This window comes from Heterocephalus glaber, unplaced genomic scaffold, assembly GCF_053883595.1.
Source record: "Heterocephalus glaber isolate CG9 unplaced genomic scaffold, H.glaber_assembly_v1.0 deba00001428, whole genome shotgun sequence".
Classification (NCBI taxonomy): domain Eukaryota; kingdom Metazoa; phylum Chordata; class Mammalia; order Rodentia; family Bathyergidae; genus Heterocephalus; species Heterocephalus glaber.
Genome location: NW_028258293.1, coordinates 20,416,998 through 20,705,355, shown reverse-complemented (window position 1 = coordinate 20,705,355; position 288,358 = coordinate 20,416,998). Strand labels below are relative to the sequence as shown.

Sequence of the window (288,358 nt, the reverse complement as noted above, 5' to 3'; positions counted from 1 at the left end):
TTCCAAGACCCTGCCTCCATTCTCCCCATCTCCCAGCAAGACTTGTTGTTCTTTATTTTCCAAGTGACAACCCTGCTTGGGGCCAAAGTGACCGCAACTTTTTCCTGCTTTAGAACTTGACAAACTCAAAATGAATCAAATTGTTTGTGGCTCCTCCTCCCTGCCCACCTCATTTTCTCTGATTGGTGTCAACAAACACCAGATCTTCTCCCTGACCCTGCTGGAGCTTGATTATCAACTGAGCAGTTCAGGCCTTGAATTGGAGTCCTGTTTGCCCCAACTTGGACCTGCATCTCCCAGAGGGAAGAGGAATTGAATGGATCCAAAAGTTCTGGGCCAGTGGCTTTCTTTCTCCAAGGAAAAAAACAAAAATCATAAATTCAGCAAGCAGGAACTTCCCAATCTTCTCCTTCCATACAAGGCCTGCCCTCAGCCCAAGGGAAAAGCTATGGTAGGGCACTGTATCAGGCAGATGGGAGAATCCTGCCTGGCCTGACACATCACATGGCCAAGGAGGCTGAGAAAGGCCTCCACCCTTTCCCCTATCTCCATTCTTCCTTTGCTCTTCTCTTCAAAGATCAAGAGAGGATAGAGCCAACGCCAAACACCAGGCTAAGAAAAGATTAATTCCTATCCTTCGCCAGCTGATACCCCTCAAGCCCTACCTCTAAAGCCTGTCCCTCTCATTGCCCAGGACCCTGATCCCAGCTGCTCAGTCCCCTTCCCCAAAAGTAACCAGCATGAGCAATTTAATCCTCCTGGAGATGGTCTATATCTCTACTAGCAGAGCACTTCCTCCAGCGAGACCTGCAGCAGCCTGACTCCACCACGAAGAACCTGCCTGGTCCCCAGCTCATAGCACGGCATTCAAGAAAGATCTGCCCAGGATACCACAGGTGCTCAAGCTCTTCCCTCCACTGTTCAATGAATAGCCCAGCTTACACAATCTGGAAAGAATCCCACTGATCCTACAGAAAAATGTTAGCTTCACAAACATGGGCTTTCTTAATGCTTGGACACCAGTACAGCGGTGTCCAGCACCAGGCTCCTCCAGTCTCTCACTGACAGCAGCTCTCTAGATTGCTTGGAAATCAGCCATCACCCTTCAACTGCAATTAGCCACAGCAGCAACAAAGCCCCCAAAAACAGTCAGCCTTGGGCTATATCTGATGCCCCAAATTCAAGGAAGTGTGAAGTTGAGCAACAGGAGGAGCAAATTGCTGATGTGTCCCCAAGTGATGCAACTTTCCCAAAGTAACATGTGAAGCTGGGTGTGGTGGTGAATTCCTATAAGCCCAGGTATTTTGGGAGCCTGATGCAGGAGGATTTTGAGTTCCAGACTAACCTAGGCAATGTCACAAGACCTCTATCTTTCCCCCTCCAAAAAAGGAGTGCATGAGCATAGGTGTGTGACGAGCATTTGTATATAAGAGTGACTATGCGTGTTCATACTTCCGTATTTGCATATGTAAGTGTGTGTGTGTGTGTGTGTGTGTGTATGAAGAGGCTGAGGCAGGGCAGGGTGGTCAGACTGAGGATGCAGAGGAGCATCTTTGGCTCTCTGAGTCTAGGAGTAGCTCGGCTGGTGCTTCTCTCAGCCCCTCTCCTGCCGCCCATGTATCCCCTGGATGGACAGCCTGCTTTTTAGATGGCCTCAGACAGTGGATGGCCTCTCCCTCAGACTGTGAGCATCCAGCCTCTTTAGTCCATCAGCTTTGGGCCAAGAGCTTCCTGGGAAAGACTGGTGGCCTGGTGAGGGGAAGTGAAAGGCCTGTGGACCAGACTCCAAAGGAAAGATATATGTAGCTGTAGCTGGGCTCTCAAGGATCTGGAGGAGAGATGGAATTGTTGAATATCTTGATTGTGTTGGGGTTTATACAACTGTTTCTGTTTGCCAAAACTCACAGGACTGTACACTGACCTTGGAGCCAGTCAACCATAAATCTCTTCTTTAAATTGTAGGTGTTGGTTATTGTGTCAAGCAACTAGTAGGTGACTAAGACACCTATAATCCCAGCACTCTGGGAGGCTGAGGCAGGAAGATCATAAATTCGAACCCAGCCTGGGCAACTTAGCAAGACCTTGCTCAAAATTAAAAATAAAAAAGGTAAAATAATAATAATAAAAATTTTAAAAAATAAGAAAGGTCTGGGGATATGGCTCAGTGTGAAGGCCCTACGTCCAATCTCCAGGACCACAAAAATAAATAAGTAAATAAAGTTTGAAGTATTATGTCCTAGATTGTATTGGGGGACAACTCAGTCTATATTGATACATAAGGAGATGCTCTGCTTTTTTGTTGTTGCTGTTCTGCTTTTAAAAGTACATAGTTGATGTTGTGGAAAATGCCTGTAATCCCAGTTACTCAGGAGGCTGAGGCAGGAAAACAGCAAATTTGAGGCCAACCTAGGCAATTTATCAAGATTCTGTCCCAAAATAAAATTTTTAAAAGGCTGGGGTAAGCTGGGCATGATGGTGCACATCTATAATCCCAACACTTGGAAGGCTGAGGCAGGAAGATTGCCATGAGTTCAAGTCCAGCCTAGGAGCCTAGGATACATAGCAATAAAAAACAAAAAAGAAAAAAAAAAAAAAAAGGCTTGAGGTGTAAGTCAGTGGTGAAACACTTGCCTAGTATCACAAAAATAAATACATAAGCCGGGGATTTAGCTCAGTGGTTCCACTGCCTGCCTTGCAAGCGTTAATATAACTCCAGTCAAAAGCAAAAAAAAACAAAAAAAACCCTTTTTTTTTGTTTGCCTCTTTGGGGCCAGATTTAAAAAAAATAAATTATTCCCATGTTGCAGGCTTTATCAAATGTTGGAACTAGCCAAAAGCCCTCAGCACAACAATCTTCACAGGGCCTCAGGGGCAAGACTGTAATCTAAAATGAGGAATGAGGGATGTGGTGGAGCATACCTTTAATCACAGCATTCAGGAGGCTGAGGCAGGAAGACTTCAGTGAGTTCAAGGCTACCCTGAGCCACATAGTGGGTTCAAGATCAACCTGAATAGCTGAGTGTGGTGGCACAAACCTGTAATCCTAGCACTCCCTAGGCTAAAGCAAGAGGATCACCGGATCACTGTGAGTTCAAGGCAGGCCTGAACTACATGGTGTGACCCTGTCTCAACAAAACGAAGCAAAATATAAACCTGAACTATATAGCGAGACCCTGTCTCAAAAAATAAAGAAAGGAAAGGAGGAACTACTAGTTGTGATACTTGACTGACTACCTCTGAGGCTGGGAGTCAGGGTGTGACTGAGCCACCCTTGCCCTGCCACTGCAACTACTCTTTTCCACCTACTAGGTTTGCTTAACCCAAGTTGAGTTATCATTTGTGCCTCTGGCCCCGGAGGACCCTGGGGATGACAGGCAGGACGGCAGTTTACATTGTACAGAAAGTACCATGAGACACCATTCACTGTAGTCATTAATTCACATGGTTCTTACAACGGTTTTCCAACAGATGGCAGCAAAGCATAAGTATGTGGAGAAAGGGGGATCTTTTTCTAGTTCCCATGGGGAGCACAGTCTCTGCACTGCTCAGCGTGGGGCTGGTGAACCCCAGGACTTCCACAACTAGGAAGTCAACAGCCCATGCGCTTTCCTCACATGACTTCCTCTGTCCTCTGTCTCCTCTTACCGCCCATCCTCACTCATCGGTTTAGGAGTGCAACACACTGGATATGGTCAGTTGGCCCTCAACAATCGCTTCTGACTCCTATGCCCAGGACCATCGCTGTCGTCGTTCCACTCACCCACATAGCCCTGTGCTCCGAAAGTGTCTCCCACACCTGGGTCAGGGCCTGCTGTTGTTCTTTTCTTGTTTTTGTTTTTTTGTTACCAGGGATCGAACTCGAGACCTTGTGCTTGCGAGGCAGGCGGCAGAACCACTGAGCTAAATCCCTGTCCCCTCTTGTTTTTGTTTTTGTGAGGCAGGGTCTGTGTAGTTCCATTTTAGTATATGTGCTGCTGAAGTGAGCACATGGCATGTAGTTCAGCCTGGCCTTGAGCCCACCATGTATCCCAGAGTGGCCTCAAACTCCTGGCCATCCTCCTGTCCTAGCCTCCCGAGTGCTGGGATTATTGACATGTGCAACCACACCCAGGATATGTTGTCTTTTTTTTTTTTTTTTTTTGGTACCGGGAATCAAACTCGGGACCTTGTGCTTGCGAGGCAGGCGCTGGAACCACTGAGCTAAATCCCCGGCCCTGTTGTTGTTTTAAGATTCTAAGTAATTTGAGTTTTGAATTTGTATTTTGTAAGGGATGTCTGATGGGACAAAGGGGGCAGGAGCACGAGCTAAAGCTCTGTGACCTCTGCACGTCTGCTGTTCCTTGCTGCTTTCATTCCCTTCCAACACTCGAAGTACTCCATAAACTGAGAAACCAGCACGTGTGCGAATCGTGCAAGCTCAGTGAGACTGGAAGCCAGGGGAGTGTAAGTGTCTACCTCTGCCACAGCGCAAGCAGGAGGTTGGACTACGTGACCAGGAATGCTTTCCTCCAGACTCAGGGAGGCAGCTTGGTGGCAGAATGCGCACCTAGCATGCACAAAGCCCTGGATTCCACCTGTTTAAACCAGAACTTGCTTCTAGTGCAAAGAAGGCAATGGTGTCCCTCACCTACTTTTTTATTTGGGTGACTTCCTGTATTAAGCGATCACTTACTAAAAATGATGACATACAGGAAAGAAAAAAGGGCAGTTCATGTTTCCTTTTGGTTTTAGTACTTCCTTATTCATCGTTAAAATAAAGTTAGAGAACATTGGTAGAAGGCGTGCATATCAAGAAGTGAAATAAGGGTGCGGTGTAGTGGTGCTGGTGAGTTTGAGGCCAGTTGGGCCTGCAAAGCAAGACCCTGTCTCAAAAAACAAAAACAAAACCTTACAAAACAGAGCCTGCTGAGGTGGTGTCTCCCTGAAATCCCAGGACACCAGAGGCCGAGCCAGGAGGATCGACACAGATTGGAGATCAGCCTGGGGTACATAGTAAGTTCAAGGTCAGCCTGAACTGCAAAGGGAGACCCTGACTCAAAATACCACCCCCCCCAAAAAAATTTTTTTTTTTGTACCGGGGATCGAACTCAGGTCCTTGAGCTTGCAAGGCAGGCAGCGAACAAAAAAAATGTTTTAAGTTACAAAACACAATTGTGTAATTTTTAGTGACTCTACAATGTAAGTTAAATAATATTTACATTTAAAACTGGCATTGCACAATGTAAGGTGAAAGTAAAATTCAGCCAGATGTGGTGGCATTCGCCTGTAATCCCAGTATTTGGGAGGCTGGGACAGGAGAATTGGCCACCATGGTCTACATGGTGAGTTCAAGGCCAGTTTGAAATACATAGAGAGACTCTATCTTAACACCCACCCCCTAAAACGTCAAGCTAATTATTTACAATTTTAATTTTTCTTTACTTACAACATTAAGTAGAAAATAAAAGCATCAGGACAAGTCAAGAAGGAAGAAAGGACAAATGTTTATCTTTTGGCATCTTTAATGGTACATTCTTGCATTCTGAATGAGGGCTCTCCACTTTTGCTGTGCACTGGGCTGTGCACATTATATAACTGGCCTTGATTTTTTTTCTTTTCTGTGTTACGGAGGCTAGAGTGCTACAAATTCTTTAAAAATTAGAGTTCTGCATGCAAAATAGGTTCCACAAAGAAGAAGCACTTGCAAGAGATTTGTATGGGGAAAAAAAAATAAAGAGGCCATTTTCCTGCTTCTCTGCTGCGGTGCTTGAGCTGTCGGGGTTGCGGAGATACTGATACCCATCGCCAGCCTGTGGAGATGCTGGAGCTACAGCGGCAAAGGGCAAAAGGAGGCTTCTCTTCCAGGGCCGGAGAATAGCAAGGCTGCTGGGGTATCTTAAATCCTTTCCTTCTGAGCGCTAGATCACAGGTACGGCAGTGGGGTCGTTTTGTTTTGCTTTGCTTTGTTTTGAGTCAGGGTCTCCCTATGTAGTTCAGACTGTCCTTAAAGTCACCAGGTAGCCCAAGCTGGCCTCAAACTCACAGCGATCTTCCTGCCTTCTTGCTTGGGCTGCCCAAATGCTGGGGTTACAGGAATGTACCACCTCGCGCCCTGCTTGCTCATTTAACTTAATTAGCTTTCACATCCAGCTTTTCATCGCTGAATAAAAAAGCTCCAGGGCCGAAAGCTCCAAGCTATTTCTATTCAGGGAACTTCTATTCCCTGAAGTTACCAGCCAGTTACCAACCCTTCCCTCTAACCACCACCACCACCACCACCACCACCCCGGCGCCTTTTTTTTTTTGGTACAGGGGATCGAACTCGCTTGCGAGGCAGGCGGCGGAACCACTGACCTAAATCCCCGTCCCCCGCTTCAGCCTTTTATCCTTAATTTTCTTCAAGCAATCCTGGTTGCTGTTTGCTCATCACCTTTTCCTCTGTCAGCAATGCTGGCTTCTGTACTCAAACAGTTCATGGTTAGTCGGGAAAGACGGAAGAGTAAACAAAATCTAACAAAATTGAGGACTTTTTGCTCCTTTAACGGCTGTAAAGGTTACTTAAGGGAGAGGCCACCTTGTGGTAAAGGTTGGGATTGCACAGGTGGTCTTGGAAGATGGAGAATCTTACTGACAATATCCACTAATCCTGTGAATATGTAAGTTTAGTTTTGCTTATTCTGCTGTATGGTTTGTTTGGGTTTTTTTTCTTTTTGGTACCGGGGGTCGAACTCGGGACCTTCCGATTGCAAGGCAGGCAGCGGAACCACTGAGCTAAATCTCTGGCCCTCTGCTGTATGTTTTTAAGTAGGTTTAATGCAAGTTTTCCTTTCACTTCAAATCTTTACACCTCACATTTCTTTATTTTTCCTCTTACTACTACCAAGCCATCATATGATAACTTAATCTCCAATTGTAAAGAGAATGTGTCTAAAGTTTTCCTTTAAGAATGACATTCGTGCTAGGCCCGGGATTTAGCTCAGTGGTTTTGCCGCCTCCCTCGAGTTCGATCCCTGATACAAAAAAAAAAAAAAATTTGTGGGGCCAGGGATGTAGCTCAGTGACACAGCAAAAGAATGACATTTGTGGGGCTGGGGGTGTGGCTGCAGGGTAGAGTGCTTGCCTACCATGACTGAGGCCTTGGGTTCAATACCCAGTTGGGAGGTGACAGTTGCAGGCCTGGGGATGGAGATGGTGGTAGGGGGTGGTGTGGGGACAAGGGGTACAGTGATGCAGCACACACAGGTCCCGGGTCTGATGCCCAGCACCAGGGGAAAAAGAAGCTTGCAAAGGCTGTTGTGCTCTGGCTGGTGGATATTCCACATGCGCAGCAACACTCTACCTACATCCCAACCCGGGCAGCCAACTTGCTCTTGCTTTGCTGCTGCTCTATTCCTTCCCTGCTGTCATCAACTCCTTGCTGTTTAGCATTGTGGCAATCCTTCACTACACTGCAGGCCTGAACGTACTCAGAGCTGAGTACGGAATGCTGCCTATCCATCCTTTTGCCGATCTGCCACCGTCCAAGGCACACCCAGCTGTTGCATGTACCCTCCTGCCCTAGGCCCTGTCCCTGCTACTGAGCATCCTGGAATTGTTCTCCTCGAGCCTCCCAGCTACTTTTGGTCAACATGCCCTCATAAAAGTTGTAATTTTTTTTGGTACCGGGGATCGAACTCGGGTCCTTGCGCTTGCGCAGCAGGTGGCGAAACTACTGAGCTAAATCCCCAGCCCTGATAAAAGTTGTTTTACCATTTAAAAAGATATTTGCCAAAGATTTCTGGTAAACCGTTTATCAAATTAGACAAGTTCCCCTCTATTATTGACTTTTTATCATATACTCATACAGATGTTCAACACTATCAAACAAAAAATTTTTTGAGACAGGGTCTGTGTACTCCAGGCTGGCCTCAAACTCTTGGTAATCCTCCTGCTTAGATTACAGGTGCTCACCACCATGCCTGGCTTCAAATTTTTTCCTGTATCTATTAAAAAATTATGGTTTGGGGCCAGGGATTTAGCTCAGTGGCACCACACCTGCCTTTCAAGCCCAAGGTCCTAAGTTCCATCCCCAGTACCAATAAATAATGGTTTCTCTCCTAAGTGGTACATTTTTCTGATTTTGAATCACTCTGTAGTATGGGTATACACTATACTTTTTTTTGTACACTATACTCTTGATAAGAGCTGAATTTAGACTTGTTAGGATCTTTTATCAATGTTCATAAGTGATATGAATATTTATTATATACTTACCACATTATTCTCATTAGACCTGGGGATCAAAATACATTGCCCTCATACAATGAACTGGATAGCTTTCTCTTTTTTTAGCTATCCTCTAGAAATAATCTTGTACAAGACAGGAATGAACTGTTCCTTGAAAGTTTGTTGGATTTTAGCCAGGCGTGGTGGCAAGCGCCTGTAATCCCAGCCCTCAGGAGAGGCAGGAGGATCACCACTAGGCCAGCGTGAACTACACAGCAAGAACAGGTCTCAACACTGCCCCCCACACACACATGGAAGCAAGTTTGTTAGAACTTACGTGAAAAATATCTGATCCTGGGAGAGGGGGAGGTGCCCTGTTGCCTTTGCAGTTTCTCTAATGCATTTTGTTTTCTCTAAGTTGTTTTTCTTGTACCAGTTGTTTTTTTGAGACAGAGTGTTGCTGTGTTTTCAAGACTGGCCTTGAATTTGTGGCAATCCTTCTGCCTCGGTCTCCCCAGTGCTGGGATTACACAGCCAAGTGTGCACCAGACCTGGCTGGCATTATATATTTTTCGTGACTTTCTAGTAATAAATCCATTTCATCTAAGTTTTCTAGTATTTCAGTAATTTGAAGATTTTCTCCTACCTGTAGCTATTTCCCTTAAATCTGCATTTATTTGCACATTTCTTTTCGGCTTTGAGCAGTTTTGCTGGACATGATGGCCCAGGCCTGTAATCCCAGTACTTTGGAGGCAGAGGCAGGAAAATCACCAGGTATTCAAGTCCAGCCTGGGCTACATAGTGAGTTCAAGGCCAACCTGAACTACATAGCAAGACCCTGTCTCAAAAAAAAAAAAGATAAAATTTAATTAGGGGAGTGGGGTACAAGGGATCAAACGTGGGACCTTGCACTTTCGAGGCAGGCGATGGAACCCCTGAGCTAAATCCCTGGCAAAACTTAATTTTTTTTTTTTTTGGTACCGGGGATCGAACTTGAGTCCTTGTGCTTGTGCAGCAGGCAGCAAAACCACTGAGCTAAATCCCCAGCCCAAAGGGAAATGTGGTTGGTACACTAGATCCTCATTTTTTTGGGGGGGTTACGGGGGATCAAACTCAGGTCCTTCCACTTGCAAGACAGGTGGCAGAACCACTGAGCTAAATCCCCAGCCCCTAAAACTTTATTTTTGAAGTACCAACTTTTGTTATTTTCTCTAATCCTTTAGTTCTTTGATTTCAACTTTTACCTTTATTTTTTAAATTTTGCATCTGATTGGCTCTACTTCCAACTTTTTATAGTAATTGACTATTTTGGTAATATTTTTAAACTTTCCATCATGAAATAATTGTAGATTTATAGTTGTTAAGATGTAATTATACAGAGAAATCCCATGTGATTTCCATGAACTACTGATGGCTAAGAGGGTGAGCTGACTGTGAATTCACAGGCAGCCTCCTCAGCTGATGCCCTACATCTTCTCAGGACTAACCAGCAAGGTCATCACAAGACGCACCCCCTAGCTTTGAATTTCCAGAACAATGAGCCAAAATAAACCTCATTTTAAAATAAAGTTACCACCTTTATCTCATTAAAAACAAATAAGGGGGGGGGCAGAGATTTAGCTCAGTGGTTCCATGCAGAAGGTCCCGAGTTTGATCCCCGGTACCAAAAAATACTAAAATAAGGGAGTGCAGTGGTGCATACCTTTAATCCCAACTACTCAGGATGCTGAAGCAGAAGAATCACAAGTTCAAAGCCAGCCTCAACAATGAAGTGAGATTGTCTCTCCAAAAAATTATGAGGGCTGTCAGGTGTCACGGTACACACCTGTAACCCCAGCACTCTGGGAAACTGAAGCAGGATCACAGCCTGGGTAATTTAGTGACTCATCCAAACCCTGATTAAAGGGCGGGGGGGGCAGTGATGTAGTTCGGTGGTAGAAGGCCCCTGGGTTCAAAACTTAGTACCACAAAACACACACACAATGACCAAACACAAGTTCCAACACAAAGACCCTTTACATGGCCCTCTGACCCCTACTTTCACTTTGAGGCCTTGGCAACCAATCTGTTCTCTATCCATGTTGTCATTTCTATGTTAAATAAATTGAGTTATACAGTAGTTAACTTTTTTGTTTTGTGGTACTGGAGATTGAAACCAGGGCCTTCACACTGAGTCTAGGTCACTAAATTGCCCAGGCTGGGCTTGAACTTGTGATCCTCCTGCCTCAGCTACCTAATTATCCGCTATAGCACTCAGCTGGCAATTTATGTTTTTTATTTACTTTGGTTTTTTGAGACAGGTTCTTGCTATGTAGTTCAAGCTCATGGTGATCCTCCTGCCTCCGCCTCCAAAGTGCTAGGATTACTGGCAATTTCTTTAAAAGACCAAACATGCACCTACCATAGTGCCCAGCAATTGAACTCTTAGCCATTATAGAAACAAAGGCCTACCTAGCTGGGTGTGATGACACACACCAGTAATCTCAGCACTTTGGGAGGCTGATGTAGAGGATCACAAATTCAAGTCCAGTCCCGGCAATTTAGCAGTGACTTAGCAAGGGTATCTCAAAAGAGAATAAAAAGGGCTGGGGATGCAGCTCAGTACAGAGGTCTTGGGTTCATTTCCCAATATCCCAAAGAGGGTTGAGGGGGAAACATGTTCACACAAAAACTTGTTTATAAATTTTAACATATAGCATATTCAGTATCTTTCAAGTCCAACATTTCACATTTTAAGGTTTCATTTACTAGACAAATTTGATAGGATTATAGGTGTGCCACATCTGGCAGTTGCTTTCTTTTCTTTGAGACAGAGTCTCACTATGTAGTTAAGGCTAGCCACCATATTTGGTGCTAGTATTTATTTTTGCAGTACTGGGGACCAAACTCAGGACTATATTCTTGCAAAGCAGGTGCAGCACCACTGAGCTAAATCCCTGCCCCTGGTGCTAGTTTTTAAATTACAGGTTGGGCTGGGGTTGTAGCTAGGTGGTAGAATGCTTGCCTAGCATGGACAAGGCCCTGGGTTTGATCTCCAACACTGGAAAAAAGAAATTACAGGTTTTAAGATTTTCCTTGTTCTTAGTGGTAAATGTGCAGCAGAATTTCAAGAACATATACTCTTAATGACATTTTTAACATATAAACACCTCCATGAAATAAATCTCAACTACATTTAAGTTTCCCAGTAAAATTTATTACATTTTAGTTTGCATTTGTCTTAAATATATTACACGCAAGGTAACAAGAGCAATAGAACATTAAGGGAACTGTTTCACATTCTTAGTGTCAACTTCCTAGTTAGCCTGCTTGCCTCCCACAGCAGATGGCCTGCTTTTGCAGTTATCCCTAGATACTCGTCTTTCATATGTGCCTGACGGGGCTAGGGCAGATGGCAAACTTCTTAGAGCTTTCAATGATAACAGCCTGCTGTGGCATGCATGCCATGGGTTCGCCACCAGTAGCTGAGAGTGTAGCTCAATAATAGAGTGAGTGCATGCTTAGCATGCGCAAGGCAATGGGTTCAATCCCGAGGGCCAAAGGGGATGGGAGGTGGGGGTGGGGATGGTGGTTGAACCTTGGCTTTACATCTGGCCTAGGAGCAGTCTGTGACCCCATGAATCCAGGCCACCAGCTATGTTCGGGTACAGCCTGCCTGAAGGCTTCTCAGCAGTTAGCGATGAGCGTGTAGAGAACAGCTGTTCTCTTGGGAGAAGAAAATACCACATAAAGTGGCAGCTACAATTTTCTAACAGAAGAAGAGATTAGCAAAGAAAAAGAATCTAAGGATGGAGTGAATACTCTGAGAATAGAGTACTACAAACTGGAGTGAACAGGAGGGCTCTCCTGAGTCCAAGTGCTTACATTTATTTTTAAAAGTCTGATAAAAACTGACTTAATTACATTTCACACAATAATATTTAGTAAGCTTTGTCCCAAAAGGCTGTGTTTTAAATTCATTTGTAAAAATAATAAAAGCTTTATCCCTCAGCCTCTGGTGAATAAGAAAGGAATAAAATCTTACTAGAAATAACAATAAATAATTTTACACAAAAGTCCAGGTAACATACGACTACTATATTAATCAATATATTTTCTTTGTATTTACAATAAATCTATTTAATACTGTAATAGAAAAAATGAATCAGTCCACATTCTGTAGTAGAATCAGGCCTTGAGGATGATCATACCTCTTACAATGAAAACATACAAGGATTTCTCACATAGCTAAAGGACTTTTCAACATAACCACTTCGAGGTAAAAGAAAAGTGACAGAGTACTTTATTACTTACTATTTTTTTATATTTTTTTGAGACAGGGTCTTGCTATGCAGTTCAGGCTGGGCTTGAGCTCGCTATGTAGCCCAGGCTAGGCTCAAATTCATGGCAATCCTCCTGCCTCAGCCTCCCACATGCTGGAATTATAGGCATGTGCCATCATAACCAACTAAAACTGACTGATTGGCTATGACCCAGAAACGAGGAATCAAGGACATTACCATTAACTGAGCAGCAAATAGTGGTTTAGTTTTTTCAGGACTGTTTAAATATAATTGTTACCATGTGAGAAGTTAATTTTACTGAGTTAGAAAAATAAAAGGTCTACATTGAGAAACTGCACTAATCAAAAGCAGACCCCAAACAAAAAAGTCAGCAATAGAAATAAAACATTCTTATAGGTGTACTATACATAAAAAGGATAATTACATAATCTATTCCCTAATGACCAGACTAATAAATGAGGTAAATTTTACAGTCAGTGTAACAAATAAAATATATTTAACCACTGGTGTCCTGCTGCCTGTTTTTGTTTGAAAATATAATTATTCTTATATCTAAAAACTATATGCCTTGAGTTTGTTTTTTAGATCCCCTTTTGAGATATTAGAGACACTGTAACAAAATATCTTCTGAATACAAATTATCAACATCAACAATAGTTATCATGTAATCTTCATTTTATATATGAACTAGAAAAAAACCCCTATGGGCTAGGGATTTAGCTCAGTGGTTCCTGAGCCTGGCTTGGAAGCTAAGGACCTGAGTTCAATCCCCGGTACCAACAAAAACAAAAACAAACCCCACACAAACTAAAAATAAAATTCACAAATAGGTAACTTGATATCCTTTCCATTATGGTGATCTATTACGTTTTTTGGTGGGGTTTTTTTGGGTACTGGGGATTGAACTCAGGACCTTGTGCTTGTGAGACAGGCACAGTACCACTGAGCTAAATCCCCAGCCCTATGGTGATCTATTAAGATGCAACCTCTAAACAAATATATTACCTCAAAAATAAAGAGAAGGAAAATGTAAATCTTGTTTAAGCTTTAGTTAACCAGCTTATATCCTCTGAAAGAAGGCTAACATTAGGAAGAACTGTACCACTTTCTACTGTAGTTACTAGACACAAGAAAAATATTAAATTGAAAGTATCAGTTGGACCAAGAATTTCATACCACATGACTACTAATTATCTACCTATAGCTACCTCTGGTACAGTAACATATCTATTGCAACTACTGATGACAGCACTTTTCAAAGTATATGAATTTCCATTTTTACTTTCTTCTCCCCCTTGCCACTTAAATACATTATTTTAACTGATGGGAAATTTTATTCAGGAATTCCTTGTTTCATTCACTGAAGAGGTGATTTAAAAAAGATAAACAGAGGAGCTGGGCATATAGCTCAGCTCAAGAAAACTTGCCTAGCTTGCTCAAGGTTTTGGGTTTGATCTTCACCACTGGAAAAAATAAAAAGGAGAAAAGCCATATATGGACCAATCTGTGACTCCTGAGATGATGACAATGATAATGATGACAGAATACTTAAAACCCAGATAATTTTTCACTCAAATTTCTGCTTTAGCTTTTTTTGGAAGATGGCTGGAAGAATAGAAAAAACAGCTAAAATCATCAGAATAAACACTGAGTTCCAGGAAACAGCTTCTCCTGCTGTTGTAAGCTGGTACAATGTTGTTCCTGCTTTAATTGCTACAAAAGAAGGAGGTGCAACACCTAAAATAAAACAAAAACACACAGTAAAAAACAAAACTTGTTTTTAAGAATTAAAAATTTCTGTGTGCATAAAATTTCTTTAAGAACACAGCTATTGTTATTTTGGATAAAAGACCATTAAGAATTTAAAGCTCTTTCCGGGGATTTAGCTCAGTGGTTTCGGCACCTGCTGTGCAAGTGCAAGGACCCAAGTTCAATCTCCGGTACCAAAAAAAAAAAAAAAAGAACAAGGTCCTGAGTTCAATCCCCAGTACCAAAAATATAATAATTTAAAGCTCCTAAAGTTTATTTCCATATTAAAAATTCAATTTTTTATAATCATTTCTTAAGGATAATGAATTTTAAAACCAACGAATGATTCACAACATTTAAGTCTTTCAAAAAAATCTGGAAACAGTCTAAATGTTCAGAAATAAGACTGAGTACTGCAGGTGCAGCTCAGTGGTAGAATGCTTGCCAAGGGTTCAGCCCTGAGCACTGGCAAAAAAAAAGAAACAAAATTGAATAGATTGTCTAGAGCAGTGATGTTGAACCTTTTAGATACCGAGTGCCCAAACTATAACCCCAAATCCACTTATTCATTGCAAAGTGCCAACACTGCTGTGAAATCCAAATGCTTGGCTGCTGGGGCAACTTAGCTCAAAGGCTAAAAGAGAGGGCTTTGTGCGCCTGCTACAGCACACATGCCACAGGTTCGCCACCACTGGTCTAGACAATCAAAATATGAGAACCAGAGGTTATAAAAAAGTAGCCAAGGAATGATCATATTTCATGAAAAATCAAAACAAGTGAAAAACAAAATTTCTAGCCATTTTATTTGTAAAATAAGGAGATAAGAAACAATATACATGCTGATAAAATTGTCAATGAATTTCTTTAAAATATTAAGCCGCTACACCCAGCTTTAAGCCTTAGCAGATACTCAATACATGAGAAATCTGCTCATTATATCTCAACAATTCAATTTAAATTGTACCACCTCTGCCTGCTGTGCAAGCACAAGGACCTGAGTTTGATCCCCAGTACCAAAATAAACAAATAAATAAATAAATAAATAAATAAATAAACTGTACCACCTCAACAAAAGAAAAAAAGTGGAAAAAAACACAGAGCATTTACTAACGGACCACAGGAATTCAGCCAGGACAACAGTGTACATCTGTAAACACAATACTCTGCGAGGCTGAGACAGGAGAATGGGCAACTGACTCAGTGAGATCCTGTCTCAAACTTTTTTTTTTTTTTTAGGTTTTTGAGACAGAGTTTTTCTATGTAGTCCAGTCTGGCCTCAAACTTATGGTGACTGCTGCCTCGGCCTCCCAAGTGCTGGGATTAGAGGCACGCATCATCAGACCCAGCTCAAAATATTAAATAAGGGTTGGAGATGTAGCTCAGAAGCAATCCCTAGTACAGCAAAACAAATAACCACTCCTCAATAAAACCCACATACACACATATAAGAATTCATAGAATATGGGGGCTGGGGATTTAGCTCAGTAGTACCATGCCTGCCTTGCAAGTGCAAGGTCCTGAGTTCAATCCCTGGTACCCCCAAAAAAAAACAAACAAAAAGAATTCATAAAATATATAAATTAATCTTCACGTCCATTGATTAATTTCAAAGTCAGGTGTCAGGGCCTTGAAGACGAGAATGTTGATTCTGCATTCCTTGTACTTTTGGTAATATATACACACAGAGTAAGTGCTGATTTCAATAAAATGAAAAATGGGGGCCAGAGATTTAGCTCAGTGGCACCATGCCTGCCTTGCAAGTGCAAGGTCCTGAATTCAATCCCTGGTACCAAATTAATAAAAATAATAATAATAATTAAAAAATGAAAAATGGGATCATCTCTCTACTGAAAATTAAAGTTCAATATTTCACACTTGATTAGAAGACAAAAGAAAAAAATTTAAAAACAGTAACTTTTTTCTCTCCACTTGAGGGAAAGACTAGTTAAAAAGTTCTGAGGACTGGGGATATAGCTTAGTGGGGGAGCACCTGCCTGGCATAGGCAAGCCCCCAGCTTTGATCCCCAACACTAAGGAAAAAAGTTCAATATCCAATAGAAAGTGTTCCTCTTTAAGAGGTAACAAAAAAATACTTTTCGGGGGGGGTACCAAGGAGCGAACTCAGGACCTTGGGCTTGCAAGGCAGGCACAGCACCACTGAGCTAAATCCCTGACCCATAAAAATACTTAACACAATGCACAATCATTGCTGAGGATCTATCTGTGCAGGGCAGGCTTTGTGCCCAAGTACTTGATTCGATCCTTGCAGGCTGCACAGGCCACAACCCGGCCAGCTAGACACTGCTGGGTAAGTACACAAGGACCCCCGACAGAGCACGACCCAAGGGCCTTACCGAGAAAAGTGCCGATAAAAAAAACTTTCAATGGCACGTTTATCACAGGAGATGTAATATTAATAAACCAATTAGGGAGAAATGGTGTTATTCTCAGAAATATAATGTAGTTAATGAGATGTTCTCTATGACGTTCAACCTGTCATAAAAAAAAAAAAAGAATATTAGCATCAGACAAAGCCAATCCTGAAAATAAGCTGCTTAACATAAAACAACGCATTTCAATTTCTCATTCCTGATATTTCAGAATTTATCCAATATGAATACTTTTTGTTACACTTGCTTTTTTCAAACAGGGTCTTGCTATGCAGTTCAGGCTGGCCTTGAACTCACAGTGATCCTCCTGCGTCAGCCTCCCTGAGTGCTGGGATTACAGGTGTGCATACCCTGCTTTACAGTATTTTGTTTTGGTACCGGGGGGTCAAACTCGGGACCTTGCACTTGTGAGGCAGATGGCAGAACCACTGAGCTAAATCCCCAGCCCAGTATTTTGTTTTTTGACACAGGGTCTCCCTATGTAGCACAGACTGGCCTCAAACTTATAGTGATCCTCCTGTCTCAGCTTCCTAAATGCTAGGATACAGGCATCCACCACCACTCCCAGCACCTTTTTTTTTGTTGCTCCAATATTAATCATGTGAAATAGAGTTTAAAAATGATAATTTTTTAAATGCTCATTACCAGAGATAAATGAGTTGGGTTTTTTTTGGTACCGGGGATCGAACTCAGGTCCTTGTGCTTTCGAGGCAGGCAGAAGAACCACTGAGCTAAATCCCCGGCCCAAATGAGGTTTTTAAAAATTGTTCTAATAGTGGTGGTGAACCTATGGCACACATGACTCAGCAGACTATCTGTATCACTGAAAGCTCTAAAAGCTTTGCTATCACTGTAGGTCAATGTTATGCTTCTAAAGATGGTACAATAATGCTATTAACACTTAAAATATCAAATAACTTACATAGTTTACATTCAAGCTGGGTATGGTGGTACATGCTTATAATAACCCCAGCACTTGGGAGGCTGAGGTAGGAGGACTGCCCCAAGTTTGAGGCCAGTCGGGGCTACACAGTGAATTCTAGAGCAGCCTGAACTACACAGTGAGACCCTGTCTTAAAAAACAAAAACAGGCCGGGGATTTAGCTCAGTGGTTTGGCCACCTGCTGCGCAAGTGCAAGGACCGGAGTTCAATCCCCGGTACCAATAAAAAAAAACAAAACAGTGCCAGGGATTAAGTTCAGTAGTCCCACTGCCTGCCTCTCAAGCTCAAGGTCCTGAGTTCGATCCTTGCTACCAAAAAAACAAAAAACAAACATTCAAGCTGGATATGGTGGTACACACCTGTAATCTCAGCACTCTGGGAGGCAGAGGCAGGAGGATTGTAAATTTAAACCCAGCCTGGACAAAACTTAATGATTTAGCAATACTGTCTTAAATTTAAAAATATAAAAAAAGGCTAGGGATATAGCGCAGTATGAAGGTGTTCCATACCTAATACGACACATAAAAGAACAAAAGAAAAGGGAAAGAAATCAATTCGTAGAGAGAAATCAATCAGCCAACTTTTTAATGTCTTCATCTTTCTACAGTGTAATGAGCAACCTATCACAATAACAAATTTAACTCCCAACGCATTTGTCCATGAGTGAAGCTGGTGCTGGGGACTGAACTCTGGACTTCCCACATGCTAGCCAAGCCCTCCCATTCGTCGACACCCCCAGCCTCTAGCTCCCAATTTTTAAAAACTTCAGATTACAATATATATCATATAAATGGATTCCTTCATTGTCGATAAGGAGGATTTTAAAAGTATGCTGGTGCCGGGGATTTAGCTCAGTGGTTCTGCCGCCTGCCTCACAAGTGCAAGGAAGCACAAGGACCCAATTTCGATCCCCAGTACCAAAAAAAAAAAAGAAAAAGAAAAAGAAATAGATGATAGAAATAGAGATGCTTCTTAGCTCGTACCCATCACTGCTCAGCTCTGCCAGGCTCCTGGCTGGAGCACAGTACCCCCAGGATGCATTAGAAGAGCTGGAGGATGCGGGTTTTCAGTGCCCCTACAAGCGTGCTGCATCAACACACAACACAACCCATGTAGTGTCCAAGAATGTGGACGCCTTCAGAGTAAGGCTTTGATTTTTCAACGACTGAATTTACTAAGATAAAGAATTAATGTTATCATTACGGAGGAACCCAGGATGTAACTCAGTGGTAGTGTGTTTTGCCTGAGTGAGGGATTCCCTAGCATGTAAGGAAGAAAAAAAAGATAAAACAATCATTACAGGCATTGAAAAATCAAAAATTTGTATATAAAATTATTAACATTTGTGAAGGTATGGCAGTGCACACCTGTAATCCCAGACCTTCAGAGGCTGAGGCAGGAGGACCTCTAACAGTTTGAAGCCAGCCTGTGCTACATAGCAAGTCCCAGGCCAACCTGGACATAGCAAGACCCTGTCTCAAAAAAACAAAGAAACAACAATAATAACATATATTTACCTGCTGTGACCACTTTACTGCTTTCTCTGTTAGGTATTTGTATACAACTGGTCTCCCAACTAAATAGGAGAGCATATAGCAGAATGAGGCACCAAGTCCGGAACACTGGAAAACAACAGAAGCCATAAGTACTTTATATTTTCCCATCTTAACCACAGGATTAGGAAAAGCTCAATTAGTTTACTTCTCTGGAGGACAGAGAGGTTGCTCTGCACATCTCTTATGCAGAGAACTCACTTGATGTAGACCTTTCTTAAACCAAACTGTAATTCAAATGGTATCAACTAAAACAAACTGGGATTTGCAATTAAATTTGAGACTACTGTATATCCAAATAATTAGTTAGCCTTTAGCATAACAATACAGTTTCAGGAGCCAAGCTTTTCTATGCTCTGCCTAAAAGCACTGCCCCACCCCTGGGACTTAATTCATTGTGCCCACCCAAACTCTTAGACTGTTCAGGTTACAAAACACAGGAGCTGGGTGGGCATGGTTGCACAGCATATAATCCCAGCACTTCAGAGGCAGAGACAAGAGGACTGCCAGGAGTTCAAGGCCAGTCTGAACTACATAGCAAGACCCTGTCTCAGGAAAACAAAACCCCCATAATAGGAAAGACTGAGAGCTTATAAATGCAATTACACCTATAATATCCCAGTTCTAGGGAGAAAAACAAACAATATCTCTTCATTGAGGAACTTAACAAGTAACACTTGAACATCAACTGCTCTCGAAGAAACTTACTGGACTAGTGGGACTAGGATGACATTATCATTCTCATCAATCTATTTAGAGCTATTTTTTCCAGTCTCCCAATTCAATTTATGTACTTACCAAACAAACAAGAAACAAGGCTAGTGGAAAGGGATAAAGGAACCCTGAGAGTATACTGAGAAATATTGAGCCTGGAATAGCAAATGTCTGCAAGCTGTTAACTTTTAAGTTAAGGATTAAAACATAATCAAATAAAATTTTAAAAACACAAACCCAACATTTCAGAAAAAACTACAGACACAGAAACCATCATGTTATTGAGAACATACGCATATTTCAGTACTGGTTGAGTTATTTCCTATTCAAAATGCTTGGGAACAGAAGTAGGATATCTGCAGCATACACATAATGTCTTTGAGATGGGAATGAAGTCTTAGGTCTAGACTCATTCAGGTTTCATATACCTTATACACAAAATCTGAAGCTAAATTTTATGCAGTATTTTTACTTGTTTTGGATTCTGAAGCATTTCAGGTTTTAGATTTTTTGGATTAGGGATGCTCAACCTGTATTAAAAGATAAAGTAAAATTACATCCAAATGTATTAAAAATGATTCCTCAGCTGCAATGTCTTCAACCATTACTTATCAATAAATACAAAGCTGACCATTTACTTATCAATAAATACAAAAATATAAAATACAGTAAATAAATACAATGCTAAAATTTTGCTACTAAAAGAACAAGACAAATATCCAACATGTACCAGATAGAAAGGAATTGGACAGGGCCAAGGATTTAGCTCAGTGGTTCTGGCACCTGCCTCGCAAAGCGCAAGGTCCCAAGTTCGATCCCTGGTACCAAAAAAAAAAGAAAAAGAAAAAGGAATTGGACAATGTGACCAAAAAAATGAAAAAAGAAATCTTCAATAATCTTTTTTTTTTTGGGGGGTGTACCGGGGATCAAACTCAGGTCCTTGCACTTGCAGGGCAGGCAGCAGAACCACTGAGCTAAATCCCTGGCCCCTTCAATAATCTTTTAAATAACATATAGAATTCTCTAATGCATTTTGATTTACTCCCAATTATTCTCAGAAAACAGGATTTCTATAGAAATCTAGGTACCTATAAGATATAATTATTTTAAATTTAACTATAAAACTTACATTAACTACTCATTTAAAAAAGAACTGAGGGTACAAGATGTGTGGTGCACATCTCTTAATTCTAGCACTTAGAAAGCTGAGACAGAAGACAGAACTTGTCTCAAAAACCATACAAAAATAATTTCTCTACTTTTGTGTATGTTTCAAATATTCAAATACTTAAACAAAAAATTTACTTCTAACAATTAAATAAAAAGTTACTTTTTTGGTCTAGGGAAACAAAAAGATGAAAATGAGTGATTTTTTTATGGTCTTGGGGTCTGAACTAAGGGCCTCCATCACTGAGCTACATTCCCAGACATTTTTTAAATTTTTATTTTGAAACAGGGTCTTGCTAGGTTGTCAGGCTGGCCTCAAACTCATGATCCTCCTGCTTCAGCCTCCCAATAGCTGGGATTACAGTTGTTATGGTTTTTATACAGATGTTCCCCCAAAGCCTCATGCACTTATAGGTAGGGCTTTAGGGAGATATCTGGACCGTGGGGTGATAGGTGAGTGTGATGGGAAAGATGGGTTACTGTGGGCGTGCCCTGGAACAGTATACACCCCTCCACCCCTCTGCATCCTGCTTGCCTAGCCATGAACTGTTTCTCCTCCGCGGCGCTGCCCAGCCGACTATGGACTGAAACCTCTACAAACCATGACTCAAAATAAACCTCTCCTCCTTAAACTTGTGGGTGTTGAGTATGTCTCAGCTATAAGAGCCGCATGCCCCTATGCCCAGCAATGACACTTTTAATGTCATCCTCTGCTTAAAAGTCTTCAATGACTATTCAATACCAAATAAATATTCTAAATTCTTTAGCTTGATATTCAAAGTCCTCTGTAATGGGAGCTCAGCTGCCCAGTGTCCTAGACTTACTTCTCAGTCCTCCTCACCTATGCCCTCTACTCCTGCTAAACTGGACCACAGATTACTTCCTAACAATGCTCCGTGCCTGAGGGCTCTGCTCTAGGCTGGCTCTGTGCAGGCCTGTGCTGTATCTCTACCTAGTATTTCTCATTATTCCAGCTGGAAACAGTTTTCTGCTTTTGAGTACTCAAAGCACTAGATTAGTCCTTAGCATATAATTAGTACTTTAAGAAATTGGTTAAATAAATGAAAGCTGGAGTTTTAAAAAAGGAAAATATAAAAAAGAATACACAAGAATTTGAAATTAGGCCTCATTCAAGAGGTACAAGTGCTTGCACTGTTGAATTCAGTAGCACTTGTCTTCTGATGTAGCCCAGGCTGGCCTCAAACTCAATCCAGGAGCCTTAGCTTCCCAAGTGCTAGTGTTACAGGCATGTGCCACCATGGCCAGCTTACCGATTATATTTTGAAATGATAAAATAATTGGTATACTGTTTCAAATATGTATTAGTTGAATTAATTATAGGTGTTCTTTTACTTTTTCGAATGTGCCTGCAAGAAATTTTAGAAGTTAAAGGTGGCTCACCTTTTATTAATCAGCCCTATTACTAGTAAAACCAAAACAGTTATGTGCCCTAAGACAAAGTATTTCCCTTTCCTCACCAAGTTTAAACATTTATAATTTAAAATTCAAAAGTTTATAGACTATTGTAAAAAAATTTGGATTTAACAAGTTATAAAAATCTATAATATATGAAATCATCACTTATTTATCAAGTAAAAAGTAACAATATATAATCTGAATTGACAATATCAATATTTAAATTTTTAAATAAAATATACTTTGTAATTAACCTTCTGCAGGACAGGTTTTTTGTTTTTGTTTTTTGAGACAGGGTCTCACTATACAGAGTTTAGGCTGGCCTTGAGCTAGCTATATAGCCCAGGCTGGCCTCAAACTGGTGACTAAATTTTATGTGGACATTAAGATAACAAGGCTAATAAAGGATGAGCTTCAGACATTTATAGCGAAGTGGATGGACCTTGAAAACATACTCTTAAGTTAAATAAATTGGACACACATGTTTAAATACTGCATTGTTTCTCTGGTGTAAGAAACTGAATGTGGAAATAAGGGCTGAGATGTATAATGGATGTTGGGAAATGGGAAGAAAGTGTTCAAATGGGAAGGGGAAGAAGGGAGGGAGGGAGAAAGGAAGACAGGGACAAGAAAAAAAGTGAAAATAGAAGGAAAAAATGGAAACAAAGCTTTTGTACATAGGAAGGGCAGGGGGCTGGAGGGGGGAAATGGGATAAAATAAAAGTAAAAAAGTATAAACTTAAAAAAAAAAAAGATAACAAGGCTACATTTACTGCCCCATAAAAGTCCAAGATTCAGGGCCAGGGATTTAGCTCAGTGGCACTGTGCCTGCCTTGCAAGCACAAGGTCCTGAGTTTGATCCCCATACCAAAAAAAAGTCAGGCCGGGGATTTAGTTCAGTGGTCCTGCTGCCTGCCTCACAAGCGCAAGGACCTGAGTTTGATCCCTGGTACCAAAAAAAAAAAGGTCCATGATTCATTTATGCTAACCAGCTAACCAGCTGATTGGCCAGAGTGGTGACATTCCCATTATCTCTCACCATAAATGCGTCCCAATGTAGGGAGTGAAAATGGGGCAAAAAACAAGATTTTCCAACATAGAAATTATAGATCTTGTTGACGAAATGTTCCCAAAAGGCTTATAAAAGACACATGAAAAGGATGAACCAGGTTTGTTTCTTATTTAGGGAACACATTTCAATTTATTACTAAAGTACAGGACATAAGGCAAAATAACCCATAAGGCCAGCAGTAAGATTTTCACAGTGTTGACAAAATGGAGTTAACAGGAAAAGGCAGCAGTTATGGATTTAAAGCAATACTTGTACAATTAAGTAATCTGGCTAACAGCTGCCCAAATTGGCCTGTCAAAAAGATATGTAGGAAGCATAAGTTCCTGAGTTCGATCCCTGTACTAAAAAAAAAAAAAAATGTATATGTATTCTCCAGATTTGAATTTTTCTAATAATAGGAAGGATAATGATAAAAGTAACTACATAAAGCATACTACCAAAATACAAATGCTTCTTTGTATTAGCAGTTAAAACTTTTCTAAACCTGTCACTAAATTGCCTATGCTAAATAATTTCTCCAATTTTTTTTTTTTATTTATTTTTTAATTTTTTCTTTTTTTTTTTTTTGGTACTGGGGATTGAACTCAGGACCTTGCACTTGCAAGGCAGGTAGCAGAACCACTGAGCTAAATCCCCAGCCCTCTCCAATATGTTTACATAGGTACTCAAAACACTTGAGGAGGGGAATGGGATGAAATAAAATTTATTAAAAAAAAACTTACCCCCCCAAAAAATTTGCAAAACACATATAAATCAATATAAATACAAGAAAAGAAAATGCTATTAAATTTTAGAGGACAAAAGATTTTGGCTAAAAAATCCAACAAGCAAAGAAATTCAGAAAAGAAACAAAATAAGCCAGAATATAAATATCTTAAGAGAATAACAAAATAGCTAATTTGCCTTTTTAAAATAAAAGCTGGCAGGCCGGGGATTTAGCTCAGTGGTTCTGCCACCTGCCTCACAAGCGCAAGATCTCAAGTTCAATCCCCAGTACCAAAAACAAAAAATAAAAGTTCGTTTTGTTTTATTTATTTATTTTTTGGAGATGAGGCTCACTATGTATCCCAGGCTGGCCTCAAACTCACAGTGATTTTTCTGCCTGTCTCCCAAGTGCTGGGTTTACAGGTGTACCCAAACACATTCAGCCTAAAAGCTGGTTTTAAAAGGATAATGAGCCAGGAATTTAACTCAGTGGTTGCACTGCCTGCCTCACAAATGCAAGGTCTCGAGTTCAATCCCCAGTACGGGGGGGGGGGGGGGGGATGACTACTTTCACAGTATCACCAATTAATGTCTTTTAACCGAGATTTAGAAAATAGGTTGGGTAAGAATAAAAGATACAAAAATCAGTAAAGAAAGCTGAAGTCCACAAACTAGAAGATTAATCACCAATAATATAAGCAATTTGAAAATAATATAGAAAGAAGCTAAACTAGATGTGGTAGCTGGACATGGTAGCACATACCTGTAGTCCCAGCACTCGGGAGGCTGAGGCAGGATTGCCATGAGTTCAAGGCCAGCTTGGGCTACATAGTGAATTCACGGCAGGCCTTACCTACAAGGCGAAACCCTGTCTCAAAAAACCAAAACAGAACCAAAAAAAAAAAAAAAACCAACAAAAAAAAAAAAAAAAAAAAAAAAAAAAGAGAGAAAGAGAAAAAAAACAAAACAAAACTGAATGTGGTTACACTCTGGGAGGTTGAGGTAAGAGGATCAAAAGTTCCAGCCCAGGCCAAGCAACTTAGTAAGCCCCGTCATTAAAAAAAAAACAAAAACAAAAACAAACAACTTGTGGAATATTCTTTTTTATTTTATTTTAATTTATTTTTGGAATATTCTTAAAAACAAAGAGATAACTAGTGATTCAAATTTGTTAATTAATAATATAAGTAGCAATTTTTAAAAATAGATAAATATCCTAAATTATAGAGGAAAGGAAAATATCTGATAAATGAAATAAGCACAATATCCAAAAAAACTGGTAAGATATTCAGAAATAAAAATAGGGCTGGGGAAACAGGGCTAGGGATTTAGCTCAGTGGTTCCAGCACCTGCCTCACAAGCCAAGCGCAAGGTCCTAAATTCAATCCCTGCCACAAAAAAAACCCAAAAAACACAGGGGCGGGGATTTAGCTCAGCTCAGTGGCACTGTGCCTGCCTCACAAGCACAATGTCCTGAGTTTGATCCCCAGTACCAAAAGAACCCAAAAAACAACTAAGTTGAGGAGACAGGATTAGAGTTAAAATTTTTGCCATTTTAATTTTTCATTATTTTATTTCATATTGTACACTACATTAATATATTTTAAAATAAAAACCAGTTATGTGTAACAGCAGACCTTTTAAACCTTTTCTTAAACAAAATTAGACATTCTTCATTAAAAGGATACAAAATATATGTAGCAAAATAAGCTACAAGTACTTGTACATAAAAGGTGTCCTTATATTTGGATAAAACTTTTCCTAGCGCCTTGGCATCATCCATATCTCTGGGAACCTTCATATTCATTCTTTCTTCTCTAAAGAAATAAAATAAACATGAAAAAATTTAAGCAGAATTTTTCTATGATAAAATAAAAGTCAAGTTCAAAACATGGAGTTTTATCCAAAATGATCTGAGGCCTTGCTCTATATAATATGGTAAGGTCAAATTAAAAATTTTTAAGTTCAAAAGTCTATAAAGTACGTATTAATGCTTTAATTTCCCGAGATACATAATCTACATATGAAAGTTCAGGATAACCCAAACTAAAGGTTAAAAGCATTTACTCCAATATTGGCTTGAACTTTAAATTAAAATATTAAGACATGAACCACTGGTGTTAAGTGTATGAAAAACGTATTTTGTCACCTTCCTCGCAAGCGCAAGGTCTGGTGTTCAATCTCGGGTACCAAAAACAAAAAAAAACAACAAACAAAAAACGTATTTAACATCATTTTGAGGACTCCTCTTGATAAGTGAAAGTTAATAATCATTTATAATGAAAATTAATTAAAATTTTAATGAATTCACACCTCTTCTGGACTATCCCAGCTGAAAGGTCAAAAAAAGTTAAAATACTTTTCCTTTTCTATTAATTTTTTGTTTGTTTTTTGGTACCAAGGATCAAACTCAGGACCTTGCGCTTTCGAGGCAGGCAGCGGAACCACTGAGCTAAATTCCCGGCCCTCCTTCTCTATTAACTTTACTTTTGCCAGGGATTTAGCTCAGTGGTTTCACTGCCTGCTGAGCAAGCAGAAGGATCTGAGTTCGATCCCTGGCACCAAAAAAAAAAACAACAAAAAAACCACTTTACTTTAAATTTGGTACCTTGTTTGGAACTGAATGATTTTTTTTAAAAGTCCCAAGTAATCATCTTTGTATTTAAGGTATATTATGCTCATTTGTTTTCAAGCCAGGGTGCCACTGAGCTAAATTCCCAGTCCCTGTTTTCATATTTTTATTCTAAAGAACAATGACACAATGTACCTTTCTTATGATACTTTTTTTTTTTTTTAATTGAGACAAAGTCTTGGTATGTTGCCAGGCTGGACTTGAACTCATGAGTTTCAGCGATCCTCCTATCTCAGATCCTCCTGAGTAGCTGTGACTAGAGGCATGCACCACCATTCAGGTGAATGCTGCTCTTTTTTTTTTTTTTTTTTTTTTTGGTACCGGGGATCGAACTCGGGTTCTTGCGCTTGCGCAGCAGGCGGCAAAACCACTGAGCCAAATCCCCAGCCCGAATGCTGCTTGTTTAAGTCCTTTAAAAGTACCTGGTAGCAGGGCCGGGGATTTAGCTCAGTGGTGCCACTGCCTGCCTTGCAAGTGCAAGGTCCTGAGTTTGATCCCTGGTACCAAAAAATAAATAAATAAATAAAAATACTTGGTAGCTAGGTGTGGCGGCACATGGCCATAATCCTAGCACTTGCAAAGCTGAGGCAGGACAGCTAGTTCAAGGCCAGCTGGGGCTTAGTGAGGTGCCATCGCAGGGAAAAAAGCAAAAAAAAGAAGCTGGTAAACTAAAGTAGCTTCTCAAAAAAAATAAATAAATAAAGTAGCTTCTCTTTTATAAAATTTAAAAACTAAAGGGCTGGAGATTTAGCTCAGCGGTGCCACTGCCTGCCTCACAAGCACAAGGTCATGAGTTTGATCTCAGGTACCAAAAAAAGGGGGGGGGCTGGGGATTTAGCTCAGTGGTGCCACGCCTGCCTCACAAAACAAACAAACAAACAAAAAAAACTAAAAACTCAGCTGGGCATGGTGGTGCATGCCTGTAATCCCAGCGCTTAAGAGGCTGAGGCAGGAGGATCGCCCCAAGTTCTAGCCCTGCCTAGGATACACAGTGAGTTCAAAGCAAGCCTGAATTACACAGTGAGACCCTGTCTCAAAAAAAAAAAAAGTAAAAGTAAAAACTAAAGACTCCCTATAGGAGTGTACATGCCTTGGTACGTATGCATGGATATACACAAATATATGCAGAGTGCAACAAAGCTAAATATAAAAGGCTTATAATAGTACACTGTTTTATACAAGTAATGTGTTAATATTCTTAGGGCAGACTGGAAGCAAAGACAACCTTTCCAGTCTCTCCCTTCCCTCTTTCAATCTGCTCTTTAAAAAATAAACTTTCTACTCCTTGATCAAAACCCAGAAAGGATCTGTAATTAAATCATATTAACTTAATAATACATCATGCTACCATTTCAAAGGCATTTGCACTTTTGCAAGAAATCAAAATATTGGAGCTGTAAGCATATCTCAGTGGGACAGTGCATGCTTTGCACTCTCAAGGGCCTGGGTTCAATCCCTAGTACTGCAAAACACAAAGTTTAGGGCCGGGGATTTAGTTCAGCAGTTCTGCTGCCTGCCTTGCAAGCACAAGGTCCCGAGTTTGATCCCCAGTACCAAAAAAATTTTTTAAAACCCCCACAAAGTTTAAGTTGCAAAAAACAGGTGGTATTTTCTAATTTTGGGGGGGGGGGGGCCTACCAGGGATCAAACTCAGGACCTTGCACTTGCAAGGCAGGCGAGGTAGGTGTGGTGCCACTGAGCTTGATTGATGCCCAGCCTCTCTAGTATTTTCTATTTGCTTCATTTTATTGTTTAGTGCTGTAGTGACCTACAGTTTGAATAAAACACAGTATTTATACCATTACATTCATGATAATAAAAAAAAAGGTTGTGGGCTGGGGATTTAGCTCAGTGGTTCTGCCGCCTGCCTCGTAAACACAAGGTCCCAAATTCAATCCCCGGTAGCAAAAAAATTTTTTTAAAAAGGGGGGGGGGTGGATGGGGATATAGCTTAGTAACCCTGGGGCCAATTCCCAGTACCACAACTTAAATAAATATATTTCTTATAGTAGTTATCTTTTAAAGAAATTTTGGAGTTGGGTGTGGTGGCAAACACATGTAATCTCAGCACACAAGTAGCTGAGGCAGGAGAATTCCAAGTTTGAGCCCTGGTCAACTCAGAAACTCGGAGTGCCCATCTCAACATTTAAAAACACAGCCAGGGCCCGGGATTTAGCTCAGTGGTTCCACTGCCTGCCTCGAAAGCGCAAGCTCCTGAGTTCAATCCCAGGTACCAAAAAATTTTTTTTAAATAATTAAAAAAAACACAGCCAGGTGTGGTACTGCACACCTATAATCCCAGCACTTGGGAGGCTGAGGCAGACTAGCCTGGGCTACATTATGAGTTCAAGGTCAGCCTGGACTACATAGTGAGACCCCTGTCTCAAAAAAAGAAAGTTTTGGGGCCCGGGATGTAGCTCTGTGGCCCCATGCCTGCCTTGCAAGTGCAAGGTCTTGAGTTCTATTCCCTGTACTGAAAAAAAAGCTTTTGGAAGCCATAAGCCTTATTAGAAAAGCAATACTAGAAAAGTCTGGCATAGAAAATCAACAGGCAGAGTTGAAAACAATATTTAAATTATAGTACTGATGTGGACTTGCTATAAGCCATGAAAGCAAATACACAATTGTCATGATATTCTATTGCTTAAAGTACACTTAGCTTTTAATTCACTTTCTTTTTTTAAAATCCACTTTCATCTCATAAATAGCCAGATAGTCTCAGTTTCTTTCTTGTATACTTACTCACTAAGCTGAGGAAAATTTTTATATACCAAAAACATAACAAAAGCTGCAGACAGGAAAATGGACACCAATATAAGCAGTGACATTCTTGCTGACCCAGCTTCTGCCCAGGCTTTTTCTGGAAGAAGAAGGAGAAGGAAAAAAAGTAAATATAAATAACATAAATATAAATGTAAATAAATATAAAGGAAAACAGTATTTCAACCCAACATGTACCTCAAGAACCACCACCAAGGAAGAGGAGAGTTAATAGGGACTTGGTTTATAGGAAAGCAATAGTATGGGTTGGAGTGATGAAAGCAAGATTCATGGAGCAGGTGGAAACTTAGCTGAATATTAAAAGATGGGAAAAGAATTATACTATACTAGTCTATACTGTATGTAGCAAATATAATCTTAAGGATTTAAATAGGTAATGGAGTTCTCTTAAAAATTAAACAAGGCTTCAGCTGGGGATTTAGCTCAGTGGTTCCACCGCTTTCTCTGCAAGTGCAAGGACCAGAGTTCAATCTCTGGTACCAAAAAAAATAATAATAATAAATTAATTATAAACTCACCATTCCTAAAATGAGATAGGAGAGATAGGAGAAAGGTCCAGACAATGTTTAACTGCACTGCAGAACATTAATTATCCTGAGTTTTCCTTGAGTACGTGTTCTAATTGCTACTTGTTACTTTACAGTTAGTTGGATGATGAAATATATAGACATTTGAACAAAATTAACCTCTAGGATTACCTTGACAACTATTTTTTTCACTCTAAAATTAGGCAAAGTTTTAAGCATGGTGTTCAACAGCAGCACAAGAAAACAAATGAAAAAATGCAAAAAATCGCCACCTGCCTCGCCAGCACAGGTTCCAAGTTCGATCGCCGGTACCGAAAAAAGAGCAAAAAACCTGGAATGACATTCAATTTTGAGACACTCCTTTCAAACAAAAGGATAAAAAGTGATTGTTGGTGATTATGATTCAACAACAATCCTTCCATATAATTCTAATAAACCCAGGGATTAGTATGTAATTCACTTACAGTTCTAAACATAGATAAAAGTTCTAAATCTTGTTTTTAAAATTTATTTCTAAATTTCAGGTACATACATTTATAATGCTCTTTCTTTTTTTTTTTTTTGGTTTTTTTTTGGTACCGGGGATCAAACTTGGGTTCTTGCACTTACAATGTTCCTTCTTATGGCAACATTAGATGCATGCACCTTTAGCATTTACAACTACACATACTCGTACCTTCTTTTTCATTTATTTTTATTTTTATTTTTATTTTTTTTCGTATCTTCTTAACTTCCAAATCTTCCATCATACCAGTTCCTAGTTTGAATAATACAATTACCTGCTTTTCGACCTCTTTCCCTGGTACTGTTAGAGAAAGTCAGAACTGTGCACCTTCAACCTACAAGTTCACATTTTCCTGGCTTCTATCAAGGTGATCACTGATAAACAGTAATCCTTTTCTATCCCTCTCCAAAAAGATTACTTAGCCATGTTATTTCTACCTTCTTCTGCCTACAACCAATGACACTGCCTCCTACTTTAGTGTCCCCAATGTCTACCTCAAGATCTGCTCATGGAATTATCTTCCCTTTCCTCTAATCTTTTCATTAATGCTAGAACATTACCCTCTAAATCTTGCTCTTTAGATTCTCTTTCCCCCAACATCTTTGATGTTTTTCTTCTTACAAGCAAGCACCCTTTCTCTAATACAAAGAAATCCATCCTAAAAAAACATAAATTAACTCTAATAATCCTCTAGTATTGTCTTCATTCTTACTACTTTCATGTAAAAATCTTTCAGAAAGGAAAATGTAGTATCTACAATATCTTAGGAATTACTCTTACTGGTTATCCAGTCCACTTGTCCTCACCATTGAGTGTTTTTTAATCTACTTGACCCCACCATCAAAGAAAACCTGTTTCTCTTGAGGACATAAGTCTACAGAACAAGAAGTCTTTTAAAGTCACAACACTGTTGTAACATTGTTGAGGTAAAATATTTCAAGGGGTTTAAAGCTTAAAAAAATCACTGACTTGAAAATGGTAATAATACCATCAAGTATAAATTAAAATAGCTATAAAATATAAACAATTTTTTTAAAAACACGAAAGCACATTTATAGAAAGCAGAAGTAGCACTCTCAAACTCATATAAGAACTCAATCTCCAAGTCCTATACCCTGCAGCAACTCTGCTACCATCCAATCAATACAAACTCACAATCACCTACCCACTTTCAGGTACATCTATTTACTGAGGACCAACACCAAGCTTATACTAAACTTCTCCATAATCCTAAAAGATTTCACCACACATTTAAATGATCCACACAGTATCACAGACATTCATTTCTGCTCAAATTTAGCCACCTACTTTCAGTGCTATACACTAAGTTCTAACATTCCCTAGAACTGCTCTACCATGGACATTTTAAATTCTAATATTCAAGAAGGAAAGGGCAGAGGATTTAGCTCAGTGGCCCCATGCCTGCCTGGCAAGCACAAAGTCCTGAGTTCTATTCCCAGTATTGAAAAAAAAAAGTATCCTTGCCGGGGATGTAGCTCAGTGGGGCCATGCCTGCCTCACAAGCACAAGATCCTGAGTTTAATCCCTGGTACCAAAAAAAGCAAAAAGAAGAAAAATGGAAACAAAGCTTTTGTAAATAAGGACAGGAAGAGGGGTTGAAGTAAGAAGAGGGAAATGGGAAAAAAAAGAAGCAAGATATATCATGTACAGGTACAAATTCCCTATGATGAATGTTATCATTACGTATATTTAAATGTACCAAAAAATTTTGTTTTTGTTTTTGGTACAAGGGATTGAACTTGGGTCCTTGCACTTTCAAGACAGGCGGCGAAACCACTGAGCTAAATCCCCGGCCCCTCCAAAAATTTTTAAACCCAAAAACTTTTCTAATATTCATTTCTTTTGCTTACTTTTTTTTTTTTTTTTTGCAGTACCAGGGATTGAACTCAGGACCTTGCACTTGCCAGGTAGTTTTGGTGCCACTAAGCTACACTCCCAGCCTCTTTTCCTTCCATATACAGCCTGGACTTCCTATATCAACTGAGCTGACATTTTTTTTTTTTTCCGTACTGGGGATCGAACTTGGGTCCTTGTGCTTGCACAGCAGGCGGCGAAACCACTGCACTATATCCCCAGCCCGACCCAACATCTTTGATAAAATCCTTATTCTTTCCTTCTATCTATCTGCTATGTTTTGGGGGTAGCTTGAGTGTCCCCCAGGGTTCACTGTGACGGAACACCTAGGAACTAGTCAACCTTAGAGAGGTGGTGCCTAATAGGAGGTCCTTGGGTCGTTGGGGGTTTGTCCTCCAAAAGAGGCCCCACAGGTCTCCTTGATAGTTCTGCTACAGTTAACATGAAAGCCTGATTTTGGCCCCACTTGGTCCTATCTGCTTCCTGACTCAAGATGTGACTTCTTGTCCCAAGAACTGACATTTACATCCTCCATGAAGGCCTCACCAGAGGACCAATAAGGTGTCATGTCCTTGAACCTGCAAAACTATACACTAAATTTTCTTAATAAATGAGCCACCCTAGGTATTTCATCAAGACGGGTTCATTTTCTTTATTTCTATACCAAGACAGGAAAATCATGAGTGATCTATGTCACTGGGAAAACTGCCTTGGCCCCATTCCTAGTGCCTTTTCTGGGTATATAACATGAATGAGACCCAGCCAATCAGGTGTTTGTTTTTTTTTACCATCTAACAACAGTGAAAAGTGCAGAGATGAGCACCTAATGTAAAGCAATACAATCAGTGAATACTGAGACCTTGGTAATACAAGGACAGTGCTGGCAAACCTATGGCACACATGCCACAACAGGGTGTTTGTATCATTGAAAGCGCTAAAAGGTTCTCCAACACTGTGCTAGGTCAAAGATTCTCAAAACTAATAAGAAAGCACTTAGCTTGCCTGGAATTCAAGAACTAAACTTATGGTAAAGCTGACATCAAGTAAGCAAACCAAGGGCTGGAGATTTAGCTCGGTGGTTCTGCTGCCTGCCTCGCAAGAGCAAGGTCCTGAATTTGATCCCCGGTACCAAAAAAAGAAAAAAAAAAAAAAGTAAGCAAACCAAGATATGAAAAAAACCTGGTGCCGAGATAGCATTCAGCCCCTGGTTCCAGCTTGATGACACTAAATTCTACTTTACTGATTTTTAAGTTACCTAAACCAACAAATTCCCTTTCAGCAAAGGTTTCAATTGAGTTTTCTATTTACTGTAGGCAAAAAGAAAAAAAAGCCTAAAATATAAAATTTGTGTTTAGACTGTCATCCACAAATCACACTAATACCTTGGTTAATGTCCCATTGCCAATTCTACTTGTAGATCCCATTTCTCAGTAATCAGAGCTTCCTTTTTCTTCTAAGCCACCAAGTACCATGCTTACTGTGAATGCTTAAGGAGTTATTTGTTGAAGCAAATTAGTAAGGCAGGATCCAGAACAGGAATCTAAGATAGATTTATTATTCCAGTTTGGAAAATACTGCCTTTTAAAAGCAAGAGAAGCAACTTCAAGACAGTGGTTCCATGGTGCAAGCCTCTAATCCCAGCTACTCAATAAGCTTCGGCAAGAGGATGGCATGTCAGAGGCCAGCCTGGGCAATTTAGCAAGACTCTGGTCTAGGGCTGGGAATTTAGCTCAGTGGTTCTGCTGCCTGCCTCTCAAGTGCAAGGTCCTGAGTTTGATCTCCGATACCAAAAAAACCCAACAACAATAAAAAGACTCTGTCCCCTGACCCAAAAATGAAAACAGGTAAGGATATATAGCTCAGTGGTAGAGTACCACTGGGTTTGATCCCCAGAATCACCAATAAATAAATAAATAAATGAAAACCAATAGTGTTTCTCAAATATTTTTCTGTCCCACAATAATTTATTTTACATTATGATCTGCTACATACAAAATCTATATAAATGAAAATGACTTCAAGAAATAATTGAGGGAGAGGAAGGGGATGTACCAACTTCCCATGGTAAATATAATCATTATGTACTAATAAAATTTTTTTTTTAAATTGAACAGGGCTGGGGATTTAGCTCAGTGGTTTCGTCACCTGCTGCACAAGGGCAAAGACCTGAGTTTAATCCCTGGTTCAAAAAAAAAAAAAAAAAATTGAACCTACATGCTAGACAAGTGCTTTACCTCTGAAATACATCTGGAACATTATAAAGAATTTCTAACATGAGAAAGACAAAAGGAAGCAGAGAGGAAAAAGAAAAACACTGGTAATCATTAATCATCAGGCTGGATCAAAAACTTCCCTAGCTTAATATAATCTGATACCATTAGAACAGGACAATCAGGAAGGCCGACACTTACTGCCACCCAACAGAAACCCTCCATTCACAACAAATCAATCCCTTTACTGACATGCATAAAAGGTTCACACTAACCTTTGAGCCTACTGTTTCCCATGGCCCAGCAACTCCTTCTCTCATTACTTATTCAAACCCTATTTCTCTAAGAAGGCATGCCTTCACACTTTATAGGTGTGTCATCTGCAAAAAATCACTTGACAACATCATAAAACAGTGAGGCTGGGCGTGGTGGCACATGCCAGTACTCCCAGCACTCAAGAGACTGAGGTCAGCCTGGGCTACATAGTGAGTTCAATGCCAGCCTGAACTACAAAGTGAGACCCTGTCTCAAAATTAATTAATGGGGCCGAGAATTTACCTCAGCAGCACAGCGTCCGCCTCACAAGCACAAGGTCCTGAGTTTGATCCTCAGTACAAAAAATTAATTAAAAAAAAAATTTATTTGAAAATACATTACCTGTATTTCCCTTTATACACTTTTTTTTTCCCTTGAGGCAGGGTCTAGCTATATAGTTCAGGCTGGCCTCTTTTTAATTTTTTATTTATTTTTAAAATTTATTCATTTATTTTTTGGTACTGGGGATTGAACTCAGGTCCTTGCGCTTGCACAGCAGGCGGTGAAAACACTCAGCTAAATCCCCAGCCCTGGCCTCTTTTTTAATATATGTGCTGCTGAAGGGAGCACAGAAAGACATTGAATTTATTTTTTTATTTTACTTATTTGTTTATTTATTTTGGTACCGCAGATAAAACTCAGGACCTTGGGCTTTTGAGGCAGGTGGTGGAACCACTGAGCTAAATCCCTGGCCCAAGGCCAGCCTTGAACAACGGGAATCATCCTACCTTAGCCTCCTGCGTGCTGGGGTTACAGGTGTGTGGCACCACACTGATAGGATAATTTCTTTATGAGCTTTAAAAACACTTACTAAAAGCTCATTTTGACTGCTGAAAAGCAATAAGCAATTTCATGCCATGAAGTAATCAAAGCATTTAGTTTCTAAGTATACTTTCTCCCTTAGAACAATATTTAGGCCAGGCACAGTGGTGCCTTCCTGTAGTTCCAGCACTTGGGAGGCTGAGACAGGAAGACTGCTGAGAGTCTGAGGCCAGCCTGGGCTACATAGTGACTTTAAGGCCACCCTGAACTACATACCAGGACCCTGTCTCAAAAAAACAAAACAAAACAATATTTAAAGCCCTGAGAAATTCCAGGATGGTGTAGCGGGGGAAGCGTCTTTAAAATGAACGTCTTTAAAATGAATTATTTTATTTAACCCATGCATCAGCCAATTAAACAGATAATAGTATTATCCCCATTTTTACAGTTCGGACACTGAGCCTTTTAAAGTTATCAAGTCCAAGACGGGAGAGGTGGTCCACGCCTGTCATCCCAGCTCTTGGGAGGCAAAGGCAGGAGGACTGCCATGAGTTCGAGGCCAGCCTGGGCTACAAAGTGAGTTCAGGGCCAGCCAGAACACAGACCGAGACCTTGTCTCAAAAATAAAAAGAAAGGCGGGGGATTTAGCTCAGTAGTTCCGCCGCCTGGCGCAAGGACTCGAGTTCGATCCCCGGTACCAAAAAAAAAAATAAATAAATAAAATAAAATAAAAAGAAAGTTAACAAGTCTAAGGTTCCAAGTAAAAGACAAAGAAAGGACTCAAATCCAGGTGCTCCCTGTCATCTGGAAACGCCACCTGGAAGATCAAGTCCTTGCTCTTAACTACTGTACTAACGGCTTTGTGACTGTACAAGCGATGTATCCTACCCGGAGCCTCAGTTTCTTCATCTGTAACAACGAAATGAATACTAAAGTTCCTTCCCGATCTGTCCGGCTTCGTTATCAACCTTACAAGCTCCCGGGCGTGAAGCAGCCCGCTGTCATTTCTTTCAACTGAATTCAATTTAAAAAGCATCTGCCACTCACCCACCAGTCATCTGGCCTTGCGCTGCGCGGGGACCTATGCTCGAGGAACCCCTGCCCTGCGTCGGCCCGGACGCCAGCAGGCCGCTCCTTCCCCAGAAGTCCCCAAAACCCGCAGGCGTCCTTTCCCGCCGGAGCCGCTCCTGGCACACTCGGCCCTGGACCCCCAGATCCCCTCACCCTTCAGGTGGTCTCCGCTACTCGGCGCCGCGGGCCCCCGAGTCCCCGCCGTCCCGTCGTTCACAGGGTTCGTGTGGAACGTGCCCGCCGGCGATCGCTCGGCGACTCTGCCTTTCGCCATGGCTGCTGTAAGGGAAGGGGGAGAGAGCTGGGTGATGCAGCGGCCCCTTGACAACAAAGCTGGAAGCAGATGCCTTACACCATCCAGGCGCCAAGCCAGAGCCACTTCCGGGGCGACCTCCTCACCTCAGACGACCTCAGCCCAGCGAGCACAGCGACGCTCCGCAGATAGCCACAGAGCCCCCTCGGACGAGGCTCCGCCCCGCGCCGCCGCAGAGCCGCCCCAGAGCCTCGCGCGCTCGCGCCCGCCCAGTCACCGCGGGACAAATCAGAGGTCCCGCCCACCCGTCCAGGGTCCCGCCCACTTCCCAGGACCCCGGCCGGCTCCGCTTCTGAGGGATGCGCAGTCGCACGGCCAAATCACCCAGTTGCGGCTCGCGCACTGGCGCGAGAAGTTGGGTTTTAATTATACGGAAGTGCGTTTCCAAGGACTTCGAACTCTGTCAGCGACGCGGCGCCCGGAAGTGCTTTGGAGTGATTACTCTGCGTTTTGCAGCTGACCATTCAGCTTGTTCGTCGTAAACTAGTCAGTTTACACCTGCTGTCGAAACTGATGGGGATGCAGAATGCATGTTCTGAAGATGGTTGGGATACGTAAGACCTGAGCTATACCCACCTGAATTTCAGAAAACCTAAGGCTCAGGCTGAAGCTACAACCTGTGAAGGTTGGAGGGTGCCAGAAATGGGTTTAGACCCGGGCGTAGTGGCGCACGCCTGTAATCCCAGGGCCCGGGTGGTTGAGGCAAGAGGATGGCTGCGAGTTCAAGACCAGCTTGAGCTACATGGTGAGTTCAAGGACAGCCTGAATTACATAGCGAGACCCTGTCTCCAAAAAAAAAAAAAAGAAAGAAAGAAATGGGTTTAGAATCTAGGTATCCTTGCTGACAACCAAATGCTTTTTCTGATCGCATCACCCTGCCACTTCACCACCTCACACTTAGCTTTTCCTTTTGCTGAACCTGCATTTTGGTTTTTTGTTTTGTTTTGGTTTTTTTGCGGTCCTGTTGATTAAATCTAGGTTTCCCACTGAGCTACATTCCCCAACCCATTGTAAAATTTTTATTTTGACATGCCTGTAATCCCAGCATTTGGGAGGCAGGGGCAGGAGGATTGCAGTTAGTTTGAGGCCAGCCTGAACTACACAGCAAGATCCTATCTCACCCACCAAAAAAAGTTTTTTTTTAAATTTTGAGAAAGGATCTTCCCAAATCACCTAGGCTGGCCTAAAACTTGTGATCATCCTGCCTTGGCATCCAGAGTGCTGGGATTATAGGCGTGTACTACCAGGCTCAGACAACAGATAAATTTTCTCCTATCCTTTAGATCAGATACTCAGCATAGTTGCATTGGTGAATGTACTAGAATATCTCTTTTTAAAATTTGGGCATTTAAACCGGGTGTGGATGCTGAGACAGAAGGATCACTGCAAATTCAAGGCCAGCTGGGCTACATAAGTGAGTTCAAGGCCATTCCAAACTACATAGCAAGACCCTGTCCAAAAAAAAAAAAAAATAGGCACTTAATTTATTTGATGCTGGGGATCCAACCTGTGCACTGAAAGCACACGCTCTACTGTTAGAGGGAAGTAACTTCCAACCTGTTAGATGTGTTGAGTTCATGTTTCGGGACACAGAAAAATGAAATCAAGGACAAAGGAGGTTAAGAGTAGGAAACATTTTATTAAGAGAAAGCCCCTGAGAGACAGGAGGGGTCCCTAAAGTGGGTTGCTGCTGAGGTTCTTTGTCTAGGTTTCTTTGGGGGTGGTGTTTATGAGACAAGGTCTCTATATGTAGTTCAGGCTGGCCTGGAACTCATGATCCTCCTGCTTTAGACCCCCCTCCCCCCAGTTGTAAGACCAAGGGCCTTACCAAATGCTCCGAGGAGCTGACTGCAGCGAAGAACACCCGGGAAGGAGGACAGGTTGGAAAGTAAAACAGACCTTAGTCTGGCCAGACAGCACTCCCAAAGCAAAGTAGTTTAGAGAGGCGACTAGCCCACAGTCCGAGGGTCTTTTATAGGGGGTTGCAGGGGAAGTTAACAGGTGAAATTTACAGAAGAGGAACAAAGGTTAGTGGTCAGCTGACACATACTGATGGTCAGCAGATGTTTGTAGATTGTTCTATAGATAGCAGTGTCCGGAACATCAGTTTCAAACAAAGAGTTGAGTAATTTACTTTGGGACCTTATGGCTGATACAGATCTTATCTAGTGTCCCAGAACTAACAAGCATCTTTATCTATTTACTCACATTCACAGTTGGGGCTAGGGGAGTTTTATGATTACAGAGTTATGCAGTCCCACATTCCCCACTGATTTTACAACTTAAGTAATCTTACATATAAATGTAGGCATCCATTGTATACAACAGCATGACAATAATAAGCATATACACACAACTATAATGATGAGAAAAAGTTGTTTTAACCATTGTAGGTTGGGCAACCATTTAGTTAGCCATTGGAACAAGTCCCAGCCATCTTCATTATGTACCCTTTGAGCCAGGTCTTCCAATTGTTTTACCTTTTCTTTGATTTTTGGACTCTTGTCAGTAAGATTGAAACAACACATATTTCTTATTTTCTCACAACCTTGGTGGTAGAAGAGTAACAAATAGTCTATCGCTGCCCTATTGTCTAAGATTGCCTGTCTCTGTTCTTGTAACTCTTGGTTAATTAATGCCAAGGCTGATGAGGTAGCATTTAACCCTTTGACCACCTTGCATGCTAATTTCCGTACTGCCTTTTCAGCATGGACTCCTATAGAAGGCAAGGCAAGAAAGATGCTATCATAGTTATTACTTCAGCATCTGTCAACAGACCTACATCATCATTACATCCTGGTGCAGTATAGGGTGACCAACGTTTAGTTCTGTTTGGCATAATCAAATCAGTTCTATCTGGTAGAACCACAACTAGATGACTCAAGCAGCAACGGGTCTTGGTTAAATTGGCTGGATATAATTGAAAGTTATTCCTTCACAGGTATAAAACCATCCTATTGGCAGGGAGATATGGCAATCGTTATACACAATTTTTTGTTTTATACGGCAGGGCATCCCTTCCGACCGTTTTATCCTCAGACATTTGGTTGTACAATTTTCATACATAGCACATTGGGTATTATTTGACATAATTACCCTGGGTGTATATAATTTGACAGCATTTTTAGGTTTATGACATGAGGCATGTCCCCATTACATGATGGAAATTTACATCAACATTTAGACAGAATTCAGACAAGCGAGTTTGCCAATTGAATCCATACATTTTTTGTGTGATCTAGTCCTCTTGGGGGCAATACTGCCAGTGTCCCAGAGAATATTATCATGAAGACAAAACATCTCCAACCCGCTCCAATCTTAGCTTTTGGTCGCCTGGTTGGCTGATAACCTTCCATTTGTCCTTTTTGACATCTGCGGGGGGTCCTGTTTTTAGATGGTTGTGATGTATCCAGGCAGAATGTCCAGCCACCTTCACCGTCAAGGGAGTTGACAGGACAACAGGAACTGGTCCCTTCCAACGAGGTTCCAGGGTCTTGGAATCAAACCTGTGAATAAAAACCAAATCTCCCGGCTTATAGGGTAAAGGTTGTAAAGGTTTTTCCTTGGGACTAGTCATTTCCTTTCGTAATGTCTCATGTAGCTCTGACTGAAGCTGATGAACTGCTTTTAAGGATTTAAGGAGTCGAAGGTGGGAAAACTTTTCCTTTAATTCTACATCTACTAATGGAATGATTGGGAGAGATCGCCCATAAACAATCTGGAAGGGGAACAGATTGAGGGGAGGCTTGGGAATGCACCTCGTTCGGAGGAGGGCAAAAGGGAGAAGCTCTACCCAACCTAGTTCAGTCTCCAAGCATAATTTAGTCAGAATTTCCTTTAAAGTTTGATTTGTTCTTTCTACCTGTCCTGAACTTTGAGGCCTATAGGCACAGTGTAGATCCCACTTTATTCCAAGGATATTACTAATTAATTTAGATATCTTGGCCATGAAGGCTGGACCATTGTCGGACCCCAGAGCTAAGGGCAAACCAAAACGGGGAACTATTTCTGTCAGAAGCTTTTTAACTGTTACTTCAGCTGCCTCCCTCTTAATGGGGTATGCTTCTACCCATCCTGAAAATGTATCCACAAAAACTAGCAGGTATTTTTACTCATACATGCCAGGCTTCATTTCAGTAAAGTCCAATTCCCAATGTTCTCCTGGAGTTAATCCTCTGTGTTGGACCCTGGGGGGCCAGGTTACCCGATTTGCATTTACCTTGAGGCAGGTGGGGCATCGTCTCACCATGTCCTGGGCCTTTTGGGCTAATCCCTCGCTGACGAAATGAGGTTGCAGGGCAGCCATCATCCTTTTCTCGCATAGTTCTCTCAGCAACATATCTGCTACAGCAGCTGGGAGCACCACCTTTCCATCCTTAGTCGTCCACCATCCATGCTTTCCTCGAGTCCAGCGTCTCCTGTTCATTTCTGCTACTTCTTTATCTGTGTATTCAGGTTTTTCTGGGAGTACCGGCATGGGAAGCAGAACCATTTGCTTCCTCACTGATTTTTGGGCGGCTTGTTTTGCTGCCTGGTCAGCAGCATTATTACCAATCATCTCAGGGCTAAGCCCCTTCTGGTGCCCGTGGCAATGGATGAGGCAACCAGATTGCTTGTAGCAATGCCAATATCTCAGTCTTATTTTTGATTTCCTTTCCTTCAGAGGTCAACAGTCCTCTATTTTGATAAATCTCCCCATGTACATGGGTGGTGGCAAAAGCATAATGGCTATCAGTGAATATATTTATCCTTTTTCCTTTTCCCAATTCCAGAGCCTTGGTCAAAGCAATCAGCTCAGCCCTCTGTGCTGATGTCCCTTGAGGTAGCCCCTGCTCCCATTCCACCTGTTGGTCCTGGTTGACCACTGCCGCTCCAGCATACCATACGCCATCATGCACGAAACTGCACCCATCAGTATAGAATGTTATCTCTGCTCAATGGAGGGCCTGGTCCGTCAAGTCCGGACGTCCTCCCCTCAAGTTTTCAAGAGTCTCGAGGCAATCGTGGATGGGCATTTGTTCGTCAGATTCCGGGAGTAGAGTAGCTGGATTGAGGCTAGCGGTGGTGGCAACTTAATGTGTGGTTGTTCTAACAAGAGTCCTTGATATTGTAACAGCCTGGCATTAGACAGCCATTTGCTAGGTGAGCTATTCAACAAGGGCCCAATGGCATGGGGAGTGATCAAAGTCAACTCCTGTCCAAAGGTCAATTTGTCAGCCTCTCGGGTTAAAGCAGCAGCTACTGCTACTGCTCTCAGACAAGTAGGCCACCCTCGGGCCACTGGGTCGAGCTTCTTTGAGAGGTATGCCACAGGCTGCTTTCATGGCCCCAAAAGCTGAGTAATCACTCCCTTGGCTACCCCATTTTTCTCTGCTACATACAGGGTGAAGGGCTTGTTTAAGTCTGGCAATGCCAGGGCTGGTGCTGATGTAAGCGCAGTCTTAAGCAATTGAAATGCCTGCTGGCAAGCCTCAGTCCACTCGAGGGGTGTATTTCCTCCCGCAGTGGCTTCATGCAGGGGTTTGGCAATCTCAGCAAAGCCAGGAATCCAAATTCTGCAATAGCCAACCACCCCTAGGAATTCTCACACCTGTTTCTTTGAGCTCGGCTCCGGAATCTGGAGAATTGCAGATACCCTCGATTCTGCCAGCCTCCTCTTTCTCTTTTCAAGAATATAGCCCAAGTAGGTTACCTTGGTCCGGCAGAGCTGAGCTTTCTTCCAAGACACCCAATATCCCAGGTCTTGGAGGGCTTTCAGGAGGCCCTCGGTGGCTGCAATGCATTCTTTATCGGTTGAAGTCGCCACCAGGAGGTCACCGACATACTGAAGAATAGTCGCCTGGGGAAACACTTTTCTTACCTCTTGTAAATCTTTGCTGAGAGTTTCCCCAAACAGAGTGGGGGAGTTTTTGAATCCCTGTGGCAGCCGGGTCCATGTCAGCTGTCTGGTAGTCCCGGTGTCTGGGTCCGTCCATTCGAAGGGAAAGAGGGGCTGGCTCACAGGTGCTAGAGACAGGCTGAAAAATGCATCTTTGAGGTCTAATACTGAGTACAACACATGAGCAGGACGGATGAGACTCAACAGAGTATAGGGGTTCGGTACCATTGGGTGGACAATCTCCACCCGGCGGTCTGAAGTCTGAGGTGCCAGGCTTCTTCACGGGAAGCAGGGGTGTATTCCAGGCTGACTGGCAAGGGATCAAGATGCTGGCTTCCTGGAGTTGGTGGATGTGTTTGGAGATCCCCACCTTGGCCTCGTCAATCTTCTTTATCTATTAGAAGAACTCCATCTCTTTCTTTCTTAGTCTCCTTCTCTCTCTTTCTTTTCAACTTCTCACAATCCCTTTTATAATGGCCCTTCTCTTTGCAATATGTGCATTGATCCTTCTCTAACAAGGGCCGTACTTTACTTTTATCCTCTTTTTTATTTTCTCTGTATTCCTTTCAGATAAAACCTCCATCTGCCAAGGCTGCAATGTTTGCCTTTCCTATCTTTTTAGCCATTCTGTCATCAAAAGGATCCCTGTTATTAAACACCTTCATTGCCACGCTCATCAATTTTTCCCTATTTTCTCCCTCAAATCCCTCCATCTGCTGCAATTTCTTCCTAATATCTGGGGCCGACTGAGTGACAAAAGCCAAATTAATTGCCTGTCAGTTTGCAGGAGCATCTGGGTCAATTGGAGTATACATACGGTATGCTTCCAACAGACACTCCAGAAAGGCAGAAGGGGATTCCTCAGGTCCTTGGAGGACCTCACTTACCTTGCTCAAATTGGTAGGCTTTCAAGCGGCTCCCCTCAAGCCGGCTAGGAGATGCTGACAGTAGTTTTGGAGAGCTTCTCTCCTGCTCGAGGAATTAACTTGCCACGGGGGACGGGTGGACGGAAGTTGTGCCTCAATATGGGCCTGCTGTTGTTCATCAAGTGGGCCCTCCATTCCTCCTAACACCGACTTTATGGCTTGCCCTCGGATCCTTTCTCTTTCCTTGGAGGTAAAAAGGGCTTGGAGAAGTTGTTGACAATCATCCCAGGTTGGGTCATGGGTATGAAAAACAGATTCTAGGAGGGAGATCAAAGCCTGGGGTTTTTCTGAAAAAGGGGGATTTTGATGTTTCCAATTATACAAATCACTGGTAGAGAAAGGGATATAGACATAATGACCCTGTTCTATTTCCCTAAGAGGCAGAAGAGGAACTGAATTAGTCCCTTCAGTGGGAGCCCTGCTGGGACCATAAGTGGCCCCTGTTCATGTGTGGGAGGGGGAGGTTATAGAATCTGGAGATTTTTCTTCTTCGGGAAGAGGAGGGTAGAAAGGGTTTCGAGATCTGAGGCCAGGCCGGCTTTATCAGAGGAAGAGGATGGCTCCACATATGGTGGAGGTCTTATAAAGGGATCTAAGGGATCAGGATCTTGTGAGAGCACCAGCCTGGGAGCCTGGATTTTGGACCCTCAGGGTTCCCTTGGAGCAATAACCAGAATGCGAGTGTTTGTTTGCAAGGAACAATGCTGCAACCAACCCGGAGGCTCTTGACAAGCCTGAACCCAGATATTTATATATGGAAACTGATCAGGATGGCTAGGGTGCCCAGTGACCCTTTTCCATACCACCTGGCAGAGGCTTGGGTCAAAAGAGCCCTCAGCTGGCCATCCAACTCCAAAGGCTGGCCATTCCAATTGACACAGGGAGTGAAGTTTTCCGCGAGAAAATTTAACCCCATATTCGTCCTCCTGCTGGGGGGCGGGGGGGAGCCAATTTAAATTTAGTGAGGAAACAGTCCAACAGGGTAGCCTTGGAGCAGGATCCTCCCATCTCTGTCCTTGATGGTTTGGAAAGAAATTCAAAATTAAACACACAACGGACAGGACAGGACACTAACGTATGAACCACAAGACGAACAGGCACCACAACAAAAGTGAAACTAAATCTTCCCTTGTTCCTCGTCAGGAACCTTGGAGTCAGGGGAGGCTTACCGGCCCGTCAGCCACCTCACTCCTGACTTAACAAATGGTTGCAACTGGCCAAAAATTTACCTCCGGAGGTTTTCTGAGGTCTGTGCCTGAGAGTCTCCTGCTGGATCCCACCACAGAGTCTCGGCTGAACCAGGCTTCCTTACCCGGGGATCTCGCTGGGGCCTCCAAAATGTAAGACCGAGGGCCTTACCAAATGCTCTGAGGAGCTGAGTGCAGTGAAGCACACCCGGGAAGGAACACACCGGACAAGTTGGAAAGTAAAACAGACCTTAGTCTGGCCAGACAGCACTCCCAAAGCAAAGTAGCTTAGAGAGGCGACTAGCCCAGAGTCCGAGGGTCTTTTATAGGGGGTTGCAGGGGAAGTTAACAGGTGAAATTTACAGAAGAGGAACAAAGGTTAGTGGTCAGCTGACACATACTGATGGTCAGCAGATGTTTGTAGATTGTTCTATAGATAGCAGTGTCCGGAACATCAGTTTCAAACAAAGAGTTGAGTAATTTACTTTGGGACCTTATGGCTGATACAGATCTTATCTAGTGTCCCGGAACTAAGAAGCATCTTTATCTATTTACTCACATTCAATCACAGTTGGGGCTAGGGGAGTTTTATGATTACAGAGTTATGCAGTCCCACACAGTACTGGGATTACAGGCATGTGCCACCACTGCTAGGGGGTTTTTGTGTAGTTAAATCACATCACAGGCTACCTTGAGTTGAACTACAATCAACTGTAAGATTACAAGTACAGTTACTTAGCTAATATTGATTTAATAGAAAAAAAGGTATGTGACAGGAACATAGCATGAAAAAGTGCAAAGGCATTTCTGGAGGTGGTAGGAGGGTGGGTCAGAGTGTTCTGGTCATCTGTGTGTTCATTCTGTTGTTCTGTTGTTCTCATGTGTTTGTTATGTTGTTTAGGCTTATTAGACCAAATGGTGCTAGTTGCAGTACAGCCCTGAGCTGTTGTTTATCTCTGGGGAGGCTCCCAGGCTTAGTCATTGCATCTCCAGCCTAGTTTCTATCAACTCAGCCCTTACCCACAGGCCTGGTTTGTCTCATCTCTGTTCTGACTCTATATTGGGCCTGGTCTTTTTCTAACTACCTATTGATCTGTACCTAATTTAGCTATCTCCTATACTACCATGGAGATGTGCTCCCAATCCCTTTAAAAAAAAACTTCAATGGAGATATAGAAACATAAAAATTGTACCTAATAATGGAGAATTCCCTGGCAGTGTATGTAACAATATTCAGATTTTTCCTATCCAAGTGATTACATTTCTAGGAAACTGTTTCATGGAAATAAATATACATAATTGTTCCTAATAACATGTATTAGTATAATAGTGAAAACATGGAAACAATCTGAAAATCAAGACTAAGGAAAAATGGTACAGGTACAATATTAGGGCTGAGGAGTTCACTTCCCTCCACCCACTTGAGCTCCAGCACCATCCTGGAGCATTCTAGCATTCTATGTAACCCCAGACCAAAGCACATGTCTGTCCATCTCTCCTTTCTTTCTCTCTCTCTCTCTCTCTCTCTCTCCCCAGAGCTGATTTATCCGCAGGCCTGCAGTTCCTTTTCTGTCATCCCAGCACCATTTTTCTGTTCATCACTTTCAATAAATGTAGCTGCTTTTCCTTCACCATCGAGGGTTCGCTTTGCAGTTCTTTGCTTGCCATACACAAGAGTTTGGAATCTCTTTCAGATCCACCACAGGTATGGTTACACACCTTCTCTCACCTTCCCATACCTCCTCACTCCCTCCCACAATTTCCTGTAACTTCCACACTTTCCCCAACTTTCACACACCTTTACAAATTTTTTCTTCACCTTCTCTATACCTTCCCACCTTCCCTAACCTTCCTCCACCTTTCCACACCTTTTCTTTTTTTTTTTTAGTACCGGGGGGTTGAACTCAGGTCCTTGCTCTTGCAAGGCAGGCAGCGGAACCACTGAGCTAAATCCCCAGCCCTCCATGCCTTTTCTGACATTCACATACCTTTACACACCTTCCTTCACCTTACCACACCATCCCACTGATACAGGAGATGAAATATGAAATTATTATATCTCTCAACCTGTTAGATGTCTGATATGCTGGGTTCGTGTTCTCTAAAATCAAAGAATGAATTCTAGGAACAACAGAGGTTAAGAATAGGAAAATATTTATTGAGGGGGAAAGAAGAGGAGAGAGACAGGAGGGGACCCAAATGGGTAGCCAAGGACTCCACTTTACAAGGAAGTTTTATAGAGCAAAACCCATGTGGGGACAACGTGGATTACAGCTATGATTAACCAATAAAGTTACAAGTACAGTCACTTAGGTAAGAGTGGTCCAATTGGGAAACAAGTCATGTAACAAGTTTGCGTGGAAAGAACAAAGACTTCTTCTAGGAAATGATGGATTCAGAGGTCGTTGGTCACCCATTGGGGTGACTGATGTCTATCTGTACTTTATTTGGCCCATTGTTTGTCCTTTTAGAAAGTATGCAGGCTTGGTCCTTTCGTCTTTATCTGGAGGCCCTGTCTCCAGCAGATGGGTCTCCAGCTACAGTTGTGATGTGTTTCACCTTTGTCCTGACTCTGTCAAGGACCTAGCCCTATCTGGCTGCCTGTAATATGTCTATCTAACTTAGCTGTCTATAATACTACAACTTCCCACACCATTCTCATACCTTACCACAAGGATCCCACTTCTTCTTTTTTTTTTTTTTGGTACCAGGGATCGAACTTGGGTCCTTGCACTTGCACAGCAGGTGGCGAAACCACTGAACTAAATCCCCAGCCCAAGGACCCCACTTCTTATACCTTCCTTCACCTTCCTCACACCATCCACACCTTCCCACAATTTCCTCAAACCTTCCCATACCTGTGAGGCCTCCCCACCCCTTCCCTGACCTTTCCACATCTTCCCATACCATCCCACACCTTCCTATGCCTTCCCACACCATCCCTGACTTCCCTTCATACACCTCACCACCACCAGCCCTCTCCACACCTCCCCCACACACCCCCACATACACTTTCCCATACCCTTCTTTTTTGTTTTTTAGACAGGTTTTCACTAAGTCATTAAATTGTCCAGCTCAACTGGAAACTGACCTCCACCCCCTGCTTCCCACAGTGCTGGGATTGTAGGAATGCACCATTATTCCCAGCTCTAGTGAATTATTTTTTAAAAATAGATCCTTTATAGTACAAGTTTAACATCAGTTTGACTAGGCCTCTGGTTTCAGTAAGACTGCTCTCTCCAAAAGCTTTAGGGATTCACACCTCCAATTCCATTTTAGCAATGCCCTGTCTCAAAATAAAAAGTGAAAAGGGCTGGAGATGTAGCCCAATGCCACACACACTCAGACACAAAACTCTATGGGCCACTCCTGCTCTATTCCATCTTCTAGTGAGTGCCCTGCAGCTGGAGGAGATAAACAAAAAGATGCATAGTGTAAAGCTTAGAGGAAACCAGCCATGAGCTTCTAAGAGATCTCTCGCAATGGAATCACATAGGAGGAGCTTACTTCCTGTAGCAAAAAGTTCCAACTACATACCTATGTGAAGTGTAGTCTACAAGGAAGCTTGTTAGAGACTTGGTGCCCAGGGTTTTTATGGGGCTGGTCATGTAGGCACTCTAGTTCTGCCTGTGCCCAAGCTCCAAGCTCCAGCATGAGCCACATTTTTCATACTGTCTGGGCACACAATCCACTCTTAACCAGTATGGGAATGGTTGGAACCTTTTCCAAACCTGAGTTTCTAGATGCCAGCCAAGGGTCAACATTGAAAGTAGATCTTGCTATGTATAACAGGCTCAGGCCTGGTATATTAACTTTTTTTTCCCCACAGCCAGTACCAGGAGTGTCCTTGAGCTCAAAGCAGGCTTCAGATCCAAAAAGGATGAGGAAAATGTCCACATGGAGCAATGATGGCACTCGCCTGTAACTCAGAATCAGAGTCAAAACTTCATGAAAAAGCCAGTGATAGTGGCACACACTCTTAATTCTAACTACAAGAGAGGCTGAGGAAGGAGAATCTTGAACTTGAGTCCAGCCTGGGCAACCTAGTGAGACCTTGGCTTAAAAGAAAATAGAAAGGCCTGGGGATGTAGCTCAGTGGTAGAGCACTTCCCTAGTGTATGTAATGCCTTGAGTTTAATCCCCAGCACCGCAAACAACAGCAACACATAAAAAACATATCCATGTAGGGAGACCTGATGCAGCAGGAAAGGAAGTCAAGTGGGAAAGGGCATCTGTGAAGAAGAGAAGGGAAAAAGCCATAAAAGATTGGTTACAAACTGGCAGATTGATAAAAACTAAGTAACAATATCAGGGTTACTGGGAACCTGGAATTTTCTTACCATCACAAAATTAGAAACATGGAAAAGAGTAAAAGGAAAAATGAAACCTGTGATGTTGAATTGAAACTGGAGGCACCAGTGTGAAATTGTGCTTTTGGATGGATAGATATAGGCATAAATATAAATATGAGTATCCACCAAACAGACCTTGAGCAGTGACCCTCAAGAACCGTGAATATGCTTAGTGTCCAGATCTTGGCCCTTAACTAGTATTCTCCACTGAAAAGAAAGTGGGATTCTTGGAGAAGGGGTTGGTTACAGAGGCATACATGGTAAAATACAAGATGAACCTGGAATATCTTGTGCAGTAAACTGGAAGTGGTCAACGGATCATAGTGACATTAAAAAAAAAAAAAAAAAAAGACTCAAGAGCCAGATTGAAGGGGCTTCCTACTTGGATATAATTTGAGCTGCAGGGCTGGGGATTTAGCTCAGTGGTTCCAGCGCCTGCTTCGCAAGTGCAAGGTCCCGAGTTTGATCCCCAGTACCCCCCCCAAAAAAAGATAATCAAATAATTTGAGCTGCAAAAATAATTCACAGGTTTTTTAAATTAACAAATTCTTAACTACTGAATATGAAATCATGAATTTAAATAACTCAAGAAGGATCAAAGACCTAAATGAAAAACCTTACAATATTAAATTCTTAGCCAATAACATAGAGAAATCTTTATTACATTGGATTTTAGCAGTGATTTCTTGGATGTAATACCATAAGACAAGGTGATAACAAAAAGAAAAGGAAGCTGAGTATGGAAGCACACACCTAGAATCCCAGCACTTGGGAGGCCGAGGCAGGAGGATTAAAAATTCAAGGCCAGCCAGAGCAATTTAGTGAGATCCTGTATAAAAACAAATATTTTTTTTCATACCTTCTCTTTTTTTTAGTTTTTTGAGATAGGATCTCACTATGTAGTCCAGGCTGGCCTCAAATTTGCAGCAGTCCTCCTGCCTCAGCTTCCTCAGTGCTGGGATTATGGGCATGCACCACCACACCCAGCTCAAAACAAAATTTTTTTTAAAGGACTGGGGATGTAGGTCACTGTTCCCTGGCTTCAATTCCAAGTACTGCAAAAACAAACAAGAACAGAGATGTCATTTCATACCCACTAGGCTAGCTGAAAAATTTTAAAGTGGAGAGGACATATCTTAGCAATGAGGCAATGAAACTAGAATAATGTGATAGCAACTTTGAAAAACACTGTGGCAGTTCCTCAAGAGATTAATCATATAGGTAACCTATGGCCCAACAATTTGACTGTAAACTACACACCCAAAGGAAATGAAATATTTCCATACAACAACTTCCACACTAATCACTGGTATTGTTCACAATAGCCAAAAAGGAGAAACACAGGAATACAAATACCAACATTAAAAAATTAGTAGGTTTTCTATACACCAATAATGAACTAGCTAAAAAAGATCAAGAAAATAATTCCATCACAATAACTTCCGAAAAACAGAAGTCCTAGGGACCAAGCTGACCAAGCAGGCAAACCTCTACAATGAACATCACAGACCACTGCACAAAGAAATTGAAGAAGACACTAGAAGATCCAAAGGCCTCCCATGTTCTTGGATTGGCAGAATTAATATTGTTAAAATGGTAATACTACCAGAAGTGATCTATAGATTCAAGGCAATCTCCATCAAAATTCCGATGACATTCTTCACAGAGCTACAAAAAACAAATCAAAAGATCTAGAATAGCCAAAGCAATCCTAAGCAATAAGAGCAAGGCTAGAGGCATCATAATACTTGATTTCAAATTATACTACAAAGCCCTAGAAACAAAACCAGCTGGTACTGGCACAAAAATAGACACATAAACCAATGGAATAGAAGAGAGGACACAGAAATAAACCCACACAACTACAGCCATCTCATTCTTGACAAAGGAGCCAAAAATACACATTTTAGAAAATACAGCCTCACAGGAGGATCATAGCTTGAGGTCATCCTGAGCTACATAGTGAATTCAAGGCCAGCCTGAACTATATAGGGAAACCCTTCATAAATAAAGAAATATTTAAAAAGAAAGTAGAAGGGAAACTACTATTATTACACAAGAGGAGAGGAACAAGGGGGAGAGGGAGAGAGATGTAAGGGAGGGCTATAAGAGTGATGGATACAATACATATATATTCATTGAATTCTAATATTTAGTAAAACTAATGGACACTAATAAAATATTTTTTGAAGTAGAAACAACCAAGTGTGCATCAATTGATGAATAGATAATTAAAAAGTCTTATGTCCATATAATGGAAGATATTCAGTCACAAACATGAGTAAATCCTCATACATGCTACAACATGGATGAACCTCAAAAACAGTATGTTAAATAAAAGAAGTCAGTTTCAAAAGGTGACGAATTGTATGATTCCATTGACATGAATTGTCCAGAAGAGAAAACCTGTAGACAGAAAGTTACTACTTGCCAGAGGTTGGGGGTGGGGTGGGACAATGGAACTACTAATGGAAAGGGACTACTAATAGGTACAGGATTTCTTTTGTTGGGGGGGGTGATAAAAATACTGTGAAATTGGCCCAGGGATTTAGCTCAGTGGTTCTGGCACCTGCCTCGCAAGCACAAGGTCCTGAGTTCAATCCCCAGTACCAAAAAATAAATAAATAAATAAATAATACTGTGAAATTAAATAATAGTGATGATTGCACAATTTTGTGAATGTACTGAATATTACATTTCAAAATATTGACTATTACATGAATTTAATCTCAATAAAAAAAGATTCACTGAAATTTACTAAATTACTAAAACTAAATTAATTACTAAATTACTAAAACTCAAAAAAGATGAAATAAGGAGTCTAAGTAAACCTGTATCTATTAAAGAAATTGTGTTTTATTTATAACATCTTTCCACAAAGAAATTGCCATGCCCATTAGACAGGAATTGCATAGAAGAAAAATGAGAGCTTACTTTTAAAATTCTGTACTATGTGCATAAACAATATATTCAACTGATAATAACAATAAACTTGTGAGCATTAGAACAGAGGCAATAAACATAATTAAAGTACAAATTATTTGTATTGTATTTTCTAAAGTTTTAAAAATTAATTTGTGTTACCTTCATAACTACACTAAAAGAATTAAAGCAAAAAATAATTTAAAATGCTTGTAACATTGGTACACACACTAAATGTATGTTCCTTTAATTTGATATCAAATCCAGTTTCACCTCTAACTAGAGGGATTTAGTATAACCACACCCTCTCCGTGGCAGTGGGCAGGACCTGGATGCCTCCAGCTTTGCCTTCCAGGTGAGGAGAGCTCAGTCAAGTGGGAAGGGAAGCAGTTCAGAAAAAGAAAAAGAACTGCTTTTTCAGAGAGCCAGAGAAGGAAGATGTTCTAAAAATAGTTTAGAATGTGCTGTCCCAGTCAGCATTTAGAACTAATTCTTCAGTCCCAGTGTTAGTCAACTGCCAGACAAGGCAAACGGGAGGCCAGTGGGATCAGTCCCTGGGAGGCCAGGGATGTAGGGGAGCAGGGCCTAGCACCTTCAAATACCAGTCCCGCAACGAGGTCTGTCCTCAAACTGTGCGGGTACAGGCCTGGGCTCCAGCCAGGCCACGCTCTCTGGATTGACATCACTTGTGTGCCAAAAAACACAGACAGCTTTGATGCCTTTTCATCTGTGGTGGATGGAGAGAGGGCTGAACAAGGGTCCAAATCATTCAGGCTTTCAGGCTTGGCCCTCTGGATCATTTCTCTGAGTGCTCCTATTTTCCTGGACCTCTGAAGAATCCTGCCCTTATCCAGGTTTGGTGGTGTATTCCTGTAATCCCAGCACTCTAGGAGCCTGAGGCAGGAAGATCACAAGTTTGAGTCCAATCAGGACAATTTAACAAGATCCTGTCTCAAAATATAAAAATGTAAAAAGGCATGGAAATGTGCCTCAGTGAAAAGTCCTCAGATTCATTCTCCAGTATTGCAAAACAAATGAATCTCGCTCTCTAAATAGTTCAGATTATCTGAACAAATCAGAATGAGAACAGTTTTTGGTTTTGGGGGGTTTTTTGGGGGGTACTGGGGCTCAAACTCAGGACCTTGTGCTTGCAAGGCAGGGGCGGTGCCACTGAGCTAAATCCCTGGCTGAGAACAGTTTTAATAAACTAGTTTTATTTTTTTAATTAATTTTCCACAGAACAACTCATCCTCACTATATTATATGAGATATTTGTGTGGATTTATTTGTTTTATTGGAATGTAAGCTTCAGGAGGCCAGAGGACTTACTCTGCTTCATTCCCTGTTGTCTTAACGCTCAGCAGAATGCTTGACATGAACCATTGCACAAAGGATTTTGTTGAATTACAAACAACAAAACAAAACAAAAGCCTGGACAAAATTGTTACAGGAAGGTCAAAAAGTGAAAATTAAGAATCCCTGTACATATATCCATCTAATTCTACTCCCCCAAGATAACCATTATAACATGTTTACATAAAATAGTAAACCTAGAACAATCTTTCTTGTTTTTTGTTTTTTTTGGGGGGTACCGAGGATCAAACTTGGGTCCTTGTGCTTGTGCAGCAGGTGGTGAAACCACTGAGCTAAATCTCCGGCCCCTTTTCTTATTTATTTTTATATAACCCAAATAGAGCTCAGTGCCTGACATGGCTAAAATAGCACTTGACAAAAATATTTGAAATATTTATTGGATGAGTTGTGAGTAGTTTTGGATTTGGGTGTGGTAGCTAAAAAAAAGAAGAAGAAGAACCAGCAGTCTATTTCTCCAAACAAGTTAAGGTCAGTTCCTTGCATGAATCATTTATTTATGCATTTTAAGTACCTAGGGGCTTCCTGGAATATTCTACTATTTATTTTGGGGTTTTTTTTTTTTTTTTGGTACCAAAGATCAAACTCGGGTCCTTGCGTATTCTACCATTTATTAAGCACTTGCACAATGCTTCAACCAAACTGTGGAAAGGAGTTTGACTTCCCAGCCAGCTACAATATTCCTGATTTCCTTGAATAAAATTCCTTGCCCTATTAAACTGGCCCAATGCCTTCCTCCCAAAGCACGCTGGCCTCAGAGCAGATTTCCATCCCCAGGGGCTGCTGGGGCTCTTGGCTGCTCGCTAGGCCACAGGAGGAGCCCCTCCCACAGGCCAGCGCACACAGACGCACACTCATGCTCACCCGGCCTGTCTGGATGCCACATGACCCATTTAGGACCTTTGAGATCATGATGCGTCAGCACTCCTTTGTGAAGGGCTCTGGGGGATTTGTCCCAGTGCCAGCCTCTCTGTGGAAATGGCAGGCAGACCACAAGTGAGCAACTCAGTCACACTGAAAATGCAATATTGGAGCCCTAAACTGGAATGTGGCCATTTACAGCTGTCACACCAAACTTATTAAGCAAAATCACATTTTGTGCCAGACTTCCAAAAACGTAATCATATGAAAACTATTTTTATTGCCTTGAAGCATGGTTAAAAGAAATTTACTGCAAATCAGAAAGTCTACTGTGGAATCTTTTTTGAGAACCATAAATAAAGAAGCAAAGTGGCTGTTTTCTATTTTACTGCAGGAAACATTTAGTTGTCAGTATGTTGATGCACTAAACATAGAAGAGTGGCTTAGGAAAGATTCCTTAATAGTTAATAACTTTAGTGAATCAATAATTCTTCTAATCAATAAACTTAACGTTCCTTCTTTTCTTTTCCGTGTGTGTGTGTGTGTGCGCGCACGTGCACGTGCTAGGGATTGAACCCAGAGCCTTTGAACTGGGCTACATACCCCACACCCTGTCCACCTTTGTAAAATTTATGTATTTATTTTATTTTATTTTTTCCAGTACCAGGGATCAAACTCAGTACCTTGCACTTGCCAGGCAGGTACTGGCATCACTGAGCTACATCTCTGGCCCTTATTTTTTATTTTGAGACAGAGTCTTGCTAAATAGCCCAAAATTATCCTCAAATTTATAATCCTCCTGCCTCAACCTCTTAGAATGTACCAGCAAAACTGTGTTTCTAGCCAGGCATGGTGGTGCATGCCTATAATCCTTGCACTTAGGAGTCTGAAGCAGGAGGTTCATCATGAGTTTGAGGCCAGTCTGGGGTACATAGTAAGTTCAAGGCCAGCCTGAACTGCACAGCAAGACCTCATCTCAAAACAGAACTTAAAAAAGCCTTGTATTTCTAAATAAAGCATTTCTCTAAGGATTTAAGAAAATCAGTGAAGGGTTAGGGATATAGTTCAGCAGCATTCTGCCTGCCTGGCAAGTGCAAGGTCTGGAGTTCAATTCCCAGTACCAGAAAAAAAAAACAGTGAAAATCCTTTTCTATTAACTAAAGAACATGGACCAGGATGCAGTTCAGTGGTAGAATGCTTATTTAGCATATGCAAGACATTGAGTTTTATCCCCAACTGGGAATGCAGGGAGCCCCCAAAAAGTATTTCTAAGACTTGGATAAGGGAAGCAAGACTTCTAGGGCCAACCCTGAGAGTGGGCACCTCCCTAAATTCTGTGCTCCAGATATCTCACTTGCCTCACTCTAATCCTGGCTCTGTTTGAAAGGCCAACTCCTTTGGCACTACTATTCTAAGAGCTACTGTGTTCATTTTTTATGTAGTTTTGAGCTGGGGATTTAGTTCAGTGGTTCCCCCACCTGCTTCACAAGTGGAAGGACCTGAGTTCAATCTCTGGTACCAAAAACAAAAAAGAAAGAAAATGTAGTGGGTTTTTTTGTGGGTTTTTTTGTTTATTTTGTTTTTTTAAAAGAAAATGTAGTTTTAAGAATTAGCACATCTATGAAAGCACATACTACTTATTATTTTTTTAATTCTTTTATTGGTACATTTTAGGTATACAATACATTTACATTTATCATTGGGTGCTTCTACTTGTACATGATTTATCTTGGTTCTTATTTTTTTCCCCATTACCTGTGTGCCCTTCCCCTCCTCCACCCTGCCCTATTTACATAAATTTCATTTCCATTTTTTTCTTTTCTCATAATTTTTCCTTTCCTTTCTTTCCTTTCCCCTTCCCCTCCCACCATCCCTACAGCTTTGGACCTTTTCCTATTTGAAATTATCAATTATTCATTTTAATCATTTTAATCCTGATTTACACTTTCAGTTTCTCACACTAGAGAAACTATTTGGTATTTACACGTGTGTCCTATTTATTTCACTTAAGAGCATGGCCTCAATATGCATCCATTTAGCTATAAATGTCTCTAGTTTCTCATTCTTTATGGCTGAGTGGTACTCCATTTTATAAAAAAAAACCCCACATCTTCTTTATCCAGTTTCCAGTTGATGGGCACTTGGGCTGTTTCCAAGTTTTAGCTATTACAAACTGTGCCACTATAAACATGGGTGCACATATATCACTGTGGTATGATTCCTTTAATTATTTGGAGAAGATACCCAGCAGAGGAATACCTGGGTCAAATGGGACTTCTAGCCCTAGTTCTTTGAGATCTCCATACTGATTTCCACAGTAGCTGCACCAGTCTGCACTCCCACCAGCAATGGAGAAGGGTTCCTTTCTCCCCACACTCTCGCCAGCATTTGTTGTTGGTTGATTTCTTGATAGCAGCCATTCTTTCTGGGGTGAGGTGGAATCTCAGTGTTGTTTACATCTGCATCTCTTGAATGACCAGTGATGTTGAACATTTTTTCATATATTTATTTGCTGCTTTTACTTCTTTGTTGGAGAAATGTCTATTCATTTCAGATGCCCATTTTTGAATTGGGTCTTTGAATTTGGGGGGGTCTGATTTTTTTCAATTCTTTATATATTCTAGATAGTAGACCTTTGTCTGAGTTACAGCTGCTAAAATTTTTTTCCCACATTGTAGGTTGTCTCTTAGCTCTGTTGGTGGTTTCTCTTGCAGTGCAGAAGCTTTTTAATAAGATGAGATCCCAGTTGTTGATTCTCTGTGCTAGTTCCTGTGCTACTGAGGTTTTGTTCATAAAGTCTTTTCCCATGCCAATGTCTTCAAGAGTTCTACCTAACTTATCTTCCAGCAAGTTTAGTGTTTCTGTCTTAATATTTAGACCTTTAATCCACTTTGATCTTAGTTTAGTGCATGGTGATAGGTATGGGTCTAGTTTTAATCTTTGGCAGACATACTGCTTATTAATTACAAAGGAGAAAAATGTTTTTCTTGTGATACTGGAGATCAAACCCATGCTAGGCAAGTGCTCTACCACTGATCTAATCCTCAGCCCTTTTTTAAGATTTATGCTCTTTCATTAAGTTGCCCAAGCTGGCCTCAAACTTGGGACCCTCCTGCCTCAGCCTTCTGATTTGGTGGGAATACAGGAGTGTGCCACCACACCCAGGAGAACATATCTTTATAATGGAGAAAACTAGTAGATACCACGTTAACCAAGTGACCAAATGCTGGGACAAAATACCTGACACCTGCAATTTAAAGGAGGAGAAGTTTATTTTGTCTCACAGTTTCAGAGGGTTCAGTCCACAGTTGGCTGACTCCAAGGCAGAAATGGCATGGTGGAAACTATTCCCCTTCTTGGTAACTTTCCAAAAAAATTAAAAGCATTATACCACAGTGATATATGAACATGCATGTTTATAGCGGCACAATTTGTAATAGCTAAATCTTGGAAACAGCCCAAATGCCCATCATCTGATGAATGGATAAAGACATGGGTTTTTTTTAATACAATGAAGTACTACTCTGCCATAAAGAAGGATGAGCTTCAGACATTTATAGCTAAATGGATGGACCTTGAGACCATACTCTTAAGCGAAATAAATTGAACACACATGTTTAAATACTGCATTGTTTCTCTGGTGTGAGAAACCAAAAGTAGAAATAAAGATTAAAATGTAAATAGATATTGGGAAATGGGATGAAAATCTTCAAATGAGAAGGGGAACAAGGGAGAAGGGAGGGAGAAAGGAAGGAAGGGACAAGAAAAAAATGAAAATAGAAGGAAAAAATGGAAACAAAGCTTTTGTACATAGGGAGGGGAGGGGGCTGGGGGGAAAGGGATAAAATAAAATAAAATTTATTTTTAAAATGGGTGTGGTGACACACACCTGTAATCTCAGCACTCAGGAGGCTGAGGTTGGAGGATGGCTTTGAGTTCGAGGTCAACCTAGGCTACATAGTGAGTTCAAGGTTCAAGGCCAGCCTGAACTGCATAGCAAAACCTTGTCTCAAAAACAAAAACACCTAAAAACAGGAGCTGAGGGTACAACTCGTAGGTAGAGCATGTGCCCAGTGTGGATGATGCCCTGTATTAGATCGCACACACCTGCAAGGATCCACATTCAAGGACTAGTTAGGAAAAAGAAATACATGTACATTTTAGTGTATTAATATGGTGAGAAAATAACAAAATATGTATGTACTTAAATATAGGTGTGTGTCTAGGTGTTAGTGTATATTTTATACACTGAGTTTTTTTTAATAATACAGCTCCCCTCTCTACTTTGTTTCTTTTTGTGTTTAATTGGAGGTGGAAGGAGGAGGGAATTGAGCTTGGCATGAAGTGAGCCAGGCCTTCAATATCAGTTTATTTTTCTTAGCTACTCTCTCTACCAGGGGTTTAACTCTTTATTTGCCGGAAACCTCACTGAAGCCCTTTAATTTTTCCTTCCTGTCCCCCAACTTTCCCTACAAAAGGACTATCAGGACCAGGATTGCTGATCCTTTCCCTTTGTACTGTGGCTCACACAGGGCTTTGTTGGGGCAGCTTCACTTTGCACTAATTTAATTTCTCTTCCTTGCAACCCAAAGAACCCTGACTATGCCAATTAGTAAAGAAGTGATAGCCTTTGCTGTCTACTTTCTGTAAGATGTAGAAAAAATATCTCCCCTGTACTGAAACCTCGCCACTCAAAGATTATCAATTTCTCATTTTCAAGCACAGCAACCTTTATCCATTTCTAGTCTTCTTTGCCATCTGGACTGTCTCCTCCTTTGCCCTCTGATTCCGCCTCAGGGGTTCTCTTACTTCTCAGGCAGCTCTTTCTCATCTCCCTTCACTGTTTCCTTTTCCCTGCTTGCCTTGTTCGGTGGTCTCTGCGATTGTTCTGTTCTTGACCATCCTCGCATCTGACTCTACCCTAATTAAGGCAGAACCTCCCTCTCCCATAGTCTTGGCTTTAGGCCCTAATTTTTGTTTTCCTGGGGAATCTGCAAATGGGTCCCAAACAGAATTTCTCTTTGCTAATCTGGCCTCAAATTACTTTTCTAGCGCCAACCACACTCTCTTCTAGTTTTCCAGCCATTCCTATAGTTAATCCTCTTTTCCTCTCCCTTAGACTCCTTTTCTTGGTAGCTTCTTCCTACCTCAGCCTTGCCTCGATTCTCACTTTCTTCCCTAAATCCTACCCTGCTCCAATATTTACACTCCTTCCTTCAGCCTTGGAGTCCTTCTTTCCCAGGACTACCCTGCCTTTTTACACCTCCATAGCTTGCTGCTGATGGTGTCTTTCTTCCGGGAATGCTGTTTTCCCCTCTTTGTCCTGTGTATCCTTTTCTTCTGTTCAAAATCAACTCAGATGCTGCCAGACGTGGTGGTGTACATCTACAGTTCCAGCCTTGAGAGGCTGAGGCAGGACAGTCACAAATACAAGGCCACCTTGAACTGCATAGAGACCCTGTTTCAAAAAAAAAAAAAAACGGGTCGGGGATTTAGCTCAGTGGTTTCACTGCCTGCTGCACAAGTGCAAGGACCTGAGTTCGATTCCCAGTACCAAAAAAAAGCAACAATTTAAAAAATCAACTCACATGGCAATCCCTCCATTAAGCCTTTGTGGAGGTCTTGACACACCCTGTTAGCATTGTGTGTTCATTTCTGTGGCTCCATGACTCCACTGGAACAAGTATTACTTACTGTCTGACTTGGATTGTTGCTAGGTATGTATTTTTCTTTCTCTCCTCGAAGAGTGTGATTTTTCTTGAAAGAGTTTGCAGAGCACTGTACTGAAACAATCAGGTACTCAACAATGGACAAATTGAATTATTAAAAAAACTGGAAAATCTGCAGAGATCTTTGACAAGATCAGTGTAGTTTAAAAAAGGCCTCAGGCCGGGGATTTAGCTCAATGGTTCCACTGCCTGCCTCAAAAGTGCAAGGTCCCAAGTTCGATCTCTAGAACCAAATAAATAAATATATATATATATATTTATTATAAATAAATATATATATATTTATTATAAATAAATATATTTATATATATACACATATATTTATATATATATATATACACACATATATATATAAATAAACTAAGACTTCTTGGAGTTCACGTCCTGAGAGATTTTATAATGTAAGCAAGCAGAAGAGGAGCTCTGGAAGGATTCAGTATGTGGTCTGGATGTGTTCAGGCCACTAACCTATGTGCAACTGGCTAAGTGGTCTCACCCTCCCATGGGATGGGGGAAAGGGAGCAATTGGCCAGGAGCTCAGCTCCAGTGCACTGCTGCCAGTTTCTGAGAGACAAATCAACTTCTCTGGGCCTCATTTCCCTCCTGTGCCCAGTGGAGACTGCAATGGACCTGCCTTATAGGGTTATTATGAAGACTATGTGGCTTAATAAGGAGGGGCCCGTGGCCCAGGACTGAACCATTTCAGTCTTCTCCAAGGATTTTTCTGACTGGAACCAGTGGAAAAGGACCTACCTCTCTATGATTTCATAGCTGTTGGTACAGAAACCAGGCCAACTAGCTACCACGTTTCTGACTGGAAAAAGTGATGGCAAAGGAGGAGAAAATGAGGTTGACACAAAAACAGAACAGACAGCAGGAGAGATAGGGTGGGCAAGTCCTGACAGCTTTCCATCTTCGGAGCTGGAGTCCCTAAAGTCAACTCCCTTTGTCAGGCTTTCAGGGGTAAAACAATAATTGTTTCTTTGTCACCTAAGGTTTTTTGAATTGGGTTTCTGAAGAGTTCTGAAGAGTTGGAAGAGTTCAGAATTTCTCAAGATAAAAATTGTTAAATGCCAAATGGGTTCCAAGAAGAAAAAAAAAACCCTTCCTCCCTTCCTTCCTTCCTTTTTTCCTCCCTTCCTCCCTTCCTTTCCTTCTTCCTTTCTTTTTGCAGGACCAGGGATTAAACCTAGTGCCTTCACACTGAGCTATATCTCCAGCTGTTTGTTTTTTGTTTTTTTTTAAATTTGGAGACAGAGTCTTGCTAAACTGCTCAGACTAGGCTTGAACTTGCAGTGTTCCTTCCTGCCTAAGCCTCTCAGAGTGTGGGAATGCAGGTGTGTGCCACCATGCCTGGCCAAGAAGGGTTGTCCTTCTAAGGAAATTCTCTCTCTCTCTCTCTCTTTTTTTTTTTAAGAGTAGGAATATTTATTGAGAGGGAGAGGTACACCTCCTGCCTGAGAGGGACAGGAGGGAATACCTGGAAAGTGGGTTGCCCCTCTAAGGAAAATTTCTAAGAATAGAAAGGACAGCCTGGTGTGGTGGCACACACCTGTAATCCTAGCATTTGAGAAGCTGAGGTAGGAGGATCGACATGAGTTCCAGACCAGTCTGGACTACCCAGTGAGAACCTGTCTCAAAAAACTAGAAAAGGTCGGGAATTTAGCTCAGTGGTTTCACTGCCTGGTGCGCAAGTGCAAGGACTCGAGTTCGATCCCCGGTACCAAAAAAACCAAACCAAACCAAAACAAAAAAACTAGAAAAATGGGGCCATGAATTTAGCTCAGTGGCACTGGGCCTGCCTCAAAAGTGCAAGGTCTTGAGTTTGATTCCCCGTACAAAAAAAAAAAAAAAAACCTAGGAAAGAAAAAAGACAATTTCTTTCTTTTCTTTTCTTTTTTTTTTTTTTTTTTTGTACCAGGGATTGAATTTGGGACCTTGTGCTTGTGAGGCAGGCACCAGAACCACTGAGCTAAATCCCCGGCCCTCTTTTTTTTTTTTTTTTTTTTTTTTTTGAGACAAGGTTTCAGGCTGGTCTTGAACTCACTATGTAGCCCAGAATGGCCTCAAAATTGCAACAATATTCATACCTCAGCCTCCCAAGTGCTGGGCTTACAGTTGGGCACCACTACCCTCAGCAATTCTTTTTTTCTTTTCTTTTTTTTTTTTTTTTGGTACCGGGGATTGAATTGGGGACCTTGCACTTGTGCGGCAGGTGCCGGAACCACTAAGCTAAATCCCCTGCCCAAGCAATCCTTTTCTTTCAAAGGGCTCAACTCTAAATTTTTTTTTTGGACAGGGATCGAACTCAGGACCTTCTGCTTGGGAGGCAGGTGGTGGCACCACTTCAACCATGGATTTTATTCCCCTATAATTTCAAAAGCAAGTGACCAAAAAGAAATTTCTCAACACCCCGATCACCTCCCGAAGGAGACAAATAGGTATGACTCTAAACTGATATGTTCAAATGGGCATAAAAATTGGATGTGGTGGCGCACACCTGTGATCCCAGCACTCAGGAGGCTGAGACAGGAGGACTGCTTCAAGTTCAAGGCCAATTTAGGCTACATAGTGAGTTGAAGAACAGCCTGAACTACATAGTGAGACACACATGTCTAAAAAAAAAATGCGCACAAAAATAAGAGATTATTTTCTGTTGTCATTTGCCATGTTAAAAAGCCTGCTAGGAACAGGAAGATTCAGGAAAACGCTTTTTCTTTTCAAAAGGAAACTGTAAAAATATGGACAGTCAACCAATAGTGAACCTCCAGAGCTGTTAGTCCACAGAAATAAACTCTGGCCACACACTTAGTCAAGTACCCTGGATTGCTTCAGGCAGATGAACCTAAGAGCAGAAAGTATGTTGGAAAATTAGTGAGCTCTGAGAGCACTTGATGTTTTTCATTCAGTTATTTCCCCACATCTTTTCTCCTCTGAATAATCTTTCATCACTTACTCTTCAGGGAACCTGAGCCTTGAGTTGCCTTTTGAGAACTGGTTGTGAGACGTTTCAAATGCCTTATTTTGTTTTTTTTTGTTGTTTTTTTTTGTTTTGGTACCAGGGATCGAACTCAGGTCCTTGCGCTTTCAAGGCAGGTGGCAGAACCACTGAGCTAAACCCCTAGCCCGCCTCATTTGGTTAAGAGCAAGATTTCCCATGGCAAGAAAGATATTTTACTGTAACAGCCTGTTGCCTCTGGTGGATAGGATTGTGCAGGACTTTTACTTCCCACATTAAAAGTTTCTGAATTGTTCCAGATTTTTATGAATAAGGCTACTTTTGTAATCAGAAAAATATATAAATATTCATTTTTTTTAAAAGTTTGCTGGGCCTGGTGGTGCACACCTCTAATCCAAGCACTCAGAAGGCTGAGGCAGGAGGATCACAAAGTTTGAAGCCAGCCTGTGCTACACAGTGAGTGCAACTCCAGCCTAAACTACATAGCAAGACCCTGTTTCAAAGAAAAAAAGTTCAATGCCTAAAAAAGGTAACCTCACAGAAAGGTATTTTACTGTGGATATCTCCCTCCCCCCTATCTAATGCTTTTTTAGAAATTTTAATGTCTTAAACGGAACTATTATAATATCCTCTGGTCTCTGCTTTAGTCTTGCTCTGTTTAAATCATTCCTCATGCTATCATCTAAAACATAGATCTGAGGACTTCTCAGCCTTGCGGCAAATTATTTAAGATTCTTGGAGCCAGGCATGGTGGGAGATGCAGAGGATGAAGGGTTTTTTGAGACAGGATTTCTCGCTATGTAGCCCAGGCTGGTTTTGAACTCAAAGCAATCCTCCTGCCTCAGACTGCTGAGTGCTGGGATTATAAGCATGGGCCACCACACCAGGCTCCACAGGCCTTTGATAGTGGTTGTCTCTGTGTGCTGCAGTGTTGGCTGAGTGGACCATCTGGCATTTCTCACCAAGAACCAGCCCCAAAGTGACTGTCATGTAGGTCAGAGGCTGCTGTGGCTTTGGTTGCTTTGAGTTCCTGTTGTTGCTGAAAGGAAAGCAGAACATGCTAAGGAGGAAGCGAGGCTGCACCGGAGTAGACCTGTGCCCCCAAAGTCTGTTCTATCCAAGGCAGTGTGTTCCTTGCCTGATTTTTTTTTTTTTTTTTTTTTTTTTTGATACTGGGGATCAAACTCAGGTCCTTCTGCTTGCGAGGCAGGCAGCAGAACCACTGAGCTAAAATCCCTGGCTCCTTGCCTGATTTTATTGTGCAATGATTTGGAATCATCCCAGACTTTCACTCCTTGTGGCTCTTAAACACCACTTACTGCACTAATGTACTATAGGAACACAGAATACAGGCTGGGGATGCAGCTCAGTGAGAGAGCACTTGCCTAGTGTGCATGAGGCCCTGGGTTCAACCCCCAGAGCCACGAAACAGTAAAAAATGTACGTGCTAATGATTGCAACTGGGGCAACCCTGAGAAGAGGTGGTCAATGTCAGGAAAGGAATGCATCAAAATGTCGTTAGTGGGCCGGGGATTTAGCTCAGTGGTTTCGCCGCCTGCCACGCAGGCTCAAGGACTGGAGTTCGATCCCCAGTACCAAAAAAAAAAAAGTCATTAGTAATGTCTCATGTTATGGTACTATGGGTAACTTTCTCTTTTTGAAATTTTAAAATTAATTTATCTTTCAAAACTTATCTCAGTGTTCAAATGGGAAGGGGAACAAAGGAGGAGGGAGAAAGGAGGGAAGGGATAAGAAAAAAAGTAAAAATAGAAGGAAAAAATGGAAATAAATCTTTTGTACATAGGGAGGGGAGGGGGTTTGAGGGGAGAAGAAATTAAAATAAAATAAAATGCATTAAAAAATAAATTTTAATAATTAAAAAATTAAAAATAAAATAGCAAATTTCAAAAAAAAAATCTTTTAAAGTAATTTATCTTTTTTTTTTTTTTTGGTACCAGGGATTGAACTCGGGTCCTTTCATTTGCGCAGCAGGCAGCAAAACCACTGAGCTAAATCCCTGGCCTAAAGTAATTTATCTTGTTTAAAAAAAAAAGAGGAATTGAGGCAGGGAGAATGCTGCCCCCCACCTTGAAACCTGAATTAGATCTAGTATAATGAAATGTGTGGATTCCAGAATAGCCCATTTTAATCCATGAGTCACTATGGAGCTCAGCAGAATAGACTCATACAATTAGAAAGACATAGACATAGACAGACTCTTCAAAATACCTTCAACTATAATCCTCCTTTGTTTTGGGGTTTTTTTTTATTCTTGGGGCTTGAACCAGGGCCTTGCACATGCTAGGCAAGCACTCTATCACAAAACTACATCCCTATCACCCCCGTCCCTTTAATTTATTTTATGTATAATTGTTGGGAGCAATGCTACATAATTCTAGGGATAAATCATTTGGTTAGCCTAGTTCTCTTGCCTACAGCCCAGCTACAGAATAACTCCAGTTTGGCCTCCGGTCACAACTGAGACTTCAGTGATCCAGTGATGCTGTGATTCTCCAGGACAAGAAACATCCTGGGAGAACAAACATCTGCTCAGTTCCTCATTGTTCTTGGACTGATTAACATCTTGTTTGCCGGAGATGTACTGAACTCTCTGCAAGCCTTCCGTTACACCTTGTTTATCCCAATGTGAACTATTGAACTCTCTGCAAGTCATCTGTTACATTTGTTTCTCCCGATGTACTGAATAAAAGGTGTGGTAAACTGGAGGCTTTTGTCTTTGCTGCCCAGAGCAGCACTGATCAGACCCAAAGCTCAGCTTCTTCTCGGTCTCATTTTTCTACCTTTCCTGTAATTCGCCGTGTGCTGCCGTGGCTCGCAGGAGACCAGGACTAACTGCAGAGGTTCTGGTAACGTCCCCTTCCCCTGTCCCCTACATATAATCTTTTGGTAGGTATTTTTTGTTTTGGGGTGGTTTTTTTTGTTTTTTGTTTTTGGTACTGGGGATCAAACTCTGGTCCTTGAGCTTGCAAGGCAGGCAGCGGCACCACTGAGCTAAATACCCGGCCCAATTTTTTGTTTTTGACACAGAGGTTCACTGTGAAGTTCAGGCTGGCCTTGAACTCACTATGTAGCCTACGCTGGCCTCAAACTTGCAGTGATCCTGCTTTAGCTTGCTGAGTGCTGGAATTACAGGCGTGCACCACCACACTTGGCTCTCATATTTTACTTAAAATAGGGTCAAACTCAGTTGCCCAGGCTACCCTGAAACTTGTGATCCTCCTGCCTCAGCCTCCCAAGCAGCTGGGATTACAGGTGTGTGTCACTGAGCTCAGCTAATTTTTCCTTTTGTAGATGAGGAAACAGACAAGAGAGATCAAATGGCTTCCAAACTAGCACAGCTTGTTTGTAGTAGAGAGAAAAAGAGAGCTCAGGCTTTTACCAAAAGAAGGAACCATTTTTTTTTTACAGTGTAGTATTGATTTTTTTTTTGGAAGCAAAACATTTATTGGCACATTTTAGATATACATAATGATAACGTTCATCATAGGGAATTTGCACCTGTACATAAATGTATCTTCTTTTTTTTCCCATTCCCCTCCTCCTTTGACTCCCCTTCCCCTCTTTATGTACTAAAAGCTTTGTTTCCTTTTTTTCCTCCTATTTTCACTTTTTTCCTGTCCCTTCCTTCCTTTCCCCCTCTCCCCTCCCTTGTTCCCCTTCTCATTTGAACATTTACTTCCCATTTCCCAATATCAATTATACATTTCAATCCTTTATTTCCAGTTTCGGTTTCTCGGGCCAGAGAAACAATGCGGTATTTAGACATGTGTGTTCGATTTATTTCGCTTAAGAGTATGGTCTCAAGGTGCATCCATTTACCTAGAAATGTCTCAAACTCATCCATCTCTGTGGCAGAGTAGTACTTCATTGTATAAAAAACCCCACATCTTTATCCACTCATCAGTTGATGGGCATTTGGGCTGTTTCCAAGTTTAGCTATTACAAATTATGCTGCTATAAACTTGGGTGTGCATATCAATTTTATCCTTACTACCATTGCTACCTTTTAGACTCACTCCATAGATCGCCTCTTCCTAGCTTCTTTTTTTTTTAAGACAGGCTCTCGCTATGTAGCCCAGGCTAACCTGGAACCCTAGGTGATCCTCCTGCCTCAGCTTCTTGACTGCTGGGATTACAAGCATGCAGCACCACACCTGACTTCTTCCCAGCCTCTTAACCTACTATCTCTGCTGTTCTCTAGTCAGTTTCTTACCTCAGACATCAGTCTCCCTACCCCACAATCAGGGACCCAGTTTGTCCCTGAGTTGTCCCAAGAATTCTCTCTCTAGTCTGCCCTAGTTTCCACTCAGCACAGAGCACTTCTGCTCAGCACAACCACCTTCCCCTAACCCAGGGAAGTGAGAAAACCACAACACTCTAACAGTTCTCTTCAAAGAAACCCTCACTTTTCAAATTTCTGCTTTCTTTTTCTTTCTTGCTACTGTTTGATTTTTGAGACAGAGCCAGGCTAGTCTTGAACTTGCAATCCTCCTGCCTCAGCTTCCCAAATGCTGGGATTACAGGCATATGCCTGCCACCAACCCAGCTCCTCATCTTTATTTTCTTTTCTCAGCCAAAAGTGGGTGATGGGCAGGCTCCAGACCTGATGTAGGGGTCTATGCTTTGAGCAAGTCCTGCAGAAATGACCAGATAGGTCTCTTTACAGTATGGGGGTACTTGAACCTATTGTTCTAAGCTCCAAAGCTAAGCAAAGAGGAAAATCTCATTTAACACACTGTTCTGATCGAATTTATTCTATCCCAGTTTTCTTTTCTTTCTAGTCTTTTTTTTTGGTACTGGGGATCAAACTCAGGTCCTTGCACTTTTGGGGCAGATGGCGGAACCACTGAGCTAAATCCCCAGCCCACCTGCAGGCTTGATCTAGTCACTGGATGTAATCCTGTACAGCAGCCAAGGGAATTTACGGCACCTCAGTTCTCTCATTGGAGTTTTCTATCAGTGGTGTAGATAATGTGAACTTATGTCCTAATTCTATCAGTTGAGTGACCTTCAGACTCATTCTTGAGACCCAGTCCTGCCTTGGACTCCAGACCCAGTGTATGCATTTCAGCCTAGTGCCCAATACCCAATCCTGATAGCCTTCCTAGTGTCCTGATCTCCCATGATGGGGGCCGGCCTGCTCCTTCCAATTCTCCCCATTCCTGGGGACGGGAACACCCCTGAACTTTAGCTTGGTGGCTAGAATTTTGGTACCTGCTGGTCAGATTTGTGTCTGAAATGTTTTTTATTTCTTATTATTTATTTATTTATTTATTAGTTTTGGGGGGTTTTTTTGTTGCTGTTGTTGTTGGTTTTTTGTTTGGTGGTTTTTTTTTTTTTTTTTTTTTTTTTTTGTACCGGGGATCGAACTCGGGTTCTTGAGCTTGCGCAGCAGGCGGCGAAACCACTGAGCCAAATCCCTGGCCCTGTTGTTTTGTTTGTTTGTTTTTTGTTTTCGTTTTTGGTACCGGGGATCAAACTCGGGTCCTTATGCTTGCAAAGCAGGCGGCGGAACCACTGAGCTAAATCCCTGGCCCTTGTTTTTTACTTTTGGTGATACTGGGGCTTGAACCCAGGGCCTTCAGATTGAGCTACATCTCTAGCCCTTCTTACTCTTTTTTCAAAAAAGAGACAAGTTCTTCCTAAGTCATTAAGTTACCCAGGGTGGACTTAAATTTGCAATCCTCCTGCCTCATGCTCCCAAAGTGCTGGGATTACAGCAAATGCCACCACACTGGACTGTGCCTGAAATCTTGATGGGTATCTCCTGTTTCAACACTTTCTGCCTCCCATTAAGATAATACATATATCTTGCTTTCTGTTTACCCCCAGGTGCCAACTACCTGCCTATACGACTGGTTGCTATTTGTCACTGAGCCTTCCCAGTGGCAGGTTTAGCCTGCCCAGTATTATTGAGACGATGCTGTGTTCCCTCATGGTACCAGATATCGGTCTCTTCCTCTTCATCAACTCTAGGCCACTGTAAGACTCAAGTCAGATCATTTCCCACCAATAGAATGTTTTATTATAAAACTGCTCTCAAGAACAATGCAACCCGATTCGGCCCTGGAGTCTCTCCGTGCTCCCAGAATGCACCGGCAGTCCTCGGGAAACCAAAATGGAGAAGGGCTGTAGAGAAGTGGGCTGTGTTTGAGGCCGGTGTAAGAACGTTCACTCTACCCCTAACCCTCGTCCCCAAGGACCTCAGTTTGTGCGTGCGTATGTGCGGGATTCTCGGTGGGTCAGGTGCCCAGTAAGTGCTCAGAGTCGCAGGGAAAGCGCCCACGGGGACCTGACTGGGTATTTTTTCCTGAATGAAGCGGTTGGCACCACTGAAGTGACCGAATGAGAGACTCTACAGGGGCAGGTAATTCACTGGTCCACAAGCGGTCTCCTTTACATCGAAACCAAAAGACCCCAACGTCCTTGACCAAGCTGTCTTTACAGGATGGACATAAAGCCAAAAAGCCAGCATGTAAATTTGAAGAGGGTCAGGATGTCCTAGCTAGATGGTCAGAGGGCTTGTTTTATCTTGGAACTATCAAAAAGATAAACATATTGAAACAGAGCTGCTTCATCATATTTGAAGACAGTTCTAAATCCTGGGTTCTCTGGAAGGACATTCAAACAGGCAGATGGAATATTATGCAGCTATTAGAAGTTGTAATTTTGAAAACTGTGAAATTCTTTTGATAGAAGAAATATTACATAGTATTGATGAAAGGAAACATCTCGTGGTGGAGAGAACATGGATTCTGGCACATCTGGGAGCCACTGGAAGTGGGGAAATGGTCTGTACAATATGTCAAGAAGAGTATTCAGAAGCTCCTAATGAAATGGTTGTATGTGATAAGTGTGGCCAAGGGTATCATCAATTGTGTCATACACCTCACATTGATTCCAGTGTGATTGATTCAGATGAAAAATGGCTCTGTTGACCGTGTGTTTTTGCAACAACAACAAAGAGGGGTGGTGCACTTAAGAAAGGACCAAATGCCAAAGCATTGCAAGTCATGAAGCAGACATTACCCTACAGCATGGCAGACCTTGAATGGGATGCAGGTCATAAAACCAATGTCCAGCAGTGTTACTGCTATTGTGGAGGCCCTGAAGACTGGTATATAAAGATACTACAGTGCTGCAAATGTAAGCAGTGGTTTCATGAAGCTTGTGTGCAATGCCTTCAAAAGCCAGTGCTATTTGGAGATAGATTTTATACATTTATTTGCTCTGTCTGCAGTTCTGGACCAGAATACCTCAAACATCTACTATTACAGTGGTAGATAGCACACCTTTACCTTTACAACCTAAGTGTTATTCACAAGAAGAAATATTTTGATTCTGAACTTGAGCTTATGACATATATTAATGAAAACTGCAATAGATTGCACCCTGGAGAGCTGGCAGACACACCAAAATCTGAAAGATATGAGCATGTTCTGGAGGCATTAAATGATTACAAGACCATGTTTATGTCTGGGAAGGAAATAAAGAAGAAGAAGCATTTGTTTGGGTTGAGAATTTATGTCCCTCCTGTGCCACCAAATGTGTCTTTCAAAGCAGAGAAAGAACCTGAAGGAACATCCCATGAATTTAAAATTAAAGGCAGAAAGGCATCCAAACCTATATCTGATCCAAGAGAAATAAGCAATGGAATAGAAAAAAAAAGGAAAGAAAAAATTTGTAGGTCATCCTCCTGGCCCATATACGAGAAAAATGATACAAAAAACTGCTGAGCCACCTTTGGATAAGGAACCAGTTTCTGAGAATCCTGCCTTGGATTTACCTTGTTCTATAGGGATAACTGAGGGAACTGCACATTCATCCAATACCTCAGATATGGATTTCAGGGGTACTTCCAGTACAAAAGAAACTACCCCGTCTAGTATTTCCACGCATTATCACTTATCTGACTCCAGGAAAAGAACTCACACAGGTAGATCTTGGCCTGCTGCAATACCACATTTGCGTAGAAGAAGAGGTCGTCTTCCAAGAAGAGCATTCCAGACTCAGAACTCAGAAATTGTAAAAGATTATGAAGGCCAAGAAGATTATCAATTTGAAGAACTCAACACAGAGATCCTGAATAACTTAGCAGATCAAGAGTTACAATTCAATTATCTTAAAAACCCCATTACTAGTTATTTTGGTGCTGCAGGTAGAATAGCATGTGGAGAAAAGTACCGAGTTTTGGCTTGGTGGGTGACACTTGATGGAAAGGTGCAGTATCTTGTGGAATGGGAAGGAGCCACTGCTCCTGACTGTGGGACTGAATATTATGTTCACTGCATTCATTTTCTGTAGGTACAGTTCAAAGCCCTGAAGGAGTCTGTCTTTTACTATCTTTCTTAAAAAACAACATCATCAAAAACCAAAAAAATGTTCACAAAAGGAGATGATACTAGCCTTAACATGTACTTGTCAATATTATGGATATTGTCAAAAAAAGATATCTTTTAAAAATCAGAACAGAGACTTAATTTTTTAAATCATAAGATTTGTAGAATGTTTCTAGGATAGGATATTAAAAAATGAATTAAACTCATGCATGGTGTTAGATAATTTTTCTAATTATTGCATTGAGTCAGTTTTTGGGATTAGTAGTTATCAGAGCAAACAGATCATTTAGATAGCACAAGTATTTGGAGAAACATTGTTTTGTTATACCAAAATGTTGGGAAAAAATTTGTTTCAATACCTTTTAGATTTCATAAAGTGCAGTGTATGTAATACCTACCGAAAGACTGTAAAATATTGAAATTTTCTTTCAAGCAAAGTGTAAAAAATATATTGAGCCTGTTAAAAATAAGAACAATGCAACCCTTGGGACCAAACTAGAAAAGGCACAGCCTTGTGTAATGAGCCCTTGGAGGACAGTATTCACCAGCGACAGATCATGCAGACCTGGGCAGAATTCATTCAGTCCCAGTCAGCCTGGATTAAGACTGTTGAGTCTGGAGTCCCATTCAGTGAAAGCATATGTAAGAGACACCCATTTTGCCCACATAGAGTTCCTTCTTCTAGTCTGACACCATAATGTTCCTTCTGTATTTCAGTCCATGGAGTTTTGGTAGGGTTGACAAAAGCCTCAGCTTTAGACTTGGCCAATCAGAATAACACCGGGCTGGGGATTTAGCTCAGTGGTTCCGACACCTGCTTCGCAAGCGCAAGGCCCCGAGTTTGATCCCCGGTACCAAAAAAAAAAAAAAAGAATAACATCACACTCCTCAGACACAATGATTATGTCAGGCATTTGCTCATGACTCAAGCTGGACCAATGACAGGTTTTCTGAGGAATCTGGCTGGAGCTATTAGGAAAGAGGCACTTACCACTGGGGTTACTAAGTTGGTAGAATGCACCCTGGAGCTGCTGGTGTCCATCTCTGTCATCACATAGGGAGGGCCTGCCTGGGAATGAAGTCACCTTGGAGGAAAGAAAAACTGAAAGAGAGAGACAAATTTGTTGTGACATTGATCCGATCCTAAAGCTAGCACTCTGCCAGTGGACTCCCTGGTTCATTAATCCACATGTTTACTGGTATTGTGTAAGTCAATCTGAGTTGGACTTCTATCACTTGCAGCTCACACAGCTGGCAAGAATGAATGGCCAGTATTTCCTTCTGCTTTTCCAGCTGGGTTAGCCTCTAGGGAAGAAAGGTACCAAAGAAAAGCAAGTTAAAAAGATAAGCTAAAAAATTTATTCTAGGCGTAGGGGATGTAGTTCAGTGGTAGAGAGCCTGCATGTCCATGGCTCTGGGTCCTATTCTGATCACCACAAAGGAAAAAAAAAAAGTGTATTATTTCACTCATTCAACTACCCTTTAGGAAATGTAGTAGTATAATACAACAAAACACAAGCTTAGAAGCACATCAGAGTGCTACTTGAATCTAAAATCTCCTGTTTCCTAATTATGTATACTAAGCATGTTAATTAATAGCCTGAGCCTCTGCCAGGAGTGCTGATGAACACCTGTAATCTCAGCACTCAGGAGGCTGAGGCAGGAGGATCACAAGTTTGAGGCTAGCCTGGGCAATTTAGTTTGACCCTATTTTAAAAATTGAGAGCCAAAGGCCGGGGATTTAGCTCAGTGGTTCCGCCATCTGCCTCACAAGCGGAAGGACCTGAGTTCGATCCCTGGTACCAAAAGAAAAAGAAAAAAAGAAAAAATTGAGAGCCAAGTGTGGTGGTACACACCTGTGATCTCAGCACTCAGGAGACTGAGGCAGATGGATCACTGTGAGTTTGAAGTCAGCCTGGGCTATGTAGTGAGTTCAGGCCCAGCCACCAAAAGCCAGACCCTGCCACCAAAAAAAAAAAAACAATCTGTCTCTGTTGCTGACAAAGAGATGTACAGTCAGATTCCCATTCAAGAAAGGAGTGAGGCCAGCTCTTAGCCTCCAGCTGTTCACTTCGAGGTCTCTTGTGGAGTAGCCTCAGCCAGTGACTGTGCAAAGGAGTGGTCCGAAGGTATCACAGGAGGCCTCCAACAGGCAACCCTGGCTCCAGAGATCCCCATGGGACCACAGAAAGTCTGGATTCTGATACTCCATCTGTCCAATCCACTTCCTCTCCTTTCCCTTCATAGGTGTTATTCCCCAACTTTTTGCCTTCTTAACTCCAACTCAGCATCTGCTTCCTAGAAAACCCACTACCAAATTCTTTTTTTTTTTCCCTTTGAGACAGGGTCTCACTATATAGTTCAAGCTGGCCTTGCACTCACTGTGTAGCCCACACTGACCTCGAACTCACTGCAATCCTACTACCTCTGGCTCCCAAGTGCTGGGACTACAAATGTGCCCCAATACACCTGGTTTGCAAATTCTTGACTTTATAATCCTGATTCCCAGAGATAAACATCATGAACTCTGATGCATTTCCTTCTAGTCTATTTACTTTTGTATTATGGGTTTTTTCATTAATTTTATTTATTCTATTTTTTACTTTTAAATTTTCTCCCCTTTTGAGCAGAGTATACTGGCATATGCCTATAATCCCAGCACTTGGGAGGCTGAGGCAGGAGGATCAGATCGCAGTGAATTAAAGGTCAGTGTGGGCCACACAATGAGTTCAAGGCCAGCCCTGAACTACACAACAAGCCATTGTCTGGGAAAACAAAACAAAACAAAAATTTCCCCCTTTTAATTAGTACTATATGTTTGCTATACATAATAAATACATTCATTGTGGGGAATTATTACACATACATATTACATCTTGACCCTTTTTACTTCCCCTTCATCTCCCCTCCCTCCTGTCCCATCTATGAAATTAAATAATTCTATAAAATGTCATTTTTAAGATCACAATGTGAGGGTTTGGCGTGTAACTCAGCAGCACAGAGTCTGCCTGGCAAGCTCGAGTCCCTGAGTTTGATTCCCAGTACCAAAAAAAAAAAAAATTAATAAGTAAAAGATCATGATGTGGGTGCATGACAATTTTTTTAATTATTGCATTGTTAAACACATTCTTGCCAGTTTTTTTTACTTCTAAGTAATTCTGCAATGAATATTGTATAGAAATATTTACCCACATCTGGAATTATAGGATACATTTATAGAAATGAAATTACTGGGAAACAGATTTGTATGGTTTTATTTTTACCAACACAGAAATGCATGAAGTTAGCTGGACATGGTGCCCACCTGTAATCCCAGCACTCAGGAGGCTGAGGCAAGAGGATCACTGAGAGTTTGAGGCCAGCCTGGGCTACATAGCAACCTGTCTCAAACAAATAAACAAACAAAAAATCATGAAGTTAAAAATATATTTTAATCGCACTTTAAAATGTATAGTGAAGCCAGGTGTACACACCTGTAATCCTAGCACTCTGGTAAACTGAGGCAGGAGTATTACCATTTCCAGTCCAGTGGGACAATTTGGTGACTTAGTGAGACCCTATCTCAGAATGAGAAATAAAGAAGAGCTTCTTGTTTTTTTTTTCAAAGAAGAGCTGGGAATGTAGCTCCATGATGCAGCACTCCTGGGTTCCATCTTCAGTACAAGAAAAAAAAAATGCATACGAAAACAGTTTTCTGTCTTGTTCATCTTCATAGCCGAAGGGCAACTATTTCTCACTTTTTTCATTGTTGCTTGGGTATTTACCTCCTTATATTAAAATAATTGCTTATGCCATTTCCTGATGTATCTGTGTTAAACATGACCTGATGCCTTCCTGTTTCAGTAGATGAGGATATAGCAGTCTTACAAATCCACCACATATCCATCGCCACTTCTCCTTCCCTAATCCCCCAAAGTACTATAGTTAAATCATAATTTTGGTTCACATAAATAATCAGTGTTTATTGATTAATATGTATAATTTTCATAGATGAATAAAAAAGTAGATTATGTCTCCTTTCTTGTAAAACTCTAGTGAATAAGAGGTCCCATTTTATTTCATCTGCTCCAACCCCAGGTAGTAAGTTTAAGGGAAGAAAAACATCTTCTGATATTAAAAGTAAAATATGTTAGCTGGGCATGGTGGCACTCACCTATAGTCCTAGCTACTTGAGAGGCTGAGGCAGAAGGATTGCCTGAGCCCAGAAATTCTAGGCTAGCCTGTGCAACATAGCAAGACTGCAACTCAAAATAAATAAAATTTTTTTAAAGTTCAAAGGAATTTTTAAAATTCAGTTTTAGATTTTCTAGGCAGATCTAAAAGACTTTCTGTAGTGAAGGAAAGCTGCCACTAAACAGGGTTTTTGTCCCTAACCCACCCCACCCTTCCCTTCCATGAATCCATCAAAACCCGAGTTTCAAAGGCCTATCCTAAAGAATTCAGTTTTTGCTTTGATCCCAAGTCCCGGAACCAACCTGGGACACAAATGAGTGTTAATCTCCACCCCCAACCCCACCCTTGAATTTGGGCTCAAGCCCCAATACTGTGAGAAGGCACAGTCAGTAGCAGACTCAGTTGCCCTTTTTCATTGGCCTGGTGGGGAAGCTGAAGCTATGGTGCTATCCACCTGCCTTGAAAGAGCTGAGCCCAGGGTGGGTGCATCTGGAGCCCCACATGCCACCAGGCCTGAACCCAGAACAAGTTTGGGCCTGGGCACTCGGTAATTTCGAGGCACTGTGCCACCATTCCTGCCAGAGCTGTGGAGAGGTCCACTCCCATGAAAGCCAACTACTCCCCAGTGTTTATACCAAAGATGGAGCCGTATTCCCAGAGTAGCCAGGGGACAAAAATGCTGTTGAGACCCACGGACCAGATGGCCCACACCACAAAGGAGCTCCAGTCACCTCAAGGCGATGCAAATGCTATGGTCAGCACGCCCCAACTAACCCAATCATGCTGTCGTCAGGGGAGGTGGATGAGGCCAGGCCCAGAGCATCTGCTGCATCCTGGGTCACCCCAGGAAGCTGCTGAAGACCCAGGCATATAGCCTGAAGAGGAAAGGAACCCTAACCTTTGGGATGCTTCTCAGCACAAGGTCCTTCCACAGATGTCCTGAGAGGAGCCTGGCAAACTGCAGTGGGGACCTTTGTACTGTCCCTGTGGACTTGGACGCTGGGACTGTGCCCTGCACCCCTAGGACCCGTGATGTCTCTGCTTTGGGGATCCTGCCTCATTGTGTTCTTCCTCTCTTGAACAACCATTTAAAGGTTTTTCAATGAGAAAGACCTGTTGTCATCTAATTAATAGTATGCTCAAGACCTTTTAGAGCTGTGTAGATTTGTCACAATTGTTATCTTACTGAAATTGTGCATGATGAATAAAGTCTTTTCCTTATTCAAAAACACCCACAAATTTTTATTCCCCGTAGTATTTCTGGACTCAAGATCATCAAGGGGTGGGACCACATGTCTCACGGATCTTTAACAGCAACGTGGCAGAGCACAATGATGATTGTCAGGTCCTACATAAAGTAGGACACTGATAGAAATTTGACAGCCTTTCAGTGCTACCAAATTTCTCCTCATCCATTAAGTCCCCTCCCAGTGCCACTTCCTCTGGGAAACCTTTTTCTCTCCCCATCTGTTCACTGAGTCTCTCCCTCTTGAGCAGAACACTGATTACATAATATAATTATGTGAGAACATGTTTTTCTCTTCCCCATTAGAGCTCCTGGAGGGCAGGACTCTCCCCCATACCATGTAGGGTGCACAGCAGCATATTATGGGAGGAATGGGTATTTGGATGAGCAGACTATGATGCAGTGCTTTAAATACCAGAAAAATGATTTTCCATTCAAACCAAACATAACAGGATATTAAAGTTTCTCCTGCATAGGAATGGCTTGAAGGGCTTACTATGCCAAACAGAATATCGGATTACTATGAGAGGGTTGGATGGGAGGAGTAAAACTAGTTAGGAAGTCGTCAGTGAAGTGTTCAGACCTGAGTCCAAGATGGTTGCACTGGCCATACTTTCCAAAGGCACTTGGAAAGAGTAAAAAAAGCTGAGATTCCTTGAGTTGCTGCTGTGTGGCAGGGTCTGCCAGCATAACCATGATGGGCATATAATCAACCCTGTTACCCGTATGTGCAAAGTGAGATTCAGCCACATGAAGTGACCCTCTGGGGTCACATGACAGCGAGGGCAGTGCTGAGCTTCCAGGGTAGCTCTGAAGGCCAGGGCTGTGAAGGTCTCGGTGAGTCCGGGACTGAGGACTCTCCCCACTGTGGGGTGAGGGATGTTTCCTCATCCTGAGGCCTCAGCTCCTCGATGTCGCAAGGAGCCTCGCAGAGCCTCAGCACCGGAGCTCCGCAGTCTCAGGTCCCCAGCCTGAGAGGGAGTAGGGGGCAGGCGGGCGGCGGCCGAACCTCGCGGACCCTGTACCGGAAGCAGCCAAATCACCGCGGGGGCGCGGAGGGCGCAGGACGTGGCGGCTCCTGCATTCCTGAGCTCTCACACCCTGCGTCCGCACCCTCAGGCAGCCCGGAACTGCCAGTGACGGCGGGGCCCGGAAGAGCTGAGTCAGCGCCGGCGACCCAGATGCCCTCGAGCAACGCGGGCGGAGAGGGAGAGACGGGCGCGCTCCGGGACTGCGCGCCGCCGCGTCTGGGCGGTCCGATTCCTTCCCGCCCTGCCTGGGCCCCGGTCAGGCGAAGGGTTTCCGCGATCGCGCCCTGGGGTCGAGGTCTGTGAACTTTAAAATCCTGATGTGGCTCCAAGCGACAAATACTCCTTTTTTTTTTTTTTTTTTTTTTTTGGTACCAGGGATCGAACTCGGGACCGAGGCAGGCGGCGGAACCACTGAGCTAAATCCCTGGCCCCAAAAGCCTTGTTTTAAATAACTGCACTGTTCTCACCACATAAAATGAACTACTAAGTTATTCTCCTATTGTGTTTGTAGATTGCTAATGGCCTGGACCCTTCTCTACCTCCTCCTCCTCTTTCTCTTTGTTTTCTGAAAAAAAAAATTTGCTCTTCCCCTTTTTTTCTCATTGTCAGGATGTGTACTCCATCAGTGACCATTCTGATTTGGCAAAATGGCAGAACCCTATGAGGAAAAGTGGCTCTCAACCATTGCACCTCAGAAAAATTTATTTTTCAAGATTTACGGGCCAGGGATTTAGCTCAGTGGTTCTGCCGCCTGCCCGGTAAGCGCAAGGACCCGATTTTGATCCCCGGTACCAAAAAAAAAAAAGAATTGGCATCATTTCTCTTTTGATATTCTATCTCACCTGAAGATAATAACCTTTCTTCCATACTGTAACTGATTGTGACACACACCTAAAAACTTAAGAAGACTAGACGTTTCCAGGGTTCTGACAGAAATGAGATTGAAAGTTGTATGTGAAACACATTTGGATTTTCCTGGAGCAAGTTGATATCCAAGTGCTATTGTTGAGCACTGGGCAACTTAATGAAAATGTTTTAAACTTTCAGTTTCAATTTCACCATCCGAATAATGGGGATAACAGTAATACTGCATATATTTTTGCAAGAATTCAGTAAGATCCTATTTGTGAGGGTTAAGAATATAGCTGGTACTCAAAAACTGTTTACTGGGGAAACAATTCCTTTTGCTTTCTCTGCCAGTCACCCAAGATGCCGGAAGGGAAGAAGGCCAAGGAGAAGAACTTGGCTCTGGTCCCTTCTGTTGTGCAGAAGTAGGAGGCCAAGAAGGTGATGAATCCCCTGTGTGAGAAAAGGCCAAGGAAATTTGGCATTGGACAGGACATCCAGCCCAAGAAGGACCTCACCTGCTTTGTCAAATGCCTCTGCTACATCTGACTGCCATGGCAGAGGGCTACCCTATGTAAGCAGCTAAAGATGTCTCCTGCACTTAACCAGTATACCCAGGCCTTGGACTGCCAAACAGCCACCTAACTGCTTTAAGCTTGCACACAAGTACAGATCAGACACCCAAGAGAACAAACAGAGGCTGTTGGCCCAGGCTGAGAAGAAAGCTACTGACAAAGGATCATCCCTACTAAGAGACTACCAGTCTTCAGAGCAGATGTTAACACTATCACCACCCTGGTGGAGAACAAGAAGGCTGTTAGCAGTGATAGCACATGACTCGGACCCCACTGAGCTGGATGTATTCCAGCCTGCCCTGAGTCGCAAGACAGGGGTCCCTTACTATATCATCAGGGGAAGGCCAGGCTGGGGCATCTATGCCACAGGAAGATATGTACCACTGTTGCCTTCGTACAATTTAACTTGGAAGACAAAGGGACTCGGCTGAGCTGGTGGAAGCTATCAGGACCTATGACAATGACAGATATGATGAGATCCCTGTCACTGGGAAGACAACATCCTGGGTCCAAAATCTGTAGCTCGCATTACCAAGCTGGGAAAGGGAAAGGCTAAAGAACTTGCTCCTAAACTGACCAAAATGTTCTTTGGAGTTTTCTGTACATAAAAAGAATAAATTGTCCTTAATCCAGTGGGGGAGGGGGTGTTTACTGGGTTGAGGATGTAGCTTAGTGGTAGAGTTCTTGCCTAGCATGTGAGAGACCCTGGGTTCAATCTTCAGTACTGAAAAAAATTTACTTATAATCAATATTATTATCTTTTTGCTGTTGAAGAAAACAATGGCTCTGTATTGAGTAATGTCAGGCACATCTGCTATGGCTCTCAAGGCTGAAATGATAAAAACAGCTCCTTGTAAACTCTCCCCACCATTTGAAAATCAACTCAAAGTGTAAGTCCTTCTTAATCTGATCAGTGATTTCATAAAGAGAAAATGGATAAAGCTGAAAATAGATGTAATGTCACAAGATCTTTTGAACAAAGTTTTATATTTAGAAACTTGGACCTGCCTAGGGCAGTGGGACTGAACATGGAAGAAAAAGAAGGTCAAGAAGCTATTCCTTTTTCTCCTAAGCTCTTTGACACTACTTTGTCACCATGTACATATTTGCTTCTTTTTTGTTGCTTTGTTTGGATATGGCCTAAGTGCTCGCCTTGGAGACAGTCTGCTTGACAGCCCTTCAAACTGAAAACTAGGGCCTGGGATTTAGCTCTGGTTTCGCCACCTGCTGCGCAAGTACAAGGACCCAAGTTCGATCCCTAGTACCAAAAAGGAAAAAAACAAAACAAAACTGAAAACTAATCTGAGTCCTAGGTCCAGTTCTAATGTAACAAACACTAGAATTATTTTCTATTTTGTTATTGTTTTTATTTTTTATTGTGAAATTCTTTTCTAGTTATATATTGAGTCAATGATCTCATACTACATATAATATTAAACATCATTTTAAAAAGTTTAACTCAATAGAATATTTAAAAAGCCATTTTCAATTCCTCACTGGCAAAATATTTTCTCATCTTCCTCCTCTTCCTCCTCCTCTTCCTTTCTTCCTTCTTCATTTTTCTTGGTCAGTATTAAGAATATTCATTCCTGATGACAAAACAATCAGTTCGTAGAGGTTTCAGTCCATAATTGGCTGGCTCCATGGTTGGGATGACAAACATGCATCGCAGAGGAGAAACAACATATGCGCACTGGGCAGCACAGGTAATGAGAACAAACACTAGAATTTTGCTCTTTCATTGTTCTATCCTAGGAACTATTTTCAGTTGCTGCTATTCATTCATCAATCCAACTTGTATTTATTAAATGGCTACTAGGTGCCAGACATTGTGCTAGGTACTCAAGATGTTCTCAAACATCCAACTAAATTTTGATAACTATTGTATGCAGCTACAGAGACAGGGTCCCTAGGTTTGTTGCTAGTGAATATTTGGATGATATAATAGAATATAGCTTTTTTTAAAAGCAAAACATTTATTGGTACATTTTAAATATACATAATGATAACATCCATCATAGGGAATTTGTACCTGTACATGGTGTATCTTGCTTCTTTTTTTTGGTACTGAGGATCGAACTTGGGTCCTTGCGCTTGTGCAGCAGGTGGCAAAACCACTGAGCTAAATCCCTGGCCAAAGTTAGATTTCTTTTTATTTTTTTGATACTGGGGATTGAACTCTTCCTTCATTTTTTTCCATTCCCCCCCTTCAATCCCTCTTCCCCTCCTTATATACAAAAGCTTTGTTTCCACTTTCTTTTTCTATCTTCTATGTTTTTCTTGTCCCATCTTTCCTTTCCCCCTTCCCTATCCTTTGTTCTTCTCATTTGAACATTTTCTTCCCATTTCCTAATATCCATTATACATTTTTAGTCCTTATTTCCACTTTCAGTTCCTCAGACCAGAGAAATAATTTGGTATTTAAACATATGTGTTCAATGTATTTCACTTAAGAGTTTGGTCTTGAGGTGCATCCATTTAGCTAGAAATGTCTCAAGCTCATCCCTCTTTCTTTCTTTTTTTTTTTTGTACCAGAAATTGAACTCAGCACCTTGCACTTGCCAGGCAGGCACGGAGCCCCTGAGCTACATCCCCAGTCCTCATACTTACTCTTCTTTATGGGAGAGTAGTAATCATTGTATAAAAAAACCCCATATCTTCTTTATCCATTCTTCAGTTGTTGGGTATTTGGGCTGTTTCCAAGATTTAGCTATTACACACTGTGCCGCTATAAACATGGGTGTGCCTGTATCACTGTGGAATGATGCTTTTAATTCTTTTGGGAAGATCCCCAGCAGGGGAATAGCTGGGTCAAATGCAACCTGTAATCCTAGTTCTTTGAGGTATCTCCACACTGATTTCCACAGTGGTTGCACCAGTCTACACTCTCACCAATAGTGGAGAAGAGTTCCTTTTTCCTCACAGACCCTCCAGCATTTGTTATTGGTGAATTTCTTTGGGTTTTTTTGTTTTTCTTTTTGGTACCAGGGATCAAACTCAGGACTTTGGGCTTGAAAAGCAGGCAGTGGCACCACTGAGCTAAATCCCCGGCCCTGGTGAATTTCTAGATAACAGCCATTCTTTCTGGAGTGGGATGGAACCTCAGTGTTGTTTTAATTTGCATCTCTTGAATGACCAGTGATGCTGAACATTTTTTCATATATTTATTTGCCATTTCTACTTCTCCATCTGAGAAGTGTCTATTCATTTCAGATGCCCATTTTTGGATTGGATCTTTAAATTGGGGGGGGGGTCTAATTTTTTAAAATTCTTTATATAGTGTAGATAGTAGTTCTTTGACTAAGGAACAGCTGGCAGAAATTTTTTCTCACACTATGGGTTGTCTCTTCATTCTGTTGGTGGTTTCTCTTGCTGTTCAAAAGCTTTTTTTTTTTTTTTGGTACAGGGGATCGAACTTGGGACCTTGTGCGTGTGAGGCAGGCTGCAGAACCACTGAGCTAGACCCCTGGCCCTGTACAAAAGCTTTTTAATAAAGCTTGTTGATTCTTTGTGATAGTTCTTGTGTGATCAGAGTTTTGTTCATAAAGTCTTTGCCTGCACTAATGCCTTCAAGAGTTCTACGTATTCTATCTTCCAGCAGATTTAGTGTTTCTGTTTTAATATTTAGATCTTTTTTTTTTCGTACTGGGGATCAAACTCAGGACCTTGCACTTGCAATGCAGGCACAGTGCCACTGAGCTAAATCCCTAGCTAATATTTAGATCTTTGATCTATTTTGATTTTAGAATATAGCTTTCTTTGTAATCGATCTTGACCTAGAATGTTACATTTCAGATACTAGGATCCTACACATGTGAAGTAGACCCAGAACTGACTTTAGGTGGTGTAGGGAGGATGTTTCTTCCACCAATAATGTTTTTTTGGAGCTATGACCTGAGAGAATGTTCTACCAAAGGGCTTTGTGAACACTTTGCTAGAGATATTATTTGATTCAACCCAATTCAATTCAAGATTATATATTGAGTACTTACTTATTTATAAGCACTAATGGGCTGGGGATTTAGCTCAGTGGTATGGCCACTTGCCTCAAAAGCACAAGGTCCTGAGTTCAATCCCTGGTACCAGAAAAAAAAAAAAATTTATAAGTACTAAGGTAGGAGGGCAGATGAGGTAGTGATGAAAATAAGTTAGACCTTAGAACTCATCATCTTGGGCCGGGGATTTAGCTCAGTGGTTCCAGCACCTGCCTTGCAAGCGCAAGGACCCGAGTTTGATCCCTGGTACCAAAAAAAAAAAAAAAAAAAGAACAACAAAAACTCATCATCTTTTGGTACTCTTTGTTTTTTTTTTTTTGGTACCGGGGATCAAACTCAGGTCCTTGTGCTTGTGAGGCAGATGGTGAAACCACTGAGCTAAATCCCCAGCCCCCTTTTGGTACTCTTAAATCTTCCTAAAGAGTGCTCTGATTCAGACACGTCTCCTTTTAAATTCTTTAATGGGCTCTGTGTTAGTCAGCTTTCCATTGCTGTAACAAATACCTCAGATAAGCAACACATAAAGAAAAAAGGTTTATTATGGCTTCCTCATAGAGAGATTTCAATCTATGATTGTTTGGTCCCATTGCTTTGGGCCCCTGATGGTACATCATGGCAAGGAGCACATGATAGGGAGGGAAAAGGAAAGCAAATGAATTAGGATGTGTTATATGCATGTACCAACTCCCCATGAGGACTGCAATTATTATATACTGCAAACATGCATCAATAAATTTTTTTGTACTGGGAATCCAAGTCAGGAGCTTGTGCTTGTGAGGCAGGTGGTGGCACCACTGAGCTAAATCCCTGGCCCAAAATTTTTACAAAGTAAATTTAAAAACAGAACACATGATATAGCAAAACTGTTCATTTCATAGCCAAGAAGTGAAAGTAAGGAAAAGGAAGGGCTGGAGTCCCACTGTTCCCTTTAAAGCTGTGTCACTAGTAAAGCCCTCCCACTAGGGCTCACCTCTTAAAGTTTCTACCTCCCAATAGTGCGAAACTGGGGTCCAAACTGTTATGGGAGGCATTTAAGATCTTATGGAAGTCTCTTTGGCCTTCAGATATTTTTTTTTTTTTGAAGTTTTTTCAGACAGAGTCTCACTATGTAGCCCAGACTGGCCTCAAACTCGAGGCAATCCTCCTGACTCAGCTTCCCCAGTGCTGGGATTAGAAGTGTGCACCACCACTTCCAGCTCCAGATTTTTTTCATCTCAAAAAACTACTACTTTTTTTCCCCTCAGATTTTCCCTCACAGATTGAGCCCAGGGCTTTGTGCAGCAAGGCAAACACTATACCACTGAGCTACATGCCAGCTAAGCACTGCATTTTAACTGAGTGCCAGGCACTGAGATTGAGGTTGATTAGACTATTTCAGGAATTTACATTTTTTTTTTTTTTTTGTACTGGGGATCGAACTTGAGACCTTTTGTTTTTGAGGCAGGTGCCAGAACCACTGAGCTCAATCCCCGCCCCTCATACATTGTTATTAGGAATGTAAACTGATGATTTTCCAGGGATAATCCTAAAGACTGTTTTCTTCAAGCCCAACCCCAAAACTGGAATATCACCATTACTTTTATCTACAATCCTGTTCCCACTCCCAGTGAAATCACTACCAGGAAATTACATTCTTGATGGCAATAGTGTTGGTGGCATTTGAGTCACCAACACAACATGTTTGTATGTATCTTATTTGTAGTTTTAATGTTTATGATTTTCCAATGTATAGTTACAATCACCTGAGTGCTGCTTTATAACTTCTAGTGTAGCTGTGCATGGACAATTACATATCAAAATACATATTTTATTATAAATCACTTTCCAGTGTGTGTGTGTCTGTGTGTGTAGAGATTGAACCTAGGGCCTTGAGTATACTAGGCAAGCATGCTAGTGCTAAGCCATATCTCCAGCCTTTTTTATTTTGTTTTGAGACAGGGTCCTGCTAAGTTAGCCAGGCTGGCCTCAAGCTTGTGATCCTTCTGCCTCAGCCTCCCAGAGTGCTGGAATTACAGTCTTGTACCAGTATTTCTTCTATATGTTTTAGTTAAGTACTATATATATATATATATTTTTTTTTTTTTTTTTTTTGGTACCGAGAATCAAACTCAGGACCTTGCACTTGCCAGGCAGGCGCAGCACCACTGAGCTACATCCCTGGCCCTAGAGTACTATATTGATTTTTTTTTCCGGTACCGGGGATCAAACTTAGGACCTTGCGCTAGCCAGGCAAGTGTAGCCTACTGAGCTACATTCCCAGCCCTATATTAATTTTGTATGTAGTTAGTTCAACTGTATTATCTGTGGGCCTCATTTAAGAATAGTTGGGAGACGCTGCCTGCCTTGCAAGTGCAAGGACCCGAGTTCAATTTCCAGTACCAAAAAAAAAAAATAGTTGGGAGACCCAGGTATGGTGGCACACACTTGTTATCCCAGTACTCAGGTGGAGGCTGAGGCAGGAGGATTGCTGCAAGTTTAGTTTGAGGCCAGCCTTAGCTACATAGTGAGTTCAAGTTCAGCCTGAATAGCATAGCGAGACCCTATCTAAAAAAAAAAGGAGGAAATTACAGAAAAGGGTTATAAAGAATTCAGAACTATTAGCCTACTCAAATTTTCTTTTATACTATAGGACCCTGTCACCTTTTACACATCTAATTGACCTAAGAGAGTCTATTCAGAGTCTGCTCAATTACCCAAGAGAGTTGTTCAATAGCAATGACAATAATTGACCAGACTAATCAAGTGTTCTCCTGCAAGAATTAAATTTGAGCTGGACACATTGGCCATGCTTATAATTCCAGCTACTCAGGAGGTTGAGGCATGAGGATAGCAAATTTGAGCAATCTTGGGCAACTTAATGAGACCCTGTGTCAAAATAAAAAATAAAAATGTCTGGCACTGTAGCTCAGTGGTAGAGTATTTGCCTAGCATATGCAAGGCCCCATACCACAAAAAAGGGAAAAAGGATTGAATTTGAGACCAGATAGCAAAGTAGTTAATAGCAGGGTCAGAAGCTGAACGGCACACAGAAAATACTGGTAGACAGAAACCTTGAGTATTGAGAAGCATCAAAAGAAGTTGCAGGGGCCCAAACAGGAGCTGCAGAGAGAGAATCCATATATAGTGATGACCCAGAGGAAAGAATCCAGCCAGCATGGCTCATTTCTTGAGTTGCCTGGGATCCAGTGCAGCCTCCCAGGTCCCAGACTGAATTTATACCCTGTAAGGCCACATTCCTACATGACTGTCATTCCTGGCTTCTTTATTGTCCCACATAGCCTTGGGATAAATCTATCATTTAAAGCAACGTGATCTTTGTAACCAAAGATCCCATCACATTCTCCAAATCAGGCTCTCCCATTTCTGTACCTTTGTCATCTCCGCTTGGAATGTTCTGCCCTCACAGTGTCGTCATCACATGCTTCAGGATGCAGAGCCTTGCTCAGATGCCTCCTCCAGCCAGCCAGCCCTGATATCTTAGCTGCAAGTGATGCCTTTCTCTCCTCAGAGGTCCCCTTTCTACTCCTCTTAAGAATATTTCTTATTCTCAATTCTATGTTATGCAAAAACATCATCTTTATTGGATTATAAGTACCTTGAAGTGGGCTGGGGATTTAGCTCAGTGGTTCCACTGCCTGCCTTGCAAGTGCAGGGACCTGAGTTCGATCCCCAGTACCAAAAAAAAAAAAAAGTACCTTAAAGTAAAGACAGTGATTTCAACTTTTGTCTCCTTGGTAGTAGAGGAAAGCATAGAACCATGCACCAAATAATAAGTAATTATTTATTGCTTCTACTGATACAATGCTTGTCTTCTCTCCATTTCTCAGGTCTTATTCCTTTCATGGTGTCAGGTTATCTTTAAGAACAGGGCAAAAGAAGGAGGAAGAGGAGGAGAGGAAGAAGAAAAAGGAAGAGGAAGAGGATGACAGCACTGGGCTGGGGGAGTGGTTTGGTGAGTGGTAGAGTGTTTGCTTAGCATGTACAAGGCCTTGGGTTCCATCCTTAGCACTACCAAAACAAAACAAAACTGTTTTGCACATGGTTAAATTCCAATCTGTGCTTTTTGAATAGAAAATCCAGCTTTTAACTGATATGTGGGTTAGCATCTCACTTTTTTACACAGGGGATCGCACGGGCATATACAAATATTTCAAATTAATATTCACAATAGCAGATATGCTCCTCCTGCTGCATTATAGATTACTTCTGACAGCATCACCACCACTAACTCACTTAGACTTAAAACTTTACAAATCATCTTACCACTGCCTAAAGCTCTATCACCACAATCTGGGTTTCCCCAAAAAGTAGAATTTGAGACGTAATGCCAGCAATTTATTTGGATGTATAATTCCAGTGGGAAGAAATGAGGTGCAGATGGAGTGAAACCAGGAAGGAAGGAAAAAGAACAAATTCAAGGAAAGAGGTTTTTTTTTTAATTACTAACTTACTTTTAAAATTTTTTTGTCCCGGGGATCAAACTTGGGACCTTGCACTTGCGAGGCAGGCGGCAGAACCACTGAGCTAAATCCCCAGCCCATCAAGAAAACTTTTAGTTTTCTACTACTAACCATGATCAGAGAAGAGAAGAGATGAGCAAGAAGAATCAGTTCTCATTCTCCGTTGATCAAAGGGTTGCCTCAGAATATTAACTTCCCGGTTCTTCCCATTGTTAAAGGACTTGGATGGACAAGACAGTCTGGTTGGTATCCATATGACAAATCCTCTCTCCCTGGATTCTGTGTTTATCTTTTGTGATGCTTACTGTTTATCATAAAACACAAAGGTCTAGGCTGGGAGTGGTGACGCATGCCTATAATCCTTCTGAGACTGAGGCAGGAGGATCAAGGAGAGTTTGAGGATAGCCTGAGCTACTACTGAATTCAAAGCCAGGCCAGCCTGAACTACATAATGAGGCCCTGTCTCAAACAAACAAAAATTTTCTTCCTTTATGTATTATTTTTGGTACCGGGGATCAAACTCGGGACCTTGCACTTTTGAGGCAGGCGCCGGAACCACTGAGCTAAATCCCTGGCCCACAAACAAAAATTTTTTAAAAAGACAAAACACTTTTGGTCCTTTCTTTCCACAGAGCCATAACCAAATAATAATTGCTAGAAGCTGCACTGATGTGTTCTTTGTGTTCAAGTTTCAAAATACTTACCCCTAGCAGGATATTAGGACCAGCTCCAGGTGTGTCCTTGTTAGTAGACTGAATCTGAGCCATAGACATGTACCTGTCAATAAACTCTCAGCCCTGTAACCTTATACTTTGCTCCCCTTCTCTAACATCCTCAAGATACCTTCCTTCAGCATCTTCTGGGACATATTAGCCACATCTCATAATTCTTTTGGTGGGTAATCTACTTTCTCTTGGAGCAGGAAAGATACTTCCCCTCCTGGGCTATGCTGAGAACTCACCAGAATTATCAGTATGAGCCTGGAGGGAGTGAAGAATGGCTGAGGTAGATTTTAAGGATGAGAATCATCTTTTAACAGCCAGGTGTGGTAGCACAGATCTGTAATCCCAGCACTTGGGAGGCTGAGGCAGGAGGATTTCTTCAAGTTTGAGGCCAGCCTGGACTACATAATGAGTTCAAAGCCAGTCTGAATTGCATAGCAAGGAACCTGTCTCAAAACAAAAACAAAACATCCTGTGAGTCACGTGCTTCAGAATCTTTGCAGGGAAGTATCTTTCCTCCTCCTAGAGGGAGGGACTGCTTCTGCCAATCTGGAGAGTTTAGAAGAATCCAGGGGTTCAAGATTCTCATGCCTATCTACCTAAATATCCTTATCCCAGGTGTCAGGGTCCCACTTTATCCAAGTCAGGGTCTGACTTTGACTCAATGTTCTGTTGAAGCTCTAAAGCAAAGCTACCCTTACAATTTTGTTATTTGTTTTTGTAATACTGGAGATTGAACCCAGGGAGTAATGAGATACATCTCTGGTCTGTTTTATTTATTTAGTTTGAGACAGGGTCTCACTGAATTACCCAGGCTGGGTTGAACTGGGTGATCCTCCTGCCTCAGCCTACTGAATAGCTGGGATTACAGGTATGCACCACCACACCAGACCACAGATGAGATTCTTAGTAAAGGTGATCCAGTGCAGGTCAGGAGTTTTTACTATCCCACTTGTAGTCAGGTATGAAGTTCTCATTATCATATAAAGGGTCACCATAAGTTCAAGGCCAGCCAGGGCTACATTAGAGAGTTCAAGGTCAGCCTGAACTGCATAGCAAGACCCTGTCTCAAAAAAAAAGGAAAGAAAAGGAAAGAAAGAAAACCATCTCACGATGTCCATCTAAGGGAAGAGACAGAAACTTTTACCTGGCTATTCCTGCTTTGTTCCAGGGCAGTCTCAGAAGGCTTAAACCTGCCCGGTACTGCTAGGTTACACATGTGCAAATAGTGCAGGTGGCCACAGGAATCCCAAGATGTATGTCTTAGCAGGAGGGGCCAGAGATTTAGCTCAGTGGTTCTGCCACCGCCTGCCTCGCAAGTGCAAGGTCCCAAGTTCAATCCCCAATACCAAAAAAAAAAAAAAAAAAAATCTTAGGAAATGAAAGGTAAACTGCACATGTGAAATGAGGAGCTTTCAAATTGCACTTGCAAGAAGGTGGTAACAGACTGTACTGATTGGTCACTCCATAGTCAGCAGGCATTAAGAGGTAGTGAGAGGCATATGAAAGACCTCTGAAGTTTACTTCCTGAAACATTGCTTTCTAGCTCTCTTGCAACACTTGCATGATATTACCTCTCTCCTAGACTTCTTTCTTTTTTATACCAAAACATTCATTGGTACATTTTAGGCATACATAATGATAACACTCATCGTAGGGAATTTGCACCTGTACATGGTACATCCTGCCTTTGTTTCCCCCCTGCATTCTCCCCTGCCCCACAAGCCTCCTTCCCTCCCTATGTACAAAGCTCTCCTAGACTTCTGGAACTCACTTTTACATGTTTTATCTGCTCTTGCATTGCTTTTTCTAAGTCAGCCCTTGTATTACTACTGAAGTGGTTTTTTTTTTGGTACTGGGGATTGAACTCAGGATCTTGTACTTTCGAGGCAGGTGCAGCATCACCACTGAGCTAAATCCCAAGCCCTGAAGTGATCTTTCCAAAATACCCATGATTGGGGCCGGGGATTTTGCTCAGTGGTTCCTCTGCCTGCCTCGCAAGTGCAAGGACCTGAGTTTGATCCCTGGTACCAAAAAAAAAAATAAAAAAAATAAAATACTAATGATTCTCTGGTTCAAATAATAAGGACGATGATAAAAATAGCATTAGTATTTTTGGGCACAAACATTCAAAGTATAGCACCATGTGCATATCTGTTCAGAATTTTTGCCCACTTTTTAATTGTTTGATTTCTTATTTTTTGTTTTGGGTTTTTTTGGTTTTGGGGGTTTTGGGGGTTTTTTTTCAGTACCGGCAGTCAAACTCAGGACCTTGTGCTTGTGAGGCAGGCAGTGGCACCACCGAGCTAAATCCCCCAGCCCTGATCTCTTATTTTTGACTTTTAAGAATTCTTTGTATATTTTGGATACTACTCCTCTTGCCACTTTGTGTTTTGCAAAGATTTTCTCTTGGCCTATAACTTGTCTTTTCATAGTTTTTTCTTTAAGCTGGAGTTTGAACCCAGAGCCTTCACTTGAGTTACTTGACATAACTTTGCATTTTTCTGCAATAAATGCCAAAGATTGCAATTTCTTGGTCATATGCTAGCTGTATCTTTAGATTTTTTTTTAAATTTTGTGAGACAGGCTCTTGCTCTGTAGTTCATTCTGGTCTTGAACTCACTATGCAGCCCAGGCTGGCCTCAAACTCATGGCAATCCTCCTGCTTCAGCCTTCTGAATGCTGGAGTTACAGGTATTCACCACTGCACCTGGCATTCTTTAGATTTTTTGGGGGGGGGGGGTTCCAGGAATCAAACTCAGAGCCTCGGACTTGCCAGGCAGGCGCTGTGCCGCTGAGCTACATCCCCAGCCCTCTTTAGTTTTTTGTGTTTTTTTCCCTCTTTTTTTTTTTGGTACTGGGGATGGAACTCAGGTCTTTGCACTTTTGGGGCAGGCAGCAGAACCACTGAGCCAAATCCCTGGCCCTTCCCTCTTTAGTTTTTAAAGAAAGTACCAAACCATTTTCTAGAATGATTGTACCATTTTTACATCTTTGCCAGCAATGTCTGAGTGATCTAGTTTGTTTGCATTCTTGCCAACATTTGGTGTTGTTGCTATTTTTTTTTTCAGTACAGGACATTGAATCTAGGGAGCACTGAGCTAGATCATCAGCCCTAACCCCCTTTTTAGCTAGGGTCTTGCTATGTTGTTGTTCAGGGTGGCCCCAAACTTGTGACCCTCCTGTGTCAGCCTCCTAAGTAGCTGAGCTTAGAAGTCTGCCAGTGGCCCCAGCTGCTGTTAGTCTGTTTTCTGTTGCTATACCAGAATATCTGAGATTGTGTATTTTATTAAGTGAAGAAGTTTATTTAGCTCACAATATTGGTGGCTAGAGCATCAAAAGAACATGGCACCACAGTAAAGAAAGAGAAAAGGTACCAGCCATGTAGAGACGAGGCCAAGCAATGTGGTGGCTTCAATTTATAGCAACCTGCTCTCTTGATAACTAACCCAGGTCCCATGAGAACTAAATCTCTTCTGAGCATGGTGCACCTGATGCTCTAATTACCTCCCTCCAGCCCCCCACATCTTATTCCACCACCTCAAAACTGCCACACTGGGGCCAAACTTTCAGGACATGAACCTTTATGGGACACATTCAAACCATATCCAAAGCACAGTGGTTGCTCTCATCTTCCAGGAGGCAGGAGGCAGGATTGCAAGTCCAGACACAGCCTTCCTTCTTGGAGATGGGGGATTCTGAACGCAGGCTGGAGTTTTCCAGGGATTGAGACCAGAGCTACCTCCTAAGTATTCTGACTTTTTTCCTTTGAATTTTCCTGTTGTACTGGCTTTCTGTATCAGAGGACTCTGCAAAGTAAATAGCATATCTTTTCCACATTATGAGCGGGCAGGCAAAAAGAGACTATTCTCTTTTGAGTTAAAAGAACAAACCTGATGTATAATATCTCTTTTGATCCTCATAGTTACCCTGAATACTTATGGTGATAAAAAGAGAATTTAGCTGAGTATGTAATTCATTGGTAGAGAACTTAGTGTGTGCAAGACCTTGGGTTCAATCCCCAGCACCACACATAAATAAATAAGTAAAAAAAAAAAGGTAAGAAAGAAAGAAAAAAGAAAAAAAAAGAGAAAATTAAGAGTATCCATCTTTTGCCAGGAGGTATCACAATCCCCAACTTGAAACTATACTACAAAGCAACTGTGATAAAAACAGCATGGTACTGGCAAAGAAACAGACCTGAGGATCAGTGGAATAGATTAGGAGATGCAGACACAACTCCAGACACACTCAGCCACCTCATCTTTTTTTTTTTTTTTTTTTTTTTTTTTGGTACTGGGTATCAAACTTCGGTCCTTGCGCTTGTGCAGCAGGGAGTGAAACAACTGAGCTAAATCCCCGGCCCTAGCCACCTCATCTTGGACAAAGGAGCAAACCATCCTCACTGGAGGAAATATAGCCTCTTTAATAAATGGTGCTGGAAAAACTGAATTACAACCTGCCAAAGATTAAAACAAGACCCATATCTATCCCCATGCACCAAACTAAGATTGAAGTGGATTAAAGATCTAAATATTAAAACAGGAACACTAAACTTGCTGGAAGATAAGTTAGGTAGAACTCTTGAAGACATTGGCATAGGAAAAGACTTTATGAACAACACCTCAGTAGCATGGGAACTAGCACAGAGAATCAACAACTGGGATCTCATCTTATTAAAAAGCTTCTGCACTGCAAGAGAAACCACCAACAGAGCTAAGAGACAACCTACAATGTAGGAAAAAATTTTTACCAGCTGTTCCTCAGACAAAGGACTACTATCACGAATATATAAAGAACTTAAAAAGAAGAGTATCCATCTTTTTATAGCAACTAAAAAGATTTTTCTGCTTCCAACTATGGTGGAGTAACAGTGAGCAGCTCCCACTATAAATAAGTAGAAACTAGACAAAATTATATGAAATAACATTTTTTAGACACCCATAAAGAAACAGCTTAGGATTCTGATGCCCAGGAGAAGGAAACCGATGAGGTAAGTCTTGAAATTTCCTAGTTTTCTTCCAAAGAGTTCACTCAGGTAGACCACAGGACAGGAATGGGTTTCCATAAAGAGTGCTTAGGGCTCACTGACTCAGGACAGTTTGATGTTTAGCTGGCTAAGGTGGGTGGAAATAATAGGGTAGTTTCTGCAAGTTAGGGACTACACAGAAAAAGAGCTCCAGAAATCCACAGTGTCCCTGAATCTTTGCTGGCTATTATGCTTTTACATGGTGGAAAAAAGGGCAGTTAAGCTGGGCGTGGTGGTACGCACCTGTAATCCTAGCACTTGGGAGGCTGACCCAGGAGGACCACCACAAGTTCCAGGCAGCCTGAGCTACATAGTGAGTTCAAGGCCACCACGAACTACATAGTGAGACCCTATCTCAAAAAGAAAAGAAAAAAAGGGCCAGGAATTTAGCTCAGTGGTTTTGCTGCCTGCTGCGCAAGCACAAGGACCCAAGTTCATCCCTGGTACAAAAAAAAAAAAAAAGAAATTAGCAAATTGAGCCTCCTTTGGTGGTACAATCTCAGCATTCTGGGGGTTGAGGAAGGAGGATTGCCAATTCAAGTCCCTGGGGAACCTACTGACTTGGTGAGACCTTTTCTCAAAATTTAAATAAATAAATAAAATGGGCTGAGAATGTAGCTCAATGTAAAGACCTTGGAGTCAATCACCAGGACTGGAAAAATTTTTTTTAAGTTGACAAAATTCACCATCCTATTTATAATTTTTTTAAAAGTCAAAGAAAATTGGAAATAATAGGAAATTTTAACCTGATAAAAAGAATGTATGAGTGGTTCCACCACCTGCCTCACCAGGATAAGGTCCTGAGTTCGATCCCTGGTACAAAAAAAAAATGTATGAAAAACCTATGATTAAGAATGTAAAAGGTTGAGGATTTAGCTCAGTGGTGCCCTTGCCTACCTCACAAGTGCAAGGTCCTGAGTTTGATCCCTGGTACCGTACCAAAAAAAAAAAATGTAAAAAAGGTAGGCTGGGGGATGTAGCTCAGTTGTAGAGTGTGCACTTAGTATGTGCAAGCTCCCCACCACATGCACATGAAAAATGTAAAACTTTTGTTTGCAGAAGTCATGATGATATACATAGAAATTTCTAAGGGACATGGTGGGGGAGATACTCACTAAAATCAGTAAGCTATTGCGTGATTCAAAGCACAAAATTACCTATTGGCAGGCTGAGAGTTTGGCTCAGTGATAGTTTGCCAGCATGTATGAGACACTGATTTCAATACTCAGCATGGAAAAAAAAAAAAAAATTGAAGCCATGCAAACAAACACAAAAACAAATTAATTGTTTTTGATTGTTTTAATTTGTGTGGCTGGAGATTTAACTCAGTGGTAGAGCACTTGAGTAGCATGTGAGAGGCCCTGGGTTTGATACCTAACACTGAAAAAAAATTCTTTCCCTAGATAATAAGCAACTAATAGTTGGAAAATGAAAATTCAAAACATTACCAAAAATAGTATAAAAAGCATGCAATGTTTAGTAATACATGTAATAAAATGTATGCAATGTCCATGTATTGAAAACTAACATTACTAAGAGAAATTCTAAGTTATAAATAAATATATACCATGGATCAGAGCATTTAATACCATTAAATGTTAATCTTACCCAAGTTCATGTTTAAAGTTAATAACTATCAAAATGTTAACATATTGGTTTTTTTGTTTGTTGGTACTGGGGGTTGAACTCAGGACCTTGCACTTGCAAGCCAGGTGCAGCACCACTGAGCTAAATCCCCAACTCCTATAGATTTTTAAATTAGAAATTATCTAGGTGGAGGTGAGAAGAGTGGTACATTCTTGTAGTCATAGCTACTCAGAAGGCTAAGGCAGGAAGATCACAATTTTGAGGCCAGTGTGAACAACTTAGTGAGACCCTGTCTCAAAATAAAAAGGAGGGGAGCGGGGACTTAGCTCAGTGGTGCTGCCCCCTGCCTTGCAAGCGCAAGGTTCGATTCCCGGTACCAAAAAATAAAAAATAAATAAAAATGAAAAAGGGTTAGGGATATAACACAGTGGCATATATGAGACCCTGAGTTCACACCCTAATATTAGAAAAAGAAAAGAATAAAATTTATGAAAACAAAGCACAAGCTTTCAATTCTGGCCCAACCACTTGAAGTCTTTACTAGTTCATTCTTTTCTTCATTCGTTCACTAAAATAAATAAAATATTTATTGAGCTACTAGCCATTCAAGCTTGTGGAAGGAAGTGAAAATGCAAAGGTGAATAAATCATCATTCTTGATTTCTAGGCCATCAGACTGAGGAGCGGGCAGAGAGAAATTCATATTACTATACAGATTATAACAGACTTATAATGTTATATTATAAGATATAATATATCTTTTATTAAAAGATAAAGTCTTTTACAAATAAAGTCTTTTACAAATACAGTCTTTTACAAATTACACTCAAGAAGATTTTTATGACTTTTCATAACTTAAGTAGTCTTATCTGAGCCTTGGATTCTTCATTGTAAATTAAGAATAATTGTACCACACTTCCAAGCACAGTAGCTGGCAAATAAGAGGTACAGTATTTTTTTGGTACCAGGGATTGAACTCGGGTCCTTGCACTTGCGCAGCAGGTGGTGAAACTACTGAGCTAAATCCCCGGCCCAAGAAGTACAGTATTAATATTACAAAACTACTCCAGGAAAAGACTTCTGTGTGCCTTCCTACTTTTTTGTAAACTAGAAATAAGTTATCATTTAACAAATTGGATTTGAAGGCTTATAATTCTGTTTAGCAGTTTACAAAATTTTAAAACAATGCCCAACATAAAAGTGCTATAGGAGGAATAGATGTAACTCCCATACCTACTAGATGTTCGATGTGCCCAGTTCATCTTCCTCCAAATCAAAGAATGAATTCTAAGGAATAACCGAGGTTGAGAGCAGGAAGTTTTATTGAGGGAGAGACAGCTCCTGACAGAGACAGGAGGGGACCTGGAAAGTGATTTGTCAAGGAGGCCACTTACAAGGGAGGTTTTACAGAAAAAAAATCAAGAGGTGGGTACAAGGTTGGACAAAACTTAATCAACCAATAGGATTATGAGTATAGTCACTTAGGTAATATTGATCCAATGGGGTAGCAAGCATACATGGATGACATCATTAACCTTGATTTTTTTTTTTTTTTGGTGGTACTGGGGATCGAACTCCGGACCTTGCACTTGCGAGGCAGGTGGCAGAACCACTGAGCTAAGTCCCCAGCCCATGGTTTTCCCTTGATTGATAATATATAGTTTTGTTTTGCAGTACCAGGGATTGAACTCAGTACCTTGTGGTTGCCAGGAAGGCATGGAACCACTGAACTACATCCCCAGCACAATGTAGCTTAGTCTTGTTTCTGTCTTAGTAGTCTTAGTCTTTTTTTTTTTTTTTTTTTTTAAACAGAGCTTTGAAACTGGGTTTTGTAGCCCAGGCTGGCCTCCAACTCACAGCAATCCTCCTGCCTCAGCCTCCCAAGTATTAGGATTACAGGCACATGGCATCACATCTGGCTAGTCCTAGTTTTTATCTTAGTTTTAGTCTTAGTGGGTGGGAAAAGATGGCCCACCCTTAATGAGATAATGGTTTACTTATGGATCTCAGAAGGATGGTACTCAAGCTTTTATTTATCCCTCAGAGATATGTAGGCATTTCATCTTTATTTTGAGGCCTGGCATTCAATGGATGCACCTCCAGTTAGAATTTTGTTTGTTTGTTTTTGTTTTTGAGACAGGGTCTCACTGTGTAGTTCAGGCTGGCCTTGAACTCACTATGGAGCCCTGGTAGGCCTGGAACTCATAGAGATCCTCCTGCCTCAGCCTCCCAAGTGCTGGGATTACAGGTGTGACCCACCACACCCGGAAACTAGCCACAGTTTTGATGTGTTCTCCTCTTCTGCAGTGACTCTTGAGGGTTTAGTCCTTTCTGCCTGCCTGCAATATTTCTACCTAATTTAGCTGCCTATATCAAAAGGACCCCAAATTTTATGTCCTAGAAAATCAATTCTTTTCATTTGCCAGCCTTGCTTCCCAGCCTTTGTCCATGTTACAAAGTTGTATGCTTTCATGTTGCTACAAGGTAAATATAATAAATGTGCTCATGCCATTCTCCTGCCTGTCTCTAGGGTAGGTGAAAATATAGGTAAATGTTACCATGATTGGCAGTATTTATAAGTTCTAATGATTGTGAAGTATTTAATTGACTGAATTTTTTTAATTTGTTGAACTATTTTCATATTGTTGGAAATTTGTCTTAAGAGGCCATTTCAGAGCAATGAAAAATTTGAACAGAGATCATAGGTTTTGAAAACCTACTTAAGGGCTGGGATTTAGCTCAGTGGTTCTGCCTCCCACGCAAGTGCAAGGTCCCGAGTTTGATCCCCAGTACAAAAAGAAAAGAAAAAGAAAACCTACTTAAGCCTCTTGCTAAGTCATCTTGTGCAAGTTATTTAACCTTTCTGAAATTCTCTGTCTTAAAGAAAGTGAATTTTAATATGGGTTATGCTTTAACTTTGCATTTAGAGGTGATTTACAAAAAGTCCTAGCTAGAATTTGGATACGCAGTATAATTTCAATATTTTGTAATTAATTATATGCAATGTGATAAATACCTTTCATCATAAAGTTCATTTAATTGTTTGTGTTACAATATTTTCTTGGGATAAAGTTTCATAAATGGGAGTACTAAGTTAGAGTATATTTTTATGCCATTTAGAAATACAACTCAAATTGTTTTGAAAGTTTCTTTTTTTGAATTACACAGCTACTAGCAACAAATTGTATCATACATTCCTTAGGCATGTTATAAGAAATCTTCGTAATTGATTGTCTTCATTTTCTATGCGGAGCGTTTGAAAGATTTTCCTTTTTGAGTAACAAGACTGAGGGCCAGCCACGTGGGCTGCGGACAGCGTCTGAGGACTACATCTCCCAAGGTGCTCCGCGGCCGCGCAGGCAGGAAGTGTCCGGAGCATCTCCCGCCTCCACGCCGAGGCAAAGAGGTTCTATCCGGGGCCTTGGCGCTTCTCTTTCCTTTCGCGCCGGTTGCTGCTGCGGAGTGCGGAGGGTCCATGTGCGCAGTGTGTGGCGCTATTCCTGGCCCAGTAGCACCCGTGCCCCGGGTTTGACCGAGTCCGCGCCGCGATGGACCCCAACACCATTATCGAGGCCCTGCGGGGCACCATGGACCCAGCCCTGCGCGAGGCCGCGGAGCGCCAGCTCAATGAAGTAAGGACGCTCCAGGTGGCTGCGGCGGCGGGCGGGCGGGATATGGCAGGCCGAGTACTCCGGGCCTGGCTGGAGGCGCGGTCCGGCCTCGCAGAGGGCCCAGCTGGAGGGGTGGGGAGGAGACCTGACGGTGGTGCCATGAATTTGGCGTGGTGGTTGTGGTGGCTGCCGCCAAGGCTGCTCTTGCGTTGTGCCCTGAGCTGGGCCTCTGGCTCGGCCGGGGCGAGGCGGGCGTGACTGGCTGGACACATGGCCGGCTCGGGTGGCCGTCGGTCAGCCCTTTGGCTCCTTCCCAGCTGGTTCCTCGCGCCCAGGAGGGGGCGAAACTCACTGGGAGGTGTATCAGACGTTTGAGAGACCAGTCTTGCCAGCACCAAGTCTGAAAGGGCTCCTGGGAATGCAGACTGGTCCTGGGGGTGCGCCTGTCAGCCTTGTTACTAAGCTGGGCTGATCAGTGGCCTGCCTGTCGGACACAACTTCCTTCTGGCCGGCAAGCTGCTAAGGAACGCATTCAGAGGCCAGCCTGCGCCTCCCTGGGAGGGGAGGAGTAGTACGGGTTACCCACGAGTCTGATCCCTGCTTTTCTATAATGCCACGGTTAGGAGGCGGGGTGATGTGGAAAGGGTCAGGTGAAGTGCACCATTCTAGGTATAGCTGTACCGCTGATTTCTTGAGTGACCTTGGGGAAGTTACTAACCTCTTGATCCTGAATTTTTCCCATTCATAAAATTAGGCCACAGGGTTGCTGTGGTGGTCAAGTGAAGTATTGTTAAATACTTGAGTCCTTGAAACATGCCAAGCTTCCAGTCATTTCAGGTACTGCATTTGCTGAGGGTTGTTTTCTGTTTTTCCTCATACGTTTGGGAGATCACCCTTCAAAAGCGACATTACATGAAAGTTTTATTGTACTATTTTCATCATCGTTCTTTGTTTCTAAACTTGTGCAGTTAGAGTCACTAACTTTATTGCAATTAATACTGTACTTGGGGTGTGTTACTGGATCTTCCTGTTTAATAGTGATGTTTGTTTGTGTGTTTTTTTGGTACTGGGGATCGAACTAGGGACCTTGCACTTTCGAGGCAGGTGCTGGAACCACTGAGCTAAATCCCCGGCAGTAATGTTTAGTGTACATTTTTTACTGTTTAAAGAAGAAATTTAGTTATTCCTGCTCCTGTTGGCTGATACTCAAAAATTATATTGGTTTATCAGCAGCAGGAATACTACAGATTGAACAACATCAATATATACTTCTGTACGGTATACATTTCCTTGCCTTCAAGGAACTCCTGTTTCAAGACCATCTACAGTTCAGATGATTAAGTGTAGAATTATATCAAAATAAAAATTTTTAATATGTAAATGATCATCAGTATTCTAAATAATGATTACATACATACTCAAATTCTTAGACTCAAAGTCACTTTGGGAGGAGCTGAGGTTTCTTTTGGGTGTAAAGCAGTGAGTTGAAACAAATTCCTACTTTGAACCATGAAGTTACACGATCGCCTTTTGTTTTGATTTGTACTGTGATGGACATGCATTTTATTGAATATTTCTTTGCTTATGAGATATTATGGTAATGCAAGTATAAGCCTAGAACCGCTAGAAGTTTAGTTGTAGTGATTTCTACCATGACTGCTGTAAAGTAGTAAAATTTTTGAGTACATAATCTTGCTTGTGATTATTAATTTTTAAAATTAATACTTGAAAAAGTTGATTCCTTTTCCAAAAATCAGAAAAACAGTACTTCCTACAAATTTGAAATTCATTTACTCTTCAAGCAGGGACTGCTGATGCAGTTATGTACACTAACATCTTAGAGACAGAAGTACTTCACAAACTAGCTTTTGGAAGATTAATCAAAATAGTATTCAAAACCTTTTTTATTTAATCATAATACTATGGAACAGTGAACACTGCTGTTCTTATCAGTAAACATTATCTAGTCTATTTCTGTGATTGGGGGGGGGGTACTGGAAATCCAAACTTGGGCTCATGCCTGTCAAAGCTGTTGACACTTTGTATATGTCTTTCAGTTGTTACATTTAGATTTTTAAAGTAATTTTTGTAAGGCAACTTTTCTTTTAGACCATTTGCTTGTCTCTGATCTTTTTTTTTTTTTGAGACAGGGTCTTGATATTCAGGCTTGCCTTGAACTCACTGTGTAGTGCTGGCTGGCCTCGAACTCAAAAGCAATCCTCCTGCCTCAGCCTCCCAAGTGCTGAGATTGCAGGCATGCACCACCAAGCCTGCCTTGTCTCTAATCTTCATCTTAATGCAGTGTTCTCCCTTCCCTTCCTACTTCTTGCTTTGACATTTTTGTGATAAAAAACCTTGATTTTTTTAAAAAACAGAACCTTGACTTAGGAAACATGTTCCAGATGAGTCTTACAGAAGCTTGAATATAATAATAAAATAAGAAAGTAATTTTTTTTTCCTGGTACTGGAAACTCAGGACCTTGTGCTTGTGAGGCAGGTGGCAGAACCACTGAGCTAAATACCCAGCCCCAGTAGCATTTTATTTTTGAGAGGCTTTGCTTTGGAGAAGATTGGGTGATCATTTTATATGCCTTATTTCACTACAGTTGTATTTTGAGTCATTTAGTGAAAGAAAAAAGTGACATTTAAATGAATCTCTTCATTAAGAAATTACCGATTATAAAAATATCAAATGCTTTCAAAATATGGTGTAGACAATTTCAAAACAGTATCCTGGCCACAGAACCTTTGCCCTTAGCTATTACATTTGCTTGAAACTCCTTTCATACAGTTTTCTTCCTGACTTGTGCTCTTCCTTCCTTACATCTCTGTTCAAACACCTCCTTATCACTGAGGAGTACCCTGACTGTCACATACTCCCTATCTCCTTTCACTTGTTTATCTCTATAGCACTGTTTTATAATACTTTTTTTTTTCTTTTTTTGAGACAAGGTCTTATAGTTCTTATAGTCTTATAGTCTATATAGTTCAGGCTGGCCTCAAACTTTCAGTGATCCTCCTGTCTCAGCCTCCCCAGTGCTGGGATTACAGGCGAGTGTCACCAAGTCCAGCCTCTATGGACTCTGTTTTGGTAGATATTTTCAAGCTACACCTGACTTAGTTTTCTCCTGACTTACTTTGTAGTATGTTACATATTTCAATGGCCTTTTTTTTCCTTTTTGGACCACCGTTATAATTTTGGAACTCATTGCTACCTCGCAATTATAAATAATCATGTAGTAACCTTTGCTTTTCAGTGTAAACAATTAAAAGGTATAAGTGGTTTTGGAAATACAACTGAAAGCCTTTTAGATATTGGGTTTTATTATTTTTTTAAATGAAAATTCTATATAGTACTTCCTAGGTATCTGTAGGGGATTGGTTCTGGACTCCTAAGGCTACCAAAATCCTGAGGCTGTGCAGGGACCTCCTATAAAATGGGGTGGTATTTGCATATAGCCTAACTTTTTCTCTCCTATACTTTTTTTTTTTTCCGGTACCGAGGATTGAACCCAGGACCTTGTGATTGTGAGGCAGGCACGGGGCTACTGAGCTAAATTCCCGGCCCTTCTCTCCTATACTTTTTGTTTTTGTAGTACTGGGAATGGAATAAAGGATCTTATACTTAACTATCCCACTGTGTTACATCCCCAGGTTCCCCATACTTTATACAATGTGTAAATGTCATTTGAATAGTTGTTATACTCTATTGTTTAGGAAATAATGGCAAGACAAAAATCTGTACATGTTCAGTACAGATGCAGCACCTCCCTCTCCATTTTTTATTTGCACTTGGTTGAATCTGAAGATGTAGAATCTCCCAAGTCCTGATTTGGTTACCTATAGAATGAAAATAATAATGGTATCTATATTGTTGTGTTATGTGGCCCACGTGTAAAAAAACTAGGAAAGTGTTTGTTGTAAGTCTCATCTCAGTCTGCTAGCTTAGTGTACATCTCAACAGAACACTGAGATCATCATAGGTAGAATTATTGTCAGATGAAAATTGGCCCAATTATAGGCATAGTGCCTGATATAATAGGGTCCTAATATTTGTTGAATGAAGAACTTGGTATATAAAGATGTTAAGAATACTCATTTTTGAAGTTTTAAAATAGATTTGTGTTACAGTGATTTGTCACTTCCTTTAAGTTGTAAGTAGTCTACAGGTGTCATTCAGTATTCACTCAATAAATAAATTGAGGGATTATTAGGTTCCAGAGCCTGTTTGGTCTTCAGGATATGAAAACTGTCCTTTCCTATGCATAGGTACACACACACACACACACACACACACACACACACTCAAATACTAGTTTATTTGTAAGAGAAGGATATGTCTTGGTTTTAAGTGGAAACCTTTCTATATACAAACCTTCACTCACAGCTTAAATGCGGTTAAGCTCTCATCCATTGTAACTTCAGTTTTTCCTTTGTGTGTTTTATTGAGAACTGGGATCATAGGTGTGTGTTACCTTTGTTTTTCTTTTGCAGAGTCTTGCTGCGTAATTCTAGGCTGACCTTGAGCTCACTAGGTAGCCCAGGCTGGCTTCCAACTTGAGGTGATCCTGCCTTAGCCTCCTGAGTGCTGGGACTATAGGCATGTGTCACCAAAACCTAAATTTCCTCAAGCTCATCTTAAATACCATTTTCTCCAGAAAAATTTCCTTGTTTTCTAGTTTATGTTGACCTTTCCTTAAACTTTTGTGGTACTGGTACACCATATCTTTTTTTTTTAATATGTATTTAAACTTTATTAACATTTTATCCAAGTATTTTTCTCTTTTCTTCACATCTTTTAAACACTTATTCTTATATTCTTTTTACATTTTTTAATATTTTAACTAGGTAATTGCAAACTGTTCCTGTTACTATAAAAGTTCAGTGGTGCTGAAATTGCTTATCTTTATTAGGAATAAGATCTTTAGATCGAGATCTGTTTTTGTTTTTTTTTGTTTTTTTGTCCATGGAATTGTTAGTTAAAAGACAGTGTTATTTTTAGCTGGGCATAGGTAGTGATATAGGAATGATATAAGGGAAATGTAACTCCCAACGTCATAGATGTCAGATATGTTGCGTTCATGTTCCCCCAAAGTGGAAGGATGAATTCTAAGGAGCAACAGGTTAAGAGTAGGAAAATTTACTGGAGAATAGGGATGTGGAATAAGAACAGCTCCTGAGAGATAGGAGGGTTCCCAAATGGGTTGCCAGTGAGCCCACTTCTCAAAGGAAGTTTTAGGGAGCAAAGTCCTGAGGGGTGAGTACAACGTGGGTAAAAACTATAATCAACCAATAAGATTACAAGTATAGCTGCTTAGGTAATATTGACCCCTTAGTAACCAGAGTATATGGATGACATCATTAATTTTGGTCCATAATTTGTAGTCTTAGTCTTATTGGATGAGACAGGATGCCCCGCCCCCAGTGAGGTAAATTGCCTTATCTATACAGGAAATCACAAAAGGGTGGTACAAGTTATCTCAAGCTTCTGTTCATCCCTTAGGAAAGTATGCAAATCTGGCCTTTGTGACTTTAATCTTCAGATTCGCCTCCAGCCACAGATGTGTTCTCATCCTCTGCATTGACTACCTTGAGCCCAGTCTAACTTCCAACAATATGGTGCAGGCCTGTGGTCCCAAATTTGGGAGGCTGAGACCAGCAAATCTGAGAGAGTTAGAGACCACCCTGGACTCATAGCGAGTTGAAGGTTGAAGGCCAGCCTGAAGTACATAGTGAGACCCTGTCTCAAAAAAAACCCCAAAACTAAAAGATAATACTAAAGCCTAGTGTGGTGTTACACACCTGTAATCCTGTAATCCCAGCCTGGGCAATTTAGTGATTTAGCAAACTCTGTTTCAAAATAAAGGTTTTTTAAAGGGCTGGAGATGTAGCTCAGTTTGAAGGCCCTGAGTCCAGTCCCCCTTATTGTAAGGGTGGGGATGGGGGTGGGGGTGGCTGCAGTCTAGCAAGGTACTGAAATACAGAACTGAAATTTAGAAAGGACAACAGTGAAAAGTGATTTTCTTCTGTGGGCATTTTTTAAATTACCATAAACTAAATGGAGTTCTTTTTAATACTATATGTTAAATTGCTATAAATAGGCATATCAAAGTTTTTTGTTGTTTGGGTTTTTTGAGAGGGTGTCACTATGTGGTTGGCATTGGACTCACTATGTAGCACAGGCTGGCCTTGAACTCATGGCAATCGTACTGGCTCAGCCCCCTGAGTGCTAAAATTACAGGCATGTGGCACCACGCCTAGCCAGAAAGTTGATATGGTGAGGAAAAAGTATGAACCAGAGGTTTGGGGTAGACTAGAGGGCTAAATTTTGGGCCATGCTCATTTTGTTACAACTTTTGTTTGGTATGGAAATTGAACTCAGGACCTTGCCCTTGGAAGGCAGGCAGGTGCCACTGAGCTACATCCCTGGCCCAGGGCCATGCCCATCTTGGACTTTCAGAAAGAAGAAAAAAAGAGATTGAGGCATAAAATGAGAGGAACTTGGAAAAGAGAATTTCAAGCAAGAAAGGGGGGTGGATGTGGTTAATTTAGTTTCTTTTTTTCTTATATGAATTTCATAAGTTTTCTGCCAGGGAGCATGAATTACTTTTGCAATATTTAACTATTAGAAGAGGAAAAGGAGTGTTGACATTTCTGAGAGAGATTAAAGCAAACTGAAGACTTTTTGGAGTTGAGGAAGCAATTTCTGATTACAGGGTTAGCAAGTGGAATGCTAGTACCTGGGTAGGATTTAGATTGTAGGCTAAAAGGTAACATGATCAGGGAAATTTGTTGGTGTGCTTATGTGTGCTTCCCCTCCCATAAAGTTAGGCCTGTTTGGGGGAAGAGTAAGCAAAAGGGGAACTGCTTTTTTTTTTTTGGTACTGGGGATCGAACTTAGGTCCTTGCGCTTGTGCAGCAGGGGGTGAAATCACAGCTAAATCCCCGGCCCCTGGAACTGCTTTTTTTTTAATAGCAAAACATTTCAGGCATACATAATGATAACATTGATCATAGGTAATTTGCACCTGTACATGGTATATCCCATCTCTTTTCCCCTTCCTTCCTCCCCTTAAGCCCCCTCCCCTCCCTATATGCAAAAGCTTTGTTTCCATTTTTTGTTTCTGTTTTCACTTTTTTTTCTTGTTCCTTCCTTTCTCTCCCTCCATTGGGAACTGCTTATTGAAAAGAAATTGAGGGTGGTGGGTTTTTCAGTTCTGTTACTTCTACCTGTTGTAATAATATTTTTCTATTCATCATGGCTGTGGGATTTTGTTCTTGTTTTGTTTTAGTATTGGATGGAACCCAAGGCCTTTCCACTGAGCAACATTCTCAACATTCATTCATTAATTCATAGACAAGGTGTCCCTAAGTTGACTAGGCTGGGTTGAAATTTGTGATTGCCCTGCCTTAGTCCCCCAGATTGCTGGGATCACAGGCAATGTGACACCATGTTGAGTTCTGATAATCTCATTACTTGTCGAGTTCTTATAAACTCATTACTTTTTCCTAAAAATTTTTTCTCTCTCCGGGTTTACATTATTTAGGATCAAACTTGAAATTTAATTGCTTTGTCCAATTATAATTTATCTTTCAACATAACCTTAAAGTGATCTTTTTTCTTCATAGTATCTGGTAGTTACAAGAACTAAGAGTGTGGAGTTAAAGGAGATAGAAAATGAAGTTAAAACTTTTGAAGAATTTTAGTGAGAGGAATTAGGGGTAAATGTTGAAATTCTCCCAAGTAGGTGATAGATAAATGAGAAAATACAAAGTTAGGAAGGTGGCTTTATTTTATGCCTAGTAGCTTTTAAACTTGAGTAGTATTGGGAGTTTTATATGTGTATGCCCTAATTAATGATATATAATGACTTGTTTGTTGCTTCAGTTCTCTGGTTCCCTGACTGCTAGAATCTCAGAGCTTGAAGAGGGGACTGGGCCTATAATTCCTATTAGCATCCACAAGTTACATTTGTACTTTGTTGTTTTTTGTTTTTTGTTTTAGGTACTGGGGGTCGAACTCTTGGGTCCTTACCGCTCGCGCAGTAGGTGGTGAAACTACTGAGCTAAATTCCCAGCCCCTACATTTGTACTTTGATTCACATGAAAAAAATCTATTGTAGCATCTTCTGAGGACTATGTCAATGTTTGCCAAACTGTTGAGAATACTGTAAATGCCCAAATTCAGTTTTATAATAAAGATTGATGCTAGTGTTACTCTGACGTTAGTTTTTTAAGCCAGGCGTGATGGGGCATGCCTGTTATCCCAGCACTCAGGAGGCTGAGGAAGGAGGATCACTGAGAGTTTGAGGCCAGCCTGGGCTACATAGTTCAGGGCCAGCCTGAACTACAAAGAGACCCTGCCTCAAAAAACCAAAAAAAGTTCATTTTTAAAAAATTACCATAAAATTCTGTGTTGGAGTTTTTTTAAAAACAGGTGAGAGCCAGGAATGTAGCTCAGTGGCACAGTGCCTGCCTGGCAAGTGTGAGGCCCCAAGTTTGATTCCAGATACCTAGATAAACAAACCATGTGATAATTTGCTGTACTTATGAATGCTCGAAGTCTGTAAGAGATTAATCAGTGCCTAAATGAATGTTTTATTTTCTAATTTGAGGAGTTAATGCATGTCTTTTATTTGTTATGTGTTTGTTTTTTAAATTTTTTTATGTGTTTTATAGTTATACCCATTTGTGGCCTTTCCTTCACCCCGCCCCCTTGGTGGTATTGGGGATTTAAGCCCAAGACCTTGCACTGTGCTCTGTCACTGAGCTACATTCTCGGCCTTAAAAAAATTTTTTTTGTTTGTTTTGAAATAGGGTCTTGTTAAATTGCTCATGCAGGCCTCAAATTTGCTGTCCTGCCTCAGACTTCTGAATAGCTGGGATTAGTGCTCCACTGCACTTGGCCTTTCCTTCCATTTTATTTATTTACTTATTTTTTGTTTTTTGAGACAGGGTCTCACTGTGTAGTTCAGTCTCGCCTTGAGCTCACTAGTAGCTCAGGCTAGTCTCGAATTTGAGGAGAACCTCCTGCCTCAGCCTCCCAAGTTCTGGGATTACAGCCATGCACCATCACGCCTGGCCTGCTTCCCATTTTAAAACAACTTTGTTGCAGTGTATTTTGCATACCATAAAGTCTACCCTTTCTGACAATCAGATTTTTTTTTGTAGTAGATTGAGTTGTACAACCATCATAATACTTGTAGAACATTTCTGTCACCCGATAATATCCCTAGTAACATTTAGCCATCTCCAGCACTTTTAGTGGGTTTTTCCCCCAAAGATTATTGTTTTGTTTTATTTATTTTTTTGTTCATTTATTTATTGACAGGGTCGGTCTCGGTGTGTAGTTCAGGCCAGCCTTGAACTCACAATGTAGCCCAGGCTCTAAACTCATGTCAGTCCTCCTCCTGCTAAGTCCTGGGATTACAGGCGTGCACTACCATGCCTGGCCAGCACTTTTAGTCTTGCAAAAGGGTCTCACTAAGTTGCCCTGGCTAGCTTTGCCAGCGATCCTCTTGCCTTAGTTTTCTTAGTAGCTAGGATTAGAGATGTACATCATTACTCTGGGCTCATTTTTTTTTTACCTGCTTTGGGAGAATACAAGGCTCCCTGCCTTAGGGATTTTAGCAGGGTGGAAATTTGTATAGAGCAAGTAGATGTCTCGGATGGCTGTTTGAGCTGTTCCCACTTAGAGAAAAATCCTCTTTTTTTTGGTACAAGAGATCGAACTCAGGACCTTGCACTTGCCAGGCAGGCACAGGGGCCACTGAGCAAAATACCTGGCCCAATCCTTTCTTATTCTTTTTTATTGGTACCAGGGATTGAACTCGGGACCTTGCGCTTGCTCGGCAGCTGCCGGAACTACTGAGCTAAATACCCGGCTCCTTTCTTATTAGTCTAGCTTAGTTGTCTGAAAGCCACATTTTTTTGTCAGTTGAACAGCCCCCTAACAGGAATTGAACTCAGGACCTTGTGCTTGCCAAGTTGGCGTGGCACCATTGAGCCAAATTCCTGGCCCCATTGTCAGTTGGACTTTTGAAATTTATACTTGTGTGTTTTGAATTTGAACATAATGAATGTTAATAAATAGGTGCTTCTTTTCATATTTAACAGTTTTCAAAATATACAATTTCATGGTTTTTAGTATATTCAATTTTGTGATCATCTTCACAATGGTTAGAACATTATCCGCCCCCCGAAAGAAAATCCATATGAAGTAGTCTTTTTTTTTTTTTTTTTTTTAGTACCAGGGATGGAACTCGGGTCCTTAGCCTTGCGAGGCAGACAGTGGAACCACTGAGCTAAATCCCTAGCCCCATATGTGCTAGTCTTTACATAACATGTACAGTACTTCCTGTCCAAGTAGCCTGCTTGTAGTGCATTGGCACCACAGCTGTTAGTGATTTTATCCCATGCATTTTCACCCAAGTCAGGACCTCTTGCAGGCTAGGCTTCACAGAGTTTCCATCAAATCAAGTGGGATTGTTGTTGTTGTTGGGGGTTTGGCTTTGGTTTGGTTGGTTTCAGGCTGGCCTCAACTGGCAATCTTCCTGCCTCAGCCATCCAAGTACTGAGATTACACAGGTGTGCCTCCATGCCTGGCTAATTCAGATGTTAATTGAAGACTTACAAGACAGGAGTAGTAACAAAACTGATGTCAGTTAAGAATGATGATCCACACAAAAGTGACAAAAATTGCCAGCACCAAAATTCAAAAGTGTTTCTTTATTTCACAGGAGTGCATGGAGTACGTCTGTTAACAACACATGACATATTGCATGATAAAGATTCACATTAGACTTGTCCCTTCATTGTCAAATATTCACATTACTTGAGTTTTGTCTGCTCCAGTAGGTCATTCAGCAATGTCTCAAGTTCATCTTTTTACCTTGGTATTTACCTCACATCCAAAGGTGCCCGCTTAGATATTTACAAATACTTAATTGTAATTTACACTATCGTTTAAATATTAGTGTCAGTATTATTTATTTTTGTTTAATTATATATTTTATAATTCAGTATAAGCATCCTGTGTTGCAACGGGTGTAATGAAAGATTCTGTCTAGCTTATTTCTGGGGTAGGGCTTATATTATGAGCATCCTAAAAAAAAATCATATTAGGACTTACTTTCTGATAGGGTCTTATTTTTGGTAAAATACAGTGGTGGTGGTGGTGGTGGTGGTAGTAGTAGTATGGATAGTAGTGTGCTTTGTGGGCCCACCTGTCTGTCCCTTTCTTGCACTGTACTTTTCCTAGGTCGGTAGTGGTGAACCTATGGCACACATGCCACAGCGAGCTGTTCTTATTATTGAAAGCTCTAAAAGGTTTCCCATCACTGCCCTAGGTAATCACATCTGCTTCCAAGACATTTACTCATATTAGTTGGTGCTTTTATTTATTTAGGTACTGGAGATCGAACTCAGAACCTCGCACTTGCCAGGCTGTTGCTATGCCAGTGAGCTACATCCCTGGCCTTTGGTACTTTTAGTTTATTCAATAAATTGTTTGAATAGCTGCAATGTCATACAAGGAACTGGATACACAAATAGTATAGTTCCTACTGAGTGGAACTTAAAAGTCTAATTAATGGGAGAAACAGACAAGCAGTTTACAAATATGTAATGTATGTTTTGAAGAAAAAACAGTAAAAGTTAATGAGTAACAAGAACCCTTGAGTGATGAGGTAGCAAAGGCTTGTGTAAGGAAATGATGCTTAAGATGAAACCCAAAGAATGGAAAGTTGTAAACCAGTTAACTGGTGAAGCATGTGAGAGCAATGTTGTAGGTAGAAAGTCAGAGCATATACAAAGACTCTGAAATCTATTGATATGTTGCTTTATTGTAGAAAGAACATAAAGAGGGCTGGTAAGGTGGGGCAGTGGGGTGTGAGAAAATTGATGCTGAAGAAATAGATAAGGGCAAGATAACTTCAGGGCCCTGGAAGTTATGCAGAAAATTGTTAAAAAGTTTGATTAAAGGGGATTGATTACAATTTCAAAAGATTGTTGGCTGCTAAGTAGAGAATTTGAATTAAGAGGGATGAGGGATGGGGGTATAGTCTAGAGCAGTGGTGGCAAACCTTTTAGAACTTTCAATGATAGAAACAGTCTGCTGTGGCACGTGTGCCATGGGTTCTCCACCACTGATCTAGAGTATTTGCCTAGGATATACAAGGCCCTGGATTTGATTTTTAGCACAGAAAAGGGTGGGGGGGATAGTCACCTGGAGTAGGTTGGTGTTGGATGGGAATGAAGAAAGCATATGTATTTTTAATTGCCTGGACTTGATGTATTAAGTTGGAATGAATAAGAAAAATGTGAGGGTTACTATGAGGATAGTGATGAGAGAGCTGTTGGTGGAGGTGGTATAGGGAGTAAAATAAAAGCTTATAGCAGAATATAATAGGTCCAAGACACCTGGGAGATAATGAAATAGAGATTTTTTTTATAATGACTTAGAAGGAAGTGATGCATTTAACATATAGATAGCATTTAAAGACAGGGATTGGATGAGATCAGCTATAGGTTGAAAAGACAACGTATAACAGCTTTTAGAGCTTTCAGTGATACAAATAGCCCACGGTGGCACGAGTGCCATAGGTTCACCATCACTTGCCTATAATGAAGTCTTGGTGAGTTTTCTAGCATTAGTAGATTAAATAGGATGGGAAATCAGCAAAGGAGCCAGAGGAGAGGAATCAGAAAAGTGTAATGAGTGAATGGCATAAAAGGCTTAGGAAGTGATAGTGGTTTACAGTGTTGAGATCTAGTTAGGTCATACCTCCTCTTCCACCTAATTCTTTCCTCACAGGTCTTAACTTTTTAATTATATTAGATTCCTTTGAATTCTTCCATATTGATCACTTTAAGGACATGTTATTCTAATTACCTGTTTGATTATCTTGTATTCCTTTATTATAGTATATGTTTCCATAAGGTTATGGAGCTTGGTGTTTTATTTAGCCCTGTACTCTGAATAAACTCTTAGCTTAATGTTCTGCAGCAAAAACACCTAAATAAATAATGGATTGACTGTATAAAGTATCACTCTAGATCCCAATGTGGAGTAATTTTTTTTATTGAAAGAGAAAATTCTGTAAGAAAATGCTTGCAGAATGTTTTTTTCTGTTTTTTCGGGTACCAGGGATCGAACTCAGGATCTTGCGCTTGGAAGGCAGGCGGTGGAACCACTGAACTAAATCCCCAACCCGCAGAATGTTTATAGGAAAATGTCTTGTAAAGAACTAAAATAAAAATCAGAATGTTTATGTGACCTTGTGCAGAAAAATAATAAATGTTAAACTGAAAGAAATTGACATTATATGGTGGGTTTTTTGGTTTTTTGGTTTTTGGGGGGTTTTTTGGTAATGGGGATCGAACTCGGGACCTTGTGGTTACGAGACAGGCACCGGAACCCCTGAGCTAAATCCCCGACCCGATCGTGGTTATTTTGAGGAGGGAAGGTAATGAAACTGCCAAAATATATAAGGATTTAACTTAAATTTTTTGGTTCTTTTTGGTTTTTTGAGACAGAGTCCTGCTATGTAGTGCAAGCTGGCCTTGAACTTAAAGTGATATTCCTGTCAGTCTCCTGAGTGTTAGGATTACAGATATGTGCCAGCACATCCAGCTAATTTTTGGTTCTTTTGTAACATGGAAACAAATGCGATGAATTTAGGAATCATTACACAACTTTTTTGTTTGTTTGGTACCAGGGATCAAACCCAGATCCTTGCACTTGCAAGGCAGGCATGGTGCCACTGAGCTAAATCCCCAGCCCAACATTTTTGTATTGTTGATGAAAGTGACCCAAGTCCATAAGAATTTGGAAAATAGAATATGTGTGGGGAATAATTCCTATCACCCCAGTGGTAACTACTAGTACCATTTGTGGTGTGCTGCTTTTCTGACTTCTGTATATGTTGCATTGCATATTTGCACATTTATTAAAGATCACATAGTTGTGCCTTTTATTAAAGCTATTGATTTTTCACTTTATTGAAATACATTGTGTGCAGAAAAGTGATCTTAAGGATATAGGCAGTTTTCATAAAGAAAACACCCTTGTGTAAAACAGCAACCATATGAGGAGGTAAACATTATTAGCACCCTGGAAACCACACCTAGCCATTCATTTTTATTGGTTTAGTGAGCATTTAGCTGTTTAATAGAATATGTGCATGGGGAAATTATTACAGAAAAGGAGAAATGGGTTGCAAAGAGAATATTGTTTTTGAGCTACCACTAGCATTGTAGTGCTAGTTGAGAGAAATGGGAAATGCAGGCAAATGGAATGTAAAAATTTATTTGTTCAAGTTCAATACAGGACAGTGGTAGAAAATAAGGCTGGAACCAGGTTATAAAGACCTTTTGTGCAAACCAAAGCAATGGAAGAGTATTGAAGTTACGTGGATCTGTTTTTTAAAGTATATTAAATTTATAGGATTAATTTAAACTGTATTTTTTTTTTGTTTGTAGGCACACAAGTCTCTGAATTTTGTTTCAACACTGCTCCAGATTACTATGTCAGAACAACTGGATTTACCTGTGAGACAGGCAGGCAAGTTTCTTGAATTATTTTTTTGAGTGCATGTAAAGGTACTGTTTAAAAGGTTTTTAAGTTGAATAGCAGAACTATCTTGGGATAGACTTAGCGATTTTTCTCCCAGAACCCATGTGCCTTCAGTGTTTACAACAAACAGCAAGTGTCTTGACATTTTGTGGCAGAATTTACTTTTTTTAATTTTTGCTTTTTCCCCCCCATTAAGTTTATTGGTACATTTTAGGTATAAAATACATTTATATACATCATTGGGATCTTGTACTATTGCATGAGTATCTTGGTTCTTTTTTTTTTTTTTTTTTGGTCCCTGGCATCGAACTTTTTTGCACTTGCAAGGCGGGCGACAGCACTACTGGGCTAAACCCCCAGCCCTTGTGACAGAATCTAGAGGGATAATTTCATATTTGACTTAGAAGGTACAAAGAGAAATTGATAGGTTTTTTTAAGATCCTATGTATTCTCAGTTTTCTTCCTGATGAGTGCCAAGATGCAGACCCTTGTTTGTACAGTTATTCTTTATTTATAGCTTTTGGCTGTTATTGTTTTGGTACCGGGGGTTGAACTTGGGAACTTGTGCTTGAGAGGAGAGCTAAACCCCGGGCCTTTGCTCTTATTGTTTCAATAATTTAGAAAGTACTCTTCTTTAGTTCTTGTTCAGTAAAATATTGAGCAATTCCCATAGCATCAAGTAAAGTCTGGAAAATGTCACACTACTTCTGAATATTATCTTGTTTTAGTCTGCAGGATAATGGAATTCATATTCTTAATTTCTTTCTACTTAATGGCAGATGTATTAATTTTATTATAGAAAATACAAAGTGACACTGGGTATGGTGGTGCACACATAGAATCCCAGAACTGTGAGCTTGAGGCCAGCCTGGGCTACATAGTGAGTTCAAGGCCAGCCTGAACTACCTAACTAGTGAGACCCTGTCTCAAATACATACATATGTACATATATACATACATACATGCATGCATAATTTAAAAAAATCTCTTGCTATTTTTCTCCTGATACCTAGTTATTGAACTTATTTTTTTTCTCATTCTACTTAATGTTGTATAGGAAACGTTTTTCTTTTCTTGACATAGTCTTCAAATTCTTTTTTTTTTTTTTTTTGGTACCGGGGATCGAACTCGGGTTCTTGTGTTTGTCTAGCAGGTGGCAAAACCGCTAAGCTAAATCCCCGGCCCTCAAATTCATATTTTAATGGCTAAAAAATTTATGATAATGTGCAATGAAACATTTCTCAATTGCTAAAAATAGAATTTAGTCTCAGCCTCTTTTAGGTCCCAGAACCTAAAATACTGCCTGGCATGATAATAGGTGTTCAGGAAATGAATGAATGTAAGTTGATTCATGATTTTTTTGAAAAGGTTTTTGTTTTTGGTACCAGGGATCAAACTCAGGACCTTGTGCTTGTGAGGCAGGTGAAGGCACCACTGAGCTAAATCCCCGGCCCTAAAAAGTTTTTATAATTAGCATAATAGGGGAACACTTTTACACCAATATAATGTAATACTTTTACTGGATCAAATTGTGTAGTAAATTTTTTTCATTTATAATTCAATAGGAAATAGTCAATTTAATTTTTCTTCTGAAATTTATATTTTCCCATTTTTAGATAAAAAGCTTACCCTTTATATCCCAAATTTTTACTAAGAAATTGAAAGTATTTGGCATTTTGGAGAGTTTTTAACACATTCTAGAGACTTAATTATGTGATAAATAAATTATATGGTACTAGAAAATTGTTTTAAGGGCTGGGGATTTAGCTCAGTGGCACTGCGTCTGCCTTGCAAGCTCAATGTCCTGAGTTCGATCCCCAGTATAAAAAAAAAGAAAGGAAGAAAATTGTTTTAATGTGTACAAAACTGGAAACGATTATGGAATGGAAGCTGGGGCTATGGCTTAGTGGTAGAACTCATACTTAGTATGTGTGTTGGTTATTTTTCTCTAGTTGCTGAGATAAAATACCTGACAGACACCCAAAGTTGAAGGGGGAAAGGTTTATTTGGCTTACAGTTCATAGAGGTTTCAGTCCATAATTTGCTGGCTCCAAGGTGGTATGGAGTGGCAGACAGGCCTTCCAGAGGAGAAATATTTCCTGGTGGCCAGAAGGTAACAAGCAACAAGAGAGTTTAACAGTGTCTCTCTGCCCCTTTTATTCAGACTCCTGGGAGTAGGATGGTGCCAAATCATTGTACTGGTTTAGTAATCACATGCCCTTAATACTTTAGATTCAACCACCTCATGAGGCTTTGGGGGACATCTGGACCCAAACCATAACTGCACGCAAGACTCTGGGTTTAATGGCCAAAAGCAGATGTGTGCATGCACACACACACAGACACACACATGCAAAAAAAATTATGGAATTGGTCAAATTTTAAAATATAAAATTTGAATTTTCAAATTATTGCACATCCTCGGAAGCTGAGTGTGATAGAGCCTAAGTTGCCTGAGGCTCCACAATCGTGAATCCATGTCACCTGCTGAAGGGTCATGAACTGTCTTTGAAAATTTTTTTTAGATTTTCAGCTATATAGATTTCCACTGTCTTTATTTCAGTCTTTCTATTTGTTGAGCATGTGCTATTACCTGTCACTATGCTAGGGCCTATGGAGTGATTAAGAAAGCAATCAAAAAATAAGTAAAATTATATTCTTGGAATAATAGAATGATACTTTCTAGTACATGGCAATATGGTATTTGCTAGAGTTTGGATGATTGGTTCATTAGAGCTCAAGCATTCTAGGGGTACAGACTAAATCATGAACTCTGGCAGTATAATTCTCAATTGTTGTTGTTTTTGGTACTGGGGATCCAACTCAGGACCTTGCATTTGCGGGGCAGGCAGTGTCACCACTGAGCTAAATCCCCAGCCCTAATTCTCAGTTCATGCTTTGTTGGAATGAAAAACTCAAAACAACTAATAAGTGTATATCCCAATGCTTTATTTCATTATGATGGAAATGGAAATTTACTATGATGGATTCACTATACTTAGGCTATAGCTCCACAGGTCTTCATTCTGTTTTAGAGACAAGGGATCAAAATTATGCATGATGGAGCACACCTGTAATCCCAGAACTCAGCAGGCTGAGGCAGGTTTGCTGCAAGTTCAAGGCCAGCCTGAAGTACATAGTGAATTCAAAGCCAGCCTGAATTGCATAGCAAGACCTGTCTTAAAAGAACCCCCACTAAAAACCAAAATTATGTAGTAGTATTAATCTGCCATATGTTAAAGTCATAGAGAGTTATCCTTTTTTTTGTTAGATGTAGTTTATCTTAAAACTTTTATTTATTATTATTATTATTATTTATTTTCCTGGTACCGGGAATCAAACTTAGGACCTTGCGCTTGCCAGGCAGGCACAGTACCACTGAGCTAAATCCCTGGCCGAGTTATTATTTTTTATTTGTTTGCTTTTTGGTTTTTTGAGATAGGGTCTCGCTGTGTAGTCCAGGCTGGTTTTGAACTCACGTGTAGCCCAACCTGGCTTCAAACTTGTGTCGATCCTCTTGCTGAGCCTCTGGAGTGCTGGGGTTATAGGCTTTGTGCTACCACGCCCATCTGAGTAATTTACAAATTTTGAACACAGCAGATTCTCCCATGAAACAACATTAATTTTAAGTGCTGTGTGATTGAAATACTTAGACTAGATGTAAGAACCTTTATAGTATTATTTTTCTATAATGAACATTTTTTATTACCTTTGTGAGATTAGTTGTAGAAATTGTTGGTATGAAATGGATTTATCTTTACGTTTTATTTATAAAACCATTTTGATAAAGTTAATTTAGCTTTCCTGTAAAAATCATAAGGCTAGGGGGGGCCAAGGATTTAGCTCAATGACACACCACACCTGCCTTGCAAGCGCAAGGTCCTGAGTTCAATCCCTGGTATGGAAAAAAGACAACAAAAAAACCCATAAGGCTGGGTGAAGTGGTATAGGCCTGTGATCCCAGCACTTCAGAGACTGAGGCAGGAGGATGGCTGTGAGTTTGAGGCCAGCCTGGGTTATATATCAAGACCTTTCTCAGATAAACAACAACAAAGAAAAAAGTTATGAATAAATATGGTACAAAAATCTTTTAATTTTTGTAGTATATTTTTCAGGGTTTTAAATTACATGTTTAGTGATTTTGTAGGTGATTGCCATAACAGTGTTAAATTTGTGTTTTGTCTAACTTGAAACAATTGAATGTAGTATTTTCTTTATAAAAGAAAGGCTTAGAAACCGTGATCTGAAAAAAATAGTTGAGATTTGAACACTTCAGGGACAATCACAGTATTTGCACAGTAAACATTCCTTTGTCAAACTGATTATATTTTAGGTGTTATCTATTTGAAAAATATGATAACACAGTATTGGCCTGATCGGGAAACAGCACCAGGGGATATATCTCCTTATACTATACCAGAGGAAGATCGACATTGCATTCGAGAAAATATTGTAGAAGCCATTATCCACTCTCCTGAGCTCATCAGGTATGTAGCTTTTTAAAGTTTATTGATTTTTTTTTTTTTTAGTTTATCCATTCTTGTAGGTAATTTTCTGATTTGTTTTGTTCACAGATGTGTATTTTTTATTTTTTCTGAATATACAAGCTTGTCATTTTTACAACAGAAAACCAATCCAACAAATGTAGTTATAGAAGAATGTCTTTTTGATTCATTTTCTTACTCATTTGAACTTAATGTTTGTAAAACCAGAAATATTAAAAACTATATATTTGTGAAATACACCGTGATTATGTAGAAGGTAAAGAAAACTAGGGCAGTGATGGCAAACGTTTTAGAGCTTTCAAACAGCCTGCTGGAGCACATGTACCACAGGTTCACCACCACTGCTCTAGGGAATGCCATTCATATACTTTATATTGTAGTTATATTAGCATTTATTGAGGTGCTAGGGCCTCACATGCTAGGTAAGAAAAGGTCTACCCTCCGCTGGGCTACACTCTTCCTCAGCCTTGGAAACTGTTATTTTTGTAGGATTTTGCAAGATTTTAAAAATAAGAATAGTTGATGTTAAGTGAAATTTGTTTTTTGATGATAAAATGAAAAAAACTTGTTATATATCTTTATCTGTTAAGATTCATTTATTTATTATTATTTTTATTTTTATTTTTGGTATGGGGGATGGAACTCAGGACCTTGCAAGGTGGGTGTGGTGCCACTGAGCTAAATTCCCGCCCCTATTATTTTTATTTTGGTGGTATTGGGGATGGAACCCAGGGTTCAACCAGACTACATTCCCAGCCCTTTTTTTTTAACATTTTGAGACAGAATTGCTAAATTGCTTGGGCTGGGCTGGAACTTGCCGTCTTTTGGCTGAACTCAGCCTCTCCAGAGTACTGGGGTTACAAGCATGTGCCACCATGCCCAGCTGGATTCTTTCAGATCAGTAGGAACAGGTTTGCTGAATGACTTGTATTCACTTACCTGCATTTTATGTACATCCACATTATTTGAAATTAGGTTTTCTGTAATCAGCCCATTTTCCATTGTATGTGTTAGCAAAATTTTGTGTAGGTGATACTGTATTTTTTTTTTTTTTTTTTTTTTGTACCGGGGATCGAACTCAGGGCCTCGCATTTACTTAACAGGCATTGCACCACTGAGCTACATCCCCAACCCTGATACTGTATTGCTTCCTACTTACTATTTAGTTTTGACTTTCAGGGTACAGCTTACTACATGTATTCATCACATCATCAAGCATGATTATCCGAGCCGCTGGACTGCCATTGTGGACAAGATTGGCTTTTATCTCCAGTCTGATAACAGTGCTTGTTGGCTAGGAATTCTCCTATGTCTTTACCAGCTTGTGAAAAATTATGAGTAAGTGTCTCTCCCAATTCCTTTAGAGTTTTGAGAAGTAGGAAAAGTTTGATGATTTAATCCAATTTGAACATGTAAAGTTACATTTAGCATAGATAATGAAATTAGTGAAGTATATATTGATTTTAATTAATATTTTCTTTTTTTGTCTTATTCTCAGTTTACAGTTTTCTCTATTGATTCCCACTAAGAAATTCCTTATGCCCTATTTCTTTTTTTTTGGTACTGGGACTTGAACTTAAGAGACGTGCGCTTGCCAGGCAGGCGCTGTGCCACTGAGCTACATTCCTGGCCCCATTATGCCCTATTTCTGTCTTTACTTATTCAAAAATTAAGTTATTTGTAAAGATAGATTCCTCAGTAGGTGCTGCTAATAGACCTTTGGATGAGCTTTTAAATTGAAAAAATGTGAAGATGATCAGTGAACATTGAGCATTAAGAGTTCTTTGTTCTTTCTGTGGATTTTTATCTTAATTTGAGTTCTTGATAAGTTTAAGAACCAACCTCTAATTTTTTTTTCAACCTCTAATTTTTAAAGAATATGTTGAATTTCATATTATTGAATCAATGTGTTTTGATGGATTCTTATTCACCAGTTTCATTCTTTGCATATTTGAGCAAATTATACCTTATGTAAGTGGTTAGTATTCATTAGAAAGATTAGGCCAAGGGATCATTTTAGACCGGAGTTTAAGGTTCATAAAGAAATAAAATCCTGGGGCCGAGGATTTAGCTCAGTGGTTTCACCACCTGCTGTGCAGGTGCAAGGACCCGAGTTCGATCCCAGGTACCAAAAAAAAAGAAAATAAATAAAATCTTGAAGTTGAGGTGTAGTACTAAGCTGTATGTTGAAGAGATTTTCTTTTAAGTGTGTGGTGACAGTAATGAAACTGGTACGGTACTTTAAAGTCTTGATATGGGAAAATTAGGAGGAAACCATAGACTTTTTTTGGTTGGTATTGGGGATCAAATCCAAGGGTCCTCTACCACTAAGCTACATTCCCAGGCCTTTTTTTTTTTTTTTTTTTTGGTACCGGGGATTGAACTTGGCACCTTGCGCTTTTGAGGCAGGCACCAGAACCACTGAACTAAATCCCCAGCCCCTGGCCTTTTTATTTTTTATTTTGAAACAAACAGTCTTACCAAGTTGCAAAGGTAGGACTCACTTGCAATCCTCCTTCCTCAGCCTCCCTGAGGAAGATTTTATACTGTGGTGGTGACTTTATTTCCAGTTCTAACAGCTACACAGATGCCATTGTGAGCCCTCTAATTCTGGGACTTGTAATTAACCTCCGTTCCCTTTTTTGGGGCCCATTTCAAAGTAGCTGATGAACTACTGCTGCTGTTCTTAGCAGGAGAGAAATATATCATTTACAGCATTGGTACTGGTGTTTTCTTGTGTTCCCACCAGCTACCCATCTTCATGCTAAGGAATGTTCCAGCTTTGCTCCAACCTCTGTCAGACTGCCAGTTGTTGTAGTTCTGGTAAGTGAGTGACTGAAATCAGAGAGAATAATAATAAGCTGTCAGTGTCACTGAGGAGGTTCAAGTCTGTTCTGTTCTATAATTACACAGACAGCACGCTAGGGCTTTCTAAGTGGGAGATACAGGAGATTGCTACAATACTGGAATTCCAGTTTTCAGCCAGCATTTGTGGAGCTCAATGGATCTGTGTGGACTGAAGCAGTTCTGAGCAAATTAATGAAGAAATTGGAATTTGGTGTCCTTCAGAGAATAGATCAAGAAATGCTTGTCTGTTGAAGGGGCATAGAAAAACTATTTGAAGAGGACAGTGTCATACCATACTGAGTGGTATAAACAAAGAACAGGTGGAAAAGAGCCGACATCTTAAATGGATAATAAGGAGATGAGTTAGTGATATGCATATTTTCTGATGAGAGGTTGTGGATAATAATTTGGACTAGTAAATTGGGACTGTTATAAAGAAGCTTTTGAATAACACAATGAGAAATTTGTGTGTGATCTTTTAGGTATTAGGAAGCTATTGGAGTTTGGGAGTATTTTATTTGTTTAAAAACAAAAAAAGTGGTGGAGCAGTACTTAAGAATTTCTTCTGAGTATGGTTCACCAGTTTGGCACATTGCAGTCTGTCATATTTTCATACTTTGAGGAATTTTCAGGCCTTGGGGATAGTAATATGTTTGGTTCTATAAATTATTTACACATTAGGTTAACTACTACTATTCAAGTCCCCGTCTGCTATTGAAAGTAGTGGGGAAGGTAGAAAAAATTCTAACAAAAAATAAGTATTGAAACCCTCTTATGATCACCTCGGATGGAGAAATGGAAAGAGCTGCACAATATAATTTTTTTTTTTTTTTTTTGGTACCGGGGATTGAACTTGGGACCTTGGGCTTGCGAGGCAGGCGTCGGAACCACTGAGCTAAATCCCTGGCCCTCCACAATGTAATTCTGACCTTTATTTTTAAAGGAAATTTTCTTGATATTAAAATTTGTATAGTCGTATTGGAGGTTGCAAATGGTTTGTTTTTTATAAATTGCTGTTTTATTGGCTTAAAAAAAGTATAGATAATCCTTTTTTTTTTTTTGAAAGAAAACATTTATTGAATCAAAATCAATACTTTCTTTTTAATATCTACAAGCCAACACTGAATTCACTTTATTCAAGAATGAACACAATGTACAAAAAAAGTATGCTTATATTATAAAAATATGTCAATTTTATCTCCTGGGTGCTGAGCAGAAGTCATTTTAAACAAAATCAAGGCCAACTTGTTCCCTATAATGAAACCTCTCCAATTTCCTAGCAGAAGTGAAAGCAGATGTAGAGCCCGCTGATGCTGCTGCCCCACTCACAGGTGGACACTGCCACCCCGGCTCTTAGGCACCACTTCCTGCCTGCACAGGAAGGCATAGATAATCCTTTTAAAATGTGGATTAGGTACAATTTCTTAGCATATTAAAATGATTTGTCAGTTAATTGTGTTAGTAGCCTTACCAGTCATTCTTAGTGTGAACATTCCTTGCTTCTTTTTGGTGCTAGGGATCGAACTTCGAGTTAAGTGTATTTTGGGAAATGCTTCCTCACTGAGCCACTTCCCTAGATCTGAATGTTTGTCTTTGCCTCCCTTTCATCTGTGTGTGTGTGTGTGTGTGTGTGTGTGTGTGCGCGTGTGTGTGTGTGCGCGCATGCATGCGCATTTGTAGTCACAGTCCTTGGGGATTGAACCCAGGGCTTTTGCACTGAGCTATATTCCCAGTCCTATTTATTTTGTAGAGTAAGGGTTTTGCTGAGTTGCTGAAGTAGGGCTTAAATTTGTGATCCTTCTGCCTTATCTTTTATTTTTGTTACCGGGGATTGAACTCGGGATCTTGTGCTTAGGAGGCAGGAGGTGGAACCACTGAACTAAATCCCCATCCGTTAGTATTTTTTATTTTTATTCTTGATAATTTATGTTGGTTCTCATCTCACCCCAGTAGGAAAAAAGAATTCTCCTTTTAGTATATGTGCTGCCAAAGCGAGCATAAGAATTCTGCTTTTAAAGAGAATCTACCTTTTTTTTTTTTTGGTACCAGGGGATTGAACTCGGGACCTTGTGCTTGCCAGGCAGGCAGTAAGAACCACTGAGCTAAATCCTTGGCCTTACCCTGTACCTTTTTAAAATGTACTTAGATGTTTAATCCTTAAATATATTTTCTGTTAAACTAAGATACCACTAAATAAAACTAGGATCTGCCTTGAAAGCCCATTTCAATCAGCTTAGAATAAACATCTGTTTCAAAAACGAAGTTGTGACTGTTATAACTTTGATTTCTATAACCAGTGATCTGTATTTGCAAATCTAGTGTCTGCCTGTTGACTCCTTAATATGGAAGCTGGAATTTATATAAATTTGATTTTTTTTTTTTAAACCAACAGACTTTTCACTAACACTGTTAATATGATAGGTAATATATACGTAGAAATGGGCTGGGGATTTAGGTCAGTGGTTTCGCCACCTGCTGCGCAAGCACAAGGACCCGAGTTCAATCCCCGGTACCAAAAAAAAAAACAAAACCAAAAAATATATATGTAGAAATGCCCCAAGTTAGCAGTTTTTTATCATGCTTGGAATAGAATGGAATTCAGAATTATTTTGGATTTTAGAAAGATAATAAGGTTTACATAATACATGTTGGTAACACTCCTATTGAATTTCATAGCAGTATCCAGTTGTTCAACACACAGCTACTAGTGAAATATTACTTGTATGTATGTTTTTGGGTTTTTTTGATACTGGGGATCCAACTCGGGTCCTTGAGCTTGCGCAGCAGGTGTCAAAACCACTGAGCTAAGTCCCCGGCCCATATGTATGTATTACTTTAAACTTTTTTTTTTCAGGCTTGTAGTGTGTGGCTAATCTCTCGCACTCCTCTGTTTTTTGGTTTTTGTTTTTTGGTTTTTGGTTGGGAGAGCTTCCCTCAGACCAGCACCTGTGATGATGTATGTATTTATTTTTTAGATAGGTTCTCACTATGTAGTTCAGGCTGGCTTGTGTAGCCCAGGATGCCCTTGAAAGGCAGTCCTGCGTCAGCCTCCCAAGTGCTGGGATTACAGGCATGCACCACCATACCTGGCTTATAATGCTTTTAGACATAAAATGTTCTCTTTTATAAATGCCTTTTCTGCCTTGATGCTTTTGGTATGTAAATTACTTAAAGATGGTAATATGTAATTGATTTTATTTATTCAACAGCTGCCACTGCTTATAAGCCAGATGATTGTAGCTCTGTATTTGTATCAGTATTCACAATTAAAGACTGCTTGGTTTAGCCGGGCATTGTGGCACAGTGCCTATAATCCCTGGACTCGGGAGGCTGACGCAGGAGGATCACCACAAATTTGAGGCCAGCCTGGGCTACATAAGTTCAAGGCCACCTAAACTGCAAAGTGAGACCTTCTGTCAAAAAAAAACCCTTTTTTTTTGGTACCGGAGATCGAACTTGGGACCTTGTGCTTTCGAGGCAGGCAACAGAACCACTGAGCTAGATCCCCAACCCCAAAAAACAAAACTTACTGCACAGTTCATTGGTTAAGAGGCCAGAACTGGATTCCAGCTGTGTAGGGTTCATAACCTACATGTGTATCACTGGGAAAATATTTAATTTCAGCGACACAGCTTCCTCAACTGTAAAAGTAAAAATACTGGTAAGAGCCTTGAACATTTATTGACATCGTAATAAATGTTCAATAAATATTAGCTATTCTGTAATTAGAGGATTTATTCAAGTTGCTTTGTTTGTGGATTTGCCCCAGAGCAGTTTTTATTTTCCCTGAGTTGATTTGAAAGTACTTATATTTGGACAGGTAGTTTTTTTGTTTTTTTATTTTTTGGTACCGAGGATCAAACTCAGGTCCTTGTGCTTGCACGGCAGGCGGCGAAACCACTGAGCTAAATCCCCAGCCACAGGTAGTTATTTTTATTTATTTTCAGTTTTGGGGATCGAACTCAGGACATTGAGCTTGCCAGGCAGGTGCAGCACCATTGAGCTACATCCCCAGCCCTAAGGTAGTTTTTATGTATATGTAAATGTGGAAATAAATTCTTACAGAATTAGTTTATATTCCTGCCCATAGGTATAAGAAACCAGAAGAGCGGAGTCCTTTGGTAGCGGCAATGCAACATTTTCTGCCAGTTCTAAAGGATCGTTTTATCCAGCTTCTTTCGGATCAGTCTGATCAGTCTGTTCTCATCCAGAAACAAATATTCAAGATCTTCTATGCTCTTGTTCAGGTAATTTTTTAAAAAGCAGATTTGATATATAAAAAGTCATTCTGCTCTCATTAAAAATTAAAGGCTAGGCATGGTGGTGCACACTTGTAATACCAGCTCTTGGGAGGCTAAGGCAGGAGGATATTCACGAGTTCAAGGCCAGCCTGAACTACATACTAAGACCCTGTCGCAAAAAAAAAAAAAAATTCAGCATAATTGAATAATAAACATTTGCAAATGTAGATAAAGTGGGTGATTTACTAGGAAAATAAGATGCTAGAATTCTAAGTCTCAACAGGCATACCTCCCTAAATACATAAATAGCCTTAAGTTGTAAATGGGCAATCTCAAGTTTTCTTAAACTGTTCAACAGAACAAAATTCATAAAATTTGCTTCTTTTTCTTTTTTAAGACAAGGTCATGCTGTATTGTCCAGACTGGTCTTGAAGTCATGGGCTCAATACAGAGCCCATTTCCATTTCAGACTCCATGAAGCTGGAACTGCACACCACTGTGCCCAGAAAAAATTAGTAAAATTTTCTTACCTCTTTCACCTTAAGTAATTGATGGGTCCAGCTGGGTTTTGCAGTGCATGCCTATAGCCTCAGCACTTAGGAAAATGAGGCAGAAAGATTGTTGAGACCAGCCTTTGCAACATAAGAAAACACCATCTAAAAAAAAAAAGAAAGGAAAAAAGTCATAAATTTAGTTTTTGTTTTGTTAGTTTGTTTGAGACAGGGTCTCACTAAGTAGTCCAGGCTAGCCTTGAATTCACTGTGTAGCCCAAGATGGCCTTGAACTCAGGACAATCCTCCTGCTTTAGCCTCCTGAGTGCTGGGATTACAGGTGTACAGTACCATGCCCAGCTCTAAATTTGGAAACTAGTTACTTGAGTACAATTAAAATCCAAAATGTACTCTGATACTCCACATATACATAAATTCTTTGTTTTATTTTATTTTATTTTATTTTTTGGGGGACCAGGGATCGAACTTGGGTCCTTGCGCTTGCGCAGCAGGCAGCAAAACCACTGAGTTAAATCCCCGGCCCCATATACATAAATTGTTCCAATAAATAGCAAAACCCATTCCTAAACTTGACATAGAAATACTAATTCTCTTGCCTGCCTCACAAGCCCAAGATCCTGAGTTCGATCCCTGGTACAAAAAAAAAAATACTAATTCTCTGAGCTTTACTGATAAACGGTAATACCCTGTAGTATTTCTATATATTGGTGAGGTTTTTTTTTTTTTTTTGGTACTGGGGATCAAACTTGGGTCCTTGTGCTTGCACAGCAGGTGGCGAAACCACTGAGCTAAACTCCCGACCCTCTATGTATTGTTCTTAATCTTTCTAGGATAAAAGGTTACCACTAAGGAAATGGTTTACTCTGTATTCTCAGTTGAATCTGTAATTTATAAAGCTGATTTTTAAAATTCAGATTCTGGTCCTTTTTGTACTGCAAAGCCATACAAAGAATTGTTTCATTGGCCGGCACCTTTAAATCATACCATTACCTTTAAAGTCTTAAGACATCCCCTAAATTTGGTAAGACTTTGCATATCTCTGCTAACTGTCTTCCTATTATCTGACTCTAGGGCAATATAATAATTCTGTTGGATCTTTCTTACATGATTCTTCTGTAAGTGATTTGAATAGAGTGTAACCCATGTCTTTTTCCTAAATGGTAGAATCACAGTTTTTAGATTACTCTTTTTTGAGAACTGTTATAGGATGACATAAATATTTATCTAAGTCTTTGTTTTGAGATTACCACATCCTGATATCAAAATACAGTCGTATCTCACTTGTGAAAATAGATGTCCTAAAATCCTAAATAGGATGTTGATTTTTTTCCCGTAAATTTGTTTATTGGTACATTTTAAGTATATAATACATTTACATTTATCATTGGCAACTTGTACCTTTATATAGTGTATCTTGGTAGGATATTGATTTTTTTTTTTTATCAGCCTGATAGTAGGATTTATCCCTGGATCAGCAGTAAAAGAAATATATTTTTATGATTAGCTCTTAGAGTACACTGAAAGAGAGACCTATAATGATAAAGCATTTGATAAAATTTGGTGTGATAAAGCATTTGTTAAAATTTAATAATCATTCCTGCTTTATGAAAAGAAAACAACTGTTAGAATCCTAGAATAGCAATTTCCTTAACTTGATTTAAAAAGAAAAAAAAGATGTTCACTAGTAATCTATGATAAATATTATACCTTAAGGTAAAAATAAGATATAATCCCAGTAAGTTGGTAACAATACAAGGATGCCAGTGGTCACTGTCATTGTTTAGTGATATAACTAACGAACCAGAGAAATCGGCCAGTGTACTAATATGGAAATAGGGATTGAATGAAATACTTTTGATAGATATTATGAAGAACAAAAAAAGTGATATTTAAAGATACTAATTCTTGATTTTTATTTAGTATACATTACCACTGGAGCTGATAAATCAACAGAACCTGACAGAATGGGTAGAAATTTTGAAGACTGTTGTGAATAGGGATGTTCCTAATGTAAGTTTCTATGTGTTCTTTTATATTACAAAATTTGAATATTTCAAAAAATTTTTTCCAAGTGGTTGTAGCATTGTTCTCACTGGAGTTTCAGTTGTTCTGAACTCTCACTTGTATTCTCATTCTTAACTTGACAGTATTGTCATGTCTTAGGTTGCTGTGTAAGCTCATTCATTTCGTAGTTGTGTGGTAGTCTTGGTTTATTAATGAGTGTTTAAGCTCTAGGTAAATTTTAGCTATATGAATAATATTGAAATGAATAGTGATATATATACCCTAGTGCATTTATGGATTTCTTTTGTGCGTGTGGTTTTTTTTTTTTAATCCCATTCTTCCCCAAGCCCCCTCACCTCCTTATGTACAGAAGCTTTGTTACCATTTTTCCTTCTACTGAAACTAGATCTCTAAAGTGAGCTCTCTTACGGCCTTTAAAAATTCTGGTTTTTACTAACCTATTCCTGTCATGGTCATGATGTTATTTTGATCTTGTCTAAAATGTTTGTTTTAAGCGTTTATAAGTAGTGAGGCAGTGCGGCTGCCTCTTAAATTTAAGTAAAGGTCAGTACTTTCCCAAGTTTAACTTTTTATAAAAGAAAAGACCAACATTAAAGTGTGTGCACATTTTCATTCTGTTCTCACTTCGTGCTGTTCCTCCTAGATTGTATTATCTCTTACTGACATTAAATAAATGTCTCTTTAAAGGAAACACTTCAAGTTGAAGAAGATGATAGACCTGAATTACCATGGTGGAAGTGTAAGAAGTGGGCTTTACATATTTTAGCCAGGCTTTTTGAAAGGTAAGTCCTTTTCATATATGTTGATTTACATTTAGTTCTTTCTTTTTTCTTTCTTTTTTTTTTTTTGTTACTGGGGATCGAACTCGGGACCTTACACTGGTGAGGCAGGCAGCAGAACCACTGAGCTAAATCCCTGGCCCAAAGAAGTTTTGTTTTTGGTGTTTTTTTTGTTTGTTTTTTGTTTTTGGTACCAGGATCGAACTCGGGTCCTTGCACTTGGACAGCAGGCGGCAAAACCACTCAGCTAAATCCCCGGCCCTTACATTTAGTTTTTAAAGTTTCTGCTCTTATAAGCCCAAGTACGAAATACTATAAGGAAATAATGGGCATTTTAATGTTTTATTAGATATGGAAGCCCTGGCAATGTTTCCAAGGAGTATAATGAATTTGCTGAAGTATTTCTGAAGGCATTTGCTGTTGGTGTCCAACAAGTAAGTCTACAATAGTTTTTCTAAGTACAAGTGTGTTACTTTAGGGTTAATAATGTCTGTCTTAATTCTAGTTTCTTTTTCATCTAAAGAGTGCATGTTTGAACCCTTTACCAGTTCTCAAACATTTTTGGTCTCAAAACTTTATAATTCTTAAGGGTCTCACTGTATAGTCCAGGCTGGCCTTGAAACGCATATGGAGCCCAGGCTGGCCTTGAACTTGAGGCCTGATTCTGGGCCTCCTGCCTGAGCCTCCTGAGTGCTGGGATTACAGATGTGTATCATTCCGCCTGGTTTATGACTTAAATCTTTGAAGACCTCAGCAGGCTTTCATTTAACTAAGTAATACTTAGCAAATTAGATGTGAAAAACAAAATTTAACAGTTAAATAGGCCATGGTGGTAAATGCCTGTAGCCCCAGTTGCTTGGGCAGTTAAAGAACAGAGATCACTTGAGCCAGGGAATTTGTGGCCAGCCTGGGCAACATAGTAAGGACACTTCCCCTGCCCCATCTCAAAAACAAAAAACAAAAGGGCTGTGGATTTAGCTCAGTGGTTCTGCTGTGTAAGGACCGGAGTTCGATCCCTGGTACCAAAAACAATAATTGCATATTAACAGAAAACTTGAGGAGGGGGGCAAAAATAACTTTTCCAGAATGAAACATTTTAGAAAAAGGAGTTACCACTGTTGACTAGCTTGATAAAAAGCATTTGGATACTTATTATCTGGTTCTATATTCAGTCTTTTAGTTATTATATTAAAAATAAGAAATGACATATTGTATACCTAAAATGTACCAATAAAATTAATAAAAAATAAATTAAAAATAAGAAAATGCGGCCATGTGTGGTGGCACACACAGGAGACTGAGGCAGGAGGATTGCCACAAGTTTGAGGCCATCCTGGGATACATAGTGAGTTCAAGGCAAACCTGGACTACATGCCGAGACTTTGTCTCAAACCACCACCACCACCACCAACCCCCCCAAAAAAAGAAAACATGGACTCAACAGGTATAATGTTGTAAAAGGGATGAGTGTTTTTTTGTTTTTGGTACCGAGGATCGAACTCGGGACCTTGCGCTTGCAAGATAGGTGGTGGAACCACTGAGCTAAATCCCTGGCCCAGGGATGAGTGTTTTAATAGACTCTCCAGATAATTACGGGATTTTGTGCAAGTGTTCTGAGGATTGAATTTAGTGGCACTTTATTACGGAGCTATACTCCTAGCCTTTTGTTTTGTTTTTTGAGATGGGGTCTCACTATGTAGTACAGGCTGTTCTTAAACTTTTTTTTTTAGTACTAGGAATCGAACTCGGGACCTTGCGCTTATGAGTCAGGTGCCAGAACCACTGAGCTAAATCCCCTGCCCTGGTACAGACTGTTCTTGAGCTCACTGTGTGGCCAAGGCTGGCCTCATGCTTACAGTGATCCTCCTGGCTCAGCCTCCTGAGTGCTGGGATTACAGGCATGTGCTACCACATCCAGCTGTGTACTACTAGCCTTTTTTATTTTGACACAACATTGTCTAGGCTGGCCTTGAATTTGGGACCCTCCTGAGTAGCTGGGGTTACAGATGTCCGCTGCTGCGCCTAGCTGGAAATTCTTTATTATTTGACAGTGGCAGTGTTTTAAAAGTTAGTTGTTTTTTTTTTTTTTTTTTTTTGTACCAGGGATTGAACTTGGATCCTTGCACTTGTGTAGCAGGCTGCAAAACCACTGAGCTAAATCCCCAGCCCATTAAAAGTTCATTTTGTTTGGGGCCGGGGATTTAGCTCAGTGGTTTCGTGGCCTGTTGTGCAAACGCAAGGACCTGAGTTTGATCCCCAGTACCAAAAAAAAAAAAAGTTTTGTTTGTTTGTTTGTTTTGGTGCCAGGGATCAAACTCAAGACCTTTTGCTTTCGATTAGAGGCAGCAGGTACTGCACCAGTAGGCTAAATTCCTGGACCTAAGGTGTGGTGGGGCACACCTATAAATTCAGTACAGTATTTGGGAGTCTGAAGTCAGAGTGTAACAAATTGAAGGACATTCTGGGCAATTTAGAGAGACTTTGTCTCAAAAAAAGAAAACAAAACAATTAATTACAGTGTGCAACTTGAAACTAACAGAACACCTTTACATTCTGTTACATTATAACTCATTGGTACATATCACACTTTGAGTCTTGTATTTATATACATTTATACATGATTTTGTAATATCCTGGACCTGGCATTTTGAAAATGTTGGTTCATTGTATTGATGCAAAAGTATGTTTCAGTATTAGAAAACTAGCTAGGCATGGTACCACATACCTGTAATCCCAGCACTCTGGAGGCTGAGGCAAAAGGATTGCTGCAATTTTGAGGCCAGCCTGGGCTACCTAGTGAGTTTAAGGCAAGCTTGAACTACGTAATGAGACACTGTCTCCAAAAAAAAAAAGGAATGCTATCAAGCTAATGGTGGTGGATCCAAACTTTCTAGAACTCTTACTTTTTGCTTGAAAGCTTGAATTTTAATACAGTAACATGTTGTCACCTATTTTCCTTGAGGTAATAGGTTTATTTCTAGAAAAATACCTGCCATGTGCACACGTCTAAATACCTATAATTGACCCTTAGGTCTTTGAAATATAAAATAGTTTTTCATGGAATAAGTGACTTTTTAAGCTTGCAAGCCAGTCTCACAAGTGCTTTCCTTCCATTTGTTGTACTTTGATGTTTAGCATATAGACTCTGTACTTCTTGTTTAGTAATTTAATAGTTACTTCTTTTTTTTTTTTTTTGGTTTATTTAGGACATTTTTAAGGAAAACTTGCTCTACAAGTTTGTGATTTAGCGCCCCTCCCTTGATTCATGTTAGACATCAAGGAGTTTTAGTACCATTGATGCAAATGTCAAAACCCTAACTCTGAACTTCAAAGGGGTTAAAAAAGTTGCCTGGAATCCCAGTACTCAGGAGACTGAGAAAACAGGATCATGAGTTAGAGCCTAGCCTGGGCTATATAGTGAGTTCGAGACCAGCCTGGACTAGGGGATGAGACTGTCTTAAAAAGAAAACCATTTAAAAAGGTAAATAACATCTTGATGTTATTATGAAATAGCTTTGACATAGTAGGACTTCTGAAAGGTCTGGGGGATCACCAGAGGCCTATGGTTTAAACACTGAAAATCAACATTCTAAAACATCAAGTGGGTGAGGTTTTCCTAGAAGCTGACCAATAGGACAAGGCACTCTCAGACTACCAAAAAATTGTGGTGGTTACTTTGTAGAAATGAGTATCAAAATGTTTTTATTGGCTTGTAAGTGGTTAGAATTTCTATTTAAGTTTTAATCAAACTTTTTTTCCCCCTAAAGGTTTTATTGAAGGTGTTATATCAGTATAAGGAGAAGCAATATATGGCTCCTCGAGTTTTACAGCAAACATTAAATTACATTAATCAAGGAGTTTCCCATGCCCTTACTTGGAAGAATCTGAAGCCTCACATACAAGTAATAATTTTCTATATAAAATGATTTTCTTATAAATAATAGAATAACATTAATTGCCATAAAGGTTTAACTGTTGTGTTTTGTTGAGTGTGTTAGCTTAGTTTTGGTGATTTTTTTTGATAGTAGCAAAAAAAGGAGTTGCAATATTTTTACAAAGTTATAGGAGGTAGTTTATGAATATTCAGCTTGATTTTAGTCTAAAGCTGTTACCTTCAGTCTTACTATTGCACTATAATTAGATGACATTTAGTCATGTAGTTTGTAATAAGCAAAGAATTTTATTTTGCCAGATTGGTTTTTAGAATAATGGGCTTATAATTTATTACAGAAAAGGTAAGACCTTGTAGTTGATCTGGGAATCCTTTAAACGTATTACTTAAATTTGTTACTAAGTTTTAAAATAAATGTAATAGAGTTATTTTTAGTACTTAAAGAAGATTTAACAGTTAAATTCAGATTTAAAAATTGAAGGCTGGGGATTTAGCTCAGTGGCTCTGGTGCCTGGCTCACAAGTGCAAGGTCCCAAGTTCGATCCCTGGTACCAAAAAAAGAAAATAATGATAAGATAAAAAATTGAAGGCTTGGGCCGGGGATTTAGCTCAGTGGTTCCACCGCCTACCTCGCAAGCGCCGGGTCGGGTCGTGAGTTCAATCCCTGATAACAAAAAAAAAAAATTAAAAGCTTAACTTTTCTTAACTTTTGAATTGCAGGGCATTATCCAAGATGTTATTTTTCCATTGATGTGCTATACAGATGCTGATGAGGAACTTTGGCAAGAAGACCCTTATGAATATATACGCATGAAGTTTGGTAAGGAAGTTTTAGAGACAAAATGTCCATAGTTAAGATCAGAGCAGGGCTGAGGGTTTGGCTCAGTGGTTCCGCTGCCTGCCTTGCAAGCGCAGGGTCCTGAGTTCGATCCCTGGTACCAAAAAAAAAGATCAGATTGGTGTATGTAGCCAACCTAAAGGATTTTAAGACCTTATCGCTTCTCGGCCTTTTGGCTAAGATCAAGTGCAGGATTTTAAGACCTCATCTTTAGTTTAGTAGAAGGCTGCCTTTGTTGTTGAATGTAAGTTATCTCTTGTTAGACCTTTTTGAGGCTACAGTATTCATTAATGATGGCATTTTATAACAATCTTCATTTTTTAGCAGACACAATAATAGTGTTAGTAGTTCTGATAATTGGATATGCTTCAGACATATGCCAAAGCTTAGTGATGATTTCACTTTAACATGAGGGCCTAAACTATACTTTTCGATCCCATGGTAGTTATATGTGTGAGAACTGCAAAGATGCATACGGGAAGCTGAGTCACTTGGGTCCCTGCATGAAACAAAGAACTGTGGTCTGGCTAATGTTGAGCATTAGTCTTTCCTACCACAATATTCTGTGCTTTTTTGTAGTTTGTACTTTTGTCATCCAATTGTGAAAATTCTCACACTGGTAGTGTCTTTAGTGAAAGAATATTATTAGGAAAATTTGGTTGATTAACATTTAATTTGTACAGAAAAGATTGAATTAGGATCTTGCAAAATTATCTACAGATTGGGGTTCATTTTCATATTAACTATGCGATTTAGCAATTTTTTTATCTATAGATCAGGTAAAGCTTTATTAAATGGTAAACACTTTTAACAGTGCAGAAATAGAAGGTTCAAAAACAAATACATTCAAAAGATCTGCTGTTCAAATAGTATTTTTTCAAAACCAGGTGGAGGAGTATGATAAAATTCACTGAACTGGCAATCCAAAATTGCGCTGTCATCAACATAAACAACTGGATACACTGTCCCTCGTATGCCTGATGGTGGACAATGCATGTTTTTTCCATTCAAATATACATTTAATTCTACATGGTCATGTGTAATACCCGCCATATCTCCCTCCTGTGGAAGGCTATTCGCTAGTAGCCTATTTTTCTCTTCGTTGTTGTGATACAGGGCTCCATCGTTTCTCATCACAAGACTATGCATGTCTTGGCCAAGAGGAATCTGATTGAGGTTAACCTGAGTTGCAACACCAATACCCCAGATTCCTGTGGATTGGATTTTGAATGCAAAATAGCTTTTGTTTTGATGCAAAGGTGCATTGGCTAAACAACCTCCTGTTCCACATATTCTTCTTCTGTTTTTTACAATGACAACATCTGTTGCCATGTGCTGCGTGTCCAGCTGCATGGCTGGCATCTCCTGAGGAATGTGGCCGGTCCTGCCATCCCTGCAGCATCGCAGGCAGCATAACACTGAAGCTCCCATGGCTCAAAGACCACCACTCAGCCGCCACCACAGCTGGGCCTGTACCTTGGCGACACCGCCCCCCACCACTTCACCCTGCCTCGCCTCCCACCCCCAAGATTTAGCAAATTTTTGTGTTTTTTTTTTTGTACCAGGGATTGAACTCGGGACCTTGCGCTTGTGCAGCAGGCACTGGAACCACTGAGCTAAATCCCGGGCTAGCAAATTTTTAAATGCCCCTTTTTTACAGAGCATAATTTGTAATTAGACATGAAGAAAATGTTTTACAAAGAAATTAAAATTACTGTTTTCTGTCTTAACTTTAAATTTGTTCTCTAGATGTCTTTGAAGATTTCATTTCTCCAACCACTGCTGCCCAGACACTTTTGTTTACAGCCTGTAGTAAGAGGAAAGAGGTAAGTTATTTAATGAGCAGGTAGTTCTTGATATATTATTTAAAATTTGTTCAGATATACACTTAGTTGTAAATGTTCTTCATGTGAGTCATTTTGTTTTTGTTAGCTTTTTAAGGAATGTTAGAATCTTCAATAAAGTGTTACTGATCTTTTAATTTAGGTATTGCAGAAGACTATGGGATTTTGTTACCAGATTCTTACAGAACCAAATGCTGATCCTCGAAAAAAAGATGGAGCCTTGCATATGATTGGCTCTTTAGCTGAAATACTTCTGAAGGTATTTCTTCTTTTGTAAATATGTGCATGCATTTAACAGTTTTATTGAAATACAATATGCATACAGTGCAAAACACGCACACATACTTTTTTTTTTGGTACTGGGGATGGAACTCAGGTCCTTGCACTTCCAAGGCAGGTGGTGGAACCACTGAGCTGAATCACTGGCCCAACACACACACTTTTTGAGACAGGTCTATGTAGTTGAGGATGGCCTTGAACTCACTCTGTACCCCAGTCTGCCTGGAACTTGCTGCGATCCTCCTGCCTCAGCCTCTCAAGTGCTGGGATTACAATTATGTGCCACCATACCTGGCAGTTTGCCCATTTAGTGTTCAACACAATGTTTTTGTATTCAGAGTTGTACAACCACCAAACCTATCTAATTGGAAAATATTTTCATCACCCCAAAAAGAAACTCTGGACACATTAGCAGTCACTGGTCCCAAACCTCCCAGCCCTTGGTCACTTATAATCTGCATTTGTTTTCCGGTGTATTTGGACCTTAAAATGGTGTGAAAGCTGGGTGTGGTAGTACACACCTGTAATCCGGAGGCTAGAGCAGGAGAATCTCTGAGAGTTTGTGGCCAGCCTAGGCTACATAGCAAGACCTTGGCTCAAAATGCCCCCTTGAAATGAATGAATGAATGAATGGTACAAGCCTGTCATGGTGGGACACACCTGAAATTCTAGCACTCTGAGAGGCTGAGGCAGGAAGATAGCAAGTTGGACCACAGCCTGGGGGTCTTAGTGAGACCTTGTCTCAAAAATTACAAAGGGTTGGGGCCGGGGATTTAGCTCACTGGTTCTGCCACCTGCCTTGCACGTGCAAGGACCCAAGTTTGATTCCCCAGTACCAAAAAAAAAGAAATTACAAAAGGTGGGGTATATAGCTCAGTTGAAGGCCCTGAATTCAGTCCCCACTGTGTGTGTGGGGTACATTACAATATTTGGTCTTTTCTGAGTGGGTTCTTTGTAGTTTACTGTTCTCAAGGTTTATCATGTCATAGCATGTCAATATTTACCCGCAATTCTGGTACTGGGGATTGGACCCAGAGCCTTCCTACCTAGCTTCATCCCCAGCTCCGTCATTTTTTTGAGACAGGATCTTGTTAAGTTGTGCAAGCTGTGCTTGAATTTTCAATTCTTCTGCCTCGCCTCCCAGGTTTGCTTATTTTTATTACCAAATAATATTAAGTTGATATACCACATTTTACTTCTCCACTCATCAGTTCATGGACTATTTGCTTTCTACTTTTTGGCCATTATGAACAATGCTCTTGTGGGCTGGGGATTGCCGGGGATTTAGCTCAGTGGTTCCGCTGCCTGCCTCACAAGCTCAAGGTCCCGAGTTCAATCCCCAGTACCAAAAAAACAATGCTCTTGTTCTTACAACTTTCTGAAGTAGTTCTAGAAATTCTCTTTCATGAAAGTTTTTAGTTACATTATTGTTGCTGCCTTCAAAACATTTACCTTTCATTGTCACTTTGACTTTGTGGAAGAGCCAGAATTTGCATAGTGCAAAATACAGTGAAGAAGGTAGTTAAGGACCAACTGTAATGCTTTTACAAGGCTGTCTTTCCACTGGGTGGTACTTAGCATTTAAAATATTTATTTCCTTCCTTCCTTCCTTTTTTTTGTACCGGGAATTGAACTTGGGATCTTGTGCTTGTGGGGCAGGCGTCGGAACCACTGAGCTAAATCCCTGGCCCAGTTTTTCACTTTTTAATCTCCTTTTACCCAGGTTATCTTAATGCTAACATCTCTAATAGGCCTGGCACAACTATCAAATCCAGGAAGGCATAACAACTACAATGTGGCAAAATAGATTTGATCAGGTACCAAAAAGGGACATCAGTGAGAACTTGTGAAATTTGAAAAAAGTCTATAGATTTTAGTATATCGATATTAATTTCCTGGATTTAATAGCTGTTTCTCTAGTGTTTTGTGGTTTTTTTTGCCTGTTAGTGCTGGGGATCAAACTGAGGACCCTGTGCTTGCAAGGCGCAGCACCACTGAGCTAAATCTCTGGCCCCTATTTAGCTCAGTGGTTCTGCCACCTGCCTTGAAAGCGCAAGGTCCCAAGTTCAATCCCCGGTACCAAAAAAAAAAAAAGCCTCTAAAATCTTTACAAGAGGTTTTTCAATATTAATTATTCATAAGAAAAAAATTAATAAGTTAAGGAGTAAAAGTAACTATACTTCAACCAGGTGTGGTGGTGTAAGCCTATAATCCCAGCCCCTCGGGATTGACACATGAGGATCTCAAGTTCAAGTCTAGTTTGGGCAATTTAGCTAGGCTCTGTTTCAAAAAGGGATGAGGATAGGCTGGGGATTTAGCTCAGTGGTGCTGGGGCTGCCTTGCAAGTGCAAAGTCCTGGGTTCAATCTCCAGTACTGAAAAATAAAATTAACCACATTTCCATTAATCAGACACCATTTCTATTTAAATTTGGTATAATTATTATCTAATCAAGTAATTTGAAAAAAATGTGTATTAGTTGTGGATCCTGGATTCAAAGAATCAGAATAAATGTATGCTGTGGCATCAGTGATCAATTGGAAATTCAAATGATTCTACTTGAAACTGTATAAAAATAATTGTTTCTATTTACAGAAAAAGATCTACAAAGATCAGATGGAATACATGTTGCAGAATCATGTGTTTCCTCTGTTCAGCAGTGAACTAGGCTACATGAGAGCAAGGGTATGTTTTAAAGCTGCATTTTTTTATATTTATTTCTCATAATAAATGGATTTTTCATTTAAAACTTCTGTTTAAATCTTGAAATGGCTGCTGTAATGTGTGCATAGTTTCCATCTGTGTCTGGTAGCAGTATCTGTCTGTGTTTTGCATTCAGATCTTGCTATCCACACAAACATCATGCAGCCAGAGAGTAACTTAGGATCATAGTACTGGTTTAGTGTTGTCCTTTTGGATACATTTACCACTGGCCAGCCTCCAAATTCCCAAACACAGAATTCTGGAAAGAGATTAGCTTGGGGGAATTTATTGTAAGGTATCTAAAGTCACTAACTTTGTTCTTTAAAAAGGCTTGCTGGGTACTTCACTATTTTTGTGAAGTGAAGTTCAAAAGTGATCAGAACCTACAAACAGCATTAGAGCTGACAAGAAGATGTCTGATTGATGATAGAGAAATGCCTGTTAAAGTGGAAGCGGCCATTGCACTCCAGGTGTTGATCAGCAATCAAGAAAAAGGTAAAGAATTGATAATGTCAAGAATAATGAGAATGGGTAACCCACTTTCTGGTCCCCCTTCTGTCTCTCTTAGGCAGAAGCTTTCTTAATCTCAATAAATTTTTCCTACTCTTAAAAAAAAAAGAATAACACATGTCTTTACCTATGATTGTATATGGAATAATTGAAAGCTATCTTCCTGTTTATGTGAAAATACTTTCTATATATTTGATTTTCATTGAGGACCCTCAGAGAGGCCCTCTCTGTTGTTCACTTCTGCTCTATCTTCTGGGGCTCATAACCATGGCCTTTATGGCCCCAGAGGCGCCTCTGCAGCACTGATTCTGATACCTCGAGACTGGCAAGCTCTAGGGGCGCCATTGTCCACGGGATGGAGGTTTCCTCTACCATGTATTTGATACTGAGATTGAATGTATCTCCCCACTAGCTAAGTGCTCTACCACTGAGCTATATCCCCAGCTGCAGAGTACTTAAAAATTTTTTTTGTTTTAGTACACGCTATATAAGGTTTTTAAAAAGATTAGGGTGCCAAAAAATATTTCTTTCTCTTACAGCTAAAGAATATATCACACCATTTATCAGACCTGTAATGCAGGCTCTTCTTCATATTATAAGAGAAACAGAAAATGATGATCTTACCAATGTAATTCAGAAAATGATCTGTGAATATAGTGAAGAGGTTACTCCTATTGCAGTAGAAATGACACAACATTTGGTATGTGCTTTGAACCTATGATTTTTGCAAATACTTTATTTTACTGAGAATTGGTCGGGAATGAGACAGGGTCTTACTACGTAGCCCAGGCTGGTCTCAAACTCCCTCCGATCCTACCTCAGCCTCTCTATATGCCACCATGACTGGCAAGTATTTTAATTTAGTTCTCAGTATGTTGCAGGGAATGCACAAGTAGCTTTACTTAGGTATAAAGCAGATATTTCATAGAGCTTACCATGTAGCATGTCTCTGGACAGGAGCAAACTGTAGACAAATTTTCCTCCAGAGCATAATACACATAGCCTGGAGTCCAACTGCCAGTATAGTCCTTCTTCCCAAGTAAGTCCTGTTGACCCTGGTCTTTACTATCTGCACTGTTACCAGCACTCTGCTTTTCTGAGCTCTGTCCAGAATCTCCCATCAAGTTCAGGTCACAGAATTCTGGGACAGCTTCTCCAACTGGCATCTCCAAACTTTTCTAAACTCCTTCTGCAAGCCAGTTCCAAAGGCTTCTGAACCACATGGACAGGTAGGGTCATAGCAATGACTTCACTTCTCTGGTACTAAAATCTGCCTTACTCACTTTCTCATCATACTCTCAGCTTTAGGAAGGAGTGGCTTATTTGGGCTCACAGTTTGCAGATTTCAGTCCATAATCGGCTAGCTCCAAGGCAAGGCAGGATGGTGTGGCAGAGAGACATGGGGGTTGTCCTAGAGCTGCTCATGGCATAGCAGCAGGAAGTGGAGAGTATCAAAGGAGGGGCTGGAAAGGGCGCTTCACCCTTTGTGTCACATCCCCTATGACTACCTCTTCCAAGCAGTGGAGAAAGTCAGCTGAAAGCCCATAATCCAGTCACTTTTCAAGGGTCCTGCTTATGATCACATGAGGCATTAGGGGGATATCTACACATCAGTCCTTACATGCCTCCTCCAGGTCTGCTGGGACCTAGCTGTCCTTCCTGGCCTCCACGAGGCCCCTGTGGCACCTCCCATTGTTCCTTAAGCACTGGGGCTGCCTTGTCATTCCTCACCTTCCAACACAAGAGCCTTCTGAGCACTCTCAGGATCCAAGGGCCACCCTGAGGCACGAGGTGCTGCATCTCTGCCAGTACCCAAGCAGCCTTGCCTGGGACCCCCGAGAGCACAGGTCTCTAGAGCTCCCCCAGTGCTAAATCCCATGTCCCAGAAGAGTAGGGAGTTGAGCCTCCTGGCTAAGACTTCTTGGCTGTAGTTGAATTTGTGTATGCACAGATATGGAGCTTCCTCCTCCCCAGTGACTTGGTGGCTTCAAACCACATCTTGGGTGATTCTCAGGTGACAGCACCACCAGCTGTATCTACCCAAGGAGATAAGCCAGTTGGGGAGCAGGCACCTTGGGGGTTGGTTGCCCTCCTCATTCCTTTTCCCAAACAGAACACTGGCACCAAGTATGCTTCTGGTTCCAATTTCTGGAGACCTAGCACTCAAATGGCCTCCTGAGATAGAGATTTCCAGCCTGAAGACTCTAGGAAGAGGCACAGTATGTTCCTGATAGCATATTCCTATAAAGAAGAACTGTTATTGTCAAACTGCATTTTGTCATTGTTATACACATAATTATTTGGTGGCAAAATATAAAATCACACTGAAAAATATAACCAGTAATCACTCAGTTTTTACTGAGCCCAGGGCCTTCAAACTGAGCTATATCTCCAGCCCTTTATATTTTTTTAAATTGAGACAGAATCTCAGTAAGTCACTAAGGTGCCCAGTCTGGGCTCGAACTTGCAGTTTTCCTGCCTCTGCCTCCCAGAGTGCTGGTGTGTTGGTTACTTTTCTCTTGTTGAGACAAAATACCCGATACCCAAAGTTAAAGGGGAAAGGGTTTATTTAGCTCACAGTTTATAGAGTTTTCAGTCCATAATCAGCTGGTTCTAAGGCAGAGTGGCACATGGCAGAGGGCTGTCATGAGGAGAAACAGTTCATGGTTCCCACCTGGTAGCAAAGCAACAAGGGAACCATAACAGCATCTTTCTGCCCCTTTTATCTTATCCAGCCTACTTGGGGCAGGTAGCACTCACATTCTTAATCCTAGTGCCCTTGAGCCTAGCATTGCATCATGAAACAATTCCAGTGTCACACACTCTAAATCAAGCCATCTCTAAAAAAGCCTATGACACCACATGAGGTTTTGGAGGGACATCTAGACACAAACTGAAACATTCTGCCCCTGCCCCCCCACCCGGAGACTCATGTACATTCCTTTACACAAAAGACATTTAGTCTATCTCTAAGAGCTGCCAAAGTGCTAAGTTTCAGCGCTATTGAAAAGTCCAGTCTCCTCTGAGATTTAAGGCAAATTCTTAGCTGTAAGCCCCTGAATAAATGAAAAAGAAAGTTAAATACTTCCAGCATTCAATGGCACAAGATAGACATTTCCATTCCAAAAGTTGCAAACTGTGGGATAACAAGGAATGGGAACAAAGCAAGTCCAAAATCCATCAGGACAAACATTAAATCCTGTAGTTCTGCTTCCAGCATCCCCAGCAATCTGTGACAAGTTGTGAACTCCAAAGGGCTTGGGTGGCTCCGCCCCGACAGTACTGCAGGTGGTTATAGCTCCTGTGGCTTCTCTCTTCGGCCAGCTCTGTTTCTTACTTGCAGTTTTCCTCAGACGATCCATGTTCCTAGCTTCTCTGAACTTCTGGGCTCTTCACTGTACCTTCAGCCTCACACTCACAGCTTCACACATCGCCCTCTCAGGGGCACACTGCCTGGCCTCCCAGACCGCCTTCTGAAATCTGAGTGGAAGCTTTCCTGACCCCGCAACTCTTGCATTCTTCATGTTAAAACCAGCACCACATAAATGGTGCCATGGTCTATTGCCAGCTGGAGCAAGTAGCCAGGCTTCCTTCTCTCTTGGCTATAGAGATCCAGTGCTTATGAACCAAATCCCAAGGACAATTTTACTAGGCCACAGTCATTCTGAAACTTGGTGTCCTGGAGCATTCTTCTCAAAGCAAGGTCCATCTTTGCAGTCTACAGCTTTACTGGAGCTTCCTTTCTGGCCAAAATCAAAACATTTTAAATCATTCTGCTGGGCTCTCATACAGTACAGCCTAAGGTGTTCAGCTCTACTTTTTCAGCTGGTGTCTCCAAATTTTTCCAACCTCTTCCCACAAGCCATTCCTAAAGGCTCCTGAACCACATGGTCAAGTATAGTCACTGCAATGACCCTACTTCTCTGGTACCAAATTTCTGTAATACTTAGCACGCAGAGTTAAAGGGGAAAAGGTTTATTTAGCTCAGTTTGTGGAGGTCTCAGTCCATAATCAGCTGAGTCCAACTTAGGGTGGCACATAGCACAGGGGAAACAGTTCATGGCTCACACATAGCAAAGCAACAAGGGAGATTTATGTAATCCTCATAATATTTTGTGAAATCTGAAATCCTCCAAATGACATGTCAGGAGAAAGATCAAGAAAGAAATCAAGTACTAGCTTGTTTAAGATCACCCAGTGAGTGGGAGAGAAAGACTATTTGATTATAAAGTCCAAGCTCTTAATTATTATTAATCAATTTGGAGACGCTGATGTGCTATGCTATCCCACTGAAAACATTTTTAAAGTCTTGCTGGGTGTGGTAGTGCAGATTTGTAATCCCAACACTCAGGCTGAGGCAGGAGTATCACTGTGAGTTCCAGGCCAGCCTGAACTACATAGATGCTGTCTGAGAAAACAAACATAAAAATATACAAGTCTTAAGCCAGAACTTTTTTTTCTTCTTGTTATGGGGCATTGAACTCTGGATGTTGCGCTTGCCAGGCAGGCACAATGAGCTAAATCCCTGGCCCAAGCCAGAACATTTTTAAGTGCTTCAGTGACAAACCTGAGTTGTATTCTCTTGACTCTAGGCAATGACATTTAACCAAGTAATTCAGACTGGGCCAGATGAAGAAGGAAGTGATGACAAAGCGGTTACGGCCATGGGAATTCTTAATACAATTGACACACTTCTTAGTGTAGTTGAAGATCATAAAGAGGTAAGAAACTGATTTCAGTGTTGCACAGGTTTTAGAGAATGTCATTTTCACTTGATTTTGGGAGACCCTCTTACATAACTATATGATCATCTCACTTTGATTTTGTCATTTTTAATTATTTTCTTTTGCTTCTGTATAAATTAGTTCTAATGTGCTAGTGGAAGGAGTAGGAAGCAGGTATTTGTTTTACCATCTCTTTATTGTGGGGCTCAGATTTTCTCTTTCTAATAGCTTGTTTCTCAAATCCAAAAGTACAGCTTTCCTCAGGACAGCATATAATTGTTAGTTTTCATTTAAAAATAAATGTTTTTGTTGTTGTTCAAAACATTTGGCAAGGGGATGTAGCTCAGTGGTACAATGCCTGCCTGGGAAGTGCAAGGCCCTAAGTTTGATTCCTTGTACCGAAAAAAGAAAAATAGATCCAAAAATTTTTTTTGGCAAAATAACACATAAAGTTTGCCATTTGAAATTACAGTTACGTGTACACAGTTTACTAGTGTTGAATACATTCAAATCATTTTTGCAACCATCAGAATCTTCCTAGTTTTTTTTTCCTGCTATCTTTTAGAAAAATAAGGGAATTATAATCACAAAATTTTTAAAAAGCAATATAGAGGGGCCAGGGATTTAGGTCAGTGGTTCTGCTGCCTGCCTCGCAAGCACAAGGTCCCGAGTTCAATCCCTGGTACCAAAAAAAAAAAAAAGCAATATAGAGAATAAAGAAAACTGTTAACTACTGTAATGCCACCAGATCACCCAAATTCCTTTCCTTCCTTTCATCCATGTATCCAGTAATAGAGATTGAACCTAGGGCCTTCACACTGAGCTGCATCCCCAGCAAATTCTTGATATTAAGACAGAGTCTCATGCGGGGCCATGGGCCACCCCGTGGGCCCCCCCCACCCCGCACACCGCCGGCCCGCTGACCCACCAGCCCGCGCCCTTGTCCGCGCGACCCTGCAGCGGGCTCCAGCGGCCTCCAGCGGCCAGCACCATGAGCGGCGGTGGCGATGTGGTGTGCACAGGCTGGCTGAGGAAATCCCGCCACCGCTGCCCCCCGCCCCCCAGAAGTTGAGGCACTATGCCTGGAAGAAATGGTGGTTTATCCTGCGGAGTGGCCGGATGAGCCGTGACCCAGATGTGCTGGAGTACTACAATAATGATCACTCCAAAAAGCCCCTGAGGATAGTTTTGTGTTTGATATTAAGACCAGTGAGTGAACCTTTTACCTGGTGGCTGAGACAGAAGAGGATATGAATAAGTGGGTCCAGACCATCTGCCAGATCTGTGGCTTAAATTAGGCTGAGGAAACCACAGACTCCCAGAGAAACATCTCAGCCAGCCATGGCCCACACTCTTCTCCAGCTGAGCTTAGCAGCTCCAGTCAGTACCTGCTCCAAGAACGAAAGTCCTCTGCCCCCTCACACTCCAGCCAGCCAACTCTGTTCACGTGTGAGCCTCCTAGGTCAAACCACATGCAGCCCCCGGAAAATGCAAGGAGTGCCAGCTTTTCTCACGGCACAAGGCAGAAGAGTGACAGAGCCGTGCAGAAACTTGCCCAGAGCAATGGACACTGTATCAACGGGGTCAGTGGTCAAGTCCATGGCTTCTACAGCCTTCCCAAGCCAAGCTGGCACAATACAGAATTCAGAGACAGTACCTATGACCTCCCCCGAAGCCTAGCTTCCCATGGCTGTACCAAGGGCAGCCTTACAAGGTCTGATTCGGATAATGAAGATGTGTACACCTTCAAGACACCCAGAAACACACTGTGCCGGGAGTTTGGGGACCTCCTGGTGGACAATATGGATGTTCCAACCACTCCACTCTCAGCCTTCCAGATCCCTAGGACATTCACGCTGGACAGGAACCACAATGCCATGACAGTGGCCACTCCGGGGGTTCAGCTATAGCTCCCCCTCCTCGGCCCCCCTAGCCAAGTCAGGCAGAAACACCTCAATGGGGCAGCCCTCAGCAGAGACCCCCAATCAGTGAAAATAGCAACACGCTCCCAGCAATGGACAACAGCCGACTCCACGACTCCACCGAGCTTCTTCCTGTGAGACTTACGAGTACCCTCCCCTCAGTGGGGAGAGTGCAGGCCAGTCTGCTGAGTCTACGAGTGAGGGAATCACTTCTTTCCTGCCAGGGAAAACTGTTGTGGGTCGATCGGACAGTACCAGTTCTGAAGACACCTACATGTCCATGAACCTAGGTTCTTCTACCCTGCTGGCCATGGAGCGGGCAGGTGATAATTCTCAGAGTGTCTACATCCCCATGAGCCCAGGGCCACATCTCTTTGACCCACTTGGCTACTCATCGACAGCCCTTCCTGTGCACAGAGGCCCCAGCCAAGGAAGTGAGATCCAGCCACCCCCAGTCAACCGCAACCTCAAGCCTGACCGGAAGGCCAAGCCAACACCACTCGACCTGAGAATGCCATCATCGATGAGCTCCCCTTCAAGTCACCTGTCACCAAGTCCTGGTCCAGGGTCAACCACACCCTCACCTCCAGCTCCTCCCAGTACTGCCATCCCATCTCCACTCAGAGTATCACAAGCATGGGCTCAGGAGATAGTGAAGAGAATTATGTCCCTAGGCAAAACCCAGTGTCTGCATCTCCCGTTCCCAGTGGTACCAACGGTCCAGCCCCTAAGAAGAGCACTGGCAGCGTTGATTATCTGGCTTTGGACTTCCAGCCGGGCTCCCCCAGCCCCCACCAAAAGCCATCCATGTCATCTGTCACTTCAGACCAAAAGGTGGACTATGTCCAGGTGGATACAGAAAAGACCCAGGCCCTGCAGAACACCAGGCAGGAGTGGACAGATGTGCGGCAGTCCTCAGAGCCTTCCAAGGGTGCCAAGCTGTGACATGGGGGCCACCAAGGCCCCAGAGGAGACAGGAGGCAGCATCTCTGAACTGGGTTCCTCCTGTCTCCTCTCCCACCGCTTTGACTCCACTCTGCCACTTGGCCTTCAGAGCATTTGACATCAGGGACCCTCACCTTTCCCTTGGGAAGGGAGGGCCTGATGGGGACATTTCCTCTGCCCCTCTGGGCCCATGTGACTTATCAATACTGGCTGTGCCTCCACCCACCTTAGTTAGGAGCTGCTGCCAAAAAGCTTCTGCCTGTCCTCGAGACCTGACTGTCTACCAGATGCTTGGAGGGAGGAGAACACTGGGCCTCTGAGCCAGACTCTATACCTCATGTGGTCACAGCCCCCACCATCTTCCCTCCACCTTTGGGCTACCTCCCCTAAGTCCCAAGGTGGACAGGCCAGGGAGCCCAAGACCAGCAGACCAAAGTGGACATGGACTTTTTAATCCCTGTTTTTCTTGACGGGGGAGAGGCAAGGCCACCCAAAGATGAAAGGAATGAAGGTCCGAGGTGGTCTTCGGGGACAAGAATTAGATTCCCAAGTGCAGAAGGACAGTTGATATCTTCAGGGGTTCCCTAGTCCAGGCCACCGCCATGCAGGGCCATTGCTGGGGAATGGGAGAGGCAAAAGAATCAAGGACAAAATGAAGGAAAAACTGATGATAGGGAACAGGGCTTGGATTGACAAGGGCGCTGCAGTCAGGCCCCCTCTGACAGTCTGATGATGCCACCCTGGGACAAAAAGTCATCTTCCTGAGCATCCCTCGGGAGGCTTGGGCTGAGCCAGTGACTCATGGTGTGGGAAAGCCAGCATGGTGAGGGCTGGGGGATGTGATGTGGATGGAGGTGATGCAGGGGCTGAGGGAAACTGGGACAGGAGCCCTGGGAATGGGGCAGTGCAGGGACACTGCAGTGAGCGTGGTGCAGCAAGTAAGTTTCTGTAAGGTTGGGCACAGGATGACCCGATGGGAGGCAGGGGTGCAGGATGGAGCAGCTAGGTGCATGGCAGGTGACACGAGGGCCAGTTCTGGGACTGAGAGGATGGCAGGTAAAGCAGGACCATACCTAAGAGATGGGCGGTATGGCTGGTAGCTCCTGCCCAGCTCTGGAGAGAAACGCAGTGGGCCTGGTGTCAAGCCCAGGGTGTGTTCTCAGCTCCTCTTCCCCTCTGTGCCCTAGCATTGCAGTTGCTGTGTTAAACTCAAACTTGCCTATAAAGATGGCTTGAAAGGCCACCAGAGCAGCAGGCATAGGAGATAGGGCGCCACCAGAGCTAGGGAGGGAGATCTGAATTTTTATGTAGAAAGTTCCTGACCAAATTTCCAGGTATTTCAGAGGCAACAGACCAGACAAAACATTTCAGTTTGCCCTGGGGTGAACGACCTTCCTCCAAAAGTAGGACTTCCTACCATGCTTAATGGGAGTGGCTACCACTTACATTCTGGCTCCCAGGAGCATAAAAGAAAAAGACAGTTTCACTAGGTTGCTAAGTTGCTCGGGTGGGTTTGAACTTAATCCTTCTGCCTCACCCTTCCCACGTGTAAGGATTACAAGCATGTGTCACCATGACTGGCTTCATTTTTATTTCCTTTAGATTTTATCTCCAGTAGGAAACAACTTGAGATGTTTCTTTTGCGTTTGTGCTACTTCAATAATATCCATGTTATTTTGAAACAGATTCAAAATGAATTTTTTTCCTTTTTTTGTACCTGGAATTGAACTCAGGGCCTTGTGCTTGCCAGGTAGGTGCTGCGCCACTGAGCTACATTCCTGGCCCAAAATGATTTTGTTTTGGTTTTTTTTGGTACGGGGAATCAAACTTGGGTCCTTTGGGTCCTTACGCTTGTGCAGCAGGCGGCGAAACCACTGAGCTAAATCCCCGGCCCCCAAATGATTTCTTAATAATACTGACATTTATTTTCAAATGTAGTGAGTTACAGTGTACATTACTTTAGAAATTAATTCAGTGTGCTACAATTTCATATGATTTTGTTTCTTCTCTTTTAGATAACCCAGCAGCTTGAGGGAATCTGCTTACAAGTCATTGGCACTGTCTTACAACAGCATGTCTTAGGTATTATACTTCTGATTGTGCTAAGAATTTAGTATTTTTGCATGAATAACCATTTTCCTAATGATTCTGTATTTTTTGTTTTTTTCTTCTGTTTTTTTTTTTTTTTGATTCTGTGTTCTCTTCAGAATTCTATGAGGAGATCTTTTCATTGGCACATAGTTTGACATGTCAACAAGTGTCTCCACAGATGTGGCAGCTACTGCCCCTTGTATTTGAGGTCTTTCAGCAAGATGGCTTTGATTACTTTACAGGTAAGTGAAATCAGCATGGAAAAGGACTCCTCCCTTCATATTTGATTCATTTGTATCTTAACCACTGAACATACACTTGAATTCACCAACTGCTTCAGTGCTTGGATAAATTACCAGTAGCAATTAATGTTCAAAGATGACACGTCATTGATTTCTTTTATGTATTTTGACTCAGTTAACATGTAACTCTATAAATAATAAGGTGTGTATCGTCTTTATTAAATTCAGAGGAATTCGCTTTAATAGGTTTATATTCCTGCATTAAAAATGGATACATCTTAAAAGTGAATGACAGGGCCGGGGATTTATCTCAGTGGCACTGTGCCAGCCTCGAAAACAAGCGCAAGGTCCTGAGTTCATTTCCCCTCACTGCAAAAAAAAAAAAAGTGAATGACAAAGACAAAGTGATCTCATAAATTTTTTTTCAATCTAAGGTAATTTGTCAGAAAATGAAACATTTATATTAGTGAAGCTATATAACTGGTTCTTTTTACTAATACAGATATGATGCCTCTTCTGCATAATTATGTAACAGTTGACACAGACACACTTCTATCCGATACCAAGTATCTTGAAATGATATACAGTATGTGCAAAAAGGTAAGTTATTTTTAGATAATACAAGATTTTACTAAATTTCTGCTATAAAATTATGAAGATACCTGAGATTTATATCATGGGTCTGATAGAATTAAGGGCTTTAAAAGTTATAAACAACAACAAAAAATCTTTGGTTCCTAGATACCACAGTGATACATGTCTCCTGTCTGTCCTCTGACATTTTCTTGGAGTTGTAAATGTTTTGGCTTTTAGTGCCTAGAGTTTACTTTAGTCTAGTTCTCTGGAACCAAAAGGATAGAATCAAAACTTGAAACTTGAAAGGATCAGAAGTGGAATGAGATGTTTTATAAAGGAAATGCCTGGACCTTGCAGTTTTAGGGAGTCTATACAGTAATAATTTAGAAAAACAAAAGATTCTATGACTTGAGTTAGATTTTTTTTTTTTTAATAATCAGAAGTACTCTGCCATTTCCTGAGAAATCAAAGGACAAATGTAGGGTGTATACTACTATTTTAAAAATACTATTCATAATTGGGCATGGTGATGCCCACCTGTAATCTCAGCACTCAGGAGGCTGAAGCAAGAGGATGGCTATGAGTTTGAGGCCAGCTTGGGCTACATAATGAGTTCAAGACTACCCTCAACTACACAGTGAGACCCTGTCTCAAAAAACAAAACTGGGCTGGGGATTTAAGCTCAGTGGTTCCATTGCCTGCTTTGCAAGTACGAGGACCCGAGTTCGATCTCCGGTACAAAAAAAAAACCTTAAAAAACAAAACTAACCGCTGGGGATGTAGTTCAGTGGTACTGTGCCTGCCAGGCAAGCGAAAGGTCCTGAGTTCGATCCCTGTTGTGTGTAGGAGACCAATCAAAATGCTATTCGTATAACAAGATAAGGGATAAATTTTTCCCTATTGTTCAGTTGGGGCAACAAGTATTTGGAGTCTGTCAGTGTAATTGATAATACAGTATTTGAATTTCTAGTAGTGTTGAAAGGAAGGAGGAGGCCATTAAACATGATTTTGCTGCCAGGTATGGTGGATATACCTTCATACTCAGCTGCTGAGCCCAGGAGTTCAGTGCCATCCTGGGCAACATAGTAAGACTCTTATTTTTTAAAAGATTAAAAATTTTAAAAAGAGATTTTCCTCCATAACTTCTTAGGTATATTCATCCTTCACTAGTATCTTTTCTTTTGACAGATGGTCATAACAATCATCTTATTTTATTACTGCCAGTAAATAGTTTATATTAGTGTTCTGGAGCTTAGAGAGGTACATCTATTTTGCTGTTCCAGAACACTTATCCTTATTTTTACAGTTTTCTATTGTTAACTAGCATGTCAAGCCAGTGTTCTTTTATTTCTTATCTAGGGCTTATAGGCCAGTTTTCTGTAGTTAAGAGCCAGATATCCCTGAGAAAGTTTAGGTGTTTTAGCTTTTACCTTTGTATGGGAAGTTAGTGGTAGTTAACCTACTACACTCCAAAATGGCACTTCAAGATTAGGTGGTTTTGATCACATAGACCAGGACTCCAGAAGGCTAGACTATGGGAGAAAGGCAAGCTCCAGATACTCAAAGGTACTTTAGTCAAGTTTGTTCATTGAACATTGCTAGAATACCTTAAGTCAGTGGTGGCATATCTATGGCACACGTGCTGCAGCCAGCTGTTTGTTATCATTGAAAGCTCTAAAAAGGTTCACTGTCACTGCTTTAATACTCAGAGCCTATATAAAAGGAAATTATTTTTCTGATAAAAAGGTCTCATCAAGGGTTGTTGCAATTTATATTCTGTTGATCATCAGGTTCTTACAGGAGTTGCCGGGGAAGATGCAGAGTGTCATGCTGCAAAATTGTTAGAGGTCATCATTCTACAGTGCAAAGGACGTGGCATCGACCAGGTCAGTAGTGTGGCTAACTTTTGGAGTGGGGGAGCTGGGGGTTGAACCCAGGGCCTCCTGCATGCTAAGGACTGTCTACTGCTTGGCTTCATTTTCAGCCCAAGGCTAAGTTTTAATGATTCATATTTGAGGCTTCCGAGACACTCTTCTACTTTTTAGGGGCAGGAGCACTATATGTTCTTCACAGTATTGTTTAAACTACTGGTTTAGGGGCCAGGGATTTAGCTCAGTAGCATAGCACCTGCCTAGCAAGTGCAAGGTCCCAAGTTCAATCCCTGGTACCAAATAAACTATTAGTTTAAAATGTAACCCATAATGATCATATATTTAATATATATGGAAACATGAATGGTGAGTCTTATGGGTATTTTGGTACCAGGGATCGAACTCGGGACCTTGCGCTTTCGAGGCAGGCGGTGGAACCACTGAGCTAAATCCCTGGCCCCTTATGGGTATTTTGTTGGCTTACAGGGTAAACTTTGGCTTAAGGGTTTTTTTGGTACCGAGGGTCAAACTTCAGATCTTGGCACTTGCGAGGCAGGCAGCAGAACCACTGAGCTAAATCCCAGCCCTGGGTTAAGTTTTTTTGATAGGTTAATAAGTAAATTTCTGTGGTCAGTTTTAATACAAGCATTGGGGATCTGTAATTGATCATTGTGGTAAAGTTCTACATTTAATAGCCTAGTGAAGACTTAGTCCACAATTAGATTTCCCAGCAAAATGCCTCAGCAGTAAATACCAGTCATCTAGTGGAGCAAAGGGGTTAATTGAGGCAACAAGTAAGTTAATATAGGTAAAATAGAATCCTATCAGTTGCCATGTTGGATTATCTTGCAATCTTTCTTTACAGTGCATTCCCTTGTTCGTGGAAGCAGCTTTAGAGAGACTGACAAGAGAGGTTAAGACAAGTGAACTTCGAACGATGTGCCTGCAAGTTGCAATTGCAGCTTTGTATTATAACCCACACCTGCTACTCAATACCTTAGAAAATCTTCGCTTCCCTAATAATGTTGAACCAGTTACAAATCATTTTATTACACAGTGGCTTAATGATGTTGACTGTTTCTTGGGGTAAGTGATGTAAATTGGACCTTCATGAAGAACTGCTTGTGGGCCGGGGATTTAGCTCAGTGGTTTCATCGCCTGCTGTGCAAGCGGAAGGACCTGAGTTCAATCCCTGGCACCAAAAAAAAAAATTTACTATGAATGAAGAACTGCTTGTTTAAGGAAATAGAAGAAAATTTTTATTTTATTTTTATTTTAGGCTTCATGACAGAAAAATGTGTGTTCTGGGTCTCTGTGCTCTTATTGATATGGAACAAATACCACAAGTTTTAAATCAGGTTTCTGGACAGATTTTGCCAGCTTTTATTCTTTTGTTTAATGGATTAAAAAGAGCATATGCCTGCCATGCAGAACATGAGAATGACAGTGATGATGACGATGAAGCTGAGGATGACGATGAAACTGGTAAGGAATTTGTAATAGACAGAACTCACCTAGTTAGAAACATCACTGGTCTTGTTTACTAGACCTTCTCTCAGAGAAATTTAGGATCAGAGTGAAATGCTTTTATGTTTGTTCATTCACAGAATGATTCCTTACCTCTTCACTAGAATATAAGGAATTTCACCTGTAACCTCACTTGATTTTAGCCAAAAGGCCAAGAAGCAGTCATCATATAAGGCAGTTCTAAAGATTTGTTTGTTCTATATATGCTTGACACTGTAGATATAACAGAGAATAAGTAGTCATTCTTTTCTTCAGAAACTTTCTGTTCTAGTGGGAGGAAGGTTTACAAAGTTAAATAACCCCGTATATAATAATAGAGTTGGTTCAAGGTGCTAAGTTCATTTAGGAGAGAAAAGTAATTCCTTTAACAGTTGAGGAAGAGTTATAAGGGAGATAATAAAATGGTTTACCATTAACTATATCTTATAAGCTAGTATAATCAGAAGTACATGGATAATAAACTGTGAGGATGACCTGAAGGACTTAACATAGTGTTTGGCACATGGCATTCAATGTTTGACAGAACTAAGCTGGGCATAGTGACACATGTCATTAGTCCTAGCTACTCAGAATGCTGAGATAGGAGGATCACTTGAGCTTACAAGTTTGAGAACTGCTTGGGCCACACAGCAAGACCCCATCTTGGGGGGAAAAAAGGCAGAATAAAAGATATGTGTTGGGGATTTAGTTCAGCGAGCGCAAGGTGCTGAGTTCAATCCCCGGTACCAAAAAAAAAGAATACATATTGTTAGATTAACTAGTATTACAAGATTTATAGTTTTTAATGTCTGAATTTATTGCAGATAACCAACCTGTCATATATTAGTGCTAAAACAAACCTAAACTTGTTTGTGTTATAAAATAAAGTTATTTAGATATTGGCTAATATGTTTTGCATGTGGACACTATAGTCTAAAAGAGTATAAATTGATCAGTGTTATGAAAGATTATTGGAATTGTTTCAAAATAAAAGCTATTGTTTTTGTCTTATCATTTACTAACAGCCTTTTAAAAAACTTTCACAAAAGGTTCTGTGGGTGTAACTTAAGTTATATCAGTCACCTGTATTTAGGCATTTATTTTTTTTTTGTCATCAGTATTTAGTTTGATATATACCACATAGCCCAGAACATACTAAGGGCTTAATCTCAATGTGTGATCGTAGTTCAAACCTCTAGCATTAAGAATACTTCACATCGGACCGGGGATTTAACTCAGTGATGCCGCTGTCTGCCTCACAACCACAAGATCCTGAGTTTGATCCCTGGACCAAAAAATATATATATATATTTCACATCATGCCAGGCATAGTGGCACACCCCTGTAATCCTAGCACTTGGGAGGCTGAGGCAGGAGGATCACCATGAGTTTGAGTCCAGCTTGGGCTACATAGTGAGTTCAAGGCTAACCTGAACTACATAGTGAGACCCTGTCTCAAAAAACAAAACAAACTTTACACCATGTGTTGACTTTCTTAGATGTGTATGAAAATTTTTGCTGAATATGTGTTTAAAACACCAGTTCTAGGAACTTTTGAGATGATTGTTAATTTGTTGAATAACAAACTATTTCAGTGTTATAAAAGTATCTTTTTTATGACTTGGCAGAGGAACTGGGGAGTGATGAAGATGATATTGATGAAGATGGGCAAGAATATTTGGAGATTTTGGCTAAGCAAGCAGGTGAAGATGTAGATGATGAAGCTTGGGAAGAAGATGATGCTGAGGAAACTGCTCTGGAAGGCTATTCCACAATCATTGATGATGAAGACAACCCTGTTGATGAGTATCAGATATTTAAAGCCATCTTTCAAAGTAAGTCAACAGGAAACAATTATGTTATACATAGCAAACAGATGTACACACATGACTGTTTCTGAAAAGACTGGTAATCCTAAGAGGGAAAGGGAGTTGCCAACTCATTTTTGAACTACACTATTTTCCTAGAATGTGTGTCTTTCAGAATTACAAACTAAAAATAATAGGATGATAATAGGAAAATATACTCAGAAACTCAATGGGCACATTACCAATAATTTTGAATATTTGCCTATTCTTTTAAGGGCCTAACAAAAATAAATTCATTCAATTAAATTTTTTCACATATATGTTGACGTACACTTAACCTGTCAGAGAATGTGACTGTTAGTAACATTGTGCTTTTGGAATTCTTGCCGTTTTTTTTTTTCCTATGTCCTAAGATTTTTTGGGTTTTTTTGGGTTTTGGGGGGGTTTTTTTTGGTACCGGGGATCAAACCGGGGTCCTTCTGCTTTCGAGGCAGGGAGCGACACCACTGAGCTAAATTTCCGGCCCTGTCCTAAAGTATTTTAACCAGTTCATTCTAATATTACTAGATTAACACCTTTGACATAATGATTTTACCTTCAAACAGCCAACTTAACCCCAAAATTTTAAGATCATTTATGCCTGGGTAGTCATAGACTTTTGAATCTGTCATAGTGTGTATGGTTTCAGAATATAAGGTGGCACTTTGGTTATCTCTCTCTCTCTTTTTTTTTTTTTTTTTTGGTACCGGAGATCGAACTCGGGTCCTTGTGCTTACACAGCAGGCGGCGAAACCACTAAGCTAAATCCCTGGCCCCCCTTTTTTTTTTTTTTGACGTAACGTCTCTGCTTTTTAGCCCAGGCTGACCTCCAACTCATGGAAATCCTGCCTCAGCCTCTCAAATGCTGGGATTATAGCTGTGCACCATCACATCCGGCAAAATTGACAGTTTGGGGAAATTTGTTGTTTCTCATAGAGTAAATTTGACCATAATTTAGGCTATAATTTTAAAAACAAAAAACTGGAACTCAGTGTAGTAGTGCATACTTAAATCCCAGCACCCTGAGAGGCTAAGGCAGAAGGACCACAAGTTTGAGCCCAGTCTGGGCAATTTAGTAACTTAAGACCTTGTCTCAAAATTTAAAATAGAAGGGCCAGGGATTTAGCTCAGTGGCACCCAGCCTGCCTCATAAGCACAAGGTCCTGAGTTCAATCCCCGGTGCCAAAAAAAAAAAAAAAAAATTTGAAATAGAAAAGAACTGGAGATGTACCTCACTGTTAAGAGCCCTGGGTTCAGTTCCCAGAAATATACACACGTGTGCAGCCATTGCAGTTTTAATTTGAGAATTGCAAGGCTACCTTTCTGTGGAATAACTATATAAGAAAAGAAGAACTGTGAACCTAGGGCCTTGCACATGCTGGGCAAATGTGCTACCATTTAGTTACACTCTAGCCCAAGATATATCAAAGAAAGATTTTTGAGTAGGCAAAGCAAGAAAAGGGCATTTTTTACCATTCACACTTTTCCTGCAACTGCCTAATGCTTAAAGGGGGTGGGCAACATGGTCTCACTATGTAGTTCAGATTTCTTAGCAATCCTACCTCAGCCTCCCAAGTTCTGGGATTACAGACATGTGCCACCACACCCAGCCTAATGCTTAAATTTAGGGACCTGGGAATTCCAACCAAAGTAGCTTTGATCATCTTCAAGTTGCTTAAAATGAAATTGTTTTGGGGGGGGACGACCGGGGATTGAACTCTGGTCCTTGCGCTTGGGCAGCAGGCGGCAAAACCACTGACCTAAATCCCTGGCCCTTAAAATGAATTTTTTAAGAGAATTAGCTACTTTTATTACTGAAGCCTAACTGGTTGTAATGTGTAAGAACTGATTTAGACTATAAAGATAATTAAATTTTTTTAAGCACAAAGATGAACTTTTTTTTTTTTGGTACTGGGGATTGAACTTGGGTCCTTGTGCTTGCAAGGCAGGCAGCGGAACCACTGAGCTAAATCCCCGGCCCAGATGAACTAATTTTTATTCTTCTATATTGTCCATCACAAGATAAATTTTGAAGTTGTTGGAAGCATATAAAATGGATCAGAATGTCATATCAGGTAGGGGAAAAGAAAGGGGAACAGAATAGATAGTAGCTACTAGTCTTTTACTGTTCTTTTTCCCTTGTTTTTGTATTGATAGCTATTCAAAATCGTAATCCTGTGTGGTATCAGGCTCTGACTCATGGTCTTAATGAAGAACAAAGAAAACAGTTACAGGACATAGCAACTCTGGCTGATCAAAGAAGAGCAGCTCATGGTATGTTAGTCAACCACAAGCCCTCTGTGATGTAACTAACGGCTTTATACAGCTTTAGAATCTCATGAAGGGATTTGACTTATTATATTGGCTGTGTAGCTCAGTGGTAGAGTGCTATAATAAGACTGTTTAAACTTTTTTTTGAGAGAGTGTCTTGCTGTATAGTTCAGGCTGAACTCACTCTGTAGCGCAGGCTTGCCTTGAACTTGGAGCAATCTTCCTGTCTCAGCCTCCTGTGCTGGGAGCTACCATGCTGGCAAAACTGCTTAAACTAATGATGGTTTGGCAATTTTGTTAAAATGTAAAAATTTTAGAAGTTTATGTATTTTAAAAGAAAATTTCAGGCATTTCTTTTGAATACTTTAGTGTGTGGGGAGCTTTTAAAATTGTGTATTGTTTGGTTTATTTTGAAGTATTGGGGATCAAAGGTAGGGCCTTGAGCATGCTAGGCAAGTGCTGACCACTAAACTATACTCTGATCTCAGCATGCATTTTTAAAATACACACTTTAATTATATACAGCGTAACTGTACCCAGCCAACTTTATAATCATAGTCAAAGAAGGGTCCTCTTAGTTGGGTGTGGTGATGCACACGTGTTATTCCAGCACTCTGGGAGGCTGGTGGAGGTGAATTGCAAGTTCAACTCCACCTGGGCAACTTAGTGACTTAGCATGACCTTGTCTCAAAAAAGGATGTGGGGCTGGGGATTTAGCTCAGTGGTTTCACTACTTGCTGCGCAAGCGCAAGGACCCAAGTTCGATCCCCAGTACCAAAAAAACGGATGGGGATGTAGCTCTGTGAAGGCCATGGGTTGAATTCCCAGTTTGGGTTGGGGGCCTCTTTATAAATAAGGCATAACGTTTTGTATTGTCTGCATTTGATTTGTTGCATTTTTCCTTTTTGAGATGAGTCCTTACTGATAAATTTGACTCAATATGGGAGTTTTACTTTTTGGTACGGGGGATCGAGCCTGGGACCTTGCACTTTCGAGGCAGGCAGCAGAACCACTGAGCTAAATCCCTGACCCAGGTTATTGGTTTGTTAAATATTGTCAGTTCCTCCCCCTATCCAAAGTAGTAAGACAGGAATGCCCTAAGAAACTTTCATTTATTTGTTCTCTAGAATCCAAAATGATTGAGAAGCATGGAGGATACAAATTCAGCGCTCCAGTTGTGCCAAGTTCTTTCAATTTTGGAGGCCCAGCACCAGGGATGAATTGAGTTATCATTTTCTTTCCTGCTGTGTGGTTGTAGTGAAGAGCTTGTGTTCCTCCTTGTAGTGGTTCCAGAACTGGTTCGTGTTATCTACTCTAAACTAATTGATCAATAGATGGACAAAAAAAAGAAGAAGAAAACCCAGGAGTTGGGACCTGATCATGCAACCTGGCACTGGATGAGAAACCAGAGGGATTGGGGGGGAGGGTAACTAGTGAGTATTTTCTTTATTTTTTGAAGAAAGTAAGATCCTGACTGAAGCTTCAAGTGACACTGTCGAAATCTGAAACAAGAGGGGATGTCATGAAGGCAGCTTTTCTTTTTCTGAGGAAAAAAATAGGCATGGGCTACAGGACTATTTAAAATGTCTCATTTACAGTATAAAAAAGCTCAAAGGTAGATGTAATTTTTACACCTATGAGTGTTTGTCCAATTTCTGTCTCCTCACCATTGGATATCCTTTATTTGTAAATAAGGTAAGGTAATCTGATAGCCTTATTCAGTCTTCATCATTTTCATTCATCAAAGATTGTTCCTATGTAGATTATTGGACATTTATTGTAGCACTACATAACTGATTTAAAAATCTGTAAATGAATTAGCACTTTCATATTGAAACAAGCCTGCTAGCCTATGTATAAAAGCAAAAATGTTTGCTGTTTATAAAAGGGATATAATGGGGTGGGGGGCAGGGGTAATTTGAAGTTATTAATTTAAAAATGAACTAGCAATTTTGTACCTAGTGACTTTGTGGTGCACTCACCTCTGATAGTGACTTGAATTCGGTATGTAAAAAGGGGTTAGTGATATTTCATTGCTGCTAAAAATGGCAATTCCCTCTGTGTCCTGTTTTTTTTTCTTAAAGCTCTCAGTGTACAAGTGGATATCTGGATACAAGACCTTACTGTAACAAATAAGAAAAGTGGTATCTAAAACATGTAAATTGGATATATAAAGTTCTGCTCTTAAAAGAGTTGATCTTAGAGTATGGCTAAACATCTATATATGCAATCTATTAAAAAGGAACTTAATTCGGCTATTATGTCTTGATTTGGTTACAGCTTTGTTCCTAATTATAATTTCCCCCTTCATTGGCCTGTTTTTATCCTGCACCTAGAAAGAGTGCACAGTGCACACTCAAAATTTGATATTTTAACACTGGCCCACTCTCCTTTCCCTATCCCCTCTACCCTCTTGATGATTGTGGTATCTGATCATAACTAGATGGGCTGAAGGCACATGGTTCCATCCAAAAACCACTACTGATACCACAAAAACAAGCCAGCAGCAAGACAGCGTAGAGAGGTTGGATTGCTTCCCTCTCTTCCTAACTGCATGTTCAAAAATAAGCCTTTATTGATCTTTAAACATTTGTCAGATGAGTCATACATTGGGTTATTTTTTATACACATGTATTCACAATATTTCAAATTGAAAGCAACATTTCAATTGATTGAAAACTATTACATGCTGTTGTCTAAAACAGATTAGAAAATTTGTAACTGTAAAGATGAAATGCACATATTGATATTTAAAATGCATAATTAAGAAAACCTGTTGGTGGTGTGTTTTTCTTGTATACCAATAATTAAGCCACTATTGTCAGCACTGTTCTGTTTTCTATTTTAACACTGAAGGAATGAAAGTATTTCTTAATTTATGAATTTATTACTAAAATCTTAGCAAAAAGAAAAAAATTGTCTAAAATGTATGGGTAAAAAACTGTTAATCAAGTGTTTCTACTCCTGCCCCCCATGCTGGACACCAACTGTATATCCTAGGTTGCTTAAAGGAATTTCATTATTATATAAAATCAATAAAATAAAAATGGAGTAGTTGTATATATGCAACATTGTGTACAGAGGGGAACTATTGAATAGTATTAAGATTCTTGTCTTCCCCTTTTTTTGGTCCCATAATACTTAGTCTACTTTTTTAAATTTCAGACTTCGCTGCTCTTTGAATTGATACTTCCAATTTTCACATTATTGTTATTTGAAAACCATATATAATAAAGGTTTTAGTTATTCCCATGCACAGAATGAAAATTCTCATTTGCTGAGGTTGATCTGAGAAAATGTATTGGCATTCAGAACAAGTTTTATTGTGGGCCAGGCATTTAGCTCAGTGGCACCGCACCTGCCTGGCAAGCATGAGTTTGATTCCCGGTGCCAAAAAAAAACTTTTATTGTGTCCTGTGTCAAATAATCCAACTCATCTCCATTTAGAGATTTATTTATTTATTTATTTATTTATTTATTTAGGTACTAGAGATCAAACTCAGGACTGACTCTGGTGAAGCAGTCCATTCACAGATATTTTGGGGGGGAGGGTACTGGGGGTCAGACTTGGGACCTTGCACTTACGAGGCAGGCAGCAGCAACACTGAGCTAAATCCCTGGCCATTCACAGATTTTAACATGGATATAGACCTTATACTGAGTTGAATTGTTATTTCTATTGTAATCAGATATATAGGTCAGTTTTCATGACTTCCTTAAATTTAACATTAGATTACAATTTTGGAGTTTTGTAATGTTGAGGATAGAACCCAAAGATTATTGAGTTATATCCCCAGCCCTCTGTTTTTAAATTTTTTGTTTGTTTTTTTTTTTTCTGGTATCAGGGATTGAACTCATGACCTTATGCTTACAAGGCAGGCACAGTGCCACTGAGGTAAATTCCCAGGTGCCCCCCCCCCTTTGAGGCAGGGTCTTGCTATATATTCAAGGTTGGTCTTGAACACACTGTAGTCCAGGCTGACCTCGAACTTGCATCAATCCTCATGCCTCAGTCTCCTGAGTGCTGGGTCTACAGGTGTGCGCCACCACAGCCAGCTATATTTTAAATTCTGAGACAAGGTCTTACTAAGTTGTCCAAGCTGGCCTTGATCTTGCCCTCCTACCTCAGCCTCCAGAGTAGCTGTAATTACAAGTGTGTGCTACATGCCTATACAATTAGTTTCTTACAGATTGTAAATTGGGACATGTTGGAGTTGCTGGTTGAGGATGTAGGACATTTAGAGACTTTACAAAAGTGTTCATAATTAGACTTTACTTTTTTCTATTTTCCCTATATAGCCTTTGCCAGCGTTTTACAACCTTATTATCTTTATTTTTTGGTACCAGGGATTGAACTCGGGTCCTTGCTCTTGCGAAGCAGGCGGTGAAACCACTGAGCTAAATCCCCAGCCCTTATTATCTTATTTTAGAGGTACCCTATTGAGAATAGTGGGCTGCTGTACTTAGCTCAAAGAGACCAGAGAATAAAGAGTAGCCAAACTACATATCCTGCTACTCATATTCAGTCCCAGGTGGAGCCCCTGAAGCAAGCATAAGGGAAAAAAGGCATTAAGAATGAGCTAAATGGGCCGGGGATTTAGCTCAATGGTTCGGCCACCTGCCTTGCAAGCTCAAGGTCCCGAGTTCAATCCCCGGTACCAAAAAAAAAAGCAAAACCCAAGAATGAGATAAATGTCTTATGTATGAGCATACACTAAAACAGTAGGTCCTGAGTCCGATCCCCAGTATGAAAAAAAACCAACTCACCCTTGTTTTGAACACATACAATCTTGCTTTCTGAAACAGTCCCGGAAATCCCTTTCTCCTGAGTGTATTTAGTTGCACTCTTGTGGCTGCATTAATGTCCCAAATTGAATTAAAACATTTACTTTTCGTGGTCATTTTGACTTCAAAGAGCCAGAAGTTACATAGTGCCACATGGCCACATGTAATGAATAAGGTGGCTGAATGAAACACTTATGTTTTTATTTGACAGAAATTGCTATACCAGAAGTGATACATGACAGCATTATGATGGAGAATGAACTGTTGGCCCATTTCTCAGGCTGTTTTCTATACACACATTTTTGGGTTTTTTTCAGTACTGGGGATCAAACTCAGGACCTTGCACTTGTGAGGTAGACACAGTGCCACTGAGCTAAATCCCCAGCCCCAACACACATCATTTTTTAAAATTAAGCCCTTACAACAAACATTCAGAGTTCACCATAGTGTTCCTGGGCACAAACTTACTTTGCACAATTCATTGTCAAAAAAGATCAGGCCAGGGGCTGGGGATTTAGCTCAGTGGTTTCGCTGCCTGCTGCGCAAGCGCAAGGACCCAAGTTCGATCCCCGGTACCAAAAAAAAAAAAGATCAGGCTGGAGGGTATAGCCTAGTAAGTTGCTGGCATGACCTGTGTTAAGGACTTGGGTGCAAACCCAGTATACCACCATCACTGAAAAAAAAAAATTGTTTTACACATGAGAATTGGGTAATTTCCATTGAGGAGGACTCAACCTTGGTCTTAGGATCATAACCACAGACTCAAATATCATTGTTCATGATCACATTTCTTAACCCATTTATGCCTAGTGTTCCAAGTTTGGAGTGCCACAAACAATGGAACATAATAAAAGTTTTTCTCTTCAAGTTTTTGTTCCTTGAATTTTTCTGGTTAACAATTTAATGCAAAAAAATTTTTAAATTGTAATCTTTGGGATAAATTGATTAAAACTGCAATTTGAAGCTGCAGAATTGTGCAACTCTTGAAATTCCCAAATTGCTTTGTTCTAGTCACAACTTGTATTAAATTTAGCACTGTCCTCATGTTCAAATCTGTTGGAATGCTTTGAGAAAAACCATAGTTAAAACTTGCCACACATTGTTAGAAAAGTTCAGTGCACTGTTTTTCCTATTGAAGGTCCTTTCTATTGGGTGGTACTTGGAAGCAGCATTCACTATTTTTTGAACACATCTCTAATTTCAGTGTTAGCAAAATCATCTGTGACCCATTTATCAGTGTCTGCAGTGAATTCCAGCTTTGATCCTTGGGCTTTTATCATTTGCAATAGTATTTTATACTTTGGCTCATAGTAAAAGATTACAGGTCAGTTTATAATGCTTTTGGTGATAGTACTGTAGTTTCTGTTGGAGGATAGGTAAAGTTACCTAAATAAAAAAAGACCAACAAGCTAGAGAAGACTATTATATTATAAACATAAGGGTTAAGTTAACCAAGATACATCATGTAAAGGTACAGGATCCCAATGATGAATGTAACTGTATTGTATACCTAAAATGTACCAATAAACTTAATGGAAAACAACAAAAACCATAAGGCTTAAGTTGATGTTTGGAGCTCCCAAGACCAAAATTAACAGCAGTAGGAATCATGTTAGCCTTGTGATAGGAATAAAGAAATTTCTGTGTAAGGTTATTATCCCTCTCCAGATTTCTAAAGTGCAAGTAATCACCTTTATGTAGCTACAGATTCTGCTTCCTTTTGTACATTGAAATTTGTCAGTTACACTTGCTGGGTGTGGTGGCACAGGCTTGGATAGGAGGACAGCTGTGAGTTTGAGGGCAGTCTGGGCTATATAATGAGTTCAAGGCCAATCTGAACTACATGGTGAGCTCTCTCTCAAAGCAAAAAATAAACTTGGTATCTCATTATAAGTAGATTCCAAATTTAGAGGTGGTAAAATTTTAAAAATCTATCTTGGAAACAAGGTAACTTCACCATACCTCAAGAACACAAAACTTAGGCTGGGAATTTATCTCAGTGGCTCTGCTCCTGTCTCACAAGTGTGAGGTTCTGAATTCGATCCCCAGTATCCCCCCAAAAAGCCCCCACAAAACTTTACCACTGCTATTCAACATGACATAGAAAGTTCTAGCCAAGACAAGACAAAAAGGAAAAAAAAAGGTATCAGCCAGGGATTTAGCTCTGTGGCACTGCACCTGCCACACAAGCACAAAGTCCTGAGTTCGATCCCTGGTACCAAAAGAAAAAAAAAAAGGCATCAAGATTGGAAAAGAAGTAAAACTTTACAGGTAAACATAAAAACTCCTAAGAAGCACATGACAAAATGATATCAAGGTTCCAAGATACAAGATCAATACACAAAAATCAGTTGTACTTACTTGCATCAGCAATAAACGAAATTAAAATACCATTTTCACAGCTGGGTGTGGTAGTGCACACCTGTAATCCCAAGACTTGGGAAGCTGAGGCAAGAGGATCACTACAAGTTTGAGGCCAGCCTGAACTACATAGCAAGACCCTGTCTCAAAAAGTAAAATAATTGTGAATACAGAAGTATAAACTCATAAAACTAGAAAGCACTATTGAATGAAGTGCATAGACATCTGTGTTCATGAAATTGGTCCCTTAACTCACATAGCTCCAAATTTAAAATGGACCAAACATCTAAATGTAAAGTATATGGGCTGTATCAAAATTAAAATTTTGTGCTTCAAAGGACAATGTTAAGAAAAAGGAAAGATAACTGAAAGAATTGGAGAAAATATTGACAAAATCATGTACTTGTCAAGGGTCTAATATCCAGAGTATGTAAAAACTTGTGAAAGGCTGTGGGTTCAATTCCCAGTACTGGAAGGGAGGGGAAAAAAAGGCAAAGAATCTGAGTATACATTTTTCCAAAGATACAAAAGTGATTATTATCAGGAAAAGATGTTCAACATCGTTTTTTTTAAGGACAAGGGCTGGCAGTGCATGAAATCCTGGGTTTGATATCCAGCACAACACCAAAAAAAAAAAAAAAGACAATTACAAGTATTGGCAAAGATACAGAGAAAACAGAACAGAACAGAAAAATGGTCATCTATTATGGAAAAGAATTAAAGAATTTGGTAGTTCCTCCAAATGTTGAAAATAGTGTTAAAATATAACCCAGCAATTCCATCCCATATACATCCCCACAGAAAAAAAAACTTGTAAAAGAAGCTGGATATGATGGTACAGGCCTATAATTCTAGCATTTAGGAGGCTAAGACAAGGGTATCATGGGTTTGAAGCCAGCGTGTTTCGAACAAAACAAACTTGGATTAAAATGTGCATAGCAACATTGCTCCTAATAGTCAAAAGTGGAAATAAATACCCATCAATTTGTTATCAATTTTTCTTTCCTCCGGGTGTTTTGAAGACAACAAAGAATGAAGTCTATGAAAAGCAGTGGGGACTGAACTGGGTATAGTTTATTAGAACAAAGAAAAGCTCTCACTAGCTGATAGGGGCTCCAAGGAAGGATGCCATGGAGGGCCTAAGTTCAGGGGTTTATATGTAGACTTTGGCATGAAAATGAAATAATGTACTTGCCACTTTTGGCCAGGCTTCTGATGTCTAAAGGGCAAACTTTTTTTTTTTTGGTACCAGAGATCAAACTCAGGATCTTGAGCTTGCAAGGCAGGTGCAGGAACCACTGAGCTAAATCCCTGGCCCAAGGGCAGACTTTTCTAACATCCCAACTCTTTAGGGCTATTTCTATCTAAGCCCTTGTCTATTGAAATAATGTAGTTGCTGTTTTTAACTAGGTCTTTGACTTCAGGAGGGCTGACTTCCCTTTTAGTCTTGGAGCTTATTTCAGTTTATTTAGGCCCTTATTCTGTCTTGTTTTTTGTTTTTTTTTTAATTTCCTAGTCTCAGTACCCTCACAACAGTGGTGTCCCTAACTGCTGTTAGGGTTGAGGGGCCCTTAGTCATTCTAGCTGCTTTCAGCTGAGGGAGCATTGACAGGGTGGCAGACAGGGTCTACCACTATCTAAGGGCCCTCAGTAGAAACCAAGAGGAGTGTCTTAGGCCTGTCTGCACCACCATCTATAGATTTAAGACTGTTAAATAGGAAAAAAACAAATTTAACTAAGATTGAGTATGCATGGTCCAAATAACAAGGCTGTAAGAACCATTAGCAATGGTGCTGGTCATGGTGGTGTATACCTGTGTAATCCCAGCATGTACGAGGCTGAGGTAGGATGATTGCCACATGTTCAAGGCCAGTCTGGACTTAGACAGTGAGTTCAAGGCCAGCCTGAACTACATAGTGAGACTTTGTCTCATAAAAACAAAACACAAAACAAAAAATGAAGCATTAGCAATGTTTCCACAAGGAGGATTAACTAGGATGTCCAATTCCAGATTGCTGACCAGGCTCTGCATGGCCCAGATAATTTTTGGCAGATCTTAGAAGCACAGTTTTTGTGTTACATCCCTCAGTATTTTATACTGGTTGGCATTTAAGTATTTTCCTTTAGGAGCAGACATGGTTCCACCCCCCCCCCGTTTTGTTTTTTAGGAGTCAGGAGGTCTAATCCCTTCCAATTTTGTAGAGCCACTGCTGCTAGTGAGTCTGTGCCATTTGTTGTAGACTTTTAGCAAAAGACAGAGCTGGTTGAAATAGTTAAGAATATGGTGAGACCCACAAACTCTGTACCAGTCTCCACTGTTATCTCTAATCCTATCAGTAAGAGGATAAACTGGATTGTCTTTGTGTGTGGGGGGGGGTATCACTTCAGCTGGAATTGAAACCAGGCAGAAGCCTTTAAGAAGGTCAAGCAAAAATAGGTGTTAGAAGGACAGTGAAGAAAAGGGGCTTCTGGCAGCACAGGGGCCTATAATCCCTTTGGTTGCTAATGTATTAAGTGTGTCCACACTTAGAGAAATTGGACCCTGGTCCTGTAAGGGACTGAAAGGGAACCTGCTGCTGTTTTGACTGTGTCTGTTTTATTTATGAGTCAGCTTTCCCTCATCTAGATATAAGTAGTACTGTCCTCCTCTGTGTGTGAACTGGGCACAAGTAGTTCCTTTGGGAACAATTTGCCCAGCATGTGGGATTTAAAATCTGGGCAGTTTTCTGTAAGTCTGTAGTGGGAATTGCCTATTTGCATGACTAAATGTTGGGCTGGAACTGATTTTAGGTTTCTTATGTATGTGGGTGCCATGACCCAGTAGATCTTAGGGAGATTAATGTTTATGTTATCAGTCTGTCTGTAAATGGTGAGAACAGAGTTACAGTGAAGAATCTGAGTCCCTACAGGTTTGGAAAAATGTGTGGGTGTTTGTGAGGTATTTATGTAAAGGCTTGAGGAGAATGAATTACCTATGGTAAGTTTAGCAGCCTCTGGAATCAACAAGGCAATGGCACCAATTGCCCAAAGACAGGCTGGCCAGGCTTTGGCTAACAGGTATATTTAAGCAAAGAAATAAGTCCCTCAAGGAAGGCTAAGGGGAACTCTTTCTTTTTCTGGGTAATAGTTAGAGCCATGATGGCTATCCTTTTAGAGCTTTCAATGATGCAAACGTCCTGCTTTGGTACACTACCATAGGTTCACCACCATTGGTTTAGAGGTTTGACACAGATCCTTAAGAGGCCCTCTAATATACAGGCCAGGAAATGTCTGTCTCTGAAATCCCACTCCCTTTTGGTCCATAGGGTCCCATAAAAGGGCTCAAGAGGAACTACTATTGCCCTTGGCTAGAAATGGTTTCAGCTTCTTGTCAGGCAGCGTTATCACTCACCCCCAAAAGCCCGTGCTTTTCTCAGACCTGTCTCTGAGGTGGAGAGGCTGTGGCTCAAATGGAGTATCACGTACCTCCACAAGGTCAAAATTATGGGCCATTTCTCTGAATACTTCTAGATATCAGGGTGCTCTGAAAATTTTCCTGGGTCTGCACTCATCTGTCAGAGGTCTCCCAGGGGAAAAATGAAAGGCACCTGAGCCTTCCTGGGTGTCCCTCTGGCTATTGCTCCCATCACCTGTAAAGGAAGCAAAGTGGGGTGTCGTCCCCCATTCCTGCACGGGGCGGGGGTCGGCCTCAGGATAGAGGGAACAGGAGGCCTCTTCAGGAAGTTCCTCCTGGGAGGGGAAGGGATGAGGACAGGAGGGCTCTTCAGGAGTTTTTTGGGGAAGGAGGGAGAGAGATCCCCTCGGGCTGAAGGGGTAAGGGTTGCCAGCAGGGGTGAGTTTATGCCACATGACCTGCAGAGGTCAGGATTGTCTTTCAAAGAATACAGCCTGCACATAGAGTACTTCAGACCATTTACCTGCCTTTTGCAAAATAAGTCTAGTTGAAGAACCATATTTGTTTTAGTTTTGTTTTTATTTTTTGGTACCAGGGATTGAACTTGGGACCTTCCAATTGCGAAGTAGGCAGTAGAACCAGAGCTAAATCCCCTGCCTATCCATATTATAATTGATACTCCCCTCCATCAATCATTTTTCTTTATTACCCAAGGAATAGCCAGGCCATCTGTGGGTAGAGATTAAGTGTTTTTCTTTTAGGCCTGAGGGCCAAACAATTTCAAATTGTTTTTTTTCTTTTTTTTTTCAGACATGGTCTTGGTATGTAGTTCAGACTGGCCTTAAACTTACTATGTAGCCCAGGCTGGCCTCAAACTCATGGCAATCCTGCTTCAGCTTCACAGGTGCTGGGATTCCAGATGTGCAACACCACACTTTAAGGAGTGGGCCACCACGCCTGGCCTCTTGTATGCTTTTTTATTTTTTTGATACTGGGGATTGAACTTGGGACCTTGCCCTTGCAAGGCAGGTGGCAGAACCATTGAGCTAAATCCCCCACTATGTCTTTTTAAATTAAATATTATCAATCATGTTCCCTATTGGGAGACATAAGTTTAATCTCCTAAACAAAACAAAACAAAACAAAACCCCCCAAAATCCAGCTATGTTCTGTCTCGAGTTTCCCCACAAAAATAAACTTAAGAACAGTGATTTTATTCCTGTCTATGCACTGTGTAACTATATATACTGACAAAACTATTGGTTTCCTTTTGTCTGGAATGCTCTACTTTGAATTTAAGCCAATGTAATCAGAAGCCAAAAATGATACACGCTTGTGGAGGTAGGCAGATTGAGACATCTGGGGAGGTTAGGGTATAGCTAGCTAGGTGGTACAGCACTTAACTAGAATATGCCAGGTCCTGGCTCTCTTGCCCAGTATTGGAGATAAAAAAGACATGGGATCTTTAGAGGCTTTAAGAGATTTATGTTTTATAAATTAAGAGTCTATTTTTCTCACAGTTTGCAACTAAGCCTGACACACATTAACCACAACTGGTAAACCTTTGACTTAAGTTGGGCAGTACTTTCAAAGATGGAACCCATGAAGTTAATGTGATCCAAGGGTAGAGTTAGAAGAAGGAAAAATTACATTCATACTGTAAGTAGTATAAATCAGCTTGAAATGAAGGAAATCATGCAATTAGCCACTAACAGAACAATAAAGAATTGTGCCTAAAGTTCTGTTAACACATAACTGAGAAGTCTGGGTCTAAGATTTGAAAACATTTTGAGTAACCTAATCATAGAACTCTTCTAAAAGTGGCTAAGCATAGTGGTACACACCTGTAATCCAAGTACTCTGGGAGGCTGAGGCAGAAAAATCCAATTCCAACCCAACCCAGGCTACATAGCAAGACCCCGTTTCAAAATAAAAAAGGACTAGGGAAGGCAAGTCAGTGTGAAGGCCCTGGGTTCAAAAAAGTATTTTCTAATTAAATTCTAACAAGTGGAACATTCACAATATCTCACTTTCCAGGCGGAAGCTGTGCCAGGTGACTAAATGAATTTAATTCTGGGTTCATGTGTCCTATGAACCTGTGAACTTTTGCTTTTTTTTTTTTTTTTGGTTGTTTTTGTGAGACATGGGCTAAATCCCTAAATTGCCCAGACTGGCCTCTAACGTGCGATCCTGCCTCAGTATCCTATAATGTTGAGATTACAAGCATTACACGATGCCCACTTAAGGGCTGAGTATCTTTTAAAATGTAGCTTTCTACCCATTTCATAATCATATAATCATCTGAAGAGCAAATAAGGAAATCAAGCCTCGTCCGATCCTCTCCATTTTTGTTAAGTAGGACCCAAATGTGTTACAGCAAGCAAACTTCCTCCTTCTCATGTTGCTCAAATACACACCTGGCGTGCCCTATTTAACAGAATCTATCTACACGCTGTATTTCCTCTTTAGCGGCCTGGTCGCCAATACTTCCTTGAATGGCTTTTTTCATTGATTTCGCGAAGGGTTGGGATGAGAGCCACAAGCAGTATTTCCACACATGCCACAACTAATTCGCACCTATTCTTAACAGATTCAGGGGGCTTGGCTCGATGCCTTTCCCAACCCCTGACTTTTCTAGTTCTCAACACACAAGAAGGAAACAACGTACAAAAGAACGCAGCGACAGCCTTTCAGTCGACTTCAACTGAGCTGAGACGTCCACGAATGCACCAAAGCATCCGCAGTGTCCCAGCGGAGTCCAAGGCCACGCCGCCCTGTGCCAAGCTCTGCCGGAGGTGCAGCAGGAGCGGAAGCCTCGCCCTCTGGCTGCCCCGTGATGTCCCCGGCAGCCGGAGAAGCGCAGGCTGGCTCGGAGACCAGACGCTGGCACACAGCAGCTGTCGGGAAAGTAGAAGCCTCGCTCAGGACCACGGGCCTCGGCCGGCACAGAGAGCCCCGAGGGAGCGGGTAGGTCTCCCGTTGTGCCCTACTCCTCTTTACTCTCCCCTCCCGATAGGACAACGCTCAGCAATGGCAAGGCAAAGCCCGTCGAATCCAGCACTCTGGCAAGCCCACCGGGAGATCCAAAGCCGCCTCCTCGCCCCTGTGGGGAAAATGGCGCCTGTCACCCCTTCTCCCTCCCGGGTAATCACAAGGACCAGCCTCCCTCCCTCGATACAAAATGGCGGCTTCTGCAGGGGCCCCAGAATCGGCATAACTTACTTGTCAGTGAGGTGGAGTCGGTCAGGGATGGGCGGTTCTACCAACCAGTCAGACTCGGGAGGTTTGATTCCGCCCTTTGCGGGAGCCACTCAGGCGCGAGCTGGAAGGCCGGGGTGATATGATGTCACGAGGAGGGGCGTGACGAAAGGCGGTTCCTTTACAGGAGGCTAAATTTGGACCAATGGCTAGCAGGAAGAGTCCCATGAGTGACGTAAAGATAGCCCAATGGAGGCTGGGGGCGGGCTTCAAACACGCTATGCGTGTTGCTGGGCCTGGGGGCCGGGCGGCTGTTTCCTGTCCTGGTGCATGGTGGTCGGACGAAGGAATTGTTGGAAAATTTTCTCGGAGGTTCGTATATAAATGTGTTTTTACCCAGTGTGCATTATTCTCCGCCCGGCCGCCGCCCTCAGCGCGGCGGCGCGGGCCCGCTTGGGCCCGGGCCCCGGCTCCCGCTCCTCAGCCTTGGCCGCAGGCCCTTGCCGATCCTACGGCCGCTTCGGTAGCCGCGCCTGGGCAGAACCGGAGTTTATTAATAACCTGCGACCGCCACTCTGGGGCGGCGGAGCCTTTCTCGCTGAGGACGCACCCCCCACTCTCTGTCTCTGCTCGTCGCGCCCCGCCTGTTCCCCTTAGGGGACCGCCAAGGGGAGGGAGAGGAGGGGAGGGTGTGTCCCGGCCCGACCTCCTCGCGGAGCGCCTTCTCCGAAGAGCCGAGGCGAAGCCGCACGGGGTGGGACGCCCGGCCCACGGCTCGCACCGGGCCCAGCGGGGGCGCGGGCTGCGGAACTGGCCGAGGGCCACTCGGGACCTCGCCTGCAGATCGCACCCAAGATTTCCTCAGATCGCCAGCAGATTCCCTGTGTCCCTCGTATCTCCTTTTTTAAAATATCGCTGAGGCCTAGTAGTGAATATTAAATTTAGCAGTTTATTGTTCCCCTCTTTTCCCAGTTTTAGTCAAGAGTAAACAGATCGTTACAGTTCCTTGTAATGTTTTATTGTGAGTTAGCCAATTTTTTTCCCTTCCTTTTTTGCTTTTATAACATTTTCCCCCACATTACAACGAAGTTTTAAAAAGTAGTAAAGAATACCACTGCCAGCCTATTGTTTAAAATCAGCTTCTGCCTTTGCTTTCAAAGTGTCTAAATCAGCTGGCATAGTGAAGTGGGAATGTGATAAACTGTAGATTGCACCCTGGTCTTTGATCTTACTAGAAGATACCGTACGAACTTGTGTTTTTCTGTAGTTAGAGAAAACCAGTGTGATAATTTAATACTTTTGCCGAGTACGTGATTTATTCATTGTTAGATGTTTAGTAAAACAATGTGATGAAGAGATCGTCTCAAAGCACCAGTAAGATGAATAAGTAGTTTTATCCTGCCATATTTTGATTGTTTGGAAACTTTTAAAAGTGAATTGGCTGTACCAATATTTCCCCTCCTCTATCCCCCCTCCCTTACCGGAGATCGAACTCAGGACCTTGCATTTGTGAGGCAAGGCGCCATTGAGCTAAATCCCCGGCCCTCCTCTGTTTTTTAAAAATAACAACTTTTTTGTGGGGTTTTTTGGTACTGGCGCTGGAACCCTGGACCTTGCGCTTGCGAGGTAGGCGTCAGATCACTGAACTAAATCCCCGGCCCTAAAAATATCAACCTTTTTTTAACCTAATTCACATACAGTTAACCATTTTAAAATGTATAGTTAGTTAGAAGAGTTTCAATATATTCAGTTAAACATTTACTTTATAAATTTTTTAATTTTTCTTTTTTTTTTTTTGGTACCAGGGATCGAACTCAGGTCCTTGTGCTTGCGCAGCAGGCGGTGAAACCACTGAGCTAAATCTCCGGCCCCTATATTTTTTAATTTTTTAGGGTTTTTGAGATGGGGTCTTGCTCTGTAATTCAGGCCAGCCTTGAACTCACCATGTAGCTGGGGCTGACCTTCAACCCACAGCAGTCCTTCTGCCTCAGCCTCTCAAGGGCTGGAATTACAGGCGTGTACCACCGGCCGTGCCAGCTCATTTGTTTCATATTTTTTACAAAATTTTTGTTGTTTTTGGAGACAGGGTCTCACTGTGTAACCCAGGCTGGCCTCGAACTCACAGTGATCCTCTTGCCTCAGCCTCCTGATTTCTGGGATTACAGGTTTGTGCTATCATCCCAGCTGTACATTTATGAAATCAGGCCCACTTACAGATATCAACAGTTAATTTTAGGACATGTTCATTACCCCAAAAAGAAACTTTCTCCTCATTTCTTCTCACTGCCTCCTCCCAATAGATTTGCCTGTTCTGGACCTTTCAAGTTATTAGGATCACATGATATGTGTGTGTGAGTGAGAGAGAGATAGAGAATGGTTTTTGCTTAGCATACTATTTGCCAGATTCATTCCTCTTATATGAGTACTTTAATTTCTTTTTCCTGCCAAATGATATCATGGACATAGCACATTTTGTCCATTCATCTACTGATGGACATTTGGGTTGTTTCCATCTTTTTTTTTTGGTACCGGGGATCACCCAGGATCGAATTCAGGACCTTGCGCTTCCCAGGCAGGCACAGAACCACTGAGGTACATCCCCAGCCCTGGTTGTTTCCATCTTTTGGATGTAATGTGTCATGCTTTTATGGAAATTTATGTATCGGTTTTTGTGTGGACATAGGTCTTTATTTCTCTTGAGTATGTATACCTAGGAATGAAACTGATGGGTTATATTGATAACTGTATGTTCAACCTTTTATTTATTGATTGATTTATTTAGTTTTTTGCTGTGTGGTTCAGGCTGGCCCTGAACTAACTCTGTAGCCCAGGCTGACCCTGAGATCCTCCTGCCTCAGCAATGAGGTTTTTAAACCTTTAAAAGAACTATCAAATAAAAAAAAAGAAAAGAAAAGAACTATCAAATTGGTTTCTGGGGGCTGGATGTGAGCATGGTGGCCCACACCTATAATCTCAGCACTTGGGAGGTTGAGGCAGGAGGATCACCACAAGTTCAAGGCTTATCTAGACTATGATTAAGTTGAAGGCCACCCTGAACTCTTGGCAAAACTTTGTCTCAAAACAAAAGAAAAAACTGGCTTCTGAAGTGGCTGTACCATTTACAGTCCTCCCCATCAGATACAAAGGTTCCACTTTCTCCACACCCTTGCCAGCACTTCTCAGTCTTTGAATTTGATTTGCATTTCTCTGATGGCTAAAGATGTTGAGCATTTTTCAAGTCCCCTTATCAGATAAATGATTTGCAAAATGATCAAAGACCTTTGCTGAGCATTGAAATATCACTCTGAAGTAGTTTCATTTGTATTCTTTGTAGAAAAATGACCTAACTGGATTGGAGAAAAGTAATCTGTTCAGCTGTTATTCCTTATTTAAAATGTATATATCCTTCATGATCATTTGAGAATTTTCTGAGTCTTGAGGTTTTCATCATTACTTAGTTTTCAGGGTTTTTTTTTTGCTGGGTTGGGGGTGTGGGGGGGTTGAATCCCTGACCTTCACACTGAGCTACATCCTCAATTTTTTTTTCTTCTTCCTGGTACTGGGGATTGAACTCAGGACCTTGGACTTGCAAGGCAGGTGTGGCGCCACTGAGCTAAATCCTGGCCCAAGTTGGTTTTGTTTTTAAATGTAGATTTAGACTGAGAACCCTCCCTCTTTCTCAAAATAGTTTTTGAAAATAGTGAACTCTTTATATATTTTCTTATAAATCTATAATCCCATTTTAAAACAATGCCTCAGTGGAAACTCTATACCCTGTAGAAATACTTGTCCATTATTAATGCATGCAGACATTTAACTCCTAACTACGTTTCTTTCTTTCTCTCTCTCTCTCTCTCTCTCTCTTTCTCTGTCTCCCTTCCTTCCCCTCCCCTCCCCTCCCCTTTCTTCCTCTTTTCTTTTCTTTCCTTTTCTTTCGGATTGAACTAGGGGCCTTGGGCTTTCGATGCAGGTGAAGGCACCACTGAACCAAATCCCCAGCCCATCTAACTGCATTTCTTAAAATTGCAGTCCAGGGTGGGCATGGTGGCTCATGCCTGTAATCCCAGCATTCAGGAGGTGGAAGCAGAAGGATCTTCGTGAGTTTGAGCCCAGCCTGGGCTACATAGTGAGTTCAAGGCCAGCCTGGAACATAGACCTTGTCTCCAAAAATCCTGCCCAAAAGCCCCCAAAAAATTCTCATCTCATTTTTGTAGTACTTAACTAACAGTGGCTATGCACTGAGTTCAGTGACTTGTGTGTTTTATGTATATACATTAAACTTACAGTCCTCATTACAAATCTAAACAAATAACTAAATTTACCCCTATTTTGTAGGTAAGTCAGCTAAAGTTAAGAGTAAGTTGTCCAACTATTACACAGTAAAGCTGAAACATGAACCTGTGACTGGCTCAGAAGCTCATTCTCTCAACTGAGATTTTCATTACCCTGTGGGATTTACAGTAACCTACCAAGTACTTTCCTTTTTTGGAGGGGGAAGCTACCGGTGATCAAACTCAGGTCCTTGCGCCTGCATAGCAGGCGGCAAAACCATTGAGCTAAATTCCGGGACCTCCTTTTTTATTTCACGTCAGATGGGTAATGTGCCAGTGTCGTAACAAGGTTTGTGGGAGGCACATCTCATGCACCACAGCATAAACACTCAGTCATCACACTCATGAACTGAAGGATCAGTACTCACCTGTTTAACATCTGAAATACAAGATATCAACTGGGCATGGGAGCATCTCACCTGTAAACTGCAGCTCTCTGGGAGGCTTAAGGCAGGAGGATTGACATTTTGACCCCAGCGTTGTAGGGAGACTCTTATCTCAAAATATAAAAAGCGTTGGGGGTGTAACTCTGCTCAGGCTCTGGGTTCAAACCCTAGTACAGGAAAAAAAGAAAAATCTGTGGTCCCTAGAATAATACAGTATTTTGAATACTGTACATAGGTATATCACTCGTGTTATTGTATTATTTATGCACATCCTTAATGATAAATACATTTGTCCCTGTATTAAAAATGTAATAGAAAAAAAAAATGTAATAGGGCCAGGGATTTAGCTCAGTGGTTCCAGCGCCTGCCTTGCAAGTACAAGGTCCCAAGTTCGATTCCCGGTACCAAAAAAAACCAAAACAAATCAGCAAACAAAAAATGTGATAATTTAAGGCTGGGGATTTCACTCAGTGGCACTGTGCCTGTCTCGCAAGCACAAGGTCCTGAGTTCAAACCCTGATACCAAAAAAAAAGAAATTTGAATAGTATGGATATAATAGTCACAAGAAATTGGAATAATTTGAATTAATAGTAGCTTATACATGATAAACACATACAGCAGAATATTGTACAAAGTGATGGACAGATAAACTTTTACCAGAGACCCCTGCAGTTAGGTTCCAGCACCCACCTGCCCAGTATACGACTCAGGCCTGAGGAAAAAAATATATATATACTAAGAGAATTGAGGCCGGGGATTTAGCTCAGTGGTTTCCCTGCCTGCTACACAAGCACAAGGACCCGAGTTCCATCCCCAGTACCAAAAAAAAAAACCAAAAACATACTAAGAGAACTAAGAGAAAAAGGTTGCCAGGATGACCAATGGTGGTCAAAACTGACAAAGGTGCTGGGCAGTCCCAGGCATTGACTTTTCTTTCTTTTTTTTTTTTTTGGTACTGGGGATTGAACTCTGGACCTTCCACTTTCGAGGCAGGTGCCGGAACCACTAAGCTAAATCCCCGGCCCCCAGGTATTGACTTTTGGCAGTCAATTGGGGTAAAGGCAAGCTCCGAAAACAACAACAACAAAAATTTTAAAAAACAAACAAAAAAAGGCAAGCTCCGTACAATTTCTATGGAAATTAATGTAAACAAGGCTCATAAAGGACAAGACAAAGCATTCTCTCGAATTAGGAACAGAATAGACAAAATATGTGGTTATAATTAGAACATTGTCCTCCTAGTCAGAAGCTTTTAGTTGTGGGAACCAAATTTGGGTGCGAGTTACTCTGACCTTGACATGTAGGCTTCAATCAGACCCCTCAAAACAAGCCAGTTGAGGGGTTAAGTCTTTACAGCCTGCTTTGGGCATAATCAATTTTAAAGTCCTCTGCACACTAATCTTGCCTCAGGGTGGTAATTAGCCAAAACTGCCTACCAGTTTTATTAATTTGTTCATCAGATATTTAGTAAGCTTGTATTATGTGCCAGGCCTTCTCATAGGTATTGAGAATTCAGTGGTGAACCCACAAACCAGGATCCCTCATACCATAAAACTTTAGACTTCAATTACAATTCAGATAAGAGCTAAGAAGAAGATAAAGAGATTACTGTCCTAGAGAACAAGGGGGTGGTGACAGAACATCCCTATTTTACAGTGCTGGGAATCAAACCCAGGGTGTTGCACATGCTAGGCAGGTGATCTACCTCTGAGCCACATCCTCAGTCCTGAACATCACCTATTGTAGATAGAAGATGAAACCAAACTGTACATACATGTTAAAGGAAGAATTAGATGTTTTCTGGGAAATAAAGACAAGCATGGCTGGATATATGCAGGTTTAGTGAAAGAGGACAGTTACAAAGCACTCTGTAATATGAGTTGTGATGAACTCATTAGATATTTGTTATGTGGCTTCAGAAATCCAAAGACCTGTAAGACTCAGTTGAGTGTAACAGTCATATTAGGTGAGTATCTCCCCTTTCCCTAGGGATGGAACCTACAGCCTTCACACTGATATACAACATCAGCTCTTTTACAATTTTTTTTTTAAATTTTAAGGCAGAGTCTCTCTAAATCACTGAGTTGCCCAGGCTGTGCTAGAACCTGTGATCCTTTTGCCTTGGCCTCCCTGAATCCTGGAATTACAGGCATGCACCACCACACATGAACAGGCATACATATGCAGCCATATATATGGCTTCTTTTTAGTAGTAGTTTGTCCATGGTATAGATGAAGATCTAAATGATAATAGTGGTTGATGAAGTTATAAGTAACTACAGACCAGATTGGAAAGTAGCCTAAATGTCAAACTGAAGAACTAGATTTAGTTCTGTAAGCTGTGTGATTATAAAATACTATAAGGAATTTTTTTTTCTTTTTGAGACAGGGTCTTGGTATGTAGTTCAGGCTGTCCTTGAACTCACTGTGTAGCCCAGGCTGGACTTGAACTCACGGTGATCCTCCTGCCTCAGCCTCCCAAGTGCTGGGATTACAGGCATGCACCACCACGCCCAGTTTAAGGGAAGAAATTTTTAAATCAGAAAGCATTCTATCCAGAGATTAGTTTGTAAGGATTTTAAGTTTTTGCTCTACTTTAAAAGAACCCAAACTAGAATGGGTCATACTTGAGATTTTTGTTAAAAGGTGGTACTGAACAGATCCACAGACCAATTCTCAGAGAAAAGGCTGACCTTTTGTCAGAGTTTGGCAAACAAGTATATGTTTGCATATTTAAATTAAAGCATTTAAAGTATATATCTTGGAGAGGGGTATTGGATATTGAACCCAGGCCTCATACATGGCAGGGAAGCACTCTAAACTACATTTGTAGCCCATTTTAAAATTTAATTTTGGGATAGTGTTTTGCTAAGTTGCCAGGCTGACCTTGAGCTCACCGTCCTGCCTCAACTTCCTGATTAGGTGGGGTTACAGGAATGTGCCACCATGCCCAGCAGTATATATCATTTTTATAGTTCCCTTCTTTAATCTCTTTTTTGTGGTACTAGAGATGGAACTCAGGACTTTGCGCTTGGGAGACAGGCACAGTGCCACTGAGCTAAATCCCCAGCCCTTAACCTCTTGACTAGTAATCTATCTTTTATATCAGGCAGAACTTCTAGTGTAATATCAGTGCTAGAAAAGATTTGAAGCAAGCATACTTATTCGGTTGCTGGTGGTAATGCGGTTACTTTTAAGAAGTTCTGGGGCGGGGTTTAGCTCAGTGGTTTCGCTGCCTGCTGCACAAGTGCAAGGACCCGAGTTTGATCCCAGGTACCCCCAAAAAAGAAGTTTGACACACAGCTGTGTGTGGTGGCACATGCTTATAATCCCAGCACTGGGAGGCTGAGGCAGAAGGATCGCTGCCAGTTCAAGGCCAGCCTGGGCTCCATAGTAAGCTTAGGTCCATCGTGAACTGCACAGCGAGACCTGTCTCACACCTCTCTCCCACCCCCACCCCCCAAAAGTTATGACACATGAGGTAGGAAGATTGCAAGTTCAAGCTCAGCCTGGACAATTGAGCGACTTAGCAAGACCCTGTCTCAAAATAATAAATTATTTAAAAATTGATGGGAATGTACCTCAGTGCAAAGGCCTTAGGTTCAATCCTCAGTACCCCCCTCTGAAAAAATACTAGTAACAACATAGCTACTCCAGAGGCTGAGGCAAGAGGATCTCAAGTTTAAGGCTACCTGTATACTGCGGGCCATGGTGATGCATGCCTGTAATCATGGCACTAGGGAGACTAAGGCAGGAGGATTGCTGCAAGTTCAGGGCCAGCCTGGGCTACATCGCAAGACCTTGTCTCAAAAATAAACCAAAGGGTAGGGATAAGTGAGGCCTTGGGTTCAATTCCCAGTACCCAAAAAGTAAAATGACACCAGGAGTTGGCAATATAGCTCAGTGGTAGTGTGCTTGCCTGGCATGTTCAAAGCACGCAGAAAAAACAAAAAAGTGATGACAACAAATTATAATAACCATACAACTGCTCATTTTTTTTTTTTTTTTTTTTTTTGGTACCGGGGATCGAACTTGGGTCCTTGCGTTTGCACAGCAGGCGGCGAAACCACTGAGCCAAATCCCCGGCCCGACTGCTCATATTTTTAATCCATTAATCTTTTTTTTGTTTGTTTTTTGTGGGTTTTTTTTTTTTTTTTGGTACTGGTGATCGAACTTGGGACCTTTCGCTTTCGAGGCAAGCAGAGGAACCACTGAGCTAAATCCCCGACCCTTTAATCCAATAATCTTAATCCTGGGAGTTTAATGATGTAGTCTACTCTGCTTTTCAAAAAAAAAAATTTTAGTTTAAAAAATGTTTGTTGGCCTGGGGATTTAGCTCAGTGGTTTTGCCGCCTGCTGTGCAAGCACAAGGACCCCGAGTTCGATCCTTGGTACCAAAAAAAAAAAGTTTGTTTGTTTTTTGGTACCAGGGATCGAACTTGAGACCTTGCGCTTACAAGGCAGGTGGCAGAACCACTGAACTAAAGCCCTGGCCCAAAAATGTTTTTTTAAAAAATAAAATAAAATGGGCTGGGGATTTAGCTCAGTGGTTCCGTCGCTTGCCTTGCAAGCACAAGGACCCGAGTTTGATCCCTGGTACCAAAAATAAAATAAAATAAAATAAAATAAAATTTATTTAAAACTGATAGATAAGACATAATTGTACATATTAATAGGATGATATGATAAGTGAACACATGTAGTAATGTTTAAATCAAGGTAAACATCTGTTTTCTCAAATATTTATAATTTCTTTATGGTGAAAACTTTCAAAATACTTTCTTCTATCTTTGTGAAGTGTACAAAACATTGCTGTTGTTAGTAATCACCCTACCGTGCAATAGCATAGCACAACTTCTTGCTCCTCTTTGTGACGTAATAACCAGTGATTAACCTTTTTCCATCTCCACCTCCCTTTATTATAGTGAATCGCCATTAACCACCATGCTTATTTCAAGTTCTGTGAGATTTTTTATTATTTATTTTAATGCTGAGACTCAAACCCAGGATCTCATATATGCTAGAAAAGTACTTTGTCATTGTCAAAATGTTTGGTTTTTGAGACAGGGTCTCACCATGTAGTTCAGGCTGGTCTTGAACTCACTATTGTAGCCCAGGCTGGCCTCCAACTTGTGAAGATCCTTCTGTCTCAGCTTCCTGAGTGCTGGGATTACAGCCCTACACCACCACACCTAACCAATAAAAAAATTTTTTTTCTTTTTTTCGGGTACCAGAGATCGAACCCGGGTCCTTGCGCTTGCGAGGCAGGCGGCAGAACCACTGGGCTAAATCTCCGGCCCCAATAAAAAAATTTTAATGGCAAAATACATGCCTGGTAAAAAAAAAAAAAAAAAAAAAATACATGCCTGGTATATAATTTTAAAATGCTAACCAAATGTGGTGACGCACACCTGTAATCTAACACTTGGGAGGCTGAGGCAGGAGGATTGAGAGTTGACAGCTAGCCTGGATTTAGCAAGTTCAAAACCAGCCTGTGCTACATAAGCAAGACCCAGCTGCTTCGACTGGAATATGCTATTTGGAGGAGGATTTATTAGATTTATGCTGCAGTATGAGGGAAAACCAGGCACTAACTGACCCCCAGTGATCTGTGAGAGGCTGCTTATATAAGATGCTTACAGGGTGTGAAGGACCCCCTCTGTTTCTTGACTGAGGGCTGCAGAGGGGTGGAGTCATCCATCATGAGTCTGTGACTGCAGTATCTCCTGGAGCTGTCAGGGAGGCCTGATGTAGCCATGCTGGCTGCAGTGTGCTGGAATAGCCACAGAAAAATAAAAAGTCCCTCTTGGGAAGTGTCAGGCCTTCTCTTCTGTATCAGAGCCTCCTTTGCACAAGAGACCCCTGAGATGGCTCAGGAGGAAAGACAAGAAATGCAGAGATCAGGGCTGACGATGTAGCTCAGTGGTACAATAATCCTCCTGCCTTAGCCTCAAGTGCTGGGATTACAGCCATGTACCACCATGCCTAGCAGAGATTCCAAGAACTTTTTTTAAAAAAATTAATTTTATTGGTACATTTTAGATATACAAAGCCCAAGAACTTTTATGGCCCTTCAGAGCTGTTTCATTTAACAATGTCGGATAAATTATTGAGTCTCAAAAGTGTTTTGTAAATATAAGACCTGCACATTTATTTCTGACTAGAGGCAAATGTTTTATGCATGTATATTGCCCTGTTCAACATTTTTTTAGGACTAGGTGTACTTTATTAGCGATGTTAAAAGTTGTGCGTCAAGAATTTTGTAGTTGTTTAGGTCCGGTTAGCTCAGTGGTTTCGCCGCTTGCTGCGCAAGTGCAAGGATCCAAGTTCGATCCCTGGTATCAAAAAAAAAAAAAAATTTTGTAGTTGTTTAGCATTGTTTTGTTTTCCTTGCCCATGACAAAATAAGCAATTTGAGTCATAAAATATTAACATGTACATTGTTCATCTGGGGGTAAAGTACAACTGGCACTGTAATTTAGAGATGGCAGTGACACTTCGTTTTGGCAGTCCTGGGGCTCTAACCCGGGGTGCTGTACCACTGAACTGTATTCCTTGACTCCCTGTTTTACCCAGAGCCTTTCTAAGTTGTCCTGGTGGAACTTGAACATGGAATTCTCCTGCCTCTGCCTCCAGTGGTAGGATTACAGGTGTGTGCCACTGTGCCCAGCTTTAAACGGCACACTTTTTAATAGCACCTTCCAAAGTGGTGTTTGGAATATATCAAACCTTCTCTTTTGGGCCGGGGATTTGGCTCAGTGTCGCCTTTGCCTGCCTCACAAGCACAAAGTCCTGAGTTTGATCTCCAGTACCAAAAAAAAAAAACCAGGGCTGGGGATTTAGCTCGGTGGTTTCACTGCCTGCGCCTGCTGTACAAGCGCAAGGACCTAAGTTCAATCCCTGGTACCAAAAAACAAAACAAAACAAAACAAAAAAACCCTCTCTGCTGCTTCTGTTCCTCAAACTCCCTAGTGGTCCTGAGAACAAACCAGGGCATACCTGGCAAACTGATCTGTTATTAAACTGTGTTGTTAGTGCTACTTTCTAGAGGTTTAAGATTTTTGTTTTTTTTTATTTCGTTTTGTTGTTGTTGATTTAGTACTCTTTATCTTGCATTTTATGTGAAATTTCATCTTTTAAAAACTACATAAAAACTTTATGTACTACGTAAAAACTTTACAAAAACTACGAAAATTTATATCCTTAGCAGTATTTTATGGTTCATAAGCATTATTAGTAGCATTTATTTCACATGCATCATTCTTTGTTCTCAGTTACCTGTATTTTTCTTCCAGGTAGAAAATGTTGTTAGCCCAAATAAATCGGGATTCCCAAGGAATGACCGAGTTCCCTGGAGGAGGGATGGAGGCGCAGCATGTCACCCTGTGCCTCACAGAGGCAGTGACTGTGGCAGGTGAGCAGTGACAGTTGAAGGGATCTTGTGGGTCTGGAAATATCATTTATCTAAAGGAAAAATTCTAAAACACTGTATTTACTTCCCTGGACCTCATTTAGTTAGCAATATCAGAAACCTAGGCCTTTCTATAAGCATTTTTAACTTGATATGAATTCTGGGTATCGTAGGACTGGGAAATATTTTTTAAAATGCTATGAGTTAAGCAACCCTCCTTTTGCTTAATGTTCATTTTTTAAAAATTTAATCAGCATGCCCATACTATGGTTATCTAAAGAAAGTAATTTTGTTTTGTAATAGATGGTGACAACTTAGAAAACATGGAAGGTGTAAGCTTACAAGCAGTGACACTTGCAGACGGCTCTACCGCTTACATACAGCACAACTCGAAAGGTATGCACCCCATTCACAGCTGATTGGTGAATACTGGTGATTTATAACCTCGGAGTTGGAGCCCCTAGCAACATACCTCCTTTCCAGTCTCTCCTAGAGATGCTGCATTGCATGTAATGTATTTTAAATTATTTCAATTTAGCCTGAATTCTGTTTTGATAATTGGGGATACCCTTTGAGAGATTTAGAAAATGCTCAAGGCTAGGGTATCAAAATTAGTTGGGTTGGTTCGTGTTCCTGACCCATTTTTAGTAAGACCTTTCTTTTTTACTTCAAGTTATTATTTAATGTTGTTACAAAACATAAAAGTGAAGACATTTGGTTTTGCTTAAATACCATTGTCTTTGAATCAGTGTTTACTTTGCTTCAGGAAATGGCCATATTCTAAATTCCTTGTTTTTATGGAAACCTACTGAGCACACTATAGACGGGACTATATAGCCCCCAGGGGTGAGAATGACAGTTGGCTTCACAGGCTCTGACACATCTGTGACATACACTGGCGTAGCTGTTCAGCTTCCCCATGGTCAGGGTCACTGCTACTAAGTGGCTCTGAAAGGTATATAGAGGATTGACTTGTGTAGCTTGCCATCATGAGCCACTCTTTCCTCTTAAATTCATCTTATTGAAACTGGAGGGGAGGAAGGATGCCTGAGGGAGGATTTTCTGCTTTCTGTAGGATCACTGGATGTGTTATTGAATTGCCTCAGAACGTTGAGGGAAGAATCAAGATGAACAAACATGAGCTTAAGTAGTGTATGTTTTTATAGTTGACATTATTTTGAAATTGTATAAACCTTTAACTTTTTTTGTACTAATTTATTGACTTGAATCATTTGTTCCAGATGGAAAACTTATTGATGGGCAGGTCATTCAGTTGGAAGATGGTTCTGCTGCATATGTTCAACACGTACCCATACCTAAAAGTAGTAAGTATTTAAGATACAACACAAGAAACCCTCCTGATTCTTAGACTCAGTATTTGCTGCTTTCCACTCTTTCTTACTACTTTAACTTGGCCCTGATTTCTAGTCTTCCTTCTGAAGAGGGAGATCAGTAGTTGCCACAGAGAGGACCTATAGAACATTTTAACTTAGTCAAGACTTTCTCTCAAATATAATGAAGAAGTTGTTCCTGGGGCACCCTCTGGAGATCAGAGGGCAGCAGTCCTAAGTAAAGGTATCTGTTATTTGAGCCAAATCCTGCATATCAACATATCATTCATTTTCCTCTTTTTTCTCCTTCTTTTAACTCTCATCCCCTTGTATGTATTCCTAAAACAAGTATTCTAATTCTTTTTAACCTTTAAGCATTTTCTTTCTTTCTTTCTTTTTTTTTTTTTTCCCAGTACCGGGGATCAAACTCAGGACCTTGCACTTGCAAGGGAGGCGGCAGAACCACTGAGCTAAATCCCTGGCCCTAAGCATTTTATTTTTTATTTATTTATTTTTTTGGTACTGAAATTACTTCACAGTTCAATGACTCATAAAGCAAGTATAGGCTGTTTTGTGTTTAATGGCTGTTGAGTCTGATGTTGCTAAGTAAGTGAATTGGAGTGTGCTGGAAAACCTGGGATCTAAATGTAAGCAATTCCTCTTGAGCAGGGGACAGTTTGCGTCTAGAGGATGGTCAAGCGGTGCAGTTGGAAGATGGGACCACAGCGTTTATTCACCACACCTCCAAAGGTACACTAACTTTGGAAATATGTGGACCATAAGAGACAAATGGAAATGAGGGGAAAATGAGACCTGCCCTTAGCTGCTGAACTGTTGTCATGTGAAAGAATTGTGTTTGTTCTTTGAAATACAAGTTGGCAGATTTGGGTACAGCTCAAGGAGAAACTTTATAACACTTCAAGCTGTCCAGGAATGGTTTGGAATGGCAAACACCATGAACTTCTGAGTCATACTGATAATGCAGTCAAATCCTGGTTTCCGTACATAATGATTTTTTTTTTTTTTTGATACCGGGGATCGAACTTGGGACCTTGCGCTTTCAAGGCAGACAGCAGAACCACTGAGTTAAATCCCCGGCCCTCCCTACATAATGATTTTGACTGTTATTTGTTAGGTGTTTATTTTTTTTATTTTTTATTTTTTGGTACCAGGGATCGAACTCAGGTCCTTGCGCTTGTGCAGCAGGCGGCGAAACCACTGAGCTAAATCCCTGGCCCAATTTTTTTTTTTTTTTAAATTTTTTGAGACAGTCTCACTATGTAATTTGGGCTTCCATGGAACTCACTGGCCTGGATCCTCCTGCCTCAGCCTCCCAAGTGCTGGAACTATAGGAATGCGCCACCACACCCAACTATGTTTTTTTATTTTCTTAATACAGGGAATCGAACTCAGGTCCTTGCACTTGCCAGGCAGTCCTGGCACCACTGAGCTACATCCCAGGCCCTGGCTGTAGTTTTTTATTCTTGTTTATCTCTTGTACTAAAGATTGAACCCAGAGAGTTTTGAGCTGTCTCCAGTCCTTTTTTAAAAAATTTATTTTAAGGGCTGGGGATTTTGCTCATTGGCACCGAGCCTGCCTCACAAGCACAAGGTCTTGAGTTGGATCCCTGGTACCGCAAAAAAAAAAAATTTTTTTTTTTTAAATTTATTTTGAGATGGGGGTCTTACTAAGTTGCTCAGGCTGGCCTTGAACTTGTGATCCTACTGCCTCAGCCTCCCACATAGCTGGAATTGCAGTCATGCACCACTGTGTCCAGCTCATTTGTTAGGTTTTTAAAATTTCCTGGTCCCTAAGGAAAGTGATAGTATTTCCCTGCACCTCAGATTCCCATTTGTACAGTGGGGGTGATAAATAGACCTGCCTTACAGAGTTTTTGTGAGGATTAAGTAAAATAAGACCTATAAAGCAGATGGTCCAGTGCTCATAGTAACTACTCAATAAAAATTAATTCCCCTGTACTTTAAATATGTAACTGCTTTTACTTTTTTTTTTTTTGGTACCAGTTGTCGAACTTGGGACCTTGTGCTTGCAAGGCAGGCGTGGGAACCACTGAGCTAAATCCCCGGCCCTGCTTTTACTTTTAATTTAATGAGTGAATCAGAACATGATGGAAAAGATTTTACCATTTATTTATTTATTTATTGGTACTGGGGATCGAACTTGGGACCTTGCGCTTGCAAGGCAGGCGCCGGAACCACTGAGCTAAATCCCCAGCCCTTTACCTTTAATTTAATGCCCTTCTCTTCCACTCCTTCAGATAGTTACGACCAGAGTGCACTACAGGCAGTTCAGCTGGAAGATGGTACCACGGCCTACATCCACCATGCAGTGCAAGTCCCGCAGTCTGACACCATCCTGGCAATTCAGGCTGATGGGACAGTGGCAGGGCTGCATACCGGGGATGCCACCATTGACCCTGACACCATCAGTGCTTTGGAACAGTATGCAGCAAAGGTATGGCATTTTACAGTGTCAGGATTGTCCCAGGGGCTGGGATGTAGCTCAGTGGTGGAGCACTTGTCCAGCATGTGGGAGGCCCTGGGCTGGATCTCTAGCACTATTTTTTTTAAAAGTCTCCCCCTCTCAAGACAAAGTCCCAAATACAGCCTTTTTATTTTTCATGAAAAGAAAACAAAAAGCACTCTTATCAACTTACCTACTATAAAGAAATAGTAGAAGAAAACTAAGTGGGCCAGGCATGATGGCACATGCCTATAATCCCAGCACTCAGGAGGCTGAGACAGGAGGATCGCCACAAGTTCAAGGCCAGCCTGGGCTACATAGTGATTTCAAGGCCAGCCTGAACTACATAGTCTCAAAAAAAACCGGGGGGGAATGGAGTAAGGTCTTATATAGGAAACAAATCTACAGCAAGTAACACACAAAAAGATATTCAAGAATGAGTACCATGAGAGGATCTGAGACGAGAGCTGGTGGAGCCTCTTCCCAACTGGGGTTGGAACGACGAGGAACCCAGGCTTGCTTTCTCTCTCAGTCTTGAAACGAGGATCTTGGCCAACACCTAGAAGTGTCGACTGTCAGAACTTGATCTGAGTGTCAAGCACCCCTGGGAAAGAATCATTTTTATTTAGAAAGCAAAACCTGTGCCGCTGTCCTTTCCTTCCAGACCCATGCCCACCTTAGGACTTGAGCCCCACTTGCATTCAAGGACAACTTCTGCCTGTCAGACCTCAAGGGGAGGATTTAAAAACCAACTCAGGGACATAAGGGTGGTTATGGGTGTTAGGCCATGGCAGGGCTATTTTTTAATATACTCAAAGGTTGTAAAAAAAAAAAGAATGAGTACCATAAAAGAAATAACAAAATATTTATGAATTAAGAAGTAGAAATTAGAGATTAGAAAAAGTGAAGGAAAATCTCAATAAGGTTTTATGTTAAAAGGTCTGATTTTTGATCTGAGTATGATGGCATTGCACCTGTAACCCCAGCTATTCAGGAGGCTGAGGCAGGAGGATCCCTTGAGTCCAATAATTCAAGGCCAGTCTAAGCAGTATGGTAAAACCTTGCCTTAAAAGGTGAGGGTTGGAAGGCTGTATTTTTTTCTTAGGTTGAACATGTATTTCTCATATAATTTAAAAGGTTTTTCCTTCATGCTTTATTTGGGAGATATTCAGGCATATACAAAAATAAATCACCTACCATAGACTATTGTGAAAATATGAAATTTGGGGCTGGGGGTATAACTGAGTGGTAGAGTGCTTGCCTAGCATACATAAAACCCTGGGTTCAATCCCTAACGCTGCAAAAATAAATGAAACTTTTTTAAAGTTTTATTTCATTCCTGTAGGTGTCCATTGATGGAAGTGAAAGTGTAACGGGTACTGGAATGATTGGAGAAAATGAGCAAGAGAAAAAAATGCAGGTATGTAAAGCTGCTTCGCATATGTAAGAATTTCTCTGAGCATTTCTAGGCCCTTCTGTGGATGGATGAAAGCAGTAACAGAAAACTTGTTACCAGGCTGGAGATTTAGCTCAGTGGCACTGTGCCTGCCTTGCAAGTACAACTTCCTGAGTTTGATCCCTGGTACCACAAAAAAAGAAAAAGAAAAAGAAAAAAGAAAATCTCACCAATTCAGAAAAACTGTGTATGTATTAGCCAGGAACTTTCTCAAATTACCGGGGTCCCGAGGTTCACCCATTGTGGCAAACTGGCATTACAGAAATAGAAAGATCACAGATGTCCAGGTGAAACTTGTGTTGCAAGAATCCAAGGCAGTTTCAAAGATCCAGGGATCTTCCAACTGCCCCCATTCATGGTGGTGGATCCTTTATCTGGGACTCCATCCTTCCTATGACTCACTCTTGCTACTTTGCTCTTTGTATGTTTTAGTTTCTTCTACTTGCATAGTGGTACACCTCTAATCCTAGTACTCTGGAGGGCTGAGGCAGGAAAATTGCAAGTTTGAGCCCACCCTGGGGAACTTAGCAGAACCTGGATAAAGAAAATATGATATTTATATACAATGGAGCAGTATTCCGCTATAAAGAAGGATAAACTTGAGTCATTTGTAGGAAAATGGATATGCCTTGAGACCATAATGTTAAGTAAATAAATCAGACACACCAGGTTAAATATCACGTGGTTTCTCTTATATGAGAAACCCTAAAGAGCAAAATAAAGGATAGATAGCAAGAAACAGGGAAATGAATTTTTTGCAAGTCTCATATTTATTATAGGTTGAACTGATAATATTTTGGACATGCTACATGTATTGGTTTAAGATAATTGCTAAAATTAATTTCACCAGTTTTGTTTTCCTTTTACATTATGGCTACTAGAAAATTTTTAATTATATATGTGGCTTACATTTGTTATTCATACTGTGTCTTCATTAAAGCTAGACCAGAACTTCTTTTTTTTTAATTATTTATTTTTAAAAAAAATTTTAAAATTTTATGTATGTATGTATGTTTGTATTTATTTATTTGTTTTGGTACCGGGTATTGATCTCAGGACCTTGAACTTGCTAAGCAGATGTGGTGCCGCTGAACCAAATTCCTGGCCCTTTATTATTATTATTTGGTTTTTGTTTTGGGGTTTTTTTTTTTGTGGTACTGGGGGTCAAACTCAGGACTTTGGACTTGCAAGGCAGGCAGCGACACCACTGAGCTAAATCCCTGCCCCTTTATTATTATTTTTAAATTAATAAGTTTTATTTTATCCCATTTCCCCCTCAAGCCCCCTCACCTCCCTATGTATGAAAGCTTTGTTTCCATTTTTTCCTTCTATTTTCACTTTTTCCTTGTTCCTTCCTTTCTCCCTCCCTCCTCCCTTCTTACCCTTCCCATTTGAACACTTTCTTCCCATTTCCCAACATCCATTATACATCTCAGCCCTTATTTCCACAGTTTCTCACACCAGAGAAACAATGCGGTATTTAAACATGTGTGTCCTATTTATTTCACTTAAGAGTATGAGCTCAAGGTCCATCCATTTAGCTATAAATATCTGAAGCTCACCTTTCTTTATGGCAAAACAGTACTCTATTGTATAAAAAGTCCATATCTTCTTTATCCACTCATCAGTTGATGGGCATTTGGGCTGTTTCCAAGATTTAGCTATTACAAACTGTGCTGCTATAAACATGGGTGTACATATATTGCTGTGGTATGATGCTTTTAATTCCTTCAGGAAGATACCAAGAAGAGGTATACCTGAGTCAAATGGAACCTCTAGTTTTAGTTTTTTAAGAAACTCCACACTGATTTCCACAGTGGTTCCACCACCAAAACAGAACTTCTGAAATAAAAAAATAAAATAATTCTCTGAGCCTGGCATGGTGGCACATGCCTGTAATCCCAGGACTCAGGAGGCTGAAGCAGGAGGATTGCCATTGAGTTCCGGGCCAGCCTGAACTACATAGCAAGACCCTATTTCAAAACAAAACAACAGGGCTGAGGATTTAGCTCAGTGGATCCGGCACCTGCCTCGAAAGGGCAAGGTCCCGAGTTTGATCTCCGGTACCAAAAAAACAAAACAAAACAAAAATTATTCTTTGAAATGATTGGGTATTTATGATAGTGGAGGCTGAAAGCCCAGTATGTAGTATTTAAAAAAAAAAAAAATGCCTATCCTAAAGTATTAAATAAGGGCTGGGGATTTAGCTCAGTGGTTCCAGCGCCTGCCTCGGAAGTGGAAGGACCCAAGTTTGATCCCCGGTACCAAAAAAAAAATTGTAAGGAGTAAGAACTAAAGTATTAAATAAGAAGAACCTATAACTTCTTTTTTTGTGCTGTACTCAAGACCTTGTGCTTGCAAGGCAGTCACGGTGCTACTGAGCTAAATCCCCGGCCCCAGAACCTATAGCTTTTGATGTTATGCTTTGGTGTTCCTTTTATTTCTGGCAGGAATTGCTTATGTAGTCATAGCTCTGTGTTTAGCTGAACTTTAGAGAGACAAGTAGCTAATGCAATAGATTTTTTTGTGGTCTCATTTCTTTTTTTTTTTTAGTATGTAATAATATCCACATTTATTAAAGATCACAGGATGGCAGTGGGAACAGGAAAAAGCGTAAAGGGAAAAAAGGGTGAAAGGAAAAATGGACTGAAGTTTAAAGAGAAAAGAAAAAGGAAGAAAATAGTGAAGAGGGAAAAAAGGGGCTTAGTTTTGGTTTTTTGAGATAGAGTCTCGCTATGTAGCCTGGGCTGGCCTCAAACTCGTGGTGATTCTCCTGCCTCAGACTCCGAAGTGCTGGGATTACAGTCATGCTCTCACCACACCTGGCCTGTGGTCTTGTTTCTAAGATGAAGGGTTTTTAAAAAAATTGTTATGTTTATAGTTTAGAATTCTTTCATCTGTAGTATGAAGATGTTATTTGTACTACTAAATTGACCTTTGTTTTCTAGAGTATTTTAAACGTAGTTCTCATGTGGAAGCATTTTTGCCCCAGGATTTGGCAGTGTTTGGAGATGATTTTGGGTGTCACAACTGGGGAAGTACTGCTTGTCATCTAGAGGGTAGATGTCCCACAAGGTGTAGGAGAGCCTCACAACAGAGTTATCCTCTTAAATGTCAGTAGTGCTGAATATGAAAACAGAAACCTAAAATAATCAATTAAAAATACCTGTGTGGGGCCGGGGATTTAGCTCAGTGGTTTCGCCGCCTGCTGCACAAGTGCAAAGATCCGAGTTCGATCCCCGGTACCAAAAAAAACCTGTGTGTTCAGATGTAAGAACTGAGGATGGTGGTGGGGACCAACTGAGTCTGTTTTCATTGCCCTGTGGGTACTCTGCCCTTAATTGAGTTGAAAATGTAACACAGTATTGAAATAGCATATAATTTATAATAAGAAAACAAAAAACCTGGTTGAGTTTCTACTTTGGTATCAGTACCTCTGTGACTTTAGGCAAGTTGTGTAACTTCTCTAGATCTGAGAGTTCTTATCTGTCACAAGATCAATGATAATCTTTGCCTTCCATATCTCATGAGGTTATGAAAATCAAATGAGACATTCATGTAATTCAAGGGAATACTATTTGTAAATTTGTAACCATTATATAAATGTTATTTTAATGCTTTACATGTTATGTTAGAATACCAGGTCTTTCCTCTTGGGTTTTTTTGTTTGTTTGTTTGTTCTTGAGACAGGTCTCGCTATGTAGTTCAAGCCAGCCTTGAGCTGCTAGATGGGGTAGGATAGTCTTGAAATTGATATCTTCCTGCCTGAGCTTCTGGAGTACTGGAATTATAGGCAAGCACCTGTGATCCCAGCCTTTCTGTGATTTTCCAACGATTCATTCAAACTAATTTTATTTACATTAGAGACCAAACTTCTTTGATTTGGCAGTGTTTTAATCAGAGCCCTAATAATTGGAAAACACACAAAAGTTTCTAACAAGCTCACAAAAAAACAAGATATGTTGTAAGAATATGGCAGAGTTTACAGGAAGGTGGGATCAGGAACTACCTAACAGCTAGGCCTCACAGGAACTAGAAATGCAAAGGAGGCTAAACCTCACTCCTTTTTGTTCTCCCTCCCAGCACCTCCAGGAGGCCGCAATAAGTCTCTTTCTTAACATCTCTGCTTCCTCTTCATTGCAGACCAGCCTCCTGTGTGTCTTCATTGAGTTTGCACATGGCTGTTTATAGCCATGCTTTCTTAGGTTTGTTACCCATGCCCAGCTCAAAATTTCCCTTTGTTTTTTTAGGTCAAATTATAGCAAAGGAAGGGCCAGGGATTTAGCTCTGGCACCATGCCTGCCTTGCAACCACAAGGTCCTGAGTTCAATCTCCAGTACCACAAAAAAAAAAAAAAAGAAAGAATATATAAATTATTGGGCCGGGGATTTAGCTCAGTGGTTCCGCCGCCTGCCTCGAAAGCACAAGGACCTGAGTTCAATCCCCGGTACAAAAAAACCCCACAAAAAACAAAAAAAAACCCACGAAAATATAAATTATTTACACCATAATATACACATTTATACACATCAAATACTAAACATTACATCTCTTGTGCCTTTTTTTTTTTTTTTTTGGTACTGGGGATCGAACTCGGGACCTTGCACTTGAGAGGCAGGCACCGGAACCACTGAGCTAAATCCCCGGCCCACTCGTGTGTTTTTAGTAAGTAGGATTCTAAGATGGAAATAGACAGTAAAATGCAATGGTTATCCTCAGTTCTGCCAGTCTCTCACTCTCCAACTTCATAAGCTCTGCCAGTTATACACCACTGGGCTACTGCTTCCTGAAGCCTGCTTGGTTAACACCTTGAGTTTTAAGAGCCAGTCACCTCAAATCTCACTTCACACCTTTTGATCAAGGGCAAGTTTACATTACTTAAACCACTCTGAATCTCATTTTTCTTATTTGTGGATCATAGATAATGTTTAATTCATTGAGTGGTCATGTGGGACCAATTAGTCTATGCAAAGCACCCACTGCAGGGTTTCACTTATGAGCACTCCACCTTTTCATTGCCAAGGTCTCTGGAATTCAGCCTTAAACCCAGTCCTGTATTCACCACTCGGATTGCATCTCCTTAGAATGCAACTTCTAAGAATGGGACTTCTAAGAATGTTAAAATCAAAAGGACCTATGCTATCTATCTAGTTTGGTGCTTGATTTTAGAAGCTGATTAGTGTTTTACTAGTTTTATCTTCAAAATTGCCCTTTTGACTTAACACTTCTGATAATATGAGGTATGATTGAAATATACAGTGAATGCTTAGATTTTAAAAAATTGATTACAGTTAAAGACACATTGCCAGGCCAGGGATTTAGCTCAGTGGTTCCACCACCTTCCTTGAAGGCACAAGGTCCCGAGTTTGATCCCCAGTACCAAAAAAAAAAAAAAAGACACATTGCCATCAACCTCCCCTCAAGTACTTCCCCTTGCTTCAAACACATTTATTCCATCATTCCTGTCACTTTCTGAAGCAGTTCTGGAAGTTCTAAGTGTTTTTACTTGGTGTCATCAAAACTATAGTGAATCCTGTTGCGTGCCACCCAAAAGGCAGGCTCATAAAACATTACTCTGTGTCTTCACTCACTTATTCATAGATCTGGTACCATGCAACTTCTGGCTCTTCCCCACAGTCAAAAGCACCTTGAAAGGTAAACATTTTGAATTGGTTCAGAACATCAGGGCATTCACAACAACACAAGTAAAGACATGAAAGAAGTCTTCCAGAACTGCTTCAGAATGTGGCAAGAATATTAGGATAAGTGTGCTCAGAGCAAGGGGGTAGTATTTTGAAGGTGATTAGTAGCAGTGTGTCTTTTACTGTAACAAATTTAAAAGAAAAAACTAGTAAACATTCACCTTTTTTTTTTTTGAGCTAAATCCCCGGCCCGACATTCACCATATTTTTAAATCATACTACATATATCAGATACATAACCTAGAAGTACCCTTCTAGTGATGAAATTTGAACAGTTTGGTTTTGTTTGAGACAGATCTCACAATATAGTTCAGGCTGGTCTTGAACTCACAGTAATTCTCCTGCCTCAACTTCTCAAGGGAAATTTCAAGTTTTTACAAGAGGGGTAAGGAAGAACTGTCCAAGCAGAAGAAGTGTTATAATGAAAGGTTTGAATTGTGTCTGGAAGAAATAGAAACTTAATTTGAGAATATTATGTTTGAGGGTAACCTACATAATATAATGAATGTGAAAATGAAAGGGAAGTTTAGGATCATGTTTGAGAAAATTTAAGTATTATCCTGAAGACCTAGCTTAAATAATGAAAGCAAAACCAAGACATTGGAATTTAGTTTATTTAATTAATTAATTTATTTTTGAGACAGGGTCTCACTCTGTAGCCCAGGCTGGCTTTGAACTTACAGTGATCCTCCCGCCTCAGCCTCCCCAGTGCTGGGACAGACTATAGCCGTGTGCCCCCATGCCTGGCTGACATTAGAATTTTAAAGTAAAGGACTGGTCAAAAGAGCTCTGTTTTACAATGAGAATTCTAAAAATAGTGGCGTATAAGGTGAAAAGACAAAAATTAGGACCAAAAGAAATTTGTACAATCATAAGTACACAGGAGAGAATGATGAAAGCAAGCCTAGGGTAATGACTATGGAGTAGAAAACAAAGATGACTCTGCAGATAATTTAGGGTAAAAAATGGACAGAATCCCCAGTTCAAACCAACAGAGGGTACAAAGGGTACTTCTGGTGGGCCGGGGATTTAGCTCAGTGGGTCTGCCACCTGCCTCAAAAGCACAAGGTCCCAAGTTTGATCCCCGGTACCAAAAAACAAAAACAAAGGGTATTTCTGGGTTATGTATCAGACACACAAGTCTGCCATGCCCTACAGCTCTCTCCATTTTGTATTTTCCGTTAGAAGTTTGGAAATACTCTTGTGACTGCAATTATTATTTATTCATTCATTTATTTGTTTATTTTTGCGGTACTGGGGATCAAACTCGGGACCTTGCACTTGCAAGGCAGGTGTGGTGGGTGCCATTGAGCTACATCCCCAGCCCTATTATTATTTTTTTTTTTTCTTTTGGTGGTGCTGGGGATTGAACCCAGGGCCTCAAACATGCTAGGAAAGCTTTCCACCACTGAACTACAGTGCCCCTTCCCAGCCTATATTCTTTTTTTTTGGTACTGTGGATCGAACTCGGGTCCTTGCGCTTGCACAGCAGGGGGTGAAACCACTGAGCTAAATCCCCGGCCTAGCCTGTATTATTTTTTGAGAGGAAGGTGTCTGTTTTTGAGACAGAGTCTTACTGTGTTGCCCAGGCTAGTCTCAGACTTGTAGACTCAAGCTCTCCTCCCACCACAGCTTCCCCCATCCCTCCCCCAGTGCAGCACTGTATTAATTCTGGTATAACCCTTCATTAACCTAGACAGTTTCACTAGTTTGAATGAGAGCCCTAATATGGCAGGACCGTGTTTTATTTTTTATTTTATGAAGTTAAGTATTTAACCAGTCATTTGTTAACCGTTATTTCAGAGTGTCTGTCATAGTAGGGAGGAGGGAGGTAGGGAGAGGGTGGAAGATAGTAGGTAGAAAGCGCACTGTAAGTAGGATAAAACATGTATTTGGGATTGAGAATATAAATGTTAGCCTGGAAGGGCAGAAAAAGAGCTTTAGAAACATTTCCTATAAAAGGGAAGATAATTCCATTGTACCCAAACATTCTGTGTATTGTAAGACTGAGCAGAATGTGGTGATGCAAATACCTAGAATCCTAGCTACTCAGTAGGCAGAGGCAGGAAGATTTTAAGCTGGGGACCAGCTTGGGCAATTTAACAAGGCCTTGTCTCAAATAAAAAGAACTGGGGGAAAATAAATAAATAAACAATAAAAAGAACTGGGGGTATAACTTGGTAGAGCACTTGGCTACCATGCATGAGACCCTGAGCTCAATCTCTAACACTAAAGATTCAAAAAAAAAGGTTTTAAGCCAAGAAGTGAGTTGCTCTGACTTAACTCTTAAGATAATCAATTAAAAAGAAATAATCAATTTAGTCATTGTAGGGAGCAGCCTCTGAGTTTGGAAGTTGTTGCAGTGATTCAGCCAGGAGATGATGTGGTAGTCAGATATCCTAATGCCTCTTTTTTATTTTTAGTTTTTGCAGTCTCTGCAGAAAAATTTGAACTCAGGGACTCATACATGCTAGACAAGCACTGTACCACTGAGCTACATCCCTAGCCCCTTTTTATTTATTTAATTTTATTTTTTGAGACAGGGTTTCACTATGTAGTTCACTATGTAGCCCAGGCTGGCCTCAAACTCATGGCAATCTTTCTGCCTCAACCTCCTGAGTGCTAGGATTACAGGGATGTGCCACCAATCCTGGCCCTAGCCCCTTTTTAAATTTATATATATATATGTATTTGTACTGGGGATTGAACCCAGGGCCTTCACACTGAGCTACATCCCCAGCCCTTTTTAAATTTTGTTTTGTTTGGTTTTTGGTTTTGGTGGGTTTTTTTTGTTGTTGTTGTTACCAGGGGTCGAACTCAGGTCCTTTTGCTTGCGCAGCAGGTGGTGAAACCACTGAGCTAAATCCAAGGCCCAGGTTTTGGTTTTTTTGTGCACACCTGCAATCCTAGTACTCAGGAGGCTGAGGCAGGACAGTCTCTATGAATTTGAGGCCAGCCTGGGCTACATAGTGAGCCAGCCTGAGCTACATAGTAAGATCCTGTCTCAAAATACATACACAAAGGCCGGGGATTTAGCTCAGTGGTTTCGCTGCCTGCTGCAAAAGTATAAGGACCTGAGTTCGATCCCCGGTACCAAAAAAAAAAAAAACCAAATACACAATCCTATAGACACATCCCTTGAATGTATCAAGGGATACTTGCATACAATGGAGATACTACTTGGGTTGATGATTTTTTTTTTTTTTGACTTGGGTTGATTTTGTAGGCTGGGAATAGATCTGTGACTCCAGCCTTTTTGTCTGTTCCCGAGCTGCTCACCTCGCTGGGAGCCAAGTGGTCTGACTCAGAGGGACTCTTAGTCCCTGCCCTGAGTCCAGAACACTGTACAGTTCTTTTGTTTGTTTGTTTGTTTGTTTTTGTTACCAGGGATTGAACTCAGGACCTTGTGCTTGTGAGGCAGGAGGTAGCACCACTGAGCTAAATCCCCAGCCCCAGTTCTGTCTTTTTTATTGTAATTTCTTCTGTTTTCTTTCCATGTAAGTAATCTAAATTACCCTTTTTGCTTTATCTAGATTGTCCTACAAGGACATGCGACGAGAGTAACTGCTAAATCTCAACAGAGTGGAGAGAAGGCATTCCGATGTGAATATGATGGATGTGGAAAATTATATACAACAGCTCACCATCTAAAGGTATCCAGAAGAGAAGTGTTGTATGTAGTTATGAGAATGCTTAGGACATAAGTACTAACAAGGCATATGGTAGATTCACACAGATGGTGACTCGTGCTCATGCTCAGACACAAGCCTGGACAGGTGCTGGAAACTCAGTTCTCTGAGGGCTGAGACTATATTTTCTTCATCTGTAGCTCTAATGTCCTGGACCTCTCGGGCCCACAGTAGTGACTCTGTATATCTAAATACTTTGGCCAAATACAAAATTTATGTAATTATTTGAAAGATGTGATTACTCTGTTAACTGTGATTTGCAGGAACCTAGCAAAAGTTGGGTGTTAATTTGTTCTCTCAGATATTTGAGCTAAGTACAACAGACTATACCATGACTCTTAATAATAATAGCTAAGATTCATTTAATAATTTCAGAGGGACAGGAAGTGTGCACTTTGAAGTAGTGACCTTAGAGATCATCTGCATATCTTCATAGTGTGTGACCTTGGTGTGTTGATTGACTTCTCAGTTCTTTATCTATAAAATTGGATCATAAAGTATGTTCTTCTCAGAGTAGTTGGAAGAATTAAGTAAGTTAGTAGCATCCATGTAAAGTACTACACAGAGTGGCCTGATGAGGTGTGTGGTAAGGGTTCACTTACCATCAGCCATTGTCCTCATGACTCATTTGTCAGCCCCTCCCCCATGGTAGATACTATTATATTCCCAATGTCCAAAGAGGACTTTGAGGCTTAGAAAGGTGCCCGTGTTCATGGCCCTAGGCAGTGGTGGAGCTTTGCCTCTAGCAGCATTCTCCACTTTTTGTTTTTGGGAATTTCTTTTAGATTAGGTCTCACTAAATTGCCCAGGCTGGCCTCAAACTCATGATTCTCCTGCCTCAGCCTCCCAAATAGCTGGGATTGTGTGCGTTGGGGGTATAGTGGTGAGCATAGCTGCCTTCCAAATAGCTGGGATTCCAGGCATGTACCATCATGCCCTGCTAGCCTCAACATTCTTTACCCTACCTTCTGTTCCTAGTTCTGATCATGTATATATTTCATGAAAATACCTTTGACCTTTTAGAGAAACTCAAACCTTAAATGTTCTTGTTTTTCATTTAAAATGAGTACTTCTTTTTTTTTGGTACCGGGGATTGAACTCAGGTCCTTGCACTTGTGAGGCAGGCGGCAGAACCACTGAGCTAAATTCCCGGCCTAGGAGTACTTCTTAATATTCAAATTCAGGTCTGTATTGAGAATTTCTAGACTATAGTTTTCATGAAAATGTTGTTTTTTTAAAAAGCATACAAGAGGCCAGGAATTTAGTTCAGTGGTTCCGCTGCCTGTCTTACAAGTGCAAGGTCCCAAGTTCGATCCCTGGTACCAAAAAAATAAATAAATGAAAATAAAAAAGCATACAAGAGGGCCGGGGATTTAGTTCAGTGGTTCTGCCACCTGCCTCGAAAGCGCAAGGACCCAAATTCATCCCCGGTACCAAAAAACAAACAAACAAACAAAAAAAGCATACAAGAGACCAGGCATGGTGGCACACTCCTGTAATCCCAGCACTTGGGAGGCTGAGGCAGGAGGATCACCACAAGTTCAAGGCCAGCCTGAACTACATAGCAAGAGTCTGTCTCAAAAAAAAAAACAAAAACAAAAGAGTCTTTCTCAAAAATACAAAACCAGGACTGAGAATTTAGCTCAGTGGTTTCTCTACCTGCTGTGCAAGCGCAAGGACCCAAGTTCGATCCCCGGTACCAAAAAAAAAATAAAAGCATACAATAAAATCATTCAACAGTGAGGGACAAAAAAATAAGTGTATGTTGAGACCATCTTAATCCAAGGAATACATAAGGGGAATATAATCATGCTGGTGTTTTTAATAATAGGTCCATGAGAGGTCACACACGGGAGACCGGCCTTATCAGTGTGAGCATGCGGGCTGTGGGAAAGCATTCGCAACAGGTAAAGACATAAATTTTCTTGTTTCTTGGTTCCAGTAGGGAGTCAAGCAGAGAATGACAGAGACAAGAACTTAGCCCTCATCCTTGTCTAGTCCGCAGTGGTGCTTGAGCAGTTTTGAGTCTCTAAACTGCTTATCCTGCTTGCTCTGGACCCCTCCCTCTGTTTTCACTTTTCACCATAAACATGTCCCTGTCTCCTGTGTTTGTTGCGTTTCACTCATACTCTACATTTTATTTCTTTTGTCTTGTACTGGGAATTGAACCCAGGGCCTTTGCACTGAGCTATATCCCTGGCCCTATTTTACTGTGTTTTGAGATAGGCCCTCACCATTGCTCAGGCTAGGCTAGAACTTGCAGTCCTCCTGCCTCAGGCTTCCAGAATGCTGGAATTTATAGGCATGCTCCATCACATACCGCTACGTTCTGCTTTGTCTTAGCAGGAAAAATAAAAGTCAAGCTTTAAAAGCTGATATGAAATTTAATTAGTGTAGTATTTCATGGAGCACAGAAGGAAGAGAAGGGTCTGTTGCTACTGCCTCCAGGAAGGGACCTTGCCAGACATGGTTTCAGCCCTCAAGGGGGAGACCCAGCAGAGGGAGCTGTGGTGTGGAGGAGGAGGAGCATATAGCCAACAGCCTGGAGGATGCATGCTCTGGTCTGCTGCATCATCAGTCTATGATTCCAGCCATCAACTCCAGCTTTGTGGATCCCTAACAGCAATATGAAACTCAGTTGGAGATAATGAAGTCTTATTTTATTTTATTTTAAGACAGAGTCTTGCTATATAATTTAGGCTGGTTTTGAACTTACAGTGTCATTCAGGCTGGCCTCCAATTTGCAGCAGTCCTCCTGCCTCTGCCTCCCAAGTGCTGGAATTATAGGCATGTGCCACCATGCCCATCTAGAGTCATCCTTTGAAATGGTATTAGCCTTACCAAGTTTTAATGAAGGAAAAACACTGTGGACTATTGATGGAGATGTTGAGAACCTGGAAGTTTTATATCAAAATATTTTATCTGTATGAGGACACTTCCGACCTTAGGGTCCAAAGACCTTTGGCAACTGCAAATCTTAAAGGAAATGACTGTGTGGATGAGTGAAGACAATTTGGACCTGCAAGAGAGAGTGCTGGTGATTGTCAGCAGTGTTAAGCTTTGCATCCTGGAAAGTCAGGGAACATACAAGTGCTGACACTCTATGTTTAGTATCCTGGCAGCAGAGCTGTCGCTTTCATGTTCCCCCACTGATCCCTCAGTGTACAGGCATCCCAGGAGATGTATCACCGCCTCTGCATGGCAAAATGGAAGGGTATGGACATCCAAAAAGATAAAGCTACAAAGTATAAGGAGTGTAAAAGTTACTGCTTCCCAACTTCTGATCTAAGATCTTGCAACAGTACAAAACTAGAATTGCTCAGAGTGTAGGACAAACCATATTGCCCTCTTTGCTGCCTGACTTTGTCTTGTGTCTCCTGATGAAACTCTTTGCATCTGATCAAGAAACTGCTTCTGAAGCAGCATCCACACTGAAACTGGCTCTGAAATAGTATGCCCAGAAGGTCACCAGGGAGTGTACGATGTAGGTACTATTTACAGGCAACTAAATGAAAATAATTCTCACATATGAAAGATGCAATGTTGGAGATTATTACCTTGTTGGCACACACTTCACTGCCTAGCCCAGGCTAGCTTTGAACTTGAGATGATCCTCCTGCCTCAGCCTCCCAAGTGCTAGGATTACAGGTGTGCACCACCTGCCCATGGATTCATAAAAGAAAATGGTAGCCTAGTTTGTTCTTCAAGCCCTTAATGGCCCTTGTGTTTCAACTCATCCATATCAATCAGCTGAGAGTGATGCCACAGGACAGGGCTCCTTATGCCCTAAATTCTCCCAGTCCTGCTGAATTGCTCTGGACTACAAGAGGTGGATGCTGCTCTGAAAGAGAAGAATTACTGGAATCAGATTTTTTTTTTTGTACCCTGGGATCGAGCTCAGGACCTTGGGCTTGCAAGGCAGGAGCGGTGCCATTGAGCTAAATCTCCAGCCCTGGAATCAGATTTCCCGAAATGTTGTACTACCGTGATAGGGATCAGCCTCATTGCCAAAATTCTCTGAATCATAACTTGCCAATTTCCAGAGACCTTGTATTATCTCAAGCTACTAATGGAAGGTTCTAGGAAGTCAGAAGACCGTATCATCATAGTAATATTCTTCCTCAGAATTCTGGGGTTGGTTTGTTCGTTTGTTTTGGTATCAGGGATTGAACTCAGGACCTTGTGCTTGCAAGGCAGGCATGGTGGCACTCAGCTAAATCCCTGGCCCCCAGAATTCTAAATAAGTTCTTCAAGGACCCACTCCCAGGTTTATTTTTGATCCTCCTCAGAACTGGATCAGTAATTCCAACCCTGAAATTAGCAAATTAAGCCTTCAGAAAATTGCCAAATGGGACCAGTTAGCAATGAGATAGAAAATGTCTGCAGGTTATTAACATCCATCCTAGATGCCTTTGTTTCCAAAGACAAGCTTGTTGTAACTCAGGCCCTGCTCAACCTCTGAAGGTTTGTAGACAAACTGTGGACAAGGTGACCTCCTCATTCTGCACTGGAATTGCTTCCATCTACTTTCGTCTGATGGACCATAGCCATGGAGGTGTTCAGAGCTTGGCAATAGAACATAAGGGTGATCTATTGAAGGACATGAAAGCTGACACCCTAACACTCAAACGTGTCTTCCTAGGAGGAGCTTATGTTTGGAAGATCAGGTGGTAGATGTAGAAATCCATGTAAACATACATTAGAAATCTGTGACTCACAACTAGAGTGGTCAGTATCACATTTCCTTAAGGACGAAATTATAATTTTGAGCTGGTGGTTCTCTATAACAGCCTTCTTTCTCATGAGAGGTGCATTACATATTTAATATGTGATGTCTTAGGGTTCCTGGAGAAGTCCCAAGTGGATTAGAGAAGAGGAACACTTATTTACCAGGAAACTTGGGAGAATTGGGTGGGCATTTGCAGTTTCAGAGATGAAACTGAAGTCATGATTGAAGCTACTAAACAAATGCTCCAGGACAAAGATGTGGAGATCCTGGAGTTGGCTGAAATAACCCACAATCAACCCTGAGATCCTGGAGTTGACTGAAATAACTGACCTTCTCAACTATTAAGCAGACCTCCCAAAGATTGTTTAAATTCTTCTATGCCAAGGAATTGAAGCTTCTTCATAACTGCTTAAGACAGGCAGTCCCCTAAGCTTCCCATCGGGGATTGAACTCGGGTCCTTGCACTTGTGAGGCAGGCAGTGGAACCACTGAGCTAAATTCCTGGCCCCTAAGCTTCCCATCTTGATAAGCTTAGTCCATTTGTAGATGCTTTTCAGAAGGATGCTACAAGCTTTTATTGCCCCCCTTTTTTCCCCTTTTTAATGCTCTATTAAAGGATATAAATGTGAAAAAATTTAGTACAGCCCTTAAGGAACCATGGAGAATTGGGTCTTAGCAGTGGGAAGGGGCCTGCCCAGGGATGCATCCGGCAGGGTAAAAAGGTAGCAGGCCTGACTTCAGTTCCTTACTTCTTATTTTGAATCCAGCTTTTGGGATTTGAGTTGTGAACATACAGGGCACTTTAAAAAAGAGATACACCGGCCAGGGATTTAGCTCAGTGGTTTCGTGGCCTGCTGCACAAGCGCAAGGAACCGAGATAGGTCCCTAGTACCAAAAAATAAATAAATAAAAATAAAAAAGAGATACACAGACTGCAGTCTCTTCTAAACAGAGATGATGAAATGATGTAACTCGATTTGTTTTTTTGGTTTTTTTTTGTACCTGGGATCAGACTCAGGACCTTGCGCTTCCAAGGCAGGTAGTAGTTGAATTTTTAATGTGAAAGCCCTGAGCAGGCTGTACTCTCACACATTTTTAATAGTTACTCTGTAGTAGTCACCTAGTATCTTGTCCTTGGTATCTGCTATATTCTGAAACTTAATCTCGAACTTTTTTTTTTGGTCCTGGGGATTGAACTTGGGACCTTCCACTTGCGAGGCAGGCGGTGGTACCACTGAGCTAAATCCCTGCCCCCTGAAGCTTAATCTCAATGAGGATGTGTAGAGATGTATTGTGTAATTAAATTTCTTTTAAATTTTTCTTAAAGGTTATGGATTAAAAAGTCATTTCAGAACTCATACAGGAGAAAAGCCATATCGGTGTTCAGAAGATAACTGTACTAAATCTTTCAAAACTTCAGGAGACCTACAGAAACATATTAGAACTCATACAGGTACTGATGTGACCAGAATGCCATATCTAGGCCAGGAATTTTTAATCTGTAGGAAAGAGACTTGGGGAAGTGGATTCTGAAAGAGTTTCAGGTTCTCGAGATTAGGGGCTTCTCTTAAACTCCTGGGGTTCCATGCATATTGGTGTTTGCAGATCTGCTTCTTCCTAGGACAAGGGGCCAGAGTTGGACTCACAAAGGATGAACAGTGGGAATTTGGGGAAATTTTTAGATCCCCTAAAGAGATAAGCAGTGGTTCCAGACCACCAACCCTCTCAGTTTGCAGAAACTAAATGAGCAACAAGCCTATGTACCTAGGATTACACATTTCCTTAGTAGCAGAACTGAGACAGCACCTCAGACATCCTGTTATTTCTCAATTTACTCATTGCCCCTCCTGCCCTTCTGCACTAAGCTGCTGCTAAAGAAAATGTCTGGGCCCCTAATACCTACACAGAAGGAAAAACTTATTACTTCTGCAATCATCTCCTCTCCTCTTTAAATTTCCCCATCTTCTCTTCCTAAATGGTGCTTTATTCTTTTTTTTTTTTTTTGGTACCAGGGATGGAACTCAGGACCTTGTGCTTGCAAGGCAGGCGGTGGCATTACTGAGCTAAATCCCTGCCCCAGTGGTGCTTTATTCTTATCTGTCCTTTATTCCCTTCTCCTCCTTATACTTGATTACTTATAGTATTGATATTATAAAGGTAATTATTTTAGATTAGAGCTGAACAGATTTCCGAAACTGTTGATAAGAGATGCTACTATAAGTTATTGACTAAGTACTAATAGCATGAGATCATTTAGTTTGGGATTTTAGTACAGATGCTTTAAACATGGTTCAATAAGTGTCCTCAAATGTTGTAATGTTTGCATCTGTAAGTATTCTGAAATAGCTTAGCAGATTTCTATGGAGGATTCTTCCAGGCATTAAGTTTTTGTTTGTTTGTTTGTTTGTTGTTTTTGGTACTGGAGATTAAACTTGGGTCCTTGCGCTTGTGGTGAAAACTACTGAGCTAAATCCCTTGCCCTAAGTTTTTTGTTGTTGTTGTTGTTGTTTTTTTGTTGCTGGGGATTGAACTTGGGACATTCCACTTGCCAGGCAGGCCGCGGCACCACTGAGCTAAATCCCCAGCCCATGTTTTTTTGTTTTTTCAGACAAGATCTCACTATGTAGTTGAGGCTGGTTTTGAACTCACTGTATAGCCCAGGCTGGCTTTGAACTCATGGCAGTCTTCCTGCCTCAGCCTCCTAAGTGCTGGGATCACAGGCAGCGCCATGCCCGACTCAGGCATTAAGATTTAACCTCAAGTTTAAATATGATCCCTTATTGGCTTTACTTCATAATGCCTAGGAACAGAGCTGTAAGTCTCTGCATCCAGTGTTCATATATCAGTTTTTGTTTTGTTTTGTTGTTTGTTTTTTTCAGACAGAGTCTCACTATGTATCCTAGGCTGGCCTTGAACTCATGGCAATCCTCCTGCCTCTGCCTTGCAAATGTGGGGATTACAGGCCACACTTAGCAACAGTGTCATTCTTTCTTTTTTTTTTTTTTAATTCTTTTATTGGTACATTTTAGGTATAACAGTGTCATTCTTTTTTTTGGTACCCGGGATCGAACTTGGGTCCTTTCAGTTACGAGGCAGGCAGTGGAACCACTGAGCTAAATCCCCAGCCTAACAGTGTCATTCTTGAGAGCAGAAATATTTTGGAATAGTTTCCACCATCAGGGAAATCATTTTATTTGACCAAAAGAAAATAAACTCGGAGGCCAGGGATTTAGCTCAGTGGTTCCAACGCCTCCCTCATCAGCGCAAGGTCCTGAGTTCAATCCCTGGTACTGGAAAAGAAAAAAGAAAAGAAGAGAAAAGAAACTCCGGCGGGGGATTTAGTTCAGTGGTCCCGCCACCTGCCTCACAACCACAAGTTCGATCCCCAGTACCAAAAAAACAAAAAAACCAACTCACTAGTATCTAGGTAGATCTCATTTATCCATCTATACTTACATATGTAGAGGATTTTTGTCTCTGCCTCAGAAGTTGTCTGTTTAATTTGAGCTTATCCTAGAAAAGAGCACATAGGAATCAGAAGCAAACACTACCTCCTGCTTGACAGTTTAAAAGTCTTTTGGGTTCCAAGGTTCTATAAAGAAATGTGAAGGAAAGGAATATAATTGGCATAGTAGACTTTTTATAAACTTAGATTATGAGAATAGTAGTATGCTCAGCAAGTACTTTGATGCATATTATGTGCTAAGCATTAGATTTTGTAAGATCACAAATTATTTTTCTTCAAGGTATAATTGAATAAAGTAGGAAATAAACTTTTAGGGGATTCTAGGGTTGTTCCAATTTAATCTTTATTCTTGACTGTTTTTCTTCTATGCGTCCTTCTCAACTTTTCTCAGTTCTTCCTCAGCTCTTGAGTAGTTGGGACCATAGACACCCACCACCATGTCTAGCTTCAGCTTTTTTTTTTTTTTATTTTATTTTTTTGTTTGTTTGAGACAGGGTCTTGCTTGAGGCTAGCCTTGAACTCACTGTGTAGCCCAGGCTATCTTGGAAGTCACAGTGATCCTCCTGCCTCAGCCTCTCCAGTACTGGGATTACAGGCATGCACCACCATGCCTGGTTTGTTTTTTTAATATGCTGGAGAGGCTCATGTAATCAGTAATAAGTTTTTAATGTCATTCTGGTTTTCTTATGTAAATTTAAGTTTGGAGTAGAAGATGCTTGAAAGGAAATCTCAACTCAAGAAGACTAGAGTCTTAAACATGGTCCTAGGCAAAATAGAAGGACATTTCAGTTTTCTACATAGCTTTGCACTGTTTAATTTATTCCCCTTTGTATTTTCAGGAGAAAGACCTTTTAAGTGTCCCTTTGAAGGCTGTGGTCGGTCCTTTACAACATCAAATATCAGAAAAGTACACGTTAGGACACACACAGGAGAAAGACCTTATTACTGCACAGAACCAGGATGTGGGAGGGCATTTGCCAGTGCAACCAACTATAAAAACCATGTGAGGATACACACAGGTAACCATCTTCGATCTCTTGGTCCTTTATCTTTCAAGGCTTCATTTAATTCCTGCCCCCTCCAGAAATTACTTCCAGCTAATCTCTTGTTCCTACTCCTTGGGTGATGAAAGGGAATTAAACAACTTTAAAAATTTCAACTTAGCTTTTATTTATTCATTAAATAGTTACCAAGCATCTACTATGGGCTTCCCTTCCAGTCACAAAATATACAGACAGATGAGACATTGTGAAGGGCAGTTCAGTTCAGGAGAGATAGGAGATGCAGCTGTCTCCTGTTTGGTGAACAAGATGCTATGTGAGCAGAGGGGAGGGCTCATTGGCACAGGAATGGAAGAAGCATGCCATAGGGAATTCAACTTACAGACTGAATCCTGAAGTTTGCCAGGTAGAGAGAAGAATATTCCTAGCAGGAGAAATGTCATGGGTGAAGGTAGTGGTGTGAAAAAGCATGATATTGGGTGGTTCCATATAAGTGGAGCACAGATTACACTTGGGAGAGTCATACAAGGTGAAGTTGGAGGGGCACTCGGGGTCATGTGAGTTGTGCTGCCACGAGTGTTTCTTTTTTCTTTTTTTTGGTACTGGGGATCGAACTCGGGTCCTTCCGTTTGCAGGATAGGTGGTGGAACCACTGAGTTAAATCCTCAGCCCCCAAGAGTGTTTCTTAAGCTGAACTTTGTGGAGCTTATGGGGCAGGTTAGTGATGAAGAATAGAAAAGAGGGATCCTAGTTCAAATTAGGTTAAAGAACAAGTTGGAAAGGGAAGATAGTAGTGTTTGTTTGGAATTGTGGGCCTCCAAGAACACTCACTACCTGAACTCTTACCACCTGTATATATGTTATTATGATTTGCAAAGTTTTCACTTAAAATTTATGACCCAGCTGGGTGCTGTGCTCATGCCTATAATCCTAGCTGTTTAGGAGGCTAAGGAAGGAGGGCAAGTTCTAGACCACCTGCAATTTATCAAAACTTTCTCTCAAAAAAATTAAAAAATTTTAAAATTTCAAAAACAGAAAAAAAGAGGCTGGGGAGGTTGGGCCTGTAGCTCAGTGGTAAAGCAAGGCCCTGGGTTCAATCCCAATACCAAAAAAACATTATGAGCCAATGGAAAAAACCCACTGCGGTGAATCTACTTGTACATGCATTTTTCCATAAAGGGAAAAAATTTTAAGTTGTACGCGAGTCTGAGTAAGAGAACAGAGGAGGCACCAAAGTCGTATTTCTGATACAGTCTTATTTCATACTTATATTGTGTGAGTGTATTATACATTACTGCTATTATTTTGCATACATTAAGTTTAAATGTTTCCTCAGTAATTGGGAAAACCTATGAAAATCTTTTAAGAAGCTAGAAAAGAAAGCTGTATAGTGGAAGAAAAGTTATATTTTCCTAATACAATTTGTATTACTAAGAAACTTTTTTTTTTTTTGGTACCAGGGATGGAACTCAGGACCTTGCCTGAGCTAAATTCCTGGCCCCTAAGGTACCATTTTTAAATTATAGTACACATTTGCAGTACAGAGAGAAAACAGAATTCTTCTCTGATACTATACCGTATCATTGTGCATTATAGGGCCCAGGATGTAGCTCAATGGCACTAAGCCTGCCTGGCAAGTACAAGGTCCTGAGTTTAATCCCTGGTACCACAAAAAAAAAAAAAAAAAAAGAATTCTGTTGTGCACTATACATAAACATACCCACTAGTGAGTTCACTGAATGGATAATACACTCAAACAGTTAGATAATTGACATTGTAAGTGTTGCAGGCATTCTTGGTGGAGTATGATATAGGTGCCTCAGAGCCTTTTCTGTGATATTCAGAGAAATTAGCTAGATGTTTTTTGTTTTATTTTGTTTTGTTTTTGAGATACCCAATATCATACCCTGTGGCACTCTACCATTGAGCTACATTCCCAACTTTTTTAATTAATTAATTATTTTATTTTATTTTATTTTTGGTACTGGGGATCGAACTTGCAACCTTGCACTTGCGAGGCAGGTGGCAGAACCACTGAGCTAAATCCCTGGCCACCTTTTTTGTTTTATTTTATTTTATTTTATTTTTTGGTACCAGGGATCAAACTTGGGACCTTACATTTGCGAGGCAGGTGACAGAACCACTGAGCTAAATCCCCAGCCCTACCTTTTTAATATATTTTATTTATTTTTATTTTTTTACGTTTTTTATTTTTTGGGACAGGGTCTCTCGCTAGGTTGCCCAGACTAGCCTTGAACTTGTGATTCTCCTATCTCAGCCTCTAGAGCATGTGCCACCATGCATGGCAAAGCTAGAGTTTTTGGATGGGTTAAAAAAACATTTTTCCCCTTTAAAGTAATGGAATAGATTCATTATGAGAAGGTTTGCCATTCTACACATTTTATGGATAAATTAAATTCTGATAAGACAGATGTATGCATTAAGTCTGGCCATACTGATTTCTATAGGACATTTAGGTACAGAAATGCTAAGGCTACACATTGGATTTACCTTTTAAAAGTTAACTAATGGAGGCTGGCATGGTGGCTCCTTCCTGTAATCCCAGGAAGTGGATTGCAGGGTTTGAAGCCAGCCTGGGATGCAGAGTGAGTTCAAGGATGGTCTGAACTACACGGTGAGGCCTTGTCTCAAAAAAAAAAAAGAAAGAAAGAAAAAGAAAAAGCCAGGTTTGGTCGTGGTGGCGCACCCCAGTGATCCCAGCACTCTGGAGGCTGAGGTAAGAGGATCACTGTGAGTTCAAGGCCAACTTGGGCCATTGTGAGTCTAAGGCCACCTGAACTATAGTGCAAGACCTTGTGTCAAAAAAACAAAAACATTGTCAGGGATTTAGCTCAGTGGTTCCGCCGCCTTCTGTGCAAGCGGAAGGGCCAGAGTTCGATCCTCGGTAGCAAAAACCACATAAAACAAAAAAGGCTATTTCCCCAGATCCTGTCTATACCAATTCTGACATAATTGTACTGATTTGAGGCCTAGACATCAGGATATATTAAACACTTGTAGGATCTTTTGTATGTGGACATTGTTGAGAATCATTGAGGTAGAGAGATCTGTAAAAAGCTATTTAGTGTTGATCTGACTCAAGAAATAGGTATGAGCTAGAAGAAATGATTGACTGGCAATTATGTAAATGATACAGTAATTGCCCATATTATGCCTTCTAAGATTTGGAAATAGGGGTTAGGGATTTAGCTCAGTGCCTGCCTTGCAAGTGCAAGGTTCTGAGTTCGATCTCCGGTACTGGAAAACAAAACAAAAAGATTTGGAGATAGGTCTAGGGTTGTAGCTCAGTGGTAGATTGCTTGCCTATCATGTGCAAGGCTCTGAATTTGATTTGGTACCCCCACTCACCCAACCCCCCAAGAAAGAATCCTGAAATGTAAAATGCAGCCTATTTATGCAAAGTTGATCAGGCCATAAGAACACAAAAGCTCAAGCCAAATCCATTCACTTTTTGACTGTTGCTTGGTACCACAAGTGGAGTTTCTGCTCCAGCCTAAAACATATTAGTTGGACTGATTTTCCAAGTTTAAATTGGCTGTCATTTTCCTGCCTGGAATAAGCTACCATGTCCCTTTCCCTCACCACATCTCCTCCACAACCATCTACCAAGCTTTATTCTGTCTCCCTTCAGAATGGGAAGAAGACAGAAAGCCATTTCCAATTACTTTATGTCTGAAACTTACATTAGTGTGAGATGACTGTTGGAGGATGGTTTTACTGTAGTTAGAACCATGGAAAAAGATGCACTTACCCAAAGGAGATTTAAGGTGAGAATTAACTAGGACATGCATGTATATTCACACATGCAGATGCACATTTTAGAAATCAGGAGTCCACATTAATACTTCCAGTTTGTTTTGCCTACTTTCTATTTTTGATTGGATGCGAAAAAATCAAGTGAAGTTAAATGAAACATGCATATCCTTTTAGATATGTTAACATGTCCAACTACAAGTTTTTAGAAAATCCTTTTTTATTATCTTCATAAAACCCTTAGGGTAGGATGTATTCATTAGAGTCATAATTAATATAGTGTCATTAATGATGTCTAGGTTATCTAGTTATAAAAAACAAATTATAGTTACATGAAAGTTAGAATGAAACTGAACAACCCTATCCTTTTCTCGTCCCTTGAAATGAAGGGGAAAGTGGGATTGAAGCATTAGGACAATACTCAGAATCCTGGCTACCTTTTGAACCAAGTCAAAACTATAGAATATGTACTTTCTTGTGTGCTGCCTTGTGAAAGGATGAGAAGGGATTTGGATGCACACTCCCACTCCTTGTTCTGAGACTTGAAATCGGAGCTTGTCATGTTAGAAGCAGCCACTCCACCAGCGAGGTCTCTCCCTAACTTGGATTTGGCAACTTTTAATTTTTCACAGGTCTCTTGCCCAAGGGATGGAATAATTATCCCTGCTTATATAAAACATGACTTTTTTGTACTGTTTTTAGGGGAAAAGCCATATGTCTGTACAGTTCCTGGGTGTGACAAAAGGTTTACAGAATATTCCAGTTTATACAAACACCATGTCGTTCACACTCACTCCAAACCATACAACTGTAACCATTGTGGGAAGACATACAAGCAGATCTCCACGCTGGCCATGCACAAGCGGTCGGCCCACAATGACACTGAGCCCATCGAGGAGGAGCAAGAAGCCTTCTTTGAGCCTCCCCCAGGTGAGGCTTTTGTCCATTATATGTGTTTCTAGGTTTGAGAAGCAATAGTTTAAGATTTATAGCATTTTCTCAAATCATAGTTTCATTCATACAATTATGTGCCAACATATAATGTTACAACTGAGATAAGCACCTTTGAAGAAAGGTACTGGTGCGGTGGGCTGTGTGTCGGGATTGTAGTCTCATTTGGGAGGGCAGGGAAGACTCCCTTGCCCCAAGGAAGTGGTTTTTGGAGCGTAGATAGGGTTTAACTAAGTGAAGAAGCAGGATTTGAGGGGAAGGAAATAGGGAGCAAAGATAAGAAAACCTCTCAGTGAGGGAATGACATGTTCACAGAGCCGTGAGGCTGGAGAGAGGCAAGTGAGTGGGAGACACTGAGAGAAGCCTGGCTAGCATGGCGGTCTCACCCAGGGATGTGGTGTAAAATGAGGCAGACAGGGAGGCAGGGGCAGCCAGGTGGTTTGCATTTATTGAAGATGTTGGTCTTGATGCTTAGAGCAGACCAGTGCTCCAAATAACTCTCCCTTGATTCAGGTGCTGTGAGATATATTGTAAGAGACAAAATCACTCATTTCAATAAGAACGAACTCTTTGCAAACATTTTAGAGAATTACATTCAGTGATTTCACTTAGATAATTAGGCAGTTTTTTTTCTAAAACAAAACATAGGTTATAATTTTTTTTTTTGTACAGGGGATTGAACTCGGGTCCTTGTGCTTGCGCAGCAGGTGGTGAAACCACTGAGCTAAATCCATGGCCCCATAGGTTATAATTTGAAAATTAGAAGACTACCTCCTTTTTCGTTTTTAACAACTGATTGAAGCATTCAGAAACATTTAGATGTAAAAAAAGTTGGTTGGAGAACAGGGAAATGAACAGATTGCCTGCTCCTCAGATGATTCCCTACTATAGTCCTAATTTTTTCCTGTCAGGTATTTGTCAGGTAGTGTATGAGAACAATTCCTTCAGTCTTGAGCACTATATTATTTTTCAACCAAACTGCAAGTGTGCATAATTAGATGTTTCAGTATGGGGACATACTTGTCAAAGGGTACACAATTTCAGTTAGCTAGGAGGAGTAAGTTACGAAGATTTACTGTAGAGTGTGACTACTGTTAATAATAGACTGGGGCCGGGGATTTAGCTCAGTGGTTTTGCCGCCTGCCTTGCAAGCGCAAGGACCCGAGTTCAATCCCTGGTACCAAAAAAAACCACCAAAAAACAAAGCAAAAAAAAAAAAAATTAATAATAATAGACTGTATACTTGAAAATTGTTAAGAGGAAAGAAGTAAATGTTACCACTGCTGAATCCTTTTAGTTAGAAAGCTTTAGGGATATCAGATGTAGTTTATAAAACTCTTCCTTTTTTAAGCTTCCTTAGTCTCTTCCTTATGTTATAGTTCAGATTGTTAGAAGTTCTTACATTCTATAAAATACTCTATAATAATGTATATTTTGTTTTTTTAAGAAATTAAACCACATGTTGCTTCCTGCCCTGCAAGCACAAGGACCCCAGTTCGATCCCTGGTACAAAACAAAACAACAAAAAAACTAAACTACAATTGTCTTTCTAAGAATAGGGATAGTTCTGTTTTTCTTCTTTTCCATATGGTCCTGGGTTTTGTAACCCATTGGAATAATGGTATATAAATAGCCATGGAACAGAAGAAAAAGGAGTGGAACAATGACTGCTGTGGAAATTATACTTGGATGACTGTAGCCATGTGAATGCATGGACCAAGCACTGATGAGAGAAGTACTTTTAGATTGTGCTCTCTTTCTGGCTTCACAAGAGATGGAAAATGTTAGAAAATAGAAGGATCAGTAATTTTCCTGGTTGCCAAGTATAACAGTAATGACTGTTGAAGTTGTTGTTTACTTACTGGTTCTTTATGAAAGAAGTGTAGGAGGAGGGTTCCTGTTCTGTCAGATGTGAAATGATTAACCTTACTCCAGATAATTAGCCATTACATCATCTTTACACAATGATGTCATTGTGTACTGTTAACTTGCAGTCAGTCACTTCTGTCAAAGACTAAGTAGATTATGTTTACAAAGCATTGCGGTTTTGCTGTTAATGTTTATGAAGATTGTTTTATCACTTTTATGGCTTCTTAAGGGACTCTTAAAAACTTAGTGCACAGCATACTTGTGGATTGAAAGGGTTATTTGCCAGTCTTTTTGAACAGTTTCTTCCCTCCCTGCCCCAACACATGTGCACAGAATCACATAATTCTTCCAACTAAGAGAAAAAAGGTCTCCCAAAATTAGAACACTTAGGAAAGCTTTGATTTCATCTGATTTGATTTGGTTTACCTTGCAAAAGTGGAGGTGGGGGAATGGGAAGAAGGTCCTGGGAGCCATTTTCATGATTTAGATATAATACATATACATTTTATAATTTTCTCTTTGATTAATTTAAAATGTTCTCTATTTTATGATTAGTCGGGCAAATAAATAATTCATTTGTTTTAAACAGGTCAAGGTGATGATGTTCTTAAAGGGTCCCAGATCACATATGTTACAGGTGTAGAAGCAGATGATGTTGTGTCTACACAGGTAGCCACAGTAACCCAGTCTGGGTTGAGTCAACAGGTTACACTCATATCACAAGATGGGACTCAGCATGTAAGTATGAACTTTTTTGTTTGTTTGTTTGTTTGTTTTTGGTACCGGGGATCAAACTCGGGTCCTTGTGCTTGCAAGGCAGGCAACAGAACCACTGAGCTAAATCCCCGGCCCGTAAGTATGAACTTTAAGCCAAACAAGTAATATTTCTCTGAACCTGGGCTTGAAAAGTGGGGAGGGTCTGCATTGAGGAAAGTCTTGAACATGGAGGCATGAAGTTTGGGTATCAGCCTGGAGGCAGTGGCAGATTGATACAGGGTTTTCAGTAGCCTGCTGAAAGAGATCACATCCAGTGAGATGAGCAGAGAAAGAATGTTTATGTTTCTGTAGAATCTAAATAGTATTAATTGATACTGCTCAAAAGAGAAATAATGGGGCCAGGGATTTAGCTCAGTGGTTCCACCGCCTGCCTTGCAAGCGCAAGGTCCCGAGTTCGATCCCTGGTACCAAAAATAAAAAAGAGAGAGAAATAATGAAGGTCAGAGCCACAGCGAGATAGAGGGCTTGAAAAGAGGGCTGGGGATTTTAGCTCAGTGGAACGGCACCTGCCTCACAAGCACAAGGTCCTGAGTTCAATCCCCAGTACAAAAAAAGAGAGAGAGAGAAAAGTAATAGATCCACTGGGCTTAGTGGCACACACCTGTAATCACAGCACTCTGGGGGCCTGAGGCAAGGGGATTGCAAGTTTGAGCCCAACCTGGGCAAATTAGCAATTTCGTGAGACCTTATCCCAAAATTAAAGATAAAAAAGGGCTAGGAATGAGTACGAAAGGCTGAATATGAAAGCCATTTGTTTAGCCCCCAGTAAACTCCCCATCCCCAGCCTGTTAGCCTGTTTTGTTGCTGGAAAACTCTAGTGTTCATAGGGAACCACCCCTATATTATTCATTCTTGGCTTCTCTCTGACCATACAGAATAAGTTTAACTCTTCTTCATGTAATCCAGAACTATCTTTCCCATCTCAGTTATTGTATTTTCCCTTGTATTTAACCTTCCTATGTCCTTCAAAAATTAGATTTCTGGGGGCTAGGGATTTAGCTCAGTGGTTCCATTGCCTGCCCCGCAAACTGAAGGACCGAGTTCGATCCCCAGTACCAAAAAACAATTAGATTTCCATTCCTTTAGTTGGTCAAATAACAGACATGTATTGGCCATCTACCCTGTGCCATGCATTTTGGTCAACATTGTGGAAGGGAGATATCACAATCCAGTGGGAAAGAGATATTTCTAAAGTGAAGGATAATTTCTCATACAGAGGGCTATATAATTGAGGCTTATATAAAGTGGTGTGGCAGCCTGGAGGAGAGAGCTGGTAGTCAGTCCTTCCTGATGGAATCTTGGAGGCCCTCACAGAGAATGTCCATTTAGTTGGGTTTTGAAGGGTTTTCACAAGTTTACCAGGCAAAGAATGAAGGAAAGGCAAAGCCACAAAAATCTAAAAGACTGCGGCACCATCTGGGACTGCAAATATTTAGTTATGGCTGAAGTGTAAGACAGATCTGAAAATAGTAGATGAGTCGGGATAGGGAGTTAGTAAAGGCTGGATCATGAAAAGTCAGGAATGTCATGTAGAAGTTTGAACTACTATATAAGTGATAGGAAGTCACAATTTAAGCAGGAAGCATAGTGAAACTTGTATTGCTTTATTTTTTTAATTAAAAATTTTTATTTATTTATTTTTTCTTTTGTGCTGCTGGGGATTGAACACAGGGCCTTCCCTATCCCTTTTTAAATTTATTTTTGAGAAAGGATCTTACTGAGTTGTTAAATTTTTCAGGCTGGGCTTGAACTTTCAATCCTTCTGCCTCAGCCTCCACTTTTAGAAAGGCATCTTGGTAGAGTATGATTAAGGAAGGTTAGACTAGCTACCTGTAGAGAAGTTGCATTATTGCAGAAATTTAGACAAGAAAAATAAGGGTCTGAGTTAGCAATAGTGGATGAAGAGATGCATTTAAGAAATACTGACTTGTCTAATGTCTAAGGTTTATTGGATTGTAAAATATTTATTTTCTCCCACAGAGTAAACAATACTTGGGCTCAGACATTAACTAAAATTGTCAAATATAACAAGAAACTAACTGTTTTTTAAAATGCCCTATATTGCAGGTGAACATATCTCAAGCTGACATGCAGGCCATTGGCAATACCATCACAATGGTAACACAGGATGGCACGCCCATCACAGTCCCTGCTCATGACGCAGTCATCTCCTCAGCAGGAACACATTCTGTTGCTATGGTCACTGCGGAGGGTACAGAAGGGCAGCAGGTAATTACTCTTACCTGTTATATCAATAAATATATCTATCAGAAGCCAGGCCTGGTGGTGCAGGCCTTTGATCCTAGCATTCAAGGAAGCTGAGGCAGAAGGATTGCAAGTTCAAGACTAACCTTGGAAAGTGACTTAGCAAGAGCCTATCTCAAAATAAAAAAATAAAAAGGGCTGGGGATGTAGCTCAGTACCGAAGGCCCTGGGTTCAATCCTCAGTACCACAAAAAAGAAAGAAAATAGAGGCTGGTACATAGCTCAGTGGTAGAGCCCTTGCCTAATAAATTAGTCAGTTGTCCTATCTCTGAGACAACACCCAGAATGTAAAGGATGAGGGGTTTAATTAGGCTGTTTTAAGGAAATCAGTTATAGTTAAATAGTTAGCCAGCTCCAAGACAGGAACATCATGGCAGAAGGGTGTAGTTGAGGAGATCTGCTAAATTTATAATGACCAGGGAGCAGAGCAGGGGAACATATATAGAACCCAAGGCCATGCCTCCATGGCCCTTTCAAATATACCTAGGAGAGGGCCAGGGATAAATCCTCAGTGGTTCTGCCACCTGCCTCACAAGCACAAGGTCCTGAGTTCGATCCCCAGTACAAAAATAAATAAATAAATAAATATACCCAGGAAAGTGCTCTAGTAATCTTCTAGGTCTTGTCTTGTCTTGTCTTTTTCTCTGAGGCAGGGTCTCCCTTTGTAGTTCAACCTGGCCCTGAACTCACTATGTAGCCCAGCCTGGCCTTGAACTCTCAGTGATCCTTCTGCTTCAGTCTACTAAGTGCTTGGATTACACACATGCAACACCAAGCCTGGCTCTGCTAGGTGTTTCTTTGTGGGGGAGGTTTTTTTTGGCACTGGGGATCGAATTCAGGACCTTGTGCTTTCGAGGTAGGCATGGTGCCACTGAGCTAAATCCCTGGCTCCATACTAGGTATTTCTTAATCTTTTGAAAGTAACATATCCAGATTAATGGTCACAATTTACCCCTTGTACACTTCACACTGAAACACATCTCCTTAAACCATACTTAATCTCCAAATAAAGACAATATAAATTCATAATCCCAATTAACGTAAGACAACTATTCTGTGCACATCCATAAATCCAATATTGCTTTCCTCATAGTCTCAACAGTTCCAGTAAATTTTTTTTTTTGGTACTGGGGATCAAACTCAGGACCTTGCACTTCTGAGGCAGACAGCAGCACCACTGAGCTAAATCCCCAGCCCAGTAATTTTTTTTTTTAGTTCCAGCATTTTAAAAAAGTTCACGTCTAAGTCTCTTCTGAGATTCAGGGCAAACTCTTAGCTGTGAACTTCTGTAAATATCAAAAACAAGTTACATATCCCAGGGCTCAGTGACACAGAATACACATTCTCATTACAAAAGAGAGGAATAAGAGGGTAGAAAAGAATCAGACCAAAGCAAAATCAAAAGCTAGCAGGTCAAGGGCCGGGGATTTAGCTCAGTGGCAGAGCGCCTGCCTGGCAGGTGCAAGGTCCTGAGTTCAATCCCTGGTACCAAAAAAAAAAGCTAGCAGGTCAAACATTAAATCTTATAGCTCCACGTCCAACATCTGGGGCTAATGGTGGTAAAATTTGAGTTCTAAAGGCCATAGGTAGCCCCACTCCATTGGCCTTGCTCATTACAATACACATGTCCTCTCTCTTGAGCTGGCTTCATTCATAGCCTACAGTTTTCCTTAACTGATGTTTTACATTCTTAGCATCTCCACCTCCCTGGGGTCTCCAGCTCCCTGGTGTACCTTTGACTTCATTCTCACAGGTTCACGTATTGCCCTCTCAGGGGTTCCTTGCCTGGCTCTCAGGCCTTCCTCTAAAATGTGGGGGGAAGCCTCCCTCACCTCACAACTCTTGCATTGTGTATCCCAGTAAAACCAGCATCACGTGGATGATGACAAGGTCTACCAGTAGCTCAAGCAGTAACCAGGCCTCCTTTGACCATGGCTGTAGTACCCCCTGAGTGCCTGGATGGCTGAGCATGCTGAAATGAATACTGGAGAAACTAATTTCTTGGGAAGCCCTTCTATAGCAGGGGTCTGTGAGGCTCTCTTTTCAAATGTACTTTTACACCCTTGAACCTATCATGGGTGGGGTCTTGCTGATTCCTGAGATGCCTTCAAGGCATCTTTTGTCTTGTCCTAGTTCAAAGTACTTGCTTGCTTTGTAAAGGTGTAATCTTTTTCAGAACCACACCACCTTTGGCCACAGCTTCATACATGGTTCCTTCTGGACCAAAATTTAAATTGTTCAGATTTTTCTGCTCTGCCTTTTGCCCCTGGTTCTCACTATAAATCAGACTAAAAGTAGCCAGCAAGCAGTACCTGGGTGATAGCCTGAATGTCTGACTGTTTTGAAATTTGTTCTGCCAAATTAGTCCACTCCCCTTAATCTCAGTCTTCCATGAAGTCTCAAGACATGGGCATAATGTAAACAAATTTTCTGCCACAGTGTAACACATATGGCCTCTGATACAACTGCCAGTGGAGTCTTTGTTCCCACCTGAAACCTCCTGAGACTGGCCTTTGCTGTCTACAATCCTGTCAGCATTCTAGTCTGAGCTCCAGCTAGCATTACTTGTCAAGCTCTATTTACAGCCTTCTGTTTTCTCTAGCCAACACCCCTAAACCTTTCCAAACTCCTCCCACAAACCAGTTCCATAGGCTTCTAATCCATGGTCAGGTACAGTCATGGCAATGACCTTCTTCTCTGGTATCAATTTGCTGTATTAGCTTTTCCATCTCTGAGACAGTACCCACAACTTAAAGGAGGACTAGATTAATTTGGCTTACTTTTTAAAGGGAAAGGTGGAACAAAGCTTCTTAGTTTATGGTGCCCAGGGAGCAGAGTAGGAGAACAGCACCAGAGAAAAATGAATGAGGGACCATATGTAGTACCGAAGACCATGCTTCCGTGACCCATCCAGTTGTTCCCAGGACTTCTCCAGTAGTCTGCAAGGCATTGATTAATTGTGAACTTGATTTATCAGGATTAGTGGTTACACCTAGGATGCATGAAGCCCTGGGTTCCATCCCCAGCACGCTCGAAAAATGTTTGTATGTGTGTGAATGTATAGTATATGTATGTATATATGTATGTATGTATAGTATATACACATAGAATACAAGGAAGTCTTCCTCCTATATACTCAGTTTTGTTTTGTTTCCAATACTGGGGATTGAACTCAGGACCTTGCGTTTGCCAGGCAGGTAGGGCACCACTCTGCCCCAGCCACACCTATCTACTCAGTTCTTATCCCCAGATAGTCCACTTTTACTAGTTTGTTATGTATTTGTTCAACATTTTTTTAAGCATATATAAATACAAATAATGGTCTTTGCCTCTTTTTTAATGGCAATAAACTATACTACTTTGTATCTTTCTTTTGGTTTTATTTTGTTTGTTTGGTTGGTTGGTTTTTCTTAGTACCAGGGATTGAACTTGGGTCCTTGTGCTTGCACAGCAGGCAGCGAAACCTCTGAGTAAATCCCGGGCCCTATTTTGTTTGTTTTTTGAGACAGAGTTTCACTATGTAGTTTAGGCTGGCCTTGAACTCATGGTGATCCTCCAGCCTCAGCTCCTGAGTGCTGGGATTACAGGCATACATCACCACTCCCAGCTACATCTTACTTTTTAAACTTAATAAGACATCTTGAAATATTTCTATTTTATATATAGAAGGCTTTGTCTGGGTTCAATCTCCAGCACCACCATTAAGAAAAAGAAAATCAATATAAAGCTGCATTATATCCCACTGTCAGAATGTGCCATGGTTTACTTAAAATCTTTTGCTGTTTCAGACCACACATAACCCTGTTCACATGTGATTTTTGCATATGTATGAGAAATATGCTATAAATTCCAATAGTTGGGTTGTTGGTGGAAAGATATATACACTTGTACACTTGTAATAAATGTTGCCAAACTTCACTTCTTTTTTTTTTTTTTTTTTTGGTACCAGGGATCAAACTCGGGACCTTGCACTTGCGAGGCAGGCACCAGAACCACTGAGCTAAATCCTCAGCCCCCAAACTTCACTTCTATGACTGTTTCAGTCTACATGCCTTCTTGCAGGGTCTGAGAGGGCCTGTTCTCCTAAAGTGTAGTTCATAATGATATCAAACTTCTGGATTTTTGCCAATTTGATATATTCATTATAGTTTAAATGTTCACGTCCCTTAAGTAACATAGATTAATATGTTTAAAAACTGTTCTTATACTGTGATAAAGGCAACGTTGGATCTCACCGCTGCTACCTTAACCTGTTTGATGAAAGAGTCTGAAAATTAGTAGTTCTCTGTCACCCTAAAATCATTTACAAATTCAGTACCATCACAACCACAATTAGAGCAGGAATTTTTTGAAAGTAGAGCTGTGGTGATTTTAAAATTCACATGAAAATACAGAGGACCTACAACCTTCTTCTTGTTAAAAAGAACAGAGTTAAAAAAAAAAAAGGGCCGGGAATTTAGCTCCGTGGTTCTGCTGGCTGCATAGAAAGCACAAGGTCCCAAGTTCGATCCCCGGTACCAAAAAAACCCCCAACAAAACAAAGTTGAAGGTTTTATACACTTTGATACACTAGTGGTGTGGGTTTTTTTTTTTTTTTTTTTTTTTGATACTGGGGATTGAACTCAGGACTTCGTGCTTAAGAGGTAGGCATGGTGCTGCTGAGCTAAATCCCTGCCCCAGTTTTATACACTTTGAAATGCAAAACAGAACCATAAAACCTCTAGGAAAAGAGAGGCAAATATTTATGTAACCAGTGTTTTTAATGTGCAAATTATTTTGCTCATTGGTGGGTTTTTGCTTTTTTGGTACTGGGGATCGAACTCAGGACCTTGCACTTCCAGGCAGGCGCAGCACCACTGAGCCACATCCCCGGCCCTTGTTTTTGTTTTTTGGAACAAGATCTTACTATGTAGTCCAGGTTGGCCTTGAATTTGCTGTGAGGCCCAGGCTGGCTGCTAACTGGAGATATTCCTTCCTCAACCTTCCTAGTGCTAGAATTAAAATCATGTACCACACCTGGCTCTCTATTGCTTATTTGAATGGCCCTCTCCCAGAAGAAGATATTCTATGATAAATAAGACAAAAAACATGCTCAACATCTTGAGTCAATAAACAAATGCAAATTAAGGGTTTTGGGAGCAGTGGTAGAACACTTTGCCTAACAGAGGCCCCCTAGGTTTGATCCCTAGCACCACAAGGAAGGAAAGAAGGAAGAAAGGGAGGGAAGGGATGGATGGGAAGGGAGGGGAGGAGAGGAGGAAGGGAAGAAGGGAAAGAGGAAGGAGAAGATGGGGAGGGAGAGAAGTGAAGGAGGGAAGAGGAGGGATGGTTATTTTGGCTAAAATCAAAAAGACTAACAAAACCAAATGTTGGCAAAGATGAAGCAACTAGAACGTTCATTTACTAATACTAAGGGCATAAAATGATACAACTTTGGAGAGTGGTTTGGCAGTTTCCTATAAATTCAAACATACCTCTACCCTATGATTCAGTGATTCCTCTACAAAATGTATGATTCCATTCATATGACACAGGCAAAATTAATCCATTTATATTTGAACAAACAATCCATTTTGGAGAGAGATTGATTAAATGCATTATGAAGAAACTTCTCCATATTGTTTCGGTAGTGGTTTCAGAGATGTGTCCAGCTGTCAAAACTCAACAGGACACCTAAGATTCATGTGTATTTATTGATGCTAATTATACCTTTCTTATTATTTTTATTTTATTTTGGGGGAGGGTTTGGTATCGGAGATCGAACTCGGGTCCTTGCGCTTGCGCAGCAGGTGACAAAACCACTGAGCTAAATCTCCAGCCCTCTTATTCTTGATAATGATAATTTGCATTTTCTTTTTTCTTAATCATCTTTCTAGGGCTTTATGAATTTTAATCTTTCTCAGAACAATTTTACCTTAATTTTCTTTTTAAATGTATTTTCATTAATTTTTGTTCAGACTCATATCCTTCATTCTGTTTGGTTTTTATTATCTCTCACTTTTGTTTTTTTACTTATTTATTTGTTAGTTTATTTTTGTGGTGCTAAAGATTGAACCCACGGGGCTGGGGATTTAGCTCAGTGGTTTCGCCCCCTGCTGCACAAGTGCAAGGACCCAAGGTCGATCCCCAGTACCCCCCCCCCCAAAAAAAGATTGAACCCAGGGCCTTGTCACTAAGTTACAGCCCACCCCTTTTTATTTTTTATTTTGGGACACTGGCTCAAATTGCCCACGCTAGGTTTGAATTTGCAATCCTTGTGCCTCAGCTTTTCCGAGTGCTGGAATTACAGGAATGCCTGGTTTAATTTTCTGTTCTCTGTCATGGTTTTTTGTTTTGTTTTGTTTTTTGTGGTTTTTTTTTGGTACTGGGGATTGAACTCGGGTCCTTGTGCTTGCAAGGCAGGCAGCAGAACCACTGAGCTAAATCCCCTGTTTTCTGTCATCTTAAGGAAGACTCTAAAATCATTCATTTAAAATCTTTTGTTATAAATATTTATAGCTATAACTATCCCTCTAAGAATTACTGTAGGTTCAATATATACATTTTGATACCTTGTTTTTATTTTCTTTCATTTTGAAATATTTTCTGAAAAAAAATATTTTCTGGTCTTTTTTTGGCTCCTGGATTACTTAGATTTATGTTGCTTAATTTCTGAACATTTGGTACTTTGGGGGGTATTTTTAATGTTACTGAGTTTTAGTTTTGTTCTGCTGTGATCAGAGAACATGTTCTGTAAGAGTTTATTATTTTGAAACTTACTACTGAAACTTGTGCCTCCAGATGGTTTCAGATACAGATTTAACCGTTAAAGAATTCTGGAAGGAACATTACAACAACATCTTTTCTTTGTGGGGTTAATTGAGAAATCCTGGGCCAGTGTCTCTCTAAGGACACTGAAGTCTGCCTGTATACAGGAGAAACTTTGAAGGCTGTGTAGAAGAGCCTGAGCCTTCATTGACCAACTTGAGTTACAAGCAGCCCTCTCAAATGAGTCGGGTTCATAAGTCAAGTGTTCACTGTAGCTATTTTGTTGTTGTTTTTTGGTACCGGGTATTGAACTTGGGACCTTGCGCTTGCCAGGCAGGTGTTGGAACCACTGAGCTAAATCCCTAGCCCACTGTAGCTATTTTTAAGTCACTGTCTGTTGCCAGGCATGGTTGTGCAGGCTTTAAATCCCAGCACCTGGTAGGCTGAGGGAGAAGGATTTGCCGTGAGCTCAAGGCCAGCCTGGGCTACATAGTGAGATCAAGGCCAGCTTGGACTATAAAGTGAGACTGTGTCTCAACAAAACCCAAAAATGAAGTCTTTCTTTGCTAATTCCAACATTGTGTAGTCATCTCACAGAGTCTTGTTTCTGTTGACTTCATTTTTCTCTTGACTCTAGGTTACATTTTCTTCTTCTCATGTCTGATAGCTTTTTAATTGTCTTCTGGACTTTATGGATGATACATAAATAGATATTCTGAGTTTTGTTACCTTTTTCTGAAGAATACTGATTTTTTTTCTATCAGACAGTTAAATTACTCCTAGAGTCTGGGGTTTGTACTTTAGGCAGGTCTGTTTCAGTTTTGTCATTGTGTCTTAGGGCCAATCTTTATTGCTGCCATAATCTTTACTCCTAAAGAATGGCCTTTACTTGGGTTTCAGTGTAAAATCTGAGGTGTTTACCAACCCTCACAAGTAGGATCCTGCATGTAAATGGAATTACACAATATTTGTATTTTTTGTCACTGGCTTATTTCATTTAACATAATGTCTTTAAGGTACACCCATGTTATAGCATTTGACAAGATTTCGTTCCTTTTAAAGGCTAAATGATATTCCATTGTATATATGTACCATAGTTTGCATATCACTGATGATGCACACTTTACCCTTTTGTAACAAATATCTTGTAATTTTCCTTTTATGATCTGAAATAAATTGATTGATGGTATATATAATTTGAAAAGTAGATAAAGCTCTAAATATCACAAAAAATAAATGAAAATAAACATTTAAACAATTAAATCTATTTAAAAAAAAACAAAACAAATAAGAGTCCAGAATAGACAGAATATAAAATCTCTTCCAAAGATAAGCTTCTACAAGTCTATGGCAGAAGGAAATATTCCCTTTTGAATTTGAAGGCAATCCCTGCATGAAGTGGACTTTAAACTATTTGAATCATAGATTTAATTCTTCACATGTGTTTTGTTTTTGCTTAAGGTTGCAATTGTGGCTCAGGACCTAGCAGCGTTCCACACGGCCTCCTCAGAGATGGGGCACCAGCAGCACCACAGCCATCACTTAGTCACCACAGAAACCAGACCTCTGACCTTAGTGGCAACCTCCAATGGCACCCAGATTGCAGTTCAGGTGAGGACAAGGGAAAGCTGTCCTCAGTAGACAGCGGTGCTGTGTAGCTCTTGACCTGGTATGCTGGGCTTTGTATGTGACCTCTACAAGAGGCAGGGCACTGAATAATATGGGTACCTATCATACTTTAGGGAACTTTCTGCATTTGAGGTGATCTCAAAGAGATCTGCACTGTTATTTACTACCTTTGCATGTTCTTGGGAGAATTTACTGCAAGACAAAAAGAATCTTCGGGCATGTATCCCTGTGTATGTCCACCTAGTGACCTTTACTCTCAAAGTAAGTCTAATTAGGCCGAATTCTGTAAAGCACTTAAGAGCCACTCCTCAGAGATGAAGCTAGCATAAACACAGACTGTATATTAGTCCTCAGAATCCTTGCACAAAATCCTTCCCCATGTTAAAGTGGAGAAGGTTGGAAGACCTAGAAGGGTAGCATTCTCTGGGCAGTCACTGGATCCAAGCAGATAATCTACAGTCCTGGATGTTAAATGCAGTTATCCTCTTCGTTCATAGTCTGGTTTCCCTGTGTGTACTTGACAGAAAGTTATATAACACTATGGAAAATCTCAGCCATTGGCCAGTTTCATTTAGTTTATGGGTCTAGAGCTAAGGAAGGGTTCGGGAAGCTCTCCGACTGTATTTGGCCAAGGTGACCCTCTTTTGTCCCTTCCATCTATGAAAATTCATTAAAATCCCTGTAGAAATTTGGCTTTGTGTTCTTTTTTTTATTTTTTATTTTTTGGTACCGAGGATCGAACTCGGGACCTTGCGCTTGTGAGGCAGGTGCCGGAACCACTGAGCCAAATCCCCAGCCCTGTATTCTTGATAATTAAGTCAGCAGTAGTATTTTTTAACCAGCCTGTGTCAGAATTACAGAGAGAAGTTTCATTTCTAGCACGTAACGTTCCTTTGACTTATCTTGACTGGGGCTTTAGGATTGTTTTGTGTTTGATGTGTGTGTTCCTGTTTCAGCTTGGAGAACAGCCATCTCTGGAAGAAGCCATCAGAATAGCATCTAGGATCCAACAAGGAGAAACACCAGGGTTGGATGATTAATCCTCAGAACAGTGGAGCAATAAAGCAGGAGGAACCTTTGATCTGGCAGCAGAAATCTCTGAAGCTGGGGCCCAGGAAAACCAGAAGTTTTCCGTTCCTGATACACTGTACACATTTTTATGCAAGAGCGGAGAATGTTTTATTCTTGACACTTTTGTGTATATAACCATTGGAATAGATTCCCAAAGTGATTCATTGTGTACAAGGAAGAATGAAATTAGGGCAATACAGTAAATTTTCATGTTACCCTTTTATCAGATTGCAAACTCCTAGAGACTATTTGCAAGACCATTGAAGTCTTTACAGAGTCTTATGGATTTTTAATTAACTTACTGTGAAAAAAAATTAAGGCTGTATCTAAAATGTCAAAATTTCTACATACCAAACAATCATAATTCCCAAAGCCATCATGGACAGTAAAGGATGTAAAGCCTTCAGATATTTCCCCCAGTTAGTAGTGTCTTCAGTTTTTGTTCAACTGTACTTGCCCATTTTTATTTGTATCTCATGGTTTGAAGACTATTTGTTTATAGTTTCCCTGTTACATAGCAGCTCCTCAAGTTGAAATGCTAACTATGTTAGCATTACATTGGATTATGTATAAAATTACAAAGTTTGGTTATTTAAAATTAAAATGTCAAATCCAGGGTTTTGTTAAAGATCTCACTTAGTGTTCAGGTTTTTTGTTACTGTTTTTTTAAAAATAATGAGAGCTGGGGATTTGGCTCAGGGGTTCCGCCGCCTGCTCCGCAAGCACAAGGACCCAAGTTCAATCCCCAGTACAAAACAAATAAAAATAATGAACTATGGAAGTTTGACCACAGGTTGGTGCCCGGGATAACAGTGCTGTAATGGGAAATGGCTTTACTCTGAAAATTAGGTTAGCGGGGTTGGTGTAAATTTATTTATTTTTGCTTATGTACTTTTGTTTTAAAGCTTATTTACCCTAAAGTTTATTATTAATTTTGAATACAGCAACTTTTAAAATGTTATCTTTATATTTGTCTTATTAAATGGGTGCCGGGTGGGAGGGTGCAGCACGAAGGGCAGATGCCTGAGGGTGTGCTGTGCATATGCACAGAATAAGCACTTTTCTGTTGAGTTTTAGGTGGTCACGGCAAACCTGTGAGATAGTCCCACTCAGTCCATAAGAAAACTGCTCATCCAGTGAGAAAGCTTGTCTCACCAGACCTTGCGGCCATGAAAGCCTGGGCAAAGCCTGGAGAACCCAGGGTTTCTGATGCCACACCATTTCTTCTGTACACCACAGCCGCTGCCTCCTGTGACCATTTATAGCAGAGATTATGGAGATGAGCCTTGATGATTTTTGATTGCCTAATAACCTGAGCATTTGAATACTATTTTTTTTTTCTTTTTCCAATACAGGGGATCAAACTCAGGACCTTACACTTGTGAAGCAGGTGTGGCACCACTAAGCTAAATTCCCAGCCCTTGGATACCATTTTTTAATGTCAGAAATTCAGCACAGGGACATTAAGGTTAAAGGGGCAGGGGTGGGGGTGGGTGAAAGGTTGCCCTGCAGCAACCACTCCTGCCCTTCCCTTTCACCCAGCTTTGTTTGCCAGGGCCCTGAGAAGTGGCCATTGTTCATTTCAAGCTTTACCACACAAAGGAGTATGTGCTGTTTTATTTAAAGTAAATGTTATCTTTGATCAGGTGCTTTGAACTCTTGCTAAAAGGGTCATGACTTAGTCATGTGAAATGAGAAAACTTTGCCAGGTGTAGTGCCCTATGCCTGTAATCCCAGCTGCTTGGGAGGCTGAGGAAGGAGGATGACTAGTTCAAGGCTAGCTTGGGCAATTTAGCAGAACCCTGTCCCAAAATTTAAAAAGAGCTGAGTATATAATTCAGTGGTAGGACAGCTTGCCTAGGGGCAAGTACAAAGCCCTGGATTCAATAATCGGTACCACAGAAAGAAAAAAACAACCATTCAGGGTTGGGCAGAGGATTGGTTGTTTTTCCTTCAAAGTCCTTTACAGATACATAACACGAACAAATCCTAATCACCCACAGACCCAGTCTTTCTTCTTTTTTTTTTTTTTTTTTTTTTTTGGTACCAGAGATGGAACTCAGGACCTTATGCTTGCCAAGCAGGCGCTGTGCTACTGAGCTGAATCCCTGGCCCTCCAGTCTTTATTGTTTTTTTGTTGTTGGTACTGGGGATCAAACTTGGGACCTTGTGCTTTCAAGGCAGGCGATGGAACCACTGAGCTAAATCCCCGGCTCCAGTCTTTATTCTTTTTTTTTTTTTTTTTTTTTTTTTGAGAAAAAATTTTGATCAGTTTTATTATCATAGAAACATATGGAAACTTATTTTGCATTCTGACCTTGAACATGCAGTAAAGAGGTCAATGCCAGCTCCCTTGCAGATTCTGTTGTGACTTCCTGAATACCTTTGAAAGACCTTCATTATCAGTGGAGTTATGACTATGAGGATGGATCTCTGGGTGGATGATTCTTTCTCCATTCTTCCTTGAGCATGGTGTGTTCTTTCGACACAAACAAGTGGCTCATCATTTAAGAAATTTTTATTTTATATTTCTATAGTTTTTTTGTCTCATTTGGCAAAATATGTTCTTCCAGGATGTTATTTTGTTTGATTACTTTGTCTTCTGTAGCAATTATTTTTCCTCTGAGTAAGTTCATCTTCTTGGCACATTTCTCTGGAGTTGCTTTGATTAGTTTGAACCAGTTCTTTGTTGTTTTCTTTCAGCCTTGGCTATTCTCCTCTTTGGTCTTCTCAATCTAGATATTATCTTTGTAATGATGTTGCTAGAAATGTCTCGATTTTATCTTCCTTTATGGCAGAGTAGCGCTCCATTGTACAAAAACCACAACTTCTTTATCCACTCATATGCTGATGGGGCATTTTGATGTCTTGAGGATTAGCTGGAAGCACAGATGGGTTCCCATTCCTTGGGTTTTATAGTTAGGGAAAGCTTTTTACAGAAGGTGACTCTTGAGACATTTCATGACTTTTTCTTTTTGTTGGATTCTCCCCCTTTGCACTTAATTTCTTGTCATGCCCAACGGATTAATTCTGCTGGGCTTCCAGGGGTTGTGATCCTTGTTGTCTTTTCCTAGGATACTGTCTAAAATTTTTTGGAGTGCTAGTTTGGTATTCATGAAGTTCCTAAGGTGCTCTTTGTCATAAAAGCATCTTATTTCACCATCAGTTTTTCTCCAGTCTTTATTCTTGATGGGGACATTTAAACATCCAGAAGGAGGATGGGGTAGAACTGTGAGTTCAAGGCCACACTAGGCTACATAGCAAGACCTTATCTTCAACCAAACCAAACCTAAATACACAGAACTCCTAGTTGAGGCCTGCTGAGTGTCAAAGGGGCTGACCTGGTGAGTTAGACCAGAATCTCAGAATCTGCAAAATCGCAGGGTGGTTCTCTGGCTTCCCACTGCCAGTCCCAGCAGCTGCTGATCCAGAGCAGCCCCACATGACCCAGTCAGACTGTTGTAATTTGGTTCCCAGGATTAAAACCCAACCTGTCAGCCTCTCCTGGCCTCTTACATCTGTCTTTGCTCGGATTCCAAGGTGTTTCTCTCCATCCCAGCAGCTGTGCCAGGTAGGTTGGGCAGGGCTGACCTCAGTTCTGGTGAGCCTGATTTTCCCTGAGCTAAAAAAGAAAAAGCAAGACACCATGGCACATGCCTTTAATCTCACTCAGGAACCTGAGCCAGGATCACAAGTTTGAGATCAATCTGGGCAACTTAACAAGACCGTCTCAAAATTAGAAAAAAATTTTTTTTTTTTAATATTCAGTGGTAGAGAGCCTCTCTTAACGTGTGAGACCCTGAGTTCAGTCCCCAGTACCGAGGGCTAGGCGCTGCAGCTCAGTGGCAGAGCACTTGCCTAGTGTGCTCAAGGGTCTAGGTTTAATTCCCAAGTGCCACACACACAGACAATCCCCAGTACCAAGAGAGAGGAGGAAAAGGACGGGAAGGGGCAAGGGTCGGGGAAGGGAAGGAGAGAGGGCGATAAAGAAGCCTCCCCACTAGCACCCAGAGAGAAGGGCACGGGGGCGCTGCTGGTTGTCCCTAACCCGTCTACCTAGGTGACATCATGTGCCACCTCCTGGGATCTCCAGAGTGCAAGATGTGGAAAGGGGTCTTCCCAAGTTGAATATTCCCAGAAAGGTGCTCACTGCAACAAGAGTTCACATTAGCAAATGGAGCCAACTGGAGCATAATCCTTAATATGATCCAGACGATGCTCAAAGCAAACCTTTCAGTCCAAGAAAAACACCCTGCTTTAGCCCAGACACAACTTGAGGCCTCTACTAAAAAAATGCACATTGCCTTCAATCTACACTCCCTGTAAGAATTAGGAAATACAATAAGAAGCTCGTCTCTGTGTCCCTCTACAGGGAGCAGCTGGAAGGAGTGGCCAGGGAATCTCCTTCCCCACCTGCCAAGCCTGCCTCCCAACCTTCAGGGGCCAACTTACCTTCCTGTGGTCTCTTACATGCCTGCCCCAGCCTAAGTGAGCAACTACGGAAACTTCGCTCTGCTGAAGTTGACTGGATTCTACTTATCAACCCTGAGAATTTCCAATCTGGGATTTCCTGGCCCAGAGAAGATCACAGACCTGCTCAACAGTGAGCAGGCAGGTGGAAAGGAAGGGGATGGCTGTTGCCAAGGAGATGAGTTGCCTCCATACCTTCATGAACTGCAAGCTTTTCTGGAGGTGTGGGGACCTTTTAAAGAATACTCCAAACACCCCCACACAAACACCTGGTTTCATGAGTGTATGATTAGTACAGTTTGAATAAAATCTTGTACTCCGAAGGGCCCTGTACTTACGGTTAATGCACTGTGGTTGTCATCCAGAAATTCCTTTTTTTTTTTCCTGTGCTGGAGACGGAACCCACAGCCTTGTGCAGGCTGGGCAAACACTCTACTGCTGAGACTGAGGATTCGACCCAGGAAGTGCTGAGCTACATCCCGAGCCCTTATTCTGAGAAAAGGCCTCACTAAATTGAGCTTCCTATCCTCCTCCCTCAGCTTCCTGAGTAGCTGAGATTTCAGGCATGCACCACCATACCTGCTTTGATTTTTTTTCTTTTTATGGTAGTAGGGATTGAGCCAGGGACTTAGTACTGAGCTATATCCCCAACAACCCCCTCCCCCCTTTTTGAGACAGTCTCACTCTGAGTCCCTAAATTGTCCAGGCTAGGCTGAACTTGATATCCTCTTCCCTCAGCCTCCTAGAGTGCTGGGAGTACAGGTGTTTGTCACTATGCCTAGCTGAAATTTTTAATAAATTTATCTTTCAATTTGTGTTTTGTGAAATCCCATGCAACAGCGGAGTGTGTGCGGGGTGCTTCTTGTCCAACTGTTGCCACCATCTGTGCTTGTGCCCTGTGGAGTGGGGCATGGTGGTGGCTATCCCCAACCCCTCGAGCTGGCAGCACCATCGTGCTTCTAGAGGCTGCAGCCTCTTGCCCATCCCTTCTCTGCATCGGGCTTCCTAGCTCTGAGTTTTAAAGATACTTGAGGGAGCTTGTTAGTCTTGGGCTGGGATGGCAGGCCTGTGGGAAGGTAGAGACCTGGCAAGAAGAGGAACCTGGCTGTTGTCACCTATGAGAGTATCTGTGAGGCCCCATGCCCTAGGTAGCTCCCAACAGGCTCTGTGATAGGATTCTTCTTCCTCCTTCCAGCTTTCCTCTGCCTGGCTTGTGTGTGTCTCTTCTAGCCACATGGAACTTTACATAGATTTTTTTTTTTTTTTTTTTTGGTACAGGGGCTCGAACTTGGGACCCTGAGCTTTCAAGGCAGGCAGCGGAACCACTGAGCTAAATCCCCGGCCCTGGAACTTTAAATTGTGTCATTACAGTGAGTCCATGTTTGGACCTACCTACCTTCCTTCCTTCCTTCCTTCCTTCCTTTCTTTCTTCCTCCCTTCCTTCCTTTCTTCTTTCTTTCCTTCCTTCTTCCCTCCCTCCCTCTCTCCTTTCCTTCCTCATCCATGCTAGGCAAGCACTCTGCTGCTGAGCTTCCCCCAGCTTCAGTGATTCCAAATGTGAGTTAAATACCCTTGATATTTGGATTTAAAATTGGCATTAGCTGACCAAGGTGGTATGTGCCTGTAATCCAAGTACTTGGGAGGCTGAGGCATGAGGATTCCAAGTTTGAGGCCAACCTGGGGAACTTAGTGAGACCTATGAAAGGAATCCGACCACCACCATCCTAATCAGAGACCACTCTAAATCGCCCACTCCCAGCACAGCTGCACCTGGGCCCTGCTATTGATAGCAGCCACTACACCCTGCACTTTCCCAAGCCTCATTCTTGGGCAACCAGTACCACTTTTGCTCTCTCAAACCTTGTTCTTGGCAGGGAACCACAGCCTCCTCTCACTGAACTACCCCCTCCCCATGGCTCTACAGAAGATCCCATAGCCTGTACCTCTCAAGTTTGTTCTGCAATAAACCTGTCCTGTTGAGCTCAAACCTCTGTTTTTCTTTTCCTTTTTCCTAACACCTACCTCAAAAATAAATAAAGAAATAAAATAATCATTGCAAAATTCCTATAGTTTGGGTCTTGAATGTCTCCCAAAGACCCGTGTGTCGAAAGCTTGGTCCTCAGCCAGCGGGGCGATGCCACTGGGAAGCAATGTGACTTTTAGGAGGTGGGTGCACTGGAAGGAAGTGAGGTCTTTGGGCCGCGGCCTGAGGGGATGTTGGGACCCTGCCTCTTCCTCACTTTGCTTTCAGCTCCACCCAGTTAAACAGCTTCCTCCACCCTGAGCCCTCACCAGACCTCACTGGAATGTGCTGCCTCACCACAGGGCCAAAGGCAACAGTCAACTGACCTGGAATAGAATCTCCAAAACTGTGAGCCAGAAGAAACATTCGGGTATTTTGTCACAGTGAGGAACTAACAAAGAGTATAAAGATGAGGGTGAAATTCATGCTAAAATTTAAATGTTTGATTTTCCTTAGAGCAACATTAAATAACAAAACCACAATGACAAGTCAAGATATTGAAAAAAAAATAGTTAATGTTTAACTCTTTTAAGTGTGTTGTTAAATACACATAACATACAATTTATCTTTTTTTTTTTTTTTACAATTTACCATTTGAAGCTTTTTTTTTTTTTTACCTTTGGGGATGGAGTTTGGAGCCTTACATATGCTAGGTAAGTGGTCTACCAGTGAGCTACCCCTCAGGCCATTTGATCCAATTTTTATTTGCTTTGTTTTGTTTTTGAGATAGGGCCTCACTATGAACTTGCAGTAATCTTCCTGCCTCAGCCTCCCAAGTGCTAGAATTACAGGTGTCCAGTATCATGCCTGGCTCACATTTTAACCATTTTCTAGTGTGTAGTTCAGTGGCATTGAGTACATTCACATTGTTGTGCAACCATCACCACCAACCAGTTCCAGAACTTTTTGTCATCCTTATCTGAAGCTCTGTATCCACTCACCCATTCCCCTTCCTCCCAGCCCCTGGCAACCACCTATTTTCTGTCTTTGTGAAGTGACTACTCTGGGCAGCTCCTACCATACAACATTCGTCTTTATGTGTACCATTAAAAGCATTTTCCCCTGCTTTTTTTTTTTTTTTTTTTTGGTACCAGGGATCAAACTCGATCGAACTCATGCTTATGAGGCAGTCAAAGGAACCACTGAGCTAAATCCCCGGCTCTTTCCCCTGCTTTTTCATATGTTCAGCAGTGGAGCTTTGAGATGACTGGATTTTTTTTTTTTTTTTTTTTTTCTTTTGGTACCGGGGGTTGAACTCGGGTCCTTGCACTTGTGCAACAGGTGGGGAAACCACTGAGCTAAATCCCCAGCCCTCCCCTGCTTTTTGTTGTTCGTTTGGAGTACTGGGGATTGAAGCCAAAGGCTTGCCCATACTAGGTAAGTACTTTACCAGTGGCCACGGCCCTAGCCCTTTTTCCTGCTTTGGACCAAAGACTTTGCACTTTGATTTTACTGAGCCCCACTAATTATGTACCCTGTCCTGCTGAGGAATGTGCTTGTAGCAGCCCTTCTCTTCCTGCTGGAGATGTGTAACTTGTGTTGGGGCATATGTACTCTTTCTCCTCTCCCAGGACAACTAGGACTCTAAACTTCGGTGTAACTCCTAGGGGCCTTGCAGCAGGCAGGTCACCTCTAGCTGTTCTAATCTCACCTGGCTTGAGAAGTCCAGAGAGATTCCTCCACTCTCCATGCAGGAGTTTCATTTTGCCCCCAGAGCATGGCTGAAATGGAAGGACAGAAAGTCACTCTGAGAGAGAATGCTCCAAATTTGGGATAAATAATGAATAATTTCAATGAAAATTATCTGGCAAAAGTATTGTCAGCACATTCTTCTGCATTCAGGTGAAAGAAAATGAGATTCTGTCTCTAACATCGATCCCAAACTTTTCCCTTGTTGGCCCTGCCACTCCAGGACCTCGGAGCATCTAATAACGTTCCCCAAGCCTGAGAACCTTCACTAATCTGCCCCAAGTCCCCAACCTCAGAAAGGGACATGCAGACTCTCTAATCTGGGTGGTAGATTCACTCCCAGGACTGCCACACAGATTCTGCAATTTCTGTGGGAAAGGCAAAGTGGTAAAATTACTCTGCTGCAGAGGATTCCCCTTATCCTCTTAAACAGGAAATTTTTGCTCCAAATCAGTAACCTGGCTCTCTGGGAGGTCAGTAGGTTCTGCTGAGTAGCACCTTCTGAGATCACTGGAGATTTTACCCAGATAAAACTGATCGGGCAGGTTCCCCATTGCCTTAGGGCTTTTTCTACCATTCTGAAATCTTTTCAAGTTCTTGTAACCAGAAAAGCAGCAGCAACAGAAAAATGGCCTCCCCCCCCCCCCCCCCCCCCCGCCGCCACAAACATGGGCCTCATTATTGTGAGGCTGGTGGAACTTTGAAGGTTTTTCCAAGCTGGAAAGAAAAAGGAACTGTCTCATGCAGCTGTGATGTGGGCCCTGGGGTGGCCAGTGGAAGCACAGTGGAAGATTGTGAGCAATCCATGGCCACATACCTGCTTCCTCCTGGAGCACAGGAACCGGCTGTGTCTTGGCCAGGACAGTCTTTTCTCAAACCAACAGTAGAGGGCAAAAGGAACTTGCCCTCTGCCCTCTGCAGATTGAATAACTCAGTCTGTTGAAATAAATGGACAGTAGGCAGATTAACAGAAAAGAAAGCACATGCACATGGGAGCCACTCAAAATATGACACTCAGAGGCCAGATAGCTGGATGTGAAGGCTGAGGAGGCTGGCCTCCTCACAAGTTGAGGCTGAGGAGGCCAGTGTCCTTCTCCACAAGTTGGAGGCCAGCCTGAACTATACAGCCAGACTCTGTCTCAAAAAAACAAAATAAACAAATAAATAAAAACAGTATTAAGAGGTGGGATTTTTAAGAGGCAGAACCCTCATGAGTGGATGAGAGCCATTATAAGGGGAATGGGCTCCTGACAAAAGGATGGGCTCAGGGCTGGGGATGTAGCTCAGTGGAACCATGCCTGCCTGGCAAGAGCAAGGTCCTGAGTTCTATCCCTGGTACAAAAAAACAACAACAACAAAAAAAACTCAGCCCCTAGCCCATGGTGGCAAACCTATGGGACTTGTACCTCAGCAGGCTGTTTGTATGATTGAAAGCTCTGTTACTGTATTTTTCTTTTAATGTATGAGTTATTTTTTCTAAACTAAAACCTCAGTATTCAGGTTTGATAGCAGTGTTGGCACTTTGTATAAATAAGTGGATTTTGGGTTGCAGTTTCGGCACTGTCTCTAAAAGTTTTGCCATCTCTGTGCCTACCCTGCCATGTTATGATGAAGGGAGAGGCTCTCACCAGAGGCAGCCCCCCAGTTTGGACATCCCAGCCTCCAAAACTGTGAAAAAATGCTTTTTTAATAAGTTTCAGTCTATAGTATCCTGTTGTAATGACAGAGGTGTCAAAAGCTCCTATTCCAGGGACTGGGGATTTAGTTCAGTGGTGCCACCATCTACCTCGCAAGCGAAAGGTCCTGAGATTGATCCCCAGTACCAAAAAAAAAAAAAAGCACCTATTCCATGTCCATGAACAGGAACATTTGGAATGAATGCCCTATCTGTGGATCCAAGTCCAGTAAGTTGTTCTGAACTTGTTCCTGAGCTCAGATTCCACTCTGATCCCTTCTCCTGGGTCCCAGACTCACTATGGCTGCCATTCTCCCAGCAGAGCCCAAAGGGGTCCCCCTGCCACAGAAGTCTAGCCTGGTGACAGGGCCTCAGTTCCACAAACAACTCTCTTGGCACCCCTGCATTCTCCATCACCTCCAGGCTCTGGATCTCATGACACCAGTTTTTTGCCTGCTTGCCACTGTTTGTCTCAGTTTCCACAAAGGGCCAGTAAATCACAGGACAGAAACAAGTGGCAGTTTAAATACATGAAAAGGATGCATGGCCTCACATATAGTAAGAGAAGTCAACATAAAAACTATGCTGAAATTGGGCTGGGGATGTAGCTCAGTGGTGCCGCTGCCTGCCTGGCAAGAACAAGGTCCTGAGTTTGATTCCTGGTAGCAAAAAAAACTATGCTGAAATTATTTCAAAACAAAGATTAAAAAAAAACTTTTGGGGGCCATGGTGCACATTTGTAGTAATGTCAGCTACTCAGGAGTATTGAAAATTTGAGCCCGGCACAGACAAAGTAGAGAGACCTTGTCTCAATTTTTTTTCCCCTTTGGTACTAGATTAAATCCAGGGTCTTTATACTGGGCTACATTTCCAGCCCCCTTTTAACTTTTTATATTGAGACAGTGTCTTGCTAAGTTGCTAAATTGCTTGGCTTGAACTTGCAGTCCTGCCTCAGCCTCCTAGAGTACTGGGATTACAGACCTATACCACTACTCTTGGCTAACAATTTTTTTTTCGTTTTTGGTATCAGGGATTGAATTTGGGATCTTGTGCTTGTGAGGCAGATGGCAGAACCACTGAGCTAAATCCCTGGCCCTTGGCTAAGAATTTTTAAAAAGGGGCTGGGTGTGTAGCTCAGTGATACAGCACTTGCTTAGCATGCACAAGACCTTGGCTTCAATCCTCAGTACCATTTAGAAAAAAAAGCTCTGCCAGTTGTAGTGGTGCTTGCTTGTAATTCTACCACTCAAGCGACTGAGGCAGGAGAATCGCCACAAGTTCAAGGCCAACCTGAGCTACATAGTGAGTTCAAGGCCAATGTGAACTACATAGTGTGACCTTGTCTCAAACCCCCCCCCCCAAAACCAACAACTAAATAATAATAAAATTAAGAGAAAACCTAGGGGCCAGTGATTTAGCTCAGTGGCACTGCGCCTGCCTGGCAAGTGCAAAGTCCTGAGTTCGATTCCTGATCCCCCCCCCCCAAAAAAAGAGAAAACCTATATCGACATTCCATTTTAACCTTTCAAATTGGTAAATATCAAAAGAGTTGTTGGAGGCCAGGAATTTTGCTCAGTGGCTACACCTGCCTCCCAAGCACAAGGTCCTGAGTTTGATCCTTGGTAAGGTGGTGGTGGTGGGGGGTTGTTGGGACTGGGGATGTAGCTCAAGGGTAGAGTACGCATTTAGGATAAGAAAGGCCCTGGCCTCAGTCCCTAACCCTTTCCACCAAAGTTAATAATGTTGGCAAGGACAGAAAAACAGGTTTAAAGTGCACATTCTGTTAATGCAGCAATCTTCCTCTAATAATGTGTCCTGAGGATATGTTCACAGGTACAGAAATGATACTCATTGTGAGCAGTGTACACATAACAGCAAAGGTTTGGACATAGCTTACTGGAGGACATTCAGATAATCCTGGGGGTCAGCTTGCCTGGGCTGCTCCTGCCTCAGGGCTGTGTGCTCAGAAGGGTCTCAGGCTGGCCGGGGTCACTGGCCCCTGCTCTGCTGGGCTGGGCAATGCACCTTCCCCGACATGTTATACCCTTAGCCCCAGAAGCTGTGGCTCTTATATGTTGACAGGGACTTTGTAGGTATGATTAAGTTAAGGATCATGAAATGGGGACAGAGTCCTGGTTATCTGGATTATCACATGGTCCTTATAGGGGGAGACAGAGGAGATACTGATGTGGTAACAGAAGTAAAGGTTACAAGCCTGGACCACAAAAGAAGTGGCCATGAGCTAAGGAATACAGGAGGCCATTTTAAATTATTTCAAAGTCAGAAAAAATGGCATAATTAATGAGTACATCTAAATCTCATTCTTTGAGGTAGGAGGAGGCAAGAAACAAAATTGACAAACCACTTGCTAACAATGCCTCCCAAGTGCAAGGTCCCAAGTTACATCCCTGGTACCAGAAAAAAAAAGAGGGCCAGGCATGATGACACACACCTGTAATCCAGCACTTCAGAGGCTGAGGCAGGAGGATCTCTGTGAGTTCAATGCTAGTCTGAACTACATAGCAAGACCTTGTCTCAAAAATCAAAAAAAAAAAGAAAGAAAGAAAAGAAAGAGGGGCTAGTGGTGTAACTCAACAGTGGTAGGACGCTTACCTGACATGTTCCGGGCACTGAATTCAATCCCCTGCCCACACACACACACAAAAAAATAATTAAAAAAAAATACGCAAATACTTTGCCCACTCCTATGCTAATACAATACAACTTAAAATCTGAGTGAGATAGATACCACCCAAGGAAATATGAATTATCAATAGGGACTAAGACAAAGTAGAAATTTTTTTTTTTTTGGTACCAGGGATTGAACTCAGGACCTTTTGGTTTTGAGGCAGGCAATGGCATCACTAAGCTAAATCCCTGGCCCAAAAGTAGAAAATCTGAACAAATAAAGCTGTCAAAAGCTATTTTAGGGGGCCAGGGATTTAGCTCAGTGGTACTGCCACCTGCCTTGGAAGCACAAGGTCCTAAATTTGATCCCTAGTACCAAAAAAAAAAAAAAAAAAGCTATTCTAGCTGGGCGTGGTGGTCCAGGCCTATAATCCCAGCACTCGGGAGGCTGAGGCAGGAGGATCACCATGAGTTGAGGCCAGCCTGGACTACACAGTGAGACCTTGTCTCAAAAAAAAAAAAAAAAAAAAGAGAAAGAAATCAATTACCATATAAATTAGAAAAAACAGAATAATAAAAAGTACTAAACTTTTATATCATTTAATATCTGTTTCTCATAAGTATTCTGAATAATAAAGGGATAGGATACTTTTTTTCGCCCCACTTCTGGGGACTGAGCCCAGGGATGCTCTAGCACTGAACTATATCTCCAAACCCCCACCCTTTTTAACTTTTGAGGATTGGCAATATAGCTCAGTGGCACCGCCCCTGTCTGCCAAGTGCAAGATCCTAAATTCAATCCCTGGTACCAATCTGGCTAAGTTGCCCAGGCTGACCTCAAACTTGTGATCCTCCTGCCTCAGACTCCGTGTGCCACTGTACTTGGATGGATATTTCTTTAACGTGGCACAGATATAAATCCTGTGCCTGTTCACATACACTTATATAAACCTCATCAGCCAACAGCATTTTTCATATCTCCATTAAAGTCTGCAGAAAGGCCAGATCCTCACCACCTCTATTACTTAATGTCACTCTGGAAGTGTTAGTGCGATTGGACGATAAAGTAAGGGTTGAAACACTAGGAAGGAAGAAAGAATTATTAACAATTATGTGATTATCTGTCAGGCTTGCTTAGGTCATGAAATGGTTAATGAATATGCTGTTTGATTTCAAGCTACAGTTTAACAGATATAAAACCTGGAGCCCTCAGAAAAACATGCAGCACAAGGTCCTGAGTTCGATCCCAGGTACAAAAAAAAAAAAAGAAAAAGAAAAACATGCAGCAGAGGCGAGCGGCGCTGTCTGCACTCGACACAAAGTGTGCTGTCTCAAAGCAGACAGCACAAGGGACGGGCTGTTATAGGGAAGACCACAGACGTGCAGCCCAAATGCAATACAGCACGACATCTCCCCGCCTTGTCCGCTGCACGGACCCCCACACGTGCCGTGCCAGACCTGCCAGACCCCTCTCCCTCCTACTCCCCCAATAACCCCTTCCCCTCTGCCCTTTGTTACATTATCTACCCAGAAATCCAAAATAACCAAATGAGTAACTGGTAGAACAATACAAGGGCGCCCAACAGTCCTTAAATCTCTCCTGGGCATTTATTTCACACTGCCCATTTCTCTGCTCCTCGGTTGTTTCTCACAGTTGCTCCCAGAGCAGCTGAGACCCAGGAGCCGCAGTCAGCCGGCTCTCGCCACCGGCTGCTGTCCCCACTCCCAGCAGGCTAACCGCGCCTTCTCCCCGAGCTCTCTGCTTGGCCCTCAGCCGCTCTCTCCTTTCTGACTCATTCCACACAGTAGAAGTCAGAAGTTTTGACAATTTTGTACAGTTCTGCACATTTTCCCTGTGGGAAATATGTATGCTTTAGGTTGATTTCCTTGTTTTTTTGGTACTGGAGATCGAACTCAGGTCCTTGCATGCTTGCTAAATCCCCGGCCCTAGGTTGATTTTCTTTCTCTCTCTCTTTTTTTTTTTTTTTTGTCGTACCAGGGGATTGAACTTGGGTCCTTGCACTTGCAAGGCAGGAGGTGGAACCACTGAGCTAAATACCCGGCCCGATTTTCTTTCTCTTTTAAAAAATGGAATCATGCATCTTTTCATTCTATAATGGACATCTTTTCATTTTGTATATGTAGCTCTGGTTTATTATTTTGCAAACTGTAGTTACTTAGCATCTCAGGCATAGTTAAGTGGCTTGCAATTTTTTAAAAAATAAATTTTATTTTATCTCATTCTCTCCCTCCCCTTATGACCCCCTTCACTATGTACAAAAGCTTTGTTTCCATATTTTCTTCTATTTTCACTCTCTGTCTCTCTCTCTCTCTTTTTTTTTTTTTGGTACCAGGGATCAAACTCAGGACCTTGTGCTTGCAAGGCAAGCACAGTACCACTGAGCTAAATCCCCGGCTATTTTCACTCTTTTCTAGTCCCTTCCTTCCTTTCTCTCTTCCTCCTCCTTTGTTCCCCTTCCCATGTGGACACTTTCTTCCCATTCCCCAACATCTACTATACATTTTAGTCCTTATTTCCACTTTCGGTTTCTTGAACCAGAGAAACAGTGTGATATTAAAACACATGTGACTGATTTATTTCACTTAAGAGTATAGTTTTGGGCAGGAGATTTAGCTCAGTGGTGCTGCCACTTGCCTGGAAAGTGCAAGGTTCAGAGTGCGATCCCCAGTACCAAAAAAAAAAAGTATAGTCTCAAGGTCCATCCATTTAGCTATAAAAGTCTGAAGCTCATCCTTCTTTATGGCAGAGTAGTACTCCATTTTATTTTAAAAAAACACATCTTTTGACAGGCATTTGGGCTGTTTCCAAGATTTAGGTGTTACAAACTGTGAAGTGCTGTGCAATTTTTGGTATTAAAACCAATGCTAAGTTTTACTACTATAAACAATTACATATATCCCCAGATCTCTATCTGTCTGAGTTTCTCAATTCATCTAGGTTTCTGTTCAAATGTCACCTCCTCCAAATAGCATTCCTTGCTCTTTTCTCCCCCTCCTCTTCTTCCTCTTCCTCCTCCTTCTGGGACTGGGAATTGAATTCAGGGTCTTCACGGTCATTTACATCCCCAGCCCTTTTTTATTTTGAGATGGGGTCTGACTAAGTCACTAAGTTACCCATGCTGAGTTTGAACTTGTGATTCTCCTGTCTCAGGCTCTCAGAGTATTGGGATTACAGGAACGTGCTAAACATCTCACCACTTTTTAGTCCCTCACCCTGCCCTTTTATTTTTTTTAACAGCATTTGTCACTACATGACATTTCTTTTTCTTGTTTTAAAGACATGGTCTTACTAAGGTGCTTAGGCTGGCCTCAAATTTTTGATCTTCCTGCCTCAGCCTCTCAAGCACCTGGGAATACAGGCATCCACTACCACCCCTGGCTACTATAAGATAGTTATCTGTTTACTTATATATTATCTGTCTCCATTGGAAGCCTCAAAAATTTCATGAAGGTAAAGACTCTTGCATAGCACTGCTGTATTCCAAATCTTCAGAAGAGTGTTGGGCTCATAGCAGAATCCCACTTAGGTGTGTTTTTTTTTGTTTTTTTGGGGTTTTTTGGTACTGGGGATCGAACTCAGGACCTTGCATTTTTTTTTTTTTTTTGGTACTGGGGATCGAACTCGGAACCTTGCACTTTCGAGGCAGGCGCCGGAACCACTGAGCTAAATCCCCGGCCCAGGACCTTGCACTTTTGAGGCAGGCATCAGCACCACTGAGCTAAATCCCCAGTCCTTCCCACTTAGTATTTACTGAATGAACTAGTAATACAGCAATAAATCCTCATTTATATATTTATCTTTGTAAATATATACACGTTTTGGTAAACTTGCTGAACCAAAGAGTACGAACATTCAGCTGGGAATTTAGCTCAGTGGTTCTACTGCCTGCCTTGCAAGGGCAAGGACCTGAGTCCAATCCCCGGTACCAAAAAAAAAAAAAAGATAAATTGTGACAGAAATCACCAAAATAATCTTTTAAAAATTGTACCAATTCCTACTTACCCCAAAAGTAGATAAGAACACACAACCACCAGGACATAGGATATATCAGTCTTTGTATCTTTTCCTCTTGATTTGAGAATTTAAGATACGTTTGGGTTTTGTTTTTGTTTTGTTTTTTGGTACCGGGTATCAAACTCGGATCCTTGAGCTTGCGCAGCAGGCGGTGAACCCACTGAGCTAAATCCCCGGCCCCTACGTTTGGGTTTTATGGTAAAACAAAAAGGTTGCAAGTCTGGCTCCGTGTAGGTCCACTTCACACATTCACAGCACTGAGTGTGTGCGGCTGTCTGCACGGAGGACCCAGACATGGCGCTGTCTCATTAGCTTGGCCTGCGGCCTTGCTTTTGTCAGTCTCCCAAGTAACTCTCATCCTTCGTTTTAGCCTTTTTTTTGGTACGGGAATCAAACTCAGGACCTTGTGCTTGCCAGGCAGGCACAGTGCCACTGAGTAAATCCCCACCCTACTTAGCCCATTCTTGCTGGAGTAGGAGGAACCAGGCTTTCAGCCAGTAGCAGCGCATTCTCAGGAAAATAGTCTCCACGATGCTCTCTCTCTCTGTGATTGTGTATGTGGGCATTTTTTAAACCACTTTGATTTTTTTTTCTTTCTATTTTTTAAGAGCTGGGGATCAAACCCAGGGCCTTGTGCACATTGAGCAGAAGCTCTACCACTGACTGTATCTCCAACTCAGTGGTTTTTCTTCATCTGTAAAATATGAATAAAAATACCCTTTTAAAAGAGTTTTTGTAAAGATGAAACAAGACAAATGAGTTAACACTTCTGATTCAGTGTCTGTCATATTAGCTGGCACGAAAATGCCTTCCCCTCTCCCAGGTCCCTCTGAAGCATCCCAGCTCTTTGTAGCACTTATGACATTTAGGTAATGTGCAGTTGCTAGGCTACAGGTTGTTTTTTTTTTTGTACCAGGGATCAAACTCAGGACCTTGCGCTTGGGAGGCAGGCGCGGCGCCAATGAACTAAATCCCCGGCCCAAGACTGAAGGACTCTTTATTCTCGGGCCCCAGTCCTTTATCCGGTAGCTGGCTTATCAGCAGGTCTCGGGCCCATTGTGAATGGATCGGGGCTCTCTGAGACAGAACCAATGCGGAGTGACGAGGTGCTGGCTCCAGACCTAGTTGGGGTTGGGGTTGAGGTAGCCAATGGGGCAGGTGGAACCTGAGGACGGTCTACTGGGGTGTCCTCTGGCTTGGGAAGGGGAGCTTACTTTTTCATTCTGGCCAGACATTCCACTGATTGAAGGAGCCCCACCACACCATGGAACCAGCTTTATGGATGGAAGTGTTAACCTCGTGCAAAACAGCTGACACAAACATGCCCCACCCCTGCCCCACCCCTGCCCGCTGAGTTCGAATCCCCGTGTGCACGCCTCGCCGAGGGGTGTGCAGTTCCCGCGAGAGAACTTCAGCTCCTCCGAGCGCGGCCTGCGGTCACCGCCCACGGAGCCCCGCCCCTCCCGGACCTCCCGCTGTGGAACTGCGCTCCAGCTTCCCTCTGTCCCATGCTTGTCTGCTCTCGGCTAGTCCTGCCCTGCGAAATCTACACTGTCATTGCATTCCTGTTTCCACCGCAAAGCCACTTGGACCACGGGCTGTCACGGGGTAGACCGTAAAAAGGTCGCTCACAGCCGTGACAACCTTCGGGCCTATGCTGCCCCTCCGAGGCCCCAGCCCCGCAGCACGCCTCGCGTCTCCCGCCTCCCACTGTCCGGTCCGCGGCGAGACGATCCCAAGACCCCTCGCGAGACGGCCTGAGGAGGCAGTGGAATTCTATAGGTGGTTCTTGAATATGGTAGACACGCAATAGATGACTGCCAGGTGGAGTTGATTTCTACATTTAGGAACCAGTATCCTTCTTCCATGTTCATGTGTATGCTACCGACTGGCTGATAACATCCCACAACTGGATACTTTCTACCCAACTCGCCACTGGAAGAGCTCATCTCTCAATCATGTCAGAGCTGAATGCAGCCTTTCACAGAACTTTAAAATTGACTCCGACTGATTCATTAAAACATAGTGATACTCAAACAAGCTCCTGCTGCTAACAAGACCAGCATGGGCTGTCTGTCTTTCCTCCCTTCCCTTAGGGCCCCTTGACTCACTGGAGAAGAGTCATCACAGCTTTTGTGCTGCAGTAATCTCAACAAAGCTGGTTCAAATAATCACAATGTGGCCAGCAAACAACTAGCAGTTGCAGCCGGTCCTCTTGGCCGTCCAGGTCATTTCCTGTGTATGTCACAACCCCAAGGGAGAGGCAGTTAATCAATGACCTCCAATGTGTTTTCAGTGTCTAGATTCTCTTGGGCACTCATGATTCCTTTTGTGTAGGACATTTCTGTAAAGTGACCTTTTTAGTTATTGCAACTCATTTAAAGTACAGAGGAAAGTGGCCCTTTGTGCCTCTGTATAGAAAAAAGGAAATATTGGAGAAAATGGGACTACATGATTCAATCCCAATAGAAAGGAGTTATAAAATAGCCAATAGGAAGGAACCATAATGTTTTGCTGCTCTCTGCTTCAGGGAGTGATAGATTTTATTTTTGTTTTTGTTTTTTTGGTACTAGGGATTGAATTTGGGACTTTCCGCTTTTGAGGCAGGCAGTGGAACCACTGAGCTAAATCCCCTGCCCCAAGTGATAGATTTGAAATTGGTTGGTTGAGAACTCCCCTATTACCTAGGAGTGATGTCAGCAGTATTTTCTCTTGAGAAAGGTCTTGCAGTTGGTATCATTGCCTGACTGACTGCAATAGACTCCTGTCTTTGAGATGAGATCCTTGGGGCCAGGGATTTAGCTCAGTGGTAATGTGCCTGCCTTGTAAGCACAAGGTCCTGAGTTTGAACCCCCATTCTGGGAAAAAGAGAAAAAAAAAAAGAGATCCTAAGGCTGAGAGCTACTAATTGGAAGGAGGCACGAGGGCTTCTTTTTTTCTTCTTTGGTACTGGGGATTGAACTTGGGACCTTGCACTTGTGAGGCAGGCGTCGGAACCACTGAGCTAAATCCCTGGACCTATTGGTTTATTTTTTGAGACAGGGTCTCACTATATAGTTGAGGCTGGCCTTGAATTTGCCACAGTCCTCCTACTGCAGCCTTCCGAGTGCTGGGATTATAGGTGTGCACCATCAAGTCTGGTCCTGATTGATTGATTGAATTTTTTTTTTTTTTGGTACCGGGAATTGAACTCAGGTCCTTCTGCTTTTGAGGCAGGCGGCAGAACCACTGAGTTAAATTCTTGGTGATTGATTGATTTCTACTGGAGATTGAACCCATGGTCTTTGCAATGAACTACATCCCTAGCTGCCCTCCTTTTTTTTTTTTTTTCAATTGTGGGACAGGGTCTCAGTCACTAGGTTGTCTAGGCTGGGTCTGAATGTCCATCCTCTCATCTCAGTCTCCCACAATGCTGGGATTTTATCTCACTGTGCCAAGCACTGCTCTTATTTGATTATTTTACCTGACTGTGCACAACTCAACTATCTATCCATATCAAGGAAACTTATTTTGAGGACACCAGAAGTCACACATTGTATTTATTGATTTTAAAACCTTAAGTCTGAAGCTAGCCTGGACTACAATAGCGAGTCAAGGCCAGCCTGAAAGCAAGACTGTCTCAAAACAAAACCAAAAGTAGATTTTTTTTTTTAAAGTACAGATTATTCTTTTTGGGGGGGGTTACCGGAGATCGAACTCAGGAACTTCCGCTTGTGAGGCAGGTGCCAGAACCACTGAGCTAAATCCCCAGCCTCAGATTATTCTTAAACAGCCTTGCTATAATCAAAAGCACACTTATATCATTTATTGAACACTATCTGTGAGAGAAAACGCTCACCTGATGTCTAACGTGCTGAACAACTAAGGAAGAATTGGATTTGTTTACACCGCACTCAGCATGAGCTGATCAATGTGTGATGAACGGACCACATCCATCAGAGGGTATTAAGGCAAGCCACAACGTTAGAGAAATCTAATCTATACCTGAGAAGTCAAACAGGAGCAGTGCTAGGAGTTACTCATTTTACCCTGAGTCCTGGATGCCTGCCCCAGCTGGCAGTTGGTAACAGTTGCAGCTGGGTTAATTGTAAATTGAGGTTTGTTGAGAGAACAAGCAGAGGGGAAAGGTAGAGATAACAAGGAAGATGAAGAAAGACAGTTGAACTTTTTTAAAAGCTTCTTTTGAGATAGGGTCTTGGTTTCTGATTCAGCCTGGCCTCCAACCACTATGTAGCCCAGGCTGGCCTTGAAATGATCTTCCTGCTTCAGCCTCCTGAGTGCTGGGATTACAGGTGTGTGCCACTATGCCCAAGTAACAGTGGAACTTTTGTAGCGTTTTCTTTTTTTTTTTTCCTTAAATTCTTTTATTGGTACATTTTACATATATAAGCATATTCTTTTTTTAAGTGAAAATCTGAGATTTAACCCATGTGGATTAACCCATTTTTTAAAAATTAAAAATCTATTAGCTGAGGCCCTTTAGAGATGAACTGATTACTTCTCCTGGATCAAAAGCAAAAACTAAAAAAGATTTGGCTATCAGTAAAGCCCCACTAGTCTTATGAAACATTGCTATAGACTCTCTATATCACTGAGAAACCTCAGTTCTTAGTTCTGAAGGATTTTGTTCAGAGAGCAAAGCCTGTAATAGTAGGAATATGCGCAATATCCCTGTACTATGTATACAAGGTGATTTAGGAATTTCGGTTGTAAATCTTCAGGGCCAGAATCTTGTTTACACTGCAGCCAAGGAAGGTGAATAGTCTGACAATAACTTTAAAGCCTTTTTCCTTACTTGCTAAGTCATGGGTCCAAAGAGGACAAACAAGTTAAGTTTGTTCTCTCCACAGCCAGAAGCAAGATTTTTACTCAGTTCTTACAAGTACCACAAGCATGTGGAGTCTGCAAAAATTGCTTAGCAACATTACAAATGGAAACAACATGGGTATGGAGAGCAGCCAGAAGTCTGTCTCGGGGCAGGTGGGTGTGACTTCTCTTTCCAGTACAGTGTGTGCTGTTCTCAGAGAAGCATGGAGTTTAAAAAAGCAGAACAGTCACTTCAGATTTCAGTTAGGATGTAGCTGTTATTAACCGTAACATCATGCCTGCCATGTACTTAGTTGGAGGAGGCAGGGCCTAGATTTCTTATTTATTTTGGTACTTCTGTTTTAAAGATGACTGGATTTTTCTAGAATTATTCCGGAAACATTTATTAAGCACCTTCTCAGGGTCTGCTGATCACCGGAGCTCTGAAGACAAAATGGGTTTCCAGCAGCCATAGGCAGGAAGGAAGCCAAACAAGCAAAGTAATGGTGTTCCTGGCAGGGGTGTGTATGTGCGCGTATGCCTGTACATGCGAAGTCAGGTTCTCCAGAATGTTAAGTAATCACTCTTACTAAGCTTTATCCCCAGCCCCTACCACTGAGTCTTTTCAACTTTTTATTTGGTGGTACTAGGAACCGAACCCGGGCTTCATACTGAGCTACATCCCCGACCATTCTTTTATTTTGAGACACTGTCTCCCCAAGTCACTAAGTTGCCTGGGCTCCCCCTTGAACTTTCCATCCTCCTGCCTCAGCCTCCCAGAGTGTGTGTCACCACATCCAGATTGTTTTTAACTTTTTAAAAATTACTGCTTTTCCAGTCATCCTATACATCTGCTGGGAAATACCTCTCCCATTCTGTGTGAGGATCTGGGTACCAAGAATTCAAAGTGCTGGGGACTGTGGACCAAGAACTCTTCCTTCCAGGTGGAATTCAGGCCCTTTTGGCCTGGCGTACTTTGAGGACCTCCCAGTTTAGGGAAGCAGAAAGGTGGAAAAGTAGGAGCTAACAAAACAAACACTGTTAAGAGTGTGTATTTCCAGGAAGAGGAATCTGCTGGGGATTGAAGGGGTAGGTGGGACACTTTTGTAGCATTTAAATTTTTATTATTTGAATGACTGAAAGAAAAAGGTCAAAGAGAAAAAAATAAGTGTAACACTTGTTAAGCTTTACAAACTTGAACCGAATAGTAATTTTCTGTTCAAAATCTTAAAATGACAAGCTTATTCGCAAACCTGCCAATTTAAGAAGCAAACCATCAAACATTTTAAGTAAGGTTTTCTTTTGTTATCAGACATAAGATAAGGAATACCTAAGCCACATCAAAACACTGCAATTAAACAAGATAGAGAAGGTCCCTACCCTGAGGGATCTACCTAATTTTTCTAGAAAGAGATAGTAACAAACAACATTGAGACAGATATAAACCGGTTAAGGCAATAGAGCAGGAAGTTGCGAAAGACTGAATGTTGTGAGTGTTGGGGGTGGTGAGGTTGCATGATTAATAATAGGGTACACAGAATCCTTAAAAAGGAGGGACTCTGGAGCAGAAGTCTAGCTAGGGAAAGGAATCTAAGGGACTTTAAAGTTCCCATTACCTAGAAGGCACACTTTATATACAACTCATTTTACAGATTAATAAAAAACAGCAATTTCCTAAGGTTATTTACACTTAAAATTGAGAAAATTGGGCTGGGGATTTAGCTCAGTGGCACCGTGCCTGCCCTGCAAGCCCAAGGACCGCAGTTCGATCCCAGGTACCAAAATAAATAAATAATAAATAAAATTGAGAAAATGTTAACTGTCCATATCAAAGAGCTCTGTCATCATAAGTGACAGAAGGGGGAAGTGTTAGCAGGAGGGTGCTAGCAACCACTCTGGCTTTGGCCACTGTGGGTCAGAGAAAGCCTCTCCTTAAATGGCCACGTGTAGAGTTCCGGTTCGCTGGAATTTACGTTACCATACAAAAAGACAAGTTTTACGTCATCTAGCAAATGTCTGACCCTTCACTGTATCATCATTTGTGATGTGAGAAAATTCTTCCCACGGTGTGGAGTACTAAATGGTGTTTTCATTAAAAAAATCCAGCTTAAAAAAAAAATCCGGCTTGACTTTAGCCTTTGAAAGGTGCCAACACACCACCAACCTAGCAGTTAATGAGCACAAAGTGCTACCACAAAGGAAACAAATAAATGCAAATGGCCATTAAACCATGACTACTGTCCAGTAATGTGAATCAAATCCATATTAGTAAATTTTTTTTTAAAGTTGTTTTTTTTTTTTTTTTGGTACCGGGGATCGAACTCAGGACTTTGTGCTTGCGAGACAGGCACCGGAACCACTGAGCTAAGTCTCCGGCCCTCATATTAATAAATATTAAATACGTACTCTCTGACATCCAGAATTCACAAAAAGTATGCTGTAATTTAATGCAAATTAGAGAATGCAAATTGTCTTTCTGGAGAGCAGTTTGATAGCTTAAATCCTTTGACCCGGTAAAATCTCACTCTCCAGTAAGGTGTCCTAAGGAATACAAAACACGGAGAAGGAAGAATATTCATCGCGGAAAAATAAGTGGAAACTTGTATGTGTAACAAGAGACAATTCAATCACGGTTTGACCGGGCGAGGAGGGTTTTTCTCCCAAGCTGCACTTTGCAAACAGGGCCACCGGGTTTTGCCAACACAGGGGCGGGCGCTGGCGAACAGACACAAAACACCGCGGCGGCGAGGCGGGCAATTGGTCCTGGTACCGCTTCTGTTCACCGAGATCTAGAGAGGACGCCGGGGCTCGCCTCGGGGAGGACACATCGGCCGCTGAGTCACCAAAGGAGGAAACTAGGACGTCCTGACACTGGGTCCCCACTTCGCCCAGACCTCGACTGGGAAACGTGACCGGGCGGCCACGCCCACAGCGCCCCGGGGGCCGGCCGGTTGGGGGCGGCAGCAGACAGCGCCGGGGAGCCACGCGGTCCCCCGCCGCTTCCGGCCCACAGAGACCCAGAGGCGTCCCTCGGCCTCCCGCCCCGTTTCAGACTCCAGGGAACCGGTGGAACGGCGAGTAGGTCTTCCCCGGCTGATCCACCCAAGGCGAGCCTGCTCGCTTCTCCCAGCGGCGCCGCCCCGCCCAGGCCTGGCCGAACGGCGAGCGGAGGGCGGAGCCGGCGGTTTCGCGCCAAAATCGCGTAGCCGGCCCCTCCTCCGCGGGCTAAGTCGCGCCCTCCTTTTTTTTTCAAACCCCGAGCTGGGCGGGGATTGGTGGGCTGGGCCCTCACGTGGTTAACGGTCGCGGGAAGCCGCGGAGCCCGAACTTGCGGCTGGACCTGAAGAGCCCCAACCTCAGCGCCTGGGCCGTCCAGCTGGAGAGTCCGCGCCCCCGCCGCCGCGGTCGCCCGCAGCCCAGAGCGTTCCCGGAGCCGCCGCCGCCGCCCCTGCGCAGGCCCGGAGCCCCAGCGGCCCGACGCGCCCAGCCGCACGTGGCTGACCCGCCCCCTGGGCAGACCGCGACCTGGACTCCGTGGGCCGCCGCCGGCCGCGGCCCCAGCTCCAACATGAGCTTTCTCAGCCGGCAGCAGCCGCCGCCTTCCCGCCGCGCCGGGGCCGCCTGCAGCTTGCGGCAGAAGCTGATCTTCTCGCCGTGCAGCGACTGTGAGGAAGAGGAGGAGGAGGAAGAGGAGGAGGAGGGCAGCGGCCACAGCACCGGCGAGGACTCGGCCTTCCAGGAGCCGGACTCACCGCTGCCTCCGGCGCGGAGCTCCGCGGAGCCCGGGCCCGAGCGCCGCCGCTCGCCCGGCCCGGCGCCCGGCAGCCCCCGGGAGCTGGAGGAGGACATGCTGCTGGAGGGCGCCAGCCCGGGCGCCGACGCGGATGCGGCGGGCGGCGGCGCCGAGGGCGACTCGTGGGAGGAGGAGGGCTTCGGCTCGTCCTCGCCGGTCAAGTCGCCGGCGGCCGCCTACTTCCTGGGCAGCGCCTTTTCTCCAGTGCGCTGCAGCGGGCGGGCGGGCGAGGGGCCCTGCTCGCCGCGGCCGGAGCAGCCGGGCACCCCGCCTCACAAGACCTTCCGCAAGCTGCGGCTCTTCGACACCCCGCATACGCCCAAGGTGAGTCCCCTGGCCGCGCCCCCCTTCTGGCCCTGCCCAGCGGTCGTCCGTTAAGATTATGTAACCGAACAATGGGTTCGTCTGGAACGTCTTCGCCTTACAAAGGGGTGACTGGCGCCATCCAGGTGGCGGGGGAGCCGCGCCCGGGGCCGTCGGGGCCTCCCCGAGTGCGGCGCGGGGCGAGGATGCTGGAGCGGTGCAGCCCGGGCCACCTGACACTCCCGGGCCAGATGGTGCCTTTGAAACGGGACTATCGGGCCTGTAATTTGGGCGGTCCGGCGCAGAAGGTGTTTGTTTAAAAAGAAAATAATGTCCCTGCGTTTATCGTTCGTGTTCTGCGGTCTCAAGGGAAAGTTTTCGGTGTGGAGGGAGAGGCTGCGCTCCCGCTTGGGAGTCAGGCTGGCCTTCCCCGCACTTAGAATCCTAAAGACTCAGAAGTAACTGCACGTAGTGCTTAAGCTACCTTGGGTCGTAGTGTTGGTCGTAGTGCTTCTGTCCGCGTTTGCAGAACCCAAGTTGGGTTGGCGACGAGTGAAGATGAGGAACCTCGAGCTGTTTGTTGATCGCTTGTCTTAAGTAGGTGTTGAGCATTTGTGCGTCAAAATGGCCAATGCAGATCAGGCTTCTAAAACTTTTGAGAAGTCACAGGTCGTTAAGAATGGACGCTTCCGAGATAAGACAAGCATCGAATTTGTAAGGTTAAAGTAAGAAATGGGCCTTTACAGGCGAGACCCTAGTGATTGCAGAGTGTTAGTCACTAGCCTGGAGGCTGGGCTTTGCCGCATTGCTGTTCTTTAGCAGACTGGCCCAGGGCAAGCTCGCTCTGGGAGCCAGGGGAGGAGTCCTGCCGAGGTGGCTTTCTGAGCACTGTTTGGAGGGGGAAGGGGAGCTTTTATGGGACTGTTCTCTATTTTTAGGTGTTTGAAAGAGCTTAACTTTGAGCTACAGTACTAAAATGCCCTTCGTTTTAGTCAGCGTAAATATTCTTTTTAGGGCTAGAGACCTATTTTACTTTGCTGTCTTTTTCAGAAAGGTAGCCTTTAGCCTCAGCCTCCACCTCCTAAATTAACCATTCTTTTTTTTTTTTTTAAATTAACCATTCTTTATGTATTTTGCGTGAAATATAACAAAGACTTGAGTGCTGGATTTTGAGGGGTTTTTTGATCCAACCTAGGACCTACTGCTAGCCCTTGTGTTGTTTTGACTTGCACATTTAGCCACTTAAAAGGCCTGTTGAAGGTTAGATGGAGAAGCCTGACTCTGTAAGACTTGGATCCTAAAATTTTTATTTTTCCTTCTTTAGAGTTTGCTTTCCAAAGCTCGAGGAATTGATTCCAGATCTGTTAAACTCCGGGGTTCTCTTTTCATGGACACAGAAAAATCAGGAAAAAGAGAGTATGGCATACGACAGACTCCTCAAGTGAATATCAATCCTTTTACCCCGGATTCTGTGTTACTTCATTCCTCAGGACAGTGTCGTGGAAGAAAGAGAGCGTATTGGAATGAGTAAGTAATGTATAATAGTTTTGTTTCCACAATGCCTTGAGATTGGTTTGGTATACTTTCCAAAATTTAGCTTCTACTGAATGACATGGTTGTTTGTACTTGGAAATTTTTTTTCTTCTCAGGAGATAAGTGGGAAATAATCAGTTGTAGGAAAGGGGTGGTGTGAGAAAGGAAGGAATTTAAAAAAACCTAGATCCTAGGGAATTTGGTGTCAGAAATGAAACAGGCAGAGTTGGTTTAGAAAGGCTTTAATTTTGATGTGTGGTGGTATTGACTTCTGGTTAGCGAGCATATCGCCACAAGGACTTTTTCATCCACTGGACTGAATCTTTTGATTTATAGAATTAAATGCTTTTATCTTTCTCCATTAAAATTCCATTTCATTGCATTGCAGACTTAACAGTTTTGGACCAGGAGTTGATGTAGTTGTTAGATATATTGATGAAAAAATGTGTGCTGTTTTTTCAGTTCCTGTGAAGACATGGAAGTCAGTGATTATGAATTTGAAGATGAAACAAGACCTGCTAAAGTAAATAGCTTTTTTAAATTATTTGTGAAATTTGGTTTTCTACTTCCTAACAAATTCTAATACATACATGTTAAATAAACACTGACATATAAGGTACAGTGATTTTTAAGTTTTATACATAGAGCTGTCACTGTAGCAAAAGCATCATCTTCATGTCTTTGTATTGCATATGGATACTCTTTTTATTGCAGAGAATTACAATTACTGAAAGCAATATGAAGTCACGGTATACAACAGAATTTCATGAACTGGAGAAAATTGGCTCTGGAGAATTTGGTTCTGTATTTAAGTGTGTGAAGAGGCTGGATGGATGCATTTATGCCATTAAGCGATCAAAAAAGCCATTGGCTGGTTCTGTTGATGAGTATGTATTAAACATTTTTGGCTATTACTTTTTTTTCTCCTATAGCATTACAAACATTAAGGTTTTAAGGGCCAGGGATGTAGCTCATTGGCACAGCTCCAGCCTGGCAAGTGTAAGATCCTGAGTTCCATCCCCTGTACCAAAAGCAAAACAAAAACATTAAGGTTTTAGATGATCAAACTGAATTTAATTTTTTATTGATGGGTTAGGATTTTTTAATTCTGCTTGATAAATAATATGAATAGTCTGATTTTAGAGCCTCACTTAAAGTTTTGGTCAGCATCCGTGAATTTATAGGAAAATGCAGTTTAATCGTTCCTAAATCCTAGGGTCAACATGCTCTCTTCTTTCTTGAAGGCCCTTTTTTTTTTTTTTTTTTTTTTTTGTACCAGGGATCGAACTCAAGACCTTGTGCTAGCGAGGCAAGCGGCAACACCACTGAGCTAAATCCCCGGCCCTGAAGGTCTTTGTTTTTTGTTTTTTTGGGTTTTTTTGTACCGGGGATCGAACTTGGGTCCTTGCTCTTGCGAGGAGGTCTTTGTTTTTGAGACAGGATCTCACTGTATAGTCAAGATTGTTCTTAAACTCACAGTATAGTCCAGGCTGGCCCAGAACTTGCAGCGATCCTGCTTCGGCCTCCGGAGTGCTAGGATTACAGGTCTGTGCCACTGTGCCTGGCACTTCCTGACAGTCTTTAATGGAAGCCTTTGGAAAACTCTTGTATGGATCTTAACCCCTCTCTTAAGCAAATGGCTGTGCAGCGTAATGATAGTTATCAGGGCCGGGGATTTAGCTCAGTGGTTTCGCCGTCTGCTATGCAAGCGCAAAGACCCAAGTTTGATCCCCGGTACCAAAAAAACAAACAAACAAACAAAAAAAAGAAATGATAGTTATCAAAGTAAAGTATATTTTATGAGGTTTTGAATAAATTCATTTAGCTTATTCTTTTTTTTTCTTGGTACTGGGGATCCAACTCGGAACCTTGCCTTGTGAGGCAAGCGGCAGAACCACTGAGCTAAATCTCCGGCCCCAACCAATTTAGCTTATTCTTGAGTAAAAATCATTTATCATTCTGTTAATCTCATTTTTCTTAGGCAGAATGCTTTGAGAGAAGTATATGCTCATGCAGTGCTTGGACAGCATTCTCATGTGGTTCGATATTTCTCTGCCTGGGCAGAAGATGATCATATGCTTATACAGAATGAGTATTGTAATGGTGAGTAGTATAAAGGTTCTCTTATAAACTTGTGAGCTTCAGAAAATGAGCAACAAAGTAACATTATCTCAAAATTTTCTATGCTTCTCTGCTCTCTCTTTCTGTCTCTCTAGCTCTTGTCTCTATCTCTTACAAATTCAAAGATCAGAGATCTAATGTGAATTACAGGTGCAAATGGTTGAAATCCGTGTCCCTTCTGAAGCACCTTGTACGTACCTCAGTGGTAGAATTTTGTATACTGTTTATATGGTTGGTATACAAATTATGCTGAGCTTCCTGAGGATGATGTCTCTCATATGTGTATTCTGGTGTCCCTAGCACCTAGCATAGTGTGGGACACATAGTAGTTAAGATTGTCTAAGTCAGCCAGGTGTGGTGGCACACGCCTATAATTCCAGCACTTGGGAGGCTGAGGCAGGAAGATTGCCATGAATTCGTGGCCAGCCTGAACTATATTGAGATCCTGTTTCAAGAAATAAGCAAAAAAAGGGGCTGGGGATTTAGCTCAGTGGTTCCGCCACCTGCCTTGAAAGCGCAAAGTCCCCAGTTTGAGCCCCCATACCAAAAAAAAAAAGATTATTTTAAGTCTGTTTTCTGCTGCTATAGATTAGGATTTTTTTTGGTAACAGGGACCAAACTCGGGTCCTTGCGCTTTCGAGGCAGGTGGCAGAACCACTGAGCTAAATCCCCAGCCCTTTCTGCTGTTATAAAGTAACATCTCAGATTGGCTAATTTTTAATGAACAGAAATTTGTTTGGCTTAGTTTTGGAGGTTGGGACTTCCAAGAGCATGTCATTGCTACCTTGATAGAGCCTTCATGCTACATCATTCCCTGGTGAAAAGTTAAAGGCCAAGAAAAACCTAAACTTGCCTTTTTAAAAATTTTTTTTAAACATATTGATTCATATGATAAATAATCTTATTTTTGAAGGTGGATCCCTCATAGCCTTTTGTTGTTAGGCTCCATCTCCCAGTATTGTATTGAGGGTTAAATTTCCCACGCATGAACTTTGAAGGATACATTCAAATCATAGGATAGATGTTTGCTTAATGCATTCTCATTCTTGCTGCATCTAGCCTTACTTTTCCTTTTTGGTGGGGGAGGGGCAGTACTGGGTATTGAACCCAGGGCTTTGTGCATGCTGGCAAAATAGTCCACACTAAGAGACATCGTGGCCCTTTTAAAATTTTATTTTGAAACAAAGCCTGGTTAACTTGCCTACTGGGTGGCCTTGAACTTGTAGTGCTCTTGCCTTAGCCTCCTGAGTAGTTGGGATTACAAGCATGCACCACCATGCCTGGCTCCATTTAATTTTGTGCTTCTAATACCAGTGTTGGTTACTCATAAAGGACAGTGACTCTCCATTGACCTTTATTTAGCCATTTCCTCACAGCATTCTGAAATCTTTCATCCCCCATCTATCCAACCTACTTTACAGTTAGAATCCATCCTTTCTCTGTTAAGTAAATTGTGCTCTTAATTTTCTAGCTGGGCTGCTCACTTTTCTCTTTCCCCACATTGAAATAGTACAAGCATGTGTAGGATCAACTTTAGACTTCCTTGTGTAGCTTTCAGTTTCTCCAAGTCCTTCCTTTTCCATTAAACCTTAATAAACTCCTGGTCTGAATTCTGATCCTTCTAGGAATCTGTTATTATTACGTACCTACATCTTTCTATATTATTTTTAATTGTTTATCTCATAGGAATATTAGAGCATTTAGAGTTTAGCAGGCACTTGAAATAATAAGGATTTATTATTTTTCCTTAAATATCAATACTAGCAATCAAATAGCTTGTGATAAAAGTATAGGTAGGGTATTAGGTTCTCCATATTTGTAATAGACAAAACAGAAGTAAAAGATCAATTTCTCAGTCTTAAACTCATTGTTATTATTTCAGTACACTTGAAAGCACTATCAGTGTTCAATAAACAGTATTGTAGCTAGTTTGTTTTACATAGGTTTTTTGGGTTTTTTTGGCACCAGGGATCAAACTGGGACCTTGCGCTTGTGAGGCAGGCAGCTGAACCTCTGAGCTAAATCCCTGGCCCCATAGACACTATTATTAAGGGTGTAGGGAGAGATTTTCATATGTTGATAATGGACATATGTGGGGGATAATGTATTTGTGTGTGTCATGGACACATATATTACAAATGGATATTCTCTTTTACCCAGCAACTTTGGTTTTAGCAGATACATGAGGCATGTGAAGTAACTGATGAATAAGGGTATCTGTTAGGCCATATAATACAATAATAAAAGCTTGGAAGGAGCCAGGGATGGTTGTATGTGCCTGTAATCCCAGCACTTGGGAGGCTGAGGCAAGAGGATCATCATGAGTTTGAGGCCAGCCTGGACTATATATCAAGACTGTCATAAAAAACCAAAAAAGAAAGAAAAGGGGGGGATTGAAAAAGGGGAAAAAAAAAAGGATTGGAAATAAAATATAAATGTCCCATTAAATAGAGAATGGTTATTGCATTACCATTCAATTATACACTGGGATTTTTCTCCTTTTTTTGTATTTTTCTTTGTATTTTGGTATACAATGATATACTTAAAGATAGTGAACATATGTTATTAATGTTAGCTTTCCATCACTGTAAATAAAATACCTGAGAAAAGCAATTTAAACGAGGGGAGATTTATTTTGGCTCATGGTTATCGGCGATTTCAGTCTGTGGTTCTCTGGGTTCAGTGTTTCTGGACCTGTGGTAAGGAAGACATCATGGCAGAGGGCATGGTAGAACAGAGTTTATTGTTTTTTGTGTTTGAGACAGGGTCTTGCCATGTAGTTCTTGCTGGCCTTGAACTCACTATGTGCCACTATGTCTGGCTGGTAGAGCAGAGTTGAAAGCTACTCACTTTAAGCTGGGCATGGTAATGTAAACCTGTAATCCCAGCACGTGGGAGACTGAGGCAGTACGATTTCTGTGAGTTTGCGGCCAGCCTAGGCTACATAGTGAGTTTAAGGCTAGTCTGAACTACATAGCGAGACCTTGTCTCAAAATCAAAAAAGAAAAAAGTCATTTGAAAGGAATACATAAGAAGGATGAGTATGGTGATACACACCTGAAATTCCAGCGCTTGGGAGTCTGCAGCAGGTGGAACATGAGTTTGAGGCCAGCTAGCTGAGGATGTAGCTCAGTGCAAAGGCCTTGGATTCAGTCTTCAGCAACACACACACACACACACACACACACACACACACACACACACACACAAAGAATGCATAAGAAACTGATAATATTGGTGTACTGTTTTCTGGGAAAGTGAACTAGGTAAGTTATTGGGGTATAAGGGTGAGAGAGATTTTAAATTGTAATTCTAGCCATATGAGTATACAACCTATGAAAAGAATAAATAAAAATTTGATTTCACAAACAGGCTGAAAGGAGAGGTCCTGTAAATTTTCACTTTCTTTGTTAAGCTGAGGATCATTCAATAAAGAGGGAAGAAAGAAGAGTAAGTCTTCCAGAAACAAGAAAATTAATTTTTGCTATTTTTGTCAGGTGGAAGTTTAGCTGATGCTATAAGTGAAAACTACAGAATCATGAGTTACTTTAAAGAAGTAGAATTGAAGGATCTCCTTCTGCAAGTTGGCCGAGGTTTAAGATATATTCATTCAATGTCTTTGGTTCACATGGATATAAAACCTAGTAAGTATTAAAAATCCTCTGACCTATGTTCTTTGGGGTTATAGAGAATTAAATCACCTCATTATAACAAAATAAGTTTTTTCATTGTTAATTTTATTTATTTATTTATTTATTTTGGTACCAGCGATCGAACTCGGGACCTTGCGCTTACGAGGCAGGCGGCGGCACCACTGAGCTAAATCTCCAGCCCTTCATTGTTAATTTTAAAAAGTTTTTGACTCACCGGTATTGTTTTATGACTTTCACTTGTCTTACTTGCCAGAAAAATTTGATATAATCAATAAAAGCTGGAAAACTTGCTGTATTTTATACCATCTAAATAGTCCTAAAGTAGGACTCTGATAGGGAGACTGCAAATCTGTGTTTAAAACCTCACTGTTAAACTAGACCATGTTAAAATTTTCTCTTGTTGACCCAAGTCTTTGATTTGAGTCTGTTCCAGGCCCACGCATTGCATCTGGCTAGAACCATCTTTTTTGGAGACACACACACACACACGTACGCACACGCACGTTCTTGCTATGTAGTTCAGGCTGGCCCGGAATTCACATTGGTCCTCCTGCCGCATCCTGTCAAGTGCTGGGATTACAGGAGTGTGCCACCATGCCTGGCTGGTTTGATCCATCTTTAATAGGTTTCATTCTTCCCCTCCTTTGCGCATGTGTGGGTGGGTGCGCATGCGTGTGTGTGCGTGCGTGCGTGCGTGTGCGTGCGTGTGTGTGCGTGTGTGTGTGTGTGTGTTAGTAACTGGGGTTTGAACCCAGGGCCTTCACACTGAGCTATCTCCAGGCCTTTTTTTGGGGGGGCGGGGACAGGGTCTTGCTTTGTAATTCAGGCTGGTCTTGAACTTGGGGTGATCCTCCTGCCTCAACCTCCTGAGTGCTGGGATTACAGGTGCACAGCACCGCACCCAGTACTATTTTAAATTTTTATTTTTTAAAATTTTGGGACAGTGTCTTGCCACATCTCTACTCTAAATTGCCCAGACTAGGCTCAAACTTGCAGTCTTCTTCAGCCTCTGTAGTGCTAGGAGTACAGCCATGTGCCACCACACCTGGCTTCCCCTACTTATTAAAAATGATAGGGGCTGGGGATTTAGCTCAGTGGTTCCGGCCCCTGCCTCACAAGCGCAAGGTCCGGAGTTTGATCCACAGTACCACCCCACCCCAAAGTGATAGACTTGTTTACAAGATGTCTTTTTTCTGGATTTTTGTTGTATCATTTAGCTTGTCCCTTCCCCACTGTATTTCCTGTCAATTGGTAGTTGTAACTAAGGATCTATAGATTTTTACTAAACATTTTAGGCTAGGTTTGGTGTTTTGTTTTTGGTACTGGGGATCAGATTTGGGACATTGTACTTGTGAGGCAGGCAGTAGAACCACTGAGCTAAATCCCTGGCCCTATGCTAGGTATTTTCTAGTTGGATTTTACAGGGTTTGTTGTTTTGATTCATGGGAATTTAAGTAATTTTATATTCTTTTTTTTTTTTTTTTTTTTTTGGTACTGGGCATTGAACTCGGTCCTTGCGCTTGTGCAGCAGGTGGTGAAATCAATGAGCTAAATTCCCGGCCCTATAGTCCTTATTTTAATTAAGTTAGGTATAGATTTTTTCTAAATTAGTAACGCACCACATGTAGAGAATGTATTCTCAGTAAATACAGCCTAGTCCTCATCCCTTGAGATTCTTACTTTAATTGAGTTTGAGGTAGAGCTTGAGAAGCTGTATTTAGAAAGACTTTCTGGATGATTTTTTTTTTCTTTTGATCTTTTGAGGTAGGGTCTCCCTTTGTAGTTTAGGCTGGCCCTGAACTCACTATGTAGCCCAGGCTGGCCACGAACTCACAGCCATCCTCCTCAGCCTCCCGAGTGCTGGGATTACAGGTGTGCGCCACCACGCCTGGCTCCCTGGATGATTTTGATATTTGACTTTATGAACTATAGTTAATACTATTGTTAGTTTGGCTTATGTAACTTAATTATTTAACAGGTAATATTTTCATATCTCGAACTTCAATCCCGAATGCTGCCTCTGAAGAAGGAGATGAGGATGACTGGGTATCCAACAGAGTTATATTTAAAATAGGTAAGAAAGAAAGATAATCAGAATAGTCTGTTAAAATTAAGAAAGAGGAAAATAAACTTAAGAAAGAGGCTATTTTGATTGATTCTGTACTGGGAGTTGAATCTAGGGTCTTATGCATGGTAGGCAAGTGTTCTGCTACAGAGCTACATTTCAAGCCTTTGTTTTCTTTTTGTGGTACTGGGACACACTACCACTGAGCTACCTCTTAGCTCTTTTAGTTTTGTTTGTTTGTTTTTGTTTTTTTGAGATAGAGTCTCACTAAATTGCCCAGCCTGGACTCAACTTGGAATCCTCTTGTCTCAGCCTACCTAAATGTTGGGACTACATGTGTGTATCACAACACTTGGCTGGTTTTAATACTTTTTTGTTACTGTTGTTTTTTGAGACAGTTTCACTGTGAAGTTCAGACTGGTCTTGAACTAACTATGTAATCCAGGCCAGCCTCGAATGTGCGGTGATCCTCCTGCTTCAGTCTTCCAAATGATGGAATACAAGTGTGTGTTGCTACACCTGGCATCAAACTCAGGGACTTGCACCAGGCAGTTGGTGCACTGCTAAGCTATATACCTGGCCCCTGGCTTTGGTTTTCTTTCTTTTTGGCAGTAGCAAAGTTTGTTTGAAAAAGTAAAAGTGAAGAGTAGGGAGAAACTGGTTCTGTAGAGTGAGCTTGGGCTGAGTAAAAGAGGAAAAAGCAAGATAAATGAACACACTGGAAAAAGCGGGGCAGGCTATCATGAGGAAAGCCATGATAGCCTGGTTTTAATTCTTGACTGTACTTTTTCAATACTTCTAGGTGATCTTGGGCATGTAACAAGAATCTCTAGTCCACAAGTTGAAGAAGGTGATAGTCGTTTTCTTGCAAATGAAGTTTTACAGGAGGTAATTGTTCTTCTTTAGTAATATTTTTTTCTTAGGGTAAGAGCAGACCACTATGAAAGAGAGTATTACTTTTTTCTTTGTACCATTTGTCAGTTGATAGAATATATATTCAAATATATTAATTTAATAACTAGTGGCATAGAAGTAATAATTCTAAACCATCACCTGAGAGAATTACAATTTTTTTATTTATTTTGGTACCAGGGATCAAACTTGGGACCTTGCGCTTTTGAGGCAGGCGCCCGAACCACTGAACTAAATCCCTGGCCCCGAGAGTATTACAATTTAACAAAAGTGTGAAGGCAAAGATTTGTAATGCCATTGTACTTAAAGAGAAGTTCCAAATACTACTAATGGAACTTTAAAATTGAGCGCTTTTGGAGATCAAAATATCAAAATCTATCAATATTTTAAATTAAATACTCTGACTCAGAATTTTCACTTCTATAAGTCTTGTAGAAATATTTACATACAAACAAATTGGGAACATTATACTTACTAGTAAGATGATTAAATTATGGCATATGGTCTCAAAGATTATGACAGTGTTTCAGAACTAAGTTTTGAAATAAGAATAAGCAACAATATAAAGTATTGGAACTCTTTGTTCACATCTATGCTTTGTTACATATATGTGTATTTATAACTTGGTGAGCTCTTACAGGCATGTTTTGTGTTTGCATACGAATCTCTAGAGGGATAGGAGTTTAAGAGGAAGCATCTACTTTTAGAGATATATAGAGTCCCCTTGCCCCAAGTGTTTACTTTGTAATTTAAAAAATAAAGACCTCTATCTAAATTCAGCAGCTTGTTCTCTGAATGGGTCCTTAAATGTGGCATTGAATGTTTAAATTTAGTTTCATTTCTCACCTAAATCATCACTGAATTGTCATCTTTTGTTTTGACCATTTTTACATTCTCTTTTTTAAAAAGTTTTTAAAACCTTTTTCAGAATTACACCCACCTACCGAAAGCGGATATTTTTGCCCTTGCCCTCACAGTTGTTTGTGCTGCTGGTGCTGAACCTCTTCCCAGAAATGGAGACCAATGGCATGAAATCAGACAGGGTAGATTACCTCGGATTCCACAAGTGCTTTCCCAGGAATTTACAGAGTTGCTAAAAGTGAGCATTTTATATCTAAAGCACTTTATCGACACTGTTCAATATTTTATGAAATTATACCTTCAATTTTATTTCTCTAAGGTTATGATTCATCCAGATCCAGAGAGGAGACCTTCAGCAAAGGCACTGGTAAAGCATTCAGTATTGTTGTCTGCATCTAGAAAGAGTGCAGAACAATTACGAATAGAATTGAATGCTGAAAAGTTCAAAAATTCACTTTTGCAGAAGTAAGTGAGGGCTTTTCTTTTGGGTTTGTTTTTACTTTCTCATTCATTCTCAAATTTTATTTTTAAAGTTTTTTATGAGACAGGGTCTTGCTGTGGAGCTCAGGCTGGCCTCAAACTCAGCGATTCTCCTGCCTCAGCCTCTCGTGCTGCAATTAAAGGCATGTGCCACCATACCCCGTTTGTTTCTCCAATTTTAATGACACCATTTAAAGCTTTTTGTTAACAGAGGTTTTGGTAGTTTGATGTGTTATTACATGATAAAGTTTAGAGACTTTTGTCTTAAATTAGTATTTGAACTATTAAGTTTGTGTTGTTATTAAACTTTGAAATTATAGTCTTTGCTGAGGATTTAGCTCAGTGGAGCCACACCTGCCTTGCAGGCACAAGGTCCTGAGTTCAATCCCCCATGCCTCAAAAAAAAAAGAAATTACAATCTTTGGAAATGTTAAGTCTAAGGCTGGGGATTTAGCTCAGTGGTGCTGCCGCTTGCCTTGCAAGGGCAAGGTCCTGAGTTTGATCCCCGGTACCAAAAAAAGAACAAAAAACAACAACAACAAAAAATGTTAAGACTAAGCCAGGAGGGCCGGGGATTTAGCTCAGTGGTTCCACCGCCTGTCTCGAAAGCTTAAGGACCCGAGTTCAATCCCGGGTACCAAAAAAAAAAAAGACTAAGCCAGGGATGGTGGCACATACCTATAGTTCTAGTACTGAGGATCCTGAGACAGGATGAGTAAATTCAAGTCCTGTGTAGGCAACTCGGTGAGACACTGTTTCAAAATGAAAAATAAATTTGAAAAGACTGGAGGACATATCTTAATGGTAGTTAGTTTCCCTGGATTCAATCCCCAGTACCAACAAAAAAAGTGGGGGAGGAATATTGGAGAGTATTATTAATCACAGAACACATTTCTGATTAGTTTATTCCTATCTTTTGATTTGATATTCAATATTCAGATTTAATATTTAAATTATAAGAACTTTGCCAATAAAGGGTTTATATGTTACTAGTTTGATCTCCACTATGGTTTATACAAATATGGAGATTTACTTTCATCTCCTATGTAAATTAATTTTATTTTATTTATTTATTTTTTCTTTGTTTTTGGTACTAGGGATTGAACTCGGGACCTTGTGCTTGTGTGACAGGCGCTGGAACCACTGAGCTAAATCCCTGGCCCTAAATTAGTTTTATTTGAAACCATTTATTTTGTTTGTTTTTTTGGTACTGGTGATCGAACTCGGGTCCTTGTGCTTGCACAGCTGGTGGCAAAACCACTGAGCTAACTCCCTGGCCCTGAAACCATTTTTTAAGACCCAGAGTCATTACCTGTACTAACATCTTTTTTTTTTGGTACCAGGAATCAAACTCGGGTCCTTGCGCTTGCGAGGCAGGTGGCGAAACCACTGAGCTAAATCCCCGGTCCACATCTTTATTACCTGTCTCCTTGTATTAAAGTTTATGTGATAATTTTATTATAAAAGCACAGAATAAAATACTTACAATTTTATTTTTCTTTCTTTTTTTTTTTTTTTTTTTTTTTTGTTGCTGGGGATCGGACTAGGGACCTTGAGCTTGCAAGACAGGCAGCAGTACCACTAAGCTAAATCCCTGGCCCTCTTACAAATTTAAGTTGATTAGCAGCTAAAATTTTAGGTTGTATTTTTCCTTTCCTCAGTTGGATCTTAGAATAGTAATGTGAATATCTCTCAATTGATAATACATTTTGTGTTTGGCCTTTTATTAATAATAGTGAGTAAAAAATTTTCATATTTTCATGTTCTTAGAGAACTCAAGAAGGCTCAGATGGCCAAAGCTGCAGCTGAGGAAAGAGCACTCTTCACTGACAGGATGGCCACTAGATCTACCACCCAGAGTAATAGAACCTCTCGACTTATTGGAAAGAAAATGAACCGCTCTGTCAGCCTTACTATATACTGAACTACTCATTTCTCACATACCCCAAAAAACTGTGACAAGAGGAAGCTAGGTTGAAATCACTGCTAGATCTACTTTGCAATTAATTTCTTGATTGGTCTCAGTAGTTTTACTGAAGTACCTTTTAGGATTTTTATTTGTGAATTACAGTTGAAAGCTGTATTTTGACCATTGCTGTATCAGGCTTTGTCTGGTCTTTCCAGTCTGTCTTTTGTAGGATGTCAGTCACTGTTAGATGTTACACCAAGCCTTTGCAGGGTTAACCACTGTGGTGGTGTGCTGCTTTCAGTTTGTTTGTTGTTGCATTGAAATAAAAGGTGTCTTTCTTTGTAGTGACCTGTATAAAGGACTGAAGGGCTTTATTATTAAAAACATATTCTCCCTTCAAAAAGGGGAAATGCTAAAAAAAACTCAATACTACTCAGCCTCTGATGTACTTGTATGTCGATCCTATACTTTTTTAAATTTTTTAAAAATTGTGAATTGTACTTGTATATCCAACTGGGAGCACTTTGTAGGCATTGCATGAACCATAGAATGATAATTCTGTGGAAGTATTGCCTTGTGAATTTGCTGCTATTTTAGTTTTGTCTTTGCTGTAAAATTGTAGCATTAAACAATCATCATTGTTAATAGGCTATCTTTTGAAACAATTATGTGAAATACATAGCTGCTCTTGATGAAAAGCAGCTATTTGCCTTTTTTTCCTCTTTGAACTCTTTGAGGCTAGTGCATTGAAAAAATGCACCTCTTCCCCCCTTTGGAATGCTGTATTAATGTAGTATAATTATTACTGGTTTTGTAATTTTCTGATAATGTCCTTCCTTGACTCTTTTTTAAAAATGTCCCTTCCTCCCAAGTTTTGTACTTGATTGTATGGTTAGTCTGTTTTTAAATGTTTTGCCTGATTTCTCTTCATTATTTTTTTATGTAAACTGATCTTGGTAATACTGTACATAGCTGTTTGAAATGCCAGAATGACTTCTGACTGTTGCAGGTTTTTCAAAATATATTTTATCTGTTATTAGCCATTTGACTGATAATACTGGCTAATATATTTTGCAAAAAAAAAAAAAATTGTGTCTTTTTGTTTTCTCAATTTTGGCCTAAAACATGTTTGCACTTGTCTGTTTGACTTGTGTCTTATTAACCTTGATTGGCATATTAAAAGTCACTCTGAGCTTACCTTAACTGTCTAACTCTTGTGGTACCTCTTTTCTACTACTTTGTGTTCACTACATTATAAACTACAGAGTGTAATGTATATGTTTAATGAAGTACAAAACTTTCTGGCTATTTAATGATGGGCTTTAGATTTTAGATTTTGGGGTTTTTGAAAGTATTTGTCAGCTATGTGTGGTAGTGCACACTCCTATAATCCCAGCACTCAGGAGGTCAAAGTAGAAGGATTGTTGAGTGTGGGGCCAGCCTGAGCTCTACAGAGCAAGAAACACTGTCTCGAAAAAACAAAGGAAAAAGAAAAGTTTATCATCTTTGTATGATTTTATCATTAAAAACATTTCTATATTACATTGCATATTATACATTTGTTTTGCTAGAGATGTATTTTAAATTGGTTATTAAATATATGTTACATCTATTAAATGAATAAGGTAGATGTAATTCATGACTTTCTAATTTGGACTGAGTCACAGAACTGTAAAATGATGAGGGTTTTAACCTGGGTATAGTGGCACACGCCTGCAATCCCAGCACTTGGGAGGCTGAGGCAGGAGGATTGCCTCGAGTTTGAGGCTGGCCTGGGCTACATTGTGAGTTCAAGGGCAACCTGAACTACATGGCAAGACCTTGTCTCAAAACCAAGGGGCTGGGGATCTAGCTCAGTGGTGCTGCCGCCTGCCTCCCAAGCACAAGGTCCTGAGTTCGAGTCCTGGTACCCCTCCCCCCCAAAAAAGGGAAGGTTTTAATTCACAATACTAGGTTGGCTTTTAAGAGCAGAGTAGAGATTGAAGTGATAGTTGTTTTTTTTTTTTTCCTTACAGAACCAGAGTAACCAGTGAAGACTTTTGAGTAGGGAAGACGAGTATGGAGATGGTAGATGTTGCAGGACCATTGGGCTTTGATCATAGATATCATCAGACTCTTTATTAGGCTCTGTTTCTGCTTTGTTTTTTTGGTGGTGGTAATGGTACTGAGGATTGAACCTAGGGCCTTCACACTGAGACAGGGTCTCACAAAGTTACCCCAACTTGCCTTAAACTTGTCATCCTCTCATAGCCTCCCAGAGTGTGCCACTGCATCCAGCTTGCTGTCAATATTTCTAACAATCTTGATTATTTAAGCCATTCTTTTTTCTTTAAGATGTGAGAAACTTGTGCAGACAGGTAAATTATATTAAAGGCTGTTGTGGATATTGGTGAAAGAAACCATAAAATACTGGATGGGTGGAGTGAGTAACTTACATATTTCTATAGCTATTAAGGACAGAGTGTAGAGAAGTATGGTAATCGATATCAGATGTGATTGTTCTCACTAAGGTAAATTTTTCCAGTGCACTAGCTTCAAAGAAAAATTCAGGTTTTTTCATTAAGATTTGTAGTAAAATGTTCAGATTGTTACATTAAGGAGAAAAAAAAGTTGGTATTTGGTGTTCAAAGACAGAATTCTTAAGCCATCTGAAAGCTGACAGAATTGGCCCATATTCAACATGAGATACTTTCTGGCCTTCTGTGTGGTAATTGGTAGGCTGAAGACCAGTATGAGATAGTCTTTGTTCACTAGGAAGTTGAGGTAGAGGAGACCTGTGTAAATATATAATGATGTAAAATGTAAGTGCTGTTTTGGAAGGATCAGGCAAGGCAAAGTAATAGTTCCAAGTACCATAAGTGTCTTAGGAAGATAACGATAATAGGTTGGAGAAGATCCAGGGTGGCTGGAGATTTCATTAAATGGGAACATTGAACTTCGAATAGTTTTTGTTTTTTTAACAGAATGAGAGCTTGTTACCATAACATCCGTTTGGAGAAATACAAGTGCTAGTATCGATCGATGTATTGAATAATTTTTGAAAAAAATCTTAAAATGCAGAGGTTTGTTACTGTTAGGTGTTTTACCGTTGACAAAAACATACTTTTTTTGAAAGATGACTTAAGAAAAGTTAAAAGCATTTGAGTAGGAGGAATTATATGTTACATTTAACATTAAAACCTGACTTAATCTTGCCATGAATTCTGAAGGAATAATCCTTTGAAGTAATATCTTTTGAACAGCCAGTTCTCAAGCTTTTGACTTTCATTCCCTTGTTCCAGAGGTAAAGAAATTAACAGCTAGGTTTGGGTAATAATTTCAGGGCTTCAGGATGTCTGATTTTTTTCTCCTGCTGTGTTGGGGATTGAATCCAGGGTCTTTGCATTGAGCTACATCCCCAGTACCTCTTTTTTTTTTTTTTTTTTGGTACCGCGGATTGAACTCAGGTCCTTGCGCTTGTGCAGCAGTCGGCGAAACCACTGAGCTAAATCCTTGGCCCAGTACCCCTTATTTTTAAGACAGGGTCTCATTTGCTCTGGCTGGATTCAAACTTGTAATGTTCCTACTTCAGCTTCCCAGAGTGCTTGGATTGCAGGCATGCACAACCATTCCCAGTTTGTCTCCTAATTCTTTCTTTTTTTTTTTTTCCTGTACTGGGGGATCAAACTCAGGACCTTGCATTTGCGAGGCAGGTGCAACGCCACTGAGCTAACTCCCTGGCCCTGTCTCCTAATTCTTAAGCAGCAGCATTCTGACACATTTTTCTTCCTCCCCAATTCACGTCTACAAATCATCTCCCTGACTAGTTAACAGATGAAATAAGTTGTTTCATCCTTAAGACATTTTTTTTTTGGTACCAGGGATCAAACTCAGGACCTTGCGCTTTCGAGGCAGGTGGCAGCACCACTTAGCTAAAACCCCAGCCCTAAGGCATCTTTATATGTTGGGGAAAATTTTTTTTTTTCCAGTATTGGAGATTCAACCTAGGGCCTTTGCATTGAGCTACATCTCTAGCCATTTTTATTTTATTTTTAGACAGGGTCTTGCTAAATTGCCCAGGCTAGGCTTGATCTTGGACTCCTCCTGCCTTAACCTCCCAAAAAGCTGGGATTACAGGCATATGCCACCATGCCTGGCTCCCCTCTCTTTATTTTTAGAAAGGGTCTCACTAAATTGCCCAAGCTGACCTCAAACTTGCAATCCTCCTGTCTCAACCTCCCCAGCACCAGGATTACAGGCTTCCGCACCATGCCCAGCTTTATTTGTGAACTCTTTGAAGGCATTTAGGGCTGGGGATTTAGCTCAGTGGTTCAGGTGCCTGCCTCGAGCAAGGTCCCGAGTTCAATCCCAGTACCAAAAAAAAAAAAGAAAAAAAGAAAGAAAGAATGAAGGCATTTAAAGCAATCAACAAAGGATGGATCAAACATTTTAGAAATATTATGGATATTGTGAAACTCATAAACCTGAAACTAGGAATTTGGAAGAAGTAACTGCTTCATTTAGTATTTCTAAAGGCATTTATATAACTAAAAAGCACCACAAACTGATATTACAGAGTGACTAGATCTTGAAGTTACTCTTGCAAACCTAGTTTTATTGTTAGGGAAGTTTCTCAGCTCAGCTAAGTAGATTTTTATAAAAATGGGAGAGTAAGATATCATTGAAATTGTCTCCCAACATTTCACTTCCAGAAACTTTGAGAGGCACTCACCTAAACATCATTGAACTTTTTTTTTTTTTTCCTTTGTGGCAGATATCCCTGCTTTTTAATACAGTTCAGAGGTCTGGAAAGGAAAAATACCTATGCTCTAGGAAGATTTACCAGGAGAAGACGGCATGCCTTGTCCAAACTGCATTCAACTAAGAGTCTAAGAAACTTTGGTCAGTCCGCCCCTGGAAGAAAAATATCTCAAAGGATAATTTATATCATAGTTCATATTGTTTCTTTTTATGTGGTCAATAAAAATTTTAAAGAGTATATACTTGTTTTTATATTCTTTCTTTCTTTTTTTTTTTTTTTTGGTACTGGGGATCGAACTCTGGTCCTTGCGCTTGCATAGCAGGCGGTGAAACAAATGAGCTAAATCCCCGGCCAGAGCATATACTTGTTTTGAGTTCCAACATTCTTAGGGTATAAAGCTGATTTCCAGGCCTGGATTTTCAATTTATGCCTACTTATCCATTAGGCCAATGGAAAAATGCAGGTTCAGTATACAACAACTTGGTGTAGGATTATTGTCCAGGAGAGGAATCGCCCTTGTGAGGTGAGATGGAGACTCAAGTGGGTTCAACAACTTAGGGTTAGTGAGAACAGAACCAAAGTTCCAACTCAGATCTCTCTGCAAAGAAATTGTGCTTCTTCCAGCATAAAAGTTGAACACAAATGCTAATTCAAGAACAAAGGAGAGTAAGGTGGAGCAATGTAAAAATTAGGAAAACCAGGAATCTCGTGGACACCAAGAGAGAAGTTTGAAGGAGAAACTGATTACCTGTGAGAACACAGGAAGGATTAGAAAGTACTCAGATCAGAGGAGGCCCTACGTACTATGGTTCATTAGGACAGAACTGAGGGACCAACTGGGGAGTGGGGAGCCAGCTGGCCATGGATTGGGATATACAGGAGGCTGCAAATGGAAACATCAAGTAGGTATCATTTCTGAGAAACATGGCTGAAGAAGGGGGAAGAGGAGAAGGCTAGAGCTACATGGGACTCTAGAATTGTGTTTGATGTCATTTATTATCACTGTGCAAAGTGTTCTACAGTTGTAAGGACAATCTTTATAAGAACTCGGGGCGGGGGGCGGGGGGAGATCCCATTTTATATATAAATTTCCCAGGTTAGTGTCAAGATTCAGACCTGCTGATCTGAAGCATACCCTAATGCAAAGCAAGCCCTCTGGGCTTGGAGCAGAGAAGGAATGAATGCGGATGAGACAAGTTTGGAAGTGTTCTGGGGAATGCAGGAAGTGGGGTAGGGGAACTCAGCAAGAGGGGCTCTTTGAAGTCAGGATTGAGTCCCAGCACTGAGGACAGCTGCACATGTGTGGCAGGATACCCTGTCACTCTGCTGCCTTCTTTCCTTCTGAAGGAAGTGGTTAAAAATCTTTCAGAATATACTACATGTAGCTAGTTAGAGCAATGTTTAAAGGAGTTTTTATGGCTTTGAGAAATGTATGTGTTAACAATAAAGTGAGAATATGAGCAAAATTGTAATTGTGGGTCCTTTTAAGGCATTCAACAAAAGAACAGAAGGGTAACAATGTCTGTCATTTGAATGCTGAGATTATGGGATATATCTCCTTTTTTCTTCTCAAACTTTCTGTATTTTAAACAGAGGCTTTATTCTGTAATAAAAAAGAAACTTTAAAAATAGTTGAAGGGGGTGCTGGGGATTTAGCTCAGTGGTTCCGCTGCCTACCTCGAAAGTGCAAGGACCTGAGTTCCATCCCCGGTACCAAAAAAAAAAAACAGTTGAAGTTATGCAGGGTATCTCTGCATAACTTCATCCCGGCACTCTGGGAGGCTGGGGTGGGAGAATCACAAGTTTGAGTCCAGCCTGGGTAACTTGTTGACTCAGTAAAACCCTGTCTCAAAAAAAAGACCCGGGGACGTAGCTCAAAGAAAGGAAGAGAGCCAGGGATGTAGCTCAGTGGCACTGTGCCTTCCTGGCAAGCGCAAGGTTCGATCCCAGGTACTGGAAAGAAAAAAAAGAAAGGGAGAAAAAAAATAAATAAAAAAGAAAAAATTATTAACATATGTATCAATACAACTGGGCAAGTCACGTGCCTTGTAAAGATTTGTCCAATGAACCTGTCTGTGATGCCCCCAGGAGACCACTCCCTTGAATCCTGAGGCACCTATATATATGATTTGGGCTGGGCCAAAGGGAGTTTTTCCTGAAATCTTTACCAGCATAGATGGGGAAAGCAGCTCTCATTTCTTGAAAACAACAACAGCAACAAACCAAAAAAAACCGAAAAAACAAAAACCTACTCACAGGTTTGAATTTGAACTTCCTATGTAGCCCAGGCTAACTTGAATGCACAGTGATCTTCCTGTATCAGCCTCCTGAGTGCTGGGACTACAGGTGTGCGCCATCACACCTGGCAGCCTGGGCAATTTAGTGACTTATGGATACCCCGTTTCAAAATAAAATTAAAAGGTGCTGAGGATATAGCTCAATGCAGAGGCCCTGCATTTAATCCCTAGAAACACACACACACACACACACACACACACACACACACACACACACACCTCACACAGATAACAAACCAAGTAGGTTAAGTTTATATGACTCAGAGCTTCATTTATGCTGAGCTCAGATTACTCTGCATTCCTCCAGCTTGGGGACCCAAGAGGAGCTGTCAACAGGGCCTGTTTTCCTCCTAACCAGTTTGGGAAACTGTGGTCAGAACTGGTGGCTCCTTGTGCAGGAAAGTCTCATCCCACTCATGTAAGACCTGGTGCCTGCTGCAGAGAGCCCACCATTTAAGGGATGGTGTGAGACCCAGAAACCTAGGCTTATTCCTGTGTGTCCTCAGAAGAAAGACTTCTATATTCAGCTTTATGTGTGACTGTCTCATTCTAAGCTTAATATCTGCAATGAAGCAAAAACCACTTCCAAATATGCAGACAAATGCATGGCACAAGCTTACCTGGCCCCACCCCATGCTCTGTGACTCATGGCTACTGCCTGCCCAAGGGGTGCATGGGCCATGGGCACACATAGCACTTCCTTCTGACATCATCCCTGGGAGGAGAATTCACAGTGGGGCAGCTCCGGACCTCACAGGGAAAACAGGATTATAAATGATTTTGCATTTACCAACTTGCTGACTAAAAGGAAATGATCAGGACAAAGTTCAATTTTGCCAGCAGTTTTTTTTTTAAATGTTGGAGATCAAACCCAGAGCCTGGAATAGGCTGGGCAACTGCTCTACCACCTAGTTACTTCTGAATTCCAGAAAGTTCAGTTGTGAACATGTTGAGTATAATGTCCCTGAGGGGCTCTTGGGCAGCAACATCTGATGGACAGTCAGCTATATGCCAAGGCCTCAGATTTAGAGTTGGGCATCAGTGCATTTGGGGATTGGTGAAACCTTGGGTGTGAGTGAGACAATTTAAGAATTTGTAAGATGACAGAAGTAAACTCAGGACAGGGTAAACTGGGGATGGCAACATTTATGGAGTTGATAGGGGAAAAGGAACTAGTGAGGATGAAAAAGATGGAGTATCCAAGGAGATAGGAGAAAATGAGGAATACTGGTGTCTCAGTAGCCCCAAGCTGAAGGAATTTCAAGAATGAAAAAGTGGTCAGCATAGAGATGAGGATTAAGAAGAAAATAAGGACCACAGGGTCCCTCTAGTTCAGCAAAAGGAGGTCTCTGGTGACACTGGAAAGTGTGGCTTCAGAGAAAGTATAGATGTCCGAGGGTGGGAGACCTAGTGGAACTATCCCCAGGAGAATGGGATGTGCCTCTGCTACTTGGCAGTACCTGATGACAAGGAAGAAGAAGGACACAGACCCAGTGAGATAAGGAAGAGAGAGTTTCGAGAGCAGCTTGCTGTTTGGGGAATGGGATTTTGTCAGAGAGTACAGTACTACTTCTAGGTGATGACAAGGCTTACTGTGTGACCAGCAGGGTGACTGGCCAGAGCTGTACGAAGGGCAAAGGTCACTGGAGACTTTAAGATGTAGAATATCTTATCCACATGGACACTGTTTTCCAGGATGGTGCCAATACTTTCCTTGGGAATCCTGTGAGGTGAGGGGCAGAGTCCTCAGTGAATGTTGGTGAAGAGGGTAGATGGCAGCTGTGTCAAGGAGGGAGCCTCAAAGAAGAGCAATGGAGGGATGAGGCCATGGCAGGCCGGGAGAGCTCTGCCATCCTTGTCCCACAGGAGGTGGGCCATGGTGATGAGCTGGCTTCTGAGAGGTACGCTTGGAAACCACATCCCCAAACAGGTTTTGATGGAGGTGGGAGGCCGAAGGTGCTCCTTCCTGTAAGCCAGCCAAGCTTCCAGGTCTGGAAGCTGGAGCTGTGGCAGGGAGGGAGGAGGGCAGCATTAGCCCAAGAGTACAGGAGAGGCCGGTAACTGGACAGACTTGTGTTTAGGGAGTTAGCTGGCAAGACAGACCGGAGGGGCTGACTGATCAGGGACAAGGACATCATACCTGACAGGGACCTCCACGCTGTGTGGACCGTGGCTGCAGGCTGATGGCCTCCAGGTTCCCAGCAGAAATCCGGTTCAGGGCCTGGCCCTGGGGAAGGGATGGGTGGAGGGTGATTAGCCCTGAGTAAGAATGGAAGTGGACACTGGTCTCCTGCATGTCCACCCTGTCCTGGGTGGATACCTCCATCTCTGTCGTGGATTCTGTGCCCGCCCCCCACCTTCAGGCAGGACCGACTATTTCCAGCCTTAGCAGTGTCCACCCAAGTTACTCAGAGAAACTTCCTCTTCCTGGCCCTGAGGGTGGTTCAGGAGAGGGTCTAAGGCACGTAGTTCTGCCCTTCCCTGGGTCTTCACCTTTCTCTGCCCACTTTTCTTTGCTTTAGGGTGGCACCACAGACACTGGCCCTTACAGACTGAAGCCCGGTCATCTGGAGGGATGGTGTAGTGTAAGGATTTGTAATCTGAAAAACTGCTGCCATTTCTGCCCCCCTGAGGTGAAGTAGCCTGTTTAAGGGAACCAATGGGATATATATGGATAAATAAGCCGTGCATTGCTTAACGGCAGGGATACACTCTGAGAAATGTCATTGGGATGTGATTTGGTTATTGTACAAACATCACAACAGAGTGTATTTACGTAAACTAAGGTGGCTACGATGGCACCATTCCACATGTGGTCTATTACTGACTGAAATGCAGCACACAAGAGAAGATTTATTATGGGAACCAGCTGGAGTGAGTATGGAGGACAAGAAGCCCCATGATATGTTATCTGCAACCCAGGAAAGCCACTGGCCTAATTCAGTCCAAGTCTGAAGAACCAGGGAAGCTGATGATATAAATGTGGAGTTGACAACCAAGAGGTCTACCCCCAAAGCAGGAGGAGACAAGTCTCAGCTCAAGGAGAGAGCATCCCACCTGTGGGAGACGTTGCTTGGGCTTCCCTGGCTCCTGGACCCAGTGTGTGCCTGTGGGCCGGCACGGTGCAGTCCGGAGTTCCTGGCCCTCGGAGGACTGTTTTTCTGACACCAGCCTCAGTGAAAGAGTACTTGGCCTCCAGCAGGTCCGGGCCCCAGATTTGTGTGTGTATTTTGGAGAATCTTTTGGATGATCACACCTGACTTTGTTAGTAATCTCCTCGAGTTAGTTCACTGCTCATGAGAATGTTTCCTCTTGTCTCGGATCTTTGCCATACAGTTATTGTCTAAGATTCCTTCCTCCTCTCATATCCAGTGAATATTTATCAAGTTTGTAATTTTCTGAGTCTGGGGGACACAACAGTGAACAAAGCAGTCAGAACTGTATCCTCAGGGCATGCAGGCTTGCATTCTTTGTTTTTTGTTATAGGAGCTTGAACCCTGGGCCTTGTGCATGCCATGCCCAGCCCTATTGCTTTGTTAATATTTTGCATTATACAGTAATTTTACAGCATTAACAGAGGTAAGGTAATATGTTGGAGTTGTTTTAAGTTTAAAATTTCTTATTGTCAGGACAGTGAACATTTCTCCATGCATTTGTGTATTAATTTTATTTCTCCTTCTTTACTTATTGGTACTTTGATGTTTTTATACATTTAGACAAGTCTTTATGTATTGGAGCTATTTTGGTTATTTTGCGGGGACATTTTCCTCAAGTTATTATCTTCTAAAAATTCTGCCCAGTCCATATCTATAGCTATTTGCAGTACTGGGAAATAAACTGAGGGATGCTCTCCCACTGAACTACATTCCCTGCCCTTTTAATTTTATTTTCAGACTGAGTTCTTCTAAGTTGCCCAGAAGGGATTTAAAATTGCAAACCTCCTGCCTCAGCCTCTGTCAGTGCTGGGATTACTGATGTGCAGCACTACATGTGGCTTTTATTTTATTCTATTTGTGGTGGTCCTAGGTATTGAACCCAGGGTCTTACACATGTTAGGCAAGTGTTTTTAAAAATTTTTTTATTAGTACATGTTTGCAGTACATAATGATTACGTTTATCATGGGGCATTTGTACATGTACATAACACACCTTAATTCTTTTTTCCCCTTTTCCTCCCATCCCTCCCTGAACCCTCCCTCTCTTGTTCCTTTTTTTCATTTGCAAATGTTCTATTTCCATTTTTTCTTCAATTCTCTTTGTTTAAAAAATTCTTTTCCTTCATTTCCTCTACTTCCCTCCACCTTTTGTTCCCCTTCCCATTTGAAAAAGATCTCCCTACTTTCTATTGTCTATCTTTTATTTGGCTCTTTATTTATTCTTTGGGTTTCTCATACCAGAGAAACCATGTGATATTTAAATTTGCATATCTGATTTATTTCACTTAACAGTATGGTCTCAGAGTGCATCCATTTACCTACAGATGACTCAAGTGTATCCTTCTTTATGGCACAGTAGCACTCCATTGTGTATAAATACTATATATATATATACATATACATATATATATACATATACATATATACATATACATATATATATACATATACATATATACATATACATATATATATACATATACATATATATATATGTATATGTATATATATATATTTTTTGGTACCAAGGATCGAACTCAGGACCTTGTACTTGCGAGTCAGGTGGCTAAATCCCCAGCCCTACCATATTTTCTTTATCTATTCATGTGTGTGGTTTTTTTTTTCTTAAATTCTTTTATTGGTACATTTTAGGTATACAATAGATTTATATTTATCATTGGGTATTTGTACCTATACTTGACGCATCTTGGTTCTTATTTTTTCTCCACTCCCTGTGCTCCCTTCATCCCCTCCACCCTTCCCTATTTACAAAGACTTTGTTTCCATTTTTTCCTTTTCTTGTAATTTTTCCTTTCCCTTCTTTCCTTTCCCCTTCCCATCCCACTTCCCCTACCCCTTTGGACTTTTCTTCCTATTTCAAATTATCAATTATTCATTTTAATCATTTTAATCCTTATTTACACTTTCAGTTTCTCACACCAGAGAAACTTTTTGGTATTTATACGTGTGTGTCCTATTTATTTCACTTAAGAGTATAGCCTCAATATGCATCCATTTAGCTATAAATGTCTCTAGTTTCTCATTCTTCATGGCTGAGTAGTACTCCATTTTATTAAAAAAAACCCACATTTTCTTTATCTAGTTTCCAGCTGATGGGCACTTGGGCTGTTTCCAAGCTTTAGCTATTACAAACTGTGCCGCTATAAACATGGGTGCACATATATCTCTGTGGTATGATTCTTTTAATTCTTTTGGGAAAATACCCAGCAGGGGAATAGCTGGGTCAAATGGGACCTCTAGTCCTAGTTCTTTGAGGTATCTCCATACTGATTTCCACAGTGGTTGCACCAGTCTGCACTCCGACCAACAATGGAGAAGGGTTTCTTTCTCTCCACACCCCTGCTAGCATTTGTTATTGGTTGTTTTCTTGATAGCAGCCATTCTTTGTGGGGTGAGGTGGAATCTCAGTGTTGTTTTCATCTGCATCTCTCAAAAGACCAGTGATGTTGAACATTTTTTCATATGTTTATTTACTGCTTTTATTTCTTTATCTGAGAAATGTCTGTTCATTTCAGATGCCCATTTTTGAGTTGGGTCTCTTTATATTTGGGGGGTCTGATTTTTTAAAGTTCTTCATATATTCTAGATAGTAGACCTTTGTCTGAGGAACAGCTGGTAAAATTTTTTCCCCAAATTATAGGTTGCCTCTTAGCTCTGTTGGTGGTTTTTCTTGCAGTGCAGAAGCTTTTTTGTTCTGTTTTGCTTTTTTTGGTACTGGGGGTCAAACTCGGGTCCTTGCGCTTGCGCAGCAGGCAGCGAAACCACTGAACTAAATCCCTGGCCCTAGAAGGTTTTTAATAAGATGAGATCCCAGTTGTTGATTCTTTGTGCTAGTTCCCATGCTACTGAGGTTTTGTTCATAAAGTCTTTTCCTATGCCAATGTCTTCAAGAGTTCTACCTAACTTATCTTCCAGCAAGTTTAGTGTTTCTGTTTTAATATTTAGATCTTTAATCCACTTTGATCTTAGTTTAGTGCATAGTGATAGATATGGGTCTAGTTTTAATCTTTGACAGGTTGAAATCCAGTTTTTCCAACACCATTTATTAAATAGGCTATCTTTCCTCCAGTGAGGGTGTTTGGCTCCTTTGTCAAATATGAGGCGGCTAGGGCCGGGGATTTAGCTCAGTGGTTCCACCGCTTTTCTCACAAGCGCAAGGTCCGAGTTGGATCCCCGGTACCAAAAAAAAAAAAGATGAGGTGGCTGAGTGTGTCTGGAGTTGTTTCTGTATCTTCTAATCTATTCCACTGATCCTCAGGTCTGTTTCTTTGCCAGTACCATGATGTGTTTTTTTCACAGTAGCTTTGTAGTATAGTTTCAAGTTGGGAATTGTGTTACCCACTGCCATGTCTCTGTTGCCTAGAATTGCTTTTGCTATTCTAGGTCTCTTCTGGTTCCAAATGAATTTTTGGATTGTTTTCTCTAGTTCTGTGAAATATATTGTTGGAATTTCAATCAGCATTGCATTGAATCTGTATAGCAGTTTTGGAAGTATGGCCATTTTCACTACATTGGTTCTTCCTACCCAGGAACAAGGGATGTCTTTCCATTTTCTTATTTCTTCTTTGATCTCTTTTTTCAGAGTGCTGTAGTTTTCAGTGTAGAGGTCTTTTGCTTCCTTTGTTAGATTGATTCCTAGATATTTCATTGTTTTGGTTGCTATTGTGAAAGGAATTGTTTCTCTAATTTCTCTCTCAGTGAGTCTGTCATTTGTGTACAAAAAGACTATTGTTTTTTGTGTTGAGCTTGTATCAAAGTACTCTACTGAATCTGTCAATAAAGTCTAGAAGTCTTTTGGCATAGTTTTTTGGGTCTTGTATGTAAAGTATCATATCGTCAGCAAATAATGAGTTTAACTCCATTCTTCTCTTGATGGGCATACAGTATAGGCCATGCCCAAGGTTTACCTATTATGAATTGTGCTGCTGTAAACATGGGTATGCATGTACCACTGTAATATGATTGCTTTAACTCTTTTGGGAGGGGAAGAGCTAGGTCAATAAGAATTCTAGGTTTTTTTCTTTTTTTGGTACCAAGGATGGAACTCAGGACCTTGTGCTTTCAAGGCAGGCGTGGTGCCACTGAGCTAAATCCCCAGCCCTCTGGTTTGTTTTTACCGATTTCCATAGTGGTTGTACTACTTTACATTCCCACCAATAACATAGAAGGGTTTCTTTTTCCCTGAAGCCTTGACAGTATTTGTTCTTATTTGATTTCTTTTTTCTTTTTTTCCTTCTTCTTCTTCTCCTTCTCTGTCTCCTTCTCCTTCTCCTTCTTCTTTCTTCTTCATCTCACTGTATAGTTCAGGCTGGCTTTGAACTCACTATGTAGCCCAGACCGGCCTCAAACACTTAGTAATCCTCCTGCCTCAGCCTTCTGAGTGCTGGGATCATAGGCATGCATGTGCCACCATCCCCGGCTTATTTGATTTCTTGTTGATGGCCATTCTTTCTGGAGTAAGAAGGAATCTCAATGTTGTTTTAATTTGCATTTCTCTAATGGCCAATGATGTTAAACATTTTTTAATGTATTTATTGGCCATCTGTACTTCATCTGAGAAGTGTCTGTTCATTTGGGTTGCCCATGTTTTGATTGGGTTTTTTTATTTGGGGGAGGTGGTCTAATTTTTTAAGTTCCTTATACATTCTAGATGTCAGTCCTATGTCTGAGGAATAGCCAGCAAAATTTTTTTCCCATTCTGTAGGCTGTCTCTTCACTCTGTTGATTGTTTCCTTTGATATGGGGAAGCTTTTTAATTTGATATGACCCCATTTGTTGATTCTCGATATTATTTTTTGTGCCACTGGGGTTCTGTTCAGAACGTCCTTGTTAGACAAGTGTTCTAAGGCTGAGGTACATCCCCATCCTTTATTTTTTATTTTTTATTTTGAGACAGGGTCTCATTGAACTGTTCGGGTTGGTCTCAAACTTGTGAGGCAGGTGGTGGTATTTTTTTTTTTTTTTTTGGTACAGGGATCGAACTCAGGATGGTCTCAAACTTGTGATCCTCCTGCCTCAGCCTCCCAAGAAGCTTGGATTACAAGTGTGAGCTGCCACACCAGGCCAGTTTTTATATTTATGAATGTTGATTACCTGTTCAGTTCTATTGTTTCCAAGCCTTGAGAATGCTGACATTTATCCATAAACAGAACAGCTTTATCTTACTTGATATAGTGTTTATGGTGTCTCTAAAATTATTTACCATTTTAACCTTTTGGGAGGATTTTTTTCTTAGTATAACAAAAGACAGTTTAATTTGAGAGAAAAGATAGAAAAGAGGATAGGCAGGTACCATGAGGTGGTAAGGGGCTTCAGAGCTGAAAGCCCTCTTTCAGAGTTTATTCTAATGTATAATGTGACATTTGACATTTTTTCCTCCAAATTTTCATTCACCACAGCGCATTCCTTGTGTAGTGCATCCTTCATGCTGCGGCGGTGTTCCGGACCCTTTCGTCACTGTGCGCCTCCTCTGGGTTACTTCCATCTTTGTCCCCTCCCGTTCTTTTCAGCTGAGCTCAGCTTCTATTTTTGGCTACGGCTTTAGCTCCAGCCTTGTGGTGACCAAGGAACACCGCGCCCCCTGCAGGTGGCCAAGGTCCCCAAGATCTGGGAAGCCTGGGACTAGGCCTTGCGCTTGCACACAGCCCTGGCTCTGTCCTCCACACCCGCGTACGAGTCACTCCGGGCTGTGCGAAGACTCTGGCCCACTTTGTGGTTACTATTTTTATTCACTTATGTATTTTTGCGGTTCTGGGGATGGCAACAGGGCCTCGTGTATGCCAGGCAGCTGTGCCACTCGCTCCTCTGACCGGGTCCTTCTGTCTGGTCTCCGGGCGGCTCTCGCTGTCCCGTTCGTCGCCTCCCTGACCCGGGCACCTGCCCAGGCGCCAGACGTCACTCCCGCGTCCCCCTACCGTCTCCGCACGCCACCGAGGACCCGTCCCCACGAGGGCCACTGCTGGAGGTGGTGTGGAGCAGACACGGTGCAAACATGACAAGCACAGTCTATGGATATGGTGTGCCAGATGCTGGGGTGGCTGAGTCGCGTGCGGAGCCAGCCCCAGGCACTGAGAGGCAGGTTTGGTAGCCAAAATGGAAATCAGGTTCGGAACCAGGAGTGGTGGGGCATGTCTGTAATCCCAGCCCTCGGGAGGCTGAGGCAGGAGGATCGCTGAGAGTTTGAAGCCAGCCTGGGCTACCTAGCAAGGCCCTGTCTCAAAAAACCAAAACATAAGGAAACAAAATCAAATTTGAAGCCTCTCAGGAGGGGTGGAAGGCGCGGTGGGTATCCCAGGAGCGCGGTCCTGGGGACATCGGGGATTCGCTGGACCAGCTACCCATCCCCGACTTTCATCCCCACATCTCCCATCCCCGAGCGCTTGGGCCGCGCCGCTAGTGCGCTTCAGAGCCGCACAGACCAGCTCCTGGGCGGGAAGGTTGGGCGCGCCTGGTCTCGTGTGTGGGTGGCGCCCAGCAGAGGGAGCTCGAGGCCAGGCCAGCCCGGGATGCAGAGTGTCGGGAGGGGGCGCCCACAGCGGGCCCTGCAGGCTCCACCCAGGCGGTCACTGGGGAGACCCAGTGGCTGCACCGCCCAGGCCCAGCGTGTGGGGGCGATTCCCGTCTGGAAACCTCGGTCAAGCTGGCAAATAAAACTGAAATACAGGCGAGATGACCAGCGGCTGCAGCATTTGCTTTTTGTTTCGGGGAAACATGTTCAAAATGATCCCTGTGATGGCGCACGCCTGTGATCCCAGGACTCTGGGAGGCCCAGGAAGGAGGGTTGCAAGTTGGAGCCCGATCTGCACAATTTAGTGACTTAGACCCTGTCTTGCCAAAGGAAAGAAGGAAATGAAGGAAGGGAGAGGAGGGAGGGAGAGACAGAGACAGAGAGACAAAGGAGCCCAGGATGTAGCTCAGTACGACAATATGAAGGCCGTGGGTTCGATTCCTAGTACCACAAAAACAAAACAGCACCCTTCCCCAAAAGCCAGCGAGGACCCAGGCAGCGCCTGGGATCCTGGGACTTGGCCCTCAACGCCTGGGTCCTGGGGCAGGACTTTCTCCAGCACTAGAAAGATAGGCTTGCCGAAAGGCTCCACGACACTTTTAACATGTTCCTCGGCCCTGCGCAGAAGCATGACTCTGTCTCTGTCTCCATCTCTTCCTCTCCAGGGTCAGGCTGCCTTGCGCTGGGATCACAGGCGTGCGTGCCCATCCCCAGTTGAAACAGCCTCATCTTTTTGTGCTGATGTGCAGTTTCCCTGGGAAGAACTTCCATAACTTTTAGGATTGCCCAAGAGTTCATGACCTCAGTTTACACAAGAAACGCTGGTCTACAATCGAAGCTAGTGGTTTTATGGATCCAGAACTCTTTGCCTAACACTCAGCCCAGCCCAGGCCCTGGAATCGGGTCGCCTAGGGGAGCGTTTGGTTCTCCCACAAGGGCAGCTAGAGCCTGAGCTTGACCCTCGCCGCGAGCACCTCTGCCCCCAAAAAACTCCGGGGCATCGTTGGTTTCCTTTTAAAGCCAAGTTAGGTGCAGATCTACTTCCGCATTTCTCTGGCTGGGACAGAAATAGCTCTCTGGTGGGTTTTCCCCGTTAGTCATGCAAACCCTCCATGGCTCACTGGCCACCAGGTTTCACCAGGCTCCCACTCGCTTCTCCCGGGGCGGGGCGGGGCGGGGCGGGGCGGGGCGGGGCGGGGCGGGGCGGGACCCCTGCCCAGCAAAGAGTCTCTAGGGAACTCGGGGCTGACTTCTCTGGCTGGGATTTCCCTCTGCCGGTGTGTGGAGGAAGCTAAGTGTTAGTCCTTTTATGGAAAAAAGTTCAAGTTCTTGTTTTAATTGTGAACAAAAAAAAAGGTTACAAAACCACTCGTAATTTCATTTGTAGACCTAGCACAGTAGCTAATTTTTTTTTTTTTTGGTACCAGGGATCGAACTCGGGTCCTTGCACTTACAAGGCAGGTGGTGGAACCACTGAGCTAAATCCCTAGCCCTAATTTTGTTTTTAACACCAGTTTTCCTATGTATACACACTTTGCATTGCTGTGATTCTAGCAGTACAGTAAGTATATAGTAAGAGGGGATCTTTTTTACAATCTAGTACTTTTCTGTAACATGTCTAAGCATTTTACTGTATTCCTAATGAGGGTTTTTAATGGGTGTATGCCTTTTCTTTTGGCGGTACTGAGGATTGAATCCAGGGGCTTCCACATCCCCAGACCTTTTAAAAAAATTTTATTTTGAGACAGGACCTTCGTAAGTCACTAAGTTACCCACTTGGGGATAGAACCTATGATCCTCCTGCCTCAGCCTCCCAGAGTACTGGGGTTACCCGTGTGTGCCTATGTTGTCTACCCTGTAGGCAGCCACACTGCATCATTTCCCTTGGTTGTGTGTTTGCATGGGTTCCAGGTATGTGTGTGTGTGTGCGTGAGCATGTGTGCTTGCAAGCATGTATAGTAGTGGTATTGTGTCATGAATGGTGTGTTCAGAGTTTACACCAGGGGCTTCTTTTCCCAGGGCAATTTTTGGTGTCAGGATGAATTCTCAAACTCCAGGGAAGCCATGGCTGCTTCATTCACTCATTCAGCAAGGATGGAACATGAGACACTGATGTGCCAGCCACTGGGCCAAGCGCCGTGGACCCAGCAGCAAACCAGACAGCATCCCTGCTGCAGTGGGGCCTGTGAGTCAGGGAGATCGGATGTGCGTTTTTCCTTAACGTGGTCAGGGAAGGCGGCATTGGAATGCAACGACCTTTCCAAGTCTGGGCTGGTGCTCGCTGGGCCGAGCGGACACAGGTGCAGAGCCTTGGGTGGGGGGCTGCGGCAGGTGGAGGAGGCTGGTGTGGCAGAGCCACCCAGACAGAAGAGTGAGGATGAATGAGAGGCTGGGGGCAGGGAGATGAGTGTGAGCCTACGGGTTCCCACTCCGAGAGGAGGGTGAGGAGCTACTAAGAGGCTCTGAGCGGAAGCTATGAGGAGGCTGAGGCGCACACCTGTAATCCCAGCCCCCCTCTCCCCCAAGGCTGAGGCAAGAGGATTGAAAGTTGAAGGCCAGTCTGGACACCTTAGTGAGACCCTGTCCTACAAAAGGGAAAGTTGAGGATGTAGCTTGGTGTGAAGGCTCTGGGTTCAATCCCAGTGGCCCCCCAAAAAGAGAGATTTTGGTGGAGAAATGAGATGCTACGACTTAACGCCTGAAAGAATCAATTTGGTCACGGTGGGGGGAGCTGAGTTTGGAGGATGCTATGGTGATCCAGCCACAGGTGCAGAGTGCTTTGGAGCAGGTGCAGCTGGGCCTGCTGGCCTGGGGCTGGAGACTGAGGAGTAAGGGTCTGTTAATGCTGTGTGAAGTTAGATGACTTCTAGGTTTAGATAGAATGGAATTGCTGTTAAGAGTCTTTTGAGTACTTTCTGTGGTTGGTTCATTTTTGTGGGCCACAGTGGGGATGGAACCCAAGACCTTCATACTAAGCTACATTCCAAGCCCTATCTTTTATTTGGGAACAGTCTTGCTAAGCTAACCAGGGTGGACTCAAACTTTCGATCCTTTTGGCTCAGCCTCCAGAGTACTGGGATTACAGGCATGCACCGCCACCTATTTGACTGCTCCATTCGGAAGTTAAAACAACCCACACCCAACAGGTCCTAATCCAAACTTTGGATTTTAACTCCCCCAAATGCCTCCACCCACAGCACCCCCTTCTCAGTTGATGATAACACCCTTCTTTTTGCTCAAACACCTAGGAGTCAGACTTTACTTTTCCTCTCACCTCCCTCATCCAATCAAGGAAGCAGGGTGTGGTTGGAAGCAGGGTGTGGAGGCACACACCTATAATCCCAGTACTTGAGGAGGCTGAGGCAGGAGGGTTGCTGTGTATTCAAGGCTATTCTTGGGCTACGTAGTGAGTTCAAGACCAGCCTGAACTACATAGTGAGACCCTGTCTCAATAAACGAAAGAATGAATGGTAACCTCCCACATCCAGTCTGTCCTGTAGGCTCTGCCTTGCAACTCCATCCAGAATAGAATCAAATTCTTCTCATCTGGGCCGAGGATTTAGCAAGTGCAAGGTCCTGAGTTCAGTCCCTGGTACCAAAAAAAAAAAATTCTTCTCAACACCTTGAGTTATTTCTGGGTGGCTGCTGTGGCCTCTTTATAGTTTTCTCTGCTTCTGCAGCTGCCTGTCCACCCCTGTTCCTACCAGCCTGTTTTTTAAAAAAAATTTTTTTTTATTTTTGGTACCACACAAAGCCTTCCCTTGAGAAGGGGAGAAATATCCAGGTGGGTGAGAGAGGAGCCCCACGTCTCTTAGGTGGGAAGGAGAAGTGCTCAGCACCCTGGCTCAACCTCTCCTTCCTTCCCCGATGATGGGGTGAACTCAGGTGCTGCGCAGGGCATGTGGGCTGGATGTGGGGGTCCCAGGAAGACCCACCAGTTAGGGCAATTAGAGGTTACTCTAGCCAGGTGTGGAGGTGCAAGCCTGTAATCCCAGCACTAGGGAGGCTGAGGCAGCATGATTGCTGCAAATTCGAGGCCAGCCTGAGATACACGAGACTCTGTCTCAAAAAAACCAAAAAACCTAAACCAACTGACCAACCAACCAAAACCCTGAAGTTCCTCTGAATTAACCAGCAGGGATTTCAAACATGCAGTTCCCCATAAGCACTGAGATAGAGGATGTGATGGTTTTGGTACAGGAGAAGTATAATTAACTCCCAATCTGCTAGATGTCAGATGTGCCGAGTTCACGTCCCACAACCTCGAGGAATGAAGTTGTGAACCAAAGGACAAAGTTAGGAGAGTTTTTTTGGACATAAGGGGAAGAAGACTAGCTCCTGGATTTCCAGGACAGGTCCTGAGTGAGTGGCCACCAAGGCCCTTTGTCAGGGGTGATTTATGCAGCAAAGTCACAATGTGAGTACAGTGTGGGTCAGACTGCACTAGGGTTACAATAGGATATTGTAACTGCTTAGCCAGTATTGGTCCAATAGGGAAATGAGTCACAAAGCAAAGGTACCTGGAAAGCACAAAGGCATTTTGGGAAGGGATGGGTCCAGATGCTCTGGTCACCCACCTGGGCGACTGATGGCTATCTGGGCTTTCTGGACCAGGTGATGCTAATCACAGTACAATCTCAAGTTATTGCTTATCCCTTAGGGAGGCATGTAGGCCCGGCCATTGCCTCTCTCTACCTTGAGGCCTGGTCTTCTTCAGATGCGCCTCCAGCCACTATTCTGATGTCTTCATTTTTCGCTGACTTCTTTGAGAGTCCAGTCCCTCTCTGACTGTACATTAATTGTTATCTAACTTAGCTGCCTGTAATAGTTGAATTTGTCTCCCAGAGGTTAATGTGTTGGAAATCTAATCCCCAAGTTCATATATTAACAGGCTGAAAGGCTGGTAATTAGGCTGAGTGACGGCCTGTGATGGCATCGGTGGCTTTAGGAGAAGGGGAAGAGACCTAGCTAGCACACTCAGCATTGTCTCACTGTGCATCTGCCATGGTACGATGCTGTGAAGGCCCTGGCCAGGCACTGAGCAGACACTGATGCCAGGCCTGCGGCTTCCAGCCTCCAGACGGAGCCAGGTTACTTCTGATCTTATAAATCACCTGGTCACAGGTCTCTTGTTACAGCCACAGAAAATGGAGGACTACAGATGGTGCTTAGTTCAGGATAAGCCTGCTGGGTACAGACCTACTTAGAAGCCAGAAAACACTGGTGCCCCCCAACCCCTGCCCTCCATGCTGCTGCCTGGGTTTAGGCCTCATTGCTGTCTCCAGGCCTGGAAACTCTGTGAGGGTGGGATGTGGTTACTATTTGTAGCCGGAGTACAGAACAGTGCTTGTCACAAATAGCCAGGAACTAAAAGTGAATGTGGGCTGGAAGAATAGCTCAGTGAAGTTCAGTCCCCAAAATCTAATCCCCCCCAAAAAAGACAAAAGAAAAAAATGAATGGATTACAGCAACAATTCCAGATTAGTCTCCTTGTTTCTAGTCTCATCCTTGCTGCTAAATTCAGCAAATAGCCAGGTATAGTGGTGCACATCTGTAATCCTAGCACGTTGGGAAGGTTGAGGCAGGAGGACTGCAAGTTCAAGCCCAGCGCTAGCACCTTAGTGACTTATCAAGACCCTATCTCAAAATAAAAAATTAAAAGGGGGATGGGGGGATGTAGCTTAGTATGAATGCCCTGGGCTTGATCTCTAGTACTGAAAAGAAAATCACAGCAAACTATTATCAAAAGTTAACTTTTTAAAAAAGTTAATTTGAATAGCTTATTGGCTGATAATTTATCATTTTCAGTTTTATTGAAAACAACTTCACTTTCAAAATCTTCTGTTGGCTTAGACTCTTTCACTCATCAGTTTCTGGAAAGCATATCAAGAAAGGCCTTACCAAGATTTAAGAAATTAATATTGCTTCATATAGCAACACTTTCCTTAGCCCAATATACTCAGAAAGAAATGGAAATGTAAAAGTATTTTAATATGACTTGCTAATGTATATATATATTTTTGAAACAGGGTCTCACTATATAGTTCAGGCTGGGCTTGAACTTTCGGTGATTCTCCTGCCTCAGCCTCTCAAGTGCTGGGATCACAGGCGTGGGCCACCATGCCTAGCTCCAATGTACATTTTTTTTTTTTGGTACCGGGGATTGAACTCAGTACTGAGGCAGGCTGTGGCACCACTGAGCTAAATCCCTGGCCCTCCAGTATACATTTTTAATAATAAAATCCCTCATCTTACTATGAGATTGAATTAGAATCTGTCAAAACCTTGAGCTGCAGAATTCACTGTGTAGAAAATGCATTTCATTTGTCAGTAAAAAAGTTGTGTTTCCGTATCTCTGGCCTGAATTCTAGTTCTCAATTAAGTATCTAGATAAGCAGAGAGCCCTGGCCCGAGCTGATCCCTGGATGATAAGCATGGTCAGACTCAGTGTTTCCTGTGGATCTTTGTTTTGCTCTCACCGATTCTGTCCCTGAAGCAATGTGGTTTGTCACAGCAGTCTGGGGCTGGAGAAGGGAATAAAGCCAGCCATTATTCCTTGGTCTCACTCTGTGAGACAGCCAGTGTCACAACACGTGTCAAGCTACCTAGTCCCCTTGCAGTGCTCCAAACTCAACAGAAATACAAGATGGGGAAAGATGGGAAGCCTACTAAGTACAGCACCCCGCTTAAAGAGATGATTTTTTTTTGGTACTGGGGATTGAACTCAGGACCTTGCACTTGCCAGGCAGGCATAGCACCACTGAGCTAAAGCCCCAGTCCAAGAGACGAGTTTTTCAATGAGTGGTAAATTTGCAATATGAAATTCGGGATGGGTGAGAGATTACCTTGCTTTTGTAAAGAGAAGGGGGTTGTGAAAGGGGAGGTGGGAAAGGACAGCAGCCCTTGTGTAGACATGGTAGATGCAGAAGCAAGCAGCACATGGACATCAGAGATTCCTTTAAATGGATCCCCTCACACTGTCCATACCTGCATATTGCTTGATTATCCAGTTTAAAGACCACTACCTCAAAGTACAGCCAGGCCTGCTGCTGCAACCTGTAAACCCAATACTTGGGAGGCTGAAGCAGGAGAATCACTGCTAGTTGGAGGTCAGCCAGGGCTACATAGCAAGACCTTGTATAACACACACACACACACACACACACACGCACACAAAACCAAACAAGCATAGCTCCAGGGCTGGAGATGAAGCTCAGTGGTAGCACACTTACCAGCCCACAGCCTCTTCTTCCACTCCCGCTTCGTGATTACTGTTAGTGACCCCGGTGTCCAGGGGGCTGATGCCCCAACACGAGGCCTTTCAGTTCATCAACCTGGAG

General features: G+C 41.5%; 5 protein-coding genes, 2 non-coding genes and 4 pseudogenes across 32 annotated transcripts; 7 read left to right on the top strand and 4 right to left on the bottom strand.

Moving 5' to 3' along the window:
- Positions 1-11,358: 11,358 nt before the first annotated feature.
- On the bottom strand, positions 11,359-37,351 carry Tmem41b (transmembrane protein 41B). 2 transcript variants are annotated; one of them, XM_004851400.3, is made up of 8 exons: positions 37,254-37,351; positions 37,008-37,133; positions 29,551-29,668; positions 25,865-25,993; positions 19,901-19,994; positions 19,067-19,171; positions 16,571-16,709; positions 11,359-14,204 (listed from the first exon to the last, which is right to left on the bottom strand). In XM_004851400.3, exons 2-8 carry the CDS (start codon positions 37,126-37,128, stop codon positions 14,035-14,037), a joined length of 876 nt encoding a protein of 291 aa, XP_004851457.1. In that variant the 5' UTR covers positions 37,129-37,133; positions 37,254-37,351; the 3' UTR covers positions 11,359-14,034. The 2 variants fall into 2 exon arrangements, with proteins under 2 accessions (XP_004851457.1, XP_004851456.1); XM_004851399.4 differs by lacking the exon at positions 37,254-37,351 and having other exon boundaries at positions 37,008-37,245.
- A 123-nt stretch (positions 37,352-37,474) lies between these two features.
- On the top strand, positions 37,475-71,918 carry LOC101701014 (metal-response element-binding transcription factor 2-like; annotated as a pseudogene). Its single transcript, XR_015451457.1, has 4 exons — positions 37,475-37,912; positions 62,693-62,834; positions 69,206-70,002; positions 70,140-71,918. The product of XR_015451457.1 is annotated as a metal-response element-binding transcription factor 2-like (transcript).
- Positions 71,919-79,371: 7,453 nt separating this feature from the next.
- LOC101701380 (large ribosomal subunit protein eL8 pseudogene) lies at positions 79,372-85,440 on the top strand (annotated as a pseudogene).
- A 13,268-nt stretch (positions 85,441-98,708) lies between these two features.
- On the top strand, positions 98,709-158,791 carry Ipo7 (importin 7). Its single transcript, XM_004851403.4, has 25 exons — positions 98,709-99,007; positions 113,468-113,549; positions 117,895-118,048; positions 119,246-119,404; positions 125,004-125,160; positions 127,587-127,676; positions 128,379-128,473; positions 128,820-128,904; positions 132,238-132,372; positions 133,083-133,182; positions 134,950-135,026; positions 135,187-135,303; positions 137,918-138,007; positions 138,355-138,520; positions 139,075-139,235; positions 143,128-143,256; positions 148,142-148,208; positions 148,334-148,459; positions 148,962-149,059; positions 150,826-150,921; positions 151,772-151,992; positions 152,186-152,391; positions 154,041-154,247; positions 156,417-156,533; positions 157,658-158,791. The coding sequence occupies exons 1-25, from the start codon at positions 98,924-98,926 to the stop codon at positions 157,753-157,755; spliced, it is 3,117 nt and encodes a 1,038-aa protein (XP_004851460.1). The 5' UTR covers positions 98,709-98,923; the 3' UTR covers positions 157,756-158,791.
- On the bottom strand, positions 119,403-251,566 carry LOC106009942 (uncharacterized). 11 transcript variants are annotated; one of them, XR_015451454.1, is made up of 10 exons: positions 243,972-249,942; positions 234,339-234,457; positions 233,484-233,553; positions 232,159-232,223; positions 228,856-228,961; positions 205,246-205,302; positions 186,658-186,772; positions 175,019-175,152; positions 170,293-170,392; positions 169,175-169,967 (listed from the first exon to the last, which is right to left on the bottom strand). XR_015451454.1 is itself a non-coding variant. In XM_087211705.1 (9 exons), exons 3-8 carry the CDS (start codon positions 233,520-233,522, stop codon positions 125,695-125,697), a joined length of 498 nt encoding a protein of 165 aa, XP_087067831.1. In that variant the 5' UTR covers positions 233,523-233,553; positions 234,339-234,457; positions 243,972-249,946; the 3' UTR covers positions 119,403-120,901; positions 125,685-125,694. The 11 variants fall into 11 exon arrangements, 7 of the variants coding, with proteins under 7 accessions (XP_087067831.1, XP_087067833.1, XP_087067832.1 ...); XM_087211705.1 differs by lacking the exons at positions 169,175-169,967; positions 170,293-170,392; positions 175,019-175,152 and adding exons at positions 119,403-120,901; positions 125,685-125,810 and having other exon boundaries at positions 243,972-249,946; XR_015451453.1 differs by lacking the exons at positions 169,175-169,967; positions 170,293-170,392; positions 175,019-175,152 and adding exons at positions 179,560-180,178; positions 180,627-180,759 and having other exon boundaries at positions 243,972-249,943.
- LOC101701729 (SPRY domain-containing protein 7 pseudogene) lies at positions 133,960-134,961 on the bottom strand (annotated as a pseudogene).
- Positions 138,097-138,280, top strand: LOC147828001 (small nucleolar RNA SNORA23). The gene has a single exon (XR_015451522.1). It is a non-coding gene; the product is annotated as a small nucleolar RNA SNORA23 (small nucleolar RNA).
- Positions 143,263-148,134, top strand: LOC106009945 (GRB2-associated-binding protein 2 pseudogene; annotated as a pseudogene).
- On the top strand, positions 169,883-226,300 carry Znf143 (zinc finger protein 143). 7 transcript variants are annotated; one of them, XM_087211702.1, is made up of 17 exons: positions 172,291-172,433; positions 181,563-181,636; positions 182,282-182,400; positions 182,701-182,793; positions 183,639-183,722; positions 184,395-184,478; positions 186,008-186,204; positions 187,559-187,633; positions 196,905-197,024; positions 198,892-198,967; positions 203,117-203,242; positions 206,095-206,274; positions 210,733-210,960; positions 213,440-213,588; positions 215,695-215,856; positions 224,101-224,250; positions 225,225-226,300. In XM_087211702.1, the coding sequence occupies exons 3-17, from the start codon at positions 182,289-182,291 to the stop codon at positions 225,306-225,308; spliced, it is 1,920 nt and encodes a 639-aa protein (XP_087067828.1). In that variant the 5' UTR covers positions 172,291-172,433; positions 181,563-181,636; positions 182,282-182,288; the 3' UTR covers positions 225,309-226,300. The 7 variants fall into 7 exon arrangements, with proteins under 7 accessions (XP_087067827.1, XP_087067830.1, XP_012930059.1 ...); XM_087211701.1 differs by lacking the exons at positions 172,291-172,433; positions 181,563-181,636 and adding an exon at positions 169,883-170,041 and having other exon boundaries at positions 182,286-182,400; XM_087211704.1 differs by lacking the exons at positions 172,291-172,433; positions 181,563-181,636 and adding an exon at positions 170,518-170,640 and having other exon boundaries at positions 182,286-182,400.
- LOC147828000 (small nucleolar RNA U13) lies at positions 174,855-174,957 on the bottom strand. Its single transcript, XR_015451525.1, has one exon. It is a non-coding gene; the product is annotated as a small nucleolar RNA U13 (small nucleolar RNA).
- On the top strand, positions 249,944-269,371 carry Wee1 (WEE1 G2 checkpoint kinase). Of its 8 annotated transcripts, none has more exons than XM_021263783.2 (12): positions 249,944-250,783; positions 252,087-252,289; positions 252,758-252,818; positions 253,010-253,182; positions 254,277-254,398; positions 257,914-258,060; positions 260,048-260,143; positions 260,937-261,022; positions 261,975-262,145; positions 262,227-262,372; positions 264,158-264,246; positions 269,050-269,252. In XM_021263783.2, the coding sequence occupies exons 1-12, from the start codon at positions 250,235-250,237 to the stop codon at positions 269,064-269,066; spliced, it is 1,860 nt and encodes a 619-aa protein (XP_021119442.1). In that variant the 5' UTR covers positions 249,944-250,234; the 3' UTR covers positions 269,067-269,252. The 8 variants fall into 8 exon arrangements, with proteins under 8 accessions (XP_021119442.1, XP_087067822.1, XP_087067821.1 ...); XM_087211696.1 differs by lacking the exon at positions 269,050-269,252 and adding an exon at positions 266,312-266,337; XM_087211695.1 differs by lacking the exon at positions 264,158-264,246 and having other exon boundaries at positions 269,050-269,371.
- The last annotated feature ends 18,987 nt before the right edge of the window (positions 269,372-288,358 follow it).

Excerpts from the sequence above, each read along its gene's own strand:
- Znf143 (XM_087211704.1), top strand. The coding sequence starts at position 170,518 with ATGGAGGCTGGGGGCGGGCTTCAAACACGCTATGCGTGTTGCTGGGCC. Across the intron at positions 187,634-196,904 it reads AGCAAGAGAAAAAAATGCAG|ATTGTCCTACAAGGACATGC; the intron begins GTATGTAAAGCT and ends TGCTTTATCTAG. Across the intron at positions 206,275-210,732 it reads CCATGTGAGGATACACACAG|GGGAAAAGCCATATGTCTGT; the intron begins GTAACCATCTTC and ends TACTGTTTTTAG.
- Wee1 (XM_087211695.1), top strand. The coding sequence starts at position 250,235 with ATGAGCTTTCTCAGCCGGCAGCAGCCGCCGCCTTCCCGCCGCGCCGGG. Across the intron at positions 258,061-260,047 it reads TCACATGGATATAAAACCTA|GTAATATTTTCATATCTCGA; the intron begins GTAAGTATTAAA and ends ATTATTTAACAG. Across the intron at positions 261,023-261,974 it reads CAAATGAAGTTTTACAGGAG|AATTACACCCACCTACCGAA; the intron begins GTAATTGTTCTT and ends AACCTTTTTCAG.
- LOC106009942 (XM_087211705.1), bottom strand. The coding sequence starts at position 233,522 with ATGGAGAGTGGAGGAATCTCTCTGGACTTCTCAAGCCAG. Across the intron at positions 186,773-205,245 it reads GACAAAAATCCTCTACATAT|GTGTTGGCCAAGATCCTCGT; the intron begins GTAAGTATAGAT and ends CGACACTTCTAG. Across the intron at positions 125,811-186,657 it reads TCGTCTCAGATCCTCTCATG|ATGGTGTTTTCTTATGTTGC; the intron begins GTACTCATTCTT and ends TTTTTTTTTTAG.
- Ipo7 (XM_004851403.4), top strand. The coding sequence starts at position 98,924 with ATGGACCCCAACACCATTATCGAGGCCCTGCGGGGCACCATGGACCCA. Across the intron at positions 138,008-138,354 it reads TAGGCTACATGAGAGCAAGG|GCTTGCTGGGTACTTCACTA; the intron begins GTATGTTTTAAA and ends TTCTTTAAAAAG. Across the intron at positions 154,248-156,416 it reads ATTTAAAGCCATCTTTCAAA|CTATTCAAAATCGTAATCCT; the intron begins GTAAGTCAACAG and ends TTGTATTGATAG.
- Tmem41b (XM_004851400.3), bottom strand. The coding sequence starts at position 37,128 with ATGGCGAAAGGCAGAGTCGCCGAGCGATCGCCGGCGGGCACGTTCCAC. Across the intron at positions 29,669-37,007 it reads TAGCGGAGACCACCTGAAGG|AAAAAGCCTGGGCAGAAGCT; the intron begins GTGAGGGGATCT and ends TTCTTCTTCCAG. Across the intron at positions 14,205-16,570 it reads TTTTATCGGCACTTTTCTCG|GTGTTGCACCTCCTTCTTTT; the intron begins GTAAGGCCCTTG and ends GTTTTATTTTAG.